The sequence below is a fragment of the Ovis canadensis genome, chromosome 5, assembly GCF_042477335.2.
Source record: "Ovis canadensis isolate MfBH-ARS-UI-01 breed Bighorn chromosome 5, ARS-UI_OviCan_v2, whole genome shotgun sequence".
NCBI lineage: Eukaryota > Metazoa > Chordata > Mammalia > Artiodactyla > Bovidae > Ovis > Ovis canadensis.
This window is the reverse complement of record NC_091249.1, coordinates 86237186-86525543: the sequence shown is the minus strand read 5'-3', so window position 1 is coordinate 86525543 and position 288358 is coordinate 86237186. Positions and strand designations below refer to the sequence as shown.

Sequence of the window (288358 nt, the reverse complement as noted above, 5' to 3'; positions counted from 1 at the left end):
ATCCAACCAGTCCATTCTGAAGAAGATCAGCCCTGGGTGTTCATTGGAAGGACTGATGCTGAAGCTGAAACTCCAGTACTTTGGCCACCTCATGCGAAGAGTTGACTCATTGGAAAAGACTCAGATGCTGGGAGGGATTAGGGGCAGGAGGAGAAAGGGATGACAGAGTATGAGATGGCTGGATGGCATCACCAACTCAATGGACGTGACTCTGAGTGAACTCCACGAGTTGGTGATAGACAGGGAGGCCTGGCGTGCTGTGATTCACGGGGTCGCAAAGAGTCGGACACGACTGAGCAACTGGACTGAACTGAACTTTCGTAAATACCTTAAATAGACTTAAATAATTGAAGAAAATATAAGCCTGAGCAGATTAAGAGGGAGTTGTAACAATGACTGCTGAAATTATATCCTAAATAATGTAACATATTTATTATATTCTGGTGGGGAATGTTGGACCTTGTTTGACATTGGACGATCTTAAATTTAGTTTATAAATACTCCACTGATGAACTGTGGTAGATTGACATACTTCTAACTACATTAAGCATCAGATTATTCTCTGTAGAATTAAAATAACATTATTCATGAAGTTATATGAGGGTGAATTTATAAGGCATGAAAGTGGTTACTTAACATAGTTTTTACATATGCTAAATGTACAGTAAACACTAGCTATTTTTGTCCATTAAAAATCCAGAGTTGAAGTCTCTAAGCAGGTGTCTCCATTGATTTTTAGTGCCCAATGCAATGCCTTGTGTATAGTAGATACTTAATCATATTTCTTGGCTGAACGAATAATTTATTTCATTCCTGAATGTAAGAATGATTCCTATTCTTCAGTATAAAAGGGTTAAACATTGACTGTAACACTGAAAGAAGACAGGGAGAAAATGAGACAAAGTACAAGTGTGAAAAGCAATGCTGTAGGTTCCTACTGTTGCTGGGGGATGATGCTCCCCAACTATCCTCTCAAGGTAACTGCATGTGACAGAAGAAGTCCTTTAAGAGAGAAGATAAAAATGTAAGAAGTGGATGAAAGAGGAAGGAATGAAATGCAAGGTATTTTTATTTTCTGGGTGAAATGCTAAAACAAATGACTAAATAAATTATTATTTTCTGTAATTAGAGTAACTGTTGTGGCTTATAAATTCATGGGGTAAATAAGATCATGTTAAAATTAGCAACTACTTGAAAATCTTGTCCATTGTATTTCTTTGGTGATAGCCTCATTTTCCAATCCTTATCAAGGACACAGGTAGGATAGGACTTTAGTGTTAACAAACTAAAAGGCAAAAAGACAAATGACTTAAATGTAAAGGAATTAGAACATTGTGTCATGAGTAAAAGTTGATAAAGTAACGGATATTTATTTAGTTTGAAGAAGGAAAAACTCAAGATGATATGATGTAACTCTGTAGATAGTTGAGGTTCTTAATGAGTTAAAAAAAAGTTTATATTTATTCAGTGAGACTCTTGAGAGGTAATTAAGAACCATGGATGCAATTTATGAGCTGATGAATTTCTAAGAATGAACACTACCCTGTTTTGTAATAAACCTACTTAGGGCTTAATAAATGTATTCTCATCAGAGATTCAAGCAGAAGCTGAACCATCATATATTAGGGATATTGCAAGGTTGAAATGGATGAAATTTGAAGCCCCTTCCAGCTCCAAGATTTTGTGTTCTGTGATAGCTTAGTTCCAGCCAGTGTTGTCAAATTTGCTTTCTTCTACTTCCACAAAACAAACTTATTCCCTCTCTATTTCATCCTTCATGACTTAAAAGAAGGGGGAGGTATTTGTCTGTTACACTGTCTGAATTCCTCAGTGTGAAATTTTCATCTCACTAGGTTACTTTCTGGATAGGAAACAGTAACTTTTTCTCAGAGTCACCCAGAGGTGTTCACTGAGCTTGTTCCCATGCTGACTTTCCCTTTCCACATGTATGACACTACTCATTTTTATATTTAGAAACATTCCAGGCTACATCATAGGAACTTCTGAGTTCTGATAACAGGTGAAGGTTCAGTTCAGTTAAGTTCAGTTCAGTCACAGTCGTGTCCGACTCTTTGCAACCCCATGAATTGCAGCACACCAGGCCTCCCTGTCTGTCACCAACTCCCAGAGTTCACTCAAACTCATGTCCATCGAGTCGGTGATGCCATCCTGCCATCTCATCCTCTGTCGTCCCCTTCTCCTCCTGCCCCCAATCCCTCCCAGCATCAGAGTCTTTTCCAGTGAGTCAGTTCTTTGCATCAGGTGGACAAAGAATTGGAGCTTCAGCTTCAGCATCAGTTTTTCTAATGAACATTCAGGAATCATTTCATTTATGATTGACTGGTTTGATCTCTGTGAAATCCAAGGAACTCTCAAGAGTCTTCTCCAACACCACTGTTCAAAAGCATCAATTCTTTGGTGCTCAGCTTTCTTTATAGTCCAACTCTCACATTCATACCTGATTGCTGGAAAAACCATAGCTTTGAATAGATGGACCTTTGTCGGCAAAGTAATGTCTCCGCTTTTTAATATCCTGTTTAGGTTTGTCATAGCTTTTCTTCCAAGGAGCAAGCATCTTTTAATTTCACTACATTAGAGGTGAGATGAAGCTATATTACTTTAATTATTCTTTCAGAAATTACTAAAATGCCAAGTTTTCAACTGCTGGCTTTTTGTTTAGCAGCTAAACAGTAAGATGACTTCCTAGAAATACAGGTAGCACACAAGGTAGCTTGTTGTTCTAGCAGTTTTAAGAGGACAGAGAAAGTCTCTCTTCCACAAGGTACCTCGTAGACATAGTACCATAATTAGTAAAGTAGATGAATTTCCTCTGTCTCCTTCCCATTTCTATCTTTCAATATTTTTTTTTTCAGGGAAGACCCTGGCAAGCATCAGATTTTAGAAAACAATGATAAAAGGTGACCATAACAATGAAAATAATGGCAGGAAGTAAAACTATACTCGTATTTTGGGGAAAATGAGTGCCTGACATCTTGTTCCCTCTGCTTTGTCTTTTTTAAAGAATATTACAGTCTGGCAGGGAGAGAACTTTCAGTGTTAATAGTAATGGCGCAATTTTTGCTTTGAGATGTTTTGGCCCTTCAGAGTTTCTCTCTCTCTTTCTCTCTCTTTTCTTTTTTCTTTAATAGGGCAGGTGGCCATTAAGGCAGCCTACTTTGCTGTCCATTGAATGTTCATTGCCCATGTTGGAGCTCTAGTAGGAATGCAATCTTTATGACATGAGTGAATGAATGAAATGGCAGTGGTTTATCTCAAAATACATGTTGCAAGAAGCAGAAAACTTGTTCCATATAGGCTCTAATAGCTACTGTTCACAATAAGTTCAGTGTTAGTGAGTGGAACTTCCTGTTAGATTCTCCTACAGCAGAAAAGTAGGGAACCTGTGCAAACATATAGTGTATAACAGCCCCCACAAAGAAATACCCTAAATAATCAGAGCAATAAAACTTTATATCTGAAAAAGATTTTATGTAAAATCAAGAGGGGGTTATAAAAGCTGTCTAATCTATGAAATTAAAGCAAGCAGATGTGAAGTGTGAAAAATCTAAAGATAGAAAAGTACATCAGATGAATAACAATTACTAAATTGAAAATAAAGACAGAGAAAAATCCAATATGTATGGAAGACAAAATTGAGATAGTCACCAAGATCCACAGGATAAAAATAAACTTATATAATAGTTGAAAGACAGTAATATATGCAAGTTGCAGTTTCTATGTATGAAGATGACTTAATTTTGGGGGAGGGTGGGTCATGTTTTAAAGAATGGACACAGGAGAAGAAATAGTCAATGAAATGATATGGCATACTTCAAATTTTTCTGAGTGGACAATTTGGACATACAGATCAATAAAATTCACAAAGTTTAAAAATTAATACCTAGGTATGTTATTTCAATTTTATTGAAAATTCAAGAACAAAGAAAATGTAACCTTTAGAAATCAAGGGGGGAAAAGTTACCCACACAGGAAAGAAAAAGGCTGTCTGGGAATTTTCTTCTATAGCATGAAAGACTAGAAGGCAATGCAATAATGTTGAGAGTTGTAAGAAAAAGAATTGTGACTCAAAAAGTCTGTGTTGGTTTAAGTTGTCAACTTACCTGTGGAGATACATGATAGACAGATTATAGAAAACACTGTGTGTGTGTTTTCAGAAATCCTAAGGACAAATTAAAAATCTGTATCTGTTATAAATCCTTTATGTTGGAAATACACATACATACATACACAGCCTGAAAAATACATTTACAAATTTAAGGTTGGGTAAGTGAGAGTATAAAATAGCTAATGATGTTCAATAAAGTCAGGTATTCAAAGTTAATGTTGTAAAACTGAATATTCTCTGAATACCATTTTCAATTCAAGAAGGGAATGGAGGAGAAAGACCTATTTTGACTTCAAGCTTATGCCACCTTCTCCAGTATTCAGAAGCCCTTCATGTAGTGAGTCAGTACTGTTCCAGAATAATAAAGTAAAATTCTATTCCCTATTTGAATATTCATCCTTGATTATATGTTCCCCTAAGTTACAACCCCCCAAAAACAGAAAGATTGAGTGTGGCCCCCTTAACTGCTAACATGCAATTAATAAGGGACTATTCTCTTGGGATCTTAAGGACACTGTCCTTACTGAGTTAAACTGCCATCAATTTCACTTCCAATGTTAAGAATAAATCACCAACATTTTTAAAAGAGTATTTAATTATAGGTTTTAAACAATACAGCCTTCTCAGCCTTGCTGAAACTTGTAAGGGTCTTACCATGGGAGGGTCTCCTTTAAATGGTGAGAGGCATTGAAAGTGCTGTATTGACCCAGCTCTGGGAGCTCTATGGAAAGATCACTAGCGACAAGAGTATTGTAAAGAAAAGCCCTCTGAGCATTTATTTAAATCAAAGGATTGCTATGAAAAAGAAGTTTTCAGCTATATACCGTTTAACTGGGATACTTGTAAGAGGTTGCAAAACAGCCAGGCAACTTTTCCAAATGTTTTGCATTCATGGCAACACCATGAATGGCTACAAAGTTTGAGATTCCAATCTTCTTTGGTTGTATAAAGAAATCACTTCTTATGTTCAAAGAACTAAATAAATAGGGAGAGATATACTAATTTCAGACTCTTGAGAAAGCAATCACGTCAAGGCTTCTGGGCTTTGAAGAGAATTGGTTTTTTGTGTGGAAGAGAGGGCAGGAAAAAGAAGAGAAAGGTGGTGAGATAATTGCAAGCCCTGTCAGCAAAGGTATGTATCTTTAATTTACTACCAGGCTATGCTTGCCCAAAAAACAAAATAAAAATGTTTAAACTTTTTATTTTGTATTGGGATATTGCTGATTAACAATATTGTGATCGTTTTAGATGGACAGCAAAGGGACTTGGCCATACATGTATATGTATCCATTCTCCCCCAGATTTCCCTCCCACCCAGGCCACCACATAACATTGAGCAGAATTCCCTGTGCTATACAGTAGGTCTTTGTGGGTTATCCATTTTAAATATAGCAGTATGTACATGTCAATCCCAAACTCCCTGACTATCCCCATCCCCCCATCCTTCCCCCTGCAATCATAAGTTCATTCTCTAAGTCTTGAATCTGTTTCTGTTTTGTAAATAAGTTCATTTGTATCATTTCTTTTTAGATTCTTCATATAAGTTATGTCATAAGGTATTTCTCCCTCTCTGACTTAACTTTACTCACTATGACAATTTCTAGGTCCATCCATGTTTTTGCAAATAGCATCATTTCATTATTCTTAATGGCTGAGTAATAGCCCATTGTTTATGTGTACCACATCTTCTTTATTCTTTCCTCTGTTGATGGACATATAGGTTGCTTCCATATATTAGCTATTGTAAACAGTGCTACAATGAACATTGTGGTGTATATATATTTTTTGTATCATGTTTTTCTCCAGATATGCCCAGGAGTGGAACCACAGGGTCATATGGTAGCTCTATTTTTAGTTTTTTAAAAAAACCTCCATACTCTTCTACATTGTGACTCTACAAATTTACATTTCTACCAAGAGTTTAGGAGGGCAAAAAAAAAAAAATTTTAAGCAGGGTTTTATTTAACACTATGACAAACCAAATTCACCAAACAAAATATACTGAAAAAAATGCAAATACAAAATAATTCTACTTCATTTTTTAAAATTAATTATTTTAATTGAAAGCTAATCACTTTACAATAGTGTGGTGGGTTTTGCCATACATTGACATGACCCGACCATGGGTGCACATGTGTGCCCCATCCTGAACACCCTCTCCTACTTCCCTCCCCATCCAAACCCTCAGGGTTGTCCCAGTGCACCCTCTTGGAGTGCCCTGTTTCATGCATTGAACTTGGACTGGTGATCTGTTTCACATATGGTAATATACATGTTTCAGTGCTATTCTCTCAAATCATCCTACCCTCGCCTTCTCCCACAGAGTCCAAAAGCCTGTTCTTTATATCTGTGTCTATTTTGCTGTCTTACATATAGGGTCATTGTTACCATCTTTCTAAATTCCATATATATGTGTTAATATACTGTATTGGTGTTTTTCTTTCTGACTTGCTTCACTCTGTATAAAAGGCTCCAGTTTCATCCACCTCATTAAAACTGATTCAAATGTGTTCTTTTTAATAGCTGAGTAATGCTGGGAGGGATTGGGGGCAGGAGGAAAAGGGGACAACAGAGGATGAGATGGCTGGATGGCATCACCAATTTGATGGACGTGAGTTTGAGTGAACTCTGGGAGATGGTGATGGACAGGGAGGCCTGGCGTGCTGCAATTCATGGGGTCGCAAAGAGTCAGACATGACTGAGCGACTGATCTGATCTGATCTGAATATTACATTGTGTATATGTACCACAGCTTTCTTATCCATTCGTCTGCCGAAGGACATCTAGGTTGCTTCTATGTCCTAGCTTTTGTAAACAGTGCTACGATGAACACTGGGGTACACGTGTGTCTCTTTAAATTCTGGTTTCCTTGGTGTATATGCCCAGCAGTGGGATTGCTGGGTCATATGGCAGTTCTATTTCCAGTTTTTTAAAGAAATATCTACACTGTTCTCCATAGTGTCTGTACTAGTTTGCATTCCCACAAACAGTGTAAAAGGGTTCCTTTTTCTCCACACCCTCTCCAGCATTTATTGTTTGTAGACTTTTTGATAGCAGCCATTCTGACCAGCCTGAAATGGTACCTCATTGTAGTTTTGATTTGCATTTCTCTGATAATGAGTGATGTTGAGCATCCTTTGATGTGTTAGCCATCTGTATGTCTTCTTTGGAGAAATGTCTGTTTAGTTCTTTGGCCTATTTTTTGATTGGGTCATTTATTTTTCTGGTATGGAACTACATGATCTTGTATATTTTTGAGATTAATTCTTTGTCAGTTGCTTCATTTGCTATTGTTTTCTCCCATTCTGAAGGCTGTTTTTTCACCTTGCTTTTCACCTTCCTTCATTGTGCAAAAGCTTTTAAGTTTAATTAGGTCCCATTTGTTTATTTTTGCTTTTATTTCCATTACTCTGGAAGGTGGGTCATGGAGGATTCTGCTGTGATTTATGTCCGAGAGTGTTTTGCCTATGTTTTTCTCTAGGAGTTTTAGATTTACATTTAGATCTTTAACCCATTTTGAGTTTATTTTTGTGTGTGGTGTTAGAAAGTGCTCTAGTTTCATTCTTTTACAGGTGGTTGACCAGTTTTAATCAAAATATGCATAGAAACAAATGAAAACATGACAACTCAAAACCTATGGGACTCAGTAAAAGCAGTGCTAAAGGGAAGGTTCATACCAATTCAAGCTTAACTCAAGAAACAAGAGAAAAATCAAATAAATAACCTAACTTTACACCTAAAGCAACTAAAAAAAGAAGAAATGAATAAATTCAGGGTTAGTAGAAGGAAAGAAATCATAAAAATTAGGGCAGAAATAATTGAAAAAGAAACAAAGGAGACTATAGCCAAAATTAACAAAACAAAGAGCGGGTTGTTTGAGAAGATAAGTAAAATCGATAAACCATTAGCCAGATTGATCAAGAAACAAAGGGAGAAGAATGAAATCAACAAAATTAGAAATGAAAATGGATAAATCACAACAGACAGTGCAGAAATAGAAAGGATCATAAGAGACTACTATGAGCAACTATATGACAACAAAATGAACAACTTGGAAGAAATGGACGAATTCTTAGAAAAGTAAAATCTTCCAAAATTGAATCAGAAAGAAATAGAAAATCTTAACAGACCCATCACAAGCACAGAAACTGCAATCATAAATCAAAGCTGTAATCAAAAATCTTCCAACAAACAAAAGCCCAGGACCAGATGGCTTCACAGGTGAATTCTACCAAAAAATTAGAGAAGAGCTAACACCTATCCTACTCAAACTCTTCCAGAAAATTGCAGAGGAAGGTTAATTCACAAACTCATTCTATCAGGCCACCATCACCCTACTACCAAAACCAGGCAAAGATGCCACAAAAAAAGAAAACTATAGGTCAATATCACTGATGAACATAGATGCAAAAATCCTCAACAAAATTTTAGCAAACAGAATCCCACAACATATTAAAAAGATCATACATCATGACCAAGTGGGCTTTATCCCAGGGATGCAAGGATTCTTCAATATTTGCAAATCAATCAATGTCATACACCATATTAACAAATTGAAAGATAAAAATCATATGATTATCTAAATAGATGCAGAGAAACCTTTGACAAAATTCAACATCCATTTATAATAAGAAATTATAAAGTAGGCATAGAAGGAACATACCTCAACATAATAAAAGCCATATATGATAAACCTACAGTAAACATTATTGTCAGTGGTGAAAAGTTGAAAGCATTTCCCCTAAAGTCAGGAACAAGACAAGGGTGCTCACTCTCACCACTACTATTCAACATAGTTTTGAAAGTTTAAGTGAGAAGAATAAGAGAGAATCAGTGAGAAGAATAAGAAATGAAAGGAATACAGATTGGAAAAGAAGTAAAACTCTCCTGTTTGCAGATAACATGATCCTCTACATAGAAAATCCTAAAGACTCCACCAGAAAATTACAAGAGCTAATCTATGAATATAGTAAAGTTGCAGGATATAAAATTAATACACAGAAATTCCTTGCATTCCTATACACTAACAATGAGAAAACAGAAAGAGAAATCAAGGAAACAATTCCATTCACCATTGCAACAAAAAGAGTAAAATACTTAGGAATAAATCTCCCTAAAGAAATAAAAGACCTATATATAGAAAACTATAAAACACTGATGAAAGAAATCAAAGATGACACAAATAGATGGAGAAATATACCATGTTCTTGGGTCAGAAGAATCAATAAAATGAGTATACTACCCAAAGCAATCTATAAATTCAATGCAATCCCTATCAAGCTACCAATGGTATTTTTCACAGAACTAGAACAAATAATTTCACAATTTGTATGGAAATACAAAAACCTCGAATAGCCAAAGCAATCTTTAGAAAGAAGAATGGAACTGGAGGAATCAGTCTGCCTGACTTCAGACTATACTACAAAGCTACAGTCATCCAGACAATATGGTACTAGCACAAAGACAGAAATATAGATCAGTGGAACAAAATAGAAAGCCCAGAGATAAATCCACGCATCTGTGAACACCTTATCTTTGACAAAGCAGGCAAGAATATACAATGGAGAAAAGACAATCTCTTTAGCAAGTGGTGCTGGGAAAATTAACTTCATTTTATGTAATTCATCTTATTAGTTTTAAAAGGGATCCTGGGAATCTTCTGTATAAGTTTTCCTATAAGCTTGAAGATTATAGCTTCGAATAATATAACTTAGCATCTGCTAGAGTTAATTACAGTCAGCAGTGTTAAACTCTCTGGCAAATGATGACAACAGGTTTCAGACTCTGAAATCACTGGCAGAATTGCTCAACTCCTTTAATTAGATTGGGTGTCCTCCTTGTTCATCTAGCTCCTTGTCATCATCACAATCTCTGGAGTAACCCCATTCTTCACTCATCGAGATCAAACTGCAGCTGTTTAAGGTTCACATCAGGTACATTTACCTCCATAAAACTGTATCCTACTTCTCTATTCCACATGGACTTTTGCATTCGCTTATTTCTTAGTTGTAGATATTATTAGATTGATGTGATTTAACTGTTAACTGACTTCCATTAACTCAGGAGGGTTATGTTTGTGGCCTGCCTTTGAACTTAATCCATAATGCTTGGGAACTCCTTTATGTAAGTGATCCATTTCTTTCCTTTCATGTTCTTTCTTACCTTAGTTTTCTTCTTTGAAATATATGTATACTGTAAATTTAAAATATACATACATTTATATTTATATATTGAGTTTGTCCCACTACTTGCACAGAAGTTTATAGTTCCCATCCTCTTTTTCCTTCCTCTCTCTTCTGCCCTTAATGAAAAGAGATTCCAATTCATTTATCTCAGTGATGGGTAAACTGAGTTCTTCATAGGCAATTAAAATATATTTACAAATTAAAAGCTAAAAGGAAATAGTAGTAGTATTTTCTCTAGAATACTAGAATTTTTTTAAAGCCCCTAGGAATGAATGATGGTTCTATTTTCATGGTAGACTTTATTTAAGGAGAAAACAAACAGAAGAACAATTTGTCAGCCCAAATTAGTATTATAACTTTGTCAAGAAGGTAGTCTAGAAGACTATGGCTTGCTTTCTCACTGTCAGGCTTAACCATGTATTAAATGTACTTCTATAGACTAATTTACCTCCCTGATCAAGGAAAATCAGTATAGCTGAGAATACATTTTGGAATGTTAAAGAATTAAAATACTTTTGGAGGTTTTTAGTATCCCTTTTCTCTATAATAAATTGCTTTGTTTAGATAAAATCTGGAATACAGACTCCCCTTTTCTTAGTGACAGGATTCCTTTCTCCTGTCTTCCCATGGAACAGCCTGCTTTTAAGGGACAAATAATTTATTAAGCTGCTTGTAGTGAGAACAAAGGCCCTGTCAGGGTTTATTCAGGTAATAGTGATGGTAGTCACTAAACTGCCTTTTAAAAAAAGGTAAATGGTTAGAGGACTTTGACTTCGAAGGCATGTCATTTGGGGCTGTTGCTGAGTTGCTTGAAGAGGAGGTTATTGGTTACAGAGAAAAGAGCTGACAGTGGGAAAGTGAGACTGCTGTGGCTGAAAGCAAAATACAAAAGTGTTAATACAAAGTGAACACATATGATCTGTATTTTTAATAAGTGGTTAAAAATATAACCTATTAGTCTAGTCTCTCAGGTAACCTCCTTAATAAACCTTTTTTTGGGCTCTGCCTGTAGTCAGTTGTGGAGGGATTTTGAAGCTTACATCCAAAGATGTCCCTGATACAGGGAAATCGTGACTGTTGCAGTCTGTTTTTCTGTGACAATAATGCACCGCTTCAAGGTCAGTGCAAGCAGAAGTAGAAACTGACAGTGGGACTACACCCATAGCTAACAGTCGTTTGTCAAGGTCCAAGGCAAAATATACAATGAAAATTTTTATGGGGGTTCTTCTCGTGAGTACCCTCCTAATACTTTTACCTATTTTTCTACTTCATTCCCCTTGTGGGAGATAGACATTTTATTTATATTATTATACCACAACTCAGGGTGCTGTTGATAATAATTATAATTATGGTACTATTATTATATACTGAGTACTTTTGTAATTTGTTCCAGTATTCAAATAAATTTCTACTTTTTTATATCATCCTGAGTTATCTACACATGGGATTTGGTCTTACGATAGGACCCATTCCTCACCCCTCCCCGTCCATCAGAAAATCTGTGGAAAGCACACATACACATCAGCAGCAACCACCACCATCCAGAAGTACTATTTCACAAAGACAGAGTTAGAGTTATTCATTCCAGAATAATACCATGGAAAGGTTCACATAAATGTTTAAGTGAGCTTTGGCACCTCAGGTCCTGTGGAACATTTAGCTCTTGAGACAGGCAGCAGACTTTCATTAATACTACCAAGGAAATTCAAAACCGGAAAGTTAATATTTCAGATGGAACTATTACAGAAGGGACAATAAACTAACAACAAACCTTTGGTTTATATGTTTATAGTGGCAATATAACTATATTCCTGAAAAGAACTAGAATGTAAAGGGACAAAAAGCCAAATGATAGCATATATCTCCCTGTTTCAAAATTTTGTCCATAATTTTTCTTCCTTGAGTGTTTTCACTTATTCATTCATTGAATATTTTCTAAATCTTTGCAATAAACACAAATAATAGAATAATCAAATGTGTTCTAATGGGGGTTCATAGCTAAATGAGACCTGATCTTGTTTAAATCTCCTAAAGATTGAAGTGGCTTTTCAGTAGAGCATTTCTGCCCTGGGATAATCTTTACTCACTTTATCAGTGCAGAGAGAAGAGAAAATGTAGTAAAGACATAAGATTGCAAGATGAAAAGAATATGAACCTCTTAAATAATAACAATAGATGACATACAACAAATGCAAAGTAAATATGAATACACTGGGGAGAGTACACTGAGATCAGCTTATGGTCTGGGCAGGGACTAAATCCTCATTATGGGCAATGGGAAATATTGGCCACCTTCTCTTACAGTAGCTGAAATATCCCTTCAAAGTGAATTCATCTAGTTAATATTGCCTAGAACCAAAGGGAGAGCATCTGGCTTGTTTATTGAAATCTATCACTGACTGTTTAATGTGGGACTGGCAATATATACCTTGAAACTGGACTAGGAACTGATGGATGAAAATCAAATTTAGAATCTCAGAATTATCCAATAGAAAATTATTCCTGGCTCTAGTACTAGTATTTTTCTTGGCATCTTTCATTCTTCAAGCATTGAATGTCTCCCTTGAAAACTACCTGGCTTTAGTCCTCAAAGATTGTAAACACATAATATCTAGCAGTAATTCTAGCTGTGCTAGATCAGGTTTATAGGGCAATTAAACATTGCCTGATGGCTAACAATATTGTTTGATGAGGTCTATAGTATTGTTGCTCTAACATGATAGTTCTACAGAAAAGGGAGTTAAAATAGACTCAGTTCACCCCATTATACCTCTGGTGGTGATGTATAGATCAGCTAAGATGATTACAATATAGACTCAGATTTATAATGGCATAATGGAACCCCTTTCAACACACACACACACAGAATTCTGTAATAACTGAAATTCCTTTATAAGATGGTTTTGTTAAAGAATTTTATAAGCAATGCTGTTTTAAAGATTGGAAAATGATTAAGTGGATGCCTAGCAATTTTTTCCCCTTTTGATTCATGAATTGCATGATGCTGATTAGCTTTCTTGCATCCTCCAGATTGGCCTTCTTATTACATAGCCTTCTCTCTGCCTCCCAAAGGCTAACCTTTATGGATTTCTTGTTTGCTTCCATTGGGTTGACAAATAGAAAGATGGATAGAGGGCACTGGGAGCATTTACTGTCCCAACTCTGTGGTTTCTCTTTGGCCTGACTGCATCCTGTAACGGAAGGTTCAATCTCTCCAGGTGGCCATCTCCACATGACACTCTGAAGATTTCTTTATATAAGTGCTCTGTCCACTCACCTCTTCAGGGGTACAAACAACCCTGTTGTTGACCAGGTCACATCTCTGTTAACAGCCCTTTATTGAACTCCCTTGAGTTATCCAATTTGAATATGCCATCTGTTTCTAGCTGGTGCCCTGACTAATGTGCACTTGATCAGATCTCAAAACAAAGTAGCACTAGGAGCTCCTGATGATTGGATCAGTTCTGTTCACTTGCTCAGTTGTGTCTGACTCTGCAACCCTGTGGACTGCAGCACTCCAGGCCTCCCTGTCTATTACCAACTCCCGGAGTTCACTCAAACTCAAGTCCATTGAGTCAGTGATGCCATCCAACCATCTCGTTGTCTGTCGTCCCCTTCTCCTCCTGCCTTCAACCTTTCGCAGCATCAGGGTCTTTTCCAATGAGTCAGTTCTTCACAACAGGTGGCCAAAATATTGGAGTTTCAGCTTCAGCATCAGTCCTTCGATTGAATATCAGGACTGATTTCCTTTAGGATGGACTGGTTGAATCTCCTTGCAGTCCAAGGGATTCTGAAGTCTTTTACAATACCACAGTTCAAAAGCATCAATTTTTCAGCACTCAACTTTCTTTATAGTCCAACTCTCACATCCATACATGACTACTGGAAAAACCATCAGTTCAGTTGAGTTCAGTTGCTTGGTCATGTCCGACTCTTTGCGACCCCATGAATCGCAGCACGCCAGACCTCCCTGTCTATCACCAACTCCCGGAGTTCACTCAGATTCACATCCATGGATTCAGTGATGCCATTCAGCCATCTCATCCTCTGTCGTCCCCTTCTCCTCCTGCCCCCAATCCCTCCCAGCATCAGAGTCTTTTCCAATGAGTCAGCTCTTCGCATGAGGAGGCCAAGTACTGAAGTTTCAGCTTTAGCATCATACCTTCCAAAGAAATCCCAGGGTTGATCTCCTTCAGAATGGACTGGTTGGATCTCCTTGCAGTCCAAGGGACTCTCAAGAGTCTTCTCCAACACCATAGTTCAAAAGCATCAGTTCTTCGGCGCTCAGCTTTCTTCACAGTCCAACTTTCACATCCATACATGACCACTGGAAAAATCATAGCCTTGACTAAACGGACCTTATTTGGCAAAGTAATGTCTCTGCTTTTGAATATGCTATCTAGGTTGGTCATACTTTTCTTCCAAGGAGTAAGCGTCTTTTAATTTCATGGCTGCAGTCACCATCTGCAGTGATTTTGGAGCCCAAAAGAGGATTGTAGAACAGCCCACTTCTCTATGATCTTTGATTCCTCATAATGTCTATATGTTGAGGGCTCAAGGTTAGCATAATGAAAAGAGTTCATTAAGGTGTTGTTGAAGCAACAAGGAAAATTTAACGATTAATTTTTTTTCAAATAAGTGATAATTTTTTTGTTACTGTTCCAGAAAGTATATCACGGCACCTAGATCTTTCCTACACCAATATTTCATTAGGGACATATTTTATTTTCAAATCTTTACACAATATTGTATATGTATTTAATCCTAATGGAATTTATTTTTTCAATAGCTCAATAGCTCATTCTGGCATGCACTTGTAAAATCCCTCTCCATTATTTAGTTCACTTAAGGAGAAAACTAAAGAGCATCTGTTTTTAAAAATAATATTTTGCAATTTGGATAATTTATTTAAGAAATTACTTATGGTAATTTGGACCTTGACATTTTTCCTTAAGTCCTAATGTACCTAAGAATTGCTTAAAAATACATAAATGTATGAATGCAATGAATAAAAACATGTAAGCAGAATGAGTAAATAAATAAGGTTTATAGAAGAAAATTTGAAACACCAGAATAATAACAAGTTGTCATCATACAATTTACCAGGTTAAGTAGGAACAGAATAAGACATTGAAATATTCTTCCATGAATGTTTCAGTTCAGTTCAGTTGCTCAGTCAGGTCTAATTCTTTGTGACCCCATGGATTGCATCATACCAAGCTTCCCTGTCCATCACTAACTCCTGGAGCTTGCTCAAACTCATGTCCATTGAGTCGGTGATACCATCCAACAATCTAATCCTCTATCGCCCCCTTTTCTTCCTGCCTTCAAACTTTCTCAGCATCATAGTCTTTCCCAATGAGTCAGTTCATCACATCAGGTGGCCAAAATATTGGAGCTTCAGCTTTAGCATCAGTCCCTCCAATGAATATCTTTATGAATAATTTTCTTTATGATTGACTGGTTTGATCTTGCAGTCTAAGGGACACTAGAGTCTTCTCCAACACCACAGTTCAAAAGCATCAATTCTTTAGTGCTCAGCCTTCTTTACAGTCCAACTCTCACATTCATACATGACTACTGAAAAAGCCATAACTTTGACTAGACAGACCTTTGTCAGCAAAATAATGTCTCTGCTTTTTAAAATGCTGTCTAGGTTGGTCATAGCTTTTCTTCTAAGGAGAAAACATCCATGAATGTTTAGATACTTCTTAACTCTGCTGCTGTATAAGATTTAAGTGCAAAACTCAGCAGTGGCCAAAGGACTGGAAAAGGTAGTTTTCATTTCAATCCCAAAGCAAGGCAGTGCCAAAGAATATTCAAATTACAATACAATAGCACTCATTTCACATGCTAGCAACATTATGCTCAAAATCCTTCAAGCAAGGCTTCAGCAGTATGTGAACTGTGAACTTCCAAGACCACAAGCTGGATTTAGAAAAGGCAGAGGAACCAGAGATCAAATTGTCAACATCCATTAGATCATAGAAAAAGCAAGAAAATTCCAAAAATCATCTGCTGCATTGAATACACTAAAGTCTTTAAGAGTGTGATCACAACAAACTGTGGAAAATTCTTAAAGAGATGGGGATGCCAAGCCATCTTACCTGTCTCGTGAGAAACTTGTATGCAGGAAAAGAAGCAGCAATCAAAACTGGACATGGAACAACAAACTGGTTCAAAATTGGGAAAGGAGTATGTTAAGGCTGTATATCATCTCCCTGCTTACTTAACTTATATGTAGAGTACATCATGTGAAATGCCAGGCTGGATGAAGCACAGCCTTCAGGATTGTTGGGAGAAATATCAACAACCTCAGATATGCAAATGATACCACCCTAATGGCAGAAAGCCAGGAAGAACTAAAGAGTCTCTTGATGAAGATGAAAGAGAAGAGTGAAAACACTGGCTTAAAACTCGTCATTCAAAAAACTAAGATCATGGCATCCACTTTCATCACTTCACTGCAAATAGATGGGGAAAAAGTGGAAAAAGTGACAGATTTTATTTTTTGGACTCCAAACTCACTGTGAATGGTGACTGCAGCCATGAAATTAAAAGATGCTTGCTACTTTTAAGAACAGCTATGGCAGACCTGCTGCTGCTGCTAAGTCACTTCAGTAGTGTCCAACTCTGTGCAACCCCAGAGACAGCAGCCCACCAGGCTCCCCCGTCCCTGGGATTCTCCAGGCAAGAACACTGGAGTGGGTTGCCATTCCCTTCTCTAGTGCATGCAAGTGAAAAGTGAAAGCAAAGTCGCTCAGTCATGTCCGACTCAGTGACCCCATGGACTGCAGCCTACCAGGCTCCTTTGTCCAGGAGATTTTCCAGGCAAGAGTTCTGGAGTGGGGTGCCATTGCCTTCTCCGGTGATAGACCTAGACAGTGTATTTAAAAGCAGAGACATTACTTTGCGGACAAAGGTCCATCAAGTCAAAGCTATGGTTTTTCCAGTAGTCGAGCATGGATATGAGAGTTGGACCATTAAGATGGCTGAGTGCCAAAGAGTTGATGCTTTTGAACTATGGCACAGGAGACACAGGAGATGCAGGTTTGATCCCTGGGTTGGGAAGATCCCCTAAAAAAAAAATGTCAACCCATTTCAGTATTCTTGCCTAGGGAATCCCATGGACAGAGGAGCCTGGTGGGCTACAGTCCATGGGACTGTCTGAATTAAGAGTCAGACACAGCTGAGTAGCTGAATACACATACATCACAGGTTTTATCCAAGGACATATTTCCTTCTATTCAACTCTTTGATGGAGTAAAAAGGTCAGGGCTCAGTACTTTAAAAACAAAAAATAATAAGAAAAAAACAGCAAATTATCTCTCACTGACTTACTATCTCCTGGTATTTGGTTCTCTGATGAGAATTCAGCTTGATTACAGGTATTCAGTTCAGTTTAGTTCAGTCACTCAGTCATGTCAGACTCCTTGCAATCCCATGAATTGCAGCACACCAGGCCTCCCTGAACATCACCAATTCCCAGAGTTCACTAACTCACGTCCATCCAGTCAGTGATGCCATCCAGCCATTCTCATCCTCTGTTGTCCCCTTCTCCTCCTGCCCCCAATCCCTCCCACCATCAGAGTCTTTTCCAATGAGTCAACTCTTCCATGAGGTGGCCAAAGTACTGGAGTTTCAGCTTTAGCATCATTCTTTCTAAAGAACACTCAGGGATGGATGATCTCCTTTAGAATGGACTTGGTTGGATCTCCTTGCAGTCCAAGGGACTCTCAAGAGTCTTCTCCAACACCACAGTTCAAAAGCATCAATTCTTCGGCCCTCAACTTTCTTTACAGTCCAACTCTCACATCCATACATGACCACAGGAAAAACCATAGCCTTGACTAGATGGACCTTTGTTGGCAAAGTAATATCTCTGCTTTTGAATATGCTATCTAGGTTGGTCATACCTTTCCTTCCAAAGAGTAAGTGTTTTTTAATTTCATGACTGCAGTCACCATCTGCAGTGATTTGGGAGCCCCCCAAAATAAAGTCTGACACTGTTTCCACTGTTTCCTCATCTATTTGCCATGAAGTGATGAGACCAGATGCCATGATCTTCGTTTTCTGAATGTTGAGCTTTAAGCCAACTTTTTCACTCTCCTCTTTCACTCTCATCAAGAGGCTTTTGAGTTCCTCTAAACTTTCTGCCCTAAGGGTGGTGTCATCTGCACATCTGAGGTTATTGATATTTCTCCTGGCAATCTTGATTAACAACCCAGATAATCATGATGGTGTGATCACTCACCTAGAGCCAGACATCCTGGAATGTGAAGTCAAGTGGGCCTTAGAAAGCATCACTACGAACAAAGCTAGTGAAGGTGATGGAATTCCACTTGAGCTGTTTCAAATCCTGAAAGATGATGCTGTGAAAGTGCTGCACTCAATATGCCAGCAAATTTGGAAAACTCAGAAGTGGCCACAGGACTGGAAAAGGTCAGTTTTCATTCCAATCCCAAAGAAAGGCAATGCCAAAGAATGCTCAAACTACCGCACAATTGCACTCATCTCACACGCTAGTAAAGTAATACTCAAAATTCTGCAAGCCAGGCTTCAGCAGTACGTGAACCATGAACTTCCAGGTGTTCAAGCAGGTTTTAGAAAAGACAGAGGAATCAGAGATCAAATTGCCAACATCCGCTCAATCATTGAAAGAGCAAGAGAGTTCCAGAAAAACATCTATTTCTGCTTTATTGACTATGCCAAAGCTTTTGACTGTGTGGATCACAATCAACTGTGGAAAATTCTGAAAAAGATGGGAATATCAGACCACCTGACCTGCCTCTTGAGAAACCTATATGCAGGTCAGGAAGCAACAGTTAGAACTGGACATGGAACAACAGACTGGTTCCAAATAGGAAAAGGAGTACGTCAGGGCTGTAAATTGTCACCCTGCTTATTTAACTTCTATGAAGAGTACATCATTAGAAATGCTGGGCTGGAAGAAACACAAGCTGGAATCAAGATTGCTGGGAGAAATATCAATAACCCTAGATCACATGTATTAAAAATAGAAATAATGATTATTTAATCCCTACTCTTAACCATCTTGAATATTTTATTTATCTTTTTTATATTACATCATTTATGTTTAGACAACCATATAACGTAGCTTCTACTCTAAATGTGTGATAAGATAGTTCATATTTAGGCAAATTAAGTACTTATACATGATAATGACACTCATAAATGGCAGATCAGACTGAAAACCATGCCCATCAAAGTTCATTGTCATATTTTTATGCTGTAATATTTACTCTCTAGATTACTCTTTGCATCTCTCTCTGTCAAACCTTAATAGGCCTGGCTTCAGTTTCTTTCAAGCTTTGTTTGTATACGATTTTAAAAATGTTCATATGTATCATCAGGACTACAACTAATCATCACTAACACACAGTGTCTACAATATTTTGGTCACTGTTCTGAGCATTTATTTGTATTAACAAATTTAATCCTCCAATAATTCTGTAGGTAAATATCATCTCTGCTTTGAACAGAAACGTGTTCATTCCTAAAGAAGTGACAGAGTTAGAATTTATGTTGTAGTCTGACCACAGAGTTTGAGTTTTTAAATGTTGTGCAGTGTTTCTTCTCAGTGTTATCAAATTCTTAAATATCTTTATTAAATAGATTCACTATGCATACATTTTGTTTTAAAAATCTTTATTCATTTTCACTAAATACTAGTTAAATATCTTTCTAATACTTAAAAAAAATTGAAGTATAGTTGATTTATAATATCATGCTAGTTTTAGGTATACAGCACAGCACAACAATAGTACAGCACAGTAATTCAGTTCAATTATGCATATATATACATACATGTATTATATGTATATGTATCTCCTTCAGTTTCTTTTCCCTCATTGTTTCTTACAAACTAGTGAGTATAGATCCCTGTGCTATACAGGAGGTCCTTGTTGGTTATCTAGTTTATTTATTTTAACTATTAATTATATTAATAGTAGTATATAAATGTTAATTAACACCTAATTTACCCCCCCTTGCCCCTTTCACCTTTGGTAACCATTAATTTGTTTTCTTTGTATGTCTCTTTCTGTTTTGAAAATAAGATCATTTGTATTGTCATTTTTGTTGTGGTTCTTCCATTTATAAGTGATGTCATATAATATTTATCCTTCCTTGACTGGGCTACTTCACTTATTATGATAATGTCTAGGTCCATTCATGTTGCTGCAAATGAATTATTTCATTCTTTTTTATGGCTGAGTAGTAATCCATTGTATATATATACCAATGCTTTATCCATTCCTCTGTCAATGGACATTTAAGTTGCTTCCATGTCTTGGCTATTAGAAATAGTGCTGCAATGAACATTGGATTGCATATATCTTTTGAATTATAGTTTTCTCCAAATATATGCCTAGGAGTGAGCTTTCAGGATCATATGGTAGGTCTATTTTTAGTTTTTTACAGAAGCTCCATGCTGTTCTCCATAGTGACTCTATCAATTTACATTCTCACCAACAGTGTAAGAGGGTTCCCTTTGCTCTGCACCATTTACCAAGTGTATTGCTTGTAGATTTTTTATAATGGCTATTTTAACTGCTGTTAGGTAATACTGTATTGTAGTTTTGACTTGCATTTCACTAATAAATTCATGATGTTGAGCCCCTTTTCCTATGTTTGTTGGTCTTCTCTATGTCTTCTTTGGAGAGATATCTATTTAGATCATCCACCCATTTTTTGATTGGGTTGTTTGTTTTTTAAATGAGCTGTATGTGCTACTCATATTTTTGGACTTAAATCCTTGTCATTCTTTATAAGTGGCATCATTTGCAAATATTTTAATCTCATCTTATAGATTGCTTTTTGTTTTATGGTTTCCTTTACTGTGCCCAGGCTTGTAAGTTTGATTATTAATAGGTTCCATTTGTTTATTTTTGTATTTTGTTTTCATTATTCTAGAAATGGATCCAAAAAGATACTGCTGCAATTTATGTCAAAATATATTATGCTGTTTCCCTCTTGGGGTTTTATATTATCTCATCTTACATTTAGAACTTTAATCCATCTTGAGTTTTAAATTGTATATGGTGTTGAAAAGCGTTCTAATTTTATTCTTTATGTGTAACTGTCTGGTTTATCCAAAACAACTTATTGAAGAAACTGCCTTTTCTTCATTGGATATTCTAGCCTTCTTTCTTGTAGATTAATTGGTCATAGCTACATGGGTTTATTTCTAGGCTTTCTAGCCTCTTCCATTGAACTATGTGTCCTTTTTTGGTGCCAGCATCATAATATTTTTTGTTTTTAATTAATTTACTTTTTTTTTTAATTGAAGGATAATTGCTTTACAGAATTTTGTTGTTTTCTGTCACACCTCAACATGAATTAGCCATGCTGCTGCTAAGTCACTTCAGTCGTGTCCGACTCTGTGTGACCCCATAGACGGCAGCCCACCAGGCTCCCCTGTCCCTGGGATTCTCCAGGCAAGAACACGGGAGTGGGTTGCCATTTCCTTCTCCAATGCATGAAAGTGAAAAGTGAAAGTGAAGTCACTCAGTCGTGTCCGACCCTCAGCGACCCCATGGACTGCAGCCTACCAGGCTCCTGTGTCCATGGGATTTTCCAGACAAGAGTACTGGTGTGGGGTGCCATTGCCTTCTCTCTGAATCAGCCATAGGTATACATATATCCCCTCCCTTATGAACCTCCCTCCCATCTCCCTCCCCATCCCACTCCTCTAGGTTGATAAAGAGCCCCTGTTTGAGTTTCCTGAGCCATAAAGCAAATTTCCATTTGCTATTTAATTTACATATGGCAATGTATGTTTCCATGTTACTCTTTCCATACATCTCACCCTCTCCTCCCCTGTACCCATGTTGATAAGCCTATTCTCTATGTCTGTTTCTCCATTGCTGCCCTGTAAATAAATTCTTTTGTAGCATTTTTCTAGATTCCGTATGTATGCGTTAGTATACAATATTTATCTTTCACTTTCTGACTTACTTCACTCTGTATAATAGGCTTTAAATTCATCCACCTCATTAGAACTGACTCAAATACGTTCCTTATTATGGCTGAGTAATATTCCATTGTGTATCTGTACCGCTACTTCTTTATCCATTCATCTGTTGATGGACATCTAGGCTGCTTGCATGATCTAGCTATTGTAAATAGTGCTGCAGTGAACAATGTGATACATATGTCTTTTTCAATTTTGGTTTCCTCAGAGTATATGCCTAGGAGTGGGATTGCTGGGTCATATGGTGGTTTTATACCTGGTTTTTAAAGGAATCGCCATGCCGTCTTCCATAGTGTCTGTATTAATTCACCACCAACAGTGTAAGAGCATTCCATTTTCTCCACACCCTCTGCAGCATTTATTGTTTTTAGACATTTTGATGAGGGCCATTCTGACTGGTGTGAGGTGATATCTCATTGTAGTTTTGATTTGCATTTCTCTAATAATGAGCAATGGAGAAGGTGATGGCACCCCACTCCAGTACTCTTGCCTGGAAAATCCCATGGACAGAGGAGCCTGGTAGGCTGCGGTCCATGGGGTCGCTAGGAGTCTGACATGACTGAGTGACTTCCCTTTCACTTTTCACTTTCATGCATTGGAGAAGGAAATGGCAACCCACTCCAGTGTTTTTGCCTGGAGAATCCCGGGGACAGGGGAGCCTGGTGGGCTGCCGTCTATGGGGTTGCACAGAGTCGGATACGACTGAAGTAACTTAGCAGCAGCAGCAATAATGAGCAACACTGAGCATCTTTTCATGTGGTTGTTAGCCATCTGTACGTCTTCTTTGGAGAACTGTCTGTTTAGGTCTTTTCCCCACTTTTTGATTGGGTTGTTTGTCTGATACTGAGTTGTATGAGATGCTAGTATATTTAGGAAATTAATTCTTTGTCAGTTGTTTCATTTGCTATTATTTTCTCTCATTCTGAGTGCTGTCTTGTCACCTTGTTCATAGTTTCCTTTGCTATGCAAAAGCTTTTGAGTTTAATCAGGTCCCACTTGTTTACTTTAGTTTTTATTTCCATTGCTTTAGGAGGTGGGTCATAGAAGATCTTGCTTTGATTTATATCATCATTTGTCCTGCCTATGTTTTCCTCTAAGAGTTTTATAGTTTCTGGTCTTACATTAGGTCTTTAATACATTTTGAGCTTATCTTTGTGTATGGTGTTAGGAAGTGTTCTAATTTCATTCTTTTACATGTGGCTGTCCAGTTCTCTCAGCACATTTATTGAAGAGGCTGATCTTCAGAATGGTAGATAAGTTTTATTCCTAGACATTTAATTCTTTTTGTTGCAATGGTGAATGGGATTGATTACTTAATTTCTCTTTCTGATTTTTCATTATTAGTATATAGAAATGCAAGTGATTTCTGTGTATTGATTTTGTATCATGCAACTTTGCTAAATTCACTGATTAGCTTTAGTAATTTGATACTGTCTTTAGTGTTTGCTACATACAGTATCATGTCATCTACAAACAGTGAGAACTTTACTTCTTTTCCAATCTGGACTCTTTTATTTCTTTTCCTTTTCTGATTGCTATAGCTAGGACTTCCAGAACTATGCTGAATAATAGTGGTGAAAGTGGACACTCTTGTCTTGTTCCTGATCTTAGGGGGAATGCTTTCAGTTTTTCACCATTGAAAATAATGTTTGCTGTAGGTTTCTCATATATGGCTTTTACTATGTTGAGATAGGTTCCTTCTATGCTCATTTTTTGAAGAGTTTTAATCATAAATAGGTGCTGAATTTTGTTGAAGGCTTTTTATGCATCTATTGAGACTATCATATGGTTTTTATCTTTCAATTTGTTAATATGGTATATCACATCGATTGGTTTGCCTACACTGAAGAATCCCTGCATCCCTGGAATAAACCCAAGTTGATCATGGTATATGAGCTTTTTGATGTGTTGCTGAATTTTGTTTGCTAAAATTTTGTTGATATTTGCATCTATGTTCATCACTGATATCAGACTGTAGTTTTCTTTTTCTGTGTTGTCTTTGTCTGGTTCTGATATCAGGGTGATGGTGACCTCATAGAATAAGTTGGAAGTGTTCCTTCCTCTGCAAATTTTTGGAATAGTTTTAAAAGGATAGGCATTAGCTCTTCTCTAAATGTTTGATAGAATTGTCCTCTGAGGCCATCTGGTCCTGGACTTTAGTTATTTGTGGATATTTTTGATCAGAGCTTCAATTTCAGTGCTTGTAATTGGGTTGCTCATAATTTCTATTTCTTCCTGGCTCAGTCTTGGAAGATTGAACTTTTCTAAGAATCTGTCAATTTCTTCCAGGTTTACCATTTTATTGCCGTATAGTTGTTCATAATAGTCTCTTATAGTCCTTTATATTTCTTCATTATCTGCTGTAACCCTTCCTTTTTCATTTCTACTTTTGTTAGTTTGATCCTTCTCTCTTTTTTTCTTGATGAGTCTGGCTAAAGTGTTGTCAATTATGCTTATCTTCTCAAAGAACCAGCTTTCTGTCTTATTAATCTTTACTATTATTTCTTTCATTTCCTTTTCATTTATTTCTGCTTCGATCCTTATGATTTCTTTCCTTCTACTAATTTTGGGGTTTTTTTGTTCTTCTATTTCCAGTTGTTGTAGGTGTAAAGTTAGGTTTATTCAATAGAAAAACATTCTATTCAATGTTTTTCTTGTTTCTTGAGGTAGGATTGTATTGTTGTAAACTTCCCTCTTAGATCTGCTTTTGCTGCATCCCATAGGTTTTGAGTTGTTGTGCTTTCATTGTCATTTGTTTCTATAATTTTTTTTATTTCCCTTTAGATATCTTCAGTAATCTGTTAGTTATCTGGAAATGCATTATTTAATCTCCATGTGTTTGTGTTTCTTACACTTTTTTTCTTGTAATTAATATCTAGTCTCACAGCATTGTGGTCAGAGAAGATGCTTGGTACAATTTTAATTTTCTTAAATTTACTTAGGTTTGATTTCCAACTCAAGATGTGGTCTATTCTGGAGAATGTTCCATGTGCACTTGAGAAGAAGGTGTATTCTTCTGCATTTAGATAGAATGTCCTGAAGATATCAATGAGTTATCAATTAATCTCATCTAATGTGTCATTTAAGACTTATGTTTCCTTATTAATTTTCTGTTTTGATGATCTGTCCATTGGTGTGAGTGGGGTATTAAAGTCCCCTACTGTTATTGTGTCACTGCCAATTTTTCCTTTTATGTCTGTTAGTGTTCGTCTTATGTATTGAGGTGCTCCTATGTTGGGTGCATAGATATTTACAATTATTATGTCTTCCTGTTGGATTGATCCCTTGATCATTATGTAGTGTCCTTCCTTATCTCTTGTAATGTCCTTTATTTTAACGTCTATTTTGTCTGATATGAGGATTGCTACCCCAGCTTTCTTTTGCTTCCTATTTGCATGGAGTATATTTTTCTATCTCTCACTTTCAGTCTGTATGTGTCTTTAGGACTGAAGTGGGTTTCTTGTAGACAGCATATATATGGGTCTTGTTTTTGTATCCATTCAGCCAATCTATGTCTTTTGGGTGGAGCATTAATCCATTTACATTTAAAGTAATTATTGATATATGTGTTCTATTGCCATTTTATTAATTATTTGAGGTTTATTTTCTTTTCTTGTATTTCTTGACTAAATAAGTCCCTTTAACATTTGTTGTAAAGCTGGTTTGGTGGTACTGAATTAACTTTTGCTTGTCTGTAAACCTTTTGATTTCTCCATCAATTTTGAATGGGATCCTTGTTGGGTACAGTGATCTTGGTTGTAGATTTTTCCTTTTCAGTACTTTAAATGTATCCTGCCATTCCCTTCTGGCATGCAGTTTCTGCTGAAAGATCAGCTGTTAAACATATGGGGTTTCCCTTGTATGTTACTTGCTTCTCCCTTGCTGCTTTTAATATTCTTTCTTTGTGTTTAGTCTTCATCAGTTTGATTAGTATGTGTCTTGGCATGTTTCTCCTTGGGTTTATCCTGTATTGGATTCTTTGTGCTTCTGGACTTGATTGACTATTTCATTTTCCACATTGGGGAGATTTTCAACTATAATCTCTGCAAAAAATTTCTCATACCCTTTCTTTTTCTCTTCTTCTGGGACCCCAAATAATTCGAATGTGGTGCGTTTGATTGGCCCAGAGGACTCTGAGATTGTCCTCAGTTCCTTTCATTCTTTTTACTTTATTCTGCTCTTCAGAAGTTATTTCCACCATTTTATCTTCCAAATCACTGATTTGTTCTTCTGCTTCAGATATTCTGTTATTATTTCCTTTTAGAGTATTTTTTAATTTCAGTAATTGTGTTGTTTGTCTCTGTATGTTTATTCTTTAATTCTTCTAGGTCTTTGTTAATTGATTCCTGCATTTTCTCTACTTTGTTTTCAAGGTTTTTGATCATTTTACTATCATTATCCTGAATTCTTTTCCAGTTAGTTTGCCTATTTCCTCTTCATTTATTTGGACTTCTGTGTTTCTGGTTTGTTCCTTCATTTCTGTAGTATTTCTCTGCCTTTTCTTTCTTTCTTTCTTTTTTCTTTTTTTAGCTTATTGTGTTTGAGGTCTCCTTTTCCTGGGCTTCAAGGTTGAATTATTTCTTATTTTTGGTTTCTGCCCTTGTAAGTTTGGTTCAGTGGTTTGTGTAAGCTTTATATAAGGTGAGATTTGTGCTGAGTTTTTTGTTTCTCCTCTGATAGGCAGGGCTCAATGAGGCAGTAATTCTGTCTGCTAGTGATTAAGTTTGTATTTTTGTTTTGTTTGTTGTTCAGACTAGGCATCCTGCACAGGGTGCTACTGGTGATTGGGTGATGCCAGGTCTTGTATTCAAGTAATTTCCTTTGTGTGAGTTCTACTTGATACTCCCTAGGGTTAGTTCTCTGGTGGTCTAGGGTCTTGGAGTCAGTGCTCCCATGCCAAAGGCTCAGGAACGAAGATCCCACAAGTGGCTTGTTATGGCATTGAGATTAAAACAAATGCCTGAAAACGAGAAACCAAAGGTGAACCCCAGGCAAATAACATTTACAAAGTCAGGCAAATGAATATACAGATATACCTATACACCCATAAGCAAAGTCAAAACAGTCCAACAAAAATAAAATACAGTAGATTGACCTGGCAAACAAAGGAGATAAAAAATTATATGTACCAGTTAAGAAAAAAACTAACTAAAGCACAAACTGGGAAAAAAAAAAAAAACTAAAGAAAGGTGCCAAGTGTGGAATAAAGCAGTGAAAACAAAACTAACAAATATGTTGAGAGAAAAGGAGAGGAAGAAAAGAAAGAAAGAATAGATATGCAAAGTTAAATAGAGGTAGATGAAAAAGATCTATATACATTAAAGATTAACTGCAAGGAGTAAAGAACAGTAGGAAAGTCAAGCAAAGGATTAAATGTAGAAAAATATAATACGTTTAAAAATTAAAATTATAAAATGGAGAAAAGAAAAAAGAGGAAAAAAAGAAAAAGGAAAAACAAAAAAGGAATATTCCACAGAACTGAAAAAGCCCAATGTAGAGGCAGAGGTTTATAACAACAGTAAAAAGTGTAACTGAATATACACATATACATATACACCCATAAGCAAAATCAAAACAGTCCAACAAAAGTAAAGTATAATAGATTGACCCAGTGAACAAAGTAAACCAGAAATTATATCTAACAGTTAAGAACAAAACTAATTAAAGCACAAACTGGAAAACAAAACTAAACCAAGGTGCCAAGTGGGGAATGAAGCAATGAAATTAAAACTAACAGATATGTTGAGAGGAAAGGAAAGAAAAAAAAAGAAAGAATATATATGCAAAGTTGAGTAGAAGTAGATAAAGAAGATTTATATACATTAAAGATTAACTGTAAGGGGAAAAGAACAGTAGGAAAACTAAACAAAGGAATAAATGTAGAAAATAGTAATAATAGATTTAAAAAATTAAAATTAAAAAAAAGAGAAAAACCAAAAACAGGAAAACTCCACAGAACTGCAAAAGCCCAACATACAGGCAGGTTAAACTGTGACTGAGAAAACAATAAAAAATGTGACTGAGGAAAGAAAAAAAAGCTTAATTGGATTTCATAGTGCCAATAAAATTGACAACTACAATTAAGGCAGAAAAAGAGGGGGAAAAAAAGAAAAGAAAAATAAAATCCAAAACAATCTACAGAACAAGTCAAAACATAAGAATAATATATGTTTTTCTTGAGTCACTGCTGCCAGAATCCTTTCCCTCACTAGAAGTCACAGTCCACCTCACCTCCCTAGGATGCCCTCCAACACTGTGCTGTTTGCTGGACCTGCTGTGGGGGCAGCTCAGATTCTATTCTGGTCCTACTCCTGTGTTTTCTTGCCTCCAATGTCCACAGCTATCAGAACTAGTGTGTTTTCTTTTGTGGGAGCTCTCAATGTCCTTTTGTATATTCCATAGACACTGAGTCTCCCTAGTTGATTGTGTGAATTTAATCTGCCGCTTGTACAGCTAGTAGGAAGCTTTTGAGTCTTCTTCCTTAGCCACACTGCCCCTGTGTTTCAATTGTGGTTTTATTGCCACCTCCGCATGTGGGTCGTCCACCAGGGTTTGCTGCTGAGGCCGCCCTGGAGGACTTGGGTTTGCCCCTGTGAGGGCCAGGTGTGGAGGTCGTGCAGCTGCTTGGGTTGCAGGGATTCTGGCAGCACCAGGTACTCAGGGGAGTTGGCAGCTAGGGAAGCAGGAAATACAGTGCTCTAGAAGGGCATGGCCAATACATTCCAGTATTCTTGCCTGGAGAAACCCCCTGACAGAGAAGCCCAGCAGGCCACAGTCTACAGGGTCGCAAAGAGCTGGACATGACCGAAGTGACCCTGTGCTGCATAGATGTAAGACTTTTTTTGCCCGTGGCAGCTCTGCCCCATGAGGGTTGAGGGTGAAACTGGCACAGCTGCTTGACTTGTGGATAGCCTGGTGGTGCCAAGTATGCAGGAACAGGTACTGCACCTGCTGTAGGAGTTAGGGCCCTATCAGAGTCTTTTTTTGGAACCTCTTGTAGCTGACCATCAGAAGGCCTCCTTGCCAGTCTTTGTCTGTAGCTCTGCCCATTCAGGTACTTACAGGGCTCCCTTGCCTGGGGTCTTTCTCTATCGTTCCGCAGGTCAGGCACATAGAGCGACGCCCCTGGCCGGGGTCCTGCTTTGTAGATTGGTGCATCAGGTGCCTAAAGGGGCACCCTGGGTGGGATCCTACTCTGTAGTTCATTGCATCAGGTGTTTGATGGGCCAGCCTCTCTATTGTTCAGCTGCCATGCTGGCGTGTGGGGCGAGAGAGGCTGTGGTGATGGCTCCACCACCTACGTGTGACTCAGCAGTACTGCCTTGCTTCCATGGCTTCCCAGCTTTCCTCCACAGGTATTTCCCACCACAATCACCTCCTTCACATCCTCTCGATGCACCTCTCTGCAGCCAACAGGAGCCTTCTTCATCCTGGGATTGCTCCACAGACTCTAAACTCCAGCTCCCAGCCGCTGCTCCTTCCAGGGGACCTGCATCCCTGTCGGGGTATGTGTGGCTGTGCCAAGGACTGCCTGATTCTCTTTCCATTTAGGCTGCCGCAGATCAGCTGTTTCATTCTCAGCCTTAAATGTATCTCCTACTACTCAGACACTTGCCCCAAGGTGGGTATCGGACCCCTGCTTCAGTTTCCCCACATCTCGGGGGCAGTTCTACTAATACTCCTGTTTTTTCCTCTAGTTCCTTTGTCCTACCAAGTTTTGCATGGTTCTGTATATTCTTTTCCACCGGTCAGGAACTCCTGTCTGCTCTCAGCTGGTGGTTCTGCACGCACTTCTGTGTCTGAAGGTGTATTCCTTATGTATCCATGGCGAGAGATGTGCTCCATGTCTCCCTACCCCTCTGCCGTCTTTTCTCCCATACCGTATTGAATACTATATCTTTGTAGTATAGTGTGAAGTCAGGGAACTTGATTCCTTCAGCTCCATTTTTCTTTCTCAAGATTGCTTTGACTATTCTGGATTTTTTTCTTTCAGTAGTTCAGTGAGTATTTTTTTTTTATTACAATGTATTTATTTTTAATTGGAGAATAATTGTTTCACAATGTTGTATTTGTTCCTGCTATACATCAGCTTGATTCAGCCATATGTATAGATATGTACCCTCCCTTGTAAATCTCCCTCCCACTTCCCACCACATCCCATCCCTGCAGGTTGTCACAGAACACCAGGTTTGAGCTCCCTGATGTTGTACAGCAAATTCCCACTGGCTATATTTTTTACATGTGGTAACAGAGGATGAGATGGCTGGATGGCATCACCAACTTGATGGACGTGAGTTTAAGTGAACTCTGGGAATTGGTGATTAACAGGGAGGCCTGGTGTGCTGCAGTTTATGGGGTCGCAAAGAGTCAGACAAGACTGAGCGACTTCACTTTCACTTTTCACTTTCATGCATTGGAGAAGGAAATGGCAACCCACTCCAGTGTTCTTGCCTGGAGAATCCCAGGGACGGGGGAGTCTGGTGGGCTGCCGTCTATGGGGGTCTCATGGAGTTGGACATGACTAAAGCGACTTAGCAGCAGCAGCAGCAGCAGCACCTTCCCTCACCGTGTCCACAAGTCTGATCTCTATGGCTGTGTCTCCATCACTGCCCTGCAAATAGGTTCATCAGTACCATGTTTGTAGATTCTGTATATATGTATTCATGTTCAAAATTTGTTTTTATCTTGATGATTTACTTTACTCTGTATAGTAGGCTCTAGGTTCATCTGTCTCATGAGAATTGACTCAAATGGGTCCTTCTGTGGTTCCATATAAATTGTAAAGATTTTCATTCTAATTCTGTGAAAAATGTCATTGGTAATTTGACACGGATTGTGTTGAGTCTGTAGATTGCCTTGGGTGGTATAATCATTTTGACAATATTGATTCTTCTCACCCGAGAACATACTGTATCCTTCCATCCGTTTGTCTCACATGAAGTTTCTTTCATCAGTCTTAAAATTTTCAAAGTACAAGTCTGTGGCCTCCTTAGGTAAGTTTATTCCTAGGTGTTTTTTCTTTTTTTTTTTCATTTCTTTTTAATGTGATGATAAATGGAATTGTTCCCTCAATTTCACTTTCTGATCTTTCATTGTTAGCACATAGAAAAGCAACAAATTTCTGTGTATTAATTTTGTATCCTGCAACTTTACCAAATTCACTGATGAGTTGTAGTAGTTTTCTGGTAGTGTCTTAAGGGTTTTCTTGGTATATTATCATGTCATCTGCAGACAGTGACTAGTTTACTTCTTTGGCAGCTTAGAGCCTTTTTATTTCCTTTTCTTTTCTCTTGAAAGCTGGGGCTTCCAAAATTATGTTGAATAAAAGTGATGAGAGTGGACATCCTTGTCTTGTTCCTGATCTTAGAGGAAATGCTTTCAGTTTTTCACTGTTGAGTAGAATGTTAGCTATGAATTTGTCATATATGGATTTCATTATGTTGAGATGTGTTCCCTCTATGCCTGCTTTCTGAAGAGTTTTTATCATAAACTGGTACAGAATTTTGTTAGAAGGTTTTTATAAATCTATTGAGATGGCCATATGGTTTTTATTCCTTAATTTGTTAATGTGGTATATCATACTGATTGATTGTGGATATAGAAAAATTCTTGTATCTCCAGGATAAATCCTACTAGATCCTTTCCTTTTGATATATTGTTGGATTTGGTTTGCTAGTGTTTTGTTGAGAATTTTTGCATCTATGTTCATCAGTGACATTGGCCTGTGATTTTCCTTTTTCCTTGTTCCTTTGCTTTTGGTATCAGAGTGATGGTGGCCTCACAGAATCAGTTTGGAGGTATTCCTTCCTCTGGTAATTTTTGGAATAGTTTGAGAAGGATAGATGTTAACTTTTCTCTAAATGTTTGGTAGAATTCACCTGTGGAATCATCTGGTCCTGACTTACGTTTGTTGGGAGTTTTTAAGTCACAGAATCTATTTCATTATTTTTACTTCATTTGTTCATATTTTCTGTTTCTTCCTGGCTTAGTCTTGGGAAATTCTGTCTAAGAATTTGTCTATTTTAGTTGCTTATAGTCATCTTTTACTGTGAATACTTCTTATCATGAATCACTTCTTTCAACTCTTATATAATGCCAAATATTGACATTATCTTATCTTTAAATTGAAATTTCATTTGTAGATTTTTGTTAAAGAGCCATAGAAGCATGAGTCACAAAACTCAGCCCCCTACCCTGGAGTAAGGTGTTAGTCAACAGACTTCCTCTGCTGGAACATCTCAACATATATGCAACATCAGCTTTTGTTTTCTCTGTATCTTGAATATTACTCATGACACAAATCAGATGCTAGAACTGTAATTCTGATCCATAGGAAGTAAGATTAGTCTTGTGGAACATTTTGCCATAGATGTAAAAAAATAAATACCTATACCAATAGACATTGAACAGTTTAACTATAACAATGACTGTTTAAATAACAATTTTCTCCTCAGGATTTCCTTCTTAGTCTCCTTTACAGCAAAGATAACAAAAGGGTTTCAACTCTTGTTTTAATTATGATTACTTTGTATACCGTAAGTACATTCCCTCTTGTGCACAGCTCCTAAAATCAGTGTTTACTACTGCCCAGAATTTGGTACGTGTTCAGTTCAGTTCAGTTCAGTCACTCAGTCGTGTCCGACTCTTTGCGACCCCATGAATCGCAGCACACCAGGCCTCCCTGTCCATCACCAACTCCCGGAGTTCACTCAGACTCATATCCATCGAGTCAGTGATGCCATCCAGCCATCTCATCCTCTGTTACCCCCTTCTCCTCCTGCCCCCAATCCCTCCCAGCATCAGAGTCTTTTCCAATGAGTCAACTCTTCACATGAGGTGGCCAAAGTACTGGAGTTTCAGCTTCAGCATCATTCTTTCCAAAGAACACCCAGGGCTGATCTCCTTCAGAATGGACTGGTTGGATCTCCTTGCAGTCCAAGGGACTCTCAAGAGTCTTCTCCAACACCATAGTTCAAAAGCATCAATTCTTCGGCGCTCAGCCTTCTTCACAGTCCAACTCACATCCATACATGACCACTGGAAAAACCATAGCTTTGACTAGATGGACCTTTGTTTGCAAAGTAATGTCACTGCTTTGAATATGCTATCTAGGTTGGTCATAACTTTTCTTCCAAGGAGTAAGTGTCTTTTAATTTCATGGCTCCAGTCACCATCTGCAGTGATTTTGGAGCCCAAAAAATAAAGTCTGACACTGTTTCCACTGTTTCCCCATCTATTTCTGGTGAAGTGATGGGACTGGATGCCATGATCTTCGTTTTCTGAATGTTGAGCTTTAAGCCAACTTTTTCACTCTCTTCTTTCACTTTCATCAAGCTTTTTAGTTCCTCTTCCCTTTCTGCCATAATGGTGGTGTCATCTGCATATCTGAGGTTATTGATATTTCTCCCGGCAATCTTGATTCCAGCTTGTATTTCTTCCAGTCCAGCGTTTCTCATGATGTACTCCTCATAGAAGTTAAATAAGCAGGGTGACAATATACAGCCCTGACGTACTCTTTTTCCTATTTGAAACCAGTGTGTTGTTCCATGTCTAGTTCTAACTGTTGCTTCCTGACCTGAATACAGATTTCTTAAGAGGCAGGTCAGATGGTCTGGTATTCTCATCTCTCTCAGAATTTTCCACAGTTTATTGTGATCCACATAGTCAAAGGCTTTGGCATAGTCAATAAAGCAGAAATAGATGTTTTACTGGAACTCTCTTGCTTTTTCCAAGATCCAGCAGATGTTGGCAATTTGATCTCTGGTTCCTCTGCCTTTTCTAAAACCAGCTTGAACATCAGGGAGTTCACGGTTCATGTATTGCTGAAGCCTGGCTTGGAGAATTTTGAGCATAACTTTACTAGCACTGAGATGAGTGCAATTGTGCGGAAGCTTGAGCATTCTTTTGTATTGACTTTCTTTGGGATTGGAATGAAAACTGACCTTTTCCAGTCCTGTGGCCATTGCTGAGTTTTCCAAATTTTCTGGTAGGTGTGTCAAGTAATGTTTATTGAATGGATGAATAGTTGGATGAATAGTGCTTGATAGAGAATTATCTTGAGAAAGAATTTTTCCCATCCTCTAACCTGAATGTTAAAGACTGATACTACTTTTTTATATAGGCAGAATTAGTGAAATTTACCTCCTACATTTTCCAGGCTTGTAGAACAATGCTTTTTTCAACACGTATATACAAGTGAATCACTTGAGGATCCTATTAAAATGTAGATTCTAAATCCATAGGCATGAGATAGAGCCTCAAATCTGTTGATTTAACAAGTTACCATGGGTTCCCAAAGTTGTTGGTTTTAGGCAACACTTGGATATCATTAGCTAGACTGAACAGTGGTCCTTGTTAAAACCCAGATTGTCCCACCCACAGAGTTTCTGACTCACTGAATTTTCAGTGGAGCCTGGTAATTTGCATTTCTAACAAGTTATGAGCAGATGCTGATGCTGCTCTTTGCCTTACTATGCTTTGAGAATCATGGATCCAGAATATGTGGGTAAGAAAGAATGTAATCCACTCCCCTCCACCCCCCAATAATGATATATGAATCAACAAGTTTTATGGCATATCTCCTTGAATTTTATGACCCAACTTGGGTTATTTCCAGTTGCTGGTGTTTCCTTTCTCAGCACTCCAGAAAGAGTCCTAGACTGTTATCCATTTAAAAGATTTCTAAGAAAGCAATAGCATTTGCAAACTAACTACTTGTATATGTGTTGAGGATGAAGAGAGAAATCATTTTCTCTCTAGCTCACACATTTAGATATTATAGAAATTCCCCAGGGTTTTTTTTTTTTTTTTTGCTAAACCATCTGTCCCCCTAAAGAGAAAAACAGTCTGATATCTATAGCTATGTGTCAGTCACAGCTCAGGACACTTTTCTTCTGCTTAGGGAGCTTTAAATTAAACAAACAAAACAGTCCTGAGCATGATTGTATCTGGCATTTATCCATAATGAGTTATCTATAGCTGAGTTGATGAGGTATCGACTAACCTTTTAGAAACTTTCATTTATCACTCTTCTATGAACTGTGAAATCGTTTTCAGAATTTGGTGCATCTAGCTTTGTGGTTTGTCATTTATCATCATAATATTGGGAAAAGAAAGACCACACTGTGCCATTTGAGTCCCTAGAAAAAGATATTAAAGTGATAAGAGGAATCTGATGATTTCTGGGAATGTAATTTCCATAGGGCAAGAAAAATAATATTTTATGTTCAAAGTCCAGGAAGCAAAGGGTTTGTCATTATTTATACTTTCATGGCCAAATTTTAATATCTTTAAAATTTGAGTATTTATGAATTAAAATGTATTCTTTGGCATATCTGTAGGAGAAGGGGAAGATCCATTTGCACTTATAATTTAAGATCTCACAATTAAAATAAGCTATTGTTTAGAGTTGCTTTTCAGATGACTGAGAAAGATAATAATTTCATGGATTTTTATTCATAAAATACTTGCTGGTGAAGCATTCTATATTATATTTACAATGCACAGATTTTCATATAGTTAATGCCTTGTTTGGTTAACCTTGCCTAGCATTAGAACCATGGGAAGAGCAATTAGCAAGTTTCCTTTAGAATTCAGTTTTCCTTTCTAGTGCAAAATAGCAAGTTAAACAACTCATGTATACTTATTGATCAATTATGTTCATTTGTACCTGCTATATTTCTTTTACAGTATGGATGGAGGTTCAGGCAGCATTTCTTATACTAATGCCTGTGATACAGGCTAGGGCTTTGATTATATTCTCTGACAGTACAGGAAAAAAGAAATCAGTGGTGCTAGAAAAGTCTACAAGCAATAAATGCTGGAGAGGGTGTGGAAGAAAGGGAACCCTCTTACACTGTTGGTGGGAATGCAAACTAGTACAGACACTATGGAGAACAGTGTGGAGATTCCTTAAAAAACTGGAAATAGAATTGCCATATGACCCAGCAATCCCACTGCTGGGCTTACACACTGAGGAAACCAGAATTGAAAGAGACACGTGTACCCCAATGTTCATTACAGCACTGTTTATAATAGCCAGGACATGGAAGCAACCTAGATATCCATCAGCAGATGAATGGATAAGAAAGCTGTGGTACATATACACAATGGAGTATTACTCAGCCATTAAAAAGAATACATTTGAATCAGTTCTAATGAGGTGGATGAAGCTGGAGCCTATTATACAGAGTGAAGTAAGCCAGAAAGAAAAACACCAATAAAGTATACTAATGCATACATATGGAATTTAGAAAGATGGTAATGATAACCCTGTATGCAAGATAGCAAAAGAGACACAGATGTATAGAACAGTCTTTTGGACTCTATGGGAGAAGGTGAGGGTGGGATGATTTGGGAGAATGGCATTGAAACATGTATATTATCATATGTTAAATGAATCGCCAGTCCAGGTTCGATGGGTGATATAGGATGCTCAGGGCTGGTGAACTGGGATGACCCAGAGGGATGGTATGAGGAGGGAGGTGGGAGGGGGTTCAGGATGGGAAACACATGTACACCCGTGGCAGATTCATGTTGATGTATGGCAAAACCAATACAATATTGTAAAGTAATTAGCCTCCAATTAAAATAAATAAATTAAAAAAATAATAATAATTAAAAAAAAATCAGTGGTGCTAGATTTTAATCTTGGATCTGGTACTTTTTAACTATAAAGCTGGCCAAGTCACTTTAACTTTCTGTCTTTATCCGTAAAGTGGAAACACCAAAACTCACTTTACTGTGTTGTTGCAAAGACTAAATCAGTTTGTTTATTAATGCCTATAGTATAGTACCTGACACTTGCAAACCCTCACTAAATTATAATTGTTACTATCATTGTAGAATTTTTTTCCCCACAGAGGCATTTACAACCCCAACAGATTAATTCTCTCAGAAAGGCACTGTAAGGGAAATATAAGATTTTTGAACCTCAGGGTCTTCAAAACATTGCTCTGATTTGAAAAGCAGTAGGCACTCTTCCCTCACAGCATATCATAGTGTATTATTATCTTCCCATGCACAAAGATATATATATATAATCTGTTTTGAAGTATAAACATGTAAATAATGAACTGATATCTTGCTTTCTCTATAATTTTCTTATGACACAGCAGGTACTAGTAAGGGACATTACTAGCTTTTAAAATACAAGCTTATATGTAAAACTGATCTCATTGCTTATACTTTCTGAAAGGAATGTTTTTATTGCAAAAATTTATGGTTTATTCCTTTTTTATATTGGATAGTTTTACATCTCCTTTTTAGTTGACATAATTAATGGAATATCCTATCATAATAAAGCATAAAGAAATGACATTTTGGTGAGAGTTCCAGAAATAAATCATAAATGTTAGAAGTGAATGACTTATAGAACATTACTTCATTCAGTGGACATATTTGATAACACCTTAGATTTTTGTTTCTTGAATTCCTGGAAATTATTTTGACTGAAAAAGAGACCTTTTAAGAAAAATATACTTAATGGATTTTGAGATTTTTCTGATTTTTTTCTCCTAGTTCAGAAAAATTGGGCATGGTCTATAATTAATAGTATATTTTATCAACCCTTGCCAAAAGCCTCTTGGAAATATAGCTTGGAAATCATGAGACCAGCAGTTGAAAATGGTGCCCCACTACTTATATGAAATAAAACTGTCTATCCTACATACAAGTAGACAACAGTTTTGTCTATATGGATTGCTTGTAGAAATTTACAGAAGAGAAAATTAGAAGAAGATATGGATAGCTTAGAAATGTATTAAACAGTTTATGAACTATTTAAAAATGAGAGCTTATATCAAGAAATGCCATAACCCTCTCTAAAATCAACTAATCTTTATTAGAAATATGCCTCAGTTGCTCAACAGTGTCTGACTTTTTGCGACCCCATGGACTCTAACCTGCCAGGCTCCTCTGTGTACTGCAGTGGTTGCCCCTTTCTGTTCCAGGGAATCTTCCTGACCTAGGGATCAAACCCAAGTCTCTTGTGTTTCCTGCAATGGTAGGTGGATTCTTTACCACTTGCTCCACCTAGGAAACCCCAGGAAATATACCTCAGGAAGCACAAAAATAATAATTAATATATAAGCCTTAATAGTAAATATTTACTTTCCATTTGGATATTAAAATGTTTTAAGAAACTATTTTCCTCATGCTAACAATTACAGCAATGAAACTAAAGAAGCTACAAAATCATCATCAAAAGAAAAAAAAATCTAAGAACTGAGTATTCAGACCAACAATACCAAAAAAGTATATGAATTCAAGTTAAAAAAAATGTTGAATCCCTTTAAAGAGGGGAAAGCCTGCATTTGCTTTGATTTCTGGTAGAGAGAGAGGAGCATAAGAAATCTTCCAGAGAGAGGCGTGTGGAGAATTTAATAAACATTTAATTGCCATTTGTGGGCTGGTTTGATAGAATACTGAGGAGCTGCAGCTACTGAGCTGCTTTCATCCTTCAACTTTCTACAAGCTACCTCTTTAGGCTGAGGCAGGAAAAGATAGTCAAGGGAGATCCACCCCACGGCCCGCACCAGAGGTGCTTTTCCATGTGCAAGACAGCGGCTTACTGAAGCAGAACAGGGTTGAAAAGCTGAGACCACTCCCCTGGGGTGCAATAGACAGAAATTGTGTGCACTCAATTGTGTCTGGCTCTCTGCGACCCCATGGACTGTAGCCCTACAGGCTCCTCTGTCCATGGGATTTCACAGGCAAGAATACTGGAGTGGCTTGCCATTCCTCCCTCCTGGGGATCTTTTTGACCCAGGGATTAGAACCCAGGTCTCCTGCGCCTCCTTCATTGGCAGGCAGATTCTTACCACTGAGCTATCTGGGAAGCCCTTGAGGTGCAACAGACTATCATCAAATCTCAGCCTCCCCACAGGCTGGGAAGGGGGTAGGAAAGCTGAGATTAACCCTCAAAGGTGGCCCTCCAAATCTTCTCTGAGTGTATTGTAGCAACCCTGCTGAAACTCCTGCAATTCTGGTGTTTACTAAGAATGTTGCAGTGGTGCTTTAAAGGGTTAAATGTAGATTAAAGGTTAAATCTGTTGCACTCTGCTCAGTTGTGGCCAAAGAGATAGGATTGCTATCTCACATAGGATTACTTACTCATGTAAGTAAGTATATTACTAAGGCCCATCTATTTATGTGGCAAATGGTAATGTGTAAGAATGAAACATGAACTAAGCAAGAAAGATGTATTTATTGCAAAGTTTTGACCTCAAAAGTTTGTTCTGTGTACCCAATAGTGAAGTGTATATATGATGCAAAGTGGAGTACCTAACACATAGTAAGACAAGAATAGGGTTTTTATTATCATAATAATAATTGTTTTAAAATGTAAGAAGGCATATAGCATGGTGTGAACCTTTTTCAAGTTCAGAATATTTGCTTATTCTGTTTTCCTTCTTCATTAAAAAAGAAGGATAACTACACAATGCAAAGAAAATTGTTTGATAATCACTATGTCTTTTTGTTGACTTGACTTCTGCTTTTATATCATCATTTGAAGGGTGGAATAGTTCAAAATAGAGCCGTATCATAAATATATGCCCTACTCATGTCAAATATGTTGCATATATAATAGAACAGTTAATCTAGAATAAAAAGAAAGTATATGATTTCCTAGAAGTACGCTTCCAGTCTGTGTTACCATTGTTAAAAGATCAACTGAGTCACATTAAAATTTTCAAGAGTTTATTTGAACAAACATCAATCAGAATCCACCAATGCCAAACAGAAAGTAGTTAGGAGCATACCACCTGATAGGAGCCGGGGGAGAGGTTTTTATAGAGAGGATGAAGAAGCAAAGCAAGGAAACTGTTGATTGGCTATCACTGAAGCTTCCCAGGTGGCAGAGTAGTAAAGAATCCACCTGCCAATGCAGGAGATGCAAGAGTCGCAGGTTCAATCCCTGGTCAGAAAGATCCCCTGGAAGAAGAAATGGCAACCCACTCTGAGGAAGAAATAGCAACCCACTCCAGTATCCTTGCCTGGGAAATGGCATGGACTGAGAAGCCTGGCAGGCTACAGTTCACAGGGTCACAAAGAGTCAGACATTACGGAACACAGCACAGTTACGGTCGCAGCTGAAGCAGTTGCCTTATTTGGGAAAGCCTAGGTAGCTGTGATTTTGTGAATAGTTGTTCTTTCATTTTCTTGGATTCAGGTGCATTGACTCTGCCTTAGGTTTTGGTTTGCTGAGCAGTCTGCCGTAGTATGAGAGCCACCCCAGTCTAACAGCTTCCTCCTTTAATTAGTTTTACACCAGCTTTTGCTTGATGTGTATGCACCTCAATCTATGAATCATAAAATAGCTGTAAACAACATAAACATGAATGATGCTTTTATAGTGATGAAGAAGATGGTACATAGGCTGGACTGCATAAAATATTTTGACTATTAGACCATAATTTTCTTCAGGGCTGGACATATTTTGATTCTTACTTTATCTCATCATTCAGTAAAGTGCTGGTACGGTGTAGGTACACATTAACTGTTGTTATGTAAATTTAAGACATTGCATTTTCCTTTGTCCTGATTCACCTATTCTTTATAGCAGACATTTGAAGATTACCTCATGGGATTTTGAGAAACTTATAATGAGTTACCTTACATTGCCCCTATTAGTTTATGTGGATAAAAAAATTGTAATGTAATTTATTCAATGTTAATGGAATAGTAAATGAGAAAACTAAGGTTACAAATAGATCTTTTGACTACATACTGAATGTTCTTTTCATACTTATAAAGATGCATAAAAGTTAATTAAAATAATTCCTAATTTCCCCAAAAGAGAAGTCTCTACTGAAATTTTAAGTAACTTTCCAAGAACCCCATCAGTTCAGTTCAGTCACTCAGTCATGTCTGACTGTGTGCAACCCCATGAATTGCAGCACGCCAGGCCTCCCTGTCCATCACCAACTCCCGGAGTTCACTCAGACTCACGTCTATCGACTCAGTGATGCCATCCAGCCATCTCATCCTCTGTTGTCCCCTTCTCCTCCTGACCCTAATCTCTCCCAGCATCAGAGTCTTTTCCAATGAGTCAACTCTTCGCATGAGGTGGCCAAAGTACTGGAGTTTCAGCTTCAGCATCATTCTTTCCAAAGAAATCCCAGGGCTGATCTCCTCTAGAATGGACTGGTTAGATCTCCTTGCAGTCCAAAGGACTCTCAAGAGTCTTCTCCAACACCACAGTTCAAAAGCATCGATTCTTCCAACACTCAGCTTTCTTCACAGTCCAACTCTCACATCCATACATGACCACTGGACAAACCATAGCCTTGACTAGATGGACCTTTGTTGGCAAAGTACTGTCTCTGCTTTTTATTTTTTTTTATTTTTTAAATTTTTTCCCCTTTAAAAAGTAATTTTATTGGCCTCTTGAAAACATTTGTATAAAACATTACATTTTATAGATTTTTTAAAATTTCCTTTCCATACTCTTATCAGTTATATGCTGTTGAAACTGACTAAGCAGCTGTATTGGTTAAAATGATAGAATAAGAATGTATCAATACCCTGTAATGACCTATATGGGAAATGAATCTTTAAAAAAGTGGAGAGATATATGTATATTTGACTCACTTTGCTATATAGCAGAAAGTAAAACAACAGTGTAAATCAACTCTGCTCCAATAAAATTTTTTGAAAAGAATGTATTATAGTGTTAAATTCCTCTATAGTAAGCTATGTGTTTTTTTTCATGTTCACCAACATTTTATTTTTTTTATTTACTTACTTGTTTGCATTACTATTTTATTTTATTTTATTTCCTGTTTTTGTTTTTTTAATTTTTTTATTTTTTTTCATTTTTTAAATTTTAATATCTTTAATTCTTACATGCATTCCCAAACACGAACCCCCCTCCCACCTCCCTCCCCATAACATCTCTCTGTCTCTGCTTTTTAATATGCTGTCTAGGTTGGTCATAACTTTCCTTTCAAGGAGCAAGCATCTTTTAATTTCATGGCTGTAGTCACCATCTGCAGTGATTTTGGAGCCCAAAAAATAAAGTCTGACACTGTTTCCACTGTTTCCCTATCTATTTCCCATGAAGTGATGGGACCAGATGCCATGATCTTCGTTTTCTGAATGTTGAGCTTTAAGCCAACTTTTTCACTCTCCTCTTTCACTTTCATCAAGAAGCTTTTTAGTTCCTCTTCACTTTTTGCCATAAGGGTAGTGTCATCTGCATATCTAAGGTTATTGATATTTCTCCTGGCAATCTTGATTCCAGCTTGTGCTTCTTCTAGCCCAGCGTTTCTCATGATGTACTCTGCATATAAGTTAAATAAGCAGGGTGACAATATACAGCCCTGATGTACTCCTTTTCCTATTTCAAACCAGTCTGTTGTTCCATGTCCAATTCTAACTGTTGCTCCCTGACCTACATATAGGTTTCTCAAGAGGCAGGTCAGGTGGTCTGGTATTCCCATCTCTTTCAGAATTGTCCACAGTTTATTGTGATCCACACAGTCAAAGGCTTTGGCATAGTCAATAAAGCGGAAATAGATGTTCTTCTGGAACTCTCTTGCTTTTTCGATGATCCAGCGGATGTTGGCAATTTGATCTCTGGTTCCTCCACCTTTTCTAAAATCAGCTTGAACATCTGGAAGTTCACAGTTCACATATTGCTGAAGACTGGCTTGGAGAATTTTAGCATTACTTTACTAGCATGTGAGATGAGTGCAATTGTGCGGTAGCTTGAGCATTCTTTGGCATTGCCTTTCTTTGGGATTGGAATGAAAACTGACCTTTTCCAGTCCTGTAGCCACTGCTGGGTTTTCCAAATTTGCTAGCATATTCTAAGAAGAGACATAGAAACAGAAATCCTTTATTTTTATATATTTTTTAAAATTGAAAAATTGTTGGTTTACAATGTTGTGTTAGTTTTAGGTTTACAGTAAAATGATTTAGTTATGTGTACATGCACATATACGTACATACATATATATACACATGCACAATATTCTTGCCTGTAGAATCCCACTGACAGAGGAACCTGGAAAGCTATGGTCCTTGGGGTCACAAAGAATGGAACATGACTGAGAGACTAACACTTTCATTTTTTATCATATGTATATGTGTATATATACATGTATTCTTTGTCAGATTCTTTTCCAGTATAGGTTATTACAGTATTTTAAATACAGTTCCCTATGTCATATAGTGGGGCTTCCCTAGTGGCTCAGATGGTGAAGAATCTGCCTATAATGTGGGAGACCTAGGTTCAGTCCATGGGTTGGGAAGATTCCTTGGAGAATGGAATGGCTATCCACTTCAGTATTCTTGTCTGGAAAAGTGCATGGACATAGGAGCCTGGCAGACGACAGTTCATGGGTTCGCAAAGAATTATACATGACTCAGTGACTAACATGCCATGTAGTAGGTTCTTGGAAATAGAAGTTCTTGATTTGAAAACTCTTATTACTATAAAGTATGCTCACTAAGGGACCCACCCACTGCATGCTGCATTTTAGGAGAGCTAAATTAAAACTTACTGAGCTGTATGTAGGTTCATTGATACGTATATATTTACTACTTCTGTCATATATTTTCTCTAATTAGTATAACTGTTATGTCATTCTGCAAATAGCAGGCAAAATGTTCTTTGGAACGATTTTCATGAAATCATTCCTCTTCTCGGTAGTAGTCAGTGACACACTGTCTTAAAAGAACCTAACATATCAAATTATCTCTTGCATTAAGGTCAACATTCAAGGTACTTATTCAGTTACTCTATTTCTCAACCTATTCCCGCAGAGCTTATTTACTTCTAACTACGTATTTTGTGTATACTTTCTTCCTCTACTCCAATACATGCTCACTATTTAACACCTACTGAAACCTTCCCCAATATGACATGAATTTCTTGATTAGCCATTGTAGCAACCTTTGTTGTTTCTACAGCTTAACATTCTACTCTCTTCTTGGAAAACCTATTAAATATAATCTGATTGCCAGTGTGGAATTGGGCTCTTTCCTATTCTGAGTCAACTTATTTCTAGTGAATCTGGTTAACACTGAATGAACAAGGTAATCGGCAGTGATATTTGTTCGGAGACCTGAATGATTAAAAGAATATCAGTTTCACAGAGATCTGAGGCTTTTTACTCTACTGGAATGATTCCATGTAGAGAAAAAGGCAAGGGCAAAGGCTTTGAGCCTGAAATGGACTTTGCATTTTTGAGCAACTGAAAGAAGACATAGAAGGTGAAGTGTGTAGTGAATGACTGGGGAATGGTGGGAGCTGGGAATGAAGTTTGCAGTGGTGTTGATTTAGTCACTAAGTCATGCACGACTCTTGCGACCCCATGGACTGTAGCCACCAGTCTCCACTGTCCATGGAATTCTCCAGGCAAGAATACTGGAGTGGGTTTCCATTTCCTTCTCCAGAGGATCTTCCTGACCCAGGGATCAAACCTGGGTCTCCTGCATTGCAAGCATATTATTTACTGACTTAGCTATGAGGCAAGCCCCATGATCAGTTTCTGAATTTTATGTTATAAGTACCAAAATCTACTGGATATTTTTAACTTTAAAATTTAAATTTTAGAATGTCTGTATGATCAGACATATATGGATAAAAATCAACTTGAAATTGAGGGGAGAATGTGCTAAATGGTGTTACAGTGTAAGCCTACCTCCTGGTTATGAGCGAGCCCTCTCCTGCTGTCAAAAGAGGGTAACAGCTTCATTCAGTTCAGTTCAGTTCAGTCGCTCAGCGGTGTCCTACTCTTGTGACCCCGTGAATTGCAGCACGCCAGACCTCCCTGTCCATTGCCAACTCCCGGAGTCCTCCCAAACTCATGTCCATTGAGTCAGTGATGCCATCCAGCCATCTCATCCTCTGTTGTCCCCTTCTCCTCCTGCCTTCCATCTTTCCCAGCATCAGGGTCTTTTCTAATGAGTCAGCTCTTTGCATCAAGTGGCCGAAGTATTGGAATTTCAACTTCAACATCAGTCCTTCCAATGAACACTCAGGACTGATCTCCTTTAGGATGGACTGGTTGGATCTTCTTGCTGTCCAAGGGACTCTCAAGAGTCTTCTCCAACACCACAGTTCAAATGCATCAATTCCTCAGCGCTCAGCTTTTTTTATAGTCCAACTCTCACATCCATACGTGACTACTGGAAAAACCATAGCTTTGACTAGACAGACCTTTGTTGGCAAGGTAATGTCTCTGTTTTTTAATATGCTGTTTAGGTTGGTCATAACTTTCCTTCCAAGGAGCAAGCGTGTTTTAATTTCGTGGCTGCAGTCACCATCTGCAGTGATTTTGGAGCCCCCCAAAATAAAGTCAGCCACTGTTTCCACTGTTTCCCCGTTTGCCACGAAGTGATGGGACTGGATGCCATGATCTTAGTTTTCTGAATGTTGAACTTTAAGCCAACTTTGTCACTCTCCTCTTTCACTTTCATCATGAGGCTCTTTAGTTCTTCATTTTCTACCATTAGGGTGGTGTGAACAGCTTCACTAGGAAGAAATAAATATGGTCTTTTATGAGAAATATTTAGGTGAGGGATTGATAAACAGTAATGATATAGAAAAGATCTTGGAATTTATATAAAAATCTAATGTAAGGAAAGGAGCATAATGTCTAGTCAAGAAATCAAAAGAGTTATATAATAAATTACATGTTATTCAGAATAGCAGAAGTAACAAAGGAGCAAAATATTTTCTGCTGAGAAAACTTCCTAATACTTGGGTTTCCCTTGTCCTTAATATGATTTATGCCAGTGCCCTGATGACCTTGTACAGCACAGGCCACGTGGATAAGGCTCAACCACAAGAGACACAAGCCTTATCAGAATGCCCTGTGTGTCTTCAGCAACAGGGAGAGATAAGCAGTGTTGTGAGGAGCTGATGCAAAGCAATTTCTCATTCACTTCCCTATCTTGAGAGAAGCTTTCACAGGGCAGTTTCTCATCTATCTCTCAATGGACATGAGTTTGAGCAAGCTCTGGGAGTTTATAATGGACAGGAAAACCTGGCGTGCTGTGGTCCACAGGGTTGCAGAGTGGACACCACCGAGTGACTGAACAGAACTGAACTGAGGACTGGCAAATTAGAGAGGCTGGTAAGTCAAACAAAGATTTTAGGAAACATATGGACTAACACTCAGAGGCCCATCCCTGAACCAGTTAAAGAATTGTTGGCCTTTAAAATTCTAGCAAACAAAAGGAAGACCCAGCATCTAATAGGCCTATTTGGGTATTGGAGTTAGTTTATACTTCATATGGAGACACTACTCCGCCAGTTACATAAGAACACTGAAATGACAGCCACTTTTGAAAGAGGCGGTAGCCAACACCAGACCCTAGAATCTATCCACCAAACTGTACACACACGAATGAGCCATGACTAACAATTATGTGGGTTGGAGCTTATGGCAAACAGTTGTTCCCACCAAGGCAGCAATGCCTTCTGGGCTTCTGGATACAGCACGTGCCTTCCTTTCCTTGTTGAGTGACAGTTATTGATTTGTAACTGGATGTTGGTGGAGACTGAGAGACTGAGCAACAGCCGATTGATACCTTAACATCCTTATCTGAGACTGGAGTTTCTCTGGTGGCTCAGATGGTAAAGAATCTGCTTCCAATGCAGGAGACCCAGGTTTGATCCCTGGGTTGGAAAGATCTCCTAGAGAAGGGAATAGCAACCCCCTCTAGTATTCTTGCCTGGAGAATTCTATGAATAGAGAAACTGGTCCACATGCAAGCACCAAGAAAACGGGCCTTGACCAGTAAGCATTTATTTTAAATGGAATTAGTATGTCCAGAAAAGTGGCAAGCCGAGGATTAAACAAAGCTACGTTAAAAAGTGCCTGGTCGCCCTCAGATGGGACCATCTCAAATGCGGGGTCTACACTGGTCCTTTCATTCTCTGCATTCCTCCTCCACTCCTGTGACTCTTCTGTATCCTTCCATGCCACGGATTTGGAGGTGTCCTTCCTGGCCTGCCTTTCCTGATGGCCGTTGCCTATGCCTGGTACTCCCACAGCCCCACTGAATTGAATCCCTCCTGTATTCTATTATCTCAAGGGCCTATCTTTGTTTACTAGCGTGTTTGCTTAATTCATGTCTATCTTCAGGGTAATTAACGTTAACAAGAATAATATATCGTCTGGTCTTTCAACTTCGTGCCTCTCTAGGGCTTTTAAGACCAAAGTAGTTACTGATGTGGTAGATTTTAGACCTGGTGACAAAATAATGAGGGAGATTTTTCCGTGCCCCGAGAGGCATGGTGTCTTCCTCTGTCCTTTCTTGCTTTCCATTATAGAGCGGAATGTGTGGTAAGAGAGAGGAAACTTTACAGAGAGAAGCAGCATTAGCACAGCCCAGAAAATGGACGATGCAGGGCTCCACCCCACAGCCCTTGAACCAGAGCGTCTGGTGCAGGCCACCTCCTGCCATCACTCTTGTGTTTTAAGGAACCCTTCAGCTGATTCTGATGCCTTTTCAAGTTTGAGAATCACTGTGATAAATTCATCGATGGATTTAGATAAAGTGTTTCTAACTAATTTGTTTTTATGTGGTATTACTTTTGTCTGTAGTCAAGGACTATTTTTCCAGCAAATAGAGGAGAAATTCCAGGAAGAAATGCAAGTTTTAAGGCTCAGATTTTTCCATAGTGCTATGACTCACCAAGCCAAAAAATCTTATTAATAGTTTTTTCTTCTTGTTTGAAATAAGAGTGTTGGGTTCACTTTGAGATTCAGTTCTGTGATCTCCAAGGCCTGGTTTCTGGGGTGGACTCCATCGGGGGCCTGCTGTGAGTAATAATTGCTCCTCATCTCTCGTCTCCCATTCTCTCTCTGTTCACTCTCCATCCCCTTTCAGCACCAACCTACTCTAAAATACATTTAAGGTAGCAGTTACATAACTTGAGTTTAGACCAAACACCTGTGTGTCCCCATTTATATATGCAATGAAAGGGTTAATACTTATTTTACCTCTCCCAAAGGTTTTTCAGAAAGCTGAAATAAAATCACATATGTGAAGTTATTTATAAACTGTGAAGTGCTTCGCAATCATAAGATGGGAATAGTAATAGCATGATTCTAAGCTAGACTTTTTTAACTCCAAGAAAGCAGAATTCTTGCTTGGTCAATTGATGTGTAAATTTTGTAAGGAGACTTGATTAAAATAATAGTTTCTACTGTGAATGTTTTCACATATTGAGAGAAAGAGGTAAGAGGGGAGGGGAAAGAGGAGAGAGAAGGAGAATGAGAATAACATATTGCAAAAAAAAAGATATTTATTATCTCATTTCAATAATCTAGTTTACCTTCTGGTAGTGAGAACAGGAGCTAAAGCTTTCACAAGTATTTAGCCTGGAAAGATGTCTCCTGGTTTCTGTCTCCTCCTAGGTACAACATTAATTTCCTCTGGGGCATTAAAAAAAAGACAGTTGGGAGAGACACAAATGAACAAATGAAGCCCTGGAAAACAATGTCATCTTATTTTGTGAGTTGCCATAAGTATTGGTGAAACCATCCACCCAAGAAAATGAGAACTGGTCTTTGTGAACTCTTAAATTGATCTCAGTATTCACCAGGACCTTCATAGAGGCATACTTAGCAGTTGGGTCATATTTTCCAACACCGACCGAGTCAGAATATAACTGATCATGGCCCTCGCAGAGGGAGGGGAGAAGGGCCGGTTTGTTAATACCCGAGCCCAAACTATGATGCTGACTCCTCCTCACCTCCAGAATGGAGCCCATCTGTGATGATTTTTAAAATGTGTCATCTAATTCTTTGATACTCTTCCTTTGAATTGGTCTTGACTTAGAATTTATGTCTAAGAAATAGAATGAAGCAGAATTAATGGTATCTTGCAATAAGCTACAGAAGCACTGGTACTTCTGCTCTTTCTCTTGGGTCATTTTTAGCGGGGAAGCAAGCTGCCATGTTGCTTGCTCTGGAAAATAGCCTATGAGGACTGAAGGCTTGCTGAAAACTAATCGAGCCATGAGATTTTAAAAATTTATTTTAAAATACTAATTTGGGTGAAAATTGGTTACACAGCAATAGATAGCCGACACAATATATCTTGATACAATTAAATGATTATTTAGGTCTTTTGCTTTTGCTTGTGGACTCCGGGAGTTGGTGACGGACAGGGAGGCCTGGCATGCTGTGGTTCATGGGGTCGCAAAGAGTCGGACATGACTGAGAGACTGAATGGAACTGATCCCCAGTTGACTGGGCTTCCCAGGTGGCGCTAGTGGTAAAGAACCCACCTGCTAATGTAGGAGACACAAGAGACATGGGTTTGATCCCTGGATCGAGAAGATCCCCTGGAGGAGGGCATGGCAACCCACTGCAGTATTCTTGCCTGGAGAATCCCATGGACAGAGGAGCCTGGCAGGGTACAGTCCATAGGGCTGCAAAGACTTGGACATGACTGAAGCAACTCAGCACACACAAATGACTGGGAAGGTATTTTATGAAAGCAACAGACATGGACACTAGTTCATATTCAATTCAAGGACTTTTTCTGCAAAGTATTTCTGTAAAAGATTTGAATCTTCAAAACTAGCTTTTTATTAACTGAGACATTTTAAAGACATTTCAGAGCAGTTTTAGATTCACAACCAAGTTGAGGGGAAGGTACAGAGAGGTCCCATATCTTTTCTCCTCCCACACATGCAGAGCCACGCCTTTTATCAATACCACCACCAGAGTGGTACATTTATTACAACTGAAAAACCTGCATTGGCATATCATTATCACCCAAACACCACAGTTTAGGGTTCACTCTTGGTATTCTACATTCTATGAGTTTTGGCAAATGTGTCAAGACATGGATCCATTATTACAGTATTACACTAAGTAGTTTCACTTACCTCAAAATCCTCTATACTCTGCCTATTTATCCTCCCCATAATCCCCACTGATCTTTTTACTAACTCCATAGTTTTGTGTTTTCCAGAATATTATTTAGTTGGAATGATGCAGTATGTAGTATTTTTCAATGACTTATTTTACTTGGAAAGAATATACATTTAAGGTTCTTCCATGTCTTTTCCTGGCTTAAAAACTTGTTTCTTTTTAGCACTGAATAATATTTCAATATCTGTCTGTACCATAGTTTCTTTATCCGTTATTCATTAACCTACTGAAAGACATCTTGGTTACTTCTAAGCTTTGATCATTACAGATGAAACTACTATTAACATCCATATGCAGGTTTTTGTGTAGACCTAAGTTTTCAACTCCTATGGGTAATACCAAAGAAAAGGATCATATAGTAAGAGTATGTTTATTTTTGTAAGAAACTACCATACTCTCTTACAAACTGGCTGTACCATTTTGCAGTTCCCCCTGTGATAAATGAGAGTTCCCATTGCTCTACTTCCTAGCCAGTGTTTGGTGTTGTCAGGGTTCTAGATTTGGCCATTCTAGTGGGTACCAGATGGTATCATTTTGCTGTTATAATTTGTTTTTCCCTGGTGACGTATGAGGTGGAGTATCTTCATGTGCTTATTTGGCATCTATGCATGTTCTTTGGTGACATGTCTGTTAAGGTCTTTGTCCCATATTAAAATTGGTTGTTTATTTTCTTGTTGAGTTTTAAGGGTTCTTTGCATATTTGAGTTATCAATGTCTTTTGTTTTTACAATGTGTCTTTTGTCAATATTTTTTTTCTCAGTCTGTGGCTTGTCTTTCTATTTCCTTGAAAACTAAGACTTTTTTTTAAAAAAGTCTCATGACTCATGTGTCATTGCTAAAACTTGAACCCAGGAGCTCATCCTTACCTTGCTGCAGCAAAGGCTGTTCTGAGCGCTTGTTATATGGTTTGCAAGGTTATAAACACTTAGGATCAGACTGAACAAAACAACTTCCAGCCTCCATTCAGCACTGATCATCAGGTCTGATTTTCCTTTACCTGATCACTAGGATTTTCAAAGCCATCGTGACAAAATTTGTATCACATCCCTCTCTCATTTCCTTTACCCTCACCTTATAGGAAAACAGTCTGCAAGAAAGGAGAGAGGTCATATTTGTGTTATTCAGGAACATAGGCATCAGGAGGAAATGACAAAATTGTATCCTTGTGTGAATATCTATTTTTTTCTAAATACAGATGAAATAGCCTTTATTTGTTTATTAAGCAAGTGATACATGTTCCTCTTGAAAAACACAAGTACAAAATCAAATATTACATATAAGCACACAAAACATGGTAGTAATTACAAGTTTTTTCTAACTCTGTCCCTCCATGTGTTTTTCTCTCCTCGTATCTTTGATGTGCATGTGTATGAGTAGGTGTAGAATAAAATATTCTGGTGAATCCTTGCATTGACATAGTGCTTTATGGTTTAAATATTGTTTTAAATCATCTCTAATTGCTCTGTTAATAGTCACTGGACTTTGAAGCCTTTAGAGGCAGAGAGTCCATCTTCTACATTTTCCATGTCTGTCATAGTCCCTAACATGTATATGGATCTAATCATTGTTGAAAGTGTTATTCCTATTTTATATAAAGTAAAATGACTCAAGGATAAAGCAGAGGGCATATTCAAGTCATACTGTTAGTTCTCAATAGACCCTGGAACAAGAGCTACTGTAATTGCACTGAAATGTCCTCTTTTCTGGGAAGGCACACGACTGCCTCTGGGAAGGTGAGGTGCTCTCTTGGGAAATGAATTAGTGGAGAGAATGGCCAGACCTTGGATATCAGAGTGCAGTGGCCCTTTAAGCCTGGCTTTCTCTTGTAGTTTTGAAAACCTGCAGTGTTTTACCCACAGCTAATCAAAGACCCAAGTCCAGTTAGAAGTGAGAGATGACAGGAGAAAGACCACACCATCGGAGTCTGTTAGAAGTGTGGCTTTTGGAAAAGTATAGTGCTTTTTGTTTCCAGAGTATGTCTGCAGACGGTATAGTGCAGAACCGTTTTGGATTTTTAATGTTTCGTTCACAAAAAGCTATTTCAGAAATTGTCTCAATGCTGCTTGCTCAGTCTTTTCATTCACACCAGACAGAAATTCTGTCAGAACTTGTCACTTTTATTTAAGTAAGGCCCTGACACAGAGCAGCTTTATTCTAGTCATGTTTGCATTCAGTTTGACACTTGCATGAAATTTTGTGTGTCCAGTGTACATCCTCAGATAGATAATTTATCACTAAACATTTCTCTTTTGCCAACTGTGAAAGATTCTCACCTTCTTTTAGCTCAATTTCTGGGGAGCAATAAAATCTACAAAAAGTATTCTAGTTTTCCAGTTCTCTGTGGATGGTATGAGAAGACATATTGTAGAAACAAACAGTTTTATTTGTTGAGGGGCAGTGAGGGGGTAGGCAGGAAGCCAGTGGAAACTGGTAGAAAAGATGTAGTTCTCACAGAGAACTGAATCCTGAACTTTCTGATTTTCTCTTAGAATTTTATTTTCCCAAAGGAATAGATCACATTCATTCAGTTGGTTTTGTTGGAGTTTACAAAGCACATTAAAATGCAATTTTAAATGTTACATTAATAATGATATATAAGCTGAATCTTTTAGTCATAGCTAGCCTTAAAAAAACTAAAGGTCAGAGGAGGACATTACTGAATAATCAGCTTTCATTGGTGCTGCACAAAAAAATATTTTCATAGTAATAATGTTAGTATCTCTAATTTCTTGACTGTGATTAAGGCTCAAGCTTTCTATTTGCTTTTATACAGTATTTCATATATCTTTGCATCTACTCTGTGAGGCATTATCAACTCTACCTTACAGAAGAGGAGAATGAGCCTCAGAGTAGACAGGTGTCTTGTTCAAGGTCATTCTTTAAAAAGGTTGTTTCAGGGAGATGGTCATCCCTGAATTTTCTACGTAGATAGGTAAATCTGTAAATATTTTTTGAGAGGTGGGGCACAAGTGTGTGCCTTGTTATGGGCCGGAAAACTGATGGGGGAAAACGATAAGAATGGACTTTGGCTAGCAGCCTTTCACAGTGTATCAGCCAACAACACACTTCAATAAAGGAGGAAAGTGATTTCCCATGAACTGCAACACTTAATTTGCACCTGTAGGTGCATGTGTGTTATCACTCTCTACACCCAAACCAAATTTGGGGTGGGGGTCCCTCCTGTCTCTGAGGGATAGCCAGATTATCTTGTATGTTTCCTAAAATGGGGATAATAGCATCTCTTTTGAAAAGTTATTATGAAGGGAAATAGGAGTTTAGTGCATTGTCTGAAAGTCTTACTGCAGAGGGACGTGGTCTTAGGCAAGACCCCTTGGCTTCCAGGTGACACTCCTACCGCTGCTCAGTTCAGGTTTCTACTTAGATGTCAGCCATCAAATAGGATATTCTAACGACTCCAGCTTATACAACATCCCACATACTTTTCAGTACAGTTCTCCAAATTAATACTGCTAATGCGTTTGCACATATTCTGTTAACTTGTGAGAGGAAAAAACATATGTTTTGTTTTTACTTGGTAATACCCGATTAACTATGTAGCTCTGGATGTGGGTATCATTATGGAAACTGATATGTGCACATCCATGGCTCCTTTTTTGTGATACTAAAAGTAAACCATGTACGTTGTCTAAATTTAAAAGCATGCATACAGGCAGAAAGAGTGAAATAGCATTCCCCTTCCAGTTGTTCCTTCTCCTTCCACCTACCCACCTGCCCTCCCTTTTGCTTCTCTTCTTCTCTCCTGAATGTCCCTCCTTTATTTCCTCTTCATACCCTAAACATGACATACTGTGCTGAGATCAGCATTCTCAGGAATTTAGTGTAAACTCTTACATATTTGAAAAATATTTATTTATGATGCAGTGTATCTGTACATATAGGAGTAGTATGCCTTCTTTACATATGGACTATAAGTGCAAAATCCAACTTTGCAACTTTTATATCTATCTATAAATAGATATCATTTTACAGTGTGCTTTTTCCACTTACCAATGTATTATGGATGTTTTTAATGTCAGTGAGCTTAGATCCACATCTTTATTTTAGCTGCTGCATAGTAACATATTACATGGGTGTATGTTGCTTATAATAATCAATCTCTTCTTAATGGCTGCTTCAAGTTTATGTTAACCTAACTTCAGCAAGGCATATATTATATATTACCATATCCTTTATAAATTTGTGTGGACATTATGTTATGCTCTGGTAGACCAGTAAGTAAATAGACCAGATACAGATTCTGAAAATAAATGTGTATTGATATTGTGTGGCCGAAGAAGAATATGCATTTTTTAACTTTTAATTTTACATTGGAGTATAGCTGATTAACAGTGTTTTGATAGTTTCATGTGGACAACAAAGGAGCTAGGCCATACATACATGTATCTATTCTACCCTAAACTCCCCTCCCATCCAGGCTGCCACATAACATTGAGCAGAGTTCCCTGTGCTATACAGTAGGTCTTTGTTGGTTATCCATTTTAAATACAGCAGTGTGTTCATGTCGATCTCTAACTCCCTAATTATCCCTTCCCCCCATCCTTCACCCCTGGTAACCGTAAGTTAAGTCTGTGAATCTGTTTCTGGTTTGTGCATAAGTTCACTAGTATCATTTCTTTTTAGATTCCACATGTAAGAGATATCATATGATAATTCTCTTTCCCTGTCTTACTTCACTTGGTATGAGCATCTCTAGGTCCATCCATGTTGCTACAAATGGCATAATTCATTCTTTTTAATGGCTGAATAATGTTCCATTGTATGTATGTACCACATCTTTATCCATTCCTCTGTCAATGGACATTTAGGTTTTCTGTGTCTTGGATATTGTAAACAGGGTAGCATGTACTTTAATGTGGGAAGTAATTGGTTTGCGAATAATTTTTTTGAATTAAGCAGTTCAGTATATAAATTAAATCCTTTAAATCATATAAAAATAAATTCCAATAGGAATAATTAATAAAAATAATTAAAATTATAGAACTGTTACAATTAAGTATACAAATATAGTTTTCATTCACTGTTTAGGGAAAACTTGCTGAAGAAAAAATACATAAACTTAATTACAGTGAATTGAAAACTTCCATATGCCACAACAGAAAGTCTAAAAAACAGTGGACAAACTGAGAGAAGATATTTACAACATCTACACATTTATAACAAAGGCTAGCTATGCAGACCACACAAAAACAAAGCCTACTATGAATAAGATCAAAAAGAAGAATAAAGAAAGGAGATATATGAAGAAAACATATGATGTATATGAATAGCTGATTTACAAAAGAGATCTGTGTGATCACAAAGATAAGGAAAGATTTGGAAACTTGTGAATATAAAAGAAATGCAATTTAAAATACAGTAGCACAATCTCACACCTAATAGCTTAGAAAAAATATTTAAAATTGTCAGGTACTATGTATCAGCAGGAGTATGAAAACATTATTCTCTCCCATTTTTTCTGGTGAGAGTCTAAATTGATGCAGCTATTTTTGGAGAGAAATGTTAGTAGGTAGGACAGGATGAACATGACCACCAACATTTTTGTCAAATTATGTACACTGAAGGTTCTTTTTTGATTTAAGTAGGAAAAAAAATACACACAAGTTTAGAGAATTTACAGAATCCCTGAGATCTAACTCTTAATATTCTAGGCTGTTTATTAACTTCTATACCCCTGGTATATCATTTCCTTGTTTGTGAACTAGCAACATTATATAATAATCATCTAATGACTCGCAGAGCCCTTATGGGAGACTGTGAATAATTTAGATGCCTCAAAGCTGCTTGTAGAGCAAGAAATGAGCTTTCTGTGTTATAATTCAGCAGTGGTAGAATTCTAGCTGAGAGACGCGTGACGGACTGCCATAGACTGAAGTCTATATATCCCCAAAATCTGTACATTGAAAACCACTCTCCAGTGCAGTGGTCTTTGGAAAACCACTCTCCAGTGCAGTGGTCTTTGGAGCTGGGACATTTGGGAGATGACCAGGTCCTAAGACTGGAGCCTGCTGGACTGGATTAGTGCCCTTATGAAAGGAGCCCCGAAGAGCTCCCTTGTCTCCTCCCACCGTGTGAGGACAAAGTGAAAAGATGGACGTCTTTGAATCAGGAAGTGAGCTCTCACCAGGAATCAAATCTGGATTTCACAGGCTCCCAACACAATGAGAAATAAGTTTTTGTTGTTTATAAGACATCTAGTCTACATTATTTTGTTATAGCATGCTGAATAGACTATATATATATATATATACATATATATATATATATATATATATAAAATTATCCAGGAGAAATCAAAACACAAAAATAGAGAGAGAAAGACCCATACAGAAGAGAAAGCCCTGTGAAGACAGAAGCAGAGATTGGGGTTACGCAGGCACAAAATCAAGAAAATCCTGCAGCCACCAGAAACCAAAGGAGACAAGAAAGAATTCTACCCTAGAGCCTTTGGAGGGAGCATAGATTTGTTGACAACTTGATTTTGACCTTCTGGCTTTGTGGATTGTGAGAGAATTAATTTCCTTCATTGTCAACTGGGAAACTAATTCAGAGTGAAAACAGTTTAACTTCTTAGAGCTAGATGCTCCCAAGTGCTCAGGTTAAGTGACTAGACAGTAAATCTGCCTTCTCGATACTGGTTAACTCTGCTTCAGGCCATAGTAACTAACCCCATCCAGTCAGCTAGCCCTGACAAATTTGACTACATTGCTGTCTATCCTTTACAACTAGAGAAGACTCTAGAAGATTCATATAAATCAGTGAGTTATTTCAGCAAGCACATTTGATAGTTGTGTCTTAGATGTAATTTACCATTGACTAACTTTTTAACTTTTGTCGAGTTACTTAAGTCTATGGGTCTCCCTTTCTTTGTCTGTAAAATATAGAGGTGATGTAAGGGAGAACAAATTATAGCAGAAATCAGAGGAATTTCATGTAGAAATATTTGCTTTGTTTCTCTGGTTCTATTTATTCTTCTGTACCAACACATTTGCTTTATGAGAGCACAATGATTCTTGGTTTTGAGAAACTAGTCCGGGCATTACACCTTTCTAATCTATATAAACATTAAGTTAAATAATAAAACGATTTGAGAAGTATGACTTCCAGCTATGTCACTGCTTACTTCACTGGTGACATTTACAGATCTTCCTATTGCTCCTCATCATTTACTAGATAATTAAATATCTGACTTATAGCCTTGCTTCTCGCTCTAGGTCTAAATATCTGACTTACAGCCTTGCTTCTCGCTCTAAGTCCTAAAAAAATCTCCGTTTCTTCAGTGTCTATATGGATCACTCATCCAACAACATAACTTGAGTCTTTATCAGTTCTTAAGACCTTTGACCTTCAGTCAACACCAGTAAGCTGGACATTGCTATTTTCAGTATCGCTTTCCTCTGATCTCCATAGTCTTGTTCCATCTCTTTCTCTCACCTGTTCTTTTTAGTGCCAACTTAGTCACTTCCCAAATGCTTTTTCATGAATCAGGAAATGTTTCTATTTCATAAAAGTTATTTAGGATGTTGTTTAAAAGTATAATCTTTAGGTCAGATACACAGAGATTCGGATTCTTTGTATCTGGATTTGTGTTTGTGAATTTGCATGACTTAGATTTATTCTGTGACCCTTCACCATCTTAATCAATATTTATCGCCTTCCATCTCCATCCTGGATCTTATGAAAATCAGGTATATCTTTTTGACAAATGACACACACACCTCAGTACCAATCTTTTGTTGTTCTTTCTTCAGTCATGAAGTGAATGGCATTTTCCTTCACCTGTGTATCAGGTCCCACTGCATTCAGTCTCCTTAAGAATCTGGGTCATCACTGATAGAATTTATTTTCTTAGTCTTCAACCTTTTCTTTTCTTTGACTCCTTCCCAACAATATTTAAACCTGTGAAATTCTGTCCCATCTTTAAAAGATAAAACTTTGCCTTCACCTTTTTTAGGCTGCCTAGAGCTATTTTCTTATCTCTCTCCTTCCCTCCACATCCCAGTATCTTAAAGAAGTTGCCTACAATTGCCATCTCTCTTTTTTTCACCTTGCATTTGTGCTTCAGACAACTCCAATCTGACTTCTGCCACCTCCACTCAGATGAAATTATTGTAGATAAAACCACTGTTTTCTTCTTGGCTACTAAATTCAATGGAAACTTCTCAGTCCTAGGTTGAGTTAACCTTTGTGCAGAATCTGATCTGTTCATGAACCTCTCCTTCCATCACACTGAACTTCAGAGGGATTGAGGTTGCTGAGACACTACACTTTTTTTGCTGTGGCCTACTGGGCTTTCTTGTAAGAATTTTCTTTTATTTTAACTCAGGGTCACTCTTTTTTTATTTTAAATACTTTCCTTCAGTTATCATATCCATTCCCTGATCTTCATGTACTGTTTTATATTCTAATAATTTAGACTATACTTTTATCTCATTTTCCCCTTCTTGTCTCCAATCTAAATATCTCAGATCCAAGCACCCACTATATTATCACTACTTGGATAGTAATACTACTATTAAATGCAAAGATCATAATAATTGAGAAAGAACCATGGACCAAACTCTCTGAAATTTCCATTTCTTGATTTATTTCACTATAAAGTATCCCCATTTTAAGATGAATAAACTGAATCTTGAAGATGTTTAATAAATTACTCAGTGCATACAGCTAGAATCCAGATGTGTTTGATTCCCCATTCCTTACCATTATTCATTTTTAATATGCTTCTAATGATAAATATGCAAGGGTTTCTCCATAAAAACTCAAATCCAACAGATCCTAAACTGAAATCTTTCATTTATTTTACTATTGCAATGATTTTCCAATCTCCTTCCATTTATTCAAGCAAGAATTTTTGTCTTACAAACTATATCTAGTAAATCACAAATTTTCTAACTTCTCCTTCCTTAATACCTTGAAAATACAGCACATTCTACTTATCCGCATGGTTCAAAACACTATTAACCCTCCCCTGAATTGGTGTAGCAGCTTCCTAGCTGGTATCCCTGCTTCAGGTCATGACCCCTCCAATCCATTTTTCACAATGCAGTCTGAGTGATTTTGTGAAGTCAGATCTAATCATGTCATTTCCTTGCTTACTTCAAGCCTGTCAATGCCATTCTGCTGCCCTCAGGATAATGTCCACTCTCCTTACCAGGGGATGAAACGTCATTCATGAGTGACCTAGTATCTCTTTAAATCTATATCTTCTTCTCTGTCCAACTACTTACTTCATTTTAAGCTCCAATCATTGGACCCTATTTGTAAATCCCTAAGCAGTGTGCACTTTCTTTTCCATTCTAAGATTTAAAAAAAATTTTTTTTCTCCTGACAAAATTTTTTATCCTTCCTTCTCCATTCAGTGAGTTAACTGAACCCTTTTTTCATGATTCTGTCTAGATGGAGTTTTCTCTTACAAGCCTTCTCTCTCTCTAACCAAGATACCCCTATGTTCTTCCAGAGTGTAGTCATCTTCCTGATAATAGAATTCATCACACTACAGTGTCATTGCCCATTTTCTTGTCTGACTTTGTGACTACACTTTATCTTCCTTCAAGAATGGGCATCATGACTTTATTTTAGCCTTGTTTTCTTTGGAAGAATAGCCTTAGAGAGGGATTATTCAAGTGCAGATAATTTTGCAGGTGATCTTGGGAAAACTTTCATCTTGCAGGTGAAACAGGGAAGCTAAGTAGACAGTGAAGAGTTCAAGTGCTTTACCACTCTGGATAAGTGGATATTAACATGTTGAGGCATTCTGGGAGCCACTTTAAAATCTGCCTTACAGTTATCCCAGGCTAGGACAGAGTTGACATATTCACATACTATCTTGGTTATGCTAAAAGTTACACTTTTAGAACAGGGTAATCCCATCCCAGATAAAACAGCGTAGTTAATCACCCTGCCACCAGCTCCCCTCAGTTAACTTTTGAAGGTAACTGAGAAGAGGTCAGGGAATTGGAAGAGAGGACATTAATTTCCTAATGCTTGTAACCTACCGTGTAAAAAACAAAATTAACTCCAATAACCAACCCAAATGCACCCAGGCAAAGAGATTTAGGAGCTGGCAGTTGAAGGCTGGGCAAGTATACAATATGTATAGATCTCTACCTTTGCTATAGGTTTACTGTTCTAGACTTAATGCCTCGCAATGTCTCATACACAGCATGTACTCAATTGATTATTAAATAACGGAATACTTTATTTTCTAAAAAAGAAGCCCATTTCTGTGTCTTTATTATTCTGTCCTCACCATGGAACATGATCTCTAGCACTTGTGTGTGTTCAGTCACTAAGTTGTGCCTGATTCTTTGCAACCCTATGGACTGCAGCATGCCAGGCTTCCCTGTACTTCACTGCCTCCCAGAATATGCTCAAATTCATGTCCATTGAGTTGGTGATGCCATCCAACCATCTGCTGCTCTCTTCTCTTTTTGCCTTCAATCTTTCACAGCATCAGGACCTTTTCCAGTGAGTTGGTTCTTTGCATCAGGTGACCAAAGTACTGGAGCTTCAGCTTCAGCATCAGTCCTTCCAATGAATATTCGTATTGACTGGTTTGATCTCCTTGATGTCCAAGGAACTCTCAAGAGCCTTCTCCAACAACACAGTTCAAAAACATCAGTTCTTTGGTGCTCAGCCAAAGAATCTGGCTTTATGGTCCAACTCTCACATCCGTACATGACTACTGGGAAAATCATAGTTGAGACAATGCAGAGTGATGTCGGCAAAGTGATGTCTCTGCTTTTTAATATGCTTTCTAGGTTTATCATAGTTTTCTTTCTAAGGAGCAACTGTCTTTTAATTTTGTGGCTGCAGTCACCATCTGCAGTGATTTTGGAGCCTGAGAAAATAAAGTCTGTCACTGCTTCCACTTTTTCCCCTTCTATCTGGCATGAAGTGATGGAACCAGATGCCATGATATTAGTTTTTTTAATGTTGAGTTTCAAACCAGATTTTTCATTCTCTTTCACCCTCATCAAGAGATTCTTTAGTTCATCTTCACTTTCTATCGTTAGAGTGGTATCACCTGCAGATCTGAGGTCATTGATATTTCTCCAAGCAATCATGATTCCAGTTTGGGATTCATCCAGCCAGGCATTTTGCATGATGTATCTGCATAGAAGTTAAATAAGCAGGTTGACAATATGCAGCCTTGTCATATTCCGTTCCCAATTTTGAACCAGTCTGCTGTTCCATGTCCAGTTGCTTCCTGACTTGCATACAGGTTTCTCAGGAGACAGGAGGTGGTCTGGTATTCCCATCTCTTTAAGAATTTTCTAGTTTGTTGTGATACACACAAAGGCTTTAGCTTAGTTAATGAAGCAGAAGGAGATGTTTTTTCTGGAATTCTTTTGCTTTTTCTGTGATCCAGCAGATCTCTGGATCTCTGGTTCTTTTGTCTTTTCTAAACTCAGCTGGTACATCTAGAAGTTCTTGGTTCATGTACCGCTGAAGCCTAGCTTGAAGGATTTTGAGCATATCCTTGGTCACTTCCTTCTGTACAATGTTATAAACCTCTCTCCATAGTTCTTTTTTCTACCAGATCTAATCCCTTGAATCTGTTCATCACCTCTACTTTATAATCATAAGGGATTTGATTTAGGTCAAACCTGAATGAACTAGTAGTTTTCCCTACTTTCTCTACTTTAAGCTTGAATCTTGCTATGAGAAACTGATGATCTGTGCCAGCCACAGTCAGCTCCATGTCTTGTTTTTGCTGACTGTATAGAGTTTCTCCATCTTTGGCTGCAAAGAATATAATCAGTCTGATTTCGATATTGACTATCTGGTGGTGTCCATGTGCCGTCTCTTGTTGGAAGAGGATGTTTGCTATGACCAGTGTGTTCTCTTGGCAAAGATGTTAGTCTTTGCCCTGCTTCATTTGTACTCCAAGGCTAAACCAGTCTATTACTCCAGGTATCTCCTGACTTCCTACTTTTGCATCCCAGTCCCCTATGATTTAAAGGACACCTTTTTTTGGTGTTAGTTCTAGAAGGTCTTGTATGTCATCATAGAACCATTTAATCTCAGCTTCTTCAGCATTAGTGGTTGGGGCATAAACTTGGATTACTGATACTGAATGGTTTGCCTTGGAAACGAACAGAGATCATTCTGTCGTTTTTGAAATTACACCCAAGTACTGAATTTTGGATTCGTTTGTTGACTGTGAGGGCTCCTCCATTTCTTCTAAGGAATTCTAGCCCACAATAGTAGATATATTGGTTATGAATTAAATTCGCCTATTCCAGTCCATTTTAGTTCACTGATTCCTAAAATGTAAATGTTCACTCTTGCCATCTGATTGACCACCTCCAATTTGCCTTGATTCATGGACCTAACATTCTAGGTTCCTATGCAATATTGTTCTTTACAACACTGGACATTATTTTCACCACCAGACACATCAGCAACTGAGCAACTGAGCATCATTTTCGCTTTGGCTCAGCATCTTCATTCTTTCTGGAGCCATTAGTAATTGTCCTCTGCTCTTCCCCAGTAGCATATTGGACATCCCCTGACCTGGGGGGCTCATCTTCCAATGTCATATCTTTTTGCCTTTTCATACTGTTCATGTGCATGGGGTTCTCATGGCAAGAATACTGGAGTGGTTTGCCATTTGCTCTTCTCTCTGACATTTGTCATTACTCTCCACTATTTTGGAGAGTATTTTGGGTGGCCCTGCTTGGCATGGCTCATTGCTTCATTAAGTTACACAAGCCCCTTTGCCAGGACAAGGCTGTGATCCATGAAAGGCCTCTAGCACTTAGTAAGTGCTTAACAAATATTTTGAATGAGTGAAAAATTAAATAAAATCCTCACTGCATGAAGTAGATGAACTTCAAGGTCCTTGTAAGTTGTGAGAGTCTATCATATTAAAAAAAAATTCAATATGCACCTTCCACTGTGTCCTCTAAACACGTCACTTCGCTATCTCTGTGTAGGTACTGTGGAGGGCAGAGCACACTGTTTAATCATTCTTAAGCAGTCCACATTAGGGAAAAGGAATGTTGCAACATTATTCCATCAGCCTCACAGCAGAGTAGCTGTGACTAATTGGAGGAGGGCTACCATAACCCACTTTTGGGGCCCTGTCACCATAGAAACATTTAATGCCACACTGTGGGATGGTGGAACACAGACTGACTGTTGCCACATGAGCTCCCCTAATGATGGAAATGAAAGGAGAACTCTGATCTCCAGAGCTATTACCCTGGTTCTTCCCTTGAGCACTTTCTGTGTTTTTCAGAAAGAGAAGAATGAAAGTGGAGGTGTGAGTGTAGGAAGGGCTGTCTTCAAATAGCTTCTTGAAATGCCATCTGACACAGGAAGGGCCTGGAGAAGAGGACAAAGGGAATGTGTGTGAGCTCTAGCAGAAAGTGAATGTGCTCTATTTCTGGTTTTCAGAACACTGAACATTTAAAGAAACTCTTTCTCCTGTATGTGTGGTTTTGTGTGTATGAATATGTATGTACCACTGCAGTCTGCTTTACCAGAAGAGTCTCTTGTTCTCTAAGAAAGTTCTTTTCCAAGCTGACTACATAAAATGTATTTTTAAAATCTAGATTTTATCACAGCAGTTTTAAAATTTAAAAACATATCCCTTTTCTGATTATAAGATTAATTCATGTGAATAACTGAGGATTTTAGAAAACTCAGATGAGCATTTTCTTAGAAAAGCAATGATCTCCAGTGCTCTAAACATCATAAATATTTTTATCATTTTTTCTTATAACTTGTCTATTGTCTATATCAATCTATCTGTCTAGCTAACTAACAAACTTGGAAGTTATCTTTGTGATTTTCTGATTTAAAATACACCAGGTAGTCTACTCAGAACTTTACTTTGAAGTACCCAGTGTTAGGATCCCAGAAAAGCTGCATGTCCTGATTTCCTTTGAACATATGTGACTTTCATGCTTCATTTTGGGATGGGTGGCAGAAGTCTTGATTTTCCTTGGAAAGCTCTCTCTGAAAGCTGACCTTCAAAGTGACTGAGATCTCTGTGCAGCTCAAGGGTCATGTGACTCAGTCAAGGGAGGTAAGGCGAAAAGGTGTTATGGCTGTGAATGGAGAAAACTGGTATTTCAGGTCACATGACAGACCATTTTTATGTGCCTAAATCTTGGTTGGCAAATGTATATAACACAAATTAGGGTAAATAGCATTAAGGGGTTCCTCATCTAGTCAGAGTTCATAATCTCAAGCTAAGAAACAAAGAATGGATATGGATTTGCATTTATTTTCACAATTGGATTATTCTGTTCATACATTTTGTAGAATATTTTCCAACTGCTAAAATATTATTTTAATTTTGTTCTACATGGCATTGTATAGTAAAACTTGTGAGCAGTGTAAGAATTGCATTTTGTAAAGTTAACTAATATAAATATAAATAAACATAACAGGTCTGCTGATAATGAACTATATCCATCCTCTTCATTCTTTTTCAAAGGAAGTACTGGTACTTGTGATGTTTATGTGAAATGTCATGCATAGTTTATATGTGATATAAAAGGTAAACTTGGGAGTTCCATGTGGTCCATATCTCTCATTAGAAAAGTTTGAGCCGATTTTCCACCCCCTAAGGTTACAATGCTTATTTACTTGTAAAAAACATAGATGGAATAAAATTGATTTCATTTTCTATCAAGATCCTTTCTATTGTGCCCCATGGAAACTTCTCATATATTGGATCTGAGAAGGGATAAGAATTTTATAATCAGAATCATTAGTTATGCGTTAATAATTCTTACCAACTACTGAATTTCAAATTTAATACTTTTTGGCGGGATACTATAAACTTTATACAGACAAACCCTATGCCATGATAGCTCCAAAGCAGAGCTCAATGTTTGGCATATGGTGGGTGCTTAATGTATTTACTGAATTGAATCACATCTTCATTACTTTCCCAAGGGATCAAGTCTTTTGGGGGAAAAAAAAATCAAAGAGTGAAAGGGAAGACAGAGTCAGTAGATGTTTAGAAGAGGAAAGGAACTAAATTGAAGTACCATGTAGACTTGCCCAATCTTCTGTTCAGGAGGGTTAAAATCTGGTCCTAATGAGGACCTTCTTCCTCCCATGACTTTCAAAGGAGTGAGGACTTTGCTCAGTGAGGCAGTCAGAGTCTTATACATGGCTGGACACTAGGCTCAAAGAGCCTGTTGAATTCATCTGGTCTCCAAATGGTTCAACTGTAATCACTTTCAGTTAAGTCATATCAATTAAGTTTTCATTGTCCTCTAGTCATTTTGTTTATATAAATAAGACTCTGGTTTTGCTGTTTTTAGCCCTGAACTCAGAATTGTATCCTTGGGTTCACACTGACTCAGAAGCCTTGCTGTTTTAAAACTGAGCAATAGCAAATGAGAAATACTGGATCAGAAGGTCCACTCTCTGTGAAACATCTCCAGGCTGCTTTGGACTGCAAATCACTGCCTGACTTGGCATCCTTGCCATGGGGCTCACCATAGGGCCATGGCTATTAACCCACATTAACTCCCAGAAAGCAGTTTTCTGAAGGCATTTGCTTGATGGTTGTAAAGTCAGTTGGAAAGTTATTTGTGCTGAATAGAATACATGGTATAAAAAATATGGGTCTCTAGAATTCCTGTGATTAAAAGGAATCTTGTGATTCCTTTTAACGATTACTTTTTTCATGCAATAAAAACCATGGAAATGACATAAATATCACCTTTATCATCAGAGAATTATGATAACTTGTATACAAAACAAAGAGACTATGCTATTCTGTGCTACTTTGGGGAGCGATTTTTCTGGATAATTTCCATCCATTCCTCTAGATTGACTTTCTACCCTCTGACTACTAGTATGCCCCAGTGAGGCTAACGTCTGTTGCCCACACTGTCTGGGTGGGTTTCCTTGTCTTCCACTATCTATTTGGTTTGACCAACTGATCAAATAACGGGCTGCTTTATGAAGGAGAAGAGAGAATTCTGGGTAATTATCTTCACCCTCCCTCTCTGCCTGAGCACTATTGGCAATGGCTGTATCATTTGTCTAAAGTCACAGCTCCTGTTGGCTTGTTCTGCAGCATGTGCTGGGTCTCATTATGGCTCCTTCCTCTTTTTAGGACTAGAGAGGTATGATAGGCAGAATAATTGTCCCCGAAGATGCTCATGTTCTAATCCTCAGAATCTGTGAATGAATGTACCTTATTTGGTTAAAAAAAAAGCAGAGTGGCAGGAGCGGGGGCGGCGGGGGGTGGGGCGGGGGAGTTGGTTTGTAGATGGGATTAAGTTAAGGATTTGGAAATGAGTAGATTTAAATTTTCCAGAATTGTTGGGTGCTGTTATTTGCGCTTCCCTGGTGGCTCAAACAGTAAAGCATCTGCCTGCAATGAGGGAGACCTGGGTTCGATCCCTGGGTTGGGAAGATCTCCTGGAGAAGGAAATGGCAATCCACTCCAGTATTCTTGTCTGGATAATTCCAAGGACAGAGGAGCCTGGTAGTCTACAGTCTATGGGGTCACAAAGAGTCAGACATGACTGAGCCACTAACACCAAGTGACAATGTTATCTCAACGGTTCTTGTAGGTCAGAGTTCAGAGCTAGAACAGGACATGTGAGGAAGGAAACAGGGTGTACTGATGTGATTGCTATCTTTGAAGATGGAAGACGGCCCACTAGCCAAGAAGTGCAGGAAGCCTCTAGAAACTTGAAAAGCAACGAGCATGTTCTCCCTTAGAGTATCCAGCAAAAACTCAGCTTAGAAGACACTTCTGTTTTAGCCAGCGAGACTTCCACCATTCAGAGGTGATGATGAATTTGTGCTGTCGTTAAGTCCCTAAGTTTGTGGTTATTGGATACAGGAGCAATAGGACACTAATTCAGATGGTAATGATGGACATGAGTTTGAGCAGGCTCCGGGAGTTGGTGATGGACAGGGAAGCCTAGCATGCTGCAGTCCGTAGGGTCACAAAGAGTCATACATGACTGAGCGACTGAACAGAACTGAATGACTTTCCACTCCTGATTGACCCATGGTACCACCGCATCCTTTTATTGGTGGGTCTTTACCTTGCCCATAGCCTTGCCAATAGCCCCTCCATTCATTTTTCTTTACTTAACTGAGTATACCTTCTGGCATCTGCTAGGACTCTGTTGAATGCTTATGCCTTTATTCAGCAAAGCCAATTGTTGGTGTTTGTTCTATGAAAATTCTGGGAAATATATATAGTATCTGAGATATATGTAGATATTAATTGTAGAATTATTTATAACAACAAAAATAAACAGAACAGGGACTGGCTAAATAAATTATAATATAGATGTATGATAATAGTAGAATGCCAGAAATGTTTGTTAATTCATGCCTAAGTGTATGAAAAATCAGGCTACAAAACATATCTATTGTGTATTTTTACCTATGCCTCAATTTACCTATTGTATTTATCTATCTATCATTTATCTATCTGTTTAAAGACATAAAGAAAACTGAAAAAGGAGAAAAAGATAAATGATGTTTTTAGAGGTTAACTCTTGCTAGTGGATAAAGGATAACATTTCTTTTCTTTGTGCATTTTCATATTTTTCAAATTTTCTACAAGGCTTTCCTTAGTAGCCAGAGAGAAAGCTTTAAAGCAGTAATGGGTCCTTCTCACACATGGTGGAATGCTTTGTATTACAGAGGAAATCCCTATTTCACTCTCAATTAGAACAGTTTCTTCTAACTATTTTGCCCAGCTTCATTATATTTACTTGTATTCTTATCTGACTCCTCTATCATATTATGGATATTTTGATGCAGACCATGTCCTGAAATGTATCTCATCCTACATCACAGTGACCTGTGTGAGGCTTGCAATATGCATTTATTGAAAGCTTTATAATGAATTGCAGTAGATGCTTAATCAAAACTTCTTTGATGGGGCACTTATTTTCAGACCCATAAAAATTACATATAACAGAAAGAAAAACCTATGAGGCAAATTTGCATAGCAAGTAGATAGATGGAAGATAAACAACCTGATTTAAGATGCAAATGGATAGTGAATTATTTATATCATATTCTTGTCACAGAATTGTTCGTTTAAAATGTGTTTACTAAGAGGATTAGATGAATTTAAGTGCTTAGCTGAGATAAATATTAGGATTAGACTATTCAAAAATCTCATCAAGTACTGGAAGGGATGAAAAAAAAAATAGCCTATTATACTTTAGTCAGACTGGAAAGACTTCTTGAACCAGGTAGAATCTTTAATTAGTGACTCTTCAGTATGCTGAGCTGAAAAAGGAATATTCTAGGAATATGGCACTATTTTAGAAACTACTCAAGGAGGGAATAGGACAGATGTGTCAAGATATCTATATGGAGATATGGCAGAGTTTCAGTTCACTTCAGTTCAGTCGCTCAGTCGTGTCTGACTCTTTGCGACCCCATGAATCACAGCGGGCCAGGCCTCCCTGTCCATCACCAACTCCCGGAGTTCACTCAGACTCACATCCATCGAGTCCGTGATGCCATCCAGCCTTCTCATCCTCTGTTGTCCCCTTCTCCTCCTGCCCCCAATTCCTCCCAGCATCAGAGTCTTTTCCAATGAGTCAACTCTTCGCATGAGGTAGCCAAAGTACTGGAGTTTCAGCTTCAGCATCATTCCCTCCAAAGAAATCCCAGGGCTGATCTCCTTCAGAATGGACTGGTTGGATCTCCTTGCAGTCCAAGGGATGGTCAAGAGTCTTCTCCAACACCACAGTTCAAAAGCATCAATTCTTCGGCACTCAGCTTTCTTCACAGTCCAACTCTCACATCCATACATGACCACAGGAAAAACCATAGCCTTGACTAGACAGACCTTAGTTGGCAAAGTAATGTCTCTGCTTTTGAATATGCTATCTAGGTTGGTCATAACTTTTCTTGCAGAGTTTAGGAGAGTCTAAATAGTAGATGGTAATCGATAATATCATACCATAATAAACAGCAGAGGAATGATAGAATTAAGACATGTCAGGAGAAGGAACTAAAATTGGAAGATCTTCAGATGTGACTTAAAATCTCTGTTCTTGGTCCAGTGACATTTTTCTTTTTTTTTATAGGCAGAGCATTCAGTAGTGATTAATGAGTCCTCATGCTCATTTCACTAAGGATTTTTGAAACAGCTAAAAACAATGTATTTGATTTCTATCTCAAAAATACTATATTAAGAGAATTACATATTTATTTATGTTACACTTGTATAACAATTTTTTGAGGGATTTAAATATTTTAAGGGAAATCATGTTTAATTTTCAAAAGGTATCAATGTTTATCTCTTCATACATATCACATATAGTGATTTAAATAATATACTATTCCACTTGAGAGTAGTCCTCTACTTTTCAGATTTTTTGAGATCCCTTCTTTCAAGCAGAATTCTGAAAGCAGTGAATAACACTGGAAAGTGACTAGAAATAGAAGGAAATAAATGTAAAATCCATCAACTTATCTCTGTTGCTACATATTTTAAAATTTGTCTCATTGCAATTAAAATGAAGTCAAGATCAAAAAAGAAGGCATCTTCAAATCTGACAGATCTTAAAGCATGAAGAGGAAGATAATATATTCCAGATTTGACTTCCAAATCCTAAAACACTGTGAGGGTCAGTAGAAAGAGTAATGCTTGGTGGCTGTCCCATGTTTGCCATTAACTGGCTGTGTGACCTTTGGCAACTCAGTGAGCATTAAAATTATATAGTAGAGCTATCAGTATAGGTCATTCTTTCTTTCTTCTACATGTTAAACAAAAATCCATACTGACAAGGCATAAAGTTAGCAGTTTTTGACATAATCCCCAATGACCACATCATTTGGCTAAATGTAATTTGACCTTCGTTAGAGACAAAAAGCATTGCTACTAGTCAGAATAATACTGAGACTTTAAAAAGGGGATGGAAGCTAAAAATAAAGGCATTGCGTTAGACAATGACCAAACAAGACCAAAATGAAAACTTATTTTTTTATGTGTCTGGAAGGTGAGAAATAGATGTTTAAATTGGCTGCAGGAAGACCTGAGGGGCCAAGAGAATGATAGCAAGAGGAAGGTTAGGGTAGCTCAGTTTATAAAGGATTATGCTAACTGTTCTCAGGAATTCAGAGGACTTAAAACAAAAATGTGATATTGTCTCTGGAGCATGGCTCCCTATATTTTTAATTTGAGGGGGTGGTTACAGAGACAGGTTCTTTGGCTTTGAAAATAATCTAATATGTGACATTTTTCAATAAAGACTTAGATTGTCAGCCTGTAGTATAAAGAACGATCTGCAGTTCAGTCACTCTTTCAAAATGAAGCATCACGCTACAGGGCCGCAATTAAGCCAGACTGGAACGGTGCCAGACGCTGTTAGCTGATTTGATGGGAGTGGGAGGAGCCCAGCAGCAGAGCACTGGTGTCACCCACGGGGGTCCTGATTACACCTAATTCATAGCTGGTAAATGGAGGCTTATAAAGGCTGACCTGACAGTTGTGAAACAGCTGGTCTCTGGCAGAGCTGGGATCCCGGTGTTGGCTGACACCAGTGTCCCTCCTGTTAGCCTCACCAAAGCTTTAGGCACAGAAGTCTTCAGCTACTCCTTCATGCCATTTCTTTATGTCTCTACTCCACACTCCAAAAACCATCTCTTAATTTCTTTGAAGTGAGTATCATGCAAAACATGATCACACTGCTCACAACTAAAATGACCATAAAGGGAAGGCAGTGTTGGGGAGTGAGACAGAGAAGAGGGATCAGAGAAGAAACAAACAGAAAGTGAAGTTTGTCTCTTTTAAGACACACAAGTCCAACCAACGACTGACCTGATGCCATGGCTTAGAATGCAGCATTTTTATTGTAAAAGTCCACATATTAGGCAGTTCCCTTTGTGAAAAGGTTTTCATATACATAGACCGGGAGCAGCTGATAATTAAGAATCAGATTATATATAATATATATTTATGTTGCCAATACTATGCACACATTGGAAAGCTAGCTTTTTTTCTTGAATGTCCCCATTAATGGAATACATTTCAAGTTGACAATAATAACATGTTTCTTGTCATTGAAAATTTGCCAACAACTCTCCCCAAAAGTCAACATTTAATATGTTAACAATTCAAAACAAGAAAATAATTCTATTTACACCTGGTTGAGGTTATATACTACAGCACTGATACAGTAAAGGTTTGTAAATTTGGCAGCTATATGTATTTCAAGATTCATCCAGATGACCTGATGATGACTTTACATGGTTTATCTATTAACAATGACACTTTCTCTTCTTTTCTACTCTTGGTAGATTATCTGTAGCTATGATTGAATTCTGACTTAAATAAATGATTGCCAAAAGGCAGAACTGATGAAGGACGCTATTTTAGAAAAATAGGAATTCAGGTTGAGTATGAAAATGGAGCTCAACTCATCAAGTTTGAAGCCGGGGATAGCCACTCCGTGTGAGTACAGTATGGTCAAATGAGGACACACTCATAGGCTTGACCTCCTTGTGAGTCTTTCAGGTTTCTTTAATTTTGTAAATGTAAACTTCAGTACATTTTGCTTTCCACAGAACAAAGGATACTACATTTGAACAACGGTCAGGTATGACTCCTGTTGTGCCTGTCTATGTCCTTGGTGAAAAAGTGGGGGGTCAGGACTGACTCACCCCCAGACCTGGAACCATACTACACAGATTCTAAATATGCCCTGGTAGACTCACTTCTGTACAGAAATATAGGACATAAATATTGTTCTAAAAGGAATATGGTCTTTGCCTAAAGTAAATGTGTAATAATGAACAAAAATAGTCAAAGTTCTTTGGATCCTTCTGTTTACTTCTACAAGATCAAATAGCTCTGGACAATGCCTGTGTGAAAAGATGAATCACTGGTTCCAGACCAGTTCAGGAAGCTATACCAGAGGCATCCAAAGCCAGTTCACTTCGAACCACATTCACAGGCACCAGCTATGTGCTGAGCACTCTACGTGGTGCTGAGGACCCAAAGGAGAGATGACGAGGGTTCTGCCCACAAGGCGTTCACAGTCACTAGAAGCAGATCTTGAGCGTAAGTTCTGTGATGGCCTATTATCCTAAAAAGAAGAAAAAGTAGCAAGCACATACATTTATTTGCTTTATACTCTATGAAATTGGGCATATTTCGAGGTGGCAAATGTCAATTATCCAGTCTGTATTTTACTTAGTGTTGTAATACGTCTTACAAGGAAAAAAAAGAAAAAAAACAAGATGTTTGAATCTTCATGCGTGAGGGAGAAGATTCGTCTCTCCTGTTCCAAACCCAAATCCATATAATTACATTCATGATTCATTTAGAGCCCAAAGACACAGAATAAAAGACAATATGATGTTAACTTCAGTCCACTTGTTTCAGCTCTAGAGATGCATGCATTAAACTTGAAGCATTCTATGTTACTGAAATATTTACATCATTGTACATGTGATGTGGAAGAAGTTTCCTTCATATCTTGGAATGGAGATATAATAGATTTCTAGTCTAGGTTCCTATATTTAAAGCAGGTTGTGATTTTTCTCAAATTAGGGAGATATCCTTTGGGAATCAAATTTACCACAACTTGATCCCAGAACAGAGGGTACACTTTTGGGTCTTTTGCATCTAATTGTATTTTGAATTCAGGAAGGATAACACCATTGTAAATAATAATGGCTTTCACAATTGCAGTTGTTGTAGCTGAAAGAAAAGCTTGTTTTGTTTCAATGTTCTTGCTCTAATTCACTTTGCCTTGCAGGTTTTGAGACACAGCAAACATTATACTTCAAATTACACTTACCATAGGAGAGTTGGGTGCAAACAATATGACATGAATACAATTTACCAGGCTGGAACACAGAAACAAATTCAAAGCATGGTAAACTACACAGGGGATTATGTAAGTAGACTCAGAAAGGACATCTTCTCTTCAAGGGATTTAGTGAGTAAGACTCACATCAGTAACACCCATACCTCTTCACAGGTAAAGGTAGGAGACCCAGTAAACCAGATTGAACAAGCAGAAAGCAGTGGGGAAGAAGATCCGCGCGTAGGAGTCCATCTTGGCAATACGGATATGTATCCTCCCGTGTCTCCAGGCCCCTGTTCGGCAGTCTTCAAAACAGCAGAAAAAACTGGCACAGTCCTTGCCATCCAGACACTCATACCCGTATTCTTCATCTCTCTCTTGAAGGTGTGTGGCATTGTTCATTTGTATGGTTGCTGATCGTGGGCGGATGTCAATTGTAGGGGCCTGAGATGGAGTAGGGAAGGAGAGGGATCAGAGTTAGTTTTACCTGATAAATCCCAGACCATGTCTCCACTATGTCCCCAGTGTGCGAATGATGAATCTGAAGATGAGTACTCAGGGAATTGCTATGACATCATGATCTACAATGGTGAAATTGAACTTAGAAGGATAGCAGTTGCAGATTTCAAATTTTGAGCTTAAGCAGTGCAGCTGAAAATAATACCACCAAGCTAATAAGCTATAGCAAGAAGATTGAACACCAAAAGAACTCAAAGTTTGAAGATTTAAATCAAACAACTACATGGAATCTTATTCTGGTAAGTATTACATGTGAGATTGGTTACATGAAGGCATTTAATGGTGTTGCATGTGAGTAGGATAGAGAAATAAAAATGAGTTGATTGTGAAATCAAATTTTGTGTACATGCTTATCTATATAGGCAAATAGTAAACCCCATTACACTGAGCAAATGTGTTAAATGCTTTTAACAGAAAATGTTAAGCTACATATAAATACGGAGCTTCCTGAGTTTATACCACAATGGTAGGGCTTATACTTTAAAGTAATATAGTACTTTGCCTAACGTCACCCTTTAGAAGCTTCAGAATGTCAGCAATATTAAATTAAACTACATGTGAGTGAACTTTTTTAAATGTTACTAGCTGTCAAACTCTCTTGAAGATTTGAGAAGAAACTAGTACCAATTAATTAAATGTTAATCTAATCTTTGCTGCTGCACCAATTATAAAATTGCTAAAAAATTCAATTTATTTAATGTTAATTCAGTAAGTTAGTTTTAGGAATGATATGTATACAAACTCTATTGTCTCTGAATCAGCTATCAGAAAGTTTAGCTGAGAATAGAAATCTCACAGAATATTGTATGATAGAGCCAAAAGGCCCCTGGATAACCCTGGAAGGAAGGGATGCGTGTTTTAATTTAAAGCATTTCAAAGACAGTATCATTTTTATAGAGCCTACAGTTAGAGTTCAGGCCAATGGAGATTTTTATATGTACTTATTGAAAAACAATCCTTTTGTGAATTAGGACTTACAGAGTTAAATTTTAGGACATAAATGGAACTTGGTAGGTACAACCAGTGAAACTAGATTCCATTTTTATCTGCAAAGAGAGGGTAAGTCTTGGCTTTGATGTTTAATGAGGCCCACTTCGCTAATGACATCTCATAGAGCTTAGAGATTTTTAGTCCCATATTAGGTCAAAACCTCTGAATTAATGTAGGTTTGCTGAATCAACTCTAAAACTCTAAAGAACTTTCTCCATCTTAAATGTGTTATCTCTAGTAGAATACTTAAATGTCTATTCATAAAAAATAAATAAAACACCATGTAAGCATTAATAGTTAGATCCAGCAGTTGCATGCAGTGAATTTCCATTCCAAAAACATTATACCTTGAAGGAAAACATCCGAAGAAGCTTTGGGTTTGTAGACAGAAAAGAGAATCGCATTTTTTTAATTAAAAGAAGGGGAAAAAGGAAAAAAAAGAGAGACAAAATAAGATAAATTAAAAATACATTTTGAAAACATAGCAAGTGAAATGAACTGAAATTATAAACACAGAAGGACAGTTCTGAGCTTAGAATAAAGTATATGCCTAATTTGGAATATGAAATTTTGGTGATTCCTAGTGAAATCTTTGATAAATTAATCTATAATGATCTAACTGCAAAATTCAGTGCTGCCCACTTGTAAGGAAGATTTGGTGCCTATTTTCTCTGTATAGAAATGCTAATTTTATTTTCTGATTATCATTAAGGAGGCCTTAACTAGGAGAGTGTTGACATAATGAACCCAAGAACATATTAAATGGGCAAGTGAAATTTTAGCTTCTCAGTCACAACTTGGACTCTAGCTAGTTCTGATAAATCATCTAATTGGCTTAAAAGGGAAATGAGCATAGAGTTCTTGGGTAATTTCATTTTTGCAGTTTCTTCAATTCCCTTTCTCTTCTGTCACCTTTTCTCTTTCTGCCATCCTCAGGACCAGGACCCTGATCTAAGGAATCCAAGTGTTTCTATCTCTGCAACAAAATCCAGTCTGCAATAGAAAGGGCCAAAGGGCTTTCTCCACTGTCAGTCCTCACTCCCTTGTTACTACTGGCAGGTAACAATGCTGCATGGCGATAGAATCATCTTTTGGGGGGAAAATGAAATGGCAAGTGAAGAAAGGGGGGAAAATAAAAAACAACACAACAAGGAAAATAAACTAAGGATAGAAAAGATGCAAAGGTAAAGAGAGGCCATACAGAAAAAGAAGGGGCTGCATAAAGTGTAGTGATTGGAAGTTGAAGATAAGCCTTTCTTTTATAGTAATCATCAAGAATAATGATGCATCTTTCTTTACCTGTTATAATGTTTTACAGTCAAATAAATGTGTGCCATTTGTCAAATTTCACCTGGGTTTCTGAAGATGCATCAGGATTCAGGCTAGAATCAGCTAGAATCAGTGGTTATAATTCAGCTCCCCAAAGTCCATGGGTCAGAAAGCTAGCCACTGTCATGGCCCTCACCAGGAAAGGCTATAAATTCAGGAGGGTGGGTGAGTTCTTTTGCCCCATTTTTGGAAAGAAATGGACCTTCACTTTCATCGGGCCTCCTGTAAACCAAACACTGGATTTAAGTGGGCAAATGGGTAGCTACATGCTCTTTTCAGCATCCATAATACATAACAGTTACATTAGGCTTTTATAAATGTGCTTCTTCAACTCTGTTTAAAGTTTGGTGGCAAGGTGAAGTCATCTTACCTGTTTCCAAATCACTGAACTCAGTCCAGGTTGGTAACTATATAAATCATCAACATCAGCCATCATCATCCATTTAAATGCCAGGTAGTATCTAATGTCTTTTATATCCATTACATTTATTTCTCACAGCAGCCTCATAAAATATATATAAAATAATACTCATTTATATATGAGAACATGATAACACAGGGAGGCTAAAAATATATATTTTGAGTATAAAACCAACAGAAGTCCTCTGGCAATGTATACACACACACACACTCTAAATGATTTGCAAAAGTATGGTGATCCTGAAACTTTAAGAACCTCATGGCTTCCTATTGGAAAGCAGTGGATGAAGGACTTAAAACATCAGTAATTTTAAAATATTAAAGAGTCAGACAGCTGAAAATCAGTGAAACCTAAAATGACAGCTACTAAAAGATGAATGCAGTTTCCAGTCATGGTTATTCTCCCAGTGAAATGAAGAGAGCTACAGTCTGCCTCAGTGAATGAAGTCTCTCCCAATTAACTGATGACCATAATGAATCCTGGGAGCCTGGCCAAACTCACACATGCTATCTTCACCTTGGGGCCCAAAGTGTGGATAGCCCACAGATAGGCCAAGCAAGGCCAAACCAAAACAAAACCAGGTGATCTTTCTGCATAAAAATGTCAAAGGGCCCAGTGAGAAATGATACATACAGGGTTTTTCTTCTTTTTGTCTTTGTCCTTGCTTGGTTTCCGGTTGCTGACAAAATAATGCAGAGTGCCATACTCCACCAAAGCAGAGAAGACGAAGATGAAGCAAACAGATACAAAGAGATCCATCGCTGTGACATAGGAGACCTTGGGGAGAGACTTCCGGGCAATGGTGCTGAGGGTAGTCATTGTCAGGACAGTGGTGATTCCTGGAGGAAGGCAGGATGAAACAGACCCCGTGACCACATCAGCACATTGGATAACTGTCTCACTGGTGAGTCTAAACTGGTGTTTTGTGACTTCTGAGGAGTGGCCTCAGTTCTGGGAAGGGAGGCTTGACTGGAATTCATTCACACTGTTCACAGATGTGTATCGCCTGCCTACCATGTGTCATCTACCGTATGTGCTGAGAAATGTGCTAAGAATGTGCTGACTTTGTGCTGAGAAATAAAATAGACAAGGTCTCTGCCCATATGTCCCCTATGTATGCCCATATGTATTTCAGTGAGAGACACCACCATGAATCAAGAAAGCAGAGAGAAGAATAATGACAGATTATGGTACGCGCCGTGCAGGACAGGGGCAGTGAGAACTTGGGTGGAAGGCCTGTTTGAGGAGGTGATATTTAAGGTGAAGCTTAAAAAATTAGAAGAAACCAACCTTCTGGCTATCAACACTAAAGTAGCAAAGAGTTGGACACAACTGAGCAACTGGACTGAACTGACTAAATTAATTAAAGGGAGGTTCTGAGGAAGGGAAACCTTATCTGTTTTTGAATTTTTAGAATACCTGGGATGGGCGGCCAAGTCACAGTGATGCTGGGTAAATAGAAGTTACCTAGTTAAGTTATGCAGAGCCTGCCCAGGAGTTTGCATTTTATTCAGAGTGTAAGGAGAAGCCCTTTAAAGGTATTAAATAGAGGAGGTACTTTGTATGTGACTGACATGTTCTGATGTATAAATTCTTTAGTGACTATTATATGATGAAAATAGGCATCTCAGAAGTGATAACTAATATTTACTGAAAATGTCCTCGTGCCAGGCACTATGGTAAGCATTTCATGTACATTTTCTCTTTAAATCTTTACAGCAGATATTTTCATTTTCATTTTATAGTTGAGGAAAAGGAAGCCAAAAGGGCAAGCTCTGTGTCAGATAGTAAAGTAGCAGAAAGATTTGAGCAAAGAAGTTAAATGTCCAATTTCAAAACACTTCTTTTTCCCATTGTACAACAGTGCCCAAGAAAACTAGTTCTCCCCAATAATTGTTTAACAACAAAGTTAAGACAACCTATATGTATTTATAGCTGTGTTATTTGTAACAACGGCAACATGGATTCAGTATTTGATAGGTTCTAGCTCTAGTTCAGTTCAGCTCAGTTCAGTTGCTCAGTCGTGTCTGACTCTTTGCAACCCCATGAATCACATCACGCCAGGCCTCCCTGTCCATCACCAACTCCCAGAGTTCACTCAGACTCACGTCCATCGAGTCCGTGATGCCATCCAGCTGTCTCAGCTCTAGTTATAGTAACTCAATTCACTTCAGTATTCTAGGTTTCAGTTTCTGCATCTGTTTGCCTATCTTTTTCAAGACCCATTCATTTCTTATCATGCTATGATTTTAATTCAACATTTCTTATCATGACTGGATGCAATTTTTCTGTACTCCAGAAATGGTCTTCCCAGGCCCCTACCGTCTATAGCCTTGTGACTTAACATTTTCGTTGGAGGCAGGGAAGAGGGGAAGTTTCTATTGTCTAATGCTGTGTGCTAATTCTCACTATTACTAGGACCAAGATACGTCTAGGAGAGAGTCAATGTCCCTGCCTCAAAGAGTAGTGCTGGGAAACTCAGAGGGAATCAGACACAAGAAACTTGAGGAGCAGGGGAAGGAAGCTACAGAGATTAAGAACAGTATCACCATACAGGAAAAGAGAAATAGGATTTTCTTCTCTTTTTACAACATGGGTACAGAATGCTCCAAAGATGGTTAAGGGGAGCCAGCCACGCTTGAAGAAAGGTTAAGCCAAGAAGGGCATTGACCTTTCTCTTCCTAATTGCTCAGGGTGTTTTTCAGAGCCATTTTTGAAGGGTTTGGGTATGTTTCTAAGAACACTTAGCTTAGTATCCAGTTTGTATGATACATTGTGTGTTATGAAATTCTAGAGAAGGGAAAGATCAGTGTTAGTTAAAAGAACTTCACAGAAAGAAGTAGCCTTTAATAGAGGCCCTCCACAAGGAAACTGTAGTCATAAAGACTGAGGCCTCTCTCGTGTTCCATCATTAGTGATTATGGAGTAATACGTCTCTCTGTCTAGTCTACATACTTTGTGACGATAGACAAAACATGGATCTTGATGTCCACTGTAACCCCATAGTGAGTATAGAGCTGGGACTCAATATCTGTTGAATAAATAAAATGATTGAAAAATAGTGTATACATGAAATATCAAAGAGACTCAACCTACATATGAAAATAGGAATCCATATTGATGATTTGGGAGGATCATTTTAGTTGTACATTTAAGAATCTCTTTGTTTGACCAGGTACTATGCCATTTTGGGGGGCTCCAAAATCACTGCAGATGGTGATTGCAGCCATGAAATTAAAAGAGGCTTACTCCTTGGAAGAAAAGTTATGACCAACCTAGACAGCATATTCAAAAGCAGAGACATTACTTTGCCAGCAAAGGTCCATCTAGTCAAGGCTATGGTTTTTCCTGTGGTCATGTATTGATGTGAGAGTTGGACTGTGAAGAAAGCTGAGTGTTGGAAGAATTGATGCTTTTGAACTGTGGTGTTGGAGAAGACTCTTGAGAGTCCCTTGGACTGCAAGGAGATCCAACCAGTCCATTCTGAAGGAGATCAGTTCTGTGATTTCTTTGGAGGGAATGATGCTGAAGCTGAAATTCCAGTACTTTGGCCACCTCATGCAAAGAGTTGACTCATTGGAAAAGACTCTGATGCTGGGAGGGATTGGGGGCAGGAGGAGAGGGGGACGACCCAGGATGAGATGGCTGGATGGCATCACTGACTCGATGGACGTGAGTCTGAATGAACTCTGGGAGCTGGTGATGGACAGGGAGGCCTGGCATGCTGTGATTCATGGGGTCGCAAAGAATCGGACATGACTGAGTGACTGAACTGAACTGAACTGATGTCAAGCATATGTATAATAATCCCAGAAAACCCTCAAAATGAGGTAATAAGCACTGTTATCCTTCTTTTTGCAAGCGGAAAAAAAAAATAAAAACCCATGAAAAACTGAGCACAGAAAGAATAAACCAGTAAGAGAGATAACCTACAAGCCCAGCAAGTCTGACTTTAAGTGCAATGTTCTAAACCACATTGTTGTATTTCCTCTCCATAAATAGGTCCATACCATGCAGGATGAAGTACCACATTCTTAGGAGCTATTAGGGATTTAGCCATCCGAAATCCCTAATCTGGGATGTGATGTGGATCTGTGAATCCTCCGTGTTGCCATGATGGAAACATAAGAGTGGTGTAGCTTCGCAAGTACAAACTAGGGATGGTAGTGACTGCATAAGGCGCTCGTGAAGATTAAATTAAATCATGAACATAGGGTGACAATTCCTAGTAAAGTCTCAATAAATATGAATACAGTCTCAATAAATATAAATACAGTCTTCTCATTTACTTTAGAGAAGAAAGATCTGCTTCTCAAAGTAAAAAAGCTTTACTTAGGTTGTCTATGTATTAATTCATGCAGAAGTTCTTGATTATACCTAATCACAGCTGATATTTTTGTGGGATAATTTCAAAAATTAATTGGAACTTTCTTCACTTCATTCCGGCCTCAAAGCAAAAATGACCTATGAGAAGTGAAAATGTCAGTATCCATAGCAGATATCATGTATATGTTCCCTTAAGAAAATTTGGTATGTCTGATATTATTAGGCTACATGGAAGTTTATCACAGGCATGTAAAAGAAGAATCTTGAAAAGTTCCTTCACGATATTTTCAGGTCTGCTTGGAGCCACAGAGAACAGGGAAGAACAGACAAGTAGTGATTCTAACTGATTTACCAACCAACAGCAAGATAGCTTAATCTGTTTCACTTGTTCCATGTGGTTTTTCAGTCCAGTTTTGCTAAGCATAGAAACTAGACTTCTCTTACTTGAGATGGATGAAAACTATCCATAAGCTTTTTTCAGTTCCTTCAGTCTTGGCATGAGGTAAGCTCTTTAGGCATGTTGCTTACCTCATCAGTTCAGTTCAGTTCAGTTGCTCAATTGTGTCCGACTCTTTGCAACCCCATGATCGCAGCACGCCAGGCCTCCCTGTCCATCACCAACTCCTTGAGTTCACCCAGACTCACGTCCATCGAGTCAGTGATGCCATCCAGCCATCTCATCCTCGGTCGTCCCCTTCTCCTGCCCCCAATCCCTCCCAGCTTACCTCATAACTTGGGTGAAAATGCCAAGAGGTATTTTCCTTGTTTAATCCATCATCCTTATACCATGACTAAACCTCACCAGCTACCACCTGTGTACTAAACTATACTCAAGTGTTACAACCTTCAAAATGACCTCGAATGTTGTGATATGCACTTAGACAGCAGTCACTCTCTTAGCCACGTGGATATATTTATCTCGCTCCTCGAACAATGTGGATCTGTGTTTTGTGGCAATAATCCTTTAAGTTCACAGGCATTTATTGTCAACATTTAACCAATGTTGATAGTAAACATTGGAAAAGGTAATTGGACCCAATGGTCTAAGTCAGTGTTCCTAAACCTGATTACACCTAGACTCACCTGAGGATTTTTTTTTTCATCCTAAATTCCACTACCCCACCCCCCACCCCACTGTGTGCTCTCAAGAAATTAAATAAGCATATCCTGGGGTTGGACAAAGGCAGCTGTACTTTTGAAGGCCCTCTATTGATTGAAATACACAGTTGAACTTAAGAAGCAGTGATCTAGAGACCTGAGGCTGCAAAGCTAAATTTGAGAAATGGGCTCAGCTCACCGCCCCACCTTCTCCCACAAGGGGCCCTTCAACAGGGCCTCACACCCAGAGCCACTCTAGGTCTCCTCAGCCAAGGCACACATCTGCTATCTGCTGGCAGTGGCCTTGTGAGTGCCATTTAACCTTGTGGCACCTCTGCTTCCTCAGCTCTAAACACGTGATACTAACCTTTGTTTTCATTACAACTTCGACATGCAGTTATTCTAAAGAGTAGGAAAGCATGAGGACCACACTGAGGATGACTGGCCTACGGTGAATGGTCTGTGCGCGAGAGGCGCGCCTACCCGCCATTTGTTCTGGCCCCCTTCCTCAGCCTACTCTCCTTCCTTCCGTCTCCCACTGCAGTCTCTTGCCGGCGAGCACTCATTGATCAAGTGGTAGAAATGAGCTAGTACTGTAAGCCGTAAGAGGGCATTTTAACCAGCAGGAGTCTAGACTTCAAGGGAAGAGATTGATTTGAAATCTTTCCCTGAAGATATTTTTGGGAGGGGTGGATGGGAATGCATCAGTGTGCTTGTTCCCTCCACTCATAAGTGCACATATTACTTGAGTAATCACAGAGGGACCTGCCGTGGACCAGGCACTGTACTGGGAGTGAGGGAGACATGGATTGATACCCTGATGTGACAGACACAGAAAGCGAGTGATGTGGTACATTCTACTCACGATGACAAGTAATCGTCCTAAAAAGTAGCAACGTATTTTGGGTTTGTCTTAGCATGTAGCATTAGACAAGATATTATAATTGTTAAATACAGCCTGTAACATAAAGTACCGCCTATAACAGAAAAAATCAAAATAACCTTATTTTGAAACAGATGGGAGACTAAATTTGGTTTGGAGAAGAATAAATATGCAAATGATGTCTTTTTTTCCCAGTAATCATTGTTGCTCTCGGTTTTAATAACCTGGTACAGATCACTTTGTTAGAAAATGACTATAATTGCTAGTATTTCTGAGGCCCTACTATGTTTTGTGCTCTTTGCACGGAGTACCTGATTTAACCTAATACAAACCCCAACAGTTAGGTACAGGAAATGATATTTCACATGTGAATGCGGTTTGTAGTAAAATGTGGTTTGTAGAGACTAAAGGATGTATTGAAGGCCATACCGTGTATGAAGGTTGAAATCCATTTGTTGGACTTTAAAATCCAAGCTCTTTACTATTACATGATACTGCCTCTAGCCAAAGAGTGGATAGGAATTGTGGTTCTAGTTGTCACACAGATGATGAAAGAGGATAGCAGCCTTATAATTCATTTTTCAGTCATTTTAGTTAAGTCTTTAGGAAATATTATGTAGTGTGAGAATTCTATTCATGGACCTAGCCTCCAGTGTTCCTGTGTGTCTGTGGCTTTGTAATAATCTTTGATTCCTCTTCCTTACGTGAGGAAAATGATGTGAAACTCCAAGACAGGTATCACCAGACAAGAGATTAAGCAAACTCCAAATAATCCTTCATAGGTAATCATATTTTCTCAAAATAATCTTTTCAACAGCTCTTCTGTACTGAGCCAGTTATGTATATGTGTGTCTTCAAATGGCATCAGAATCATGCATGTTGGAATTAATCAGTAGCCAGTGGTGTGCAAGTACATGTGTAACAGCTGATTCCCTAGGGAAAAGGTGCCCCTGATTTTTTGTGTTTATCTGTTTCCATGGTGTTAATATTTGCACCTGGGTTGATTTCAAGCTACCAAACTGGCATCACTGAACATAGTATTGGGAAAGGATAACTATGACCAACTCTAATGGGTATACAGCTGCCCAGAGATCAAAACAAACAAACAAAAAATTTCCTGAAAAGTTTTTAAAAAAATTTTATCCCAGTTACTTTATTTAAAAGATTAATCCAGGTCTATTTGGGAAGATCCCTTGGCTTCCCTGGTGGCTCAGACAGTAAAGTGTCTACCTACAATGCGGGAGAACCCGGTTCGATTCCTGGGTTGGGAAGATCCCCTGCAGAAGGAAATAGCACCCCACTCCAGTACTCTTGCCTAGAAAATCCCACGGACTGAGGAGCCTGGTAGGCTACAGTCCATGGGGTCACAAAAAGTCGGACACAACTGAGCGACTTCACTTCACTTCTTCCAGTATTCTTGCCTGGAGAAACCCATGAACAGAGGAGCCTGGCAGGTTTCAGTCCATGGGGTCACAAAGAGTTGGACACCACTGAGCAACTAACACTTTCAAAGCAAGGAGAGAATTTAGCAAAATAGAACTAAGAAGCTTTAAACACTGTTTCAATATGCTAGTTTAAAATAAATGGCATTTCTATGTAATTACTAACTGAATTAAAAGCAAATCAACTTAGAAGGGGAAATAAAGATTAGTGTTGTTCAGTACTTACCTTGGGACAGTACAACACAAGAAATTGTCTCTCACCTAAAGAAGTTCTGGCTGGGACAGCATCCTTATTGATCCAGAAAGACACCCAGGATAGGACAACAATGAGTGTGCAGGGGATGTAGGTTTGGATGGTGAAGTAACCCATTCTTCTGCTCAGGTCAAAATAGACAGTCATGACCACATAATCCCCTGGAACAGAGCAAAGATGGACCATGGAAACCCTTAACAAAACTGGAAAGTGTTTCAAAATAAGCATGTATATCACTCTCATGTGCACTGGAAAATTTTAATCCACCTGCATTAAGAACAAAAAACAACAAAAAGCAAAATCCAGCCTGTATTCACTGCTATTTTAATAGGGATAACCAATACAGTCCTACTGTAAAGCACTGGAACTTTGCTCAATCTTATGTGGCAGCCTGGAAGGCAGGGGGGCTTTGGGAAGTATAGATACATGTATATATATGACTGAGTCCCTTCCCTGTTCACCTGAAACTATAACAACATTGTTAATCGGATATACCCCAATACAAAATAAAAAGTTATAAAAAATACCCAACCTGTACTGAATTCTGATCCTTTAGGAAGCAACGTGACTACTAGATGAAAGGAAATACCTTTGAGAGCATATTGCCCATATTTTCTTCTTTCGGGTGATTTTTTACGTTGCCGTCTCTGCTGACTTAATGCACACAATGTAAAGTTTTATATTTGGTGCAGAGGTAGGGGAATCTTTGTTTCTACCCTGTGCCTCTCTTGCCTGCAATGAATTCTAAGATTTGTTACAATTTCTTCTTTTTCTCAGGACCTTTCTCCATACAAACCAGAGAATTACCATTGTGCTTGACACTAATAGATAACTATTTACTCAGTTTATAACCTAATTCCTGTGCTGAGAAAATTTCTCATGTTTCCATTGAATCAAGTGGTTTTCCTTTATCACAGTTGCTTCAGTTTGTAATTTCTTGTGCATCCCTGTGGTTGTTTTTGCAACATCCGTCTCATTGTTGACTTGATTCTGCATGAGTCCACAGACTGTGCTTACCCCAGCCCTTCCCTGCCCCTGTCTCTACATGTAGCATCCCACTGGATTCCAAACAGGCACTCAGTAACATTTGTGAGTAAATGATTAAATGAACAATGTATTTATATATTTAACTATAGAGAAAGAAACCAAAAATCAGGAAGTTGTATTTTGGAACATTTTGGTGATAAAGGAATTTATATAAATATTCCAGAGAGTAGAGTAATTAAGGAATCCAAGAATAAGTATACAGCTATGCATGAGAACAATGTAATGTAACACAGTCCCAAGTCTCTGTAATTTGTTAAGATCATGATACATGCATTGTTTCACTTTACAGTAGCAACTATAAAGTACTCATATAGTATATACCATATTGTACCTTATAGCTCAGACTGATATAAGAGAACACCACTTTCAAGAGAGCAGATCATCGGCTATATCCCAATACAAAATAAAAAGTTATAAAAAATATCCAACCTGTATTGAATTCTGATCCTTTAAGAAGCAATGTGACTACTAGATGAAAGGAAATACCTTTCAGCATATTGCTCATATTTTGTTCTTTCGGGTGATTTCTTAATGTGTATCTGCTCTCTTAATGTGAGGGGGCACATGAGGCTACTTTTCAAATGTTGTTTTTTCCTTCCTTATAATCTGTCCTAAAATACATGGACAGTGAAATCCAGATCACATTTTTTTTTAATTACTTGACTTCATGTCTGTGTTTCTCTACTTACTTAGATGATTTAAATCTGATTTGAAGATAAGGCACTTTAAAGAAGACTGACTTAGCTGAATGAATTATTACTTAGTCTACTCCTTCCTTCCCTCTCTCCATCTTCACTCCACATTCTTCTAAGCTGCTGAGACAGAAGACCCTTCACTGGGTACTCCTTGAGGGAGTCAAGATTCTCTGCTAACCCTGCAGTATTTCCTAAGTGGAGCTATGATTACTTCCTAACACTGCCCTTTGGTGGACGGATAGACTGTCACTTGTCTGAGTCAGGCCTGGTTAAAGCAGTCATAGTGACCCAGATACTAATTACGGAATTAAGTTCCCATTAGAACATACAGTTCCCTTTCTGAGAGCTGTAATTTGCCGTTATTTAGCAATTATCTTTGAAAAGTTAAAGGTAGGAATTTTCTTATTGATCATAAATAGATTTGTGTTAGTTCCCTGAGATGATGTTTTTCTGTGTTGATTTATTTGGGTTTAGGCTATGGTTTTTTCCTGTGGTCATGTATGGATATGAGAATTGGACTGTGAAGAAGGCTGAGCGCCGAAGAATTGATGCTTTTGAACTGTGGTGTTGGAGAAGACTCTTGAGAGTCCCTTGGACTGCAAGGAGATCCAACCAGTCCATTCTGAAGGAGATCAGCCCTGGGATTTCTTTGGAACGAATGATGCTAAAGCTGAAACTCCAGTACTTTGGCCACCTCATGCGAAGAGTTGACTCATTGGAAAAGACTCTGATGCTGGGAGGGATTGGGGTCAGGAGGAGAAGGGGACGACAGAGGATGAGATGGCTGGATGGCATCACTGACTTGATGGACGTGAGTCTGAGTGAACTCTGGGAGTTGGTGATGGACAGGGAGGCCTGGCGTGCTGCGATTCATGGGGTCGCAAAGAGTCAAACACAACTGAGCGACTGAACTGAACTGAGGCTATTTAAAGTCATAGCATTTCATATATTTGTTTGGTCTCTGCTTTTGTTCTAATCTAGAATATTCTTCAATTACAGCCTGCCTCTATTTTATAAAGATATTTAATTGCAGATGATCCCTATTAGTTTCTATCTTTTTCTTTCATGTTTCTTTGACCACAATATCAGAGGCAAATGTAAGTTTCTTATTCTACCTAAGAAACAGAAAGAAAGGGTTTCTTTTTAAATAATCATATTCAGGGGCACTTTTTCTTCCTAATTTTTCAAGTCCTTGAGAATTCTCTGTATGCAAATTATAATATCTTAAATAAATCTAGACAATTTTAGTAACATCTTTTTTACTCTTTATCATGCAAGTAAATGAGAATCTACACATTGCCATTAATGGTCTGACTCTTTTAAAGGTGAACTTTAATTTTGCCTCAAGTTAACAGATAATTATCTCAATTCAATTTTCCACTTCCCTTTAGGTCAGAATCTTGACTTCCCTAGCCTATTTATCTATCAATTCCTATGTTAAGGTAATAGCTTCTGAGCATCTTTCATCTTTGCCAACAAATCCGAAGCTTTTCTATCACTAGATTATGGATTCAAACTTGGGAACAGGCCATTTAAAAGCCAAGCAGCTTCACAGTGACAGCCTGACATCTGTCTTATCTCTAAGGCCACATCACTTTTTGTGTTTTTTAAAACTCTCAGGCTGAGAAGCCTATAAAATCAAATCCCCTGAAAGTGCCGCATCAGTGATTTCCCCAAGTCCAAAAGGTTTAAATACCCACCAAGTCAAAGGTGGTTATTTCAGCCACTTCAAATTTATTCTATTGATTTATTCTAACATGATACTTAAAGCCATAGCATCTTAAAAAAATTTAGTTTGGTTCCGTGTTTTTGTCCTTGTTAATGTAATAGAATGTAATAGAATGTAATGTTCAGACACTGAGCTGAATAGTTTGCATATATTTTCTTTAAAATTCCTAAAATTTTGTCATGATGGTGAAAAAACTAAGATTTCACCTGGTTCCTCTCCCATGATTCTTACTCCACTTAAATATAGTTGAATAGAGTATATATTACTCTACTGGATTAATTTTGAAAGATAATTTGTGTTGATATACTCTAGTTTCCTTTCTCTAGTCTCTTTATTTTTCAATAAATATTTTTAATCACTTTTATGCAAAGAGCACTAAATTAGGTAACATGGAAACTAAGATCTATGAAACCTCAGAGACGGATTCTAAATTAAATGGATTGAATGAGAACAAGATTATTTCATCTCTTACTACAACTCAGAGAGAGGTATTGAGACAATGCAGTGCATTTTCCTTTATCACTCCTTGATACACACTTGAATCTGAGGCCTGGTTCCACAGGGCTGGTTTTGACTACAGGAAGGTAGGAGAGTTCACTGGCTGCAAATTCATTTGGGGAAAAGGGTTTTCTGAGATTAGATCTATACCTCACCTAACACCCAACAATATATTTGAGATGTATGAAGATTCAGATTTAAGCATGAATATAAATACTACCCAAGAAAGAAATGTAAGAGAACACCTTCATGATCTGAGTGTGGAAGACACTTTGTCAAAGCACAGCATAAAATACAGAAAGCATGAAGAAGAAAAAAAGTATATCATGTTTAGAACTGTATTATTCTTCTTTAAATAATTTTGAAAGGCAAAATACTGCATTTGAATAAAATATTACCTCTATAAATAAATCAAAGCCTAATATCACTGATATGTAAGTAATTCTCATGAATTATTGAGACAGAGACTCACATTTTTAACTGGGTTGAAAAAATGAATGAACAATTCATAGACACTAAATACAAAGAAAGATTCTCAACTTCAATAGTGATCAGTGAAATGCAAAGTAAAATAGCAGTATTTCACTTTTAGCCTATAATATTGGGAAAAAATAATTTCCTATACCACAAAATGTGGATGAAGAGCAGAGCTATACACTCTTGCTAGGGGTATACACTGATGTAAACTTAAAGGTAACCTGGAAGCATATAAAATTATTTTACTTCTCTATATTTGGAATTAGCACTATAGAAAAAAACGGCTTTAAAATATTGACTTTTGATTGGCACCAAGTTTTTTTTCAAGGTTTGCTCTGTGCCCAGAAGTATGAATAGAATACTCAGTCCTTGGGCAGAATCCTAATCCCTGAGTTTATGTGCCTAGTGGAATAGAGCATAGTGGAAGAGAAAAAATTTTCAGATTTAATCATGCTGCTTACTTCTATGCTGCTGCTACTAAGTCGCTTCAGTCATGTCCGACTCTTGGCAACCCCATGGACCACAGCCTACCAGGCTCCTCCGTCCATGGGATTTTCCAGGCAAGAGTACCAGAGTGGGTTGCCGTTGCCTTCTCCCTACTTCTATGCATGACACTCCTAAGTATTCTGCATCCATCACTGGCCCACCATTCCCAGGCATGGCTTAGGCCTGCAATTCTTCTGAAATTACATTCAACACTTTTCCAGCAACTAGGTCCTTGGAGGTCAAGAGCAGGCAAAACAACTAAGCTGTAATCCTTGCCATCAGAGAGTCCTCCGGCTAAGAACGACATATGAATATAGCATCATTACTCCACAGCACGCATGCATGCTTAGTTGCTCGGTTGTGGTGTCTCCTGCATTGGCAGGTGGATTCTTTACCACTGCACCACCTGGGAAGCCCTACTCCATGGCCCAAGGACTATATAAAACATAGCTGTTAGTTTATCTTATACACCTTGATTAGATGTAGTTTCTGGCAAGCATATTTCTAAAAGTTCTGCTTAATAATGTTAATCTTCACAAACCTTAAAGAGATCCACTCTCTTCACAGAGAGTCCAAACTCCTTAGTATGGCCTGGAAGGCTATCTGTAATTTGAATTTAATCTAGGTTTCTCTCCCTCATTATTCCCTTCATGTTCCCAAGGCCCTAAACAAAATAAATAGTTTCATTTCACACTGCTATGATTTTCCTGTCTTTATTCTTCCTGACATCTTATATCTCCCAGATTCCTACTGCTGCTAAGTCGCTTCAGTCCTGTCCGACTCTTTGTGATCCCATAGATGGCAGCCCACCAGGCTCCTCCATCCCTGGGATTCTCCAGGCAAGAACACTGGAGTGGGCTGCCATTCCCTTCTTCACCCAGATTCCTAGCTTATCTCTTTAATCCTTTTTACTCATTCCAACCTTCCAACCACCTCCAGCACCAGCACACAGTGCACACACATACCCATACTGTGACTAGACCTGTGCTAAGTGGTAGCAATCTTAAGTAAATTTAAAATTAAAAATCAATTCCTTCAGTTGACCAAGGCAATATTTCAAGGGTTTTAATATTTATTTAGAGCTAGCAAGTACTGTGGGCTTCCCTGGTAGCTCAGATGGTAAAGAATCTGCCTGTAATGCAAGAGACCCGGGTTCAATCTCTGGGTCAGGAAGATCCCCTGGAGAAGGGAATGGCAACCCACTCCAGTATTCTTTCCTGGAGAATCCCATGGATAGAGGATCCTGGCAGGCTATAGTCACAAAGAGTCAGACACCACTGAGAGACTGACACCTTCAGTGAGTAATACAATAGCACAGATACAAAAGTTACTAAATGATAGAAAGCTCAATTAGATAGTGCTGGTCTAAGCTAATCTTTCTGGAAGGCATTTATACTCATGCCATTCCCTTCCAAGTTTTTCAGAATAAAATCCATACTACTCAACATAGGATTCTAGTCTCCTTTCCCCTGATCCACAACAAACCATCCAAGTTGTATCTCCCACCATTCATAATCTCTCCATTTTATGCCCACCCAGCCTGATTTACCTTCTGCACTTCCAAGGCGTTCTGTTGTCCTCATTTGCCCATGATGTCTTCAATTTCTGAAACACTCTCCACGTCTCCAATGGTATGATTCATGTATATCTCCAAACCCTTTCATTATTGCCCATTGATGATCCAGAGGGAGAGGGAGAGGGTGGGATGATTTGGGAGAATGGCATTCTAACATGTATACTATCATGTAAGAATTGAATCACTAGTCTATGTCTGACGCAGGGTGCAGCATGCTTGGGGCTGGTGCATGGGGATAACCCAGAGAGATGTTGCGGGGAGGGAGGTGGGAGGGGGGTTCATGTTTGGGAACGCATGTAAGAATTAAAGATTTTTAAAAAATATCATGAAAAAAAAAAAAATAAAACAACTCCAAAAAAAAAAAGCTAAATTAAAAGTTTTTAACTTGTCCTGTGGGAGTTCTTATGGCATTTCCCTGACTACTCTCCAGCTTCATCTTAAATAGTTTTTCTTTATACTCCAGCCCGAGTTCTTACAGTTCCCTTAGATGCTCCCTGCTACCACTCACAAGGTGGCGCACTGGTAAAGAATCCACCTGCCAATGCAGGAGACAGAAACACAAGAGACACGGTTTGATGCCTGGCTCAGGAAGATCCCCTGGAGCAGGAAATAGCAACTGGCTGCAGTATTCTTGCCTGGAAAACCCCATGGACAGAGGAGTCTGGCGGGCTGCGGTCCATGGAGTCACAAAGGGTCAGACACAGCTGAGCTACAGAGCCCACACACACACCTCTTACCTTAGAGTCTTATCACATGCTGGTTCCCTCAGCTCAGTGTCTAATGTCTCCATCTCTACTTAACGACAGTCTTTCTTCAGATGTAAATTAACGTATCCCTTCATCTGAGAAGCCCTTAGTAGATCAGATGTTCTCAGTAAGATCTCACAGCACCATATGACTCTCATAGTGCTGATCTTGCTAGGAAGTATGTGATTGGTGGGAATATTGGATTACACTCTAGATTATAATTAATCCATGAACTCCATGAAGTAACTGTAGCTATTTATCTCACTATTTTACTCTCAGTATCTAGTACAGTGCTGGTACACGCAGAAGGAATCCAACAGTTATTTGTTTAATGTATAAATGTTTTAGCTCATATGGCCATGAAAAATATCGTGGGTAAACTATACCCAAAGCATTAAGACCAGGGCAGAAATCAAGGTAGGGTTTTAAAATACTAAATTTTGCTTTAGAAACTATTGCTTCTGGAGATATTTCTTACTGGATACCCTGGTGAACTTAATCTCCAGAGATGTAGATATAAGGTCACAGAGAACTGTTAGCAGCCCTGACTGCTTGCCAAGAAGAAACGAAGGAAAATCAGCCACATCAGAGTGGCTGCATAAAGCTTATTAGAGAATCGATTGGTGTTTTGAGTTTTTCAACTAGATGCAATTAGGGAGAGAAAAAGACAAAGGGGCTTGGCTGCTGAAACAGCCATCACTGTCCTCCACATTAAGTCTAATAGGTGTGTTTTCGTTTCAAAACTTGACCGTTATTATTTAATCTGTTGCTTGTTCAAGCTCACATGGTGATGAAAAAGAACAACATAGCAACTGGGGAAAATACAATGAAAAATAAAAAGTGTAATTTGTAATTATTTTCCAGGCTAAATCGATCTTTTCAAGACTTCCTCTGACTTCTCCACTGAGGAATGGGAACAGGGTTGTCAGAAAGAACAGGAGATGCTTCATGCCAGATGGCAAGGAGAAGTCCAGAATCCCTGCAGGGGTGACGTTTGGGGCTCAGCTATTGGAAAATGAGGAAAGCACACAAGGGCAGGGGGACCTGCTAAGCATGGATTTGCTTCAGCCCAAGGAGGAGAGCTTCCAGGAGGTTCTGGAACAAAGTGCACAAGCAGATTTAGTGCCACTTGAGACCAGAGCAGGAGTCGCTTGTCTCCCACAGGCTGAGGTGGGGTGGTCTGAATCTCCAAGTTCAGATGGCCCTACGTTGCTCAAGGACATTCTCCAGACAAGGGGACAGTGATACACTGTTAGCATCCAGACTTTGTAGCACCTGGAGAACGGGGCACACCAGCTCAGAGAAGGTGAGGTGAAAGAGGGGACATCAAAAGTGTCCACCGCAAGAACTGGTGTTAGGCTGCGTTCAAATGTTCTAGTCCAGTCACTCGCAGGTTGTGTAATTTTAGACAAGTATAGAAATGATAAGAGAATATACCTCACAGGGAATCATGAACATAAAAAGAATTAACATATATAGTGTGCTTGATAAGTTCCTGGTACACAATAAAAGGTCTATTAATGTCAGTTATGATTACAAAGTAGTTTAATCTATGGAAAATAATTAACAAAATTCTGGCACATATAAGCATAGAAAAAATACAGTCCATGGAATTCTCCATGCCGGAATACTGGAGTGGGTAGCCTTTCCCTTTTCCAAGGGATCTTCCCAACCCAGGACTCCCACATTGCAGGTGGATTCTTTACCAGCTGAGCCTCAAGGGAAGCCCAAGAATACTGGAGTGAGTAGCCTATCCCTTCTCCAGCAGATCTTCCCGACCCAGGAATCGAACCAGGGTATCCTTCATTGCAGGTGGATTCTTTACCAACTGAGCTATCAGGGAAGCCCAGTTTAATCTATGGAAAATAATTAACACCATTCTGGCACATATAAACAGAGAAGAAATGCTACTAAACATTCAGAAAAGAATAAAAATTAGAAAGGATCCTAGAATTCATGTCAATCAATTCTATCCTCTCATAGGTTAAACAATTGAGATCCACTGAAAAAGACAGAGTTGCAGACCCAAGACTCCTGCCTCCCAAACCAATACTCTTTGGGGTAAACAGCCTGCCCATTTTGAGCCAGTGGTGAAGATCATGGAGATAACGCAAAACAGAAAGTGGGATAAAGCAAAACAGGAAGTGGAACAATTACTGAATAGGGTTAATACAGAAAGCTGGTATGGATGACTAGGAGGCCCAACCACAGCAAGAAAAATTCCTTTCATTTGCTTTTAAACCTTATATAATAGACCTGTTACTTTTAAGAAAGTGGAAACTCATTTGTCTAGAATTCAGACTAACACAACCACCATTCTAGAACTTTCCTTCTGGAGAATAGCTCTAGATGAAAGGAAGCTCAATATTTGCAATGCCTCCAGGTAGTGAGATAGCCAATAGACAGGCTCCAGGTTGGAAATTCACATTTGGCCAGTCTCCTCTCTGCATTTCCTGAGGCAAGAGTAGGTGGTTTCTGCTGAGGAATTTATAATCAGCCTCCCCTCTCCAAAAGGGAAGTAATAACAGAAACAGGGTAAATACCCAGTCTTTGTCTCTTGTAAACACCTCAAGGAAATAATCACGGCAAGGACAAAGAGGCAAAACCCTGTCTGAGGAAAGGATAAGGGAGACATTACACACGGACAAAAAGTCTCGGAGTCAAAAATCAGGGGATAATTCCAGGTCAAAGTGAGTCTTGCTCCTCGCAGAAGCATTCACTTTGAGATCCATCAGTGTGCATGCTGACTTTCAACTGAGCTATTTCAAATTCAAAAGATGATGCTGTGAAAATGCTGCACTCAATGTGCCAGCAAATTTAGAAAACTCAGCAGTGGCCACAGAACTGGAAAAGGTCACTTTTCATTCCAATCCCCAAAAAGGGCAATGACAAAGAACTTTCAAACTATTACACAAATGAACTCATTTACATGCTAGCAAAGTAATGCTCAAAATTCTCCAAGCTAGGCTTCAACAGTATGTGAACTGAGAACTTCCACTTGTTCAAGCTGGATTTAGAAAAGGCAGAGGAACCAGAGATCAAATTGCCAACATTCATTGAATCAAAGAAAAAGCAAGAGAATTCAAAAAAAAAAAAAAACAAAACAAACAAAAAAAAAACAGCTGCTTCATTGACTATGGTAAAGCCTTTGACTGTGTGGATCACAAACAGGAAAATTCTTATAGAGATGGGAATACTAGACCACCTTACTTGCCTTCTGCAAAACTTATATGCAAGTCAAGAAGCACTGGTTAGAACAGGATATGGAACAATGGACTGCCTCAGAATTGGGAAAGGAGTACATCAAAGCTGTATATTGTCATGCTGCTTATTTAGCTTACATACAGAGTATATCATGTGAAATTCCAGGATGGATAAAGCATAAGCTGGAGTCAAGATTGCCAGGAGAAATATCAATAACCTCAGACATGCAGATAACATCACCCTTAATGCAGAAAGCAAAGAGTAACTAAAGAGCTTTTTTTTTTTTTTTTACTTCCTTTTTTTTTTTAGTTTTTTATTTTTTTAATTTTAAAATCTTTAATTCTTACATGCGTTCCCAAACATGAACCCCCCTCCCACCTCCCTCCCCATAACATCTCTGTGGGTCATCCCCATGCACCAGCCCCAAGCATGCTGTATCCTAAGGTGAAAGAAGAGAGTGAAAAGCTGGCTTAGAATTCAGCATTCAAAAAATGAAGATCATGGCTTTCGATCCCATCAATTCATGGCAAATAGATGGGGAAACAATGGAAACAGTGACAGACTTTATTTTCTTGGGCTCCAAAATCACTGCAGATGGTGACTGCCACCATGAAATTAAAAGATGCTTGCTCCTTGGAAGAAAAGCTATGACAAACTAGACAGCAATATTAAAAACCAGAAACATTACTTTGCTGACAAAGGCCCATATAGTCAAAGCTATGGATTTTTCAGTAGTCATGCATGGATGTGAGAGTGGACAATAAAGAAGGCTGAGCACTGAAGAACTGATGCTCTTGAACTGTGGTGTTGGAGAAGAGTCTTGAGAGTCTCTTGGACTGCAAGGAGATCTAACCAGTCAATCCAAAAGGAAATCAGTATTGAATATTCATTGGAGGGACTGATGCTGAGGCTGAAGCTCCAATACTTTGGCCACCTGATGCGAAGAGCTAACTCATTGGAAAAGACCCTGATGCTGGGAAAGATTGAAGGCAGGAGGAGAACGGAAGGACAGAGGAGAAGATGGTTGGATGGCATCACTGACTCAATGACATGAGTTTGAGCAAGCTCCAGGAGTCGGTGTTGGACAGGGAGGCCTGGCGTGCTTCGGCCCACGGGGTCGCAAAGAGTAGGATACACTGAGTGACTGAACAATAACTGTGATCACGCATACCCCAGGGGAGGGCCCTGAGACAAATTAACCAAGAGGGGACAAAGCAAAATGATTGGCCTGAGGGAAGACAAAGACACAGAAAACTGCCCCTTTATAATAAAGTATCTAAACTTCCCAAAGGTGGGACTCTCTCTCTCTGAGCTTGCCTGCCGTGGGCCTTTCTACACATACTTTTCTTTTCAATAACCTTTTTACTTTACTCTTTACCCTCTGCCTCCTTGCCTGAATTTGTTCTTGACTAGGCAGGCAAAGGCTAGGGACCTTAGCCCTAACTGCTGGTCCCTGTGGTCCAGCGGTTAGGATTCCCAGGCTGGGAAGCTGAGACACTGCGTCCAGCTACCGCTCTCTGCTGCTTGCTGCAAACTGCTGCCTACTGCTGCACCCATCCGAAATCAGTAGTGGTTTTCTCTAAATTCATATGGGATCTAGGTATTTTCTAGGATCTCAGTTCTTTGTTCTCTTTTAATAGAGCACTTTTTATTAGTGTACAGTAAGTCCCCTGCATATGAACAAGTTCTGTCCTGAAAGCATGTTCCTAAGTCCAGTTTGTTCCTAAGTCTGAAAAAGTTAGCCTGGATATCCAACTAACACAGTCAATTGTATAGTACTGTACTGTAATAGATTTATAACACTTCTCAGAAATAATACATTAAATAAACAAAAATAAAACATTTTTAATATTGCATTACAGTGCCTTGAAATGTACAGTACAACAGCTGGTGCCCAGTGAAATAGACAGAGAGCAAGCTGCACTGTCATGCATGGCATTGATGGCACAGGTTCTGGCTCTTTGCTGGAACCAGGTGGATGTTCGCATCTTCAAAAGTTCACAACTTGAAGGTTTTTATGTAGGGGATTTACTGTAATAGCTTCTCTTCCTAACCCTCTGAAAAGGCCACCACTGGTTCTTAGCTTAGTGTGGGTTTTATAATTTTGAGCCCATCGTCAAATCCCAACAATGCAGCAAGTGAATCCACCTTGGGATTTATGTAAATAAAAATCTGGCTTAGAATTCTAAAGCTGAAGACACAAGTAAATGCACTTGCTACTTTGACCCATCCAAAGGAAATGCAGTGTCCCAGCATAATTAAATCTAACTCCTACAAACATCTGACTAGATACTAAAACATGTTTCACATAAGGGCAGAGTCGTTTACTGTAGCAGAAAATATACAGGATCCAGTCCCAGAATTCAAGTACTAGAGATGTCATTACCAGATACAGGGATCTGGGTGAATTGTTCAAATTCTCCCAGTAAAATAGAGATAATCACACCTATCACCAAGGCTCTAGTGAAAAACCGTATTTTTTTTAACGATGGGAAAAGTGTTTTGTAAACTTTCGGAGACAATATATAGATGAGATAGAAGTACAGCTTCCTAAGGATAGTTGTCTTACCAAATAGCCTCTATGACGTTGGTAGAAAACTTCCTGTTCAGTGGTTTTCTTTTTTTGCAGCTTTTTTTAAAAGGCTACCTGTAACTGCGAGGAATGATAGTAAAGCAGTCAACCTTGTTCTTGCTTATGTGACCTTTAACATATTCACCAAAACTGCTGATGCCATCATTTTAATACAGTTCACAAAATTTGTGTCACAAAAATTGTATATTCTTTTCTGTTCAACTTGGACTCTGAAGTACAGATAAATTATACAGTAACATTACTTGAGAGACAAAGGTAACAAAATGCCCATTTATGTGTGGTTACTTCTTATGCAGAGTATCATTGTGATACCACCAGATCTCATAATGCATCTTTTTGAGAAGTCTCATTTCAGGGAAAAATTTTCACCATGAATTTCTATTCCAGTTCTTCTGGCTTTATGTTACTGACCAGAATATTTTTAATAGCTCAGAAGAGAGATACCAACAATGAACACACACCATACAGGAGTCGTATCTGTCTGTCAACTTTGATATGAAACTTAGACTGGCTTAATGGAGGTATCAGTGGAAATCTGAGAAATCCTGAGAAAGATGCAGTCATTTACTTCCAGTCAATCTTAGGTACATGCTAGCTGAGGAAGGACTTTATGCAAAGTCAGTCAATCCTAAAGGAAATCAACCTTGAATATTCACTGGAAGAACTAATGCTGAAGCTCCAATACTTTGACTACCTGATACAAAGAGCCAACCACTCAATAGAAAAGACTCTGATGCTGAGAAAGGTTGAGGGCAGGAGGAGAAGGGGACGACAGAGGATGAGATGGTTGGATGGCATCACTGACTCAATGGACATGAGTTTGAGCAAGCTCTGGTAAAGGACAGGGAAACTTGGTGTGCTACAATCCATGGGATGACAGAGTCAGATACTACTTTACCAACTGGACAGCAACAATTTGAGTTATCATATTTATAATCTCAGAGCCACAGAAAGGGCGCCAATATGTTATATTTTACCCTTCTGGCATAGAAATGATGAGATGATACTTCTCAGGAAAAGAGTAGAAATCCTATTTGTGATCTTTGGAAAGAATATTTTCCAGTAGGAAAAGGCATGGTTCAGAATTAAGTCCCTGGAAATTGAAGTCTTTAGCCATAATCTATCAGTTCCTGTCTTCTCTCACTTTTTCCTGACCTGTTAAATAGGAATTTCCACCCTTTCAGAAGTACTGGAAGGAAAAGATTCCCCTTTGACTTCTTCCCAATTTTTTCATTCTATGTACTCTGATTGATGAAATTGGGACAGTTACAATATTTCCTAATTTGTATTTCCTTCTAACAATCACTTTTGCCTGCTCTCCATTTGCTTAGGTATCCTGAGTTAAGACATAGGCTGATTTTTAGAGGTTAATCTAGGGCTTTATCTTAGTTCCTACTATAGGGATGTAGTTGGAGCCAATCAGTTAAGCAAGTATGCTGGTCTTACACATGCTACTCTCCTTTGAGTTGGTTAATACCAAAGATTAGATTTGGATGAAATATAGTAAGAATCCCAACTGTGATTATAAATTCATCCTCTAAACCAATACTACCAGCAATGAAGATGATATCTGAACTCTGCTAAATTTATGAATGCATCTCCCAAATAGTTTCTAAGAAACAAAGGGAAATATTGATATTAGGGGGCTCAGCTGCTCATTGTAGATACAAAGGCCAGGTTAGACCTCGGTTCGATTCCTGGGTCAGAAAGGTCTGCTGGAGAAGGCATAGGCTACCCACTTTAGTATTCAAAGGCTTCCCTGGTGGCTCAGATGGTAAAAAAAAAAAAAATCCACCTACAATGCAGGAGAGCTGGGTTCAATCCCTGGGTTGGGAAGATCCCCTCGAGGAGGACATGGCAACTCACTCCAGTATTCTTGCCAGGGAAATGCCATGGACAGAGAAGCCTGGTAGGCTACAGTCCATGGTGTCCCAAAGAGTTGGACAGGACTGAGTAACTTTCACATTCACTTTTCACTTTTATACATCAGAACCCAGAAAACTCTTCTAGAGAAAGAAGCTAGCAAAAATTCTGTATTTTTTCATTGTTTTCCCTCTTTCAATGGGCCTAGCATAACTTTGCCTTTGAAGCCATACCTGATGAGTCTAACCCAGGCATTGACATTTGCTTAAAAAAACAACTCCACAGAGGCTGAGAAACCTAATGTTACCAGAATACCAAGCTTTCTAAAATGACTTTTAAAGCAGTTGGAAAAAGAACATCTGAATTCAGGCAACTGCAGGCAGTGATTGCAAAAGGTCAGATCACAAAATGTTCCCCAAGATGTCAAATCACTCCTGGGGATACTCTGCACAATTGTAGGCTTAAGAATTTGACTTCACTTGCTCTTTGCTCTATGCCCAAGCACTGCATTTTAAAGGTTCTGTTTTCTTTTTTTTTGTTGTTCCTTCCTACTGGATTTCTCTCAACCAGGAAGTTTTACATTTTGTGATCTTCAAGGTAGTTTTTAAATGTCTGTCAAAAGTCATTCAGTTCAGTTCAGTCACTCAGTCGTGTCTGACTCTTTGTGACCCCATGGACCGCAGCACGCCAGGCCTCCCTTGTCCATCACCAACTACTGGAGTTCACTCAAACTCATGTCCATTGAGTCAGTGATGCCATCCAACCATCTCATCCTCTGTCATCCCCTTCTCCTCCCACCTTCAATCTTTCCCAGGATCAGAGTCTTTTCAAGTGAGTCAGTTCTTCGCATCAGGTGGCCAAAGTACCGGAGTTTCAGTTTCAACTCAGTCCATCCAATGAATACTCAGGACTGATCTCCTTTAGGATGGACTGGTTGGATCTCCTTGCAGTCCAAGGGACTGTCAAGAGTCTTCTCCAACACCACAGTTCAAAAGCATCAATTCTTTGGTGCTCAGCTTTCTTTAAAGTCATTACTAAAATAAAAACTATCTAATATATCATAAATTATATCCATTACATGGAGTTGATTATAAAAGAACTGAATATCTCTGAATCATGGCTTTACCTTTTGGGTGGAAAGGCACTAGATTCAAAATGAGGTGACTTGTGTATTAATTTCTCTCTGGCTACAATCTAGTTGTGTGATCTTGGATAACTCACTTTTTCCTCTTTTTTCTTTACAAAATATGACTAATTCAACTAGATAATAGATCTTGTGGAAATTCTATACCAAATGTTAAATATTGTCTTAATATTTAAAATGTATTATTAGTGATGTTATTTAAATCTGTGTATTTGAAATGTATGTCCAGATTTCACCAATCAGAATTTTAAAATTTATTTTAAAAGTAAAAGAATGAGACATTTCATGAAAAAAAAAAAGAAAGAAAAAATATTAGCTATTTCTTAGGTGGACATTCATCTGCTCCATAACCTTGAGCATGATATTTAAGGTCTCTGGTCTGTTTTCCCACATGGAAACATAGAGACGATGCTGCTAAGTCACTTCAATCATGTCCAACTCTGTGCGACCTCATAGACAGCAGCCCACCAGGCTCCCCCGTCCCTGGGATTCTCCAGGCAAGAACACTGGAGTGGGTTGCCATTTCCTTCTCCGATGCATGAAAGTGAAAAGTAAAAGTGAAGTCACTCAGTCGTGTCCGACTCTTTGCGACCCCACGGACTGCAGCCCACCAGCCTCCTCTGTCCATGGGATTTTCCAGGCAAGAGTACTGGAGTGGGGTGCCATTGATGATAGTCACTCTTAAATCACAGAGTCATGATGAGGATTAAGCAGAATGATTCCTATAGAGTTTGTGATAGAGACTGAGATACAGTAAGTGCTTGACACACGTTCTTGAAAGTTATTACCATTTTTTTCCTTTAAAAATGTCTTTTAAAATGTCTTTACATAACTCAGAGAATCTTATGACCTTGAGAATTTAACTGTATATAGAGCTTTTCATTTTGGTTTATATTGACCGTAAGTATTTCTGTTTTTCTCCACCTGTCATAAAATTGAGAGCCTAGCAGCAGCAGCAGCAGCCTCGTTCCTTCTTACTCTAGCTTTAACCCTAAAGATTCTGCAGCTCTACCCCTGACAGCACCGCTCCTTGTGCACTGTGGTGGCCACCTGGGGTGAAAGACAAGAGAGCAGAATAAACCATTCTCTTCTTTCCCCTAAAGCTTCCCTGGTGACTCCTAAGTAAAGAATCTGCCTGCAAAATGGAAGACCTGGGTTCAAACCCTGGGTTGGAAAAATCCCCTGGAGAAGGAAATAGCAATCCACTTCAGTATTCTTGCCTGGAGAATCCCATGGACAGAGGAGCCCGGCAGGCTACAGTCCATAGGGTCACAAAGACTCAGACACGACTTTCCTTTTTAAAATGTCTTTGCATAATTCAGAGAATCTTATGACCTTGAGAATTTAACTGTCTATAGAGCTTTTCATTTGCATTTATATTTACCATAAGTATTTCTGTTTTTCTCCATCTGTCATAAAATCGAAAGCAACTTCACTTCTTTCCCCTAACAAGCCTCTGTTGCAGACAAAAGCATAAGGCCACAGGGCAGCCAGGTCAGAGAAGCTCCCCTTCACTGGAGGGCAGCAGGCTTTGAGCTCTGGGCATGAGTCTCTGCAGAATCCTTCAAGGCAAGGGTCCACCTCCGCCCTGCCGCTCCTCCACAGGCATGATCGCCTCTGCCTGTCCACCAGAACACCCCTGTTGTGGACTTGATTGTGTAATTGAGGAAAATAATATGAAAGTTTGAAAAAAGTCAGCAACTATATCCACTTTCAATTATATTTGGGATTCAGGCCTCAGGGCTGTCTTGGTTTCAATTTATATGCCAGAGAACGAATTCCAGCATTGATGTGTTGTCCATGTGGAATGGTGCGTCTTTTTCATTCTATACAGGGCAGTCTAGATTAGGGGGCTGAGGCCCAGCATTCTCTGTCCACAGGGAAAAGGAGGATTTTGTTTCTGAGAAAAATAGGCCTCTGGGAGCAACTACTCTGAAAGATGGATCATGTGAATTATGGTATGTGGTATTTGCTTTCTATCTGATTTCTGCTATGGCAGGAGTGATATAGAAGATTATCAAAAGCCCTCCAAATCCATGTGGGTGTTTTTTTTTGAGTTGGCACTTGCTTTATTTTCGCAGATGGTATCCTGTGTCTAATCAACATCAAGAACAATGGTGTAATGTTCTGCTCACCGAAACTGAAACTGGCCTCTTTACGTACAGAGTTTTCAGTGCTTTCATTGCTGAGTTAGAGTTGGGATTTGATCCTACAGTGTCAGAGCTGAAAGAGTTTAAAGATCAGACGAGTCTCTTCATTTTACCAAAGAGAAAATGGGGCTCTGAGAAGTGCAGCTTCTTCCTGAAGGTCAAGGTTGACACCTGCACCAGGAGCTAACAAACTCAAACAAAGAAAAGGAGAGAGAAAAATCTAACTGTATCTTTAATGCATAACTAAACTATGAGTTGTAAAACTGAACTATAGTCTTATGCATTAAAGATATAGTTAGATTTTTCTCTCTCCTTTTCTTTGAGTTTCTGAATAAACTTAGAGTCAACCAATCCCTGCTGTGATTGCTTTTATGATTTACAAAGAAGCATAAGAATGATCCTTAATTTTAGAGTGTTACATTCGTTGCTTAGCACTACTGTTCTTTCAACATTGAGGTTAAAAACTCCTAGGCAGCTGATCAGGAGAGATTTCCCAAGGAGGGCTTGGTGTTGGTATTAATGAAACTGTAGCCCACTTTGAATCCCAGGTAGCTCAGTGGTAAAGAATCGCCTGCAGGAGACGCAAGAGATCCAGGTTTGATTCAGGAAGACTGGGAAGATCCCCTGGAGAAGGAAATGGCGACCCACTCCAGTATGCTTGCCTGGAAAATCCCATGGACAGAGGAGCCTGGAGGGCTACAATCCATGGGGTTGCAAAGTCAGACACGCCTGAGCTAGTGAGCAACTAGAATCTGGTGTTTAAATAGTGAGAAGATGGAAATCCTTTTCTTCCCATCTACAGCCTTCCTTGAAGGGAGGAAATTCCTCACTTATTCCTTTCAAGCAGTTTTTATAGGATGTGTACTTTGTAGTTTATTAACATTAATGTATAACTCATTTGCCCCAATAAATTCTGTAACACATATTGGGGTTTTTTTGTGACCTGGACATAGTAATGGGAAACATTTGTAAACTAGTTTGCAACTATAGGACATTATAGAATTAAAAATAGCTGCCTTAAGGTAAATACTAGCATCTTTAACCTTGTTAAATTTAGGTAAGATACTCCTGGTGACATTTTAGGACTCATATTCCACAAAAAAAGAAAAATTCCTTTTTTTTTTTTCTTTGCAATGTGTCAGTTCTAGTGGACAATTTATTATCTACCCCAATGTCAGAGTCACCAGGCTTATGTGTAGTTAAGCTTCTGTAGAAAGATCAAAAATTTGTGGTACCATAAACATTCTCCATTATTTCCTCATAGTTCTCCTATGTAGTCTGATCATTGATCTTATTAAGACACTGATAAATAATAGAATATAAATAGACTTCCTTCATCCCTAGTTCTAAAATCATTCCTTTAAACTACTATTGCTTTAAAGTAAGTAAAATTGTGGCATCTGGTCCCATCACTTCATGGGAAATAGATGGGGAAACAGTAGGAACAGTGTCAGATTTATTTTTGGGGGCTCCAAAATCACTGCAGATGGTGACTGCAGCCATGAAATTAAAAGACGCTTACTCCTTGGAAGAAAAGTTATGACCAACCTAGATAGTATATTCAAAAGCAGAGACATTGCCGACTAAGGTCCATCTAGTCAAGGCTATGGTTTTTCCAGTGGTCACGTATGGATGTGAGAGTTGCACTGTGAAGAAGTCTGAGCGCCGAAAAATTGATGCTTTTGAACTGTGATGTTGGAGAAGACTCCTGAGGGTCCCTTGGACTGCAAGGAGATCCAACCAGTCCATTCTGAAGGAGATCAACCCTGGGATTTCTTTGGAAGGAATGATGCTAAAGCTGAAACTCCAGTACTTTGGCCACCTCATGCAAAGAGTTCACTCATTGGAAAAGACTCTGATGCTGGGAGAGATTGGGGGCAGGAGGAGAAGGGGAAGACTGAGGATGAGATGGCTGGATGGCATCATGGACTCGACAGGGAGGCCTGGCGTGCTGCGATTCATGGGGTCGCAAAGAGTCGGACATGACTGAGCGACTGAACTTAACTGAACTGAAGTAAAACTGTATTAAAAGAAAAAAAAATAGTACATAGTTTAGATTATTTAAAATTGGAAGGAATTGTAAGCACCATCTCATTTAGCCATAGCTGGAACTCAGAGACTCAAAATTATACATCCAGGTGTACAAAATGTCAGATCTAAAAGATAAAATTTCAGTAGCTTGAGTCTCAGAAATTTTCTCAGACTGACTTTCCAGTGAAAGCATTGCACTGATTTTGGGGTATATGACACTGAAATAATAGCACAATAACTAAGCCATAGAAATATGCAGCTTTAGACTTCAACTTGTTCAATATTTTCATCTCAGAAATGAGGAAAGTGAGACCCATCACTCCCTAACCCCCTTCTAGAGAACTGGAGGTCACAGTCCCTCGTCTGTCATAGGTTACCACTTGTGATAGTGGGGAAGGAGGCAAAGAGAGGAGAGAGAGCAGGTTCACTTTGGGGAAAATTGATTATCTGCCTGCTGAGAGCTGGGCTTGGAGCGAAAGTATTTTACAAGTGCTGATGCTTCCTTCCTCTATGCCACGAGAAGAGAAGCTAGGGCAGTTTTAAGCATTCTTCCTTGAAGAGCTGTGGCATCCCGTTATGTAAAACAAAGCCATAAAAGGGAAGGGATGCCAACAAACAATCTCACTACACTTAGTCAACTGTCCTCCAGGGAGAGATGACAGAATCTCTCTGCCTCTATGAGTAAAAGAACGCCACTTGCTGAATGTAGGTTGAATGACCCAGATGAAACTCTGAGCTGTAATCAATATAGCTCCTCACTGTCTATCAGCCAAGGAAGAAAATTCAGGAGAGCTAAGCAGAAGAGAGACTTGGCTTGCATGTAGATACGTTTGCTAATCCCCATGAAAGGAAAGGCAATCAGGAAGCTGGACCAGCAGTTGTAAGATGTGACCGAGGATGAGCTCTTCACCCACTGCCCAGCTTCATACAGGGCTTTCAGGCCAGGCCACACCTCAATACTCCTCACGTCTGGAGATGTGAGCTTCCAGCAGCTGGATTACATGATGAGTAAGAATATTCCTAATTCTAAAATCTTACAAAAAGCCTAGGTTTAGCCATAAACTTTAAAGCAAGTCATACAGGTGATTAGATAAAGGGGATAGATAGACCCAAACATTGTACTATGAAGCTATAATAACCTGAATTTTTAGCATAGTTTTAATTTGCAGTGGGGAGCCATTTACCCCAAATAACTCAAGTATAGGCATTAGTGAAGAGATGACTTTCATGCCCAAAGAAATGACATTCGTATTCAAAAGTTTTGTCAGTATGTGATTTGATGACTTGCTAAAAACAATTCCTAACATGAATCTAGGTACTCCAAGCTATCTTGGTCCCTTAATCTCCATTACTTCTGTATATATACAAGATTTTTTTCTTTTATCATTTAAAAGTGTTACTAATGAATTCTAATAAGGTCGATTTTAAAGGGGAATGATATCTGGAAATTACATCTGGAATTTTAGAATAGTGAATATGAAAAAATTCAGGAAGATTACTACTGGGAATTGAATAGATTTATAGCAACCACTGTTTATTGATCACCTCTTATAAGCCTCTCCTGGGAGTAAGAACTGATGATGCAAGAGTAAACAAGAATGTCCCAGTACAGAGTGCCGCTTATCTACCCCCAGGTAAACAGGCAATTTGTAGCTTGTTATAAATGCCACGGAAGAGGCAAATAAAGGATGAGAGTTGCAAACGTGCTCAGAGGTTGCTTCATCTCAACTGAATAATGAAGGGCAAAAAGCAGCTGTCAAGTGAAAAACACAAAAAGTGGACTTCCCGGGTGGCCCAGTGGTTAAGAATCTGCCTGCCAGTGCAGGGGATATGGGTTCAATCCCTGGTCCAGGAAGATCCCACAGGGCAACTAAATCCATGTGCCACAACTATTGAGGCCACGTGGTGGAGTCCATGCTCTGCAACAAGAGAAGCACACCACTACAGAGAGTAGCTGCAGCTCGCCGCAACTAGAGAAAGCCCTCGCACAGCTGCAAAGACCCAGCACAGCCAAAAACGTCCAAGAAGAACATTCCAAAGAGGAAGCAGCAAATGCAGACTCCCCGAGGCCCTAAATATGCCAGCGAGAGACTGACAAATTTCGGAAACTACAAACAGTTATTGTGACTGTTGTAGAGTGTTGGGATTAAGTGAAGGAGTCGGGAGAGAAGGAACGGCTGGAGAAGTAGATATTCAGTTTCATGTATGCCCTACTAAGGAAGGCAGAATTAGTCCTGAGTGCAAGGTGGAGCATGCTGCAGACCTTCTACCAATATCATCAGGCAGAGTAGTGAAACCCCATGCTAGGATAATATCTGCCTTCCCCCAAAGCTTCAGCTTTATTTAAAGGGGTCAAGTGGAGTCTCATACTCACTAATAATCCCATCCTCCCCATCAGAGGTAAGAGGGAATCAATGCACTAGTCTAAGACCATGACTCTTCAGGCCTTTTCACTCATCAGGGACCAACTCAGCTGGGAGGTTGGCTTGCACACTGGAAACATCTGCTTCTCCAGAATGCTGTTCCTCATTGATGGGGAAGACTGAGTTGCAAACAACTCCTCCCCAACCATATCCTCAGCAACCACATCAATACCAGATACCTTGAATCTACCATGTCCAATCCTAATATGCCCAGATTTGCTTCCCCGAATTACTTGGAGACTTTTAATCCTAGCTCACTGCCACATTCTGTGACAGCCCTGATATAAATTCTCTACAAATCTCCATCCTGTGAGTTGCTTGGATTTCTCTAGTCTGATGATGTGGTGATGTTGATCTCAGCACTACTCCTTTCATACACTTGTGTGGCATACTCAACACCACTTTTTTAAAAAGTAATACCTGCAGCTTGACCATACTCTCCATTTTATGAACCTGGCTGCGTGACTCACATCTCATTTGTTTCTAATTAACTCCCTCTGGGAGTCTAGTCTCTACAACCTTTTGGCCTAACAAGGAGCCTTAATCCATTGTTTCTATAACATTTTTCCTCTACCTCACCCCATCAGTGTCCTCTCTGTCCTTACCTGTGTCAATTCTTTGATCATTACAGTAACTCTTTTACACTCGCTCAGCTTTACTGCCATTCATCAGACTCATCTGGCAAACCCACCACCTTTGTTAGACCCAAATTTCCTTGTGCTTGATGCATAATCCCAGACAAAATGACCTCTTTTCCTTAGACAACCCAGGAATCCTATAGCCTTGGTGACTTTACAGTAAATGCCAAGTGGTGGCTAGAAATCTGGGAATCATAAGGCTCAAAAAAACATGTACAGAACCCCAATAAACCTTACATGCTGCTGCTAAGTCACTTCAGTCATGTTCGACTCTGTGCGACCCCATAGACGGCAGCCCACTAGGCTCCCCCATCCCTGGGATTCTCCAGGCAAGAGCACTGGAGTGGGCTGCCATTTCCTTCTCCAATGCATGAAAGTGAAAAGTGAAAGTGAAATTGCTCAGTCATGTGCGACTCCTAGCGACCCCATGGACTGCAGCCTACCAGGCTCCTCCATCCATGAGATTTTCCAGGCAAGAGTACTGGAGTGGGTTGCTATTGCCTTCTCCGAAACCTTACATACCAGTCCTTAAAGTATAGCTGCTATATACATTTGTACTAAGGCCTTGTTGGTGTCTGCGTCACCCATCATGTCAGTGGGAAATGGCTTAGTCACTCAAATTTAGACATTATTATTTTATAATTTCATAATAAAATTTCAAATGATTTGTAAAAACAGACACATTGAAAAAGGATACATGAGGAGACAAGATAACAGCAAATATCTAGAGTATTAAAAAGGACCCCAGTATCAAATAAAGCTAGATGAAGATTCAACCTTTAGCAAATAAACATAAATTCTTGGAATTAAGAAAAAAATACAGACAATAGATTCCCTTAGTTGTTCCTTTACCAGATGAAAGTTTCTGACATCTTGGAACAAAGTGAAGTGAGATTCGCTCAGTCATGTCGAACTTTGTAACCTCAGGACTGTAGCCTGCCAGGCTCCCCTGTCCATGGAATTCTCCAGGAAAGAATACTGGAGTGGCTTAGTCATTTCCTTCTCCAGGGGATCTTCCCAACCCAGGGGTCGAACCCAGGTCTCCCTCATTGCCAGCGGATTCTTTACCAGATGAGCCTTTGGGCTTCCCTGGTGGCTAAGATGGTAAAGAATCCATCTCAGAATTCAGCATGTTTATCCAAAATCTTACCTTTTTCAGATTCGGCTAAATGAAATACTGAACACAGATGAGGGATGGCTGAAAAGATAGCATGACCCGTGTGAGAAACCTTGTCTTAACGTCAGTTTTCATATGGTTTGGTGAAAATATACACAAATCCTTTTGGATTAGAACGGACCTTATTTCTTTTAAGACTGTTCTTATGTTTAGAAAATACTCTTTTTAGGTCACTTAGGAGATCCTTTGAGCTTTTTGCAGTTCTATTTAATTGCCATTGGGAATATTTAAGAGGAGCTAGTAATGAAGGAGTGAATCTCTACCTTTATGTAAGGTAGAAAATGAAGAAAAATAGCCAAGGAACTTCCCTGGTGGTCCAGTAATTAAGAAGCTGCCTTCCAGTGCAGGAGACACAGGAATCCCTGGCCCAGGAACTAAGAGCAGAGCAGCACGTATCAAAATCAGAGAGCCCACGTGCTGCACGTACTGAGCCTTTGCAATCTAGAGCCTAGGCTCTGCAATGAGAAGCCCACACCCCACAATGAGAAGCCCTTGCCCCACCAGAGAAGCTTGTGCATCACAACTAGAGAAAGCCAGCATGCCACAACAGAGTCCACATGCCTCAAGGAAGGCCCAGAACAGCCAAAAAAAAAAAAAAGAAAGAAAAGAAAAGAAAATCTGGGGGATTTTAGGTATAGCTTTTCAAGTTGGTCAAGGTAGAGAATATTTCACTGCCACTCCTGATGTCTCCCTCCTTGTGAAGGAACTCTATTAGGGTAACAATTAGCCTCTCTACATCCTTTCAGCCTACCCCAGGGAAGACTGAGTTACTGTGATGAGTATAAGGAGCTTTAGAAGGATAAACTGGACATTCATCATCCAGTTCTTTCTGTTCATCCTCATTCTTGGGAGTGAGAGGCCTACAGGGCACATGCATTCTACTCTGCTTACTCTTAATTCTTTTGGGTGGATAATTCTAGTTCTGTGGTTTAGTATTATAATATTCACTCTGTCACAGGTGTATATGAGATTTTTCACTATCAGCGTTGCTGGTAACAAAGATGAAGCTTTGCTCACTTTCTACTTATTCGTGTTTAATATGCCAGTTGGTTTTGAACACAAGAGACAAAAACAATTCTGAAAGAGATGGGAATACCAGAGCACCTGACCTGCCTCTTGAGAAACCTGTATGCAGGTCAGGAAGCAACAGTTAGAACTGGACATGCAACAACAGACTGGTTCCAAATAGGAAAAGGAGTACGTCAAGGCTGTATATTGTCACCCTGCTTATTTAACTTATATGCAGAGGACATCATGAGAAATGCTGGGCTGGACAAAGCACAAGCTGGAATCGAGATTGCCGGGAGAAATATCAATAACCTCAGATATGTAGATGACACCACCCTTATGGCAGACAGTGAAGAGGAACTCAAAAGCCTCTTGATGAAAGTGAAAGAGGAGAGTGAAAAAGTTGGCTTAAAGCTCTACATTCAGAAAACCAAGATCATGGCATCTGGTCCCATCACTTCCTGGGAAATGGATGGGGAAATAGTGGAAACAGTGGCAGACTTTATTTTGGGGGGCTCCAAAATCACTGCAGATGGTGACTGGAGCCATGAAATTAAAAGACGCTTACTCCTTGGAAGGAAAGTTATGACCAACCTAGATAGCATATTCAAAAGCAGAGACATTACTTTGCCAACAAAGGTCGGTCTAGTCAAGGCTATGTTTTTTCCAGTGGTCATGTATGAATGTGAGAGTTGGACTGTGAAGAAAGCTGAGGGCCAAAGAATTGATGCTTTTGAACTGTGGTGTTGGAGAAGACTCTGGAGAGTCCCTTGGACTTCAAGGAGATCTAACCAGTCCATCCTAAAGGAGATCAGTCCTGGGTGTTTATTGAAAGGACTGATGCTGAGGCTAAAACTCCAATGCTTTGGCCACCTCATGTGAAGAGTTGACTCAATGGAAAAGACCCTGATGCTGAGAAGGATTGGGGGCAGGAGGAGAAGGGGACCACAGAGGATGAGATGGCTGGATGGTATCACCGACTTGATGCACATGAGTTTGAGTGAACCCTGGGTGTTGGTGATGGACGGGGAGGCCTGGCGTGCCGCGATTCATGGGGTCACAAAGAGTCAGATACGACTGAGCGACTGAACTGAACTGACTGGATTCCTTGAACACTCAACACTCACAAGTGCTTGGGTAAACTTGGTCCTTCCTGTTTCTGAGTGTTTATCTGTGCTATCACCCTTGCCTAATTGCTTCTCTCTCTTCAGCCTATCAAAACCTCTCTTCAGCCTATCAAAACCTCTCTTCACAATGACCTCAAGCATTCTGTTTCCCAGGGGGCATTCTTTAGTTTATCAAGCATCTCTGTGCCTATACTGGACATTGCTTTAACTCCAGTTAATCCTAATCTTAACTTGTTGCTTACTATTCTATTTTGCTCATGTGGACATAATAAGAGGATGTACTTTTCACCTGGATTTTTATGATGACTGTTGTTTAAAGACATTCCTGTATCACTGGAATTATTTCAAATGTTTCACACACAGATAAAAACATTAACACAGTATATTCCTCAGAGTCACACAGGTCCTAAGGAATTCTCTTGGATTTGCCACATTCTAGGTGACCTCAGCCAAGGTTCTTAACCTCTCTGTTTCTCAACTTTAGAATAATAATAATTCTTCATAGTTCTTTAATAATAAAATGTATAATGTATTATGTGTTAGCTTATCTCCTAACACATAATAAATAGCCAATAAATGATAGTGTACATTAGTCTTTATAAATATATCTGTGTGCAAAGACATGTACATGCATATATACATTTTCATCTGTGATATGATTCCCAAGGCATTGAGCTAAATCAGATGCTTCATATTTGTTTTGAAAATGCATAATCATTTTTTTTATTCGTTAATGCCCATTAAATTCCAAGGAAAACATTGTTAAATATAGACAAGTATTTCATGAAAATCCCATAATCATACAAAATAGTTACCCAGTGGATAAAGGGAAGTTTCGTCTATACATAGAAAATTTTGAAAGATTTCAATAAGCATGACTACATCCCAGCCATCAATAATTCCAAATAAACATATCCTTGGCATTCAATATGTGCTTAATGCTAGAGGCAGCAGAATTTAGAAAGGAAGTAATATTAGAAAGATAATTTTCAGCTATTGTATCTATGCCCTATCTTTCCCCAAAGATGGTTGCTAAGGCTTTGTAGAATACCCAAATATTTAATTAGTCATCTCTGAACTAAAAGCACTAAGCACTTTGTTTTCAAATACATAATGAATATCATATTCAATATGTTCTAAGGTGTTTTAATATTAGTACTGTCTTCATTGTGCCAGAATAGACTTGCCTGACAAGTATTGTGAGATAATATTGATTTTAAAATGCCTTAACTTTGGACAGATTAAAATGTAAAATAAATATGCACCTTAGAATCAATGAAATAAGATGATTTCTCTCAGTAAAATTTTTTGAGAAAATATTTCAGATTCTATGCCAGGGTGTAAAGCAGAGACTAATACAGGCAGTTTTCCTGCTCTCATGAATGTCAGGAAAAATTATATGGGCAATATATGAAAAATAAAGTTAGGGCTTAAAGGAAATGATTTTTATAAAAAATTTTATTCATAGCTAATTTTGTCTTAACTGTAATTAAAGAGAAAATCCAAAAATAAAAATTTAATGCATGATAATAATAATTAGAGTTAAGAAAAGTAATCATACTGACTTCTACTTCAAGTTATAAAGGAGAAGCTTGTATTTCATCAAACTTCCTGATGAGATAAAACTATAAAAGCTGGATAAAATGTTTTAAAAAGGAAATTAAAATACATTAGTTGAAGGCATAAGGAACAAAGGAGGCATCCAGAAGCGCTCTCAAAATGTTAGAGAAGAAAATTGCAGTGACTCTCACTTTTTGAGTCAATAGTTTTATGATGCAATTGTAGTAAAAGTCAGAGTTCCAGGACAGACCTAGAAGATGGGCTTTAGAAAATAACCTATACCAGTAATCTATGCTTTCAGTTGATTTTCTAATTATTGTTTTAGTATACAGAAATAATTTTCTATTGACATTTGATTTAGTGGCATTGTTACATTTTTATTCCAGTGGAAAATCTTCCAATATTTTACAATGTATAATGTTTGATATAGGTTTGTGCTTTATATACCATTTCTATTCCCATTTTACTAATAGCCTTTAATCATTCATGAAAAGTAAGTTTTCCAAATGAAGTTTCTACATCCACATAGATGATTGCATGGTTTTCCCTTTTTATTCTCTGAGGGTGATGACTTTGACAGATATTGTTTGAAGTTATATATATATATATATAAAGCCAGCCCTGCATCCCTGGAATAAAACTGTCCTTGGTCATGAAATACTATCCTTTTTAGGTAACATTGGAGTAGATCTGTCAACACTTTGATTACAATTTTAGTTCATGAGCAAGACTGTGTTTTCTTATTTCTTGTTCCTCTTCTCATTCTTGTTCTTCTTTTACTGTGCTGTCCTTGTTCTTCCTTTTGTTTTTTCTCTTCTTGTCCTTCCTCCTCCTGCACCCCTCCTCATTCTTCCTTCTCCGCCTCTATGCCCCCCACCTCCTCCTCCTTTCGCTTGCCTTATGATGCTTTGTCTATTGTGATGTCTAATGAAAAATGTGTAGGACGTACACACGAACAAATGCATGTAAACACACATATGAGAGCAGCCACGAACTAGAGAGGATGAATGAGATAACACTAAAGTTCTAATTAAAGGGAGACAATATATACCCTGTTCATGGAAGGCTCAATATTGTAAAGATGTTAGTTATCCATAATCTAATTTATAGTTCAATATAGTATCAATCATAATTTCATATACTACTTTTAAAACTGGTAAGATTGTTTTGAGATTTATATAAAAATCAAAAGAACCAATGATCGCCAAGAGAAAGAATAAAGCTGAGGAATGATAAGGCTAAATATCAAGATATTTATAAATTAGAGTAATTGAGACAATGTGACATTGACAAAGAGAAAATTAGACGAGATTTCCTCTCAGGCACACATGCAGTCAGTGTGTTACTAAGTTGCCACTGAAATGCATTGTGGAAAAGACTGTATTCAAAAATTACAGATTGACCTGTTGAATATCCATTTGGTAAAACTTATTTCTTGATTGCTACATTACTCCTTTGGACAGAGGAGCCTGGTAGGCTGCAGTCCATGGGGTTGTGAAGAGTCAGACACGACTCCTTACACAAAAAATGATTCTAGATAGAACATGGTCACAAATATTAAAGGTCTAACTGTAAAATGTGAATTCTAAAATATAGCATAGGAAAATTTCTTCATGACATTGAGATAGGCAGATATTTCTTAAACAAAGTAAAAAAAAAACTACTGCTAAAAAAACTGTATTGCTTTAAACTTAAGACATTCTGTTCACTAAAAGACATTATAAGTGAGAATGAAAGTCAGAGGATAGAAGAAGATATGTATTTATTTGTCAAAAGACATACCCAGAGTACGTAAAGAAATCCTAAAAACCAATAAGAAAAAGAAGATAAAAATGATGAACAGGGATGTCCCTGGTGGTCCTGTGTCTAAGACTCTGCGTTCCTGAGGGCCCAGGTTCAATCCCGGGTCAGGGAACTATATTCCACATACTGTAAATAAGAGTTTGTATGCTGGAACTAAAGATCCTGAGTGCATGTGCATGTGTGCCCAGCCATGTCTGCCTCTTTATGACCCCATGGACTGCAACCCACCAGGCAACTCTGTCCATGGCATTCTCCAAGCAAGAATACTGGAATGGGTTGCTATTTCCAACTCCAGGGGATCTTCCCAACCCAGGGATCAAATCCACATCTCACTAGTCTCCTGCATTGGCAGGTGGATTCTTTACCAGTGAGCTACCTGGGAAGCCCTACATATCCCACACGCAGCTCAAGGATCCCGCATGTTACAACTAAGACACAGCACAGCAACCCCCCTTCCAAAAAAATAAATAAAACCAATGGACAAATTCTTGAGCAAGCACTTCACAAGGAAGAATAGGCAAATGATCGATAAGCACATGAAAAATTGTTCAACTTCACTAGTCATCAGGGAGATGTAAGGTAAAACTACAATGGAATGCACCTATTGAACCATAAGAATGGATAACATTTTTTAAATTAAATTTTTAAAAAGACACTGAAAATCTAAGTATTGCCTAGTAGAGTATCTGAAACTTGTAGTGAGAGTGTTAACTGATATAGTCACCTTGAGAAACTTGCAGTTTCTACAAAAACTGAGTATTACATACATCATAATATAGAAATTTCACTTATGGATAAATATATACATATATACACACATGGAAAAAATGTATAAATGCACCAAAAAGACATGTGCATGAATGTTTATAGCAACATTATTTATAGTACTAAAACCAAAAAAAATTCATGAGTAGAATAGAATATATTCATGAAATTGCATATTTCAGTGAAAAAAAAATGAACTATTGCTGCTCAAAATATAGATGCATGCTAAGATAAATCTAAGATACCAAATGAAAAGTTATACATACTATATAATCCTATTTATGAAAATGTTAAGACTAAAAGTTCACTAAGAAAATAAACATCAGAATAGTGATGGGGTAGTGATAAGTAGGTATTGAAGATTTATTAGGGGGTCTTCTGTGGTGTTAATAATAAAACTCTATTTTTAATCTGATTAGTGACAACATGAGTGCATCCCTTTTGTTAAAAATTCTTTGAGTTGATATAGTAATCAAAACTATGGTACTGGCACAAAAACAGAAATACGGATTCAATGGAACAGAATAGATAGCCCAGAAATAAACTCACCCTCTACTGTCAATTAATCTTTGACAAGGGAGGCAAGAATATACAATGGAGAAATGACAGTCTCTTCAGCAAGTGGTGTTGAGAAAGCTGGACATCCACGTATAAATCAATGTAGAACACATCTTCACAGTATGCACAAAAATAAACCCAAAATAGCTCAAAGACTTAAATATAAAACATGACACCATAAAACTCCTAGAAAAGAACATAGGCTAAACATCCTCTGGCATAAATCACAGAAATGTTCTCTTACATCAGTCTCCCACAGCATATTAATAAAAGCAAAACTAAATAAATAGGATCTAATCAGCTTATAAGCTTTTGCACAGTAAAGAAAACCACGAACAAAACGAAAAGACAACTTATGGACTAGGAGAAAGCACTTGCAAATGAGGTAACCGACAAAAGCTTAATTTCTAAAATATACAACCAGCTCATACTACTCAGTAACAAAAAAACAAACAACCCAATTGAAAAATGGGCAAAAGACCCAAACAGACGTTTCTCCAGAAAAGACATACAGATGGCCAATAAACACACGAAAAGATGCTCACCATCACTGAGGATTAGAGAAATGCAAATCTAAACTATAATGAGGTATCACATGGATCAGAATAGACATCATTAAAAAAACCTACAAATAATAAATTCTGGAAAGACTGCAGAGAAAAGGGAACCCTTGTACACTGTTAGTGGGAATGTAAGTTGGTGCAACCACTATGGAGAATGGTATGGAGGGTCCTTTAAAAACTAACAATAGAGTTGCCATATGACTTAGCAATCCCAGATCTGGGTATATCTATCTAGAGAAAACACTAATTCAGAAAGATATGCACCCAATGTTCATAGCAGCACAATTTACAATAGCTAAGACATGGAAGTAACCTAAATGTCCATCAACAAATGAGTGACTAAAGAAAATGTTATATATATAAATATTTCATACACACATATGTACATATATATGTATGCTGCTCAGTCACTTCAGTCATGTCCAACTCTTTGCAAACCTATGGACTGTAGCCCACCAAACTCCTCTGTCCATGGGATTCTTCAGGCAAGAATACTGGAGTTGCCATGCTCTCCTCCAAGGGAATCTTCTCTGACCCCAGGGATCGAACTCGTCTCCTGCATCTGCCCATATGTATGTATACATACATCTATATGTACATATGTATCACATATCCAATATATAGTGGAATATTACTAAGCCATAACAAGAATGAAATAAGCCATTTGCAGCAACATGGATGGACCTAGGGAATATAATACTAAGTAAAATAAGTCAGACAGACAAAGACAAATATTATATGATATCCTTTATATGTGGAATCTAAAGTGTTAGGGAATCTACAATATGATATAAATACATTTATTTACAAAACAGAAATAGACTCATGGACATAAAGAAATAAACTTATGACTACCAAAGGCAAATGGAGAGGAGGGTTAATTAGGAATTTGGGATTAGCAGAGAGAAACTACCATATATATAAATAGATTAACAAGGTCCTACAAGGCTGTATATTGTCACCCTGCTTATTTAACTTCTATGCAGAGGACATCATGAGAAACGCTGCACGGGAAGAAGCACAAGCTGGAATCAAGATTGCCGGGAGAAATATCAATAACCTCAGATATGCAGATGACACCACCCTTATGGCAGAAAGTGAAGAGGAACTCAAAAGCCTCTTGATGAAAGTGAAAGAGGAGAGTGAAAAAGTTGGCTTAAAGCTCAACATTCAGAAAATGAAGATCATGGCATCCAGTCCCATCACTTCATGGGAAATAGACGGGGAAAGAGTAGAAACAGTGTCAGACTTTATTTTGGGGGGCTCCCAAATCACTGCAGATGGTGATTGCAGCCATGAAATTAAAAGACGCTTACTCCTTGGAAGAAAAGTTATGACCAACCTAGACAGCATATTCAAAGCAGTGACATTACTTTGCAAACAAAGGTCCATCTAGTCAAGGCTATGGTTTTTCCAGTGGTCATGTATGGATGTGAGAGTTGGACTGTGAAGAAACTTGAGCACTAAAGAATTGATGCTTTGGAACTATGGTGTTGGAGAAGACTCTTGAGAGTCCCTGGGACTGCAAGGAGATCCAACCAGTCCATCCTAAAGGAGATCAGCCCTGGGTGTTCATTGGAAGGACTGATGCTGAGGCTGCAGCTCCAATACTTTGGCCACTTCACATGAAGAGTTGACTCATTTGAAATGACGCTGATGTTGGGAGGGATTGGGGACAGGAGGAGAAGGCAACAGAGGATGAGATGGCTGGATGGCATCACAGACTCGATGCACATGAGTTTGGGTGAACTCTGGGAGCTGGTGATGGACAGGGAGGCCTGGTGTGCTGTGGTTCATGGGGTCGAAAAGAGTCGAACACGACTGAGAGACTGAACTGAACTGACTGATGGAGCTGAAAAATAAATTCACTGAGGTGAAAACACTGTTTTTGCAATTTTCTCTGTTATTTTCAATAAAAATGTTCATTAAAGTAAAATACTGCTGCAGCTAGAAAAGTAATATGAAGCAAAGTTTTAGCTTGTGAGTGGTATCTAGATCTATTTAATTATTTGACTCTGATTCCTAATGAAGAGGTCATAAAATGACATCTCATTAACTGACATTCATTTCATGGAATTTCCTAGACCCCACAATAAATTTTCAATAATGGTTTCTTAGATTCATTTCTGGAGCTTCTAATACCACTAATGTAAATATGATTTAAAGTATACAGAGGAACCAGAGATCAAATTGCCAACATTTGTTGCATCATGGAGAAAAAAAAGGAGTCCCAGAAAAACATCTATGTATGCTTCATCAACTACACTAAAGCCTTTGACTGTGTGGATCACAACAAACTGTGGGAAATTCTTTAAGAGATGGGAATACCAGACCACCTGACCTGAGAAACCTGTATGCTGGTCAAGTAACAGCAGATAGAAGCAGACATGGAACAACCGACTAATTCAAAACTGAGAAAACAGTAAGACAAGGCTATGTATCATCACCCTGCTTATTTAACTTATATGCAGAGTACATCTGTGAAATGCCACGCTGGATAAACTCAAGCTGGAATCAAGATTTCCAGGAGAAATAGCAACAGCCTCAGATATGCAGATGATACCCTCCTCTGAGGAGAGAAAGTAAAGAGGAATCAAAGAGCCTCTGGATAAGGGTGAAAGAGGAGAGTGAAAAAGTTGGCTTGAAACTCAGTATTCAGAAAACTAAGATCATAGCATCCGGTCCAACAACTTTAGGGCAAATAGATGGAGAAAAAATGAAAATAGTGACAGGTTTTATTTTCCTGGGCTCCAAAATCACCATAGATGGTGACTACAGCCATGAAATTAAAAGATGGTTGCTTCTTGGAAGAAAAGCTATGACCAACCTAGGCAGCATATTAAAAAGCAGAGACATCACTTTGTTGACAAAGGTCCATCTAGTCAAAGCTATGGCTTTTCCAGTAGTCACGTATGGATGAGAGTGTTGGGCCATAAAGAAAGCTGAGTGCTGAAGAATTGATGCTTTTGAATTTTAGTCCTGGAAAAGACTCTTGAGAGTCCCTTGGACATGGAGGAGATCAAATCTGTCAGTCCTACAGGAAATCAACCCTGAATATTCATTGGAAGGACTGATGCTGAAGCTGAAGCTCCAGTACTTTGGCTAACTAATACGAAAAGTTGACTCATTGAAAAAGACCCTAATTCTGGGAAAGCCTGAAGGCAAAAGAAGGGGCAGCAGAGGATGAAATGGTTGGATGGTGTCACGGACTCCATGGACATAAATTTGAGCAAACTCCAGAGATAGCAGAGAAAAGAAGAACCCGGCCTTCCACAGTCCACGGATTTGAAAAGAGGCAGACACAACTTAGCAAATGAACAACAGTAACACATGATGAACTGTGGATGGAGAAGCCAAGAACAGATTCATAAAATATTTTAAGTCTTTACATTTATGAGGAAACTTTCATCAATGATAAAATCCCTATAGTGAGTGGAAGACTGGATATCATAGCCATCAAGGTCTGTTGTTTTTTAATCAAGCTCTGGCCTATTAAACACAGTATTGGAAGTGCTGCCTGGTGTTTTTAAGCCTCAACTTGCCCATCTCTACTGAACAGATCTAATTCTGCTTTATTGACAATGCCAAGCCTTTAACTGTGTGAATCACAACAAACTGTGGAAAATTCTGAAAGAGATGGGAATACCAGACTGCCTGACCTGTTTCCTGAGAAATCTGTATGCAGTTCAAGAAGCAACAATTAGAACTAGACATGGAACAACAGACTGGTTCCGAATCAGGAAAGGAGTACGTCAAGGCTGTATATTGTCACTCTGCTTATTTACCTTACGTGCAGATTACATCATGGAAAATGCCAGGCTGGATGAAGCACAAGCTGGAATCAAGATTGCCAGGAGAAATATCAATAACCTCAGATAGGTAGATGACACCACCCTTATGGGAGAAAGTGAAGAAGAACTAAAGAACCTCTTGATGAAATTGAAAGAGGAGAGTGAAAAATTTGGCTTAAAACTAAACATTCAGAAAACTAAGATCTTGGCATCTGGTACCATCACTTCAAGGCATATGGGGAAACAATGGAAAATGAGAGACCTTTTTTTCTTGGGCTCCAAAACTACTGCAGATGGTGACTGCAGCCATGAAATTAAAAGACGCTTGCTCCTTGGAAGAAAAGCTATGACCAACCTAGACTCATATTGAAAAGCAGAGACATTACTTTGCCAGCAAAGTCCATCTAGTCAAAGCTATGGTTTTTCCAGTAGTCATGTATGGATGTGAGAGTTGGATTATAAAGAAAGCTGAGTGCTGAAGAATTGATTCTTTTGAACAGTGGTGGTGGAGAAGAGTGTTGAGAGTCCCTTGGACTGCAAGGAGATCCAACCAGTCCATCCTAAAGAAAATCAGTCCTGAATATTCATTGGAAGGACTGATGCTGAAGCTGAAACTCCCATACTTTGGCCACCTGATGCAAAGAACTGACTCATTGGAAAAGATCCTCATGCTGGGAAAGATTGACAGTGTGAGGAGAAGGGGATGACAGAGGATGAGATGTTTGGATGGCATCACCAACTCGATGGACATGAGTTTGAGTAAGCTCCAGGAGTTGGTGATGGACAGGGAAGCCTGGCATGCTGCAGTGCATGGGGTCGCAGAGTTGGACACAACTGAGTGACTGAACTGAACTGACTGAACAGACTGGGGCTTCTGGTTGAAGAATTCAAAATATATCCTGCAACATGCTCATGGAAGAATGTTAAGACAAAGTCACAGCCAACCAACTTTAAGAATTATCTTTGGAATTTATTTTAAAAGATTCTTATTTTATATTTCTTAGCTCATACTCCTCTATATTTTGCAATCCATATTGTTGATCTCAGTGGAGTTTACAAATAGCCAGCTTGGTAAACGGATTTATATCTCTTAACCTGTATTTATTTTTGCTTTGCCGTTCATGTTGTCACTGACACCCACAGAGGTTACTCAAAAATTGCTCAGCTACAGCTTCATTTTCTTGGGGCTAGTAACTTGCTTGTGCTGTACATGAGGATGCTCACAAGCATATCTTGACTTTCCTGTCTCTCTGAAGCTATTTTGCTAAGAATAATTCACTGAATTATTGAATGCACTGAAGATAAATCTATTATATGAAATACTGAATGCCCATGCACTCTACTCTGCCCTCTCTATTATTTATTCCAAATAAACTCTGAGGTACATATTTTCTTCATTTTATAGATGAAAAATATGTTCATTTAAAATAAATAGCATGAGTGACTCATAAACTGGTCAACTAGTAGTTTATAGTTTAATACTCAATTTTTTTCCAATTTCTGAGGCCATACTTCTCCCATCTTATTTAAAGAGCTGAAGCCTGTTGGAAGTTAACGATTCTAAGGTACAAATTAATGTCTGTTCAGGTGCTTCCTTTTGAAATATGTGAGTCTCCACCATACTGTCTGGCCAAAGAGATACCTACATTACCAAACAACTCTTAATATATTTGACCAGATGTTGTACTAAGAAACAAACAATTCTTTTTGTTACACCCCTGCCATTTCTAAAAGGAGAACAAGAGTTCCTTAGTATTCTTTGCCCTCTCTGGATTAATCTTCTGAAAAAAGTTAATGTACTATCCTTTTCCAGGAGCTGTTCCAGGACCTTCAGTTAGTAAGCCCAGGTGGCAACCACTGGCAGTAAGAAAGGTACAACAAAATATGCCAGGGGACTAAAACACATATCAAATGCATTATAAGGGACTTCCAATGATACCCCTGGAAGCAGGGATGCAGAATGCATTACACAGTGTACTATGGGAAGAAATTTGTTGGGGTGAGATGGAATCACTTATGCAAGAGGAAATAAGGCCAGCTTATGCTTAGGATCTGAGGCAGCACTTCTCAAACTTTATTCCCCCTTAGAATCACTTTGGGATCTTGTTTAAAATGCTGTCTCTAAGGTCACAACTCTGGAGATTCTAATTGCCCAAATATGGGGTGTGTGTGAGGTGGGGGAGGTCCAGAAATCTATACCTTGATAAAGTAGCAGGCGTGATGCTGAAACACCCATAATATATTGTGAGAATTCATACTCTAAAAAAAAATCAAAGGGATAAAGGAGTGATCAACAAAGGTTTGCAATAACGCAACCACCGTGTGCTTCCAATCCTATCTTTGGAAAAAAAATCAGTGTAATTGCTTTATGATGTGTTAGTTTCTGCTTTACAACAACATGAATCAGCCCTACATATACATATGTCTCCTCCCTCTGGAGCTTCCCTCACCCATCCCACCCCTCTACTCATCACAGATCATTGAGCTGAGTTCCCTGTGCTGTGTAGCATGTTCTCACTAGCCATCTTACACAATGTAGTGCATATATATGTCAATCCGACTCTCTTAGTTCATCTCACTCTCTCGTTCCTGTGTCCACAAGTCCATTTTCTACATCTGCACCTCTATTTCTACCCTGCAATAGTTTCATCAGTACCAATTTTTCATATATATACACACACATTAACATACGATGTTTCTCTCTCTCTGACTTACTTCACTCTGTAACAGGCTCTAGGTTCATTCTCATCACCACAAATGGCCGAATTTCATTCCTTTTTATGGCTGAGTAATATTCCATGGTATATATCAATCACATTCTGTCTATCCACTCATCTGTCAATGAACATTTAGATTGCTTCCATGCCCCGTTTACAATTCTGCTGCTAAGTCACTTCAGTCGTGTCCAACTCTGTGCAACCCCATAGATGGAAGCCCACCAGGCACCTCTGTCCCTGGGATTCTCCAGGCAAGAATACTGGAGTGGGTTGCCATATCCTTCTCTAATGCATTCATGCATGCTAAGTCACAGCAGTTGTGTCCAACTCTGCGCGACCCTACAGACAGCAGCCCACCAGGCTCCTCCATCCACAAGATTCTCTAGGCAAGATTACTGGAGTGAGTTGCCATTTCCTCTTTTTATTTCAAACCCCTTTCATTACTAAAATGTGGAAAAAGATCAGTCATCTCTAACTCATTTCAATGACCAACATGAGAGGCAATACAATCATTTGGATCAATTGCAGAGATTTAAGTAAATACTTAATTCCTTATTCTACACCTCTTTGGGGATAGATATGTTGTAAAGCAATTTTCTAAAAACATTTTGCAAAAGTATGTATATGACACAGTTATGGAATAATTCAGAAGGGCCTGGAGGGTCTGGAGCCATAATCAAACATATGTATGCTTCTTCAGAAAAATGTATGGATGCTCATACTTTAAATGAGATGAAGTCTATGACAAGTTTTCTGTCTTTTTAGGTCAGTTCTTTCTGTCAAATGAGTTAAGATCAAGTCATGTTATTTTTATGACAATGGGGAAAATTTTAATTTTCAAATAAGTACTGTAACTTGAAATCAAATATTGTGGATGAGATACTATGGACTGTAAAAACTACAGCTTATTGAATCTTTAATATTTGCCTAGCATTGTATATAGTGTTTTCTATATGGTTTCTTATTATTGTTGTTTTCACAACATTTCTATGTAAAATATCTTACATGTCTTATTGTAAAGATGAGGAAACTGAAGCCCAGGGGGTTAAAGTGATTTGCTGATTTGCTGAAGGATAGGCTAGTGAGTAGCAGAGTCAGATTGAGGACATAGCAGATCTGGCTTTAACAATAATATTTTTGTTGTTATTGCCTGGTATTATTGCTTTGCTCCAAAGTCCTCCCATCACAACTAAATTAAGAAGGAAAAGTGTGCTTCAGTGGTAATATGAATACAAGTTTAAAATCTCTTTTATTAACTAACTGTTAAATGTTTATTAAATGTATGTTATACTTTTGTAGAGTTCTTTGTGCAATTCACAAGTATTCCCATTCCCCTTTCTCTCTGGACCATGGTAGAAAACCACTCATTCATCCCCTATGGAGTTAGACACGGCCTGTGATTGCTATGATAGCATCATCTCAAAGGACTGATACAGCACTCATAACCTGCTCTTACCCAGCTTTCTCATTTTGTGTCTACATTATTGATTTTAGTTTCTGTTCCTAACCTATAAAGTGACCAAAGTAAACAATTAATAAAGCTGTATAATAATTTTTCTGTTAAAAAAAAACCACTGTTTCCTATCCTGGGCCATTTCTACCAACGACATATTGTCAGAGGAATACAAGAAAATATATTCTGCTGAAAGTCTGACACTGTAGATTGCTCTTAAATTCTAAGTTTAATACAACATAAGAAATGGTCAATTTGATGTTAACATATTTTTAAATTGATGTTTCCTATTTTTTTCATTATTACTGGGATTTCATTCTAATATCCTCTAGGCTTAAGCAAAAGAGCACCAATGTTATGGATCTTTACAGGTCACTTACTCACTAGTCTCTCTTTCCCTTTTTCTTTTACCAATTTTCCTAATTTCCTTTGGGAAATTTACTCTGCTCCTTTCTCAGCCATTGAATTTGGATGGTACACACCACACTCCAGATCCTAGGATGGAGATTATTGTAAGGACCCTATTACTAGAGCAGTTGGTTTAGGAATGTGAACCTGACCAAATTTAAAGCCAACAGCAGAGAAATACTAGGAACGCCAAGGAGTCTGTCTTTGGTAGTGCCGTGTGAGGAGCCGAGGTCTGTTCTCGGTGCAGCAATTTAGTATAACCAAGTGAGAATTTGGGTCTCCACAGTGGTTCTGTGTGGAGTCTGGAGATGAAGCCAACAGCATGGATAGAAGGTGGATGACATGGAGAGAAGCCAGATCTTGATAGACATTTTCTGAGCTGCTGAATCTGCTATTGGTGACTTAAATAATCCTGTCACATATTTTGATTCTAAAAATAATTTTTTCTTGGACTACATTGAGACAAAAGGAATATAAGGATATTTCCATAACTTGAAAAGATGTTGACTGTGTTTCCTCGAGAAGACCCAGGGACCAACTAGGCTTTAGACATTTCCCCAAGAATGTCCTAAGCTTCTACCGCAGAGCCACTCTCAATTGTGCCTCAAGAGGAGTCTTTGATACATGTGTTTTCAGTGTATTTACAGTCCATTTGAAGAGGCAAGAAACATGTTTCTTAAATAACTGTTTTTGGAATATAATTTGAAAGCATTGGTACAGTCATTATCTTTAAGTGCTGTTGTAGTTTATAATTGTTCCTGAGCAGCTCATGATAATCACGTGATGCAGACAAGTCCAGGGGCTTATTTTTTCTTCAAACATGTTTTATGTTTATTAAACTAGCAACAGTGAAATGCTTGACAAAACATCCTGTTCAAGGCTGTACAGAAAATATGCTGTCGTCATTGATGGTGGGAAGTACAAAGCTCCACAAGCCTTTTTGTGGGGAATTTGGCAATATCTCATTAAATTAAATACATACATACTTACATATTCTTCCACTAAGTAGGACTGAAGATACACCTCTGCAACACTAAATTATATACACATACACACACACAACATGTTTATTAGTCATGTATTTGTAACAACAAGAGGTTGAAAACAACGCACATTTGTTAATACAGACTGGTTAAATAAACTAGCCACACAGTGGAGTACCATGCTTCAGGACAAATTCCATGAGCTGTTATGAATTTCTAAGATGTATCAGGTAAAAAAAGTCAAAGTATAGAACAGAATATGGTCTGCTACATTGTGTGTATGAAGAAAAGGAGAAATAACACCCCCCCTTCCCCCACCCCCCCACCCCCCCACCCCCCCCCCCACCCCCCGCCACACACACACATGCACATGTATTCCAGGGGCTTATTTTAGCAAGTTTGTATACAATGGTAAGTTCTGGTAAGTACTTTGGCCACAAACTGGTCACAGTATCACTAGACCTGGGTTTGAAGGTTGTATGTGATTTATCCATAGAGGAAATGACTGTTTCAAGAAGGGGGATATATCAGAAGTGGGATGCTAGTGGAGAAACAGATAGCACTTTATCATTTGCTATGTCAGTCATGGGGTAAGGCCCATTTCCTACAGTGTGTTCCTAAGCATCTCATGATAATCCTGTGTTAAGAAACAATAATAACTGCATTTTATAGAAGAACAGGGCAGTTACTTTAGTTTTGGTTTGATTTTGTTCTTACATGCATAATCTTGAGCAGGCCTAACTCTCATAGTTACTAGAGCAAAGGACCTATGAATGGCACTTAAATATTCAACATTCTCCTTAATTTTATCCAGTAAGACTTCCATTTAACTCTGAACAATTCAAAATTATTTCAATTATATAAGTAGATAGTTTGTCAGACTATAAAGAAGCAAATGCATCAGTGTGTTTCTTTGTGTGTCTCTGTATGTACCTATAGTCAGCAAAATATTTTCAGTTCTAGACTAGTAAAATATGGAAATTATTAAAATTATTAATTAATAACAAGTTGATTAATGATTAATATTTAATTTAATATTAAATTCATCTCATTCAATCCCACAAATTGTATTGCGCTTCTTTATATAATTTTAATAATTTTAATCTGATTTTTGCCTTGAAAACAAAGGCATTGCAATGTTAGTGAGAGCATTAATTTATCCCTGCATGTATGTATGCTTCCTCTGACACTTTGATATCTAGCTCTTCCACATTTTATAGGCAAAAATATTGGAGTGGGTTGCCATTTCCTTTTCCAGGGGTCTTCCCAGCTCAGGGATTGAACCTGGGTCTCCCACATTATAGGCAGATTCTTTACCGTCTGAGTCACCACAGAAGCCCATTTTACATGCATAGACATTCAAGTGCCAAACTAAGATCTTTTTAGCAAAAACAGGCATTAATTTTCCTGATGTCATATTTTCACTTCTCTGTTGAAGACCAACAATTGGGAGAAGTACAAGCCCAGAATGGTAAATCATTTATCTGAGATATGCCTATGCATCTTAAATTACATTACATGATCCCTTACTCTCAAGAGGACACACTGATGCTTTTTCTACTCTGAGCTAATAGAAACAGAAGAGATTAAGAAGAGGTAGAAAAAATAGAAGAATTGTACAAAAAAGCTCCTAATGACCCAGATAACCACGATGATGTGATCAAACACCTTTGCCAGATATCCTGGAGTGTTAAGTCAAGTAGGCCATAGGAAGCATTACCATGAAGAAAGCTAGGGGAGGTGATGGAATGCCAGTTGAGATATTTCAAATCCTAAAAGATGAAGCTGTTAAAGTGCTGCACTTAATATCAGCAAATTTTGAAAACTCACCAGTGGCCACAAGACTAGAAAAGGTCAGTTTTCATTTCAATCCCAAAGAAGGGCAATGCCAAAGAATGTTCAAACTACCAGACAATTGTGCTTATTTCACATGCTAGCAAAGTAATGCTCAAAATCTTTCAAACTAGGCTTCAATAGTATGTGAACTGAGAGCTTCCAGAAGTTCAAGCTGGATTTAGAACAGGCAGAAGAACCAGAGATCAAATTACTAACATCCATTGAATCATAGAAAAAGGAAGATAATTCCAGAAAAACATCTACTTCTGCTTCATTGACTATGCTAAAGCATTTGACTGTGTGGATCACAACAAACTGGAACATTCTTAAAGAGATAGGGATACCAGACCACCTTACCTCCCTCCTGAGAAACCTGTACGCAGGTCAAGAAGCAATAGTTAGAACCGAACATGGAACAATGGACTGGTTCAAAACTGGAAAGAGTACATTGGGAATGTATATTGACACCCTGCTTATTTAACTTATACACAGATTACATCATGTGAAATGCTGGGCTGGATGAAGCACAAGCTTAAATCAAGATTTCCGGGAGAAATATCAACAACCTCAGATATGCAGATGATACCACCCTAATGTCAGAAAGCAAAGAAGAACTAAAGAGCTTCTTGATGAAAGTGAAAGAGGAGAGTGAAAAAGCTGGCTTAAAACTCAACATTCAAAAACCGAAGATCATGGCATCCAGTCGCATCACTTTATGGCAAATAGATGGGGAAAAAATGGAAACAGTGATAGACTTTATTTTCTTGGGCTCTAAAATCACTGTGGACAGCGACTGCAGCCATGAAATTAAAAGACATTTATTTCTTGGAAGAAAAGCTAAGACCAACCAAGACAGCATATGAAAAATCAGACATGACTTTGCCAACAAATGTCCGTATAGTCAAAGCTATGGTTTTTCCAGTAGTCATGTACAGATGTGAGTTGGACCATAAAGAAGGCTAAGCACCAAAGAACTGATGCTTTTGAAATGTGGTGCTGGAAAAGACTCTTAATAGTCCCTTGGACAGCAAGGAGATCAAACCAGTCAATTCTAAAAGAAATCAACCCTGAATATTCTTTAGAAGGGCTGATGCTGAATCCAAGACCCTGATGCTGGGAAAGATTAAATGCAGGGGCAGAATAGGATGACAGAGGATGAGATGCTTGGATGGCATCACCGATTCAATGGACATGAGTTTGAGCAATCTCTGGGAGATAGTGAAGGACAGGGAAGCCTGGTGTGCTGCAGTCCATGAGGTCACAGAGAGTAGGACCCGACTTAGTGACTGAAAAACAACAACTGCTTTTTCCACATTTCTGTAAAGATTTTTCCTATTTTCAAGGATTAGTTCAAATATTTCTATCTCCATATTGTTTTTGCTAGCTATCATCCTTCAGTTCTACAACAGACATTTATGAAGCATCTACTCTGTGTCAGGTCCTGTAGGAGCTGCCAAGGATAATGAAGTTGAACTTTATGGCAGTTTGTCTGTCCTCAGTTTTATAAAGGAGATACCCTTTCATCACATAGAAAGGGCTTGTGGTAGATCAGTTAATCAAAAGTGATTTTTATCATGTTTTAACAGATATGATTTATACCATGTTGTAAAATGTGTTTTAATCGGACTTCCCTGGTGGTCCAGTGGCTAACAATCTACCTGCAGGATTCGATCCCCGTTCTAGGAAGATTCCACACACAGAGAAGCAGCCAATCCTGTGCAGCACGGCTACTGGGCCTGTGCATCCTAGAGCTCTACAGTAAGAGCAGCCACCAGAGCAAGAAGTCTGAGCGTTGCAGCTAGAGAATAGCAACCCCCACACCCACCACGACTAGAGAAAACCTGAGCACAGCTTAGCTGAGAAGTTTCCATTAGAACATGGTACTGAAGTCCAACATTGCTTTCACTAACCAAGGCGTTCTTCAATTAGCTACTTTGGTTACTGAAAGCAATGTTGGATTTCAGTACTGTGTTTTATTATTATTTTTTTTTCTTTTTTTTTTTTTTTTAATTTTAAAATCTTTAATTCTTACATGCGTTCCCAAACATGACCCCCCCTCCCACCTCCCTCCCCACAACATCTCTCTGGGTCATCCCCATGTACCAGCCCCAAGCATGCTGCACCCTACGTCAGACATGGACTGGCGATTCAATTCTTACATGATAGTATACATGTTAGAATTCCCATTCTCCCAAATCATCCCACCCTCTCCCTCTCCCTCTGAGACCAAAAGTCCGTTATACCCATCTGTGTCTTTTTTCCTGACTTGCATACAGGGTCGTCATTGCCCTCTTCCTAAATTCCATATATATGTGTTAGTATACTGTATTGGTGTTTTTCTTTCTGGCTTACTTCACTCTGTATAATTGGCTCCAGTTTCATCCATCTCATCAGAACTGATTCAAATGAATTCTTTTTAACGGCTGAGTAATACTCCATTGTGTATATGCAGTACTGTGTTTTAATGGAAATTATTCCTTTAAGCTGGCTGTCTTCCTTTCTGTACAACGCTATACAAATGACCCAAAAGAATTATATACTGCTTTCTAATTACAAAGATATTTGCAATTTAATTATTGTATAATCAGTAATTAAGTAATGCAACTATAATATCAAAATGTTACCTTTCATACATAAATTGACCCTAAATTTGTAGACCACACATCTAACTTCTTTCATTTAAGATCTATCAAGTGTAAAAGTTGTTTAATATTTGTCATTTTTTTAATCAGTCTTAATTAGTCCATACCTAAATCTATGACTTCATATAATATTGAATATATCATTAAAATAGTAGTTCAACATTCAGAAAATGAAGATTCTGGGTTGATATTAAATTTGACAGAATTATATGCACACGTAGTAGAGTAAATCACACCCTCAAGTGTTCAATTTGCTAAGGACATCAGTCAATACTTTCAACAGTGATATGGAAGAGTAGCTGTATAGACTAGCTTGAGTGAATTAAATGAAGAGAGTAAAGACAGCTTCTAGAGCATTATAATTATTGAATAACTAACTAAAATAACTAGGCTTTAGGCTTCTTGAAAGTAAGACATACCTCATGTAACTTTGAAACATGAATACTCTTTGTTCAGGTTTTATTTATCGTATTAATATATGCCAAGAAGTACTAAATGAATAAAAAAGTAACTAACTGAAAAATAACTTGGTTAGTGAAAGCAATGTTCAACTTCAGTGCCATGTTTTAATGGAAATTATTCATCTAAGCTGGCTGCCTTCCTTCCATGCTATACAAATGATCCACTAGAGTTATATAGTGCCTTGTAATTGCAAAGCCCCTAAAATTTCATTTAATTATTATATAATCAGTAATTGTATAATATAATTATATAATTTATTTTTGCTGTTTAGTCTCTAAGTTATGTTCGATTCTTTGTGACCCCATGGACTGTAGCCCACCAGGCTCCTCTGTCCATGGGATTTCCCTGGCAAGAATACTGGAGAGGATTGCCATTTCCTTCTCCAGGGGATCTTTCCAACCCAGGGATCAAGGCTGTGTCTCCCACATTGGCAGAGGGATTCTTTACCACTGAGTCAATTAAAAACTATGGTGATGAAGTGCTTACTATAGTTTCCTAATATCTCCTTTGTACAGAGAAGTCTAGTGGGTATAATTTCATGTTTAAACATGAAATTGCAACATTAGGACAAAAGATCTCAAAGAGATCTCAATACTGTCCTTGACCATTATCTATTATATTCTCCTAGGCCACAGAAAAGACTCCTGAGGGACTGAGGATAGACTCAAAGGTTGGAAGTAACATCAAGTGACTATCATATCTAGAGCTACAGACACATTAGATCTATCTGCAAGCAAAGCTCATGATGGTATTTCCACGGGCCAAAAATGAATGTAAAAGATGGGGGAAGGCAAGTAGAAACCAAACAGCCTCTCACTCAACATTAAGCAGGCAGAGCTATAGAAATGCCACACTGGCTGACGTTTTCCTAAGGGCTTCCCAAGCAAAGCCCAGTTCTCAGAGGGTTGGGATGGCAGTTGGTCTCTGCAGACACCTCTCTCCTACCACCTCCAACTGGGAGGCATCAGGCATGGGGGTGAGCATCCCGACTGACAGAAAGGGATGGGTGGAGGTTAGCAATTCACTAAAGTAAGCCCCAGGAGCAGTCACAATTATAAACTTCAGTAGCACTTAAACTGGATAATGACTGTACCAATACTTTGAAATTCTATTCCAAACACATATTAAGGTATTTTAAGATTTGAGATATTTTTTAGGTAATGGCTTTTTAATTCAGAAAAAATAAGAGTGAGGATGACATGCTATTGAAGCATACGTGCACTAATGTGTTCTGGTATAGTAACAGATTTTTGTGTGTGATACTCCACCAGGCTTGCTATGTAGAGATTCATGTAAGAACTATTTAAAATTTGATTAGATCCAGCTCATTGTCACCCCATTGGACTGAGAGCTGCTCAAGGGCAAGGACCATGTCTAATTGCTCATCTTGAGCCCTATGAATGATTCTTAGAACATAGGAGGCCCTCAATAAATAATCAAGGAGCTTAGTTATTTGGTTAGCTGATTTAGCTAACCCCAAAGAAAGGACCTAACCAGAGCTTGGAGCCACTCCTGGGAGAGTTTGGTGGTGTTGCATAGATGAATACGGGCAGTTTTGCAGTCTGGACTGAGCCTGAATTCTGGCTATTCAACTCACTGGCCATGTGACCTTGGGTAAGTTATTTATCCTGAGATTTCAATTTTTAATTTGTAAAATGGCTATATTATCTGCATAGACCAAAGGAATAAATAACTTTGCCACTAGGAATCAGTAATCTCCATGGCAAAAAAAAAAAAAAAAAAAAAAAAGGAAACCTTTTGGGGATTAAAGAAAAAAAAAAAACTTTTCCCTAAAATTAAGGTATGTTTTCATTAAAGCAATGAAAGTCCTGAGTCAGTTAAAAGAAAAAAGTATAGAAACCATATATCTATCTATTTTGAATAAGTTTACCCACTAATTTGCATTAATTCCCTAACCTATATTGAGTTTCTATTCCTAAAGTTGGTGAAATTCAGTGCTATATAAGCCTTAGAAATAAGGAAGCACATTCAGGTGCCTGACAGGTGACCTTTACAATTTATCCTTTCATCAGTTAACACATGGTAACAGAACACCATCCTTGAACCTGCCTTCAACATAACCTAGTAGTGTATTGACAAGTGCCTCCTAGGCATGCTGGTCTCAGCTTACAGTGGTTTTTAAATAAATTTTACATCCAGAACTCTTTTTCTTCTTCCTCTTCACACTCGTCCCTCATCAAAGGCATCTTTGGAAAGAATCTTACAGAGCAGGATGTTTAAGAACCTGGGATTTGTGGCCTGTTTGATCTAATTTCAAATCCCCTGCTTATCTTATTGACTGTGAAGGCTCAGACTAATTTCCTTGAATAACAGAAAAAAAAAGTTTCTTCTTTGAAAGTAGGGGACTCATCATATCTGCTTTGCGATACTCATGGGGATACTTGAAAGAGATACTTTATAGAAATTGCCGTAGGCATTTTGTTGCACATAGTATGCTTTCAATAAATCACATGATTAATTATTACAATGCTGGATAACTGTGATGTTGCAAAACACAAACTACAGCAATTATCTTGGTAGAGGTGTTCAAGGAAGCCATCAGTTCTCAAGAGATGAACGTCTGTTTCTCTTAATCCCAAACAGAACAGAAACTAGCACTAATGCAGAGTGTGGTAACTTTCCTTGCATCACCACGTAGATGCAAGAGACTGCACTGAATGTTTTGAAATGAAACGATAATCCACTGAAAATCTGTTTCCAAATCTCTACGTGAATTTTCATTTCAAAATGTTTTCCATCCTACATTCCTCATCTCAAAGCTGAACTTTCAAGTCCCAGGAAAGTTAGATGGATGAATGTGCCTTGCTCTGCTTTCCCTCAAATCCCCATGGACTTTTAACCCTGTCAAAGCTTCAGGGCTCTTATTGGCTTCCTGTGAAAGCCAGGGGTCATCCAAATTCCCAGGGTGAATCCTGAGGGTCACCCAAAGTCCTTCTTTCTCTGTCTTCCTCTGAATATTATTCCCTTCATCCTTTCATTTCCACTTTTTGCCTTGATCTTTTAATAGCAGTTCCCCTCAAGAGTAGCAAAAAAGAAAAAAACAAAATAACTTTTATGTGTCTTTAATAATATTCCTGATTATTATTAGCTTGTCGTCCTTATTAGGTTTGGTGACAAAACCTGATCACAGGAACCCAGGAGTGAGAAGCAAGAAATTGAGTCACATTCCCTGTCTTGCACCTTCTGGAGCTGGGAGGAATGATTCATTTTTCTCATGTCTCAATTTCCTTCCTGGTAGAAGGGTGTGTGTATATATCTGAACTCTGAGGCATGACTTTAGAACTTCAGATCTAAAGGGTCCTCAGGGATAGTTATTAAAGCCACGCTGGCGATGCCTTCCATGCGCTGCATGCCTCACTTGGTTGTAAAGCATGTTCACATTCATTATCACATTTCACATTTGATTCTCTCCATACTTCTCTGGAAAAGGACTCCAGTTAACGCCATGTATATCTGACAGAAAAGAAACTGACACGCAAACGGTTTTGATCAAGGATATAATGGAACACGTTAGAGACAGGCCTGGAAATAGAATCTAGGTTTTAAGACTCTAGCTTTCTTTCATCACTCCAAGATATTTCAACTAATACTGCATAGTTACAAACACCATCAAAAATGCTGAGCCTCAAGTACCTTACTCCTCAGAAAGTAACGACTGCGAACATCTTCCAGAAAACACACAAAGTAGACATAGGTTACCTTCTAACTCAGTCATTCTTTCTCTCTTAATTTTTATTTTTCTTCTATTTTCTTCTATTTCATTATCTGACGCAAGAGAGAGGAGCTGCCAAAGCAAACTCTGAGTTATAAAACTTAACATGGAGGCTTAGATGAGATCTGGAAACCACTTGTGAGATGCTTCATTTCTTATGAAACTAGCTGGGAGAACTTAGGCAAGCCATTTCACTACTCTGGACTTCTTTTTTTTTTCTTTTTAATCTAGAGAATAAGGTAACTTGATTGGGCAAGTCCAGGGTGTCTGTGATGTGCACGGTTTTGTCTTTATTATGTAACCACAGCACAGAGTATTGTTAGTAACGTGAAATGAAAAATAAGGAACTCCTCTGATGCATCTGGCAAATGTGTGTGTGTTAGACATTCCAAATTAGTCCAGGTCAATCAACAAGTCAATTTAATCATACCTTCCCAAATCCTCAAGCACTATTCTTTCAAAGCCACTCTTCAGAACAGCTATTAAAAGAGCACTCCCACTCACACTTCTGCCCTTTTCTGGACACAATTCAGCTTTCTTCCTTTTCTGTGGTCTTACAAAACAAGCAGGAGTGGATAACTGAATCAATCACTGAAGTGAAATGAAGTGAAGTCGTCCAGTTGTGTCTGACTCTTTGCTACCTCGTGGACTGTAGCCTACGACACTCCTCCATCCATGGGATTTTCCAGGCAAGAGTACTGGAGTGGGTTGCCATTGCCTTCACTACCTTCTACAAATTTTCAATATATTATAAATCACTTTTATTTTCTCATATTCATTAAATATGCCTGGAATTTTCATGCAGAAACTTTTTCATTACAAAAATTAGAGAAAGGAATGAGAAAGAGGAGAAAGTACAATTACATTATGATCACATTGTCATCTATTGCCAAAGCTATTCACAATTTCCTATGCATTTTCAGATGCTTACCTCAGTTAAGTCTCATAGCAACTCTGATGGGGCAATCATAATTCTTCCATTTTACAGATAACCAGAGTAAGGTTCAAGAGGTTACATGATTTGCCCAGATAAGGCCTGTTAGGACTTAAGGCCAAATCTTCTTACCCCTAACCAAGAATTTTTTTTCCCTTCAGATTTTACTAAGAATGATGTTTTACTAATATAGTATTGACATAATTGTATCCAGAGTTTTCCTTTCTGTCATAGTGTTTTTGGTACTAGGAAGCATTTTGCCTAGTCTTGTTCAAGATACTTCTATTAATACCTCTTCTTATCTTTGTAAGAAGAAAATTGGACCTACCAGCATAGAGTCACTTATCAGCACTTTGAATATTGCCATCAACTTGAATAACAAAACATACCAGGTTGTTGCAACATGCAAGTGACATAAGGTACATTGAAAACATGTATTCTTTATTACGTTACACACATATACACATAATACACACACACACTCCTGTTTATGTAAATAACCTTCTTCCTTAATGAAAACGAAATCACTGCTTCCTACAAATGAGACCCAACAAAAACACTGTGGCCCTCTGTCAGAGCACACGTTAAAATCCTGGCTCTGCCTCTGACCAGCTATATCGTCAGGGAACTAACAGTAAGATGTGTGCTTCTCATATGTGAAATGTTCAATGAAAGCTGGTTTTAATGTACACATCATCATATCATTATCAACTCTATTTATTTCTGTGTAGATTAGTAGTGGAAGATTTTTAGAACTAAAGAAAACATATCCTACTACTTGCTAATTCAGTATAATCCAATGAAATGAAAATTTATTTTTATATTAGCTTAGTCTTAGGTAGTGGCTAGGATGTAGTAGCTTGGGGACATAGGTGCCCATTGATAAGTTATAGTTCTGCTAATAACTAGCCATGTGGAAATGTTTTAAATTATTGATAGCACTGTATTTTATGTACTTCATCTCTAAAACAGAGGAACAGAATTAATTTTAAGACTGTTTTAGAGAGGAAATAGTTAAATTATAGCTCATTGAAACTGCTCTGTTTATACTCTTTTCTTATATAGCACCGTTAAAATATTAAGGATATTTTTCTTTGCAAAAAGTAAGTAATCAAGAAAGCTTGAGCTTTTCATCATTTTGTGGCCATTCATTATTAAATCATGTTCAATTATTTACTCTTCCTGACAAGAGGGTGATTCTACTTAATTGTTTCTTAGAAGTTACCCCTACCTAATATCTGTAAAATTGAATTTAGCATGGACCACTATTTATAGACTTATTCTCTATTATAATTAATAACACTGTCCCAGCAGTATAGCAAGAGATATCTTGCCCAGATATATAAAACTTGACAGTTCCCATCACCCTACAGAATTTTCACATTAATATTGTGTATTTTTACCTGCTCCTTCTGAAGCCAATTTCACATGAACAGGAAACCATGACTCTAGGTCACTGGCAAAGTGAAGTGGGCTTGACAAAAATTCCCTTTTCAAGAGGAGAATTCTCAGGATAAGGGACATTTTTAAGCCTGGGCTCTATTTTCTTCAGGAGTAAGTTATTCCTTCCCCTTGCTGTGGTGTGGCTTATCCTGACATGTGATTTTGAGCTATAGGTACTCACTAGGTGGGACATGTATAGCATGAAGATTATAATGGTAAGTTTGGTTACAGTTTTGTAGTTTTAAGTATTTGCTATCTTTTTCTCCCAAATCCATTGCTATAGAAGCCTTCAGGTGGCCCTTTGTGTAAGAGAAGTATGTATCCCACCTTATAGACATCAGACTAGCTCATGTGACTTGTTTTGGCAAATAGAACAAATGACTTATGCCTATCAAGCAGAAATTTTAAGAATCATTTTAATCTTCTATCATTTCACCCTTTGGCCCTGAGAATGGCGTGCCACAGAATGAAAAAGCACAGGGGAAAGAGCAATAGAAGAATACATATATAGTAGTATGTATAAATTTTAAATCACTAAGATTTGAGAATTATTTTCTTCCATAGCATATTCTAGCATAATGTGACAAATACAATCTGATTCTACCTTACTTGTATGCAGTCAGCTTTAGATAGATGCCATAATAATAATGAGAAAACAAATTACACTCTAGATTAAAACAACAACAACAAAAACTATAGCCAAGGACAAGTCTTTCTGCAAACACAAATTCAGAAACAGCTCAATTGTCACTAGACTGGAAAACTGACCTCTCAGGAAACATGGGTGTCTGTTTAATAACAGATTCTATGGTTTTGGAAGTCTCTACCTATCTGGATACTTTCTACAAGATAGGTTGTACATCATAATGCCACCTGGAAAATGAGCATCACCTTATAAAATTACTGGAAAAGTGAATGAGATGATGTATACAGAAAGGGCTTACAGAATCTAGTACATTATATTCTCATTATTATAGAGTTGGCAGTATCAGTACTGTTTTAATGGACTGCCAATTCATAGCAGCCTGATTTATATAATGAAACACAAAATGATAAATTAAGCTTATACTATGCACTCTCGATTCTAAGTGTTCTTTCTGTATGAGGATACCCAGTGTCTCTTTTTTCTCTTCTCTGAAAGCCATGTAACAGCCACTGTCCTATCTTTGTCCCTTTCAATTTCTCATTCACAGTGAATTCAATGAAATTCCACCCTCACTCCTCACACCCATAGTGGCCCTATTTTTCCCAGGCCAAGTTCATTTATTCACACCTTAACTAATTTACCAACCATATCAATGGCAACCCCGTGAGCCTCTTGCACCACAGTTGCTAGCAGGGTCCTCAATACCTGACAGATAAATCTATTAATTTCTGAGTTTTATAGAGTAAGAAAACATGAAAAATTCCTGTTAGGAACTCATGGGAACAAGGAAAACCTAAATACCTGCCATACATTTGCATTATGACAGAACTGCTAAGTATCAGGAAATACAGAAGAGCACATTTTAGGGGACCTTTACACTTAATCTAGTTAAATTTTTTATTTGGAGATGAAGATATCGAGCATCAAAAGAGTAAATGACTTGCTTAAGGTCATTCAACTATGGTAACAAAACCACTAAGGGAACTCTTAAAAGGAATCATAAGTTTTTGTGTGTATCTGCTATATCCAACTATATCATTTCATCAAAGAGGATGAAATAAAAAGTGTTAACTGGTTATGCAAGACTGCTAATGAGTAATGTGCAGGACAATTGCAACAAAGCTTCCAGCTGCTTAGATATAAGCTGAAAGGACAGAAAGAAGGAAGTACAGAGTAGACTAGAGGCACAGATGCCCATATATTGTGCTTCGCAACTCTGTTTATTTAAAATCCATCTTCCATGAAAGCTCATCATAGAGATACACTGAATTAACTTAAAATCGATTTGCATTGTATATGCTAGAAATTTATGATAAATAAGCCCTTTTGTAGAATGTGAAAAGCAAGTGAGACCTAGGTTGGCTAGGTTCTGACACTTCTGTGCAACTCACTATTGTCAGTAAACTTCCGTTGACTAACAGTCTTCACCATTACTTACTATTGTTTTTTTTTTATTGTTTTGTGACAAATTCTCTCCTATTAAAAGTAAATGAATATTCTGCATTTCCATAGAGACATATGTGCTGTCATTTGGAAACTGGTAATCCTTCATTTCCCCCTATTTTGAGTGAGCTATAGATGCATATAGTTTTCCAAGATAAGGTAACAATGATGATCCAAAACTTATGGGATACAGAAAAAGCAGTTCAAAGAAGGACGTTTGTAGCAATACAATCCTACATGAAGAAATAAGAAAAATCTTAAATAAACAACCTAACCTTACGTCTAAAGCAACTAGAGAAAAAAGAACTAAAAATAAACCCCAAAGTGAGAAGGATAGAAATCATAAAGATCAAAGCAGACATAAATGAAATATAACTGAAGAAAAAATTAGCAAAGATCAATTAAAATAAAAAGTATTTCTTTGAGAAGATAAGCAAAAGTGATAAACCTTTAGTCAGATTCATCAAGAAAATACAGGGAAAGGACTCAAATCAATAAAATTAGAAATAAAAATGGGAGAAGTTACAAATGACACCACAGAAATACAAAGGATCATAAGAGACTATACAAGCTCAGTTCAGTTCAGTTTAGTTCAGTCGCTCAGTCATGTCTGACTCTTTGCGACCCCATGAATTGCAGCACGCCAGGCCTCCCTGTCCATCACCATACCCCTGGAGTTCACTCAAACTCACGTCCATGGAGTCGGTGATACCATCCAGCCATCTCATCCTCTGTCATCCCCTTTTCCTCCTGCCCTCAAACCCTCCCATCTATACAAGCTACTATGTGCCAATAAAATGGACAACCTGCAAAAAATGGATAAAGTCTTAGAAAAGTGCAACCATTCAATACTGAACCAAGAGAAACAGAAAATAAAACAGATCAATTACAAGCAATGAAATTGAAACTTTGATTAAAAATTTTCCAACAAACAAAATTCCAGGACCAGATGGCTTCACAAGTGATTTCTCTCAAACATTTAGAGAATAGCTAGCACTCATCCTTCTCAAACTTTTCCAAAAAAAACTGCAGAGGGAAAAACACTTCCAAACTCATTCTACAACACCATCAGGATACCAAAACCAGACAAAGATATCATAAAAAAAGAAAATTACAGGCCAATATCACTGATGAACTTAGACACAAAAATCCTCAATAAAATACTAGCAAACTGAATCATTGAAAGAAATATACACCATGATCAAATGAGATTTATCCCAGGGATATAAGTAAGGAAATAAGTAAGTGTTAGTTGCTCAGTCGTGTCTGACTCTTTGTGACCCCATGGACTGCAGCCCACCATGATCCTCTGTCCATGAGATTTTCCAGACAAGGCTACTGGAGTGAGTTGCCATTTGCTTCTCCTGGGGATCTGTCCAACCCAGGGATCAAACCCTGCACTGCAGGCAGATTCTTTACCAACCGAGCTACAAGGGAAGCCCCAGGGATATAAGGATTCTTCAATATATGGAAATCAATCAATATGATTCATCATATTAACAAATTGAAGAATAAAAACCACATGATCATCTCAATAAATGCAGAAAAAGCTTTTGACAGAATTCATTCATCCATTCATGATAAAAACTCCCCAGAAAGTGGACATAGAGGGAACCTAACTCAACATAATAAAGCCCATATAAGACAAACCAACAGCTAACATTCTCCGTGGTGAAAAATTGAAAGCATTTCCTCCAAGATTAGGAACAAGACAAAGGTGTCCACTCTCACCATCTCATAGTAGCTATTCAGCATAGTTTTGGAAGTTCTAGCCACAGAAGTCACAGAAGAAAAAGAAATAAAAGTATCCAAATTGGAAAAGAAGAAGCAAAACTGTCACTGTTTGCAGATGACATGATACTATTTATAGAAAATCCTAAACAGGCCACCAGAAAACTAGTAGAGCTAATCAATAAATTTCATAAAGCTACAGGATAAAATGTGAATATGCAGAAATTGAGTGCATTCCTATACACTAACAATAAAGAGAATTCAGGAAACAATCCCACTGACCATTGCAATGAGAAGAATAAAATACCTAGAACTACCTCTACCTAAGGAGGCAAAAGATGGGCTTTCCTGATGGCTCAATAGTAAAGAATCTGCCTGCAGTCCAGGAGATTCGGCAGGAGCCTCAGGTTCTATCCCAGGTCAGGAAGATCCTTGGAGTAGGAAATGGCAAACCACTCTGGTATTTTTACCTGAAAAATCCCATGGACAGAGGAGTCTGGCAGGCTACAGACCACAGGGTTGCAAAAGAGTCAGAGAAAACTGAGCAACTAAACAACAGCAAAGGAGACAAAAGACTTGCACACAGAAAACGATAAGATATTAATGAGAGAAATCAAAGACAACACAGACAGAAGGAGAGAGATAACGTGTCCTTGGATTGGAAGAATCAATATTGTGAAAATGACTATATGACCCAAGGCAGTCATATAGGCAGTCCCTATCAAGTTAACAATGACATTTTTCACAGAATTAGAATAAAAAATTTTACAATCTGTATGGAAACACAAAAGACCCCAATAGACAAAGCAATCTCGAGAAAGAAAAATGAAGCAGGATGAATCAGGCTTCCTCACTTCAGACTATATACTACAAAGCTACAGTAATCAAGATAGTATGGTACTGGCACAAAAACAGAAATATAGACCAAAGGAACATGATTGAAAGCACAGAGATAAACCCAGGCACCTATGGTCACCTAAATCTATGGCATAGGAGACAAGAATACAGAGAACAGATAGATTCTTCAGTAAGTGGTGGTGAAAAAACTGTACAAGAATGTAAAAGGATGAAATTAGAACATTCCCTAACACTATGCACAAAAATAAAATGAAAATGTGTTAAAGACCTAAGTGTAAGACTGGATACTATAAACTCTTAGAAAAAAACAAGCAGAATATTTTGACATGAATCGCAGTAAGATCGTTTTTGACTCACCTCCTAGAGTAACGAAAATAAAAACAAAAACAAATAAATGGGACCTAATTAAACTTGAAAGCTTTTGCACAGCAACGGAACCCATAAACAAAATGAAAAAAACAACCCTCAAAATGGGAGAAAATATTTGCAAGCAAAGCAACTGATGGGGATTAATCTCCAAAATATGCAAACAGTTCATGTACCTCAATATAAAAAAAAAAAACAATCAAAAAATTAGCAGAAGACCTAAACAGACATTTCTCTAAGACATATAAAGGGCCAACAAAGTATGAAAAGGTGCTTAACATCACCAACTATTACAGAAATACAAATCAAAACTACAATGAGGTATTACCTCATACCATTTAGAATGTCCACCATTAAAAAAAAAAAATCTGTTAATGGTAAATGCTGGAGAGCGTGTGGAGAAAAGAGAACCCCTTTAAACTGTTGGTGGGAATAAAAATTGACAAAGCCACTGTAGAAAATAGTATGAAAAGTCCTTAAAGAACTAAAAATAGAACTACCGTATGACCCAGCAATCCCATTCCTAGACATAAACCCAGAGAAAACATAATTCAAAAAGATATATGCACCCTGGTATTCACTGCCGCACTATTTACAATAGCTAGGACATGGAAGCAACCTAAATGTCTATCAACAGAGGAATGGATAAAGATGTGGTACATACATACAAATGCAATACTACCCAGTCATCGTAAAAAGGAATTAAACAGTGCCATTTGCAGAGACATACGGACCTAAAGACTGTCGTAAAGAGTGAAGTAGATTCTTCAAATTTTGCAATACATGATATATCATATTAACAAATTGAAAGATAAAAACTATATGATTATTTCAGTAGGTGCAGAAAAAGCCTTTGATAAAATTCAACACCCATTTATGATTAAAAAAAAAAAACAACTCTCTAGAAAGCGGGCATAGAAGGAACATACCTCAACATAATAAAAACCATATATAACAAACCCACAGCAAACATCCTCAATGGTGGAAAATTTAAAGCATTTCCTCTAAAATCAGGAATAAGACAAGGGTTCCACTCTTACATTACTATTCAACATAGTTTTGGAAGTCCTAGCCATAGCAATCAGAAAATAAAAAGAAATAAAAGGAATTCATATTGTAATAGAAGAAGCAAAACTGTCACTGTTTGTGGATGACATGATACTTTACATAGAAAGCCCTAAAGATGCCACCAGAAAATTAATAGAGCTAAGCAATGAATATAGTAAACTTGCAGGGTCTAAAATTAATACACAGAAATCCCTAGCCTTCCTATATGCTAACAATGAAAAAATCAGAAACAGAAATTAGGGAAACAATACCACTCACCATTGCAATTAAAATAATAAAAAACTTGGGAATAAATTTATTTAAGGAAACAAAAGGCCTATATACAGAAAATAATAAAACACTGATGAAAGAAATCAAGTATGACACAAACAGAAGGAGAAATATACCATGTTCTTTGATTGGAAGAATCAATATACTGAAGATGAATATACTACCCAAAGCAATCTACAGATTCAATGCAATCCCTATCAAACTATCAATGGTATTTTTTACAGAACAAGAACAAATAGTTTCACAATTTGTATGGAAACAGAAAAGACCCTGAATAGCCAAAGAAATCTTGAGAAAGAAGAATGAAACTGGAGGAATCAACCTTCCCGCCTTCAGACTATACTACAAAGCTATAGACATAAAGACAGTATGGTACCAGCACAAACACAGAAATATAGATCAATAGAACAAAATAGAAAGTCCAGAGATAAATCCACACACCTATAGACACCTTATCTTTGACAAAGGAGGCAAGAATATACAATGGTGGAAAGACAATCTCTTCAACAAGTGGTGCTGGGAAAACTGGTCTATTCTGTGTAAAAGAAAGAAACTAGACCTCTTTCTAACACCATACACAAAACAAACTTAAAATGGATTAAAGACTTACATGTAAGACCAGAACCTATAAAATTCTAACAGAAAAACATGGGTAGAACACTCTCGGACATAAATAACAACATGAACTTCTATGACCCACCTCCCAGTGTAATGGAAATAAAAACAAATAAACAAACAAAAAAACAAGTGAAGTTAATTAAACTTAAAAGTTTTTTGAAAATAATAGCAAACAAAACAACTGACAAAGAAGTAATCTCCAAAATTTACAAGCAGCTCATGCAGCTCAATACTAGAAAAATGCACAATCCAATGAAAAAGTGGGCAAAAAACCTAAACAGACATTTCTGCAAAGATGACATTCAGGTGATTAACAAACACAGAAAAAGATGTTCAACATCACTCATTATTAGAGAAATGCAAATCAAAACCATGATAAGTTGTCATCTCACACCAGTCAGAATGGCCATCATCAAAACGTCTACACACTCATACAGAAATCACTTACTTAAAACTTACAATGAAAAATTCCTATAAACTTATAATGAAAAATCAGAAAGAGAAATTAAGGAATCAATCACACTCACCACTGCCAACAAAAATAATAAAACATCTAGGAATAAACCTACCTAAGGAGACAAAGACTGTATACAGAAAATTTTAAGATATTGATGAAAGAAATCAAAGATGATATAAACAGATGGAGATATATTCCATGTTCCTGGGTTGGAAGAACCAATATTGGGGAAATGACTACCAAATGCAACCAATAGATTCAATGTAATCCCTATCAAATTACCAATGGCATTTTTCACAGAACTAGAACAAAAAATTTCACAGTTCATATGGAAACACAAAAAAGCCCAAATAGACAAAGCAGACTTGAGAAAGAATAATGGAGCTGGAGGAATCAACCTTCCTGACTCCAGATTATACTGCAAAGCTACAGTCATCAAGACAGTATGGTACTAGCATAAAAACAGAAATATAGACCAATGGAACAAGATAGAAAGCCCAAAAATAAACCCACACACCTATGGGTTCCTTTTTTGACAAAGGAGGCAAGAATGTACAATGGAGCAAAGATGGCCTCTGTTGTCCGTTCTCCTCCTGCCTTCAATCTTTCCCAGCATCAGGGTCTTTTCCAATGAGTCAGTTCTTCACATCAGGTGGCGAAAGTACTGGTCAGAATGGCCATCACCAAACAGTCTACAAACAATAAATGCTAGAGAGGGTGTGGAGAAAAGGGAACCCTCTTGCACTGTTGGTGGAAATGTAAATTGATACAGCCACTATCGAAGATGGTATAGAGATTCCTTAAAAAAAACTAGGAATAAAATCACCATATGACCCAGCAGTCCCACTACTAGGCATATACCCTGAGGAAACAAAATTTGAAAAAGACACATGAACCCCTATGTTCACTGGAGCACTATTTACAATAGCTGGAACATGGAAGCAACTTAGATGCCCATCAACTGATGAATGGATAAGCTGTGGTACATATATACAATGGAATATTACTCAGCCATAAAAGGAAGGGCTTCCTTCATATTTCAGTTGGTAAAGAATCTGACTGCAATGAAGGATACCCCAGTTCGATTCCTGGGTCAGGAAGATTCCCTGGAGAAGGAATAGGTTATCCACTCTAGTATTCTTGGGCTTTCCTTGTGGCTCAGCTGGTAAAGAATCCACCTACAATGCAGGATATCTGGGTTTGATCCCTGCGTTGGGAAGATCTCCTGGAGAAAGGAAAGGCTACCCACTCCAGTATTCTAGCCTGGAGAATTCCATGGACTATATAGTCCAGGGGGGGTTCCTGGACACGACTGAGTGACTTTCACTTGCACTTTTCACTTTCATAAAAAGGAATGCATTTGAGTCAGTCCTAATGAGGTGGTTGAACCTAGAACCTATTATACAGAGTGAAGTATGTCAGAAAGAGAAAGATAAATATCATATATTAATGCACATATATGGAATCTAGAAAGATGGTATCAATGAATTTATTTGTAGGGCAGCAATGGAGAAACAGACATAGAGAACAGGCTTATAGACATAGGAAGGGGTGGGGAAAAAGAGGGTAAGGTATATGGAGAGAGTAACGTAAAAACTTACATTGCCACATGTAAAATTGATAGCCAGTGAAATTTGCTGTATGACTTAGGGAACTCAAACAGGGGCTCTGTATCAACCTGGAAGGGTGGGATGGGGAGGGAGATGGGAGGAGGTTCACAAGGAAGGAGATATATGAAGTTGACTCATTGGAAAAGACTCTGATGCTGGGAGGGATTGGGGGCAGGACGAGAACGGGATGACAGAGGATGAGATGGCTGGATGGCATCACTGACTCGATGGCCATGAGTCTGAGTGAACTCCGGGAGGTGGTGATGGACAGGGAGGCCCGGTGTGCTGCGATTCATTGGGTCGCAAAGAGTCAGACACGACTGAGTGACTGAACTGAACTGAACTGATGGCTGATTCATGTTGATGTTTGGCAGAAAACAACAAAATTCTGTAAAGCAATTATCCTTCAATTAAAAAATTAAAAACAATAACAACTAAACCAAAAGATGTCTACTAACAATAAATGCTGGAGAGTGTGTGGAGAGAAGGGAATCCTCTTACACTGTTGGTGGGAATGCAAATTGGCATAGCCTCTATGGAGAATAGTATGGAGATTCCTTTAAAAATTGAGAACAGAACTGCCATATGACCGAGCAATCCCACTGCTGGGCATGTACCCCGAGCAAATCAGAGTTGAAAGAGGCACCTATACCCCAATGTTCATTGCTATTTACAATAGCTAGGACATGGAAGCAACCTAGAGGTCCATTGGTAGATAAATGGATAAGGAAACTGTGGTACATATACACTATGGATTATGACTCAGCTATGAAAAGGAAAGCATTTGGGTCAGTTCTAATGAGGTAGATAAAACTGAAGCCAATTATACAGAGTGAAGTAAGTCAGAAAGAGAAAGACAAAGACTGTATATTAACACATATGTATAGAATTTAGAAAGGTGGTACTGACAATCCTATATGCAGAGCAGCAAAAGACACAAAGAAAAGAATTTTGGACTCGGTGGGAGAAGGCAAGGGTAGGATGATTTGAGAGGACAGAACTGAAACATATACATTACCATGTGTAAAATAGATGACCAGTGTGAGTTGATACATGAAGCAAGGGAGAGGGGTATGGGAGGGGGGTTTGGGTTGGGGGGGAACACATGTATACCTATGGCTGATTCATGTTGCTATATGGCAAAAGTCATCACAGTATTATAAAGTAATTATCCTCCTGGTAAAATAAATTAATTTAAAAACAAAAGAAATTAAATTCAATAGGAAATCTTAAAAAATCAAAACTTATCTTGGTGTTTACATTTTACTTAAGCATAGGCATGCTAAATTACTACCTACAGATATGATATTTCTTTCTATAAGTCCCTTTTAACTCTTCAATGTTCATTTTTTATTAAAATTAATTTCAGTTTGTAGATCTACCAAAAAAAGTGGAGCAACTCAGAAAAATGAATATCATATATTAACACATATATGTGGAATATAGAAAAATGGTGTAGATTATCTTATTTGCAAAGCAGAAATAGACACAAGTGTAGAAGTAGAGAACAAGTGTTTAGATACAAGGGGGCGGGAAGAACTGGGAGATTAAGACTGACATGTATATACTATTGATACCATGAACAAAATAAATAAATAAAGAGAACCTGCTATATAGGACAGGGAACTCTACTCATTCTCTCTGGTAACCTAAATGGGAAGGAAATCCAAGAAAAGAGGGGATATATATAAACACACAGCTGATTCACTTTGCAACTATACTCCAAAGAAAATTAATAGGCAAACAAGGAAACAGTAATTCAAGAAGAAAATCATATAGTCCTTAAAATACAACAGGGGGTGGTAGGGATTTTGTTAAAAGAGATTGTGTGCCTCACCCACTGGGAGAAGTGAGAATTCAACTCTACCCAATCATTTTCAAATTGCAAACCACAAGCTAGATGTTTAGGGTGTAAAGATGTTTCGATTTTCATATAAAATTTCTCAATTGTTCAATGTTGATGGAAATAAAATTTAACCCTGTCCATGTTTAATGATCTGTACTCTAGGTTAGATTTACAAAGAATTATTTTACCTTTTTGGAGTAATTACCCAAAATCAAATTACAGTTGGTCTTAATCTTTCATATTTAGCCCTAAATTTTTATGTTTCTTTCAATCTAATTCTATTCTCAGTCACTAACCCTGGTAACAAGAAATCAAAAAATAAAATATAATCATTAGGCAGTTACAATTAGTGATTGGATTACATTATCTCTTTAGCAAGGAGGTATTGCAAAGTTCATGATTTACACATGACCTTTTATATTACAAAGCTCTTCAACTCTTAGTAGTGAACAATAGATATAATGATAAAAATCAAGATGCACAATGCTGTAAATCATATGAGTAAAGGCAGATTAGAAATCATACTTGGAATCTATTTAAGTAAACTCAATTATCTACATTGTAGCTTTCATCTTGTTATCAAGGTCATTTACTGTACTTCAGTATTCACAAATAAAGTTACCATCTTATAGAGCTGATAGAAAAATGAAAGTGAAAGTTGCTCAGTTGTGTCTGACTCTTTGCAACCCCATGGACTATACAGACCATGGAATTCTCCAGGTCAGCATACTGAAGAGGGCAGCCTTTCCCTTCTCAAGAGGATCTTCCCAACCCAGGGATTGAACCCAGGTTTCTCACGTTGCAGGCGGATTCTTTACCAACTGAGCTGTCAGGGAAGCCCAAAGTGAAAATCACTCAGTTGTGTCCAACTCTTTGTGACCCCATGGACTGTAGCCTGCCAGGCTCCTTTGTCTATTAAATTCTCTAGGCCAGACTACTGGAGTGAGTAGCCATCCCCTTCTCCAGGGAGTCTTCCCAACCCAGGCAATCAAACCATCGCCTGGGTCTCCTGCACTGCAGGTGGATTCTTTACTATCTGGGCCACCAGGGAAGCATGTTTACGGGAGAAGAACTAGAGAAAATGCTGTTTTTTATTGTTTCCTTTTATCTCCCTAAGAGATGTTGTATAACAAGGAGTAGTTAATTTGGAAATGGATCAATTTAAACATTTATTATATGGTTTATATGTTAAATTTGAAATGTTGTCAGTTTTTGAATAGCAGAGACACCATACATAAAAGTAAACAAAAAATAATATACTGAGTCATGTTTAATATATGGGTCAATTTTCTAGTCCTTGGGCTTTTCTGATCTCTTTCTGCTGCTCTGAAATGGATGAATAAAACCAGCTGTCCTTGATTTTCCAAAAGAGATAGATTACAGGAATGGCAAGTGAGAATAGTAAACAAATTCTGGTCAGCCCAACTTGTAAACCCCCAAAATTCTTTTCAGGGTTATTATGTAATGTAAAGTTCTGTGACCTTCATAATGACCTCTTTTGAAGAAAAGAAAGTTAAATATAAAAAGAAAAAACATTCTTTTCTTCCATGCTATTTGACGCCCTTTCCATTCTGTGACATGCCTAGATTTGCATATGTGCAATTCTGGGCAGCATTATTTTCTGAAAATGCAAAAATGAGATGAAGGAATTATTTGATTGCATCAAACAGAATGAAAGGAACCTTCAATGATGTCTGTAGTCAGTCTCCCTCATTCACATTTTGATATCTTTTAAAAAGTATTTCACCTTTTACATTTACATGAGGACAGCAACTTAACAGGAGGGCTCCATTAGTTAGATCATTCACATTGATGAAAGTGTCTTTTAAACATAGCAAAAGAATTTCAATTGAATTAGGAAATGCCATATCTTGGATAAAAATTAATGTTTTCTTGACCTGACTGGTTTTGATAGTCAGAATAAGATATTAGACCTCAAAATTACTGTAAATAGTAGTCATGCAATCCTTCTATTATGCTTTTCTCTGATGATATTTTTCTGCAAGTAATACATTTACACCAATACACTGGATTCAATAGTTTCTTAGTTAAGGCCAGGTTTCCATGGTGACCCATAGGTTCATTCAGCAAGTGAATAATATAAGCAATAAATGTGTTTCTGAAAAAGGAAAATATATTGTCACTAAATTGTTTCGCACTTAAGGTTTTTGCTCTATGTAAATATAATTGCCATTCCTAAAAGTTAAAACATTTTATTAATTCTGACGTCAATACATGTGCATAGTCCTCATATTATGTGTACTACTTTATGGCATTGTCATGGTAAAATTGTTATCAAGCTGTTATCAAGCTGGGGAATAATTTTTATCTTATTAATTCATCTCTTTATCTCCTGTGCTTGTAAGAGGCAGTGTAGTAAAAGTTTGGAATCTGGGTAAATAACCCTTACTGAATAGTCTTGAACAAATTACCTAGCCCTTCTAGATTTAAGCTGTTCCATCTGTCAACTGAGAAAAACATTCTCTCTTTGAGAAGCTTGTTGTGAGAAAAACAATGATATCATGTATGCTAGAAAGTTGTAAAACCTACTGTCCCTTCCTATCACACAACTGAATGACACTTCCCAGCCAATTTGATCTCCACCTTAACATACAGCTGGTTCTTGCCAATAAATGTAAGAAGAAATGAAGTGTGTCACCCTGGAACCAAACAATTTTTCTTAGATTTTCTTCAATTTCCTATGACTTCTCTATGCAGCCCGTTTCCACCTCTATATCCTCAGCAGGTACTGTCAGAGCAAACTTAGAATTTAAAATTCCAATGTGGGATTTTTTAAAAGAGTTAAATCATTTTTAAATTGAAGTAGGGGCTTCCCATGTGGCACTAGTGGTAAAGAACCCACCTTGCCAATGCAGGTTAGACTTCAAAGATGCAGATTTGATCCCTGGGTTGGAAAGATCAGCTGGAGGAGGGCACAGCAACCCACTCCAGTATTCTTGCCTGGAGAATCCCATGGACAGAGGAGACTGGCAAGCTGCAGTCCATAGGGTCTCACAGAGTTGGACACAAATGAAGTGACTTAGCACACACATATAGTTGATTTACAATATTATGCTAGCTTCTCGTGTACAGTGATTTTGTTTTATACATACATATATGCTGCTGCTGCTGCTGCTAAGTTGCTTCAGTTGTCTGACTCTGTGTGACCCTCTAGACAGCAGCCTACCAGGCTCCTCCATCCCTGGGATTCTCTAGGCAAGAATACCAGAGTGCATTGCCATTTCCTTCTCCATATACATACATATATTAATATATCATAATATATATAGATTCTTTTCCATATTCTTTCCCATTATAGATTATTACATGACATTGAATATAGTTCCCTATACTATACAGTAGGACCTTGTTGTTTATCTATTTTATATATGGTAGTTTGTATCTAATAATCTGAAACTACTAATTAATTCCTCCTCCACATTTTACCTTTGACAGCTAGAAGTTCGTTTTCCATGTCTGTGTTTCTGTTTTGTAAATAAATTAATTTTATCGTATTTTAGATTCCTCATGTAAGTGATATCATATGGCATATGTCTTTCTATTTTAACTTATCTAACTTAGCATGATCATCTTTAGTCCATCCATGTTGCTGCAAAATGCATTATTTCATTCTATTTTATGGCTGAGTAACATTCCATTGTATATATGCACCTCGTCTTTTTTTCCATTCACCTGTTGATGGACATTCAGTTTGCTTCCCTGTTTTGGCTATCATAAACAGTGCTGCAGTGAACACTGGGGTGCATGTAGATTTTCAAATTAGAGTTTTCTCCAGATATACCCTAAAGTGGAACTGCTGGATCATATGGTAACTCTAATTTTAGTTTCTTAAGGAACCTTCATACTGTTAAGAACCTTCATACTGTTTTCCATGATAATTACACCAACTTGCATTCTAAAGTGGGATTTTTAAATGTAGTATATTAATTACTTCAGTTCAGTTGCTCAGTCATGTTCGACTTCCCAACCCCGTGGACTGTAGCACACCAGGCTTCCCTGTCCATCACCAACTCCCGGAGCTTGCTCAAACTCATGTCCATCGGGTCGGTGATGCCATCCAACCATCTCATCCTCTGTCGTCCCTTTCTCCTCCTGCCTTCAATCTTTCCCAGCATCAGGGTCTCTTCCAATAAGCCAGTTCTTCGCATCGGGTGGCCAAAGTATTGGAGTTTCAGCTTCAGTATATTAATATTCAGTATAAATACAATGTCATATCATTAATAACAGGTTCTTAAATGGAGTAGGAATGTCATCTTTTTAAAGTTAAAAGTCTAAAGGAGTATATTTTTGCATTTGACTCACCTTGTAAATGTTGAAAACTTGATGAAGCAAAAAATTCTAGGAAAACATCAACTATAAAGAAAGTTGCTCCCACCCTGAGACATCTATAGTGTAATCTTGGTTATATCAAAGAGTATAAATTAGTCTAAGGACTTTAAAGAAGCATCTAGTCAAATACATTATCTTTATAAATAAGGAATTTTCATCCCAGAAAGGACAAATGACTTCTCCTTGGCCATTCCTGGCCCAGCTTTCTTTACATAATGCATTTATTTTCCTCTCCTGAAACCAAAACTAATTTTCTAAATTGAAGGCTAAAAATAAAAATCTTTGCAGTCTTTCATACTGATTTAATTTAATACATTAGGTTGCTTCAAGTAGTTTGAAAAGCTTATTATTGACTAAAATGGGCTCGCAACTTACTGTGACTCAAAAACTGAAGACTGTCAGACTGGTGCTGAAGTTGTTTATTTCTCTTCTATCATTTAGATTTATTATGTTGTTCATTCCAAACTTCTTAATGAAAAAATTACCATTAACGTTTTATGTTTTGATTTCCCTTTTTATTTCTCCCCAAATAGTTTACTTCAGTGATAAGTAGCTTTACATGTGTCTCCTTGGTTTGCCAAAGACATACAGATTAAAATACAGCCTAGAAAGTGGGAGCTATTTTTCTTTTTTCCTATTTGGAGAATTATCTGGCCAGTAGGTATATACTAATATAATCAGAGAAGTTTAAACTTGAGCTTAGCATGAAGAAAAAATAGAGCATTGAGATCTGAAGTAGGTATAGCCCATCCAAAAAACCTCAGGACAATCAAGGGAGTGGTGGGAGAATAATGGACAAGGTTTGAAGATATAGGGTGGATTACATACACTTTAGAAACCAAGCAATTAACATGAACTTCATCCACAGAGCTGGTTTTCTAAAATTGTGGTCTGCATACCACTCTTGAAAAGTAAGGTGAATTTAGCAGTTCAGTTTAATTTTAGCATTTATGCATTTCTTCTAATAGAATCAAGAAAACATAACTTGCACAGGAAATCAAAGCTAGGAAAGGTAGATTAAAGACAAGAAGGAGGTAAGTAATATTCAATGTGATGGGAATACCAAAAATTATGAAACAATGATATTTACATTTCTAAAGATGATACAGAAGATTTAACGGTTTTCTAGACTTAACATGGTGATTATTTTGATATGTGTAGAAATATCAAATCACTGTATTGTGTACAAGGAACTAACGTAGTGTTGTAGGGCAATTATACTTTAAAAACAAACTCAAAAAAAGAGATATTTGTGGTTACTAGAAGTGGGAGGAGGAAGAATTGGATGAATGTAGCCAAAAGGTACAAACTTTCAGTTATAAGATAAATAAGTACTAGACATGTAATGTACAACATGACAAATATAATTAACACTGCTATATGGTAATTATAGCACACAAAAACATGTTATATTTATAAAAGAGTAAATCCTATGAGTTCTCATCACAAGGGAAAAATTTTGTTTTCTGTTTCTTTAATTTATTATCTATATGAAATGATTGATGTTCACTAAAGTCATCAGGATAATCATTTCATTTCATAATCTATTTACAGCAAAGCATTATGCTGTATACCTTTAAGTTAAACAGTGTATGCTCAGTTGCTCAGTCATATCCGACTGTTTGTGACTCCATGCACTATAGCTCCCCAGGGTTCCCTAATGGAATTTTCCAGGCAAGAATACTGGAGTGGGTTGCTATTTCCCTCTCCAGGGGATCTTCCCAACCCAGGGATAGAACCTGTGCCTCTTGCGTCTCTTGCATTGAAAGGCAGTTTCTTTACCATTGGGCCACCTGGGAATCCCTAAACTTATACAGTTCTGTATGTCAATTTTATCTCAGTAAAACTAGAAGAAAGAAGATTCAACATTTTTCTAATGTAGGAACAACATGATATATTCCTTTTTGATTCATAATAATGGCAATGGGATCCCAAGAATGTAGGTTCCCCTAAGAAACTCATTTGCCTATTTTTCTAGCCCACATTTCAAAATACTAACATCAGGAATAAAGCCCTGCTTGATACCATATTGATATCATATAGACAATTTGGTGAACTGGCCATGGCAATGTGACTAGAAAGAACAACATCTCCAACTTCAAAGTAAACAATGAGTAATGGAAAAAATAAATAAGAGAGTTCTGCATTGCTTATTTGAGATAAATTTTATGGCTTTATCAATATAATTGTCACAAGCAATCCATTTTATAATTCCCTACAAATCAATAATTCTAAGCAAACCACCAGGCTAATAGAATCATGGATACAAAGATGATTATAAGAAGGCTTCCACTGGGAAGGCTAATTGGAGTGAGAGGGCAGAAAAGAGGGAAGAGAAGTGCTCAGTCGTGTCTGACTCTTTGCGACCCCATAGACTGTAGCCCACCAGGCCCCTCAGTCCATGGGATTTTCCAGGCATGAATACTGGAGTGGGTTGCCATTTCCTTCTCCAGGGGATCTTCCCGACCCAGGGATCAAACCTGGGTCTCCCGCATTGTAGGCAGACGCTTTATTGTCCAAGCTACCAGGGAAGCCAAAAAAAGGGAAACAACCTTCCAAAAAAAAAAAAAAACACCAAGAAAAAGAAAAGAGGGAACAACTGTCCAAAAAAAAAAAAAAGGCAGAAATTATGTTTTTATAAGCTGCCTGAAAAATGCTCTGAATTTGGTAATGATGATGGTGCCCTGTATTTAATGAGTCCTTTCTATGTGTTAGGCATAGTTTTAAGTATTTGTAATGGATTATTTTACTTATTCCTGAGAGTAACCCTGTAACATTGATGATATTAAACTTTGATATATTCTATAATGTATACAAATCAATGTTGAAACCTGAGCTGCCGGCTTTAAGAGTGTACATTCTTAAAAACTGCTCCAGGTTGTTTAGGCATTACCATCTGTAAAGGCCTCATCGAAGATAAACCGCTTATTTATGTTTTAAATTCATAAAGTATGGATAAGCTGACAAGACATTCAAAAGAGAAGAGATTGAAATTCAATGTGTATATAGAATTGGCTATTTATATTCAGGAAAACATAGACATAGTAATCATGTTACCAGCCGAGAAATTATGGAAAACCAAGCTGGAAAGTTCCCAAGATCTCAGGGTCTTATATATCAGGAACAAATTTTATTGTTGTTGTCATTTAGGCACTAAGTCATGTCTGACTCTTTTGCGACCCCATGGACCCCTGACGGCTCCTCTGTCCATGGCCTTTTCCCAGCAAGAATACGAACGTGGGTTGCCATTTCCTTCTCCAAGGGATCTTCCCAATCCAGTGATTGAACTTGTGTCTCCTGCCTTGGCAGGAGGATTTTTTTAATACTGAACCACCAGGGAAGCCCATTATAGCTTGTGCTTAATCGAATCTCCTGAATTCTTGGGATATGAGGAAAGTTGTGGCTCAGGAAGACTCACTGGGCCACAGTGCAAATAAAAATAGTGCAGTGACTAAGAGCGTGAGTCTGAAAGCAAACCGCCTGAATTCATGTCCCAGCTGCCGTCTCTGATCCCTGCAATAAACGAACCCCTAGAATTCTATTTCCTTATCCACAGTGGTACCCTCAGTGTTAATGACACTAAATATGACTGTAGTTATAAGAATTAAAGTAGGTCATTTATTTATATATATATATATATATATATATATATATATGTTTGCTATGGTACATGTACTTAGTGCTCAGTAAGTGCTAGCTTTTATGATTAATGTATAAAGGATAGTCTGTAGGAAAGAGACTGACAGCAGGAACGTAGTTTAATAGGCTCCCAACACAGTCCAGATGAGAAAAGATAAAATCGTGAACTAGGACAGTGGCAGTGGCAATGGAAAAGAGGACAGTTACACAAGATATTTCAGAGGGCTAAGTGCCTTCGTGATTCATTAGATGTGGGAGGCAGACATGTGACTCTGAGTGTTCACGCCTGGCTCACTGGGACAATGATGGTGCTGTTACCAGATATAGAACAATCAGGAAGAGATGGTTTGCAGAGAAACCATGGATCCAGAATCTATTTTGATGTATTGATTATGGATTGTAGGTATTCTTCAAGCCTTATCAATCCACCACCAAGACAATATTTTCCTCGAGTAATGCAAATAAGTGATAAAGATGATTCACGTGGTGTATATAGAATTATCACACAGCATTGAATTATATGTAAGAAAATTCCTTCCTGCTTCTTCTATCCTTCAGTTTAAATCAAAGAAGTGTTTTACTTTGATGCTAGTTATCTTTTCCTTTTTCTCTTTCTTTTCTAACATATTCAGAGTCTGGGAAACACAAATATGTGCACTTAAAATTTAAGAGCATTTCTTTATTTTTCATTATATTAATCAATTTCTATTCATGTCAAATGTTTCTGGTTTTCCAATTATGGTCCCAATATGAACTTCCCTTTTAAAAATTCATTTCATTAATAACAAGGAATCAATTTAAAGAAAAAATACTAAGGAACCCACAGAATAATCATTACTCAGATATAACAAAATCATGAAAGGTGAACTTGAATGAGAGAAGGTTAGAAATCCATACAGTAAACTAGGCCAAATTTTAGGTAATATTCTTACCTAGTTTTGACAGTTTTCTCGAAAGAAGACACATTTGCTGTAAATCTAAGAGAAACCACATTGTTTGTAATGACCAGAAGTCAAAAAATCTATAATTGTGATCCTCTGATAACTTCTCAAGAAAGTTGTTAATGTAACTTCCTTGTGGGTATTAACTAGTTATGGAGCAATGCTTTGAAGATAAGAATGGCATCAGAAATAAAACAAAGTAACACACAGAAACTTTCGATCATTACACAACCAACTATTACAAGAATCAAGATGCTCCTCAACATGGGCGTTAGGTTTCAATTCAGTCCTTTACCTCAGAGGCAATTGAAATGGTACCACACACACAAAAACCAGCAAGAGCTGAGAGTGGACAAAAAGACCAAGATGGAGGCCAACTCCAATTAAATGATGCTATTCAATATCAACTCTGATATCAATACAGGCTTGCTTTGATTTCTCTAGGAAGAAAAGTAGTTTAGTGATATCTTGATAAATTTCCTTGCCATGCTTTAAGTAAACAGATTATTTTCTTTTGGAAGTATCTCTCTTTTTTTTTCTTTTTTTTTTTAATTTTAAAATCTTTAATTTATCTCTTATTAGACAGTAAATACTCATCATTCTCAGTATGAGACTTTGGGGAGGGGATGATATTAAACCTTGTGATGTCAAATCAACACTTCCCTGACCATTAATTGGTTTTAAGGCCATTCTGGGCTCAAGTGACTAAACAAAAAATCTGCTAGTCATAAGTTTGTGCGTTCTGTGTTAGGGTGCTATAACAACTATAGAGATATGCATACACAGCAGAATTTAACACCCTTTTTCTTGTTCTGGAAGCATGCAGACTTAGAGAATATTTTTACATATGTTCTTTCACAGATGGAAGACCTGTTCTAAGACAATCCTGAATCTGTTAATGGGGACCAAAATAAGGACTGTTCTAGTACTTGATGGTCAGGATTTCCAGTGAATAAGAGAACATAAGGCCACATTTAAAAAAATAGACTAGAGCAGTTCTTTGATTTTCTTTTGGATTCTGTTTGCTGTTTAAGAGTTTTGTTTAATTTTTTTTTTAAGAAAGCTGAAAATGCCAAAAACAATATTAGGGCCAGATAGCTTTGATTTAAAGGATGGTATTTATGAAGGTCGAATCTTAAATTTCCATGTTTGTCTAGGTTTTTGTTTCTTTCTGTACCGTAGACCAAAGCTTTTTAGTCAACACAAAACTATGTCCTATGAATTTCAGGGGAAGAAAAGTTAGTATGTGTAAATGAATAATCAGAAAGCGACTTAAGGAAACAAATATAAAAAGATATATCTTAATAGATGGTAAGTTGTGAACATAACGTTTATATTTGAAATTAGGACATGTTCAAATTCACATAGCTTTAAAAAGGAGTAGCTGGAGTAATTTTTATGGAGTTTGTACTCAGCATTGCAAAGGGTTTGTATGAACCTATATCCACCTGTGAGATAGATACGGTCTAGAAATATGTCTGATTTGTCCCACATGTTTTTAATACTGTTAAAATTATGATAGTTGATATAAGATTATAGATTTTTAGTTTTTCTTGAAAAAACTGAAGCCCTGACCACTTTAGGCCCCAGACGTACTTGATAATTCGAATCAATATTATTAGGCAATACCACTTATTGAATGTTTGTTCGCTGTCAGGTTTTATTCTAAGCATTTTATCTTTTTTTTCATACATGTAATATGCCTATAAGGCAGATCTTTTTGTGCACACTGTTTCTCTGAGGAGGCTGGTCTCCTGAGAAATTCAGTAATTTCTTAAAATTTATAGCTGGTAACTGATGGAGTTGAGATTTGAACCCAGGCCTGTCTGATACCAAAACCCAGTCCCTTATTCACAGTGAGCCAGTTTAAACCATTTCATTACTGAATAGAGAATTAGTCCATTATACTATGGTCACTTTTCTGCATTTTTGAAAAGTTAATCTTTCCCATGTGATATTTTTTAAATATAAATTTATTTATTTCAATTGGAGGCTAATTACTTTACAATATTGTATTGGTTTTGCCAAACATTGACATGAATCCACCACAGGTGTACATGTGTTCCCCATCCTAAACCCCCCTCCCACCTCCCCCCCAGACCATCCCTCTGGGTTGTCCCAGTGCACCAGCCCCAAGCATCCTGTATCCTGCAGCAAACCTGGACTGGTGATTCATTTCACATATGATAATATACATGTTTCAAAGCCATTCTCCCAAATCATCCCACTCTCTCCCTCTCCCACAGAGTCCAAAAGACTGTTCTATACACCTGTGTCTCTTTTGCTGTCTTGTATACAGGGTTATCATTACCATCTTTCTAAATTCCATATATATGCGTTAGTATACTGTATTGGTGCTTTTCTTTCTGGCTTACTTCACTCTGTATAATCGGCTCCAGTTTCATCCACCTCATTAGAACTGATTCAAATGTATTCTTTTTAATGGCCGAGTAATACCCCATTGTGTATATGTACCACAGCTTTCTTATCCATTCATCTGCTGATGGACATCTAGGTTGCTTCCATGTCCTGGCTATTACAAACAGTGTTGTGATGAACATTGGGGTACACGTGTCTCTTTCAATTCTGGTTTCCTTGGTGTGTATGCCCAGCAGTGGGATTGCTGGGGCATAAGGCAGTTCTATTTCCAGTTTTTTAAGGAATCTCCACACTGTTCTCCATAGTGGCTGTACTAGTTTGCATTCCCACCAGCGTTGTAAGAGGCTTCCCTTTTCTCTACACCCTCTCCAGCATTTATTGCTTGTAGACTTTTGGATAGCAGCCATTCTGACTGACGTGAAATGGTACCACATTACGGTTTTGATTTGCATTTCTCTGATAATGAGTGATGTTAAGCATCTTTTCATGTGTTTGTTAGCCATCTGTATGTCTGCTTTGGAGAAATGTCTGTTTAGTTCTTTGGCCCATTTTTTGATTGGGTCATTTATTTTTCTGGAATTGACCTGCAGGAGTTGCTTGTATATTTTTGAGACTAGTTCTTTGTCAGTTGCTTCATTTCCATGTGATATTTTAAATGCAGCTATTTCAATATATTATGAAACATATTTCTTAAAAGAAATATTATATCTATGCCTAATAAATATTTTCTTTTTAAATAATAGACATTGATTTTTCTAAAGGAAATTAAGCAAATGATTTACTTATCCAATTTGAATCTAACTTGCTTTAAACTGATAAAATCCATTTATGTTTATGTATTGTGCTAGAATACCAATTATAGTTGTCTCTAGTAAATTAACACATTTAATTGGCTGAATATCATTTCTAGACAAGTACTGAAAGCTTCTAAATCACTTACACCAGAATTTAAATTCTGGAAAAGTCATTTAAAATTATTTTCAAGTGCATCTTACCAGAAGTTGTCTTCACTACTTCAGTGGTATTTCTCAGTCCAACAAATGAAAATTGATAAAGTCTCCAAGACCTTGTGTCACCCACTTCAACAGAACTACGCTTCCACTGATAGACAATTTCTTCACGTGGATAGCCATCTGCCATGAGATAGGAAAACATTTAAACTTATTAAAAATGAATATACATAGCAACCACTTTCTATGAACAATACACTGAAGGAAATAACCAAATAGTTGTGACTTGGATGGTGATCCTGTATTAAAGAGCATTCAGCTCAGTTCAGTCGCTCAGTTGTGTCAACTCTTTGTGACCCTATGGACTGCAGCATGTCAGGCTTCCCTGTCCATCACCAACTCCCAGAGCTCAAACTCATGTCCATTGAGTCAGTGATGCCACCCAGCCATCTCATCCTCTGTCATCCCCTTCTCCTCCTGCCTTCAATCTTTCCCAGCATCAGGGTCTTTTTCAATGAGTTAGCTCTTTGCATCAGGTGGCCAAAGTATTGGAATTTCAGCTTCAACATCAGTCCTTCCAATGAATATTTATGACTGATTTCCTTTAGGATGGACTAGTTGGATCTCCTTGCAGTCCAAGGGACTCTCAAGAGTCTTCTCCAACACCACAGTTCAAAAGCATCAATTCTTTGGCACTCAGCTTTCTTTATAGTCCAACTCTCACATCCACACATGACCACTGGAAAAACCGTAGCCTTGTCTAGACGGACCTTTGTTGACACAGTGATGTCTCTGCCTTTTAATATGCTGTCTATGTTGGTCATAACTCTCCTTCCAAGGAATAAGCGTCTTTTAATTTCATGGCTGCAATCACCATCTGCAGTGATTTTGGAGCCCAGAATAATAAAGTCAGCTTCTGTTTCCACTGTTTCCCCATCTATCTGCCATGAAGTGATGCCATGATCTTAGTTTTCTGAATGTTGGGCTTTAAGACAACTTTTTTACTCTCCTCTCACTACATATGCAGGATATTGTTTTTGGTGAAAGGGACTCAAAAGCGTGAGATTTTGAGTCATGTAGAAACAGAAAATAATGGAAGAAGAAGTATCTAGGATGTCCCCAATGGCTCAGGGGTAAAGAATATGCCTGCTATGCATGAGATGTGGCAGGAGCCACAGGTTCAGTCCCTGGGTAGAAGGAAAAAGATTCAAATCCCTGTACAGGGCGTGTCCTTGGAATAGAAGGAATAAATTACCTCAACGATTTATATTATTCTCACACTCAATTTGTTGAGGCTTCTTTTTAATATACAACTATAATTAAAAGTAGTAAGTAGAAATGCCAAGTGGAAGATACCTATGTCGATTCTTTAAGGTTCAGTCATGTTTAGCCAAAGCAACAGAAAGCATTCATGAAACAAATGTTACATGGACAATGTAGTGATCATTAGTAACTTTTCCTTGCTTACCTTTTCCATAATACCCTAGACAAGTTTCTAATTTTTATTCCAAATTATTTGTTTACCTATGAGTGTACTTACATGGGGGTGATTATACTTATTTTGTGGAATTGCTTTTCAATATGTGTTTGTTGAATGGATAAACATTACTATTAAGTAAAGTGTAGGGTAAACTCAAGTAAAATAGATAGACCACAAAACTAGAAATCTTTTCCACTGTATGTCTTCTAATAATTCTATGGAAAGGTAAGTTTTGACTATGGAGGGTGATTGACTCCTTGGAATAAAATCCCTTGTCTCTTTTATTCTTTGGTTTTGGTCCAACTTTTTGCCCACTATATTTATTAATTTAAAAGAAAGAAAGAAAGCAGGATCCCCAGGTTGCTACTGAGAGGGCGGTGGTTGGGTGGTAGTGCAGGATGTGATGAAAACTGAGAATTTAAGAATGATAATATTAAGGAACTTCCTATGGAGAATATGTTGGTGATTGAATTATTTTGATAGCAATAAGTAATACTAAGTTGATTTTGGGCTCAGAAGACAATTGTCAATCAGCAACCTGATGGCATAGAAATCATTGCTTCTTAAGTTTCATCTAGCTCAGGAGAGGAGTAGTCTCAGTTGGAAATTAAAAGAAAGTAAATACCACATCCTAAAGCTTAGGGGAGTTTTCACTTAAAAATAGTCTATCCTTGGATAAGTAAAACATATGAAATAAGATTTATAATGAGAACTTTTCTCAATATATATAAAATATACAAGGAATTTTTCCTTTGGTGCCCTCTGTTTTGCTTTTTTTGTTTTGCTTTTTGTTTCCCTCTGGAAATGTTTGTCAAAACAGGTGATTGCTTTTCCAATCTTTTTTTGAAAGTATTGTTATTATGATTCAGTTTCTTTTTAGGCATCTCCATTACTCCCTGGCTGATAAATTATACATATATTAAATTTTTTAAATTCATAGTCTTTCCTTCTACACAATATACACAATTGAGAGTTCAGAAATAAGGAGGAAATAAGCAATCTAACATGAATACAGAACAAATAGGTGAGGCAAATGTGGGAAAAAAATGAGGCTTGTTTTTGATTTAGGCAGGAAATACCTATGAAGGTTACTAAAGCTTAATTCCTACTAGAATCATCAAGGATATTCTTGCTATAGGGTATATAATCTCATGATAATAATAATAATAAATAAAATAATACAGCTTCTGATTGAGTCTTATTATGTGGAAGGTAGCATAGGCATTTTACATATATTACATGAACAAAATAATATTGAGGTGAGGCAGGTCTTATAACCTCTATGGGCACCTGTTGTGGACTCATTGAGAGATTTAGTAATTTGTTCATATCTATAGTGATGGGATTGGGATTTTAACTGAACCCAATAGGGCTTCCCTGATGGCTCAGTTGGTAAAGAATCCGCCTGCAATGCAGGAGACCCTGGTTTGATTCCTAGGTCAGGAAGATCCCCTGGAAAAGGGATAGGCTACCTACTCCAGTATTCTGGCCTGGAGAATTCCATGGACAGTCACGGGGTCACAAAGAGTTGGACATGACCAAGGGACTTTCACTTTCACATGACCCCCAAATCAGTCTTTTGCTCACTGGCAGATAACTAGTTTTACATATTACTAGAACTCCAGATGGAGGAGGTAATTTTCTATTCTGTTATTTTGCTGTTTCTGTTCATTTGCTCAGTCATGCTCAACTGTCTGCAACTCCATGGTCTGTAGCCCGCTGGGTTCCTTAGTCCATGGAATTCTCCAGGCAAGAATACTGGAGTGGGTAGCTACTCCCTTCTCCAGGGGATCTTCCCAACCCAGGGATCTGAACGAAGTCCCCTGCACTGAAGGCCGATTCTTTACCATCTGAGCCACCAGGGAAGCCCACATAGGGAGAAAACAACTAACAAATATCCTGCTAATATTTTCTGGGCCCATCAAGGGAGTGATATATAATCCACTATTACCTCTTTCTACTGAGACAAGGCCAGGCTTTACAATCCTTCCCAACATAGGCATTCAGGAACTCACTGCCAATTTATTCCAAGTTTATGCCTCAGTGAAGTCTATTTGTAATTTCTGATAAAATAGATCTCTTTTTTAATGATGAAAGGTATTATCAGAATCTTCAAAGTCAACAACACTGCGTAATGCAATTTTGCATTCTCTGTAAGTTTCCCAATGAAATGGTATTGCAATGAGAAAGACTGCTGATGAGAGGGGATACAGAATATAGAGTGAGTAATTACTTACAACTGGAGAATTCCAGGGGGCAGGAATGTTCATCCATTGGAAAATTGTGCAACTGTAACTGGCACTCAGCATCAATTGTCAGCCTAAGTAGAAAGATACAATGCAAAGATTTTAGATAGCTTAAAAAATTTTAAATATGTATTAGCACACTTTCTAATAACCATTTATTTTTATTCCTGGACAGTATCTCACCCATTCTTATTGATGATACCACGTGATCCTCACTGAAGAAATTCACCAAGTCCAGGATAAAATTGTGTAAGACAATGTCCATTTATTTTCCCAGACTAAACAATAAAGTCTCACTGACCTCAACTTCACTTATTCAATACTTACTATCCCATATTTTTTTGGCAAATTAACTGCATACATGGGATTGCTCAGTGAATTCACTTAACTTACTTAATAGAACAAACTCTTTTAAGAACTTAAGCCCATTTACTGTTTGCATGTAAATGAATGCAGATAATTCTCAGAACTTATCTGCTAATTACAGCAGAACCTTCTGCATGTAAGTACTTGTTAGCTGTTAGATTTAAATTACTATATGTGAGTTTAAAAATACCTGTGTTTCACAACAGATTATTAAGTGTCCTTACAAAGGAACACTATAGAGCAATTATACAGGATGTTAAAGAATAGAAGAATGTCTAGTAGCAATCAGATGTTAAATGCACAAATGTATCAGAAAAATGTCTGTCATGGATTCCCTGAAAAAGAGTGAAAGTAAAGTCACTCAGTGAAGTGTCTCACTCTTTGAGACCCCATGGACTGTAGCCCACCAGGCTCCTCTGCCCATGGGATTCTCCAGGCAAGAATACTGGAGTGGGTTGCCGTTTCCTTCTCCAGGGGTTCTTCCCGACCCAGGGATCGAACCCAGGTCTCTGGCATTGCAGGCAGACACTTTAACCTCTGAGCCACGGGGAAGCCCTCAGAGGCCCTGAGGTGCTTACTAAACATACAGACTTTCTTTCCCGATAGAGGCCAGAGCTCTAGGAGGGATAAAATTTAAAGGAGTCCTAGACGTTTTGACCACATTTGGGGAAGTATGACTATAATGTTAAATTGTGATGGTGATAGGTTGATGATATTTTAAATTTCATATTTGTTAGCTATACTTCTTATAATTACAGTTATCAACCTTAACATTAAAAATTTATCTTATAAACCTTTTATATTAAAAGTTCAGCATGAATGTAATTTTTATATGGTATAATAGAGCAATTACTGGTCCTAAGATATAACTAATCATCATTGATCCCTTAATTGCCAGCATGGCACTAGGTAAGGTGAATTTTTCTCTCATTCAGTAAGTGTTATTATGGCTTTATTGTACGTGGACTTGTCCGAAGTGACAAAGCTAGTGTCATGGTTGAGGTGTGAGCCCAAGACTGTGTCTCCAAAGCTGGAAGTTTTTATCATTGTCACTCAGTAATTACATGCTCTTCCAAAGAAAAGATAAGCTTTATTCATAAGTGAAATTATAATTAAATTTGATATTTTATTAGTATCATTTCTCCAAATTAAACTGGAATTGCTAAAATTGAAGATAATACAGATTGCAGATAGTTACACAGATATATATCTATGCACATATATACACATTTGTAACTCATTATAGATAAGCAACAAGAATAAAATAATCTCTTTACATAGATTAGCAAACTCATTCAAATCTTGAATGAATCTCATGAGTGATAATTTTGAGGTGGCTTCCATAATTAAATATTGTATAGCGTTTCTCTAAGTTAATAGAAGTGAAAATAACTATAATATTATGGAAATGATAAAGGGACTTCAGATAGCATAACTTTACTTGATACTTCAAAAGCTAGACTGAGCTCTTATTTAGCAGAAAAAAATTGATTTCCAGTAGATTCTAATTCCAGTCATTGCTACTGCTAAGTCACTTCAGTCGTGTCCGACTCTGTGCAACCCCATAGACGGCAGCCCACCAGGCTCCCCTATCCCTGCGATTCTCCAGGCAAGAACACTAGAGTGGGTTGCCATTTCCTTCTCCAATGCATGAAAGTGAAAAGTGAAAGTGAAGTTACTCAGTCGTGTCCGACTCTTAGCGACCTCATGCACTGCAGCCTACCAGGTTCCTTTGTCCATGGGATTTTCCAAGCAAGAGTACTGGAGTGGAGTGCCATTGCCTTCTCCAATTCTAATCATTACCTCACATCTAATTTAATAAAACCCATGATGAAATCAAAACATATGCAATGAATTTCTTTTGCAATTATGGCTGTTTTTCCTACTAACTGATGTAACTATGATGACAGGAGCTATGGATCCAGTTTAAAGTATTGAATTTTATATCTTGAATATTTACATATGGCATAAAATATACATCAGAAGGGCATTTAACATGAAATATTTTGAAGCTATAAGATCCTGGATACTAAGATCTAGAAGAATCACATTATTCCTATTTATTACTGAAAATATATACAAATAATTTAAATGTCTGCTTGTGCCTACTTTTTTATTAGGTTCTATGTTAAACACTGGAGAAGGCAATGGAACCCCACTCCAGTACTCTTGCCTGGAAAATCCCATGGACGGAGGAGCCTGGTAGGCTGCAGTCCATGGAGTCGCTGAGGGTCGGACACAACTGAGCAACTTCACTTTCACTCATTGGAGAAGGGAATGGCAACCCACTCCAGTGTTCTTGCCTAGAGAATCCCAGGGACAGGGGAGCCTGGTAGGCTGCTGTCTATGGGGTCTCACAGAGTTGGACACGATTGAAGCGACTTAGCAGCAGTTAAACATTTTGCATATCACCCCATTTAGTCCTTATTACCACTCTGTAAGGTAAGAATCATTAAGTCTATTTTATAGAAATTTAAAATGAATGAAAGGTGCTCAGTTGCACTACTAGGGTAGGAGCATATGTCATGGTGGTAGAGGTACCTCCTTTGCCAATAATCCCCATCATTTCTTACCTCATTCCTCTAAATAAAAATGTAACTAAGAAAAAACATCATACTTACCATACAAATAAAACTTTGGGATACTCCTAGCAGCTAGACCCCTGCTACCAGATAGCTGCCTCTAGTCCTGTACATATTCTGAAGAGTTACCACTCCTGTAGAAATCCTGGAGAATTGCCCTAATACCTACAAATAATACGATTCAGGAGCTTCCCAGGTGGCCTTATTGGTAACAAACCCGCCTTTCAGTGCAGGAGATGTAGAAGATGTGGCTTTGATCCCTGGTTGGGAAGATCCCCTGGAGGGGGGCATGGCAACCCACTCCAGTAGTCTTGCCTGGAGAATCCTATAGACAAAGGTACCTGGCAGGCTATAATCCATAGGGTCGCACAGAGTCAGACACAACTGAAGCAACTGAGCACAGGACAGTAGGATACAGAGCTAATCATCAAAGCCAGATTTGTCTGATTCTTAAGCGTGTGTACTTATCTATTATGCTGACTTCATAATATACTCTCACCAATGAGAAACTTCAACATAAAAAATTCAAATGTATGCAATTATGAAGTGCTAAGATGATGGCATTAACTTAAGTCAAAAACCTGTCTAATGTTGGCTTAATATTTAAGTTCAGAAAATAAATGTTTTCCCCAAGAATATCTATTCCAAAAATAGCAAAAAAAAAAAAAAAAAAAAGTCAAATAGCCTATCAATGTAGTGGGGAGTGGATGTTGCGAGATGGAATTCATTCTAGTTATACCATTGTGCAGCTAAAAAGAAAAGGATGTACAGATTCCCACATCAAAAATTCTCCTTTAGTAATGGTTTTCTTGGAAACAGAAACATTTCCAAGCATACCAACTCCTAAGTATGACTATTTTTTAGTGTCCATATTTTAATGTAGCAGGACATACACATAAAAACCCCAGACTGGTATAAAGGTTAGATGATCTCATAAAGGCAAGGGAAATTTCATATTCCTGTGAGAAAAGAGTTCCTATATCAGTCACAGAAAATGTTTTAACTGTATCCTTTGAAAAAGTTCATTGATAAGAGAAAAAAAAAAAACACCTAATTTTGTAGCATCACATACTATTTTGCTCAAGCATGCCAATCCTGATTTAGGTTTGACATCTTAGCTCTTTTTGTTCTAAGAGAACATAATTGATCTTTGTTTTATTCCCAACAATTACTCATTTCCCTTTCCAAAAGAATACCTTAAAGTGTAGAGCACTCGACCATCATTCCAAATTCTCAGCATCCTATTAGGGGTGGTTATCCAGTGTGCATCTGCCTTTTTGGAATTTCTGAAGAAAGTGTCTGGAATCCAGATTTTCCCCACCATGTTGCTATTCAGTCGGAGGACTTTAATGGTGCTGTTAAATTTCAGACGTCTGTCATACCATGTTTGGGCAAAAAATATATCGATTGTATATTCCTATTTTAAAGAAAAAGGTGAAATGGAACATCCTTAATATAGTAGGATTGTATTATAGACCATTTGTTTGTATTTATCATTTATGATCTCATTGCCAATACAAAGCAAAGCTCCTTTGGGTTTGAATGATCCAAAAGAAAGCAAAAGCTTGGCTAAGGAGACTCACCTATCTTTTATAGACAAGTTAATACATTATGAACAAACAGACCTGTGTAAATAAATTCTGGCAAAAATTCATAGCCTTGATACAGTTGTTTGCATTTGGTATTTATGGGGAAGAGTTTCTCACGTTATTTTTGGCCAGCTAATTCTTTGTTGTGGGGGCAATTTTGTGTATTTTAGGATGTTTACTAGCATTCTTAGCTTCTACCCACTAAGTGCCAATAGCACCAACAAAAAATCCCACCCCCAAGTCATGACAACCAAAAGTATCTCCAGACATTGCCAACTGTCTTTTGAGGAAATCAGTTAGTCAGCTTCAAAAAACCACTGCTACAGAGTAAAACAAAGTCCAGAACACTCAAAAAGAGTTCTAAACTAGAACTCTGGAGTTTAGGTTGCCTCATAATAAATTGAGGACACCAGAAGATCTAAGCAGTGTGAAGATAGAATAGGGGGATACACGCTATACAAAAAATACTTTGTGCCCTGTCTGGCAGATGGCAAACACTCAGTGTAAGGTAACTAATTTTTTTTTTTTTTTACTATTACAATTGTCTTTTTTTTCTAAACAAGAAGAAATGCACCAATTAAAAGATAATCTTTATTACTGTACTAATCTGTCGCAAAACATATTCAAAAAGTGCTATGATGACAAGGAACTCTAATGATTATCCTCATGTACACAATTGACTTTAATCAAAGAAAAGAAAGTTTGATGTAAATTTGACCTGGAGCCATAACACCCAAGATCTATTTGGCTGTCATATTTAGATTTTATTTAGTATTATTTTACAGCTTGATTTTAATCTGTATACACATGAGAAAATTAATGGAAAAAACCCTTAGTGCTCTTAGAGCATGACCCTAATGTTCTTAGAATATGAGAGTTGAAGAATGGAAACGATCCACATTTCCTAGTCCCCTTAGCCCATCATCATTTATGAGGAAGAATACACATCAAAAGGAAAAAAAAAAAAAAAAAACACCAGAAGCCACAGGGAGATTGTTTATTTGCCTAAGAAACACAGCTTGTCAGGATCAGACTAGAATCTCCTTCCTTTGCCTGATTTCTGTTGTTCTGGATTGTATCCTTGCACTCTTGTCCTGTATCTCCATGGAACTGGCTGCATTTCCACTGGGGTAAGTCACACCACTTTGTTTACAATTTAATTCTATATTTGTAGTCCACAAGTAATGGAAGGGGAACCTGCTTTGCCAGTAGATAGAGCAACTCAAGAATGTCTGACCTACACTTTGGCCAACACAAACACATTTTAAAAGTCTTTAAACCATCATTTCACAAACTGTGATCCTGGGACAGTAGTTCCGGGTACCAGTATTCCTGAAATTATTAAGTTTTGTGTTAAAATAGACTACATGTATAACTGATTCTTCTTAGATGTTCACAATCTTCATCATAATTCTAAACAGTCTGAGAAACATGTTGCCATTTGTTTCACGGTTAAACAAGCAAACCTATTTGCATGGAGGGTGCAGGTGGCGGTACAGTTTTTTTAATCAGCCTCATTGAGGGCAATAAATGTTCTTTTGTATCTGATTCAGCAGAGTGTCCTTATTGCTTATTTGGTAAATGGTGTTTTAAAGTTACCCTGTCACTAATGTTATGTTTCATTGTTCTACTCTATTCTACTCTACCCTCTTCTGCTCCAAGCTAATTTGTTATTTCAGATTTTGATAGAAAGCTTTATAAAAAAATATAGTTACATTTGTTGTTAAATCTAATGCACTATTTCTCCTCTGAGAAACAATTCTGATTTGAAGTATGACCTCTCCACACCATGAATATTCTAAAACATAGTAAAGCACTATATTTTATTTTATAGTAAGCAGTACCTACCAAATAAGCAATGAGTGTTGAATTTTAAGATTATAGCATTTTACACAAGTTGATTTTATACACATGATCATATTTAATTTTTAATACAAATCATTAAAAAATAATTATATTGCAAGAGGGAAAAAAAGATATGAAAGGTTCTCTCTCTTCCAATTTTGTAAGGATAGTCCTTGTTATTTCCATAATAACACACTACCTCTCTAGTCTGTTAATGAAATAAATAATTAGAAACTTACCATATTGATAGCATTTACTGGACCAATGCTATTCACATACATGTCTGTGTGAATTAATGTTGGTTTCACTGCAAAGAGAACCATAGAAATATATGCATATGAAGAAGCATAATGTTTTAACACTTTAGCCCTTGTTATTCTAGAAATATTTATTTTGCTACATTAGAAGTGATTTATTCACAACTAATGTGGAGTTAGTGATTAATTCACTACATTTAGCTATTTGCTTTCAAAGAAATATCTCCTTTTAAGCACATTAAGGCATTAACTAAGCATAGCACAGTTTTGAAACTGATTTCCTTTTTAAGACTATATAAAAATGAATAAGTAAGAAAATACTGCATAGATTTTCTTCTTCCTTCTTCATATATCATGACTTTTATTATTTTTTTCTTAAAGCTCTTGAATCGATTTGGGCATTGTAACCTGACATGCCCCATATAGAAAATAAATAACTATGGTGTGACCTAGAGAATAAACTGCATTAGAAATATGAAGTAGACATAAAAAGCAACAAGTATTATGAATTGTTATTGAAATATTGCTCCCTGTTGATTCCTTTTATGACCACTTTATCCTCATTCACCTCTAGCCAACACAAAATCAATCTTCCTCAATGATTTAATGAATTCCGTGACTCATCAAATGAGAAAACCATATGGAAACCCAATATACACCTATTTGTCAAAGAGGACTGATAGTGAAAATCTTGTAGTATTACATCCATGGTCTAATGAATGCGCTCCATTTTCATTTAATATTTAATGAACAAGGATTCATAACATCATTCTGGGCTTCAATTCAATAAGTACACCTCCCTCATCTTTATCCATTTTCCTTGAAGTGCCATGCTCTAATTCTCTGTGGGGGATTGGACTCTTCACCTATATCCTTGCCTTCACAATAGTGAGGCTATTTCTCTGACTCTGAACTTTGAGCGTGACCATTTGATTCACACTGGTTAATAACATATGGATAAAGGTGAGTGTGCTAATTCTAATTCCAAGCATTAAGCCTTATGAGCTTCTATTCTTTTCTCTTACTCTTTGCTATCATCATGAGAAGGATACTTCTAGCTAGTCTGCTGGTCCCAGGAGGAGAATGAGAGTAAAGCTTTCTTAAATGAACAGCCTCAACCTGGCTGACCTTAGATTAGGCCACCCCCAGCAAAGTGGCAAATAAATGCTTATTACTCTATACCTCTGAGATTTTGTGCTTGTTACACAGCTATAGATAATCAGTATGTTCTTTCTTTCTTTTTTTTAACTAATTTTTACTAGAGTACAGTTGATTTACAATGTTGTGTTAGTTTCTGCTGTACAACCAAGTTCATCAGTTATACATACAAATATATCCACTCTTTTTTAGATTCTATTCTCATTTAGGTCATTAGAGATTGAGTAGAGATCCTTATGCTATACAGTAGGTGTGTACTTGTTTTTGGTGTTACTTCATAAAGAAGCTGTCACTTTTTTTTTCTATAGTCTCTCAGTTTAGGAAATTTTAAATTGCTATTTCTCAAGTTAGCTTGAAAATCATCTTTCCTCATTTTGAACTTATTGATGCTTCATCTACTCCCAGACTTGAATGCAGTTTCTTGATTATTTTTACATTTAGTAAAAATACAGAGTGAAGTAAGCCAGAAAGAAAAACACCAATACAATATACTAACACATATATATGGAATTTAGGAAGATGGCAATGACGACCCTGTATGCAAGACAGGGAAAGAGACACAGATGTGTATAATGGACCTTTGGACTCAGAGGGAGAGGGAGAGGGTGGGATGATTTGGGAGAATGACATTCTAACATGTATACTATCATGTAAGAATTGAATCGCCAGTCTATGTCTGACGCAGGATGCAGCATGCTTGGGGCTGGTGCATGGGGATGACCCAGAGAGATGTTGTGGGGAGGGAGGTGGGAGGGGGGTTCATGTTTGGGAACGCATGTAAGAATTAAAGATATTAAAATTTAAAAAATAAAAAAAAATTTTTTTAAAAAAGAAAAAAAGAATCATAATTTTAAAAAAAAAGTATCATTTATATCCTTCTGGTTATTGAAATAGGCTGATGCTTTGTTCTAATGTGGTAGGTGTCTTCGTTTGTATAAAACCCACATCACAAGAGGCTTTAACATACCTCCTATATCCGGTCGAAGCTTATTATCATATCCTTCCAGGAGATTGTTTAGGATGACTGTGACATCACCCTCCGGAACTTTTGGAGTCAAGACCCATGTTTTGTTAGAAGCATAATCTTCATAGTCATCATCAGACTTTTGTCTAGTGAGGCTAAGAAAAAAAAAAATATTGATCAAGAATCACATAGACTCCATCCAAGTTGACTTTTAGTCACAGACCATTGGTGGAAAATGATAAACAAAGTAGGGCGATGGGAATGTGTTACAATGGACTGCAGGGAAATTCTCAGCTGAGGTTTAGTCTAGCTAATTAAACTTAACAGACATAGATTAAAATCTATTCAAGTGTACTCATTGGCTTTCCAGAATGCTCTGTCCTCCCATCTATAAATAGACCATGCTTTACCAGTTATCTTTGCCTTGTCCTTAGTTGATGTTCTTCCTGCCCACCTGCCCAGCTTCACAAAGCACTTATTAAGAAACAAATCACAAGAATTTTGCTGAAAGCAATGCTTAAGTGATCATAATCTAGTCTAGGCGTTCAGGCATAATGTTGACTTCTTTCTCCTTTGAGAAGTTAACTTGTTCAACCTATTAATGAAAGTCAGAGGCTGATAATTAGATTCACTCCCACAAACCACCAGACAAATCTCTTCCTCCTCAATTGAACTACTAAGGAGAGCGTCAGTCTTGCTGCGTTTTCTTCCTCCCGGGTGTGTGTATGTGTACTTTCCTCCCCTCCCTTGCACTGAAAGCAAGGGTGGTTCATTTATCCTTGATTGCTAAGAACCTGGTACTATGAAGAAAGACATAGCTGTAGACTTTAAAACACTCTTTATTATAGTAAAAGTTCCTAAGCTGGAAATTCATACTAATGGTTAATGTACTATTTATATAATCATAGAAATCAAATTATCTATTTTGAATGATCAAAAAGTGACATAATATTCTGTGATTCAGTTTTCTATGCCAAAACCTGTCAGAAAACCCACAACTAAACCCGAAGCTAAGGCTGATTTTGGAAGGATATTGAAATTCCTATTGTTTGTCTCCTCCCTGCCCCAAACTCCATGCCCCCACCCCCGGCACACACATACACATAAGATGATCATAGTTTCCAGACCTAATGGGAGTGCAAACCTTGCAATTTTCATCAATACTCAGTAAATATTGGTTACTTTTGATGTTTATGGTAAAATTAAAAATTACAAAATACTTTCTCATACCGATCCTCATCTTCAGTTTATTTGCATAAAGATATGGTAAGAAGGAATCTTGTCAGAAATCAAATCACTGTCACATTACCCTGAATATACATCATATTCTCAAACTATGTATTATATTCAATTGATATATATATAGAGAGAGATATATATTTGTATGTATAGACAGATAGATGACTAAAGATGGTAAGTGAAAGCTGATTTTGTGATTAATTTGGTTTGAGAATGAGGATGGGAGATGAAGTTTTAAAAGTAATCACTGGCATGGATCAACTTAGTAAGTAAGTAATCTTTTTATCCCTTCAAAGCTTTACAATAGGAAATATAAAAACTGAGTCACACACTCTCATGAAACCGAACATAGCCAATCTTAAATCTTGCACTTCAGTTAGCATAAGAACTTAAACAAAATTTGAATTTCATAGATCACCCACAGAGGGTATGTGTGAGGGGCTGGACAAAGCTTCAGCCAGCACTCAGAACTACTTCAGTGCAGGCAGAGAGCAGTTGTCTGCTAGGAAAATTCCTCTTAAGCCTCAATTCATCATTTCTCTAGAGCACTGATGAACCCTGTGTAATAGAGTTCTAATCCTATGACCTGAATCTGACTAGTTAAAGAAGAAAAAAAAAGTTATCTGATAAAGAAAATTTCAAATCCCTCTCATAACTCATTGAGAAAAGAATGTAGTTGACCCACTGGATGTTGGATGTCATCATTATGAAATTTTATCTCTGTTTAATTTGTTCTGGGAAAGTGCATTTTCAAAAGAATCTCAACCTCTTGCTTCCTTTCTCCTGAAGCTTCTCTCTCTCCCTCCCTCTTTCCTCTTTGAAAAAATGTACCCTATCAAAGTTTCTTAAAGGAAAGGAAATATATATTAAATAGCTATGTTTATTCACAGTACTTACTCATACTAGCAAATAAATAATCCAAGTATGATGGTGCCATGTTACCTGCATTACTATTTTCTGGAAAACCAGGAGGAAAAATACATGAAGTGAAAAGAAAAGGGATACTTCTTTAAAGGAACACTACTTTCTAGAATTTCACCTAGTAATTCTCTGGGAGTCATCATCTGTTGGATGCCAAAACAGTAATCACATAGATTATCTCAGGTAAAAGTGTCAGTGACAGATTTGGTTATACTTTAGGATGCCTACTTAGCCACAAAAAGGTAAAATGGAGTAGAGAAATTAAGAGCATATACTCAGGAGTTAGAAAGTACCAGGTTTGACTTCTGGCTTCATATCTTGCCTGTCACTTACTCTTTTATGACCTTGGGCAAATGATTTAATCTTGCTAAGCTTCACCAAGTTCTCATATTTAAAATAGAGTTAATACTAGTATTCTATCACATTTTTTTGTGCAAGATAATGCTTGCTTCCCTGGTGGCTCGGACAGTAAAGAATCCGCCTGCATTGCAGGAGACCCAGGTTCAATCCCTGGGTTGGGAAGATCCCCTGGAGAAGGAAATGGTAACCCACTCCAGCATTCTTGCCTAGAGAATCCCATGGACAGAGGAGCCTGGTGGGCTACAGTCCATGGGGTCTCAAAGAGTTGGATATGACTGAGTGACTAACACTTTCAAGATAATGCTTATTAAGTGCTCAGCCCAGTACCTGACACATAGCCCTGAAAGTAGATTTATATACAAAGTTTCAACCTCATAACTAAAACCTGAATCTTCAGACACTGCTTCCAGGCTTTGATCTAATACGGGCTGAGAAGAACTAAAAACAGATGTTATCCAGGCAGAAAAATAATGAACCCCTACATTATAAATAAATGAAGTTTTTATTCTTTAGTGTGTTCCCAGCTGAGGTCTAAATTAATGGGGCTGATGAATAATCTGGGATTGTTTCCAGATTTGTTTAAAAAAAAAAAGAATAAAGAACCTCTCTCATTCAAAATTGGCTGTTTCTCCAGAATTCTCTGGAGTTAAGGCCTCCTCACTTATAGATGGGAGCTCTAGTAATAATGACAATTAGGTAAGGCATTCTGTGGAACTGTGAACTCCGTGAAAAAGCCTGGGCAGAAATAGATTGATAATGATGCAAGAAAACTGATTAACAGTTGTGTGCGCTGAGAACAAACTTGAACTTCTAGCTAAAGGCACCTACCTAAATGTAATGGCCTATGGAAGTGATTATTTATTCTTGTACCCTTTATAAACTGAATATAATCTTGCAGAGGAAAAGGACTATAATTAACATTATTCTTAACTTACCATAATGAAAAACATTTTTTTTTGTAGTCTGAGTGATAAGTCCTAAAAGACAGTGCCAGAAAAAGTTGTGAAGTTTTCATCTTTGAAAACTTAAAAAAAAAAAACCAAAAACCTGTTAGAAAGCCATCCAACCAAGAGCCTTGGACCAACAGCATGAGAATTTCCTGGGAAATTTCTAGAGATGTAGAACCCTGGGCCAACCTGGACTCCTGAATCAGAATCTTTATTTTAACAGGATCTTCAAATGGTTCACATCCATATTAAAAGTTGAGAATCTCAGTCACAGAGTGAACCAGGGGTGCTTATCCTTGTGTATTTGTGTGTGTGTGTATGTGTGTGTGTGCAGTACGTTGAGGTAGGCCCTTTAAAAAAGCACAGATTTCCAACTTTCTACTTTAGCTTTTCTGACTGAAATTCTCTGGTATAAATTAGAATATTACTTTTAATTTTCATCTTTACAGTTACATGCATGATTTGAGTGTAATGAGTTCATATTTATACTGAGAAAAATCAATTTAAGAAAAAAGTGACAAAGAAATAAAATAGTGAAGAGATGAGAGGTTGCTCTCAATTAGACAGTAGATCTTAAATATCTGAATGTTGGTACATATTTTGGATACTTGACACTGTGAAGATAATCATGAAGTTTATACACTTTTACATTTTAATCCAAGTATTTCATATTTTCACAGATTCAATAAAGCTCTCAGTTTTGTAGAAAGAAAAATCTAGTCATTGTACTTTCTTGGAAAAGGCGATGGCACCCCACTCCAGTACTCTTGCCTGGAAAATCCCACGGACGGAGGAGCCTGGAAGGCTGCAGTCCATGGGGTCGCGAAGAGTCGTACACAGCTGAGCGACTTCACTTTCACGTTTCACCTTCCTGCATTGGAGAAAGCAATGGCAACCCACTCCAGTGTTCTTGCCTTGAGATTCCCAGGGACGGGGGAGCCTGGTGGGCTGCCGTTTATGGGGTCACACAGAGTCGGACATGACTGAAGCGACTTAGAAGCAGCAGCAGGGCAGTATAACAGCACACATTTGGATGAGAAACAATAAAAACATTTGTTTTCTCACTTCGGTATATTCACATCCATTGGTATTTGGCATCATAAATACAGGATATATATTTTTCTTTCTCTGCCTAAAATCTCTTCTTTCCACCTCCCAAAGTGCTATTGATCATGGCTTATTCCTTATAAACTTTCAATTTTCAACATAAAAACTACCTTCTCAGCACCAGTAGAGGTCATTCCTCACTGTTTTCTCTGCCTCTGTTGCCCACCTGATCCTTCATGTCTTCTCATCAGTCCTTCAACTGCTTCATAGCATTTGTTACAATGTGCATTTACCGATTCACACACTGTCTGTTTCCAAACTACAAATTCCATGAGTGCATATGAAATTTACAAGTAAAATTTATGAAAAGAATCGTTTTCTTCTGACTAGTTTTCCTAAGACAAATAATACCAACAATGGCTATTGTTATGTATTTACCATGTTCTACACATAAACTTTAAGGACTTCATAAATATTCTCCCACTTTTACCTTTAAAACCCTGATACTCCTATAAATATCTCCATTTTACAGATGAAGAAAAACAGTGATATTTGCCAATAGTCGTTTAGTTTGCCAAAACCAAAATGTTTAACCATTATGCTGCAAGGGTTTGAGAAAGGAAATGGGGCCAAAGAATCTGCGATTTTACACTTGTCAGAAAGTAAGATCATCTAAAACAAACGGTTGCTCAAGCTCATTTTCCCTTAGGACCATAAATTCGTTTATGCCTGAGTTCAATAAGAGTATGGCACCTTCAGCACAAAGTTAATAACATTCAAATTTCATAAACTTGCCATTGCAGATACCAATGATTTGATCTTCTCACACTGAGGAATAAAAGCAGAGCTCGTAATTTAACTTAATGGATGTGATCAACTTACTCTCTAGGTTCTTTCATGACTTGGAAAGCAGTGCCTGCTGCAGTGGTAAGGCATAAGTTTATTTCAAAGACCGTCCTCCAGCTACTGCCAAAGGTGGACTTAGGTATAAAGTGTAGGAGCAGCTATGCTAGGTGAGCATATATCCCAGGGGGTGGAGGGGACTTAGAATCTGATCATAGGAGGAGGAGACTTCATTCTGTATATCCCTGGAGGATGAGGGATTCTTGAGAAACACTGTGGTTTAGTGAGAAGGAGAACTGGGGCACAAGCTGCTCTTTCATGTGTGGCCTTTAGTGGCCAGTGAATTCTGTATCTCCTAGGGAGGACATGTAAGAACCTGTGCTTATGTGCAGGGTGCTCTAGGCATAGCTGTGCACGTGAATGTATACATGCACAGAGGCTAGAGTAGGAGTAGGGGTATGTCTAAGGATCAATTCTGATGAACTGTTCTACTTACAGTGATGCCCCATTAGCTCATACCATGCTCAATTTTTTGATAATTAGGTCAGACGGAGGAGCCTGGTAGGCTGCAGTCCATGGGATCGCTAAGAGTCAGGCACAACCGAGAGACTTCACTTTCACTTTTCACTTTCCTGCATTGGAGAAGGAAATGGAAACCCACTCCAGTATTCTTGCCTGGAGAATCCCAGGGACAGAGGAGCCTAGTGGGCTGCTGTCTATGGGGTCACACAGAGTCGGACAGGACTGAAGCGACTTAGCAGCAGCAGCAGCTGTTGGTAAATGTGTTTATTTGACTAAGTCAACTATCAGATGTATATATTCCAATGTACAAAATGCAAACTGTTTATTAACAATTGTTGAAGACCTATATCAAATAAATGACTGAGGGATTTTATTAGCAAAGATGAATTTTATTGCAAGTATCAGAATATTTGGGCTTCCCAGGTGACTCAGTGGTAAAGAATCCATCTGCCAAGCAGGAGATGCAGGCTTAGTCCCTGGGCCAGGGAGATCCCTAGGAGAAGGAAATGGCAACCCACTCCAGTAGTCTTGTCTGGGAAATTTCATGGAGAGAAGAGCCTGATGGGCTACAGTCCACGGGGCCACAACGAGTTGTAAACAACTTAGTGACTAAATAGCAAACAGCATCAGAATATTCAGATTAAATTGGGATGGATATATAATTTTAAACCTAGTGTAGTATAAGCTTCCTGGTGCTTCAATTCAGCTTCTCATCTATGCATTTAACAACTTGGATTCTTTCTATCTTGTCCTTCTGTCCTCCATTGTATCAGCTTCAACCCAAAGATGGCATAATTGGATGATCAGAACTGAAATGAAACTTGCTCAGTCATGTCCGACTCTTTGTGACCCCATGGACTATACAGTCCATGAAATTCTCCAGGCCAGAATACTGGAGTGGGTAGCTGCTCCCTTCTGCAGGGGATCTTCCCAACCCAGGGATCGAACCCAGGTCTCCTGCATTGCAGGCGGATTCTTTACCAGCTGAGCCACAAGGAAAGCCTGTATGATCAGAAGATGCTAACAAAAACTTCCCTCTATGCTTCCTTATTTACATCCATGAAAAGGGATAAACTCTTCTAGATATTTAGTTTTCTAAAAGTCTCTAGAAGTTCTCATTTTGTGAATCACTAGCCTGAATACATATGAATTCATACATAAGAAACCAAATCTATGGCTAAAGGATGGGACTATGTTCATTATTTTGGTGTAACTATATATCATACCACTAGTATCAAAGATGAAATCATCATCCCCAACGACATATGGACTTCAGAAACCAAATGAAAATTGGGATATTTAAGATAAGGACAGAAAATGTGGAGAAGACAACCACAGCACTCACTAGGAACAGAAGGTGTAAACAGGAAAAAAAAAGTCCATGTCAGGTCATATTCTAGGCTTATTAAAGTTCATTTCCTTTGGGCTAGCCCCCTCACTGTGATTTGCTGTTGCTGCTGTTGTTTATTTGTTAAATTAAAGTGAGAGAATATGGACCAGCTAGGACTCACACACAGCTGAAAGGAAAACAATTTGGCATGATCTGCTAATGATGAACACATATGTATCCTATTACCCAGAAAGTTTATTACTAGATTTAATCCAAAAAGAAATGCATAATGTATCTGGTACAAGGCATGGATCAGAATGTTCATAGTTGCATTATTGATGATAGAAATTCATATAACATAAATAAATAGTAGAATGCACAAATAAAATATGGCATATTTACAGAGTGAAGTGCCATTCAATACAAATGAGTGAACTACTGCTGTGTGAAGTACAACAAATCTGAAAAATTGAGTAGTCTCCCAAGCACACCAGAACCCTAACTCTCTGCAGAGCAACCATAGCTGAAAAAGACTGGAAACTATCAGGGTGCTTTTCAGGCCTACTACATCCTTCTACTTTTCTATATATTCATTCTATTAATTTTTGAGGGTCTTATATTGAAACTCCAACTACAAATTTTAATTTACCTATTTAAAAAATAAGTACTATAGTGGAACTATCTGTAACTTTGTTCTGTATCTTCCACATCTCGTATAAATGTCTTATTATACTATCATAATTTTAAAAATAAAAAAAGACAGAAAAAGAAGACTAGATCCTACCAGAAAAGATCTTCTCCAACTAAAGATATAAAGAAAGAACCACAGTGAGATAGGCAGGAGGGGTGGACTCACAATATAATCAAATCCACAAAGTGGAAAATAATTGTATTGGAGAGTTTCTTCTACAGGAGTGAGAGTTATGAGCCCCAAGTCAGGTTCCACAAGCCGGTGTTCTGATGGATGGAAGACAAGCCCAACAGAGCGTGTGGCTTTGAAGGCCAGCAGGGCTTAACTGCAGGAGCCTCACAGGGCTTCCCTGGTGGCTCAGATGGTAAAGCGTCTGCCTGCAATGTGGGGGACCAGGGTTTGATCCTTGGGTCAGGAAGGGCCCCTGGAGAAGGAACTGGCAACCCATTCCAGTACTCTTGTCTGGAAAATTCCATGGACTGAGGAGCCTGGTAGGCTACAGTCCATGGGGTCTCAAAGAGTCGGACACAACTGAGTGACTTCACTTCACTTTACAGGACTAAGGAAAACAAGAGTTCACTCTAACGGAGCACACAAAAACCTCATGCACACTGGAACCCAAGGGCAAGATTAGTAATTTGTTAGGAGCATGGGCCAGACCTAACCTGGTCTTGGAAAGTCTCCTGGTGTGAGCTATGGCTCACTTTGGGGACATAGAGGCTGGCATCAGATGTATTGCAGAAACACAGCAGCTGCCATATCAGCTCATTGGTACCAAAGTCTGGCCCTACCCAGAAGCTTATGGGTGCCAGTCCTGGGATACCCCAGGCCAGACAACTAACAGGGCAGGAACAAGGCCCCAACCCGTCAGCAGACAGGCTGCCTAAAGTCTAAATAGCCCAGCAGCATCTGAACAAAGCTGGGCTTGGCAACCAACCAGACTCGGGACCAACTAAGCCTACCAGACCATCCACATAGTCAGATGCCACAGCAGAAGGACCCAAGCAGACCTCTTAGGGGAAACTCCTAAAGTGTATAGCTTGGGTGACTAGCGGGGACTGCTCTGCTGGGACTCATAGGATTTCTCCAAGGTCAAGAAACTGACCTATTCTACCACAGACATAAAAATACAAACAGCAGCTTAGACAAAGCGAGGCAACAGATGAAGGAACAGGATGAAACCCCAGAAAAACTAAGTGAAATGGAGACAGGCATTCTACTGGAGAAAGAGTAAAGAAAAATGATCTAAAGATGAGCAAAGAATTCAGAAGAATGGACACAGAGAGTGGGAATTTACAAGTTTTTAACAAAGAGAAAACATGAAGAAAAACTAAAGAGATGAAGACTACAATAACGAAAATGAAAAATACACTAGAAGGATAAACACTATTCTCATGTTCTTGCTTGTGTACACTTTGCCACAAATAGGGAGCCATCTTCAAAACCTGAATTATTTGGACAAAGCTCATCCTGTACACTATACACCAATGCAGAATTTTTAGAAGGCAGTTACCTGAAATGGAGCTCCAAGTATGTTGCTCTTATGCAATAAAAATTTTTCTACACGGTGGCAGAGCTTAGACACTCTACTTGCACTGTTATTGGACTGTGACCACATGGTGACAAACGAGGCCAATGCAACTTTGGGGGCCATTCTCCCTCGCTCTAGAAACACACGTGAAGTTTGCCTTTCTTGCTTTTTTCTGACTACTGACATCCAAGACCAATTTTAACCACAGAAGAGAGCAAACTATAAAGTTAATGTCAGAGAGGAATATAATTATTTACCCTCAAAAAATAGTTCAAGAAGGAAATACTCTGAATTTCTTCATTTATGTGATGACTGTCATTCACCAGGAATGTGAAATGTCCAGCCTACACTGAATGTCTGATACTAAGATCCCCCGGAGGAGGGGGAATTCTCCTGCCTGGAGAATTCCATGGGCAGAGGAGCCTGGTGGGCTACAGACCAATTGTTCTTACTCTGGCAGCATGTTAAAATTACCCAGAGGGCTTAAAAAAATAACAGTGCTGAAAGCTTACTGCTTAAGATACTAATTTAATTAGACTAGGATGAGATGGCAGCAATGATACTCACTAACTCTAAGGTGCAGCCTGGATGAAGAGCTACTGCAAGCGTATGACAGAGCTACTTGGACTTCCTTTTCTGAATAAACAGCATGTTGGTAACTGCTCTCAAGCAAGTCAAATAAATGTCACTTACTACAGTGTTTCAAGGTATACTGAAAATTCAAATTAGCATCATTTTGAATCAGGATCCTATGTCTTATTAAGATCACTTTATATTAGTGTTTCCAAAAGTCTGAGACACTCGCTGCTAGTATCCAAAGCAATTTTAAGTTTCATAGATGCACAGCGTTAAATGATACTGAAATCTATAATTAGAAAGTTTTCCTCATTTCAGTTTTCTACTAGCTCATCCAATCATATTAAAGATAAGTCTCAGTTTATCTGTAATGTGTCTTTATCCACATTCTGCAATTCGCTAACCTACTTTCTCTCAAGAGGAGTACCAGCAAGCTTTACACCTCTGGTAGACAAGAATGTATAATGCAAACTTGATAACATTGTCGTGGCTTCACTGTATTTACTTTATGGTTTTCTTCTATTATGAAAAATGAAACTCATTTCCTGGGTTTAATTACTTTTGTTAAGTTTATTAAATAAACTAGTTAGATTTAAGGGCTCCCTGATGGCTTGGGATTCCCTAGTGGCTCATATGGTAAAGCATCCGCCTGCAATGCGGGAGACATGGGTTTGATCCCTGCTTTGGGAAGATCCCCTGGAGGAGGGCATGGCAACCCACTCCAGTGTTCTTGCCTGGAGAATTCCATGGACAGAGGAGCCTGGTGGGCTACAGTCCATGGGGTTGCAAGAGGAGGACGTGAATTAGTGACTAAGCACAAGCACAAGGTAGATTTAAAAGACACTGGTTTATGAAAAATAGTCAGTAAAAACATAGCCTAGTGTCACTGAAATGTGGCAAGAGTCATGAAGGGGGTGGGATTTGGGAAATAATGCCTTGTGAATTTAGATTTCTCTATCCTTCCGTTAATCAGCCTGTATTTGAGAATCTTTTGTGCAAAGTACCATTGCAGATGGAAAGATGTGCACAATGCTGATATCAAAACACATCTCATCTATTTTGGGAGACAAATACTTGAACAGCTAGAAAAAAAAATGCAACACTTAAATCACAGTGCAAGGCAATAACAGAAACATTGTCACATGGTAGAATGTGACTGATCTCTGTCTACCAGCACCTCCAATTTGATATGAAGGTTATTTCTATCAACATGCCTCTGTAACCAGTCCCACATCTCCCTTTCTATGGTAAAAGTAATATTTTTCTCTAGACATAAAACATTTGGGGGAACTGATAAAACATCTATTTCTGTTTTATTGACTATACCAAAGCCTTTGACTGTGGATCCCAATAAACTGGAAAATTCTGAAAGAGATGGGAATACCAGACCACCTGACCTGCCTCTTGAGAAACCTGTATGCAAGTCAGGAAGCAACAGTTAGAACTGGAAATGGAACAACAGACTGGTTCCAAATAGGAAAAGGAGTACGTCAAGGCTGTATATTGTCACCCTGCTTATTTAACTTCTATGCAGAGTACATCATGAGAAACGCTGGGCTGAAAGAAACACAAGCTGGAATCAAGATTGCCGGGAGAAATATCAATAACCTCAGATATGCAGCTGACACCACCCTTATGGCAGAAAGTGCCTCTTGATGAAAGTGAAAGAGGAGAGTGAAAAAGTTGGCTTGAAGCTCAACATTCAGAAAACAAAGATCACAGCACCTAGTCCCATCACTTCATAGCAAATAGATAGAGAAACAGTGGAAACAGTGGCAGACTTTATTTCTTTGGGCTCCAAAATCACTGCAGATGGTGACTGCAGCCATGAAATAAAAAGACAGTTAACTCTTTGGAAGGAAAGTTATGACCAACCTAGACAGCATATTAAAAAGCAGAGACATTACTTTGCCAACAAAAGTCCGTCTAGTCAAGGCTATGGTTTTTCCAGTGGTCATGTATGGATGTGAGAATTGGATTATAAAGGAAGCTGATACAATATTGTAATGTAATTAGCCTCCAATTAAAATAAATACATTTATATAAAAAAAAGAAAGCTGAGCACCGAAGAATTGATGCTTTTGAACTGTGGTGTTGGAGAATACTCTTGAGAGTCCCTTGCACTGCAAGGAGGTCCAACCAGTCCATCCTAAAGGAGATCAGTCCTGGGTGTTCATTGGAAGGGCTGATGTTGAAGCTGAAACTCCAATACTTTGGCCACCTGATGCAAAGAGCTGACTCATTTGAAAAGATCCTGATGCTGTGAAAGTTGAAGGAGAGAGAAGGAGAAAGGATGAGATAGTTGAATGGCATCACCAACTCAATGGACATGAATTTGAGTAAACTCTGGGAATTGGTAAGGGACATGGAGGCCTGGCGTGCTGCAGTCCATGGGGTTGCAAAGAGTTGGCCATGACTGAGTGACTGAACTGAACTGATAAACTTTTGCTTCCTCTTCTAGCAAAATAGAAGGTAATAAACATGAACTTTCAAAGTTGTCCTCTTACTTTGGGCAACAGGTAGATAGAAGAACTAATGTGTATTTTCTCATGGTCCCAGAACAAGAGGTCAAACAGTTCCAAAATAGTATACAGGTCCTGGAGAACCAGTTTATAAAAACAAAGCCTGGGTATGCATCCATTATCAACATGTATTCAGATATGTATTCAAATATACTTTAGATGTATGGACAATTTATATTGCTATAGTTTGTGTTATTCTGTCATAGCAAGAAATGAAATATTATCCTCATTTTGTTAATATACAGATGTTTGGAACTAGGAGCAAATCTGTTTAGGGGACTAAACGAATTTTCATTTTTATATGGAAATTTTACCAATATGTATACATCCTAGTGACCACGAATCTGGGAATTTTTCTTTAGAGAAAGAAAAAATTTTTTTTTTCTTTTCTAAAATTGTGCTATAATCTTTTAAGTTCAATTCATGCAAATTTGAACTTTGTTCCTGTGGTGTGACCACTTTTAGAAGACTGTTCTTAAGTTTTCATTATTTGGCTCTCCCTAGATAAAAATCAGTGTGTTATCAATCACTTAAAAAAGTTAATCAAGTTTAGGTTTCAGTTTTGTTGCTAGTAGTTTTCTTCCTCCCCTTCCCTCTCCCTTCATTACATGAATAGTCCATTTTATCTCTACTCTACATCAAGTAAATTTACATAATTAAGAATTATGAATACTCCAGAAGTTGTATATTTATTCACTCATTTGTTATTATTCACAGACAGCGTCTATGAGCTGAACACTATTCTCAGCACTTGGAAATATTACTTTTTTGCCTATGAAAATATAGTAGATGTTGTTTTAAAAAGTTCCATGCTGGCGGTAAACATAGAAAGTCCAAAATTACTTTTGTTATTAGAAATCTGGAACAATGTAAAAGAAATTCCCAGTGGAATTTGAAATATCACAGCTTTACCTAAAGCTTAAAGGTGTTTTAAATCAGCATGCAGGCTTTATAGAGAAACTAAAAGTTTATATGATAGAAAAAAAGGTCAATTTGTGTCACTTATATTTTTACAAATTTAGATCCTTGTCACGCAATAGGTTGACTGCTTTATCATTATAGGATAATGAATTCATATTTCAAAGAATATGTCTTAAGGGAATAACTTACTGTCTTTTCTCAGTAGTGAATTTTTACCTTTTTCAAGGCATTGCAAACATGTTGCACACATTAAAAAAGGAGCTCCCACAGAATCCATGCTTCTCCCTGCATTGGCCCTATCATCATTCTATCTAGTCTTTCCAATATCCTCAGGTACATGGTCACAAGTAGAATCAAAGCAGATCATATAACCATTAAGAAATGTATCAATTCAATCAAGAATGTATTCTCAAGTCAAATAAAGGAAAACACTATTTTGTCTGGAAAACTTGATATGATCATATTTATGTAAGCATTTCTGAAAAAAATTATCACATAAATATAAAATCCATTACTCTAAAATGTAAGTTTTCAATTCTCCCATGCAAATCAGAGTGAGGTTGTTCAGTAATGCTATCTATATACTTAATCTTACACAAAATTGCCAAATTGTTCCCTGTTTTTAATTCTCCCCAGTAACGTATGAGAGTTCCACTTGGTCCATGTACTTACCAACCCCTGGTCTTGTCAGTATTGTTTTTGTTTTACCCATTCTGGTCAGTGTGTAGTGTTACTACATTGTGGTCTTAGCTTGCATTTATCTCAAGGTAATGTGGGACTTCTTTTCATGTGCTTACTGACACCACAGTAACTGAGCTGACTCTCAAAGGCAGTATGCTGAATCTACACATATGACATTCCCGAAAAGAAAAACTAGAGTGATGAAGTAGTCGTTGTTTCCAGGAGTTAAGAGTGGGGGAAGGATGTGGCTACAAGGGGTTATAGGAGGAACTTTTTAGTCTGATGGTAGAACTGTTCAGCAGCCTGATTTGGGATACTGAATTATAAGAATTTACATGTATGTTAAAATTCATACAACTGTACACTGATACAGGTCAGTTTTCTGTCTGTATGTTAACTTAAAAATAAAACTATTATGCTGTAAAGTAAATCACTGAATTTTTCAAAATATTCTTTGACATGAGACTTTTGTGAAATTTCCTAAAGTGTGAGGTAAGTGAGCCTAAGCACTAAAAAATCCCCTGGGGAAAAGGAAACTTTTTATTAATAAAATGGTAGCCTTTCTTTCTTCTTATTTGATGTGTAGATTTTTGTATATCTTTCAAGCTCTAAGAAGTATTACCTTCTGTGGTTCTATTTTATGTAGATAAAGTTCAATAATATATCTTATGGATAGGAATAAATGTACATTTGTTAATGTTCCCTGTGAGAACCTGTTAAAATTTAAAAATCATTCAGGCCAATAACTGCTCCCCAGAAAACCTATTAATTTAGAATTAAACTATCTTTTCCACTTTTTAGATGCAAAACATTTATCTTTATAAAAATACATGTTTAAACATACACATTAAATATAGTGTAATCATTTGATAGTGCCATAATTTTTATGGCATTCATAATGATGCCAAAATAATGACCATGTTTTAAGTAATTGATATAATAGCAGAATCAATCTTTTTTTTTTCCTGCTAAGATTTTGCAGCAAGATGTAGAGCAACACTATATATAATTCTAAGGAAGCTATAGGTAAACAGTTTAGTTAATTACTAAGCAACTTAAAATTATTAGGCAAACTGCAATCCTCACCATTCCCCAAATCATAGAGACACAGTTCTTCCATAAGAACAAAACTGATGGTATTATTATATGAAGTATTTTCCTGAATTTAAAATATTCACTATGGCCACAAGACTGTATCACACGAAGTAGCCTTCTGCCTCCCAGATCCTATATCCTGACCTCTTCATCCATGATCACTGTCCTCTAGGCATGTGGGCTATTTTTTTATTTCCTGACCCACACCAAATTTTTCCTCTATTCAAGGCCCTTGAACCTGCTCTTACCTACAATAAGAAAGGGCTTCTCTTCAATCTTTTCATGGCTCAATTTTTTTTAATATGCTTACAATCTCAACTTCTTATCTGTTACTCAGATAGGACTTTCCTGAGTTTTCTAATATAGATTGTTTCTTTTTTCATCACATCACACCTTTTAGTTATGTAACATTTATCACAATTTGAAAGTTATTTATTTACTATCTGCCTGTTCCTAGATTGCAATGTCTAAGAGGATTATGAAGATGTCTGTTATTCCATTTTAATCTCTAATCCCTAGTACAGTGCCAAACAAGTATTAGGAATGCAGTAACTATTTATAGCAAGAAGGCAGGAGGCAAGAAGGAGGAAATTTGTCTACTTTGCATTTATTTTCATTCTGCATTTAACATAGTGCTTGAGAGCTTGATTCTTTTTTACATTCATTATATTGAAAACTAATACGTGTGTGGCTATATACACATGGGTGGTGGTTTTCCTGGTGGCATACATTTGAGAAAATTTAACTCTACACTTATATTCTTAACAGTTCATTGAATCTAAATTACATCTGTATTTAGGAAAATACTTGTTAGGAAAAAAGTTTCTCTGCTGTATGGAGAATGAATCAGAAGGCAGCAAAACTGGCATCAGCAAGGTACATTAGATGGCCGATGCAGTAACCTAGGTGACAGATGGAGGTGACGTTCACTCTGTTATCAGATCCATAAGGGACATACAAAAAAATGAGGAATCAGTCAAAACCTTGAATAGAAAAATATCAGCTCTCTCTTCTTTGCATATAGTTAAGAAACTGTCTTCAGGAAGAAGGCCCATGTCTCAGCACATATTTCATTGCTACTGGGACTTGGTCCATGCATAATAGACATTTTATTATCTATGATATTGATCTAAAATGAATGAACAATATTGTCATTCCAGAAACTTAGGGAGCTTTATCCAATTTTCTCATCTTATACAAATTAAGACAAGGGAATAGAGAATTACAGAATTTTTATCAAAAAACCCATCTCCTGTACTTTCCCCAAGTGCAAAGTTTAATAGGGGTAGAGAGGCTACTTGTACCTCTTGGGATATCCCAGGAAATAAATAATGACCCTGTAGTAGTAAAAACAATAACAACAACATATAAGAGATGCTTACTATGTGTCATGTTCAATGTATTATGTCAATTACTACTCAAAATAAACAAGAGGAATTATTATCTTCTTTATTTTTATACAAAGAGACTAAGGATGAGTGAAGTGAAGTAAGTTTACTAATGGTCATCAAGTAGTGAATGTCAAGGGTAGAAATGTGAATGCTAGGGAAGTGTAGGTCCATCGCTTATGCTCTTACGGACTGCACTATACAGTAGGATTTGCTTTTTTGTTTTGGTCACCAGCCATGTATGCTGGACTTAGGTGCTATGGAAAAGATGAAAAGATTTTTTTTAAGAAGATAAATTTCAGGGAAAGGGAAATGCCATTATTATTACTTAATTAAACAGTGATTCCAGTTCCCTGGTGGCTCAGAGGTTAAAGTGTCTGCCTCCAATGAGGGAGACTCGGGTTCGATCCCTGGGTCGGGAAGATCCCTGGAGAAGGAAATGGCATCCCACTCCAGTACTCTTGCCTGGAGAATCCCATGGATGGAGGAGCCTGGAGGGCTACAGTCCACAGAGGCTGCAAAGAGTCGGACACGACTGAGCGACTTCACTTTCACTTTTCCAGTTCCAGTTCAGTCACTCAGTTGTGTCTGACTCTTTGCAACCCCATGAAACAGTAATTACTGAATATTTATCAGAAGCAAGGCACTTCTCTAACAGTCTGGAGTATAGCAGATGACGAAACAGCATCTCTGTTCTCGTCCATCCTGGATTCTAGCTGAGTGAGACAGAAAGTAAAAAATTAAAACAATAAATCAGTAGGTGTCATATACAGAAATTTTCTAAGTACTGAAGACTGTAAATAATAAGGAAAGGTGAAACATAGAAGAGAACTGGAGTTCTGAATACAGGCTTGAGGGACATTTGCAATAGTGCCCTGAATGGTCCGTGTAGGCACTGAGAAGGCAATACTTGAGCAAAGATGTGAAGAAGGTGAATAAAGTAGTGGATATCAGGAAGAAATGAATCAAACAGGGAACATAGTACTAAATATACTTTCTTAAATACTAAAAAAAGATGTTATCATAACAGAACTGAGAAAAAATGAGAAATGTTATGCTCTCATTTAACACAAATGTGATGGATTCCCAAGAAGAGGCAGAACTTGCTAGAGAAAGCCAAAACCAGTCCTGCATTCTTTTTCTTTTACCCAGTTTGGGACCATATAATGGAAGTTAAAAGATTCAATGAGAGAGCAGTTCTTATGGAATAAGGTTGTTGGCCTAAGTGCAGAAAGAGCTGCAGCAGTTTCATATTCCCTCCTCACAGTGACATATGTTCCACCTCTCCCTCAAGGCAAGTGAAAAGCAAAGTCAAGAAACTCATGCATAGATGTCTACCAGATAGCGAAGACTAAGAGATAACTGCTGTCTCTACCCAAAACAGAAAACTTGCATTATTTACTTCTTAATGCTGTTTCAGCACAGGGCAGACAGAGAATTCTTAGCAAAATTTGGCCTGTGGTCTCTAAAAGTCTAAAGAAGATAGGCTGGTTTGAACAATCCCTATAGTGAATCTGAGTCAGAAAAACACCATTACTTTCAGAAGCTGACAAGTAATTTTTCAGAGTCTGTTTTCCATTCATTCATTCTTCCTGAGCTAAATAGATGCCAGAAAAATAGTCATGGTGGAATCATCCTGAAAAGACTGTTTATTTAGAGTTTATAATGCAACTCTAGTAAGAAAATGCTAGTAGAAGGTCAGAGTGGATGTATTTTTGGAGTGGAGTGAAGGACTGTCCTGAAACATCAAGTCCCTATAGCATGACCCATGTCAGGGAATAGTGCAATTCTCAAGGTTCCCAGGGGGAGGAAGGAGGAAGAGGGTTAGCTTCACAGAACCCATCCAACTCCCCCGTGAAAGAATGACTCAGCATGTAGGCCTCTTTCACCCAGAAAGTACAGTAAGATCTTTCTGCAAATGTAACTGTCCTTCCTACCTCGACCCTAATCTTGAAAAGAGCCAAAAGCAGCATAATAAAAAGAGGAGGAGCCTTTAGAACATGATGTAATAGGTGGGCTGCAGAAATCTAAGTCAGGCCTGATGAGAGAACAGAAAAATAAAAAAGAAAAAATTAAAGTGAGTGAGAGATTGAAGGATCAATTTAGATGAATTTAATACCTGAAAATGAGATTACAAACTCTAAAATGAATGGAAAATTTTGACATTAGATATATATTGTCCAGATGTGGTATTGGATGGGGGAGGGGTAGATTCAACAGATGATATTTAAAAAGAAAGATAGTTTCTAGACCATAGCTATATAATTCCAGCATGTTTGATAAATCAGTTACAGAGAAATTCAACCATATTTTAAGCATCATTTCATAACAGAAGGCATACAGTGAAAGATGTTTAAACTTACAACATATAAACATGACTGTATTTCTGTTACCATTCACTCTCCATATTATTAGGCGTGAACATCACCTATCACAATATATCAATATCAATTAAATATCTTACAGATATAAAACAAATGGTGGTTAGAGGGTTAAGGGACTTCCCTGAGATAATTCAGTTTACAAATCATACCATAAACAAAAATAAACTCAACATGGATTAAAGACCTGAATGTAAGGCTGGACACTATAAAACTCTTATAGGAAAACATAGGCAGAACATCCTGACATAAACTGCAGCAATATCTTTTTCAATCTATCTCCTAGAGTAATGAAGGAAAAAACAAAACAAAACAAATGGGACCTAATTAAACTCAAAAGCTTTTGCATAGCGAAAGAAACCATAAGCCAAACAAAAAGACAACCCATGGAATGGGAGAAAATATTTGCAAAGGATGAAACAGACAAGGGATTAATCTCCAAAATTTACAAACAGTTCATGCAGCTCAATATCAAAAAACAAACAATCCAATTAAAATATAGGCAGAAAACCTAAATAGACATTTCTCCAAAGAAGACATACAGATGGCCAAGAGGCATGTGAAAAGATGCTCAACACTGCTAATTACTAGAGAAATGCAAATCAAAACTATAATGAGGTACCACTTCACACCAGTCAGAATGGCCATCATCAAAAAGTCTAACAATAAATGCTGGGGAGCGTGTGGAGAAAAGGGAACCATTCTACACTGTTGATGGGAATGTAAATTGGTTCAGCCACTACGGAAAACAGTATGGAGGTTCCTTAAAAAATTAAAAATAAAACTACCACATGACTAGCAATCCCACTCCTAGACATGTATATGGAGAAAAACTTGATTTTAAAGGATGCATGCACCCCAGTGTTCCCTGCCTCACTGTTTACAATAGCAAAGACGTGGAAGCACCAAAATATTCATTGACAGATGAACGGGATGATGTGGGACATATATACAATTGAGTATTACTCAGATATTATAAAGAATGAAATAACGCTATTTATAGAAACATGGATGGACCTAGAGATTATCATCCTAAGTGAAGTAACAGACACAGAAGGATAAATATCATATGAAATTGCTTATATGCAGAAAGAAAGTGAAAGTGAAAGTCACTTAGTCATGTCTGACTCATTGTGACCCCATGGACTCTACAGTCCTTGGAATTCTCCAGGCCAGAATACTGGAGTGGGTAACCTTTCCCTTCTCCAGGGGATCTTCCCAACCTAGGGATCGAACCCAGATCTCCCGCATTGCAAGAAGATTCTTTACCAGCTAAGCCACAAGGAAATCCCAAGAGTACTGGAGTGGGTAGCCTATCCCTTCTCCAGCGGATCTTCCCAACCCAGGAATTGAACCGGGGTCTCCTGCATTGCAGGTGAATTCTTTACCAACGGAGCTATCAGGGAAGCCCTTATATGCAGAATCAGATGCTAATAAACTTATTTACACACCAGAAACAGATTCCAGAAGTAGAAAATGAATTTACAGTTACCAGGGTGGGAAAGGTCAAGGAGGTGATAGATAGGGAGTTTGGGATTGACATGTACATACTGCTGTATTTAAAATAGATAACCAACAAGGACCTACAGTATACAGCCCAAGGAACTCTGCTAAATATTCTGTAATAACCTAAATGGGAAAGGAATTGAGAAAGTATGCTGCTGCTGCTAGTCATGTCAGTCATGTCCGACTCTGAGTGACCCCATAGATGGCAGCCCACCAGGCTCCCCCGTCCCTGGGATTCTCCAGGCAAGAACACTGGAGCGGGTTGTCATTTGCTTCTCTAATGCATGAAAGTGAAAAGTGAAAGTGAAGTTGCTCAGTCGTGTCTGACTCTTTGCAACCCCATGGACTGCAGCCTACCAGGCTTCTCTGCCCATGGGATTTTCCAGGCAAGAGTACTGGAAAGGGTTGCCATTGCCATCTCCTGAGAAAGTATAGACACTTGTATAAGTATAACTGAATCATTTTGCTGCACACTTGAAACTAATGTGGCATTGGTAATAAATGATATTCCAATATAAAATAAAAATTTAAGTTATAAAAATTAAAATCTAGAGCCAGATGTCCTGGAATGTGAAGTTAAATGGGCCTTAGAAAGCATCACTATGAACAAAGCTAGTGGAGGAGATGGAATTCCAGTTGAGCTATTTCAAATCCTGAAAGATGATGCTGTGAAAGTGCTGTACTCAATATGCCAGCAAGTTCGGAAAACTCAGCAGTGGCCACAGGACTGGAAAACGTCAGTTTTCATTCCAATTCCAAAGAAAGGCAAAACTACCATACAGTTTCACTCATCTCACATGCTAGTAAAGTAGTGCTCAAAATTCTCCAAGCCAGACTTCAGCAATACGTGAACCGTGAACTCCCTGACGTTCAAGCTGGTTTTAGAAAAGGCAGAGGAACCAGAGATCAAATTGCCAACATCCGCTGGATCATGGAAAAAGCAAGAGAGTTCCAGAAAAATATCTATTTCTGCTTTATTGACTATGCCAAAGCCTTTGACTGTGTGGATCACAATAAACTATGGAAAATTCTTCAAGAGATGGGAATACCAGACCACCTGACCTGCCTCTTGAGAAACCTGTATGCAGGTTAGGAAGCAACACTTAGAACTGGACATGGACCAACAGACTGGTTCCAAATAGGAAAAGGAATACATCAAGGCTGTATATTGTCACCCTGCTTATTTAACTTACATGCAGAGTACATCATGAGAAACACTGGGCTGGAAGAAACACAAGCTGGAATCAAGATTGCCGGGAGAAATATCAATAACCTCAGATACGCAGATGATACCACCCTTACGGCAGAAAGCAAAGAGGAGCTAAAAAGCCTCTTGATGAAAGTGAAAGAGGAGGGTAGAAAAGTTGGCTTGAAGCTCAACATTCAGAAAACGAAGATCATGGCATCTGGTCCCATCATTTCATGGGAAATAGATGGGGAAACAGTGGAAACAGTGTCAGACTTTATTTTTTGGGGCTCCAAAATTGCTGCAGATGGTAACTGCCGCCATGAAATTAAAAGACATTTACTCCTTGGAAGAAAAGTTATGACCAACCTAGATAGTATATTCAAAAGCAGAGACATTACTTTGCCAACTAAGTTCCGTCTAGTCAAGGCTATGGTTTTTCCTGTGGTCATGTATGGATGTGAGAGTTGGACTGTGAAGGCGGCTGAGCACCGAAGAATTGATGCTTTTGAACTGTGGTGTTGGAGGAGACTCTTGAGAGTCCCTTGGACTGCAAGGAGATCCAACCAGTCCAGTCTGAAGGAGATTAACCCTGGGATTTCTTTGAAAGGAATGATGCTAAAGCTGAAGCTCCAGTACTTTGGCCACCTCATGCGAAGAGTTGACTCATTGGAAAAGACTCTGATGCTGGGAGGGACTGGGGGCAGGAGGAGAAGGGGACGACCCAGGATGAGATGGCTGGATGGCATCACAGACTCGTTGGATGTGAGTCTAAGTGAACTCCGGGAGTTGGTGATGGACAGGGAGGCCTGGTGTGCTGCGATTCATGGGTTCGCAGAGTTGGACACCACTGAGTGACTGAACTGACTGAAAAATTAAAATAAAAATTACCTTGATGTAGAAATAAGCTAAAAGTGTCTAAATTTTTCTAATTTATTATAATTTGACTAATGAAATAATGGGTTTATGAAGCTTCAGTTCAGTTCAGTTCAGTCCAGTTGCTCAGTCATGTCCAACTCTTTGCGACCCCATGAATCGCAGCACGCCAGGCCTCCCTGTCCATCACCAACTCCCGGAGTTCACTCAGACTCACGTCCATAGAGTCAGTGATGCCATCCAGCCATCTCATCCTCTGTCGTCCCCTTCTTCTCCTGCCCCCAATCCCTCCCAGCATCAGAGTCTTTTCCAATGAGTCCACTCTTTGCATGAGGTGGCCAAAGTACTGGAGTTTCAGCTTTAGCATCATTTCTTCCAAAGAAATCCCAGGGCTGATCTCCTTCAGAATGGACTGGTTGGATCTCCCTGCAGTCCAAGGTACCCTCAAGAGTCTTCTCCAACACCACAGTTCAAAAGCATCAAGTCTCATGAAGCTTATAAAGTAATTATTTAAGTAATTTAATATTTGTTGATGAAGTTAATGAAGAATAATCAATTTCAAATGTATACTTTTTTAAAATTTGGAAGTTTTTTCTGAAAATTATTAAGAACTAATTTTAAAATAAAGAATGTGGATGTTTATTAACAAAGTTAAAGGGAGATAATTTGGTTAAATAATAATTTTTACCTGGAATTATCAAGATATTGCTATTGATTTTAAAAATCATCACTTTAAATTTTCCTTCTAAGAACTATTATTGAAAAATAGTTTTCCATTAAGAATAAGAAATATATGATTAGTATCTCAAGTTATTACCACCAACAATCACTACCACCTCAAATTTAAAAGGCCTTATTCTTCCATTTGGAATCATTTAAGAAGAATATGTATTTACTCAATTTCTCTTATATAATATATATTTGATAAGATTAAAAAAGGCATTATCCAAAGTTGCAGATTTGTGTGTACATTCGTAAGTATAGAACACCAGGCTTTCAGAATGATGATTAAAGAAACTAAATAAATATTTGGTTATTCTAAGACTTAGATGAAGGGAGGAGATACTAAAATAAAATAGGTAAAATAGATTTTAAAAATTGATAATTTATTAACATAATTCCTAGCATCTATTCTCTTGCTCAAAGATTATAGTTTATTATTATTGAAAAGTAACTGAGGGAGTTCCCCGGTGGCCTAGTAGATAGGATTCTCGGCTTTCACTGCCATGGCCCAAGTTCAATTCATGGTCTCCGAACTGAAATCCTGCATGCCCCACAGTCTCCTTCTGTACATATTTTTAAAGTTCATACACAGTACATTTTGCACATGATTTTAAAATCTTCAAAACTCTCACTGTTTTTTATCATATTGTATCCAACTCTGAATTTAATTGATGCTCAACAGGTATTTATATTTAAGATGGCTGTGTGTATGTGTCTGCTTTTCCCCATTTGACGTAGTTGACTATATTGGATTGACAAAGAATCAGGGAAGATGCCTCAGCTGGAGGCAGTGGTAGGATAATAAATCTACTTTTACGCATCTGTAACTTGAAGACCTATTTACTGGATGGGGATGAGCAGAGCATAAGCCTTTCAACTGGCCATTGATTGGTAAATTTAGTTTGTGTTAAAATAATGTCACATATGATGTACTACATTATTTAATTATCCTTAACATAGTTCTAGTCTACTACATAACTTTTAAATAGTAAAAAATGAAATTGTTTTTAGAACATTAAAAATTTTTCACCACTTTTCTTCCAAAAAATACCACTCATTTTTAAGTGAAAAAAAAAAAAACCTCTTCAACTGAGGTTAAAAAAAAAAAACAAAAAAAACCAACAACAACCCAGCAATAACTATTATAACAAAGAAAAGGATGTTGAAATATTAAAACCAACAGATGAGATGATTGTAGATCCGTTTTAGCTAGTTTGTGGATCTAACTTAATTTCTCGGTCCTATGCTTTCACCAGTTAGAAAACTGTCATAGTCTCTAATAGCACCATATGACTTTGCTGTGTAGTATTTACCTAAGGTAAAACTTAGTAAAACTTTGATCATTGCCTGCCACCCCAAGAGACTGCAAACTCCATGAGGACAGAATTATGGCTTTTGCTACCCCATAGTTATATACCCAGTTACTAGCATAGAACTAGCTGAAATACTAGTCACTTCTATAGTTTATATCTTGAGTTTTTCCCTTACTTACTGTATCTCAAATGTGTTTTCAAAAGCAATTTATAAAAAGGGACTGTTAACCTGCACAAAAGAACACAGGGCATTTATTTCTTTCTACTAAGGTTATATTGACAAGTTATATTCAGTTTGTTTTGGCCATTTAATTTAAATGTGCCTAAATAAATTATAGAACTTGTTATTTATCTGTCTCACTACATAGACTTTGGTTCTACTACGATACTTGTGTTCATGGCAGGGTTTCAATTATTTCAAGGACCTTGGCTTAAAAAGCACCTTTTGTTTTCTCCACTATTATGTTATTTGGTATTCATATGGTTTTATTTATAAATAAGTAGAGAATGTAATATCAGGACTACTTATTTAGCATTTACATAGCACTTTATCTTGAGAGTTACATAATGATTTCATAATAATATAGAATTATTACCATATTTGCCCTCTTATTTTACACTGTAGGGATTAATGTGATTTGGAGTTAAATTTTATTTTTACCCTAAATCACTAATCTGTAACTTAAAAGTGTTTTTTTGTTTGTTTGTTTCCTTTTAAAAGATACATTTTCCCTAGAATACAGAAGAAATGAATAGCAAATAACCTTCTCAGTAAAGCAAACTGGAGAGGTCTTTTACATCTCAAAACAATCCAAGTATTTTTCTTATTTTTACAGAGAAAAAGGAAGACTATAGGTGAATGGTGTGGTGTATTGCACTAGAAATATATGACTGGGGAAATCTTAACCCCTACTCCACCACCAAAATTCAGGAAAAGTTGGACTATTTTCAGAACTATTCTATGTCTTATTTTTAAAAGTCAGAAAAGTAAAATATTCTTTTCCTCATCTAACTTACAAAGATATAGAAGGAGAAAAAATGTGCACACCAACAGTCTCAGGGAAAAAAAGCCCCAATATCTGGAAAGTGTAAATTGTTTTCCTCTAGAAATGAAAAAAGCACTTTAAGTTTTCACATACCAAAGAAGTTAATCAAGCTGTTGCTTATATGATTGAGGGGATTAAAACTGTTAACTTTAAATATCTACACACTGAAGATAAAGATATCCAGATATTGAAGCAGCAACATTTTTTTCTACTTTCATATTCAGTATGGTTGCCTCAATATAGAATTTTTATAGGAAAACTATGAGACAACATTCAACAAGTCATCCTATAAATTTTCTCAATAGAAGATCAAGTTTTTTTTTGAAAATGGGATGACAAGGAGAGGTTAACTTTTTGGGTAATGACTGAATTGCAGGTTAAACTATGCTTTAGTTACACATAACAATTAAGAAAATACACTTTCTAAACATTTTTCCCAGGTATTAAATGACATCATTTAATATGTTATTTAACTAATAAAATAACTGAATACTGGATTATTTCTTTTAGAGCTTTCAATCAAAAGTACAAGATAAATTTTAAAATGGAATGACTGATGCAGACTGAGGACCTCAAGCCACATACTAGGTAAATTCAATCTTTAAAGTTATGTAATGGGCTAATAGAATGTATATCCATACTAGCTTCTACTGTATGATGGTAGAATCAGATAATTATAACAATTAAAATTGATCAGTTAACTACATTTATAAGTAAGCAGTACTGAGCAAATGAACCTGATGGAAAAAATCAGAAGAAAAAAACAAAAGAGAAAACAAAATTTGGAAAATAGTGACAGATATAAAATGTAACCAGTTACCATTATCATGTATGAACATATAATTCTAAAATATTTTTTGAGAGAACACGCCAAATCACCTTTTATTTATACAGAAAAGTCATATTTAGCAGAGGACGCATCAAGGTCAGAGTGGCTATGGCCCAAGAGACAAGGCAGGGAGGTGACAGGCCTTCTGAGATCCCGCTTCAGGAAAAGGGGTCTGGGGCAAAGTGATGAGATGATAAGTAAGTAGGTGGTGAATGCTGGCAGCCACAGAAAGGAGAAAGCTCCAGTTGCACCAACGCAGTCGGCAGGTCATGCGTGGAACTCACCTTAACTCACTGCTACTAGCAGTGCCGGGGTGGGGAGGAGGAGGGTGGGGGAAACTGGAGTGACAGCCACACCTGGTTCCTGGAAAACTCCCACCAAGCGACACAGGAACGAGCCCCAGGATGGCGTGAAGTGTATATAAATGTACACATTTATCATTATAAACCTCTATTTCTATCCACATACATACTTAATCATTATTTTGTTACTTCTAATTATCTGTTGCTTTTAAGCAAGTCTAATGTCTCTATAATCTTGGTTTCCAAGTCAAATGTGGTTGACAAAAACTACTTAACAAATGTTAGTAAAATTTTGTGTGTGTGTGTGTATATACATATATATATATATACATGATATAAAATAAATATATTTTATACATTGAAATAGATTGCATAACTTTGTGTATGTTCATTAAAATCCATATATTAATATGTAAAATCTGGTTCAGTGTATGTATACACATGACAGAAGTAGATTGGAAAATCTGAGATTGATGTTACATTGTAACTATTTGGTTTCTGACTTTGAAGAAGTCACATAAGTCTTTTATAACCCACATGGACTTCTTATAACCAGTAGCAAGAGGATGAATTCTTTCTTTCATAATTGCCTGAATAAGAAATGTGCCCACCACTACTGAAATCCTGTATCTTTAAGCACTTAAATTGTTTGGACACCTGTGATGGTCAAACAGTTCCTGAAATGCACTAACTCTACAGTTTTTCCCAGTCTTCCAAGGTCTTTGATCTTGGACAGTCATGTAGGAGAGGAAAATAATTTTCCTTCTACACTTGTAGATTCTTGGTTGAGACATCATTGCATTAATACGATTCACAAGAGAAAAGAAAAAAAAATAGGAAACAGAAATGTAATAACATGTATACTTTCTGTATACATAGGAGATACCCAGGAAAGCTAAGTCCTTCAAATGGCCCAAGCCACCTCCTTACATACAGTGTCTGGTTAAAGACAAAAGATGTTGTGAGCAAGGGAGCCAGTTAAGGGCACTTATTGAGTAAAGCACTGTCAACAAGGGGATAGTTGTTAGGCAGATTCAAGTCTCTGCCTTCACCATTGGTAAGTTTCTAGCTATTTAGCCACACTCTTCTTTCTGGTACAGGGATGGAGATACTCATACAAATGGCGATTTCTGTTATTTGAATGCCTCTTACAAAAGGTAACTTCCACTCAGTTTTAAGCTTCACACCTGTATCTGCTGTTTGTTAAAAATAATAAGCCTAAAATAATCCTTATGCCAAAGAGGCATATTTTGGGTTGGTAAATTCTGCTTCTCTTCAACAAGAATTATGTCATTTCAGTAAAGCCTATGAAAGTCATTCAGTAGTATTCTCCAGGCCAGAATACTGGAATGGGTAGCCATTCCCTTCTCCAGGGGATCCTCCCAACCCAGGGATCAAACCAGGGTCTCCTGCATTGCAGGTGGATTCTTTACCAACTGAACTATCAGGGAAGCCCTGGTAAAGCCTATTTGTACTTAAATTGTAGAAAGTCTGTCTTGGAATTACTAGGAAGTTATTCTAGTCACGGTCCTAGCAAAATAATATTCACAACAAAGATAAAATCTCTAAACTCAGTCTTACATTCTTCCAGTTTGAAGAGAAATCCTTGTTGATATGATGCAAATTTTAAAATGTATAGAACAGAGGCCTCTATCACTAAATAGTCTGTAATTCAATTATCTAGAGGAGATTATTCTAAACTGAGTCTAAGGTATCAGATGCATTTATGTAACTAAATTAAAAGCTGATTTTTAAATTTCTACCTACCGTCCAGATGTTTTGTCTAGAAGGTAGTAGGCAGCTGCATCCTGGGAAATACTGAGTGATAAATGTCTCTCTCTCATTCCCCCCCACCCCCCAGATAGATGTTTGTCTCAGGGTAGACACTACTAGAAATGTTATATCTATAACTAAGCAAGTAAATATGCTGAGAAAGTGATTTTGATTTTTCTTTTTTAATAAGGCCAAGTGGAAAATTTGGAAAGATAGGAAACAACAAGCCTGTTTGGTTCAAGAATCATACAAGTTTAGAAAGTATCCCAGATGATTCATATGATAGCATTGTATAAAAGATATGTGACAGTTTAGATAGTTTGGGGTTTCAGAAATTAATTATCCCCCACATAAGAGATTTTAGCAATAAACATCCTCATGCCAATGATTCACATTCCCCCTTGTTTTACTTTTGTAGAGACACAATCTAATTAATTTAGTCATTTTTAATGAGGGAAATTTATTCTTTGAAGTTATGTAAATAAAAAGTCATTAATTTTTTTAATATTCCTTCAAATTTCTAATTCTACTACCACTGTTTACCCAAAAAGCCTTTTTTGAATTTCTCCTAGAAACTCACATTTTTATAGTCACTTGCTGTCCTTCTTCAGGATCAGCTTCAGAGATCAAAGCTACAATTTTCATCCTGTTCTATTCAGCCATTCAAATGGCTTTTTTTCCCCTTTTTATGGGATTGCAACAAACTGAAACTCTGATCACATTCTCTGCACCAAGCTACAATGACTCCATTCTCTGTCATTACTGAGAAAAGGTAGGACTGTTCCTATAAGAAGACATCTTAAATTTGATACTCTTACAAATAATAATAAAATTGCATGTTTTTGGTTAAAATAAGTCCCTTGGAGATAAAATACATAAAAATGTACTCATCTATTTAAGTATAAAGTTGCTTACTAAAATGAATATAAGTGTGTGGGAAGGAAAGTGTATTTTAATCCACAGGTTTCATAAATAGAAAAACATCATTCTCATGTTCCTACTATCAACAAGTAACTATAAATTCCCTAATTTCTGAAACAAATTAAAGGCTACATACTACATTAAATAGTAAAATGTGTGTAATTTTTAATTAAAAACATTGTTTTTCCAGTATGCCAATAAAATGCATAACACATAAACTATTTTCAGTAAAAGGCCCTCTTCTGAGAAAGCTACTTAATCTGACACTCTTAAAGAAAATGCATTCAATTTTTATAGTAATGCGGGAAGGTATGAAAAGTACTGGTAGATTAAGCAGGCCCTTCTGTCTACTTGGAAACTCCAAAGAGAGACTTTCACTCCTTGTTATGCTTGGGTCTCCTTTTTACTGAAATCTTTCCCTCTCATTATCTACTTCAGAAAATGCAGGATCAACAAAGTTAGCTTTCCAATAAAATAAAAAAATATTTTAACCTTCATCTCTTTTACCTCCCTTTATTACAACTACTACATAACAGTGTCAACTCCCAGGAAAACCTTAGGCAATGGCTTGGTTTCTTCTAAAGCTAGTTTTTCTTCTTTTCTTTTTTTTGAGTAAGGGTTAGGGGTGATATTTTTAGAGTTTTGTCTCAAAGTGACAGTAAAGAAGAGTGCAACTAATATAAGTACAATAGACCTCTAACCTGCCTTTGGATCTGGTTGAAAATTCTGATGGTGTGTGTTGGGTCAGGGGGGTTGTTTTTGTGGGTGGATAAATGATGAACTATATGTGAAGGGATATTTCCTTGATATCTTTGGTGCAATGAAGTTAAAAAAAAAAATTAGGTGCAAAACACTTCACAACACTATCCTTTCCCATCTTTTCCATTCAGTGCAATAAGGCTCTAAGACATTAATGCCTAACTTCCCAATTTGGCATCACATTTACCTGGCTCAGCATATTTTTCAACACTGCAGCAAAGCCAACTCTTTTCTAGACCTATATCCCTCCATGCATTAATTACATTCTCCACCCCATGCCCAACAGTGCCCCTCCTATCTCAAGGAGGGGGAAAGGATAATCAAAGCAGGGTCCCCATACATCATTAGTGCTCCTTTGCTCCATCGGCATCCTGTCTTTACTATGACAATGTCCTGTGTAAATATAAAGTTGTCTTATGGGATTAGACAAGCTTCTTTTCCTTTGGCCCTGACAGGACTGCTGTCCCTGGTGCTGAACCATGTTACCCGACCAGGGAGTCTGCTGCCAGGTCAATGGGGCTGTATAGAAAACCTGGCTCACTGATCTTAAGACCGCTCAGGTGCAAAAACAAGAGATACTTTGGTCACAGGAGCAGAACCCATCCCCCAACACACACACAGACAAACACATCTGCCGGGTGTACGCCAGGACCCCATTTGTAGTTTTCTCTTCCAGACCCCCACCCAAACGCCTCCAACATGGCCTCAAATGCCAGCATGTATCAGCACAGCCCACCTAGACATCAGATTGCAGTACTATCAAAATGCTACTCCCCAAACGCAAAGTCTTTATGGCGTTAGCGTTTCCATTCTAAAAGAAAGAAATAAAACCCATTAAATAAATAAATAAACGAAAGTGACCTTCCTTTTTTCTCCCTCCTTTTCCTGCCCCACATATTCACATTCTTCTAAATAACAAAGCCCCAAATCCCAGAAGAGTCTTTTAAATCTGGGTGGTCTCCCTAGTTCCTCGGTCCTCACCCCTTCCCCCACCTCTCTGAAACAAAACGACGCCGAAAAGGGCATATCTTACCCCGGGTAGAGCGATAGCAGGAGCAGAATCCACACCGTCATTTTCTGTGAAAATACAGGAGTCGAGTAGACTGAGCTTCCTGTGCTCCATATATTTGTCAAACTCATCGTTTTTTTTTTTTTTCCTCCCCTGCCTTTAGCCTCTAGGTTGCAGAAGAATCCCTCCCCTTTGTATTATTATTATGCTTATGATCTGATGGTAGCTCCCCCCACCTGCCTCTAGTAGGTCCGTCACTGGGGAGCTGTATTGCTACCAGCTTCGGGAATTAATATTCAGGGGGCAGAAATAACATCAGCACAAACGCTTGCAGATACCATCAAAGCATCAGCTCAGGGAGCAGCTTTCAAGTCTAGGGGAATAATATAATTGAGGCAGGGGGAGGGTACAGGGAGAGAGGCATAGGAGACAAATAAGAGAATGAGAAACGCGGGCACACTCTTACACATATTCATGTCCCCCCCCCCCCCACCACCACCACCATTCACACATATTCTCCCAGGTCCATCGTTTTAGGTTTGTTTATGTTTGCTTTGCTTTGCTTTTTCTTTTAGAGGGCAGCAAGTATGTATGTGTGTTGGGGGTGTGTGTATGTGTTTAAAAGAAATACTCGAGTCTCTGCGTGATTAACCATCACGCAGATTAACTATGAGGTCAAAGTGGAAGCGATGCGTGCTGCTGCAGAAGGAATTAACACATGCGTGGTGTCTTGCCAGCACTGTTTAACTCTTTGGTGCACACACATGCATGCAGAGAGGCTTTCCTGGGGACAAGAGATGCTTTAGCAATTTGTATACTATATCACCAGTGACAGAAGGTGTCTCTTCAAATCTGCCAAGAATCCTTATTTAAAATCACGCAACATTAGAAATCATGGTTACATCGTAGGGGAAGGGGGAGCAGGTGTTGGGGGAGGAGTGGTTGTTTCTCTGTAAACCATCCATTAAGAAAACAGATTCAGTGAATTTTTCACTTGAATGAAGGGAGAAAACATTGATAGAATTACAAAACAAGAAAAATCTATGCTCCTCAGTATTCACTCCTCCTCCTTCTGCTCTCCATCCCTAGTGAAAGTGTAAAGATACAAACTACTTGGATATTAAATAATATAAATATAAATGCATGAAAATAGCTGCCTAAACATTCAGAAAATGAAGATCATGGCATCTGGTCCCATCATTCCATGGGAAATAGATGGGGAAACAGTGTCAGACTTTATTTTTTGGGGCTCCAAAATCACTGCAGATGGTGATTGCAGCCATGAAATTAAAAGATGCTTACTCCTTGGAAGAAAAGTTATGACCAACCTAGATAGCATATTCAAAAGCAGAGACATTACTTTGCTGACTAAGGTCCGTCTAGTCAAGGCTATGGTTTTTCCTGTGGTCATGTATGGATGTGAGAGTTGGACTGTAAAGAAGGCTGAGCACTGAAGAATTGATGCTTTTGAACTGTGGTGTTGGAGAAGACTCTTGAGAGTCCCTTGGACTGCAAGGAGATCCAACCAGTCCATTCTGAAGGAGACCAATCCTGGGTGTTTTTGGAAGGAATGATGCTAAAGCTGAAACTCCAGAACTTTGGCCACCTCATGTGAAGAGTTGACTCACTTGAAAAGATTTTGATGCTGGGAGGGATTGGGGGCAGGAGGAGAAGGGGACGACTGAGGATGAGATGGCTGGATGGCATCACTGACTTGATGGACGCAAGTCTGAGTGAACTCGGGGAGCTGATGATGGACAGGGAGGCCTGGCGTGCTGCGATTCATGGGGTCACAAAGAGTCAGACATGACTGAGCGACTGAACTGAACTGACTGAAAGACTATAGACCACAGAATAGGGGCCTGCTTCTTGACAGGACGGTGGATAAAGGGGAAGGTCAAGGTGACATTAACAATATAAAGGGAATTCTATTTACTCTGTGGGGACTTTTGTTGTTTTGCTTGGTGATAATTCTGAAAATTTCTGGAGTGGAAGAGTGATGTTAGCATGCTTCTTTCTTGTCTAGAATGTTACCATGGATACTGATACATGGGAGATATCCTTTTATGTCAACTTAGTTCATCCACTGCAGAGGAAACCCCATTCTCTCATCATGGAGAAGCAAGTGGAGGAGTGTTTCAAGGTTCCTGCAACACTGAGGCCATAGCAAAGATGTTCATGAAAAATTCCAAGTGAAGAGGATCAGTCAGACCCCTTCCTGGAACACAGCAGGGGGCCAGTCCAAAACTAGTGCCTCTTCTACAAGAAACTCTTCCAGGTAAGGAACTTGAGTAAAGAGTCCAGGATGCATAGGAATACAACATGTGATGAGTAGATGCACACTTCATCTGCAAACATAAAATACACTTAACGACAGTAGAGAGAAAAACTGTTGGCTTCCTTTAGACTGAGGCGTCATATTCTGACGCCTAACAGACATGCCTGGAAACCTGCATGCCTTCAGAATTTAGAAAGTTATTTATGGCATTTGAACAAAATCCAATTAAAACAACAACAGCATTCACATGTAGTAGTCAACTTTTTTTTTTTTTTTTGGTGGTGGTGATTAACTTAGAGACAGAAAAAAATGAAAATATCTTCCTTTGCAATTTTCTTATTCCTTACTGCACTGTGAGGAATTTTGGCCCTCCTTATATTTATCCTTTTTTTTTTTTCTTATTTTAGAAAACAAGTCTACGTTGTTAATAGCTGTGTATTTATTTTCAGTTAAGACATTCTATCATATTTTTGTAGGCCAAAGCTTACATGTTCACATTCCTACAAAAACTAAGCAAGTGAGAGAAGTGAAAAAAGAAAAGGAAGAGCTAGCTCTGAATCAGGATAGTAGTGGAAACCATGCACACTGGAGGGCTTGTACCCCATCTGAATGGCGTTGCCACTGTTCTGTTCCAGTCAGTTGCCAGAGGAAACAGGAATACAATTATAAGAAATATCCTAATTTTTCAAATACACAGGAGGCCAAACTGAACTGATATACAGACCATTAAGCTGCAAATAAAAACTGATGTGACAATTCTGTCTTCTACCAAACAGAACATTTCCAATTTTCCAATGTAGGTTATTTTTTTTCTTTGAACTTAGTGACAAGCATAGCTAAGCAGTGAGAATGAATGCTATCACATTCACAAAGTAGTAATTCAGATTTGATTCCTTAGTGGTATCATAATGATCCCTGTAAATTACAAGTTATTTCAATAATGGAACACATGCCAGCATATTGAGAAATCTATAGAGGAAATTATACTATTAAAATCTGGGTACAATTTTAACTATGCTATTTGTGGCTTGCAAGTTGCAGTTTGCCTTGGTGGATCCTTCCTATCTGGTGGCTGCTATTTGAAAAAAAGAATAGTATCTTAACACATTTTCTAAGATTTAACCACATACATATTCACTGGTATTTGTAAGAGACTTCATCTAATAATTTTTTGTAATCACCTTCTAGTTATGAGTATAATCACCTTTTATTCTTGTCCATTTTTAAGTTTATGTTTGATGCATATTTGCTGCTGCTGCTAAGTCACTTCAGTCGTGTCCGACTCTGTGCGACCCCATAGACGGCCACCCACCAGGCTCCACCATCCCTGGGATTCTCCAGGCAAGAACACTGGAGTGGGCTGCCATTTCCTTCTTCAGTTGATGCATATTTAAACAATCATAATTTGATAAATATGTTCATATTTTCACTGCAAACAATATACATATTGCTGTATGAAAAGTGAAAGTGAAGTCCCTCAGTCATGTCGGACTCTGCTACCCCGTGGACTGTCGCCCACCAGGCTCCTCCATCCATGGGATTTTCCAGGCAAACATACTGGAGTGGGTTGCCATTTCCTTCTCCAGGGGAATCTTCCTGACCCAGGGATCAAACCCAGGTCTCCCACATTGCAGGCAGACTCTTTACCAACTGAGCCACAACCCACACTAAAATTTTGAAATTATTAAAAAGTAGAAAGAAAAAACTACCACCTGCATCTTCTTATTGAAACAAGCCATTGTCAATATATTGGAGAATTGTTTGGTAGACTAATTTTATCTGAATGAAGATTATTTTAATTTGATATTGTTATTATTATTACTATTACTATTGTCACAGAGAAATGCTGGGCTGGAAGAAGCACAAGCTGCAATCAAGATTGCCGGGAGAAATATCAATAACCTCAGATATGTAATGACAACAAACTTATGGCAGAAAGTGAAGAGGAACTAAAAAGCCTCTTGATGAAAGTGAAAGAGGAGAGTAAAAAGTTGGCTTAAGTCTCAACATTCAGAAAACTAAGATCATGACATCTGGTCCCATCGCTTCATGGGAAATAGATGGGGAAACAGTGGAAACAGTGTCAGGCTTTATTTTGGGGGCTCCAAAATCACAGCAGATGGTGGTTGCAGCCATGAAATTAAAAGATGCTTACTCCTTGATACGAAAGTTATGACAAACCTAGATAGCATATTCAAAAGCAGAGACATTACTTTGCCAAAAAAGGTCCGTCTTGTCAAGGCTATGGTTTTTCCAGTGGTCATGTATGGATGTGAGAGTTGGACTGTGAAGAAAGCTGAGCACTGAAGAATTGATGCTTTTGATCTGTGGTGTTGGAGAAGACTCTTGAGAGTCCTTTGGACTGCAAGGAGATCCAACCAGTCCATTCTAAAGGAGATCAGTCCTGGGTGTTCTTTGGAAGGACTGATGCTAAAGCTGAAACTCCAGTACTTTGGCCACCTCATGCGAACAATTGACTCATTGGAAAAGACCCTGATGCTGGGAGGGATTGAGGGCAGGAGGAGAAGGGGACGACCAAGGATGAGATGGCTAGATGGCATCACCAACTCAATGGACATAAGTTTGGGTGAACTCCGGGAGTTGTGATGGACAGGGAGGCCTGGTGTGCTGCAATTCATGGGGTTGCAGAGAGTCAGACATGACTGAGTGACTGAATTGAACTGATTGTCATTACTATACCCAGAAGTGAACTATGAAGTCTAAAGCTGGATCAATTTGGTTGTCAACGTCAAATCTCCTATCACTTGTAGAATTAAAATAAATTACTTAGATTCTAGTTGCTAATGATGAAGTAGGCCCACCATTAAGCAGATAACATTTATAACTTGTGGAGAAATCATTAAATAAAAACTATGTAAAGTCCTAGAAAGTTTCCAAAAATGGGCAAAAAGTGATGAAGATTTGACCATAAAATGAGGAAACTGGATTGGATGAGGTCTAGGGTTTCCCTGAGGGCACTCAAAAGATGATAAAATTTTCCTCATTTGCTGGAGGCTTCCCTGGTGGCTCAGAGGTTAAAGCGTCTGCCTGCAATATGGGAGACCCAGGTTCGATCCCTGAATAGGGAGGATCCCCTGGAGAAGGAAATGGCAACCCACTCCAGTATTTGGCAACTCACTCCAGTATTCTTGCCTGAAGAATCCCATAGATGGAATAGCCTGGTAGGCTACAGTCTACAGTGTTGCAAAGAGTAGAACACTGCTGAGAGACTTCACTTTCACTTTTCACTTTCTTTGGTTTTAGCATGGAAAGTTTCATTCTAGGAAACAGTTTCAGAGATATAGGATGATTAACATCAGCAGAAAGCAACAACCTTAATTAACTATTAGAGCAGCTCAAATTAAGGGAGAAATCAGAGAAACAAAGTAACAACAGAAAGGTTAGACTCCAGATCCACATACAAACTTTGTTTAGATACCTGTTTTTGAAGGGAAAGAGCAACAAGGCAAAGAAACCTAAAATAAAGCAAAAATGGATCAACACAATTGAGGTCAGGAAACAGTGGATGACACATTTAACGTGCTGAAAAGAAACTATACATAGAATCAAATATCCAGTAGATAGATCTGTCAGAAAACTAAGGGGGGAAAAAGACCTTTTCAAATAAATGAAGGCTGAGAGAATTTGTCACCAGCAAAGATGAGATAAAAATAATGCTAAGGTAAATTCTTCAGGCTGAGGAAAGTGATGCCAGATGGGAACCCAGATCTGTGACAAATGAAGAACCCTCAAAATGGTCAACATATGAGGAAACTATATATATATCATATAGTATTATATACATTATATGTATAAATAAATATATGTACATAAAATGTATTTATTTGTTCTTTTAAAAAGCACCTGACTTTTTAATACAAAAATTTTACCAGTGCATCTTGGAGTTTATAAAACATATATATGTATAAAATACATGTCAACAATTGCACAAAATATCCCAGAGTTGGGGGTAAATAAAATTATACTTTTATAATTGCTTGGTTATTTCAAGAAATAATACAGCAACTATACATAGAGTTTGATAAGACAGAGGTGAATATGGTAATCTTTAACGCACCACTAAAAGTAATATTAAAAGCTATAGCTAAAAATCTTTCAAAAAATACTAAAAAAAAACAAAAACAAAAACAAAAAAAACCCCTCATAAATACAAAAGAAGGTAGAAAATACCAAACAGGGGGAAAAGACAAACAGAATGCAGATAGCAAAATTGTGACAGAATACCAACATAACCACAAGCAGTATTACCAGAGATAAAGAGGTGTTCTTTACAATGACAAAAAGATCAACTCATCAAGATGGCATAAGAATTATAAAATTTTCCACACCCAATAAAAGAGCTTCAGAATAAATAGGAGCAAAAACTGACAGAACAGAAGAAATAGATAAAGCTCACAATCATAGTTGGAGATATTAAAAGTCCTCTGACTTGACATTCATAGAATACAATACCCAACCATTGAAGAGTGAAGTAAAAAAGGTACATCATTTTCAACTGTTCATAAAATATGCCTCAATAAGTATCAAATTTTTGGAAGCCTACATATTCTCTAACTACAATAGAATTCATTAGAAATCAATACTATATATAGAAACATTTCAAAAACTTTGAAAGTAATACTTGTAAATGATACATAGATCAAAGAAGAAACCACAGGAAAAGTTGTAAATGTTTCAAAACAAATGAAAATGAAAATACAACATATCAAAACTTGTTTTGTGGAGTTAAAGCAAGCCTTAGAGGAAAGCTTATAACTATAAAATACATAGAAAAAGGAAAGGTTGGAAACAATAATGTAAGCTTCTGACTTTAAAAGCTAGAAAAAAGAACAAAGAGTTCTATGTATATTTATTTGATTTTCAGTAAAGGTGAAGCATTTCAGAGGAGGAAGATTAATGATTTAAAATAATGATGCTGAAACAAATGATTAGATTATTTTTAAATAGCATAATGTTGAAAATAACATTTGCCCTTTATTTTATCTCTTATGCCAAAGCTAAAATGAATAATTTTAAGAAGAAAAGAGAATATGTTTATAACTTTGGGATAGACAAAAATTTCTTAGAGCAGGCATAAAGTAGAAAACATAAAATATGACTGATAAATTGGTCTTAATAAAAATAAAAAATATCTGTTCATACAAAGACCACTAAAAAATGAAAAGGCAAGTCACATACAGGCAGAAAATGTTTGCATTATAAATAATAAAGGATTTGTATACAGAATACATGAAGAAAGTCTTCATTTTAATAATGAAAATTCAAGCAACCTAATAAAAAAGGTCAAAGTCCTCAAACAGACCGAAAAAAGTTGTATGTATCTAACAAGAACATGAAAAAGCTCTCATCAACAGCATTCATTAAGAAAACTCAAAATGAAACCACAATGATATCTTTTCTTGTGGACTATAATGGCTAAAATTAAGAGAAGTGACAATATTAAATTTTTGAGGGCATTGAACAACGAAAGCTCATATTGCCTAGTAAGAATGTAAAATGGTAATTGTATTTGCAAAGGATTATGACATTTTCTTTCAATGTTAAACAGTCACCACATGAACAAGTCATTTTACTTCAAGATATTTATCAAGGAAAAATAAATGTATGCATATTCCAAAAACCTCTGTATTTATACAAAGAATTGTGTGGATTTATTCATATTTGAAGTAATCTGAGTATCATTAATAGAAAAATGGATAATTAGATTTAAGGGCATATATTAAAAAATTTAAAAAACATGATTGAGGAGTAATCTTATGAATAACTCATTTTCATAGACATATACACATATAAATATATAATATGCATATATATACACACATATACATACATGTGACAACATGCTTGAATCTCAAAGCTATTACGTCAAAAGACGCTAGGCAAACCACAGTATGTATTGTATGGTGCCATTTATGTGATCTTCCAGGCAAGCAAAAGAAAACCATGTGATTAAAATCAGAATAGAGGTTGCTTATAATGGTTGAATCACAAGAGAAATTTCTGGGGTAAAGGAAATATTCTTGATTAGGAAAGTTATTACCCAGGCTCATACACTAGTAAAATTCATAAAAGCATGCTCAAGATATGATCATTTCGCTGTGTATTAATTTCACATTGGTAAAACTGTTAAAATAAATATTACCCTTATCAATAAGCATGATCTGTGACAGCCAAAGTACTGAGAATGATAGGCTTTATTTGATCATCTTAAAAAAAGATAAAACAGAAGGCAAGCCATATTATTTTGAAATTTTTGCACATGGGAAGTTTAAAGTTTAGAGAGACTAAACTACTTGTCCAAGATAAGCCATAGTGTCCACTATAGTCTATAGCAGAGCAGATTTTAAAGCCAGACAGTCTGCAGTTTAAGCAACTGAACTCTTTAGCATGGTTGCACACAGTTTTCCAAAAGGTATGACTGTGGTAATAAATAACATAGTTACTAATTCATTTCCTTAATCACAAGCTACAATAAAATTTTAGAGGAAACATGGTGTAATACAAAGATGAGAGAGTCTGGAGTCAAAAATTTTAGTTCTGTCATCACCTTGGTGACTTTAGGGAAATTACTTCATTTCTGTAGATCTTACTGTCTTGTAAATCAACTGATTGGTGATACAGATGATATATAAGGATCTTTTCAGTTCTAAGTATTCAATGACCTATAATTTGAATAAGATCTCCTTGGGAATGAGGTGGGAGGAAACATCTACATCTTCTTCAAATAAGCTAGCTTTTTCAGTTATAGCATGACACAATAGGGTCAATATCCATGTTGTTGCACATTAAAATAAACTGAAAAAATAAGTTTCACTCAGTCATCTCGACCTTAGTCTCATTATATCCAATGGGAGAGTTAAAGTACCTTACTGTTGATGATATTAGATGAGTCTGTCAGAGTCTGTTTCTCCTGCTTTGAATTTGTGCTGACTTTAGGATTTGCTTTGTCCATTGGGATGCACAAAATGTGTCAATTCTGAAGGCTGGGCCTCAAAGAGCCTCTTCACTTCCACCTTCACCCTCTTATAATGCCCCTGCCATCATGTAAGTACATCAGTTCTTCACAACACTGTATTTGTTGTGAAGATCCAATTCTCTATCCCCAGCATCTAGAAGAGGGGAGGGTCTCAGGTCAGTTTGGTCACTCAGTCGTGTCTGACTCTGCAACACCATGGACTGCAGCACACCAGGCCTCCCTGTCCATCACCAACTCCTGGAGCTTACTCAAACTCATGTCCGTCAGGTTGGTGATGCCATCCAACCATCTCATCCTCTGTTGTCCCCTTCTCCTCCTGCCTTCAATCTTTCCCAGCATCAGGGTCTTTTCCAATGAGTTAGTTCTTCATATTAGGTGGCTAAACTATTGGAATTTCAGCTTCAGCATCAGTCCTTCCAATGAATATTCAGGACTGATTTCACTCAGGAGGGACTGGTTGGATCTCCTGGCAGTCCAAGGGACTCTCAAGTCTTCTCCAACACCACAGTTCAAAAGCATCAATTATTCAGCACTCAGCTTTCTTTATAGTCCAACTCTCACATCCATACATGACTACTAGAAAAACCATAGCTTTGACTAGATGGATTTTGTTGGCAAAGTAATGTCTCTACTTTTTAATATGCTGTCTAGTTTGATCATAACTTTTCTTCCAAGGAGCAAGCGCCTTTTTATTTCATGGCTGCAATCACCATCTGCAGTGATTTTGGAGCCCAAGAAAACAAAGTCTGTCACTGTTTCCCCATCTATTTCCCATGAAGTGATGGGACCAGAGGCCATGATCTTATTTTTCTGAATGTTGAGTTTTAAGCCAATGTTTTCACTCTCCTCTTTCACTTTCATCAAGAGGCTCTTTAGTTCATCTTTGCTTTCTGGTCATCTGCATATCTGAGGTTATTGATATTTCTCCCAGCAACCTTGATTCCAGCTTGTGCTTCATCCAGCCCAGCATTTCTCATGATATACTCTGAATATAAGTTAAATAAACAAGGTGGCAATATAATGTAGACTCTTTGACTATTTGTTCAAATCTAAAAGTTGAGTCTTAGAATGTATCCTCTGGAAACATTGTGTCAGTTTACATTCCCAGCAAAAATATATGAATGCCAATTTGATCATTCTTTAGAAGCCCCAGGAGATTTATATATACACACACACAGAACACACACACACACGACTGTGTGTGTGTTCTGTGTGTGTGTCAAAGCTAAGGCCTGTAAAACAAAGGCATTCTCAACATTGACTCAGTATGCCATGTGATGTAAGAACTTGATCAATGCTGTGAATTATTGTGTAATGCTTTTCAGATGGCCTAGGCAATCATGAGACAGTAAAAGACTTTCCCAGGCTAATGTCTCTCAGTGCTAATGAGATGCTTCCAGGGACTTTGTTTCAGACTTTGAGTCACAAGGGTGTCATTTAGTGTGACTATTACTGGATGGGACTAGTGGGACAGATAGGCCTGGAACCATAGTATCAGTTTCCCCCTGTTGGCTTCAGAATCCCTTCACGTACCCAATAAAAGAGGACTTTAAACTGTAGGAGCAAATAAAAGACAAATGAAAATGACAGCAAATGATTATAGTGATAATTTATGGCATTCTTAGAATTCTTATTTCCTTTTTGGGGGATTCAGTTAAAAGGTGAATCAGTTCTTAAGGAATTGATTTCCTTTATTTAAAAATTTAATTATAAAACATAAATATCAATACAATTATTGTAGCCATTAAAATTTATTTGGCACAGTTTACATCAGAAGAAAAGAAATGTAAAAAAATAGAAAATATAATATTTCATTGAGGAAAATAATTTCAGCACCTCAAGTTAATACTTAAAAGAAAACATGGCTTCTTTCAACTTACAGAAAGTATGTAAAAATTTCTATTGTCTTTGTCAAAAAACCAGAGGTTTCAGCAAGAAAAATTAATCCATTGTAATACTTAAGTTTTATCAGAAATTTTGTTTTACATTTTATCAACTATTTTATCATCATGCCTATGTCACAACTGATAAAGATTCTTTACATTTTACAATTGTCTCATTTTCATTTGAGCAAACAGTACTAAACTCATAGAGCTGTGTGGATTAAATAAATATATATAAACAATGTATATAATTTCTGATCCATATTGAATATTCATTATAATTATTATGTGTTTTTTTATTATTCAACAACACTCACTAAAATTTTTTAGCATTTAATAGCTACAAGCCTCAATCTAGGCATCATTTAAACCTAGCTGGATTAAATATATTTCCTGCCTTTGAGGAGATTATAGTTCAGTGACTTAATTTTCTACCCTTCTCACTAGAACAATATAATAAACCCTTTACCAGTGCTCCCTAATTTTTCATAAATATATATCTGACTGCCTTGTAGACCCCTTCAGAGTCTCCTGGAACAACAAACTCTGTCTATCTAAGACATAAGTTCATAGACAGGCTTTCTCACAAAAGCTCATTTCAGGTCTCTGTGGATTCCTCCTTTCTTCCACATGAAATCCCAGGCATAGCTCACTGTTTTCCCTGTCACTGTAGCTAACAGATGAAGAAGGATTTACCAGTTCTTACAGGTAAAATTCAACTTAACTCAAAACTCTAAACACTGCAATTTAAAACATTTCTGCTATACCAAAAAGATTTCCTTCAGGATAAGAAATCTGAAAAAGGAAGGGGAAGACTAAATGACATGTCAGAGTTTTCTTGGTATACCTTTCCCCTCACTTTTTCCCTAACACAGAAACATTCCCACACACTTACATACACATGTGCAAAGACATAAACAGGTATGCACCCTATAGCTGCTTTTTAACAAGGGGAGGAGGTGAAATGGAGATACCACTTGACTGGTACATTGAAATCTGATGTCAGAACCTTAGATACACAGTTACTCTCTTATGAGGCATTTTTGAGATGTCTTAAGACATACCCACTAAGGGCTACCAAGAAGTTTCTAGGTATAGAAAATGTCTGAGTGGAGGTGATGATATCAGTTGCTGCATCTCTGGGAGATGCCAGTCTTTTTTAAATGAACAGAAGTTCTTTATGTGAAATCTTTCAAGATGGTATACAGCCAACCCTCTTTCCTGGGAGTCACATATGACTCATGGAAAACACGCAATTTTTTTGCCAAGCTCTGAAAGTGCAGAATGTTTCCAGTATATCCAGTCTTTTCCTCTATTACCAGAAAGCTCCAGCCATAGCCTCTTGCCTTTAGACTGTTATAATTCTGAATTATGTATAGGTCCCTATGTCCTCCAAATTCTTTAAGGAATGTCTGTCATTCTTTTTAAGTATTTCTCTTTAACTCCAAACCTGTGGCTCAAAATGTGAGGTCAATTCACAGTATCTAAAAAGTGGAAGCAAGCCCAGTGTGCATCAAGAGATAAATGGATAAGCAAAGTGTTGTACATATATATGCACAAGAGAATATTATTCAGCCTTAAAACGAAAAGAAAGAAAAGAAAGTGAAGCCGCTCAGGCATGTCAGACTCTGCGATCCCATGGACTGTAGTCTCCCAGGCTTCTCCGTCCATGGGATTTTCCAGGCAAGAGTGGGTTGCCATTTCCTTCTCCAGGGGATCTTCCTGACCCAGGGATCAAACCCAGGTCTCCTGCATTGCAGGCAGATACTTTACCCTCTGAGCCAGAAGGAGATTCTTAAATATGCATAGAACAGATGAACTTTGAGGACTTTATGTTAAATGAAATAAGCTAGTCACACACAAAAAAACAAACACTGCATGATTCCACTTATATGAGATACTTATTGTTGTTGTTGAGTCACCCAGTTGTGTCCAACTCTTTGAAACCCCATCGACTGGAGCATGCCAGGCCTTCCTGTCCTTCACCATCTTCTGGAGTTTGCCCAAGTTCATGTTCATTGCACTGGTGATGCCGTCCAGCCATCTCATCCTCTGATGCCCTCTTTTCCTTCTTCCCTCAATCTTTTCCAGCATCAGGGACTTTTCCAATGAGTTGTCTGTTCACATCAGATGACCAAAATACTGGAGCTTTAGCTACAGCAGTAATCCTTCCAGTGAATATTCAGGGGTGATCTCCCTTAAGATTTGCTGGTTTGATCTCCTTGCTCTCCAAGGGACTTTCAGGCATCTTCTCCAGCACCACAGTCTGAAGGCATCAATGCTTTGGCGTCCTGCCTTCTTTATGGTCTAACTCTCAGAACAGTACAAGACCACTGGGAAGACCATAGCCTTGATTATATAGAGTAATGTCTCTGCTTTTCAGCACACTGTCTAAGTTTGTCATTAAGATACTTACAAGTATTCAAAATCCTAGAGACAGGAAATACAGTGGTTGCCACCATCAGCAGTGACATGGGAATGGGATCTTAATGTTAAAGAGGTACAGAGTTTCAGTTTTTACAAGATGAAATGACTTCTGGAGATGGATGGCAGTCATGATTATATAATATTATGATAATAATCAGGAGAGAAAATTCCTTTGACATTATCTTCTCAATTCACATCAGTAAAGCAGCTATTTACTTATAATTTATTCCTACTTGTTTGAATCCAATTTTGAATAAAAATTTTGAACTGAATTATCCATAAACCTAGACAAACAAATATGCTTTTAAGTTGGTTTATCAACTCATTCATTTAACAAATACTGTAAATTGTCAACTAAAGAATCAGACACTGTGCCAGATGCTAGAGCTATGCAGGTGATTAAGCCATGATTTTTGTCCTGAAGCTCCACAGATTCATGAGAAAGGCACTATGTGTACATCTTGGAAAAATGATTTAAGATGGTGAAACAAAAGGTGACCATCTGAGAACTTAGACATGGCTGGCTGTGAGTACTTGATATTGAATGGAGTATTAACTAAATCTTTGTGAATTACTGTAGCTCACTGATACTATGTTTGTGAAATTAGAGAGTATTAACACTTTCATTGGGTTTCCCTAGTAGCTCACCTGGTAAAGAATCCACCTGCAATGTAGGAGACCTAGGTTCAATCCCTGGGTTGGGAAGATCCCTTGGAGAAGGGAACAGCTATCTACTCCAGTATTCCAGCCTGGAGAATTCCATGGACAGAGGAGCCTGGCAAGCTACAGTCCACGGAGTAGCAAAGAGATAGTTTTAACACCTTTTTTACCTCAGACATTTTTATTAATCAATAGTAAATTAATTACTCAGTGAAAAACTATTCAGTGTAAGAGTTAAAAGTGACTTTATCCAACCAGACCTTCTCTTTGAACTAAAAAGGCAAATTAGGTCCAGAGGGGTTTAATGACTGATCTGAAGTTATCCTGCTGAATAGTAACAGAGCCAGGATGGGCAATGCAGATTTCCTAAATGGGCTTCCCAGGTGGCACAGTGGTAAAGAATCTACCTGCTGACTCAAGAGATGCAGGTTTGATCCCTGGGTCAGGAAGATCCCCTGGTGGAGGAAATGGCAACCCACGACAGTATTCTTGCCTGGAAATTTCCATAGAGACAGAAGCCTTTCAGGCTACAGTCCATAGGGTCACAAAGAGTTAGACACGACTGAGCGGCTGAGCCACACACACAGATCTCACCTCTACCTGTGACCTCTTCCTACAAGAGAAAAAACAAACAAACTTCAGTCTGCAGATTAAGATAAAGGTGAAGATCATCACTACAAGTATTTTTTTTTCAGTTCTTTTTATTGAATAATCTGCAGTTTATGAGATAATTTCCTGTTTATTTAAGCAAGTCACCAAAAGATCATTTACTTTTTGAGTGCTGATATTTAACTCAATATATTAGAGCAGAACATGATTTATCATTTGTAACGCTGGAGACACAGAAGAAAAGAGTGCTAGGGGTTGGAGGGCATCCAGTGAGGTAGTTTTGGTCACCTAAGAGTTTATTTTAATGACAGAACTTGGTTTGAACCATTGAGTTGGTGACAGTCTCAACCTCCTATTCTTCCCTTCAGATTGTTTTCCTTTATTTCTTCCTTGAAATCTCAATTCTACCCAGGTAATTACCCAACTGACAGCCAACTATTTTATTTTGGTTGCTTCGTAAAAAGTACTTTGTATGCAGAAGGTCTACAGCAATGTAAGTAGTGATTATAAGTTTTATTTCTATTTGAGACAAATTTGTTCATTTCAGCTAGGTTACCATAAGGCTTTTGGTATGAGCAAAGAAAAATGAAAAACAAAATGTTCCCTTCTAACATAAAAACTCATACTTTGCAAACATTTTTCATTTTTCTCTAGACCATATTAACCTTGTCATCTCCAGCTGCCTGGGGAGACCGTATTTAGTCATTTATCATTTTGTTTCAGACTTTGGGCTTCTGTCTTCAAATGAATGAAAATTCTTAGAAAATTCAAACTCCAATGTGACATGTAGCTACCTAAAGGGGCTATTCTTTATCAAAAAGCACAATTATAATAATAAATGCATGATTTAGTGAATGGTTTGTGCCTTACAAAATCTTGACTATGCCAACATTATTTCTGAGAAATATGTCTTTATATTTTTATAATATTCACTTTTTGCTAATTGTAGAAGGAACCCATATTCTAGGTAAAATGTTTGGAAAAGATATTGAATAAAAATCTTTGCAGTTCCCTTTTAATGCTGGCTATTTCATAGGTCATCACAATTTTTTGAAATCCTCATTGTGATGACTAGATAATATTTCATCATTTTTTATATTCCAATTTTAACAGGCCTTTTATTGTCATCTACGCTATTCCCAAATATTTTTTGTTATCCAGTCTCCACCATTATAAATAACATAGTAAGAACATTTTTGTAGGTAAAGCTTTGATTGCCTCTCTACTTAATTTCCTGTGATCATTTCTAGACAACAAATTGTTGAGTCAAAGGACACAGGTGTTTTTATAATTCTTGGTTTTTTGACCAACATTGCCAAATCACTGGAACAGGGCACCAACCAAACCTCAGGAATGGTCTCTCCAAGGTAACAGCTCCTTTCTTCCACTTGCTCAACTGCTGACGTCTCTATATTCTCATGTTCTTTTCCTCATGAGATACCTTCTGACTTCACCTTGTGTTAATTAGGGCATTTAATACAAACACTTAAGTATTAAAAGTGTTAATACTTAACACTTTGGAAACCCTATCATGTGCCAAACAATATGCTCTAGATGTCTGGAGGGTACACCAGTGAATAAAACAAGAGGGGTCCATTCCTTCTCTGAGCTGGTTTTCTAGTTGGGGAAATAGATATTAAAGAGAAAAACACACTAATAAATATGAACTAACAAGTTGTAATAAGAACCACTGAGAAACTAAAGAAGTTTCACAAAGACTTAGTAACAGGGTGGAGGGTGTATTTGTATTGATACGGGGCTCAAGGACGGCTGCATTCAGTCCTTAACAAGTCCTGCTTTCTAATGCATCACTTTTTCTAATTAAGAAGTGCCTAGTGGCAACTTTCCCCTGCTTTATCATAATATCTTACATCAAAGATATCAAAGCCAGTAAGTAAATACATTAGATTTTACTCCCATAGTCCCAGAAAAATATTTTATAGCTTGAAACTTAAGACAAATCTAGAATCCATAAAGGAGGGTTAGGGGGAAAAAGAAATCTTCATGACAAAAGTGAACCATAAATGTAATCAAAGTTGAACTATAGACTATGAATTTAAAAAAGTTGACTCAAAAGTTGTTAATATATTATTCTGCAAAGAGCTCCTATAACTGGTAAGTAATTTCATTCCAACAGAATAACAAGAACAGGCTATAACAGCTAACAAATGAGGAGTTGCCAAAGGACAATAAATACATGAAAAAAGACAATAGTTTTTTGGGGGATCTTCCCAACCCAAGAATTTAACCCATATCTCTTACGTCTCCTGCATTGGCAGGCAGGTTCTTTACCACTTGAGTCACCTGGGAAGCCCAATGTCTACCATTATTTTCTATCTTGAGGGGAGAAGTCACATCAATTTAATAGATATAAAATGGTTGTTTTAATATGATTTTTCTCTAGCAACTGTTGCCAGAGGTGGGGGGTGGGGGATCCAAACTCCTGCATTCAGTATACTGTGCCATGTGAGAATATCCTGTAATCACCTTGGAGAGCTCAGGAGGGGAGAGAGACCTGGAGACAACTGTCTTCACTGTCCAAATAAGAGTTACACAAGACTATGGTTCTTATTTAAATAAACTAAAATTGACAGTTTCCATTAGTTGTAACTCAAAGTAGCCTGACAATATGCAAACACTATCAATGGTAACAAACTATGAAAAAATATTTGCATAATCATCAACAAATAACTGTAAATAAGTTGAAATGTTCACCTCTTGCTGTTCTAGCTATCAATACTAGAAACTCTAAGGAATATGTCCAATTTAAATATAGCATATATCTTTTAACCTTAATTTTAAAAGCAAAATGATACAGACAAAGCCAAAAAACCCAAAAGCCTTTGCACAGCAAAGGATACAAATAAAACGAAAAGAAAACCCACAGATTGGGAGAAAATATTTGCAAATGATGTGACTGGCAAGGGATTAGTCTCCAAAATCTACAAACAGCTCATGAAGCTTAATATAATCAAAACAAACAACCCAAATAATAAATGGGCAGAAGACCTAAATAGACATTTCTCCAAATACATTCAGATGGCCAACAAACATGAAAAGATGTGGCTTCCCTGGTGGCTCAGACGGTAAAGTTTCTGTCTACAATGCGGGAGACCTGGATTCAATCCCTGGTTTGGGAAGATCCCCTGGAGTAGGAAATGGCAATCCACTCCAGTACTATTGCCTGGAAAATCCCATGGACAGAGGAGCCTGGTAGGCTACAGTCCATGGGGTCACAAAGAGTTGGACACGACTGAGCGACTTCACTTTCACCTTTCATCCTCTGTCCACAGGGATTCTCCAGGCAAGACTAGTGGAGTGAGTTGCCATGCACTCCTTCAGGGGATCATCCCCAACCCAGCAGTTGAACTCAGGTCTCCTGCATTGCAGGAGGATTCTTTACTGTTTAAGCCACCAGGAAAGCCCAAGAATACTAGAGTGGGTAGCCTATCCCTTCTCGAGAGGAACTTCCAGACCCAGGGATCAAACTGGGGTCTCCTGCATTGCAGGAAGATTCTTTACCAGCTGAGCTACCTGGGAAGCCCCACTAATTACTAGAGAAATGCAAATCAAAACTATGAGATATCACCTCATATCAGTGAAAATGGCTATCATCAAAAAATCCAGTATTTATTAATGCTGGAGAGGGTGTGGAAAGAAGGAACCCCTCCAGCACTACTGATGTGAATGTAAATTGGTACAGCCACTATAGAGAACAGTATAGAGGTTCCTTAAATAAAACTAAAAGGAGAGCTACTATATGATTCTGCAATCCCACTCCTTGGCATAGACCCAGAGAAAAGCATGGTTTGAAAGGATACACACACTTCAATGTTCACTGCATCACTATGTACAAAAGCCAAGACATGAAAGCAATGTAAATGTCCATCAACAGAGGAATGGATAAAGAAGATGTGATGCCTGTATACAATGGAATATTACTCAGCCATGAAAAAGAATGGAACAATGCCAGTTGCAGCAACATGGATGGACTTAGAGTGTGTCATACTGGGTGAAATAAGTCAGACAGAGGAGAAATAACATATGGCATCCCTTACATGGATAATCTAAGAATAAATGATACAAATGAACTTTTTTACAAAACAGAAAGAGACAGACTTAGAGAACAAACTTATGGTTGCCAGGGAAAAGGAATGGGGGGAAGGGATATCTAAGGAGTTTGGGGTTGACATACCCACTGTTATATTTAAAATGGATAACTAACAAGGTCCTGCTGTATAGCACAGAGAACTCTGCTCAATATTTAATGCAGCCTGTAAGGGAAGGGGACTGGGGGGAAATGGATGCATATATGGCTGAGTTCTTTTGCTATCTATCTGAAACTATCTCAACATTGGTGATAAGCTATACTCCAAAACAAAATAAAACACTTGGAAATAATAGAAAGGCCCTTCCATAGACATATGACTAAGAAAATGTGGTACATTATGGAGTATCATTGAGTTTTATGGAAGTACTTACAAAACTTTAAAATGTAAAAGGTAGATCTACAATACTCAGGTTGGGAAGTGTTAATGTTAGGGCAAGTCATTTATCTACCTACTTACCTATGTGTGTTAGCCACTCAGTGTGCATCTTTGAAACCTCATGAACTGTAGCCCACCAGGCACCTCTGTCCATGGGATTCTCCAGGCAAGTATGCTGGAGTGGGTTGCCATTTCCTTCTCCAGAGGATCTTCCTGACTCAGGAATTGAACCCAGGTCTTCTGCATTGCAGGCAGATTCTTTACTATCTGATATTCATTCATTTATTTATTGTAAGATCCCATTTTACGAAATAATCATGTATTAGACAAAGTTTAAAATTATATTCTTAAGCAGAAAGGGAAAACTATAATGGAATTTTGAATAGTTTTTAACCATCTTAAATATCATCTACTCTAACCTTCCTATTATATGAAAAGGCCAACTGAGTTCTGAAAGGGGGTGTCCTCAGATCTCACAGACAGAAAATAACCCCAGCATCCTGAATTTTATATCTATAAATGGATACATTTGTCCCTGATGATCATTGTCTCAAACTAGCCTAGGTACAGGGGAGATCACAACAATATTATTTCAGAGTTTCAGAAAAGTCCTCTTCTACATTAAGTGATACTTCTAGCTTCTTTAGGGACAATATGCCTTAGCACTTACAGCATTAAGTGCTGGAGTCAGAAACATTTAAACTGAAATTCTGAACTTGTCATTTCCAGTTTTTCAATCTTCCTCAGCTTACTCAATCTGAAAAATGACTTCTTGCTTTATATAATGGAAATAACCAGAATAGTCTGTAAGAATTATTTCAGAGGCTTAAGAAGCACATCAACATATGAAAAATAATAGAATTTACCATCCTATAATTGTGCAGTGCCAAAAGTTCCCCTAATCTTTTTAAGAGATATACTTTATGTCAGAGATTTCTTGTTCTCAGTCTGCAGAGCAGTGCCCAGCACAAGATAAAGAATGGAGAGGTATCATTCCCTTACATTTTTCTACATATTGGCAGATGCTTTGATCTTAACACTTGACTATCCTATGCTCATGTGTACAAACAAATCATGTGGAAGTTGCAAGAGTCATTATTAAATATAATTGCCAACTGAAGTTTAGCCAGCAGCCAACATTACCACCAAATTTCATTTTCTGAAGGCTTCGCAGCACAAGCTTGGGTTGATGCCGAATGGAACACAGAGGGGTTATGCTGAGTGATAGCTTTCCAATTTGACACAATTATAAACGTCAGCCAATCAATAGACCAGGAATTATGGAATCAAACAGTCTATCATCTGCCTTATTTTTATATTTGTTTACTCTATCTATCCAGCTTCTGCATGCCATATTGTGTCCTAGTAGGCAGGGTTCCACTATCCTCTGTTACAGATCAATGGGCTATAATACCCCTCACCCCATGCCCAAGCAAATGGGAACAAGCAGTGGCCTCCTGGTCAGTCTGCACATGTGACCACATTCAAATCAAAGATGCATGGTTGATTTAGATATTGATCAAGGTGGTAAATGTGATTAGTGTCAAGACTATTCTTGAGATACGATCTTTGTTGTATTCCGTTACTATTATTCCCTGATGTTACTGGATGAAAGTTGTGAGTAGAAGGAACATTATCACAGGAGAGAATTCAACAGAGTTAAATTAATGCCTGTTTAATCCAACCCTCGGCTTCCCTTGTAGCTCACTCAGTAAAGAATCTGCCTGCAATGCAGGAGACCTGGGTTCCATCCTGGGTTGGGAAGATGCCCTGGAAAAGGAAATGGCAACCCACTCCAGTATCATTGCATGGAAAATCTCATGGACAGAGAAGCCTGGTGAGCTGCAGTCCATGGGGTTGCAAAGAGTTGGGCACGACTGAGCAACTAACACTTAATCCAACCCTCTCATTTTAAGAAAGTCACACTATATCCTGTGACTATGTAGGTTGTCTAAATTTGTTGTGTCTTGCACATCACTAATCATCACATAAAGACAAAAATAATAATCCTATATATTCACAACCTTGAAAAAGTTGTGAAGGACACTGGAAAGTTTGAAGGACTTTTCAAAGTTACTCAGAAAATTTTGAAAATCCATAAGGCATTAATAATAGTGTGATAGGTTATTTTTTCCCCAATTCACACTTAAATAAAACTCCATATGGAGTGTTAAATAATTTCTTTATTCCATTTCATTCAGAGCATTCCTGACTTTTCTCACTTTTTGGTCTTATTCTTTTATGAGGACTAGGAATCTAAAAACAACCAAGTAGGATGTGGGTCGCATGATATTTGGAGAGAAACTTCAGTGAGACATGCTTCTATATTTAAAGTGAAAAATCTTTGGCCTGATTAAAGGGAAGGTGAACCTATTCAAAGACTCATTAAAAAAATAACTCTGGAGGCCAGATTAATATTTTAGGGTCCCGATCATTGGGAAAGAAGGGTACAACAGGATTCTGCCACCCCATAATAGATTATAATAGTCTAATTCTATAGCCTAAATTCTCCAGATACTATTTCTTTTTTGGAAAGGGTAAAGCATAGAACAGAATAAATCTTAGCAATATTTTTCAAAGTCTATTATACAAATCCAAAATCCCATGAGATGATACTCCAAGAGAAAAAAAAGTATTATAATCAAATGAATTTGAGGAACAATGTGGCAATGTCTCCCATTTACAGGAGAATCAAAAAAGCAGTTTAGAGATTTAACATCCTCTAAAATGTTCTTAAGAAACCTATTACCTTTGTCAATGTATTTCCCAAACATACTTGCTAGTGGAAACATTTTGCAGAACTTTGTATTAGGTGGAATTAATGTTATGGCGTTTAAAGATCTGAGCCCTGGTGAAACCTGCAGCTGTGGCTAGACATGAGGTGTTGGAGAAGGACTGAGGTGGACCTTGGGCATCTGACATGTAACACAGGAAGATGAAACCTGTCTAAGCTGATTTTAATACTGTCTAAATTTCACAACTCTTTTTTGAAATCTTGTAGCTTGATTTCCCTTGTGATGGACAATTCACAATGGAATAATAGTGATATATCCTTCTACAACTGATTCTATTTAATCAGACATACTTCATAGCTCCTGAAAAGAAAAAAAGGTATCTCAAATGCATGAAGTGTTGACCTGGATTTAGTGTCTTGCTGTGCACACACATACGCACACTCACAAACACATATACACACATGAACACCTACCTCCAATAAAATGCATACTAAAAACTTGGCTAAGAACTGGCTTCTCTGAGAGTCAAAATGATACAGCTCTTATCAGTTTTCTTTTAAAATTAGTATATGCTAACTTGTAGCCCAGTTGGTAAAGAATCAGCCTGCAGTGCAGGAGACCCAGGTTCGATCCCTGGGTTAAGAAGATCCCCTGGAGGAGGAGATGGCAACCCACTCCAGTATTCTTGCCTGGAAAATCTCATGGACAGAGGAGCCTGGTGGGCTGCAGTCCATGGGGTTGCAAAGAGTCGGGCAAGACTGAGCAACTAATTCTTACTTACTTATGCTAAAAATAAGATGCAAAGCCTGAGTTGTCAATTTAATCACACCACAGGTGACAAATAGGTAATGATAGTGGCTAATGTCAGGAATCTAAAGTAATACTACTTTGTTCCATCTCTTTTAAAATTTTGTTTGGGGTTTTAGTTTTTATTTAATCTAAACAATACCTATATTAAATACATATATAAAATATCTTATTCTCATTAAATGATCTTTAAATTATATATAACAGATTACTTATAAAGTAAATGTAAAGAATAAAGATATGGTGATTCCCTATGGGGACAACCTTCAGTTTAATTAAAAGATTATTATCATTTTCCTGAAGTTCTTTATGTACTCAATCCTTTCCCCATCTCCTTTACATCCTTAGAGAGGCCACTGTGTTGAATTTCTTTATTGTTCCTTTGCTTTTCTTTAGCTGCATACATTTATATCCCTAAAAATACCCTGTTTCATTTGGAATATATCTTAATGATATTATATAGTCTTCACTTTTTAATCAGTTCAATCTTGATTCATCCATGTTGTTTAATGCAGCTATAATATAGTAATTTTGTCTCTGATGTGGGATAGTTTATTGAATTAATATATTACAAATTATTTACCTGTTCTAATATTGATGTTGATATTTATGGTTATTTGGATTATTCCTTTTGGGTTACGAACTATTCTTTTATAAGCATTCTTGATTATTTCTTCTGGTGCACATATACAAGGGTAGAAAATATGAAGCATATACTTAGGAATGGAATTGGTGCAACTCAAGTATGTTCAATTTTATCAGGCAATGCTAAATTATTTTTTAAATTCATTATATCAATTTATCCTCCCACCAGCAATATATTCCAACAGCTCAAACTGTCACTAATAGTTGATATTATCTATCCATGATTTTTAAGAGTTATTAAGATTACCACTTCATAGTCTCTAATCAGTAATTAGGTACATAAACCTCACAGTTGCTAATCAGTGATCAAACACAGAGCCCTTATCCTCTCATTTAGAAAACATTTACATTCATCAGCACACATTCCTCGGAAAAGATTCATATATAAATAGCTGAGAGCACAATGAAGCTAACTTCCTATGATATGGTTTAAACTTTGTAAAACCACACTTGTAATTTATTTATTCAAAAGCACAGATAAATAAGTATAGATAAAATTTATCTTTAAGTATGGTTGTATAAAAACCCACTTGCACACCTCCCATCACTCAAAGTCTTTCAGCTGTCACTGGGCAGAAAGCACTACATTTCTTTAGTGTCAATTTTACATGGGTTGAAAGTTTTACACTTAAAATGTACATTCATTATGAATAAACATTATGTTTTGGGGCTTCCCAGGTGGTGCTAGTGGTGAAGAACCCATCTGCCAATGGAGGAGACGTTAAGAGATGCAGGTTCAATCCCTGGGTTAAGTATACAATATATTAAATCCCTGGCATGCATGTACAAATATGAGTGTGTGCATGCTAATTCCCTTTCCGTCATGTCCTACTCTGTGTCCCTCTGGACCATAGCCCACCAGGCTCCTCTGTCCATGGGATTCTCCAGACAAGAATACTGGAGTGGGTTGCCATGCCTTCCTCCAGGGGATCTTCCTGACCCAAGGACTGAAGTCATGTCTTATGTCTCCTGCCTTGGCAGGCAGATTCTTTACCACTAGAAAACATGGATTGTATTTACTATGGAAACAGCTGGAATTCTCCAGGCAAGAATACTGGGATGGCAAGAATACTCCAGGTAAGAATACTCCTGTATTCCACATATATTTTGGAAACATTTCAAAGCTTTCTTCTGCATGGATATACCTCAAGCAGTTATAGCAATGAATGTCTCTTTGCTAACTTAGTATTTATTGTAACTTTATTTGTAACACTTACTGTAACTATGTGTGTATATATATATGTGTATATATATATACATATATATATATATGATTTTATACTTTATTTCCATAAAATAGATCCTTGGTGTGAGTAGCTAGGTCAAAAGAGGTATACTTTTAAAAATATTTAAATTTATTTGCTTATAATTATCCAGAAAATGTTGCAATAATTTACATAACCATTGATAGTGTTTGAGATACAGTATGAGGCTATTTGGAGCCAGATGTTAACAGTGTTTTATTTAAATAAAAGAAAATTTCTCATAAACAGAGGTCACAGAAAAAAAGGTGCTCTCCCATAATAATAAAAATATTTAAATTATATTTAAATAAACACCTCAGGTGCATATGTTAGTTGCTCAGCCATGTCCAACTCTTTGTGATTCCATGGACTGTAGCCTGCCTGGCTCCCCTGTCCGTGGAATTCTCCAGACAAGAATACTGGAGTGGGTTGCCATTCGCTTCTCCAGAGGATCTTCCTAAACCAGGAATCAAATCCAAGTCTCCCTCATTGCAGGCAGATTCTTTACCATCTGAGCCACCAGGGAAGCCCCAAGAATACTGGAGCGGGTTGCCATCCCCTTCTCCAGGGGACCACCTCAATTCCCTACTACATTTACAGGACTGAGATTCACAGCAGTGTTTTTTCTCCAACATCATTTGTGAATGTGTGCATAATTATCTTTTTTCTTGAGAGGTGGGGAAATAAAAGTTCAGGGATGTAAACAGACAATTTTGGCTGAGCTGCTAAATTTCATGTGTATAAGCTCCCTGGCTTGCCTATGCCCCACTGCAAATACTCCAGTGCTCATACATGTTGTGAGAGTTGAGGGAGAGGATACAAAGAGGTGCGTTTTCATGTGAATTACGATAAAATACTGAATTAATTCTTGGGATTTCATGTAATGGAATAAATTAACAGACATTACTTGGTAGGCAAATAAAGTCACACTCAATTCTCAGAAGATTCTTAGAAAAGAAAGGAGCGCTATTTATCACCATTACAAAGAGACAGCAAGTGGGGAAAAACAAATTTCCATTCCTCAAATAGCCATCCCTCATGGACCTTATAAAAAAGGGTGCTAGAGAAACAGAGGACTGAACATCCGTGGAAGAAAAATTCAGGAGGACATGATGATTGTTGGGACAAGGAACAAAGAAATTCACAAAACAGGAATTCTGCTTACCACATCTTGCCTTCAGCAAAGGTTCTTTGTATACGGCACCTGTCACATCTTGTATCTTTTATACATTTTGACCTTTGTTTCGGAAACACAGATATTTCAAAACCATGCACACAAGTCACACAGAATTCAGATTTGCCTGTGCTTATACAATAAGACTTAAGCTCTAGTGAAGTGAAATTCTTTGCAATAAATCTTCAGTAACACCTTGTCAAAGCTAACACAAAATAATTAAAGGAAGTAAAGAGAGCAGATGGCTCTACTTTCACCTTTAGAGATTCTATCATTTCAATTAATAGAGGCCAAAAAATATGCCATATCTTTTTTGGTGATAAGAATATAAATATTATTTTAATCATTATTTGGCCATAGTAAAAAGCAATATGTAATTTACAATTTACAATGCTATTTCTGAGTTTAATACACACTACCTGGTTTGCCTTCATTTGTCCTCCAAACAAAGAATATTCTTTCTGCCCAAAGTCAGTGGTACATTTTTCCCCCTTGTAAGGCAAATTTCTACCAGCCTTGGCATAGAGAGTTTTTATTTGATGCTAATCAGGAATGAAAATCTACAAATGAAAATTTAACTTAGAGGTTACCCTAGTAAAGGACGGTTCAGTTCAGTTACTCAGTCAGGTCTGACCTTTTGTGACCCCATGGACTGCTGCATGCCAGGTTTCCCTGTCCATTACCAACTCCTGGAGCCTGCTCAAACTCATGTCCATTGAGTCATGATGCCAGCCAACCATCTTATTCTCTGTCGTTTCCTTCTCTTCCTGCCCTCAATCTTTCCCAGCATTACGGTCTTTTCAAATGAGTCAGTTCTTTGCATCAGGTGGTCAAAGTATTGGAGTTTCAGCTTCAACATCAGTCCTTCCAATGAACACCCAGGACTGATCTCCTTTAGGATGGACTGGTTGGATCTCCTTGCAGTCCAAGGGACTCAAGAGTCTTCTCCAACACCGCAGTTCAAAAACAACAATTCTTCGGCACTCAGATTTCTTTATAGTCCAACTCTCACATCCATACATAACCACTGGAAAAATCATAGCCTTGACTAGATGGACCTTTGTCTCTGCTTTTTAATATGCTGTCTATGTTGGTCATAGCTTTTCTTCCAAGGAGTACGCATCATTTAATTTCATGGCTGCAGTCACCATTTGCAGTGATTTTGGAGGCCCCAAAAATAAAGTCTCTCACTGTTTCCATTGTTTCCCCATCTATTTGCCATGAAATGATGGGACCAGATGCCATGATCTTAGTTTTCTGAATGTTGAGTTTTAAGCCAAATTTTTCACTCTCCTCTGTCACTTTCAAGTTAGTGGTCAATAAACATAACAGTGTATTACCATGGTGCTAAGAATTTTGTGGTCATTAATTCACTTAAATTTTTTTAGCTTGAAGTGTTTTCCATTATGTTATAAACAAGAAAGTGTTTGGTTCATAGGAAGGAAGCAGCTGTGTCCGACTCTTTGCAAACTCATGGACTGTAGCCTACTATGCTCCTCTGTCCATGTGATTTTCCAGGCAATAGTACTGCAGTGGATTGCCATTTCCTTCTCCAGCAGATCTTCCCAACCCAGGGATCAAACCCGGGTCTCTTGCATTGTAGACAGACGCTTTACCGTCTGAACCACCAGGGAAGTCATACAAGTTTGGTTCATACAAGCTGTGAACAGTTATTCAATTCAGGAAAACCAACTATAGGGTAGTGCTCAAATAGCTATAGGGTATTCTGACTACATTTCTCCCATTTGCCTGGTTGATTGGAGAAGGCAATGGCACTCCACTCCAGTACTCTTGCCTGGAAAATCCCACGGACGGAGGAGCCTGGTAGGCTGCAGTCCATAGGGTTGCTGAGGGTTGGACACGACTGAGCGACTTCACTTTCACTTTTCACTTCCATGCACTGGAGAAGGAAATGGCAACCCACTCCAGTGTTCTTGCCTGGAGAATCCTAGGGACGGGGGAGCCTGGTGGGCTGCTGTCTATGGGGTCACACAGAGTCGGACACAACTGAAGCGACTTAGCAGCAGCAGCAGCCTGGTTGACTACTGCTATTTCTAACATTTTCAGGAATAAAGAAAGTGATTACCAACTTATGGATTGTCATGCCCCTTCCACTAAGGCAGATCACTCTCCTCTCACTATTAGAACCATGTACAACAAGCCTAACAATGGCAAAAAGGCCTTTTGAAATTGTAAGGAACAAGAATCAGAAAAAATAATCTCCCTTTTTTTCAAAGTTATCCTACCACAGGAGCCAATTATTCTTTTAAGGAAATGTCCTTACTAGAGAGCAATATCTATGATTAAAAAGAATATTAGCAATAGAAGGATGCATCTCCATCTGAGGAGCTCTATGACTCTTCCTCTGAAGCAATATTAAAGAAATGGAGAGCAAATCTGAACTTGAATTAACCAAACTCAAGGCCTGACATGTATGAAATTCAGGCTTCAAAATGTTGCAGCTGAATTGTGTATTTTATTAAATCCAATGTTACTTCCACAGGAAAAGGGCACCCTGACCATGCTAAATTTTATTCCATTTCTATTTATTATATTTCATAATATTCATAGAATTTATCACTATTAGAAGTTCTTATTTCTTTTTCTTATTATGCTTACTGTCACTCTTCCTTATCAGAATGTGATTTCCATGAAGCAGGATTTTGTCTGATTTGTTTTAAATTTCAACCGCTCAAGTGAAAGTGAAAAGTCGCTCAGTCGTGTCTGACTCTTTGTGACCCCATGGACTATACAGTCCATGGAATTCTCCAGGCCAGTCTACTGCTCAGTGGGACTGCATTTAATTAATATTTGTTAAATGAGTTAACAAATGAATGAGTAAAATAATTAAAATGAATACCCCATAGAGGTGGAGGTAGATTAGAAGTGGCCTTACTCTCTCTGAACTTGTTATTCAGTTGTCTAGTGAAAAACTTGAGTTAAATTTGCATAACTTCATATTAGCTCAAAGGCAAAATGGCAAAGGCATTGAGTATCTCTAGTTCTGGATCCAGGAAGACATAGCATAAATGTGGCTTTGACACTGACTAGCTCTCACAATTGTGACAACTTACTTAACCATCTGCGGTCACACTTTTATTTACTACACAACGGGGAAAATACTTTGCAAAGTATTGGGATAGTTACTACAGATAACCTGCGTAAAGTGTTTGACAGTGTATTGAGTATTCAGTAAGTGGTAGTTCTCAAGGTTTTTATTAGGACTCTGTGGGGCTCCTTTGCATCAAGCAAGTTTGTTCACAGGTCATCAAGGGCAACAAATGTCAAATAAAATCTTCCTCAATGTCCTTTAATCTTTAATTCTAGATGTCAGAGTGTATATTTAGATTGGGAACATCAAGTTATATGACACGTAAGGAGTTGACACTATACTTAGGGAGATTTTAAACACATTCTTCTAAGAGGCAATTTAACCACCTGTATTTTGGAAATATTTCAAAGCATGAATATACCTCAGGCTGTTACAGCAAGGAATGTCTCTGTGCAAATTTAGTATTCTTTATTTCATATTGGATTGAGCTCACTGGAGGTAAATGGAAAATCAAGGACATTTACTTGCAGTAGGTTTGTGATTTTACAAATGTAATTCTGGTAAATACAAATGACTTGGCTTTATTTTTAACATCCACAAACATCACTTCAGAGTAGAGAGAAGGATGTGAGTTGAATTAAGTTAGAATTTGCATGTCTATATGACCTTGAGACATAAGCACTGTCTCTAATTAAGCTGTGGGGTTTTTGTTTTTGTTTGTTTTTTTTTTGCTTGCCTGCTTGCTCCTTAGGAAAAATACCACTTGTTTTCTTTTCTTTGAGTTTGGAAAACACATTTTTGAAGGAGAATAAGTTCTATCTTTAAAAAAACTGCCTTATGTAACTTTTTTTGTCAAGTAACATTATTATTTAAGCCCCAAAGAACTGCACTCTCAGAAGAAATCTTTTTTATGTATCTTAAATACAGATAGTAACAGACACAACCAAATGAGTACCTCTTAATTATGCATGTTAAGGAAATGGGGAATAGTTCCAAGAATTTCAAACTTCAAGCAAGCTTCAAATTATTTATATGTGTCCCTGATCAGAGTACATCTAAGATATATGTTAATCAAATGGGGAATGACTCAAACCAAATTTAAAAGCTTAAGCAAAAACACTTGTGATTTAGTTGAATGTTCACTCTTAGAGACAGACAATGTAACATGGTCTCATATATATATAAATACACATATTTTATGAATTTTGAAGCACAACAGTAAAGATTCTCCCCATTCTTCTTTTTATTTATCTTCAGTCCAAGTGTCCTACTTACTCACTCTCTAAACTTTATGCCTCCCATCCGCCTTTATGGTTAGCAGAAGAAATTTAGCATTACAATATAGGTGGTATTTACTTTTTTTATAATTTCAGAAGTAAAAATAAGAATAAGAGATAACTATTGATTCTCACAAAGATGGAGTAGTTGTCATTAGACCATTGCACTGATTTTTTTTAACATAAATTTATTTATTTTAATTGGAGGCTAATTATTTCACAATATTGTATTGGTTTTGCCATACATCAACATGAATCCACCACGGGTATACATGCGTTCCCCATCCTGAACCCCCCGCCCACCTCCCTCCCCGTACCATTCCTCTGGGTCGTTCCAGTGCACCAGCCCCAAGCATCCAGTATCATGCATCAAACCTGGACTGGTGATTCGTTTCATATATGATATTATACATGTTTCAATGCCATTCTCCCAAATCATCCCACCCTCTCCTTCTCCCACAGAGTCCAAAAGACTGTTCTATACATCTGTGTCTCTTTTGCGTCTCGCATACAGGGTTATCGTTACCATCTTTCTAAATTCCATATATATGCATTAGTATACTGTATTGGTGTTTTTCTTTCTGGCTTACTTCACTCTGTATAATCGGCTCCAGTTTCATCTACCTCATTAGAACTGATTCAAATGTATTCTTTTTAATGGCTGAGTAATACTCCATTGTGTATATGTACCACAGCTTTTTTATCCATTCGTCTGCTGATGGACATCTAGGTTGCTTCCATGTCCTGGTTATTATAAACAGTGCTGTGATGAACACTGGGGTACACGTATCTCTTTCAATTCTGGTTTCCTTGGTGTGTATGCCCAGCAGTGGGATTTCTGGATCATAAGGCAGTTCTATTTCCAGTTTTTTAATAAATCTCTGCACTGTTCTCCATAGTGGCTGTACTAGTTTGCATTCCCACCAACAGTGTAAGAGGGTTCCCTTTTCTCCACACTCTCTCCAGCATTTACTGCTTGTATACTTTTGGATTGCAGCCATTCTGACTAGCGTGAAATGGTACCTCACTGTGGTTTTGATTTGCATTTCTCTGATAATGAGTGATATTGAGCATTTTTTCATATGTTTGCTAAAAAGAGACTATAAATGCTGTATAGGATTTTTTTTAAGTCAGTTGTTTGCTGTTTTATATGTTCTCAATGACAGGTAAAATTACTGAGAAGGGATGCATTATTACAGGTAAAATGACTGACAGAATGGATGCATTGGAGTTGGACTCCATCTATACTTCAGCTTTTACCTTGAGAGCATGTTGAAAAACAGGGATCAGTAAACCACACACACACACACACAAAAAAAAAAAAGAAAGAAATTTTTTATCAACTCCTGTTCTAAAATGTGGTTCAGGGAAACAGGTTTTAAGCAGAGAGCAGAGGTCAGTCAGGCCTAGAGCATAAAGTTGAAATTGAGGACTGGGATTTGGGAAAAGTGACCAGAGAGAGAAGGAAGCAAAGAGGGGCTGCAAAGACCAAATAAGTGAAGAGGAAACAGGTAATGTACTTGGAAAAGAATTCACATAATGCCAGTATAGGTAATACAAAATTTTGGAAACAGAATGAAGGTACAGATGGAGAAAATACAAGAAATGTTTAATAAGGACCTAGAAAAACTAAAGAACAAAAAAGCATGAACAACCCAATAACTGAAATGAAAACTACACTAGAAGGAATCAATAGCAGAATAAGTGAAGCAGAAGAACAGATAAGTTAGTTGGAAGACAAAATGTTGGAAATACGTACTGAGGAGCAGAATGAACAAAAGAGAATGAAAAGAAGTGGGACAGTTCCAGAGACTTCTGGGACAATATTAAATGCACCAACATTCTAATTATAGGGGTCCTAGAAGATGACGAGAAAGAAAAAAGAATCTGAGAAAATAGTTGAAGAGGTTATAGCTGAAAATGTGGTGTTGGAGTCTCTTGGACTGCAAGGAGATCAAACCAAGAAATCCTAAAGGAAATCAACCCTGAATATTCATTAGAAAGACTGATGCTAAAGCTGAAGCTCCAATACTTTGGCCACCTGATGTGAAGAACTAACTCATTGGAAAAGATCCTGATGCTGGAAAGATTGAAGGGAAGAGGAGAAGGGGACAACAGAGGATGAGATGGTTGAATGACATCATTGACTCAATGGACATTAGTTTGAGCAAGCTCCAGGAGTTGGTGATGGACATGGAAGCCTGGCATGCTGCAGTCCATGAGGTACCAAAGAGTCAGACATGACTGAGTGACTGAACTGAACTGATAGTTGAAAATGTCTCTAACTTGGGAAGCCATTCAAGTCCAGGAAGTGCAGACAGTCCCACACAGGATAAACCCAATGAGAAATACACTGAGACACGTATTAATCAAACCAAAATAAATTAAATGCAAACAAAAATATTAACAAGGGAAAAACAACACATAATATACAAGGAAAACACCATAAGTTTATCAGTCGATTTTTCAGCAGAAACTCTGCAGTCCTGAAGAGAGTGCAGGATATACTTAAAGTGATGAAATAAAAAAACCTACAACCAAGATTAATCTACCCAGCAAGGATATCATTCAGACTCAACAGAGAAATCAAAAGCTGTACAGGTAAGCAAAAGTCAAGAGAATTCACTACCAACAAACAAGTTTTACAATAGATATAAAGGAACTTCTCTAGGAGATAAACACAAGAGAAGAAAAATACCTACAAAATCAAACCTAAAGCAATTTAAAAAATAGTAATGGTAATATATATTGATAATTACCTTAAATGTAAATAGATTAAATGCTCCAAGCAAAAGACACAGACTGGCTGAATGGATACAAAAAGAAGACCCAAATATATGCTGTCTACAAGTGACACACTTCAGACCTAGAGAAACATACAGACTGTGAGGAGATGGAACGGTAAGGGAGTGGAAAAAGATATTCCATGAAAATAGATATCAAAAGAAAGCCAGAGTAACAATTCCCATATCAGACAAAACAGAACTTAAAATAAAGATTGTTATAAGAGACAAGGATGTACATAATGATAAGGGATCAATCCAAGAAGAAGATGTAGCGCTTACAAATATTTATCTACCCAACATAGGAGCAACTCAACATATAGGCAAATTCTAATAGCCATAAAGTGGGAAATTGTCAGAAACAATAAAAGTGGAGCACTTTAACACTCTACTTACATTAATAGATCGTTCAGACAGAAAATAAGGAAACACAAGATTTAAATGACATGTCACACTAGATAGTTAATTGATATTTGTAGGACATTCCATCCAAAAGCAGCAGAATACACTCTCTTCTCAAGTACATATGGAAAATTATCCAAGATAGATCCTATCTTGGGTCACAAATCAAGTCTGGGTAAATTTAAGAAAGTTGAAATCATATCAAGCATCTTTTCTGACCATAACATTATGAAATTAGAAATCAATTACAGGGAAAAAACTTAAAAAACACACAAATACATGTAGGCTAAACAATATGCTACTAAATAACCAAGAGATAAATGAAGAAATCAAATAAGTAAAAAAATACATAGAAACAATTGACAATGAACAGGTGACAACCCAAAACCGAAGGGATGCAGCAAAACCAGTTCCAAGAGAGAAGTCTATAACAATACAATACTACCTTAAGAAACAAGGAAAATCTCAAATAAACAACCTAACCTTGCACCTAAAGAAATTAGAGGAAGAACAAACAAAACCCAAAGTTAGTAGAGGGAAATAAATCATAGCAGAAATAAATGAAATAGAAATGAAGACAGCAAGAGCAGAGGTCAATGAAACTAAGAGCTGGTTCTTTGAGAAGATAAACAAAATTGGGAAATCTTTAGCCAGAAAGAGAGAGAGAGGACTCAAATCAGTGAAATTAGACAGGCAAAAGAAAAAATTACAAATGACAAGGCAGAAATACAAAGGATCATAAGAGACTACTACAGGCAACTATATGCCAATAAAATGGATAACCTGGAAGAAATGGACAAATTCTTAGAAAAGTACAATCTTCCAAGACTGAATCAGGAAGAAATAGAAAATATGAACAGACCAATTGTAAGTGATGAAATTGCAACTATGGTTAAAAATATTCCAGTGAGCCAAAATCCAGGACCAAATGGCTTCACAGGTGAATTCTATCAAACATTTCAGTTCAGTTCAGTCACTCAGTCATGTCCGACTCTTTGCGACCCCATGAATCACAGCATGCCAGGCCTCCCTGTCCATCACCAACTCCCGGAGTTCACTCAAACTCATGTCCATCGAGTTGGTGATGCCATCCAGCCATCTCATCCTCTGTCGTCCCCTTCTCCTCCTGCCCCCAATCCCTCTCAGCATCAGAGTCTTTTCCAATGAGTCAACTCTTCTCATGAGGTGGCCAAAGTATTGGAGTTTCAGCTTTAGCATCATTCCTTCCAATGAACACCCAGGACTGATCTCCTTTAGAATGGACTGGTTGGATCTCCTTGCAGTCAAAGGGACTCTCAATAGTCTTCTCCACACCACAGTTCAAAAGCATCAATTCTTCGGTGCTCAGCTTTCTTCACAGTCCAACTCTCACATCCATACATGATCAATGGAAAAATCATAGCCTTGACTAGACGGACTTTGTTGGCAAAGTACTGTCTCTGCTTTTTAAATGCTATCAAACATTTAGAGAATAGCTAACATCAATTCTTCTCAAACACTTTCAGAAAATTCCAGAAGAAGGAACACTCCAAAGCTCATTCTCTGAGGCTGCCATCACCTTGATATCAAAACCAGACAAAGATACCACAAAAAAAGAAAATTACAGACCAATATCACTGATGAACATAGACACAAAAATCATCAACAAATACTAGCAAATAGAATCCAACAACACATTAAAAGGGTCATACATAATGATCAAGTGGGATTTATCCCAAGGAGGCAAGGATTCTTCAGTATATACAAATCACTATGATACACCATATTGAAAAATTGGAGAATAAAAGCCATATTATCATCAAAGTAGATGAAGAAAAAGCTTTTGACAAAATTCAACACCTGTTTATGATTTTTTAAAAAAAAAAACCTCTCCAGAAGAATGGGTGTAGAAGGAACTTTGTACTCAGTCACAGTTTTGCCCAACTCTTTGTGACCCCATAGACTATAGCCCACCTGGCTCCTCTGCCCATGATATTTTCCAGGAAAGAATACTGGAATGGGTTGCCATTTCTTCCTCTAGGGAATCTTCCTAATACAGGGACCGAACCCATGTCGCCTGTGTCTCCTGAATTAACAGGTAGATTCTTTACCACTGAGCCACCTAGGTTTATTTCAACATAATAAAACCTATATATAACAACTCACAGCACATCTGAAAGGTCAGGAACAAGACAATATGTACACTTTCACCAGTATTATTTAGCATAGTTTTGTAAGTCCTAGCCACAGCAATCAGAGAAGAAATAAAAGGAATCCGAATTGTAAAAGATGAAGTGAAACTGTTACATGTGCCCCAGGGTTCACTGAAGCACTATCTACAACAGCCAGGACATGGAAGTAATCCAAATGTCAATCAGCAGAGGAATGGATAAAGAGGATGTGGTCCATATACAATGGAATATTACTCAGCCATGAAAAGGGATGAAATTGTGCCATTTGCAGAGAAGCGGATGGACCTAGAGACTGTCATTCAGAGTGAAGTAAGTCAGAAAGAGAATGACAAATATCATATATTAGTGTATATATGTGGGATCTAGAAAAAGTAGTATAGATTAACCTACTTGCAAAGCAGGAATAGAGACACAGACATAAAGAACAAATGCATAAAGTGGGAAAGGTGGAGATAAACTGGGGGTTTGGGATTGATATATACACTGCTGCTGCTGCTAAGTCACTTCAGTTGTGTCCGACTCTGTGCAACGCCACAGACGGCAGCCCACCAGGCTCCCCCATCCCTGGGATTCTCCAGGCAAGAACACTGGAGTGGGTTGCCATTTCTTTCTCCAGTGCATGAAAGTGAAAAGTGAAAGTGAAGTTGCCCAGTCGTTCCGACTCATATCGACCCCATGAACGCTATGGACCCCATATGGAGTCCTGGTAGGCTCCTCCTTCCATAGGATTTTCCAGGCAAGAGTACTGGAGTGGGGTGCCATTGCCTTCTCCGAATCAAAGAGAGCTAAAGTATGTTAATTTCAGGCAATGGAGACTTCAGAACAAGGAAAATTATCTGAGATCAAGAGGAGCCATGCGTATAATAGAGAAGTAAATTCTCTAAGAAAACATAACAATCTTAAATGTGCATGCACCTAGCAATAGATGTTAAAGTACATGAGGCAAAAAAAATGAAAAAATAAAAAGACAAATCCACTAATAGAGATATGGACTACAGCATCTACTCTGTTAGTAGCTGATGGATCCAGCAGGCAGAAAATTAGTAAGGATCAAATACTATACTACTAACCAACCTAATGGAGAAGGCAATGGCGACCCACTCCAGTACCCTTGCCTGGAAAATCCCATGGACGGAGCACCCTGGTAGGCTGTAGTCCATGGGGTCGCTAAGAGTCGGACATGACTGAGCGACTTCACTTTCACTCTTCACTTTCATGCATTGGAGAAGGACATGGTAACCCACTCCAGTGTTCTTGCCTGGAGAATCCCAGGGACAGAGGAGCCTGGTGGGCTGCCGTCTATGGAGTCGCACAGAGTCGGACACGACTGAAGCGACTTAGCAGCAGCAGCAGCAGCAACCAACCTAATACTGTATTGTTGTTTAGTTGCTAAGTTGTGTCTGACTTTTGTGACCTCATGCACTATAGTCTGCCAGGCTCCTCTGTCTATGGGATTTCCCAGACAAGAATACTGGAGTGGTTGCCATTTTCTTCTCCAGGGCATCTTCCCAACCCAGGGATCAAACCCAAGTCTCCTCCTTGGCAGCCAGACTCTTTACTACTGAGCCACCTGGGAAGCCAATCCAATACTATACTACCAACCAATCTAATTGCCGTCTATATAATACAGTTCACACGGTAGGATACACATTCTTCTCTGGCTCATGTGGAATACTCACTAAGATATTAGATACTAGACTCTACAGGACACATTAACAAATAATGATAGGAATCATACAAAGTAGGCTCTCAGACAAAAATTGCAGCTAAAATAGAAATTATTATTTTTTAATGGCTAGAAAACTCCCAAATATTTGGAAAATAAACAACAAACTAAGTAACACATAGGTCAAAGAAAACTCCCCAGAAAAATCTAAAAATCATTTTAAATTAAATGAAAATGAAAATATAACTAATGAAAATTTGTAGGGTACAATGAAAAGAATTCTTAGAGGAAAATGTATAGCTTTAAAGGCATACATTAAGAAAGATGAAAGATCTGAAGCTTCTACATTATAAAATTAGGGGGGAAAAGAATAATTTAACCTTAAAGCAAGTAGAAGAAAAGGGATATTTAAAATTTATGTTATAGTCAATGAAATGAAAAATAACACAATAGAGAAAATAAATAAAACCAAAGGCTAGTACTTTAATTCATGAAATTAATAAATCTCTAGCCAGGCGAACAAAGACAAAAAGAAATAAAATATACTTTCTGTATCAGAAATGAAAGCAGAGTTCTTATTACTGACCCTGATCTCAGAGGCACAGCAGTGAGCAATCCTAAAGAAAGATCTTAGCTCCCTGACCAGGAACAGACCCTGGGTAACCTGGATTAAAACCAGGAATCCTAGCTACTAGACCACCATGGGCTAGAGGCTAGAAGAAAAAGCCCTAGCTCCTTCCCCCATTGGAAAGCAAGAACATTTCAAGAAGGCAAAAATGGTAAAAACAGGTACAAAGTTTATTAATAGAGACACAGCCCATATGGGAGAGCACACAGAGAAAATTTAAGGCAGAAGCAAGGCAGAAATACACACCCAGAGACAAAGGGTACAGACATCTTCTCTAATGAGGAAGGAGCACTGTGAGGCAGAAGCCAGGCAGAGATACACCCCCAGAGAGGAGTGTGGGCATTCTGAATGAGGAGTAGGGCAGTTAAAAAGAGATTAAAATCGCTTATATAAGATAGTCCATCCGGGACTTTGTTTACCTTTATCTTGTTTCCTTTTTCACATGTGACTGGTGAATGGACTCTCCCCAAGATGCGTGAGCAATTCTTTTCTAAGATGTATCCTACTGCAGAGGTCTATGGATGCATCTTCACCCTTATTATAGAGTAGAGCCCCCTCTCTTTTGACCCCCAAGAAGCCTTCCTGTGCATGTGCAGACAGGGAAGTCTTCCTTGACCTCAGGAGTAAGCACTTTCCTCTTTACTTTGGCAGAGCTCAGTTTTTGCCACTAGCTTTGTCCTTGGAGTGTCTGGGTGAGAACAAAGCTTGAGTTTTACTCCACTTGACGAACACCAGCTGTCCAGCCCAGAGGCACATCTATCTCTTACCTCAACCTCATGAACATTAAAAAGATAATAAAGCAATATTATCAACAACTCAATGGCCACTGCTATATTTAAAACGGATAGCCAACAAAGACCCACAGTGGAGCACAGGGAATTCTGCTGAATAATCTGTAATAATCTAAGTGGGAAAAGAATCTGAAAAAGGATAGAAAAAATAATAATTAAAAATTAAATAACATAACTGAATCAAAAATTAAAACACTCCCCCCCCCAAAAAAAAACCCACATCAGACCCAAATGGTTTCACTGGTGAATTTTACCAAAAATTTAAGGAGTAAAAATAATACTAATTCTCTATAATCTCTTTCAGAAAACAGAAGCAGAGAGAAGGCATACCTAACACATTTAATGACAGATTAGATGCTTTTACCTTAATCAGAAACAAAGCAAAAATGTCCTTTTAAATTCAACATAATTGTAGAACTCTTATCTAATACAACACAAGATCAAAAACATAAAAAGTATATATTAGACATTAAAAGAAGAAATAAAGCTGTCTTTATTCAAAGATGACAGTGTATTTGTATAGAAAATCACAAAGAATCTACAAAAACAAAACAAAACCACTGGGAAGTAATGAGCCAGTATAAGATTAAAGGATACAAGTCTCATATACAAAAGTCAGCTGCTTTCCTGCAAGCCAGCAATGAACAATGCAATTTTAAAATTAAAAATTCAATACCATTTATAATAGCAACAACAAAAAAGCAGTACTAAAGGTATAAATCAAACAGTATATATAATCTATATATAATAAAACATTTAAAAGAAATCAAAGATCTAAATAAATGGAAAGTTATTCATGGGTTATATATCAGTATTATTAAAGTATGAATTTATCCCAAATTAATCTGTAGATTAAACACAATCCTAAACACAATCTCAATCAGAATTTCAGCAGTTAGAAATTAATTCTGTATTTCATAAGAAAAACAAAGAAACTAGAATAACCCACATCATATTGAAGAACACTGAAGAGCTCACATTCTTACTTCAAGACTTAAGCAAAACCATAGATATACAGATCAATGGAACAGAACCTGCTCACAACAGATCTATATAAATATTGTCAACTGATCTTTGATAAAGGCACAAGATAATTCAATGGCAAGAGGATTGTTTTCAACAAGTGGTGTCTATAATTGTTAATGTAAAATGACAACAACAACAACAAAACTAAAGCCCAGACATAAACCTTATACCTTCCCTAAAATTTATCTCAAAATGGAATGCAAAATAGGATTCCCAGGTGGCTCAGAGGTAAAGAATCCATGTGTCAATGCAGGAGTTGCAGGAGACACAGGTTCTACCCCTGGGTTGGAAAGATCCCTGGAGGAAAAAATGGCAACCCCTCCAGTATTCTTGCCAGGAGAATCCCATGGACAAAGAAGCCTGGCAGGCTACAGTTGCAAAGAGTTGGACATGATTGAGCATGCACACATGGAATGCAAAACATTAAAAATTCTGAATGAAAACATGAAAAAATTTACAAGAACCTAGGTATGGTGATGAGTTTTTGTGTATAAACCCAAAAGCAAATTTCATGAAAGAAAAAACATAAGTTTGACCTTATAAACCTAAAACTTTCTGCTCTATTAAAGAAGATTGTTAATGAGATGAATAGTCACATACTCATGACAAAATATTTACAAAATATATTCAATAAAGAACTCATACACAAAATACACTAAGAAAAAATACACTAAAAAAAATACACTAAAAACTCAAAAATAAGAACATAAACATCCAGAGCTTAAAAACAGGAAGAAAAACATTTGATCAGACATCTCAAAGAGGATATAAAGATGGTAAATAAATATTGAAAGGATGTTCAATATCACTCATCAACAGGGAAATAACAGTTAAATGAAGTCACCACAACACGTATAGAATGGCTAAACCCAACCCAGTACCAATGGTTGATGAAGAGAGTGCTGTGATCTCTCATTCATTGCTCATCTGAGTACAAAGTGGTACAGTAACTTTGGATGACAGTCTGCTAGCTTCTTAGAATGATAATGTAAGTCTTAGCATGTGTTTCAATAATCACACACATAAATACCCAACTGATCTGAAAACATGCAACCTGCATGTGAATGTTTATATAATTTTCAAAACTAGATCCCAAAATGTTGTCTTTTGTAGGTGAGTAGATTGTCAAACTATGGTGCAACCATACATTGAAATACTACTCATTTGTAGAGTGTACACAGTAGAAGGCAATGGCACCCCACTCCAGTACTCTTGCCTGGAAAATCTCAAGGACAGAGGAGCCTGGTAGGCTGCAGTCCATGGGGTTGCGAAGAGTCAGACACGACTGAGTGACTTCCCTTTCACTTTTCACTTACATGCATTGGAGAAGGAAATGGCAACCCACTCCAGTGTTCTTTCCTGGAGAATCCCAGGGATGGGGGAGTCTGGTGGGCTGCCGTCTATGGGGTCGCACAGAGTCGGACACAACTGAAGCGACTTAGCAGCAGCAGCAGCAGCAGCAACAGAGTAGAACCAAAAAATCAAGAAAGCAAAATGGCAAGCCATTTGTAGTCAAGAAAAATTTAAAAATAGTGAAATCTACTAAGTAACAAAAAATATTTCTTTTTTCAATTAGCCAAAGCCTCAAACGGGCACTTCAAAGTTATCAACTGATTAGCAAACAAAACTGAGCAATGATATTAACTGTCAGAGAAATACTAATCATGAACATAATGCAATACAAATATGCATCCAAGAAAAATGACTAACAATAAGATTGACAATACCATTGTTGCCAACGTGCTGTATGTTACAGTTGCCAGCAAACAGTGTTGCCACTTAGAAAACTATATGGCAGTTTCTAAGAAAAACTTAAAGTTAACTTTTTATACATGTATACATATGTGTGTGTATATATATATAGCTGGGAATACTCTATACCCAGCACAACTAAGTATAAATTATAAATTCAACAAAAAAAGGTTCTTAGATCCACTGAAAGATACATACATTATGTTCAAGCAGGTTTATTTTCCCTTGTAGCAGTCTAAATTAAAAATAACTCATAAGTCTAATCAATAGTTGAATGCATATATACTGTGCATATATGACTTGTACATACACATACATCTGGGAATAAAAATATCAAGATGCTAAAAATTATTCCTTGTGAGTGGTGAATTATGAATAATTTTTAAAAATAAATTTCCCTATCTTCTGTTTCCTAAGCTTTCTGCAATGAGCATGTACTACTCTCTAAAATTTGAAACATACATACAAACCAAAAGATGTTATTAAAAGCAAACAAAGATAAACTGTGAGATGATGCTTTCTTTAGAAAACTCTTGACTTGATCAGTGTCACAAGAAAATTTCAGGAAACAAGAAATGGCACCCAGAAACTGAGAGCATTACATTTACAAATTAGCAGATACACTTCCCTTTAGCTTTGGGCAAAATAAAAGACCTGAAAGGATTTTTAGACAAATTCCTTTAAGCCCTTGAGGAAAGTCTCAAGCCTACTGAACCCTGAGGCACTGACAGTTGACCACCCATACTGATAAATGACTACTAAAATTAGAGTCTTCCCTTTGAAGATGACACAATGACAGCCCAAGTGAATTTTGCTTTCTCTTGAGTAAAAGCTAGGAACAAGGTACCATCTGGTAGGTGTGAGGACACATGTCAGTGGGTAAGAATGCATCATGTCCTTTTGAGAACAGTAAAGTGACTGCAAAATCCAAAGTTCACATTTTGAACAGTTATTTCATGGGACTACTTACTTTATACCCAATGGTCTTCCTAATATTTTCTGGACTAAAAAACAGTGGATTACAGAATACTTTTCATAACATTCTAACCATGTTCATAAATTGGATTAAAAATTACATATATCTTACAATATGAAATGGAGTTTCAATATGGGTGACCACACATATTCCTAAATATATTAATAATTGGCATTTTTATAGTAAGATGATGAAGTATGGCATATGACTTTTGAAAGATTTTCTACAGAAAAATAAATTACTTCACAAAGAAATAATTTAAATAGCATTTGACCACTTATATTTATCTAATATATATTCATTTATTTGTATTATCTATTCCAAGTTTATAAATACAGCAATACTCTAAAAAAATTTTAGCAACCTAAAACCAACAACTTAAAATGAATCATAAAGTTATAGGCACCACAGAGGGTGAAGAAGATAATTTAACTTTAGAAAAATTAGTGTATTAATTAAGAAATGAAAGTAGAAAATCCGCTGATGTTAATAGATATTTTTAAGTTTGATAAAATTCACTGTAGTAGCCAAGCTATTAATAGAAAAGTCCTGATAAATTTCTAACAGATTTATACTTCTAAGTAGAATACATAATTGTCATAGGTCAAAGCTTTTACTGAATCATCAAGATGAAGCCAAATGTACCATAAAAATTATGTTTTTAAAGATACCAGAGGACAAAGCAGTGCAAAGAAGATGGTGAAACAGTGAGGGCAAATAACATCTCAGAGAGGGGAGCATCTTCCTGAAGTGAGGGTATAATTTCCAGCTGGCCAATTGTTTCTCTCACTGTTATTGTTGTTTTTCTCCCTTGGGAGATTTTGCTAATTCTGGGGTTAGGTTGAGGCTCTGGTTTATCCCAGGCAGATGGCTGATGTTGGAAACTATGAAAATTTTAGTGAGAGTATGGGGCTATGATAACAAACTGGAAATATTGTAGTGTCTGAAATTCATGGCTAAGCTTCCCCCAGGAGACATTTTCTGCATTTGAAGACTGCATGGGTTTCAGAGGATCTAGGACCAAAGCAGAGTGAACCTCTGGAATTTTCACTTTGCTTAGAAGAAAAAGAACTAATGGAGGTCTGCCTCAGACTCCCAATTTGTCTCAGTCTCAAGATATCTATGGCAGCCCACTCCAGCACTCTTACCTGGAAAATCCCAGGGACAGAGGAGCCTGGTTGGCTGCAGTCCATGGGGTCGTCAACAGTCGGACACGACTAAGTAACTTCACTTTCACTTTTCACTTTCAATTCATTGGAGAAGGATATGACAACCCACTCCAGTGTTCTTGCCTGGAGAATCCCAGGGACAGGGGAGCCTGGTGGGCTGCTGTCTATGGGGTCACACAGAGTCAGACACGACTGAAGTGACTTAGCAGCAGCAGCAGCAGCACCAAGATATCTGCCAAATGTTGAAGCTTTCTAGGACAAGAAGCTAAAAAACTAGGCTCAAAAGCGCTAAATGGAATATCCTGGATTCATTTTTCCTTTATTATAACGTTATTCATTTATCTATTTTTGGCTGTGCTAGGTCTTTATTGCTGGGCAGGCTTTTCTCTAGTTGCAGTGAGAAGGCGGGCTTCTCATTGCCATGGCTTCTCTTGCTGTGGAGCACAGACTCTAAAGTGTGCAGGCGTCAGTAGCTGCCACTTGTGGAATCAGTAGTTGCCGCTCCCAGGCTCTGGAGCACAGGCTCAACAGCTAAGCGCATGGGCTTAGTTGTTCTGTGGCATATGAGATCTTCCCAGATCAGGGATAAGAACCAGTGTCTTCTGCATTGCAGGCAGATTCTTAACCACTGAACCAACAGGGAAGCCTTCCTGGATTTTATTAGTGCCAAAGAGACACAGAGTCTCAAGCTCCCAATAAAAAGCCAGTGGGGATGGGAGTGAGTGGCACATACTCAGGACAGGAATGATTATCACAGAACTCAGTGCAGTGATAACCTCCAAGAATGGAAGGATGCTTCGAGTGAAGCAGGGAGGGCATCAGGGCTCTTCTAAGAAACTTTTAATATGTTTTTGATAGTAGCTTGATAAGTTTTTCAGCTTTTACTTAAATATGAATTATGAATACTGAAATATGAATATCGACACATTTTCTGTGGTAAAAATGTCAATAAAAGGTATATTTTAAATAAATAACAGGTTACAATAACAATCAGAAAATACAACCAACCTCAAGTAAACCACATAACAATCTTAGATAATTTATAGGCAACTAACATAAAATGTTAGAAAATTCATGAGAATTCTTCCAATTTCACAGATAAAAATTGAAATATTTCAGTTGGCTTGTAGTTTTGCAATATTCTGTTCTTTTTTCTCCATAATAACTTTCCAATAAAAAGAGACTAGGAACAATATTTTAAGATAATTTAGTCATAAATTAGCAAAATAAATATAATCATTCAGAAAAAACAGTTTCTCTCATTGTCATCAACCTCACCTTAACTTTTGTCAGTAGTCTAAAGTTACTTGGTATTGGTACATCTTTTAGTCTGCTTGAGTTGGCATTATAAAACACCATAGCCTGGATGTGTTTTCTATGGTTCTGGAGGCTGGAAGTCCCAGATCTAGGTTCAGCAGTAGGGAGAACTCTCTTGCTGGCTTGCAGATGGCCACTTTGTCCTCATGTAGCCTTTCCTTTACAAGTAAGCTGGGAGACAGAAAGTAAGCTTTCTGGTATCTCTTCTATTAAAGACACTAATCCTATCATATCTGGACTCTACCCTTATGACCTCATTTAACCTTAACTACCTTCTTAGAGGTCTCATTACCAACTGTGGCCACACTGTAGGTTAGGCTTTCAATGTATGAATATGGAAGGTGCACCAACATTCAGGCTGTAACAGCAAGACATAGATATATTCCCTTTTATAAATATAAATATACTGATAAATAAGGATAAAGTCCTTAAGCCAAAGTATCTGTTCACATTTTATGAAGGATTGGCTGCAAATCTATTCTGCGGGAAGATATTTGATAGTCACACTTCTTTCGGTTAAAGTTTACTACTGATTAAGAGTACTCACTCTCTTGCTTTTTATTAGCATACCTATAAATATATTGAGGGAAACTTGTTTCATGTGAATTTACACGACTATAAAAAAGAGGCTGTCATTGGATCTCATTATGACTCAGTCTAAACAATGGACTTGCAGTGTATAGAACCAGCCAGAGTCTTGGGTATGTGGATTTGGCAGTTATTTCCTTCTTATAAGCAAATGCATTGGCAGCTATGAGGTCCTTGAACTTCCAGAAAATTGACGATATTCACTTCCAAGTAGAGACTTAAAAACTAGAAGAGTAATATGAAGAAATAAAATGGGCAATGAACTGGACATAGAACAGACTGGTTCCAAGTAGGAAAAGGAGAACATCAAGGCTGTATATTGCCACCCTGCTTATTTAACTTCTATGCAGAGTACATCATGAGAAACGCTGGGCTGGAAGAAACACAAGCTGGAATCAAGATTGCCGGGAGAAATATCAATAACCTCAGATATGCAGATGACACCAAACTTATGGCAGAAAGTGAAGAGGAACTAAAGAGCCTCTTGATGAAAGTGAAAGAGGAGAGTGAAAAAGTTGGCTTAATGTTCAACATTCAGAAAACGAAGATCATGGCATCTGGTCCCATGACTTCATGGGAAATAGATGGGGAAACAGTGGAAACAGTGTCAGACTTTATTTTGGGGGGCTCCAAAATCACTGCAGATTGTGATTACAGCCATGAAATTAAAAGACGTTTACTCCTTGGAAGGAAAGTTATGACCAACCTAGAGAGCATATTCAAAAGCAGAGACATTACTTTGCCGACTAAGGTCTGTCTAGTCAAGGCTATGGTTTTTCCAGTGGTCATGTATAGATATGAGAGTTGGACTGTGAAGAAAGCTGAGGGCCAAAGAATTGATGCTTTTGAACTGTGGTGTTGGGGAAGACTCCTAAGGGTCCCTTGGACTGCAAAGAGATCCAACCAGTCCATCCTAAAGGAGATCAGTCCTGAGTGTTCATTGGAAGGAATGATGCTAAAGCTGAATCTCCAGTACTTTGGCCACCTGATGCGAACGAAGAGTTGACTCATTTGAAAAGACCCTGATGCTGGGAGGGATTGAGGGCAGGAGGAGAAGGGGATGACAGAGGATGAGATGGCTGGATGGCATCACCAACTCGATGGACATGAGTTTGGGTGAACTCTGGGAGTTGGTGATGGACAGGGAGGCCTGGCATGCTGTGACTTCAAGGGGTCGCAAAGAGTTGGACACGACTGAGTGGCTGAACTGAGACATAGAGATCATGTGAAACTTTTTTTCACTCTGTGTATTAAGTCCTGAAATGCCGGCCCCACTTTAATTATAATGAATCGGAGTAAGGTCTATCTCACAGCATGGACTTCTCTTCCGTGTTCAAACACCACAATATGAAAGTGGATTCTGAATGATACTTTTCTAAATTTCTAGTGTTCATCTTTTTTTTTCAATTTCCATTCTTCTTTGCATTGTTCAAGATGAATAGAAAGGAAAATTATCAATTTCATGCTGTTTTTGCTTAAAGTGAAGGAGGGAAAAGTGGAGAAGATGATTGTAAAGCAATTATACACCAATAAAAAAAAGCATTCACTTTTCACATGGTAAAGTCACAATGTTGTGTTAGTCTCAGATCTCTCTCCTAAAGAAGACACAGATGGCCAAGAGGAACATGAAAAAATGCTAAACATTGCCAGTTATTAGAGAAATGCAAATCAAAACTACGATGAGGTTTTACCTCATACTAGTAAGAATGGCCATCACCCAAAGTCTACAAACAATAAATGCTGGAGACGGTATGGAGTGGGTATCCTAGACTGTGGATGGGATTGTAAATTGATACAGCCACTGTGGAGAAAGGTTCCTTAAAAAGCTGACAATAGAAATGTCATCCACTACTGGACATAAATCCTGCTGCTGCTGCTAAGTCACTTCAGTCGTGTCTGCCTCTCTGCGACCCTATAGATGGCAGCCCACCAAGCTCCCCAATTCCTGGGATTCCCCAGGCAAGAACACTAGAGTGGGTTGCCATTTCCTTCTCCAATGCATAAAAGTGAAAAGTGAAAGTGAAATTGCTCAGTGATAATTCGAAAGGACACATGTATACCAATGTTCACTGCAGCACTATTTACAACAGCCAGGCCACGGAGACAACCTAAATGTCCAACACATTTTTTTACAATCCTTTTTCCCTTAAACCTTCAACAATTTTAGAATTTCCAATTCAATCTTTAAACTATGAAAAATGCTTTAGGTAGTTTGGGTAGTCCACCAAAACACTGACATTTTCAAATGATGATTAAAAGACTCTCTAACTTGAAACTTTAAAAATGAACCATCAATTTTCATCTCACTGTTGTTTTAGAACTGCAATTAAACATGCCATATGTTAGCTAATCTGCAAATAATACTTCTGTGATCATTTGTGGAATTTCCCTCCCCCGGACTTCTATTCCAAGCTCCACGGAAGCAAAGAAGTGCCTTATGAGTTAGTTACCACACTTCCCTTCTAGGAGCTGAAGATTTTGAAGGCCTCCATTTAGCCATGCAAGATCTGAATTTAGCATAATAGGATAGGTTCATGGAGGGGAAGGGAGACAGAGGGATGACAGGACTTTTATCACCTTTTTATCAATAGTAAAATAATAATAATAAATAGTCTTTATTAAGTATCCACAGTTAACAGTTCTGTTATGATTCATGCGTAATACCTGGTTTTACCCTCAAGAAAATATAAGACAATGTACAGACAACTACACAGAACCACAAATTGTATGAAGTAATATAGTAAAGGGAATAAAGTATGGATTCAAACAGTTAAGGGAAAAGAAAAAAAAAATCACATTTTTGCAATTCATCTTCTCTCCTTCAGGAAACCACTTTTCAAGATTTCACTTATTGTTACTTCATCCGTATATAATTTTCTGACCTGCCCTTGGCCCTCCCCACATCCACAGACAGATGGAAATCATCCTTCTCCATGTTCTCACAGCACTTAGCACAGACTGGTAAGACCTTTATGTTCTGAGCCTTCCCCTACAGCCTGTACATAAAGAGGATTACAACTTCACCAAAGCTGGTTTGTTAGTTTTACACAATGGGCAGGAAAGTGTTGCCTGCTTTCTCTGGGTGGGTGGCTGGGGGTAAGTGGTTTTGTCTTGAAGAAACTAGAGCAAAGGAGGATGGGAGAAAGACCAGAGGTCTTAGACCAAGTTCAAGAGGGATTGTCTATCTCTATGCGTAGGTGTTAAAAAGATATATTAACAAATTTTCTAGGCAGTTATGAATCAGACCATCTGTAATGGCCTCTAGAAGCACAGATCCATGGCTTCATGGACAGGTAGCATAACCATTCTACTTGTCACAATACACTGAAATAATTTAAGTTTGTTTTTGTTGTTGTTAAGTTGCTAAGTCGTGTCCAACTCTTTTGCGACCCCAAAGACTACAGCCCACTAGGCTCCTCTGTCCATGGGAATTATGTAAAAAGGGGCTGTGGGAGTTGATAGGGAAAGATTATGTCCAACAGTTACACTATAGTGGAGCAAAATTTTGATATAGTAACTGTCAGAGATATGTTTCCCTATCAACTCTCCCCACCCTAGTCTTTTTACGTAGCTTGTCACATTAAAATAGATCACAGTGATGAGTCAAAGGCACAGGAAGAAAGAGTAAAATAAACAATAAAACCAACTCTTGAAACTTTTCGGAGAGAATTTAACCTTGAAAATAAAATTTCGTTTATATGAGCTTGCTAATTTAGAATTCAAAAGGCTAGGCTTTGAAAGGAGACTATACCATAAAAATATAGTTGAAATAAAATAAAGACAACCAAATCTGGTCTCACCCTTAAAGCACAGAAATGGCACTCAATAAGGTTAAAGAGTTTTGTGGGACCCTATACAAAGATAACACAGATTGTGCAGGGACATGGAATGATTGGCTGTCCCAGGAGCCAATGAGCATCTGTGGCACACCCATAGACATCAGTGAGCACCATCAAATGTTCATATGGAGGTCACAGCCCATATGAGAGCTCCTAGTCCTCATTAGCGGAGAAGGCAATGGCACCCCACTACAGTACTCTTGCCTGGAAAATCCCATGGACAGAGGAGCCTGGTGGGTTGCAGTCCATGGTATCACTAAGAGTTGGATATGACTGAGCAACTTCACTTTCACTTTTCACTTTCATGCATTGGAGAAGGAAATGGCAATCCATTCCAGCATTCTTGCCTGAAGAATCCCAGCGATGGGGGAGCCTGGTGGGCTGCCATCTATGGGGTCGCACAGAGTTGGACACAACTGAAGCGACTTAGCAGCAGCAGTCCTCATTAGCAGTAAGAATATACATCTGTCATGCCCTTTTCAAATTACTCCTCGAAAAAAATGTTCTTTTTTTCTTTTTTCTTTTTCTTTTTTTTTTTTTTTTGCGGCTCTTCCTTTTGTCAAGAATGCAGAATGCTAAAAACATCAGTGCAAACAAAGGAGGCCAAAAAAATGTTATGATAAAATAAGGAGGGAAACTTGAGATACCTAGAGGGCAGGAGGTAGTTTGAAAGTAGAAACCCCCAGATTGTACACATAATATGGGAGTATAAGGAACTGCATGAAATCTCTTCCTGTATTAGTGGTTCTCAACCAGGACAATTTTGTCCTTTCCTTCTGGAAACATCTGACTACATCTAGAGACATTTGTGATTGTCACACCTTTGCAAGGGGGATGTACTGTTGGCAACCAGTGGGTAGACTGTCCAGCAATGTCACTAAATATTCTACAATGCACAGAAAAGCCCTTCACAGGAAAGAATTATTCACTTATTTGGTCTAAAATGTCACTAGTGCTAAGTTTGAGAAACCATGCTCTACAGTATGACCTAGTTAAACAAGATTTTGTTATGCCTACTCTGTCAGACCATAACCTACTGGAGGATACCTAGGAAATCTTATTTATCTTTGTCTAGATATTAAGGATAAGCAGAAAAGTATTCTCTGTAAGTGGGAGAGAAAACTCTTAAGATGTTTTCTTTAAATTCTTAATAAAAGAAACAACCAGCATACTATTTCCTTTTATGAAAATATAAAATACCTATGAAGAAGTACCTGTGTATATTACAATAAAGGTATTTTTTCTGAATAATAACTAATATTAAAACTTAATGAGTGAAAACAGAGATTTATTTTCCCACATTTTCTCTAAGTCAGAAATCTGGGAGTAGTTAAGCTTGTGTTTCTCTGACTTAACTTCTCACAGGAGGTTTCAAGCAAGCAGTCAGACAAGGCTGCAAACTTAGCTGGTGCTAAGGATCCACTTCTAAGGTCATTCATGTGATTTTCAGGCTTTAATTTCTTACTGTATGTTGAACTGATAGCCATAACTCCAAGTCACACAAAATGGGTTTGTCTGTACTGTAGCTCACAACGGGATGGTTTTCTCCATAGAAGTGAGCCAAGGAGCAAAGAGAGGGAAAGGAAGAGGGGTGACGGGAAGAGATAGAAACCATAGTCTTCTGTAACCTAGTATCAGAAATTGTACATTATATCACTTCTGCATTATGCTAGTCATTAGAAGAGAAGAGAAGCAATAATTTTAGCTCACACTCAAAAAGCAGAATACCCAAGGACAAAAAGACCAGGACGTATAGATCACTGAGGAGATAGCACAACCCATTTTATTGATCATGATGCTGAGAATTCAGTAAGGTTCAATAAATCATATCACTATGGGCTTCCTTGGTGGCTCAGTTGGTAAAGAATCTGCCTGTAATGCTGGAGACCTGGGTTCCATTCCTGGGTTGGGAAGATCCCCTGGAGAAGGGAAAGGCTACCCACTCCAGTATTCTGACACAACCCATTTTATTGATCATGATGCTGAGAATTCAGTAAGTTTCAATAAATCATATCACTATAAAAAAGGGATCTGATAGTTGAACCCAGGACTCTTAAGACCATGTAATTAGTTATTTCTCTTTCAGAAACAATTTATTGGAATAATTTGAGTGTATTTATGAGATCATTTATTATTTTAAATTATTAACAACACTTTGGTATATTTTCTACTTCTGGACTTTAGTTAAGTTTAGGTTTATCTGCATGAACAACAAGCAACAAGAAAATTACAGCAACAACCATGTTAGCAAGATGGACTTTTTCTCTCTCACACATAAAAGAACTCTGGAGGAAGACAAGCCAGGACAAGTAAGAAAACTCTACACTGTGATTCAGAACTCCAGGTTCTGATGGCTCTGTTTCAACATTCTAGCACACAGCTTCTAGTTTTATTTAAGCTCACCTCACACTCCAAGATGGCGGTTGGGAGTCTAGAAATTCATTGCTTGGCAAAGGAACATGGGGAAAAAACAGCTGCATTTTTTCCCAGCTGAAGTGAACACCTCAAGAGCTTTCTGAAAATGGCATACAATACTTTCCCTTATACTTCCTTGGCAATAGCTAAGTCATACGACCATGCATAAATGTAAGACTGACAGGGAGATACACTCATTTGTTCTGTGCAGCAAATGTTTGTTCATAGTTTTTTTAAAAAAAATATAATACTGAAAAGGAAGAAGTGAATAAATACTGAGATAGGAAAATGGTTGTCTTTGCTTCTCTGAATTATAAAACTGATGCTTTCTTATTAAAGACTGTGTGGATAGTAGAGAAATGTAGAAAAAAAGATAAAACATCACCTATAAGCCCATTTCCTCCAGATAATCTGTTCTTTACATCCTTGTGTACTTTCTTTCTTTGGATTCCTCAATATATAGTTTGTGGGTTGCTTCTTTTTTTAAAATTCCATATGAGGGCATGAGGATTTGCAAAGGTGGGGATAAAAAGAGTGCTGTGGGAGTGAAGAAAGGACAGCTAGACTAGCTTTCAGGGTTTATACGGGAACAATGATCGTTAATAAGGCCTGAGAATAAAGGACCTTGAAGATAAATAGGACTGTTGCCTACATTTGGCAGGATGGAAATTTGTTCACAAAATACATCTGAGGACTTACTTTAGGAATTTCAAGATGTTAAGAATATTGTAAGGAAGGAAAAGACTAGAAATAATAAGTTGAACAAGCAATTATAGTGAGTAGTCCTGAGATAGCAATACCCTAAAGAATGGTACACACAATAAAAAGGAATGAACAGATGAGGCAAAGTAACACTGCACACATAGAAAATGATGCAATGTGATCTAAGCTAGATAGTTAACGTTAAGATTTCTCTTCCTTATTTCAGAGTATGAATGTAATAAAATGATATGTAGTAAAATAAGGCCAGGGTTCCCACGTGGTGTGGTGCTGATGAATCCCGTTGCCAATGCAGGAGACTCAGGAGATATGGGTTCAATCCCTGCACCAGCAAGATCCACTGGAGGAGGAAATGGCAACCCACTACAGTATTCTTCTGTGGAAAATCCCATGGACAAAGAAGCCTGGCGGGCTACAGTCTGTCAGGTTGCTCAGAGTTGGACACAATTCTGAAAGAGATGGGAATACCAGACCACCTGACCTGCCCCTTGAGAAACCTGTATACAGGTCAGGAAGCAACAGTTAGAACTGGACATGGAACAACAGACTGGTTCCAAATAGGAAAAGGAGTACGTCAAGGCTGTATATTGCCACCCTGCTTATTTAACTTATATGCAGAGTACATCATGAGAAACGCTGGGCTGGAGGAAGCCCAAGCTGGAATCAAGATTGCTGGGAGAAATATCAATAACCTCAGATGTGCAGATGACACCACCCTTATGGCAGAAAATGAAGAACTAAAGAGCCTCTTGATGAAAGTGACAGAGGAGAGTGAAAAAGTTGGCTTGAAGCTCAACATTCTGAAAACTAAGATCATGACATCTGATCCCATCACTTCATGGCAAATAGATGGGGAAACAGAGGCTGACTTTATTTTTCTGGGCTCTAAAATCACTGCGGAAGACAATTGCAGCCATGAAATTTACAGATGCTTGCTCCTTGGAAGGAAAGTTATGACCAACCTAGATAGCATATTAAAAAGCAGAGAGATTACCTTGCCAACAAAGGTCCATCTAGTCAAGGCTATTGTTTTTCCAGTAGTCATGTATGGGTGTGACAGTTGGACTATAAAGAAAGCTGAGCACAGAAGAATTGATGCTTTTGAACTGTGGTGTTGGAGAAGACTCTTGAGAGTCCCTTGGACCGCAAGGAGATCCAACCAGTCTATCCTAAAGGAGATTAGTCCTGGGTGTTCATTGGAGGGATGTTGAAGCTGAAACTCCAATACTTTGGCCACCTGATGAGGAGAGCTGACTCATTTGAAAAGACCTTGATGCTGGGAAAGATTAGATGCAGGAGGAGAAGGGGACAACAGAGGATGAGATGGTTGGATGGCATCACTGACTCGATGGACATGGGTTTGGATGAACTCTGGGAGTTGGTGATGAACAGGGAGGCCTGGTGTGCTGTGGTTCATGGGGTCACAAAGAGTCAGACACAACTGAGCGACTGAACTGAGCATTCATGCACAACATAGAATTACAAGAGGGAGAAATATAAACCATAGTACTATTTAAGGTGATTTGGGATCATAACATTTATAACAACCTGAAGCAGCATCCCCAGTTGAGATGGATATAGCAGGGGAAGGTGTCAGAGAGGTAAGTGATAGCAACCAGGGCAAGCATAGTCACACACGGATAGTATTCAGAAAATCACGATGAGGAGGAGGCAGTGCCAGCCACGGTCAAACACCCCAGGTGTCTAGAGAGATGAAGAAAAAGGCTTAGGGGCCTGCAGGTAAATGTGATTTGGAAAACTTGAAGAATCAAGAAAGGTCAGTCATGCACTAGAACCAAGTTTGGTTGTCTTGGGTGATTTTGTTTTTATTTGTTTTAATTTAATACTCTTTGTTTGATGAAACCACTTGAAAAGTGACTGCAATATTTTGGCCAGTGAGACTCAGTGTTGGATGCTGGTGTGAGTTAGTGAGTGCATTATTTTATTTATGCAGAATATTGTCTTCATCTTTTTTAAAGGTTCATCAAGCCCCTACCATTTCCCAAAAGTTAAGTGAATGAAATTCTGCCTTGTCAAATGCCAGATGTCTGGTGTCTTATTTGTGGAATTAAAAATAATTAAGTAAATCACACTCTAATTGTTTTGCTCCATCTCCAACCCACAAGTCTATCTAGGTCTTTTTTCCAGAAAATAGATATATAAGCACATGCTAAACTTTTTCATTTCCTTATTTAAACTGTAGACCACAATTCATCCTGCAGTCAGAATTTGAGGCTAAGTTTGCTAAAAAGTTATTAAGCAGCTGTCATAGATCTGGCCTTTTCCATTACTGCTGGAGAAGTGACAGAGTGAAAATACAATTACTCCATTCTTAGAAATGTATCCATTTTTAATTTGTATATTCTACAACAAAAAAAGAAAGCTGATTTTGAGTCCAAATTCTGCCAAATACAAATAGATATATAGATATCTGTCTTATAGAGCTTTGGAAAGAAAGAAAAAGATAAACTTTGTAGGATATATCACCAGATGAGCATGTTGTATATGCCTGCCCAGTAATACCTAGTAGCTATAATGGGATAAATTAGCCATCTTATTTTAATTGTATATGAATCACATGTTTTTCTAAGTCCAAAAAATAAAGTATGCAAAGTTTACTCTAGAAATTAGAAACTAATGCATAGTGTGGTAAAGTAAAATCCCCATGGCAAACGGCTAGTAGGGGAAGAATGGAGATTCAAACTCAGATCTGTCCAAGCTCAAATTAATTGCCCATCTCAGTATGAAACTAAACCTCATATTAGACCTGACTTCTAAACTTGAGTATTATCAACATTAACTCCTACCTTATTCATAATTGTAAAGTCTTAACTTTAAGTAATTGCTTAATATAGCAAGAAAAAAATACTAGTTATATTATACTTTATTAATTCTCCTCTGATATAAGCAAAACAACATATTTGTTCAGTTAACAACTGTTTATTAAGCAACTAGTATGTCTTAGGTTCTAACTAGTTTAGAAAAAAAGGTGAAAATTAGGATAAAATTTACAAACTTCCCAAATTTAAAAAGCATAATGAATTTAAACAGTGACAGAGTTATAGCAAATACGGTAATGGATTGCTAGGATTATAAATTAGCAAATTAACTTTGAACAGTAATTGTGGATTATCTACTAAAATGGAAAATATTGAGTATGATTCTACTTTAGATTCACAACCCAGATATTCATTTGCACACGTGGAAGGAGACACAGAGAAGAATATTTATTTCAATATTATTTTCAGCACACAAAATAAGTTATGCCCTGAAGTTCAATAGTAAGGCGAATGGTAACATCTATTCTCTGGAGTGGTCATGTGTAGTAGTTACAGAGATAAGAGAGATTTGTATCTATTTTTCCAGAGAGAATTATAAGACACTGTGGAGACAAAAATGTCTCAAATAAAGTGTACTAATATTCGAAAGCACAGAGAAATTTTTATTTCATTTTGCAAAAGATGAAACTATCTGCACAGAGAGATTAAACAACCTTCCAAGGGTCATTCAGATCCTTGAATACAAACCTAGCTTTATCTGGTACCTGTAGACCTTACTACAGACCACACTACAGCAGGCCATACTACAGACCATACTCTTGCCAGGAGACAGTGTTTCCCATTCACCTGATAAGGCTTTTAGGAACCCAAGAGTCTCCAGTTTCTGGAGGGACCAGGCAGAGACAAAAGAAAAACCTTTCAATTCTACCCACAAGTATGTTTACCAAATTGTTGTAAGTCATAGCTAACTTGAAAGGAAAGATTTCTTTGTATCTAGCAAACACAGATCAAAACCAGTAATATCCGAGACAAACCCAAAATTACAGCCATATCCACCTGTTAACCCAGTAACCAACCCGTTTAACTTTTCATGAAGTCACCCAGTTTTTCCTTAGTATTCTCTGATTTTTTACCCAGTTCAGTGGTATAATCTGAAATTTATCACAGACCTGTACTTATCAAAAGTCCCTTCCTATGAATCTTCTTAAAGATGAAACACCTTTGCAAAAGTTTCAGAGTGCTATAACAACTGTCTATAAATGACAAAAGGCTAAAAAGCAGTTAAACACCTGATTACAATGTAATCAATAAAGCAACTTGGTTACAATAACAAGAATTATGATTAAATATAATCAGAACCCTTAAACATCTTCATGCTCAAGCTCAGTCCTGTCCCATTCTTTGTGACCCCATAGACTGTAGCCTGCCAGACTCCTCTGTCCATGGAATTTCCCATACAAGAATACTAGAGTGAGTTGCCACTTCCTTCTCAAGGCGATCTTCCTTGTCCAGGGATCGAAACAGGGTCTCCTGATTTGTCAGGCAGATTCTTTACCTCTGGGCCACCAGGGAAGCCCCATGTAGCTTCAATACCAGGTATCAATTCAGTACTGATATTTCCCAGATCACACAAACCCGAAATTCATTTGGGACAGAGAGCCTACGTGGATCATTTATAACTCAAAGTCGCAAAAAGAGAGACACCAGTTCCTTCTAAAAAGCTAAGGGCATATGCAAAAACAGACAAACAGTTTTATAATGTCAAAAGAGCCTCATCTTGTCAATATCCAGGGATTTTTTTTTTCAATTTCTAAATAGTGGATTCAATTTCAACAAATAACTAATAGATAATAATACAAATTATTCACTCACATGCTCCACTTTTAGAGGAACCAGAATAAGCATTCAAGTTAGCTTACTTCACCTGGACTATCAGCTCAGCCTCTGTGGCCTTTCCTAATACAAAAAGCAACAGCTGTGGCCCCTTCTCCACCTCTTTGCCCCACCACCCTACCCTACCACTGAAAAGGCTGCCAATATATCCCCAGCAGCTTTAGGGGTGTCTGATATTTCTCTGTACTCCCTTGGTAGCCCCTGTTCATCAAGGACAGCCACCACAGAGCCCCACAGACTAGTGCAGACTATCCCGAGATTCCCCTGCAGCTTTGGGGATAGCCTCTGGAACTTTCAGGCCCCATCTGTTAGTGGACAGCCACCCCAGGATTAAACCTGCAACTTTCAGGTGCTACATTCATCCACGGCTTATCATTGCCATGGGATTATTGCCTGCCATTTTCAGGTCCCACATGTTAGAGGACGGCCCCACAAATTTCCATCCCCTATTTTTACTTTCTGACTCTTGGCACTCATTGGAGCCCCCTTGGTCTCTTGTGTGCTCTGCCAACTGTTGGGCTGCACCATGAGTCCTACAAGCCCTAAGCCCTATACTTGGCTAAACTCAAGACCCAAGAAACAGCCCAGAGTCAGTGACAGAGACATCCGTGGTTCAAAAGATGGAGTAACTTACATGTCTGATGCAAGGTCCTGGAGCAACACTCGCAGGCAGGACGCAGCCTCAGTCTTCACTCCCAGTTTTCACTGCAGAGAGGAGTGGAAGGTTATCAGTTATGGGGGAACTGCTGTCAGGTGGGCTCATCCTTGGCCAGGGATACGAGCAGCAGGCCATGCCCCTGTTCCTCTTTGATAAGCCAGCACGTGGAAATGTTCTAATCTAAAGGTCACAACAGTCGCCAGCTGGGGCAGGGGCAAGTATGTAGGAAGAACAGTCATGTGAGCAGGTGTAGGTGAAGCAGGGACTGACTGTGAAGGGGATGTACAGAGAGCAAGAGAACAGCCACCTTGAGCGGCGTGTTCATGCAACACTCCTGGACCAGAAGCAGTCAGTTACTAGGTGTGAAGAGAAACTTAGAGATTGTCTAGTTCAGTGCCTTGTCCCTTATATACCTAAGGGCCTGAGAGGGACCATGAGGATAATGAGAGGCTTGGCTTTGGCTCTTCCCTGACACCACTCCCCATTTCTACTTTAACAGAGAAGTTGTAAGTTATTGTGAGTTTTCATTTAGGAGTTTGATGGGAATTTTTAAAAATGTTCTATCAAAACACCCATATGAAACCAAATACCTCAAATTGAAAACAAAGAGGGCTTCCCTGGTGGCTCAGTGGTAAATAATCCACCTGCCAATGCAGGAGACTGGGGTTCAATCCCTGGTGTAGGAAGACCCCACACACCATGGAGCAACTATGCCCACGTGCCACATCTACTGAGCCTGTGCTCTAGAGCCCAGAAACCACAGCTACTGAGCCCATGCACCCGAGAGCCCATGCTCTGCAATAAGAGAAGCCACTGCAATGAGAAGCTCACGTACTGCAACTAGAGAATAGCCCCTGGTCACCTCGCTGCAACTAGAGAAAAGCCCGCTCAGCAACGAAGACCCAGGACAGCCAAAAATAAATAAAAAAATTAAAATAAGGAAGCTGAAACCCAGATAGGCAAGCTAGGTTGCCCAGAGCCACAAGGCAAAGAGCCATGAATCAGAGCTGCATCCCCCACGCACAGACTGCCTTCTCGGCTACCACGCCGCTTCTATGCCTTCTCGGATCTTAACCCGAATGCCTCAGAACTGTGAGAAAAAGTCTCTGTTGGAAAAGGCAATCATTCAGAAAATTATCTTAGGAAGGCACCAAAAACCAAACAAATGGCGGCTGGGCCAAAAGATGGAAACTAAAGCTGCAGATGGATAAGAAAGGGTGACGAGAATTGCTTCAAAATGTTTTTTGCTTTCAACATACGTTTTCGAGGTTCTGCTTTTCTCCTGGAGCTGGAATAAATTTTCAAAGGGGACTAATTGCACTTTCTTAGGGGGAAAAAAAAAAGTAATTGCTTTGCAGTTTAATTGAATGAGGATAGATTAGTTTCCGCCGATGGTTTGTCTCCTTTTAGTAATGGAGACTTGCTGAAAATGAGCAGCCGATGAGCAGAGGAAACCAGCTCTCAGGGCCCAGTCTGATGGGCGCCCAGAATATAAACACTGGTCTCATTTTCTCTGTTGAAATTTTGGGGCATGTCTGTCTTCTTTTGTTCACAATTCATCAGTTCCTGTAGCTTTCAAAAGTCACCAAGTAGCTCCTAACCTGGAAATACTTTATGATGTTGAATGAAAAAAAAAAAAAAAACTGGTCTAGGAACCAGGACACCTGCCTTAAAAAAAAAACAACAAACAGGAAAACTCCTTTTTAACCTTACAATGTCTTCTTTTTGCCGTCTATAATGAAAACTAAATAAAATTAATTCATTCCAAGAATATTTATTGATTAGTATTTAGGGAGTAGTGAACTCTCACTCTAGGTATTTGCTTTCATATGAAAAGAAGTCAATTTATGTACCTATTGGCTTCTTTCTGCCTCTCTACATACTGATCTGCTGGGAGGATAGTGACCTTATTTGATTAGAATAATTGAAGAGAATAAACTGGCCAGCCTTAGTTTAGCTCCTTCCAAGGAATCTGGCCTGATTTTCCAGGGTACATTCTTTTATGACCTTCCTTGGTGGCTCGGACGGTCAAGAATCTGCCTGCAATGCAGGAGACCCAGGTTTGATCTTTGGGTCGAGAAGATCCCATGGAGAAGGGAATGGCTACCCACTCCAGTATCCTGGCCTGGAGAATTCCATGGACAGAGGAGCCTAGTGGGCTACAGTCCATGGAGTCACCAAGGAGTCAGACATGACTGAATGACTAACACTTTCACTTGTCATATTGTTTTCATCAGGCTAGTCTGGTGTTGCCTGAGATACAGAAGGAGTCAGCCAGTTCTCCAGTGAGTTGACCCACGTGGTTCTTGTAACAGCTTACAGCCAGTAATGTAGGCAATGCTTTTACCCTCCCCTACCATTCTTGTTCATTCTCTCTCTCTCTTTTTTCTGGAACACATATGGAAAAGACGTGGCCTCTCAGAGACTGTGACATCTTCAGTGTGTCAGCTACTCAGCTAGATCTGGCTTGCAGCGGTGACATGGGCCGAGAAAGACTTTCCCCATGGAGCTTGCAGTCTAGTGGAAGAGACATAACATCAAAAGGAATAAACACATCTCTAAGATAATTGTTTCATAATCACCTTATGAGACAGAGTAACTACCTGAGGGAGGTTACTTCAACTGAGTAGTAGTGGATGTACGAACTGGGTCTGAATAGAGAGAAATAGGCAAGTGAGTGAAAATGTGGGAAAAAAACATATCATAATAGGAAGAGCAAGTCAAAAAGACCTTAGCATGGTCAAAGAATAGGTGAAAAAAATGTAACATGACTGGAGAAAGTGATAGGTGGGGAAATGTAGGGATATTAGAATAAAGTGATAAGTAGAACATATCTGTTAAAGTTAAAATATTGCAAGACACACTTGGGATGTCTTTGGCTGTCCAGTGGTTAAGACTTTGCCTTCCAATGCAGGGGGCGCTAGTTTGACCCCTAGTTGGGGAGTTAAGATACCACATGTCTTGGCAGCCAAAATAAATGAATAAATAAAACATGAACAATATTGTAATAAATTCAACAAAGACTTTAAAATAGCCCACAACAAAAAAAAAATATATTAAAAAGAAAAGTAATGCAAGAAACATCATTTGATAAAAATATCAGAGACATGCTACTTTTTTTTTTAGGTGAGCACAGGGAGGTTAATTCAGATCATTTCTCAAAGTGAAATTTGAAAGTTTACAATAACAAGGAGTTTCATTACTGAAAGAAGATTTAAATGGATATTCTGTTTGTTTTTATTGTTTTTCTTATTTTTTCATGCCCAACCTCATTCTCCATGTCCATATACAGATCCCCGTATGAACACGCATAAAAATAAGGAGCCTATCATTTTGTCACCTCACTGTGTAACATGAAAACACACACACACACACACACACATACACACACACAGAGTCTGAGAGAGATAGAGAAAGAAAGAACCTATTAGAAGTTTTCAAGAGATAAGTAACTGACAGATGGAAGTCACAACATCTGGGTTGTTTTAGGTCTATCTCTGACATTAATTGCAGATTAGAACAAGCCCCCTTGATCTCAATTTCTTCATTTAGCAACAATCTGGAGAATCTTGACAATCCTTTCTCTCATCTATCCAAAGGACTTTTCTATCTCTGAAACATTTCTTAAATTATCTCTCTCCTTCATTCTGATATCCCTCTGATTTTTTTCTATACCATTTGCCTCTTCTTCTATTTTCACAGTTTATAGAAGTTGATTAACAACACAACAAAGAAAGCAGAGTGCAAGGAGAAATGATGAAAAGCAAGATTAAAGTAAGCAGCTCATTTATCTAATGAATAGCCCAAAGCTCCTGTGAATTTATTCATTCTAGGAACAGCAGGTTGAAAAAGGTGGAGTGAACTCACTTAATTCTGCAGTGTTGACACTGAGTAGGAGCCAGGGCAGTGAGCTATTTAGAGAAGCAGATCATACATGGATAGCATAAGAAATATGTGTGTGGCCCACACGGCTGTTTTCTTTAATAGATTGGATGCTAAGATTTAAGCAACATTCAAATACTCAGTCTCTCTTTAAAATTTGGAAGGTCTAGCATATATGGCCTACATGTTTGCAGTGCAGCAATTATCTGACACTAATAGAAGCTGTCCCCTCTGGAGAAGACATGAATACTTGGGCTTTGTTCATCTACCTTGCTCACTTCATGAATTTATATTGCCTGTCTTGCTTCTATAAGTGGCAAATTTTATGTCTCATGACTTAAGTCTAGAGAATGCAGGCTGATGTCCCTAAAATTGTAAGGTACTTAGATTAGGCAAACATGGTTCTGAATATGTGATCTTTACCTGTCCTGTGGTCCAGCACAAATCCCAAATCAGCTTCAGTTTCCTCACTTGCAATATGAAAATGATAATATTTACCTTACAAGGTTGATATGCAAAAAAAGTGTTTCAATTATTTGAAAGCACAATAAAAAGCAACTTAGAGCTTTCTCGTTACGTAGGTATTGCTGAATAAGATTCGACAGAAATTGTCAGTACAGCACTGGAGTTTTCATAGTAAGAACTAATGAAAGAATGGCAGTGAATGGGCATCTATTCTGGAATGTTCCAGGCTTCCTTACAAACTTCAAGTGATAGCATGTTGATTTTTTTTTCCATTGGAGAGCAAAGTCTTCCATAAAAAAATCCATTTGATTTGGTTCTGGTGATATCGAATTCACCTCCAGCTTTAGGAGGTGTTGTATGACTCAGACTGGACCCAGTTTAAAACATTGCAACCCTCTTCCTCTCACCTCCTTCATTCATGGAAAGTGACAAGTTCAGGGGTGGGCAACACCCAAACCAGAACTAGTGATATAGATGAGGTAGCCCTGGGCTTTTTTTGAGATGATACAAGAGTGTTTTTCTCACCCCTTGTCCTTGAAGTCCTGAGGATGTCACTTTGGACTGGAGCCACCTAGTGGACAGAGTCTGAAAGAAAGTATACCTAAAGAGTAAAGCAAAACTGGTTGGAAAATGGATAGATAAAAAAAAACAAGAAGAGAGAAAAGACCACATGATATTGTTTGGACAGGGATTAAGCTGTTTCTGAAGGTAGCCCTTCACTTTACAGTAAAATCTTTCTTCCCCAGTGCCTGCTTGGTCGATGAATATATTTGAAATATTCTTTTGCTAGCTGTAAATAACACACTGCTATTAATCTGTATCTTTATTGATATCTATCTACCTATCAATCGTGGCTTCCCAGGGGGCCCAGTGGTAAAGAATCTGCCTGCCAATGCAGGAGACACAGGAGGCATGAGTTTGATCCCAGGGTCAGGAAGATCCTCTGAAGAAGGAAATGACAACCCACTCCAGTATTCTTGCCTGGAAAATCCCATGAACAGTGGTGCCTGGGGGGCTACAGTCCATGGAGTTGCAAAGAGCTGGACACAACTGAGCACACACAGGCACACACATATCAATCAACTACCTATCATCTCTAGAATTAGTCATCTCAGCATCACTGTTTATTAAAGTGGGTCACTTGGAAAGAACCCACATCATTTATTTCTCAATGTTTTATATCCCCTTTCCCCCAAATTAAGATGTATGGATTTTTACTTTAGTATTCAATTTAATTTTAGTGTTTATCTAAGCTATGTGGAGGAGGAAGCAATAAATAGATATTAAATAGTCTAGGTCCCTCTAGGAACTTTCAGCATCTTTGATTCAGAGAAGAACATATAAGGTCAAGAATTTTGAGGACACTTTGCCACCTAAATCTCAGTGAATTGCATTACCAGTCAGCCCTTTTTTGGAGCAGCCAGGGAAATTTCAATATGAGCACTACATTTGATGATACAGAATTATTAATATTATGAGGTAGTGTAAGTAACAGTATGTTGATTAAATAGACAGTGATCTACATTCTTAGGTGGTGCATTTAGAGATGAAGTGTCATGATGTGTACAAATTCATTTTTTTTAATATACAGGTATGCATTGATACTAGCACCTTTTGTTTTGTGAAATTACTTCTCTACCACGATCAGTTCTTATGTTCAATTTTCCATCTCCAGGAGTGCTGGACTCAGACCTGACTGTGTATCATCCTCTTGTCCACAGTTATTAATTCAGGATGAGCATGAGACTCAAGATCAATGAGACACATTCTTGGCATTTTGGCTTGCTAAATTTTGAGTCAGGAGATGCCAACAACAATTTCATCAGGTTGTAGTGAGGACCTCCATGAAAATGAAGCCAATACAGAAAAAAAAAGATAGAGAAATAGAAACCGATGACTGATAAGAATTTTTGGACTCCCTGGATCCAGCCATGCCCAATATCTGCCTTGAATCTTTTATTTAGGCAAGCAAATACACTCATGTTTTTAATTACATCTAATTTGAGTTGAATTTTGTCATTTGTAGCTGGAGGACTTCTTATCAATAGACTACAGCTTTGGAATTTTATGCCTCGATACTGAGTTTTTATAGTCCATTATATTAGTCAAGAATGACTCATACCAATTAGTATTCTCTAATTCACCCCCAAATAAAAGTTATTTAATAGCATAAATCATCCATGCCTTATACCTCTAAAATATCTCCCATTGGACCTTTACATATTTTTCATACTAAGTATATGATGGCTGCTAATACATATTTGTTGATTCATGAGGAATATCTGTGGATGGTTGCTCTCTGTTAAAGTACATTTGATCATGAACTAGTGATACAAAAGGAGAAACCTGTCTTCCAGGGGTGGGGGGTGGGTGGGTTTAAATAGTTTCTATCTTCACCAGTTTTGTTCAGAAGTTCAATCTGGCTTATTTACATTTCTGTAGTCAAGAAGCACTATATTCATAATAATTGCCTAGGAGTGATATTGATAATACCTGATTCATGGGGTCACAAAGAGTCGGACACGACTGAGCAACTGAACTGAACTGAATGTTAATTGAATATTTTCTATATGCCAGATACTCTGCAGGCTACTTCAAGTGCATCATCTAATTTCATAATATAACAACACTATGAGGTGTTTAACTTAGTATTGTTCTCACTTTGGGCTTCCCTGGTGGCTCAGACAGCAAAGAATCTGCCTGTTACACAAGAGGAACTTGGAACTGATCATGATTAAAGACTTTTCCTAGCATCTTAAAATAGTGGTACTAGGACTCAAACCCACATGGGTTTGATCCCTGGGTCAGGAAGATCACCTGGAGTAGGAAATGGCAACCTCTCTTAGCATTCTTGCCTGGAAAATTCCATGGATAGAGGAGCCTGGCAGACTACAGCCCATGGGATTATAGAAAGTCTGACATGACTGAGCACGCATGTGCAGACTGGGAAACTTTCCAAAAAATCGGATCTCTCTGATGTTATACTCTGTTTCAGCAAAAGTTGGTATGGCGTAGTTTTTCAGGAAACAGTGTCTTAGTTAAATCATCCAGACAGTAACTGTTCCTCATGTCTTGAGAGCACCACATGGACCTCATGTCCTTTACAGGATATCAACTTATACAGAGTGACAGTTCATTAGTTTTCTGATAAATTAGAAACATCTGTGAGTCTGATAGATTGCTCATCTAGAAAGGACAAAGTGAAATACTATTAATTCTTTAATAAGGAAAAAAGAAGTATCAACATTTCCAGAAAAAACTGATATATATATTCAGCTAACTAAAGTTTTATATTCACTAAATGTGTTGGATGCTATTTTTTAATGTAAGATTTAATTTATCCCACTGTGATTGGCTTTTCAGAAATAAGTAAACATTGTTTCATTTATTAACTTCTAAGTATTCATTTTTATTTAGAGGAATTTAATTCAGTTTTCTACTATAGTATATATCAGTTATTGAACCTTGAAGAAAGAATATAAAATGAGTATATAAAAATTAACAAATATTTTTAAATTAAGACACAAAAAATAAAATAAACAGATTTCTATACACAGGAAAGTTTACTCTGAGATATTTTAAGAATTAAATCTTATTTTACTTCAACTTCTTTAAAGAACAGTTGGATCTTGAAACAGGAAAATAAAAGGATGGCCTAAAACCTTTGGCTCTTAAAATGTCAAACTTGATCGTATGGAGTTATTTTTAGCTGTGCTTTGTAATATCTTTAACAATCAAGAAGAGAGAAGATTTATGCTTTTACTCTGTCCTCAGATGATACAAAGATCAAAACCTGGTATTAGACTTTTATTATTAATTATGGTATAAGGTGTATTTATAAAGTTTCTTGTCTACCAGGTATTCATAATGAAAATTTCCAGAGCCCATATAAAAGAGTAGAAATGAAAAATATTGGAAGAGAAGGATCTGTAATCTGTTTAACTTGTTATCATAAATTGACTTCGATTGTAATACCAAAGCAAAGAATTTCTTAATGAAGCTTAGACAGATTATGGATTCCTTAAGGATGCAATTAAACCTATTTCATAGTCTAAGGTCTGAGTAACAAAGCTATACTGTGGTACAATGTAAGACAGCCAACATTTAACTAAGGATAAACGCCATAGAAAATCTAATTAGAGAAGTCTTTTTAAAACACTGATTTTAAAACTTTATAGGGCATGAAACATATGCCCACAGATGAGTCCTATCTGTGTAAGCCTTGGGTAAAAGGCTTATGACATACGTGGCACCTGTATTTCTGATTTGGTAGGTGTTTACGAATATGAAGAACATTATTTCTTACCAAGAATATGCCTTACAAAGGGATCTATGTTCTTTCCAAAACAGCTTGTAGATATCTTTATGAGATGACTAGGCTCCAGATTCAGTATCTCCATTGTGAATATAAGAAAACCTAACTGGAGGATTAAAGGGTAGGGGTGTGGATCAGATATCCAGGCTAAGAACATGTATATGAAAGTAGCCCTGGGAACTGTCCAGAGGAAAACCAGACAAAACACTGAATCCAACAAGTAGAAAATTATTTTATTTGAATCTTGTAGGGTTTAAATTATTTCAGTCTCTAGGTTGAACATTTTCTTTTAGTTAAAATGAGACCCAATAGAGCTGGAATCAAAATAGTTACAGAACTAGGTAAAAGTACTTGTTTTATAGAATCATTTTAGTTTACTAGCTAAATTCTTCAATATCATGTTAGACTCAAAGTCAGCTCAATTTATATACAAAAAATATACGCATATTTTTCAGAACCAACTCTATTATCTACTTAGTAGCTGCTAATAGTGAGCAATGCATAGGGAGAAGGCTCTGTTCAAGCATGCAACATTATATATGTATGGTATTAAGTTACACAGTCATCACCCAGTAAAGCGGGTACTAGTATTTCTTCAACTTTATACACTAGGCACAGTAAGTTTCAGAAACTTAACCAACTAGTCCCCTCATAATTGGTAGGAGTGAGATAGCACCCAGGCTTTTTCCAGAGCCTATGTTCTTAACCATGACACGTCACTGTCTCTCTCAAAAGGGGAAACACTCATTAAAAAACAAATAAACACACGTTTAAGAGACTTGCTTCTACCTAGCTGGTAGTTGCTAGGAACAAACACCTGTGATTGAATACAAAGAAATCTTATCTTCTCAAGATGACTGTGAAAGTCCAAAATATTTACACTGTTGTTACTGTTCAGTTGTTAAGTCGTGTCTGACTCTTTGCGACCCCATGGACTGTAGCACACCAGGCTTCCCTGTCCTCCACTATCTCCCTGAGTTTGCTCAAGTTCATCTCCATTTCCAGATATTCACCATTTCATTCTCTAAATCTTTAATCCTTTATGTCCAAAACATCATCATATCTCACCTGGAGAACCTCTTGCAAAATACTTCTGACATATTTGCTTTCAATCTTGCTCTCAGATAATCTATTAGCCACACAACAGTAAGAAGGAGGTCTTTTAAAATGTAATTTAAATTATGTCATCCCTAGTTTCAAGTTGTCAATGACTTCTTACTGCCATTGTATAAGATCTGAGTCTCTTTCCTTTTCCAACATCACCCCATGCCACATTAACCCTGATTCAATATTGTCCTGGAATACTGACCTCCCTTCTTTTCCTCAAAGATTTCAAGGTCCCTCCATCCTCCTACTTACTGCTATTCTTTCTGCCTGTCTGAATTATTACATTCAAACTAACCCCCTTCTCCAACTCACAATCATATTCAAATCCACAAATGACTATCTTTTTCATCCTTCCAATCTAAACTTAGATATTCTCTTCTCAAAGAAGGCTTTATTTTTTTTCACTGTAACAGTGCTATGCACAGTTCTTCAAATCAGCAGGTGTTTTCACAAACTGGGAGTCCACAAGCATCTAATATATGAGGCATATAGAGTGGCTGCCTAACTCAGAATTTCTCTGGAGAAAGCATCTTTTCCAAGACCCATTTCTCCAGTCTCCTGGCTGGCCTGTCATTGGTTGGTTTGCAACCTTGGGAATTGCTGTGTCTAATCTTTAACTATACACAGAGGGCAAGGACTGAAGAAAGAGGCAGATTACTCCAGCTGTTTGAATAAGCATATGAGGCAACCATAGGCTAACTAAATCTCCACATCCTTCTGCCAGAATCATCAAAATTTGTGTAGAAATCTTAACAGAGTTCAGGTTTGTACACAGTTAAGATGGTCCAACAAGACCATATTTTATCATGGCTATGTCCTTGAAATAGCTCCTGGTGAGGGACTGGTGTACAGAATGTACTTTTTACAAGGACAGAGGAGGGGATAGGGGGATTTCCATTGCTTGAGTCCAGTTCATGAGTCAACTGGCAGTCCCATCTGCTGGATGACCTCCTCCAACATAATATAGCACTTTTGTGGATTTATTAAAGAAAAATGGTGACTTCTGTCCACTCAAAAACTTGTACCAGAAGGAGAGGAAACTCAGCAGATGCAACAAATGGGATAATTTGCAGTCTAAGAATTGTAACAGAAGAATCTGAATGTAAAAGAAGTATGATAAAATGTTCAGAGAGAGCAAAAAAAAATGTTTAAATAGAGTAATAATGGGAAGACTAGAAACCGTAAGGCAAGAAAGGACAGTATGGAAAAAGACTAGGGGAACTTGAAAAAAGAACCTTCATTCCAGGTGGTTTTCTCAAATGTATTTCTCTGTTTTTCACCCCCAACAATTGTCTCTATTATTGTGACCCTAATTAATTTAGGTATTAAATAACAGAAACACTAAGGACTCATTGTTTAACGAATAAAGATTTGGGTCACTTCCTGGGCTCAAATAGTAAAAAAACCTGCCTGCAATGCAGGAGACCTGGGTTCGATCCTGGGTCAGAAAGATCCCCTGAAGGAAGAAATGGCAACCTACTCCAGTATTCTTGCCTGGAGAACTCCATTGACGGAGTAGACTGGTAGGCTGTTGTCCATGGGGTCACAGAGAGTCAGACATGATTGAATGACTCACACTGAGGTCTAAGGAGCTGACCTAAGACAAGAGGAATGCCCTCTCGGAGTGGGGGAAGAGGGCAGTCACCAGTGAGTCACCCCCAGGGCCACAACCAGCTGCAGAAGTAAGGAACGTACCCTCCACCACAATCCTGGAGCTATTTGCCCACCATCCTCCAAGAGTCCTTCCAGTCTAATCCCAGCATGCCTCACAGGTTTATCAGATTGATTTCATGAGGTATGAATCTCAAGTGGTCACCTACCATCATCTCGTTACATAGCGCTCCCCTTCCCAACACTGCCCCAGGTCTTCCTTCATTCAACACATTTTTTTAATATAAGCACTTTATTGGAATCTTTGCTCTCTCTCTTCATCTTTTATTGGGTTATTGTTACTGAAGTATAGTTGATTTACAATATTCTGTTAGTTTCAGGTATAGAGCAAAGTGATCTGGTTATCTGGTTATACGTGTGTACACACTCCTTTTTTCCAACTCTTTCCATGATAGTTTATAATAAGATATTGAATATAGTTCTCGGTGCTATACAATAATCCTTGTTGGTTGTTAAAAAAAAAACTGTACAAGATTGTCATAGAAATTTATGGAATAGTAAAAACATGGAAATCACCCAAATGCCTTCTGTGTTAGTTGTTCAGTTGTGTCTGACTCTTAGCAACCTAGAGTAGGGGAATATTTAAACAAGCTATCATATACTCATTACTTGGAATATTATTCAGAAAGAAAAAGGAACAAACTATTTTATTCATGGTGAAAAAAGAGTAGTCTTAAAAGGTCACATACTCTCATACACTCTATGATTTCATTTATATAATACTCTCCATATTCTAAAAATATACAGCAGAAAATAGATTAGTGGTTACTGTAGTTTGGGGATAGTGAACTGGGGGAGATCAGTGTGGTCATAAAATGGTACTACCAGGGAGATTTTTGTAGTGCTCAGAGTTCTGTCTCTTTAATTTGGGTGGTGGTTACACATCTGATAAAATGATACAGAAGTGTCTATGCACACTGTACTAGTGTCAAATCTCCAGGTTTAATATTGTTCTGTAATGTGTCCATTAACTGGGTGATAGGTACACAGCAAGAGAAGACCCTACACATGGACATCAGCAGATGGTCAACAGTGAAGTAAGATTAATTATATTCTTTGCAGCCAAAGATGGAGAAGCTCTATACAGTCAACAAAAACAAGACCAGGAGCTGACTGTGGCTCAGATCATGAACTCCTTATTGCCAAATTCAGACTTAAATTGAACAAATTGGGGAAAACCACTAGACCATTTAGGTATGGCTTAAATCAAATCCCCTATGATTATACAGTGGAAGTAAGAAATAGATTTAAGGGACTAGATCTGATAGACAGAGTGCCTGATGAACTACGGACGGAGGTTCGTGACATTGTACAGGAGACAGGGATCAAGATCATCCCCAAGAAAAAGGAATGCAAAAAGGCAAAATGGCTGTCTGAGGAGGCCTTACAAATAGCTGTGAAAAGAAGAGAAGTGAAAAGCAAAGGAGAAAAGGAAAGATATACCCATTTGAATGCAGAGTTCCAAAAAAGAGTGAGGAAAGATAAGAAAGCCTTCCTCAGCGATCAATGCAAAGAAATCGAGGAAAACAATAGAATGGGAAAGACTAGAGATCTCTTCAAGAAAATTAGAGATACCAAGGGAATATTTCCTGCACAGATGGTCTCAATAAAGCAAAGAAATGGTATGGACCTAACAAAAGCAGAGGCAAGAATACACAGAAGAACTGTACAAAACAGATCTTCATGACCAAGATAATCACAATGGTGTGATCACTCACCTAGAGCCAGACATCCTTGAATGTGAAGTCAAGTGGGCCTTAGGAAGCATCACTTCAAACAAAGCTCATGGAGGTGATGGAATTCCAGTTGAGCTATTTCAAATCTTAAAGGCAATGCTGTGAAAGTGTTGCACTCAATATGCCAGCAAATTGGGAAAACTCGGCAGTGGCCACAGGACTGGAAAAGGTCAATTTTCATTCCAATCCCAAAGAAAGGCAATGCCAAAGAATGTTCAAACTACTGCACAATTGCACTCATCTCATATGCTAGTAAAGTAATGCTCACAATTCTCCAAGCCAGGCTTCAAATGTTCCATGAGCTTCCAAATGTTCAAGGTGGTTTTAGAAAAGGCAGAGGAACCAGAGATCAAATGGCCAACATCCGCTGGATTCTGGAAAAAGCAAGAGAGTTCCAGAAAAACATCTATATTTCTGCTTTATTGACTCTACCAAAGCCTTTGACTGTGTGGATAAACTGTGGAAAATTTTTAACGAGATAAGAATATAAGACCACCTGACCTGCCTCTTGAGAAACCTGTATGCAAGTCAGGAAGCAGCAGTTAGAACTGGACATGGAACAACAGACTGGTTCCAAATAGGAAAAGGAGTGTGTCAAGGCTGTATATTGTCACCCTGCTTATTTAACCTATATGCAGAGTACATCATGATAAATGCTGAGCTGGATGAAGCACAAACTGGAATCAAGATTGCCCAGAGAAATATCAATAACCTCAGATAGGTAGATGACACCACCTTATGGCAGAAAGTGAAGAAGAACTAAAGAGATTCTTGATGAAATTGAAAGGGGAGAGTGAAAAAGTTGGCTTGAAGCTCAACATTCAGAAAACTAAGATCATAGCATCCCGTCCCATCACTTCATAGCAATTAGATGGAGCAACAGTGGCAGACTTTATTTTGGGTGGCTCTCAAATCACTGCAGATGGTGATTGCAGCCATGAAATTAAAAGACGCTTACTGCTTGGAAGGAAAGTTATGACCAACCTAGACAGCATATTAAAAAGCAGAGACATTACCTTGTCAACAAAGGTCCATCTAGATAAGGCTATAGTTTTTCCAGTAGTCATGTATGGATGTGATAGTTGGACTATAAAGAAAGCTGAGCGCTGAAGAATTGATGCTTTTGAACTGTGGTGTTGGAGAAGACTCTTGAGAGTCCCTTGGACTGCAAGGAGATCCATCCAGTCCAACCTAAAGGAAATCAGTCCTGGGTGTTCATTGGAAGGACTGATGCTGAAGCTGAAACTCCAATACTTTGGCCACGTGATGCAAAGAGCTGACTCATTTGTAAAGACCCTGATGCTGGGAAAGATTGAAGGCAGGAGGAGAGGGGATGACAGAGGATGAGATGGTTGGATGGCATCACCGACTCAATGGACATGAGTTTGGGTAAACTCTGGGAGTTGGTGATGGACAGGAAGGGCTGAAATGCTGCAGTTCATGGGGTCGCAAAGAGTCAGACACCACTGAGCAATGGAACTGAACTGAACTGAGGTACACAGCACCTTTCTTTGCTACTTTTCATCTTTCTGTGAATCTATACTTATTTCAAACTAAAAAGTTAAAAAATTAGGCTATATGTACTATAGGAAAATGCTGAAACATTTGAAAGGTAAATTGACAATGTCTTGGGGTGCAGGGTATGTATTCCTTAAAACTAAGACATCCTATCATGTTTTCTACCTAAAACTTTCTCACAGAAGTAACAAAGGAATGCTTTTTCCGAGACTGTGATCACAGTAGTATATTTGTGTGTAAGAGTAGAGGTATTGAAGTTTGACTGCAGTTATCCTTCACAGGTATTTCTAGTTAATAAATTCAAAAGGCTTACATTTTCTCCCTGATATTTGATTTTCTAATACATGTGCATTCAACGTCTAAACGAAAGAAAGAAAGAAATTGAAGTTGCTCAGTCTTGTCTGACTCTCTGCAACCCCATGGACTGTAGCCTACCAGGCAAAAATACTGGAGTGGGTTGCCATTTCCTTCTCCAGGGGATCTTCCCGACCCAGGGACTGAACCCAGGTCTCCCGCCTTGCAAGCAGATGCCTTAACCTCTGAGCCACCAGGGAAGAATGTGCATTCAATGTCTAAGTGACTAATATGTAATTAAAGATGTTCAGTAACAAAGCCTCATTAAATTCAAAGTTGACATCACCAGATAGACTTTAAGTTACTGTGTTATGCTTACTAGACAGCATGAAATTTTGGCCAAAAAAAAAGATAATAACATAATAAGAATAATAATAAATGATAAAAATAGACATCATCAGATAAGAAAAAAATCTAATTAAAATCCTCTGTACCAGAAAGTAATTCAATTAATACTAACTTATCTACTGTGGTTCTTAGCTCTAAGTAAATTTCTAACAACATGGAGTAATTTTTTACTACACCATTTTTCCAGTTTAGCAGCTATTCCCTCTGTACTTAAATGTATTTTACATTTTTGACCATATATCCCTGGGTACCTGAAACTTGGGCTTTTCAGTACTTGATATTCAATAATCACTCAATCTTTAAACTTATACCCATTTACTTGTTCAGAACTTCAAGCAAAATTCAGTGCTTCTACTGAGCATGAAGAGCAAAACAGTAAATATACAAGCTTGGCACCTGCCCTCATGGGGCTCACAGTTTAGCTGGGAAAGACAGAACTAAAAAGGCAAGGACAATGCAGTATGATAAGGACTATAATGGGGAAATAAGAGCATCACAGGAGCACAGGGAAGGTCACTTGTCAAACACTGGCAATCAGAGAAGAGAGGAAGTAATAACCATATTGAGACTGGATGGTCAATAAAGCTTTCCATCTGGAGACAACTGAAAATTGTATTTCAGGCTGAGAGAAGCACACACTTGATGGTCCAGAGCCAAAAACCTTACCATCAGTGGATACTTACTGAAGTGTTCCAAAGAAAGGGAAAGATCCGGTTGGTTTGAAGGTAAGAAAGAACAGTTTCTACAGAGTTTTGTCTGGAGAAGACAAGATCAGAATTATGAGATAGAGCCAGAGGGCTGTGTTAGAAATCTGGGCTATAAAGGAGAAAAAGCAGTGGGATTGGAAAGAATTGCATGATTCTGTGAGACTATTAGGGAAAAATCAAAAAGATAATATGAATGTTTAGATATGACTGAAGAGGCTTAAAAGGTTTTAAGGATGATATTCAGATTTTTGTTATGGCATCTGGAATACCTATTGGTTTGAAAGTCAAACTAAGATTATTCATGGAGGATGGAGAAGTAACATTAATCATTTTTGGAAACAAACAAGCAATTGTGTATGTGTGTATGTACACACATGTACATGGTGAACAAGCAAAATACAGAGACAGAGATAGACAGTATTTTGTTATTAACCTGATAGTAAATGGTTGGAATATATGAGGGGCAGACAAGGGCTATAGGAAGGTCTATAGAAGAACAGCTTTGTTCTTATTGCTTTACTCTTTCTAAATGCTCTTGTCTCCTCAATAAGCCTGAGATTTTTGCTTGAGAATGTTCACTGACTATAGGAACTCGCAGTTTGGACACAGAGCAAGCTGGAATTACTAGGAAGTTAATGCCTCAGGAGTTACCCTCAATCAATGTGGGACAGGGTTCGTAGAAAAATAAACCAGCTTCTGACTTCTTTGTTGGATTAGGACACCTATATGTAAACCACATGCCTGGCATAGACCAAAGGCAAATATTAAAACATTCTATACTATCTAAGAGGAGGCATTAGCTCCTCTTTCCAGTTTAAAAATATAGCAGGCTGTAGGTCCATCCACATCTCTACAAATGTCCCAATTCCACTCTTTCTTATGGCTGAGCAATATTCGATTCTACATATGTACCACATCTTCTTTTACATTCATCTGTCAATAACCAGTTAGACTGCGTCCATGTCCTGGCTATTGTAAACAGTGCTTCATTGAACATTGAGGTACATGTGTCTTTTTGCATTATGTTTTTCTCAGGTTTTATGCCCAGTAGTGTGATCCCTGAGTCATAGGACATAGATAGGTGGGAAAGGAGGAAGGTCCAAGAGAGAGGGGATATATGTGTATGTATAGCTGATTCACTTCATTGTATAGCAGAAACTAGCACAAACTTGTAAAGCAATTATACTTCAATTTTTTTACAAAGTTAAAAAAAATATATAGAACGTATGCCCATGATGGGATTAGTAGAAGTGTGTGAGCTCTGTGTTCTAGGGGTTAGTAACCTAACTGCATACATTACATTGAACTCATTACTGAGCCTTGCACTTCACTTTTGTTCCAAAGGAATTTTAATTTCCATTACCTGTTTTGTTCAGTCTCTTTCCCCCTGAGCTTCTGTGATATAACTGGTCCTGCTCCAAAAGAGCAGTACTCTTTCAAGATGGCTGTTTTTTTTTCTTCCTCTAATCAATTTCAAGTCCATTTCTGTTGATTTTCCTGTAGTTAGTGTTCTAATCTCCCAGAGTCTCGGGTATGTTATTATTTCCTCACTCAGGCTGGACTTCCTCTTGTTGGGAGAGCGTTTATCTGTTTCCCACTATCATTGGGCCACCGTTCAGTGTAAGCTCGAGAGCAAGCTAGGCCAATCCTGGGCATTTAACTTCTTACTTACATGTAAATCAATAGTACTAGTGTAATTTAATTTGGTGGCACAGTGGTAAAGAACCTTCCTGACAATGCAGGAGACTCAGGAGACGTGGGTTCAACCCTTGGGTCAGGAAGATCTAGAGTAGGAAATGGCAACTCAGTCTTGTATTTTTGCCTGGAAATTTCCACGGACAGAGGAGCCTGGGTAGCTATACAGTCCTTGGGATTGCAAAGAGCCAGACACAACGGAGCACACAACTGACTGACTAACACATAAGTGTATGATTTTGGTTTTGTTTGGAATTTCTGCTTATGGATCAGCTCGTACAAAGGTGAAGTCACTCAATCGTGTCCGACTCTTTGCGACCCCACAGGCTCTTCCATCCATGGGATTTTCCAGGCAAGAATACTGGAGTGGGTTGCCATTTCCTTCTCCAGAAGATCTTCCCAACCCAGGGATCAAACCCAGGTCTCCCGCGTTGTAGACACATGCTTACCATCTGAGCCACCAGGGAATGGATCAGCTTGTATAGTTATTGAAAAATATATTTTAATTTAATGAATTGTCATTATCCTATGAATCTGAAAAACCCACATTTAGGAATTTTGAAGCTTAGCTTAAGGAATCTAAAAGTCTACTCATTGCCTATCTGAGATATCAAAGAATGAGACAATAATCACTGGGAAAAAACAGAATCGGGCACCTCTTAGTATCAAAAATGAGAACAAGAGTAACAAGTTATTTTTTTTTCCTACCTTCTCTTTATGTTCCCTTAGCGGATTATTATTGATTATTTCCTCACTTTAAGTGAAGAAAAATGACAGTGGGTGAGTTCTGGGGGAAAAAAAGTTTGTTAACATTTCTGAATAATTATTATTGCTATTTGATGGAAGCCAGATTTCTCCCTTTACTATGTAACCTGTGCAGGGTACATAATTTTCCATTTTAGTTACATCACAATTACCTAGAAATAAATTAGATAAGTCATAGCAAATTCTTAGAACATTCCCTATACATGGTAAGAGTTTAAAATATGGTACTTATAATTGTATAATAAGAGAATCAGAAATATTTAAATTACATTTGAGTAAGTCATTCCCTATTTAACCGGCTTCTCAAGTTTCTGCCATTTCTTTTGCCTGTAATTCTGCCAGTACCTTCTCTAAGTGCTCCAGAAAAACAGATTTGGCTTTTTGTTGAGCCAGTTTGTTTAAAGAGGCCCTCTTTGCATGTATCCGCAGAACTGAAGCAGCATGTAGATTCTGAGATGCATATATTAAAAGAGAAAAAAAGAAAGAGAGACATCGTGATGTTACATGGAGAGGAAAAGGACAGGAAGTACAGCGTGTTCTGGTTTTTAAAGTTCAGAGTGTTTTGCATCACTGTGAAAATGACTAGTTTCTGAGGGTTGCTAAATTAAACCCTGCGGGGCCAAATACTGCTAGAGCTCCTCCTAACGGAGGTAACTGATGAAGGCGGGAAACTGGTCAGTACACTCTCCTAATGTCTCTGTGACTAACCAGTAAAAACCTAACACTTACCTATTTGCAGTTAATGGAATGGTTCAGAGCAAGACAAATATTTTTAGAATACTAGAAAAGAAACGTTCTAGTTCCAACAATGAGGAAAACTGTCCAATTATTTCTCTGGATATGGAAACAGAATTGCTTTTAACTGAAAGAGAACTGATCGAGTGTCATCTTAATATAACTATGGACATTTTTCTCACCTAAATCATACCTTAGCAATTCATATACAGAATATTCCCTTGCAAAGTAGTAATAAAAAAATCTGTATTCAGAAAGCATACACATTCATTTAAACCATTAAAGACTGTCATGTTAACTTTGATACGGGGCTCACAATGCAATTTCAGAATTTCCTGTTCTACTTTAGAGCTAACACATGTCACCCCCTGTTGCTTCAGTAAGACTGACAAACAGTCTCAAGTTAATAAACTATTTATTTTCCAGGAAAATATTAGGGGTATTATTTATAGTTAATGCAATGATAACATCTAGGTTTCTATCTTTGTAAATAAGTATTATTTATCCCCCTAATTAATTTAGATGCCTCTGTGGGTTTTTCCTTTGAAAAGGAAAAAGTCACCTTAAAATACTGTTGAAATAAATAACCAGTCACCTATCTGACTGGTTTTAAGGAAATGAATTGCTTTAAGAAAATAAAAAAGAAGGGTTTATCCTGGGGAATATTCTTAAATGGCTATTCTGTCAGATGAGTACAAAAAAGCATTAAGCAAATGAAAGATAACAAATATGCACATTATATATGATGAATAAATAAGCATTTTATCCAAAATATTATATTAATTGACTTTCTCTTTTTATTGACAAAGGAAAAAAATCTTTGCCTCAGTGCATAAATCAGAAAGGATATTAATTTAGGAGCAAGGACTTTCAGAAAATATTGAGAGGTGTATAATGCTAATGCATGCATTTAGCTATTCGTCACCTTGGAAAAGACCTACCTGATTGGTTATAACTGAGAATGAGGTTTTCTTAAGAATAAAATATTTATCCATACAAAAGTGGAGACTATCACTCCATTTCATCTCTAACAAAGAATTATATCAATAGTATATAATATTTATTGATTCTGGATCTAGAAATGTCAAACTACTGATAGTAAGTTTTTAAATGTCTACATGTTAATTTGAAAGAGAGATAATCTCAATGAAAAAGATGACAATGGATGTATCTTAATATGCTCCTCTTTCCTTTTAAGGGAGGGCAAATACTAATTTGAAACTAACTGATAGCAATCAGTAAATATTTTGACTGAATAAAATCAATGCTAAATATTAGGCTAAATAATAATTTGAATTTTGGACTTATAAAATAACAATACATACAATGGCTCCTTCAGGGCAGGGACTATTTTTTATTAGTCTGTATATTGTTGATGCCTAACATGTACCTAACATATAACATAAGTTCAATAAAGATTTATTGAATGAGTAGACAGTAGGTCAAATAGATTCAAGTTAGACTGGGCTCCAGTTCACACTTTTAAGTTTTTGGAGACTAGACTAGTGAGAAACGCTAATGTCATATTCTTCTCTCATTGTTAAAAAATAAGATCTTTGTAAAATTGTACTTATTGATTTCTTGTTTGTTCATAAAACTGACTGAAAATTCATCTTTTGTCCATCATATATGATATTTATACTCACTGTCAGACACCTGCTAAATCAATATTGATGATATTTTATAAAATTTAATTGGGTTTAAAATACACTTGGTCTGATAGTCTAAGAGATTTAACTGATACTTAATAAGTACATTTCTTTATAGTGTGATCTAGCGACCTTGCTAAATACTTCCTCCAGATTCTCCCAAATTTAAAAGGAAATCTCAAGTTCTGCTTACTTTCTGAACTAAACTTTAGAAGGAACATGCAGAGTTAAATTCACAGATCTTTAAATATTTAAGTAACAATATGGTATACTTATTGTGATCCACACAGTCAAAGGCTTTGGAACAGTCAATAAAGAAGAAATAGATGTTCTTCTGGAACTCTCTTGCTTTTTCCATGATCCAGAGGATGTTGGCAATTTGATCTCTGGTTCCTCTGCCTTTTCTAAAACCACCTTGAACATCAGGGAGTTCACGGTTCATGTATTGCTGAAGCCTGGCTTGGAGAATTTTGAGCATTACTTTACTAGCATGTGAGATGAGTGTAATTGTGTGGTAGTTTGAGCATTCTTTGGCATTGCCTTTCTTTGGGATTGGAATGAAAACAGACCTTTTCCAATCCTGTGACCACTGCTTAGTTTTCCAAATTTGCTGGCATATTGAGTGCAGCACTTTCACAGCATCATCTTTCAGGATTTGAAACAGCTCAACTGGAATTCCATCACCTCCACAAGCTTTGTTCGTAGTGATGCTTTCTAAGGCCTACTTGACTTCACATTCCAAGATGTCTGGCTCTAGATTAGTGATCACATCATCATGATTATCTGGGTCGTAAAGATCTTCTCTGTACAGTTCTTCTGTGTATTCTTACCACCTCTTCTTAATATCTTCTGCTTCTGTTAGGTCCAGACCATTTCTGTCCTTTATCGAGCCCATCTTTGCATGAAATGTTCCCTTGGTAGCTCTAACTTTCTTGAAGAGAACTCTAGTCTTTCCCATTCTGTTGTTTTCCTCTTTTTCTTTGCATTGATCGCTGAAGAAGGCTTTCTTATCTCTTCTTGCTATTCTTTGGAACTCTGCATTCACATGCTTGTATCTTTCCTTTACTCCTTTGCTTTTCACCTCTCTTCTTTTCACAGCTATTTGTAAGGCCTCCCCAAACAGCCACTTTGCTTTTTTGCATTTCTGTTCCATGGGGATGGTCTTGATCCCTGTCTCCTGTACAATGACATGAACCTCATTGCATAGTTCATCAGGCACTCTATCTATCAGATCTAGTCCCTTAAATCTATTTCTCACTTCCACTGTATACTCATAAGGGATTTGATTTAGGTCATACCTGAATGGTCTCACGGTTTTCCCTACTTTCTTCAATTTGTGTCTGAATTTGGTAATAAGGAGTTCATGATCTGAGCCACAGTCAGCTCCTGGTCTTGTTTTTGTTGACTGTATAGAGCTTCTCCATCTTTGGCTGCAAAGAATATAATCAATCTGATTTCGGTGTTCACCATCTGGTGATGTCCATGTGTAGAGTCTTCTTTTGTGTTGTTGGAAGAGGGTGTTTGCTATGACCAGCGCATTTTCTTGGCAGAACTCTATTAGTCTTTGCCCTGCTTCATTCCACATTCCAAGGCCAAATTTGCCTGTTACTTCAGGTGTTTCTTGACTTCCTACTTTTGCATTCCAGTCCCCTATAGTGAAAAGGACATCTTTTTTGGGTGTTAGTTCTAAAAGGTCTTGTCAGTTCAATTCAGTCACTCAGTCGTGTCCGACTCTTTGCGACCCCATGAATCACAGCACACCAGGCCTCCCTGTTCATCACCATTTCCCAGAGTTCACTCAGGCTCACAGTACTGATGTCATCCAGCCATCTCATCCTTGGTCATCCCCTTCTCGTCCTGCCCCCAATCCCTCCCAGCATCAGAGTCTTTTCCAATGAGTCAACTCTTTGCATGAGGTGGCCAAAGTACTAGGGTCTTGTAGGTCTTCATAAAACCATTCAACTTCAGTTTCTTCAGTGTTACTGGTTGGGGCATAGACTTGGATAACTGTGATATCGAATGGTTTGCCTTGGAAATGAACAGAGATCATTCTGTCATTTTTGAGATTGCATCCAAGTACTGCATTTCAGACTCTTTTGTTGACCATGATGGCTACTCCATTTCTTCTGAGGGATTCCTGCCCGCAGTAGTAGATATAATGGTCATCTGAGTTAAATTCACCCATTCCAGTCCATTTTAGTTCACTGATTCCTAGAATGTCGATGTTCACCCTTGCCATCTCATTTGACCACTTCCAATTTGCCTTGATTCATGGACCTGACATTCCAAGTTCCTATGCAATATTGCTCTTTACAGCATCGGACCTTGCTTCTATCACCAGTCACATCCACAACTGGGTATTGTTTTTTCTTTGGCTCCATCCCTTCATTCATTCTGGAGTTATTTCTCCACTGATCTCCAGTAGCATATTAGGCACCTAATGACCTGGGGAGTTCCTCTTTCAGTATCCTATCATTTTGCCTTTTCATACTGTTCATGGGGTTCTCAAGGCAAGAATACTGAAGTGGCTTGCCATTCCCTTCTCCAATGGACCACATTCTGTCAGACCTCTCCACCATGACCCGCCCATCTTGGGTTGCCCCGCAGGCATGGCTTGGTTTCGTTGAGTTAGACAAGGCTGTGATCCTAGTGTGATTAGATTGACTAGTTTTCTGTGAGTATGGTTTCAGTGTGTCTGCCCTCTGATGCCCTCTTGCAACACCTACCATCTTACTTGGGTTTCTCTTACCTTGGGCATGGGGTATTTCTTCACGGCTGCTCCAGCAAAGCATAGCCGCTGCTCTTCACCTTGGACGAGGGGTATCTCCTTGCTGCCACTGTTCCTGATCTTCCACATGGGATAGCTCCTCTTGGCCCTCCTGTGCCTGCTCAGGCACCACTCCTCGGGTTGCTCCTCCAGGCCGCCAGCCCTGGCCTCGGGCTCAGGGTGGCTTCTCAGGGTCACCGTCCCTGGCCTCGGGCGCAAGGTGGCTTCTCCTGGATGCCCCTGACCTCGGACACATGGTGTCCTCTCCTGGGCACTGCCCCTGACCTCGGACACGGGGTAGCGCCTCTCGGCTGCTGCCCCTGACCTTGGACGCAGGGTAGCTCCTCTTGGCCATTCCTAAGCCGTTGCAGCATGGCACTCTAGGCTGCTGCCCCTTGCCTCGGACATGGGGCAGCTCCTCTCGGCTGCACTGCATGCGCCGGCTCACAGCCGCAATAAACTGTGGAAAAATTCTGAAAGAGATGGGAATAACAGACCACCTGACCTGCCTCTTGAGAAATCTGTAGGCAGGTCAGGAAGCAACAGTTAGAACTGGACATGGAACAACAGACTGGTCCCAAATAGGAAAAGGAGTATGTCAAGGCTGTATATTGTCCCCTGCTTATTTAACTTCTATGCAGTGGACATCATAAGAAACGCTGGGCTGGAAAAAACACAAGCTGGAATCAAGATTGCCGGGAGAAATATCAATAACCTCAGATATGCAGATGACACCACCCTTATGGCAGAAAGTGAAGAGGAACTAAAAAGCCTCTTGATGAAAGTGAAAGAGAAGAGCGAAAAAGTTGGCTTAAAGCTCAACATTCAGAAAACGAAGATCATGGCATTTGGTCCCATCACTTCATGGGAAATAGATGGGGAAACAGTAGAAACAGTGTCAGAATTTATTTTTGGGGGCTCCAAAATCACTGCAGATGGTGACTGCAGCCATGAAATTAAAAGATGCTTACTCCTTGGAAGAAAAGTTACGACCAACCTAGATAGTATATTCAAAAGCAGAGACATTATTTTGCCAACAAAGGTCCGTCTACTCAAGGCTATTGTTTTTCCTGTGGTCACGTATGGATGTGAGAGTTGGACTGTGAAGAAGGCTGAGCGCTGAAGAATTGATGTTTATGAACTGTGGTGTTGGAGAAGACTCTTGAGAGTCCCTTGGACTGCAAGGAGATCCAACCAGTCCATTCTGAAGGAGATCAACCCTGCGATTTCTTTGGAAGGACTGATGCTGAGGCTGAAACTCCAATGCTTTGGCCACCTCATGCGGAGAGTTGACTCATTGGAAAAGACTCTGATGCTGGAAGGGATTGGGGGCAGGAGCAGAAGGGGACGACAGAGGATGAGATGGCTGGATGGCATCACGGACTCAATGGACGTGAGTCTGAGTGAACTCCGGGAGATGGTGATGGACAGGGAGGCCTGGAGTGCTGTGATTCATGGGGTCGCAAAGAGTCGGACACAACTGAGTGACTGAACTGAACTGAACTAATGGTATACTTTTCAAAAATGCCTCACATGCAGTAGACCCTCAAATAACATTCTTGAGTAAATTACAAAATGTGTGAAACACAAGTTGATGAGGTTATAGGCTGACATACAGAATAAATTACATCTGTCACAACGGTGATACAAAATTCAGCCAACTTTAATATTTCATTTTCACTATAAGTAATTCATCTTATTTTCTTCCATTAAAATTTAGCCTGCAATTCTGTTATATTTAATTCTTTAAGAAGTCTTAAAAAGAAAAGAAAAATTTAAAAATCAACGGTAGGTACCTTATTGCTGAAATAAAAAATGGTTCATTCATCTGACAGATAATATTGCTCTAACCAAGGATAACGGCGTCTTCTTATAAAGAAAGCCCCTTCTCTTTAAAGGCTCAGCATCAAAGACAGTTCAGTTCAGTTCAGTTCAGTGTCTCAGTCAGGTCTGACTTTTTGGGACCATGGACTGCAGCACGCAGGGCTTCCCTGTCCATAACCAACTCCTGGAGCCTGCTCAAATTCAAGCCCGTCGAGTCAGCAATGCCATCCAACCATTTTATCCTCTCTCATCTCTTTCTCCTTCTCTCTTCAATTTTTTCCAGCATCAGGTCTTTTCCAATGAGTCAGTTCTTCACATCAGGTGGCCAGAGTATTACAGTTTCAGCTTTGGCATCAACATTAGTCCTTCCAATGAATATTCAGGACTGATCTCCTTTAGGATGGACTGGTTGCATTTCCTTGCAGTCCAAGGGACTCTCAAGAGTCTTTTCCAGCACCATAGTTCAAAAGCATCAATTTTTGGCACTCAGCTTTCTTTATAGTCCACCTCTCCCATCCATACATGACTACTAGGAAAACCATAGCTTTGCCTAGATGGACCTTTGTGGATAAAGTAATGTCTCTGCTTTTTAATATGCTGTCTAGGTTGGTCATAGCTTTTCTTCCAAGGTGCAAGTATCTTTTAATTTCATGGCTGAAGTCACCACCTGCAGTGATTTTGGAGCCCAAGAAAATAAAGTCTGTCACTGTTTCCATTGTTTCCCCATCTATTTGCCATGAAGTAATGGGACTAGATGCTATGATCTTGGTTTTTTGAATGTTGAGTTTTAAGCCACTTTTTCACTCTCCTCTTTCATTTTCATCAAGTGGCTCTTTAGTGCTTCTTTGCTTTCTGCCATAAGAGTGGTATCACCTGCTTATATGACGTTGCTGATATTTCTCCTGGCACTCTTGATTCCAGCTTGTGCTTCATTCAGCCCAGCATTTCTCATGACGTACTCTGCATATAAGTTAAAAAGCAGGGTGACAATATATAGCCTTGACATACTCCTTTCCCAATTTTGAACCAGTCCATTGTTTCATGTCCAATTCTAACTGTTGTTTCTTGACCTGCATACAGATTTCTCAAGAGGCAGGTAAGGTGGTCTGGTATTCCCATCTCTTGAAGAATTTCCCACAGTTTGTTGTAATCCACATAATCAAAGGCTTTGGTGTAGTAAATAAAGCAGAAGTAGTTGTTGATCTGTAACTCTCTTGCTTTTTCTAAGATCCAACAGATGTTGGCAATTTGATCTCTTGTTCCCTCTTCCTTTTCTAAATCCAGCTGGAATATCTGTAATCTCACAGTTCACATACTGTTGAAGCCTAGCTTGGAGAATTTTGAGCATTATTTTGGTAGCATGTGAGATGAAGGCAACTGTGCAATAGTTTGACTATTTTGGGGCATTGCCTTTCTTTGGGATTGGAGTGAAAACTGACCTTTTCCAGTCCTGTGGCCACTGTTGAGGTGAATTTAATTCAGATGGCCATTATATCTACTACTGTGGGCAAAAATCCCTTAGAAGAAATGG

At 37.9% G+C, this 288358-nt stretch overlaps 1 protein-coding gene across 3 annotated transcripts; it reads right to left on the bottom strand.

The window, feature by feature from the left end:
* Positions 1-72825: 72825 nt before the first annotated feature.
* On the bottom strand, positions 72826-203571 carry GABRG2 (gamma-aminobutyric acid type A receptor subunit gamma2). Of its 3 annotated transcripts, none has more exons than XM_069592547.1 (10): positions 203465-203571; positions 172206-172357; positions 170063-170130; positions 167586-167806; positions 163433-163515; positions 159761-159898; positions 84289-84441; positions 76912-77117; positions 74876-74899; positions 73188-73463 (listed from the first exon to the last, which is right to left on the bottom strand). In XM_069592547.1, the coding sequence occupies exons 1-10, from the start codon at positions 203569-203571 to the stop codon at positions 73188-73190; spliced, it is 1428 nt and encodes a 475-aa protein (XP_069448648.1). The 3 variants fall into 3 exon arrangements, with proteins under 3 accessions (XP_069448647.1, XP_069448648.1, XP_069448649.1); XM_069592548.1 differs by having other exon boundaries at positions 172206-172348; XM_069592546.1 differs by lacking the exon at positions 74876-74899 and having other exon boundaries at positions 72826-73463.
* Between the last annotated feature and the right edge of the window lie 84787 nt (positions 203572-288358).

Coding starts and splice junctions, on each gene's coding strand:
- GABRG2 (XM_069592547.1), bottom strand. CDS start 203,571: ATGAGTTTGACAAATATATGGAGCACAGGAAGCTCAGTCTACTCGACT. Junction 172,358..203,464: donor CTGCTATCGCTCTACCCGGG/GTAAGATATGCC, acceptor TTTTTTTCTTAG/CCTCACTAGACAAAAGTCTG. Junction 159,899..163,432: donor CCCCCTGGAATTCTCCAGTT/GTAAGTAATTAC, acceptor ATCTCATGGCAG/ATGGCTATCCACGTGAAGAA.